This window comes from Dromiciops gliroides, chromosome 3, assembly GCF_019393635.1.
Source record: "Dromiciops gliroides isolate mDroGli1 chromosome 3, mDroGli1.pri, whole genome shotgun sequence".
NCBI classification, from domain to species: Eukaryota; Metazoa; Chordata; class Mammalia; order Microbiotheria; family Microbiotheriidae; genus Dromiciops; species Dromiciops gliroides.
The window spans coordinates 17,913,965-18,195,969 of record NC_057863.1 but is presented as its reverse complement, the minus strand read 5'-3'; the positions used below and the strand labels follow the sequence as shown (position 1 = coordinate 18,195,969).

The window sequence follows — 282,005 nt, the reverse complement described above, 5'->3', positions numbered from 1 at the left end:
CTGGTCTCCTAGATCCACGCACTTTTCTTACAGCCTCCCATTTCTCCAGCTTTGTGCATCTTCCATTCTTTTCATCAGGGAATGCGGTTCCTTCTTGAACCTGGTGTCTACTTGGTCTCAGTCAAGCTGAACTCATTGGGCAATTTTAGTTTCTACCAATTTCAGCTGTAGATGACTACAGTCATTGACTTCAACACTGCTGAGCTCCTTCAGAAAGAACAAGGACCCTTACCTTAGAATCAGGAGAAGCATCCCCGGTTCTGCCTCCTAGGTGACTAAACTGTGGGGCCTCCCATCTGCCAGAAGCTTTGGCTAAGCAAAGAAATGACCTTTAGCCTTAGCCTTTCCTTTTAACAACTTTTCCGGGGAAGAGCTTGGTCCCTTCAATGAGAGACATCACCCAAACATATGGTGTTATCTAGTTCCCAAATCTTCATCTCTATAGAGGAAATGATGATCAGGTAATGGTCATTTGCCCAAACAGCCCTAAGGTTCAGGATGCCCCACTTTTCTTTTTAAACTCTAAATCTTTCCAGTTGGTCCATGCAAATCAGTGGGTGGGGAAAAGGTATAGAGGTAGTCTGTCAGGGGGCAAGTTTATCTGCAGTCCGAATAGGACATACCCTTACATCTCTGTTACATGCCCTTTATAAATATATAAATTTGTCAAATTCCAGAAAGGGACACATCCTTACATAAGGAAAAACTTCCTAACAATTGGGTTAACACGTGCATAACATGTGCACACACACACACACAAACACACACATACACACACACACACACACACACACGAGTTATAGTTACAGTTATAGTCCTAGTAACTAAAGCTGTGCCCATTCATTGGGGAATGACCAAAAGAATGGCTTATGATGTATTTGAATACTACTGTGTCATAAGAAATGAGACAGTTTCAGAGAGGTAGAATGACAATACATTTTCAAACTGGCCAATATGGGAATTTGTTTTGCTTGGTTATGCATTTTTATTATGGGGGTTTTGTTTTTTCTTTCTTCTTTTTCTTTTTCAGTTGGTGGGGGAGGAGGGAAATGTAAAGAAAATAAATGCTTGTTAATTTTAAAAAGTAACTTTATTTTTAAAAACCCTAGCAATCGATTGGGCTCCCATATGACATGGCTATCTTTCTCAGTAGAAAGCTTCAATGTACATTCTAGGGTGATACTTAGCCAGGAATGAGATGGCCTTGGAAGGCCTCTTGAGCTCTGAGCTTCTCTGATTTCTGTGCCTCCCAACAAAACTTTTAAGCTCCTCCTCCATTAGCTATGTGGTCCCACCTCAGCTTTCCAACTTAATTTCCCATTATTCCCCAACCCTCTATGCTCCAGGGGTTGGTTCCATCACCTCTTTCAGACTTGCCACACTTCTTTCTTCATCTACTTGCTTTTCCCTCCTGCCTCATGAAATCCTGAGCATCCTTCAAAGCCCAGCACAAAGCCCTCTTCTGATTCCTTGACTAGTCCAGCTTTTGCTCAGCTCTCTTTTCTCTCAATCTCGTCATTGCTTTCTGTCTACTTCATAAAGCCAGCTCTGAATTATGTGCCAGCTTCTACTTTTTGCATGTTATTTCATGCCTATTGCTTTCCCCAACAAGACTGAAAACTTCAAAGGGCCAGGGACCATGTTGTATACTTCTTCTAACTTCCCCACAGCATATAAACTAGTGTTAAGCACATAGAAATCATTAAAAATACTGGTTGATTAATTGAAGGGTTGGTTCACTTCTGATGACATGACACGTTCTATTCAGTACAAAGCATACACTACATGAAGCCATATTGCCCAGTACCAACCAAGACCTCTGGAGCTGACTTGTCTATCCCTCTCCATAAGAACTAAAAAGTCAGCATAACCTAGTGGAGATCACTGGATTTGAATCCTTTCTCAGTCACTTCCTACCTGTGTTACCTTGAGGAAATAATTTCACTTCTCAGTCTTGTTTTTTTTTCCTGCTCTCTAAAGTCCTTTCTAGCTCTAAACTCTTTGAACTCCCAATGGAATGATAATAGCCTGGCTATGTTGTGTTCAACCTGAATTCTGAATCATAGAATGGCATTTCCACAACTGAGGGTGTCCTTTTCTTCTCTATTTTGCCTTCAAATATAATTGTCTTCCCTTCTCCGGAAGAACAATTCACCATTTGCTTGTTCATTGGACAGTGAACGAAGGCATTAAAACACAAAGAAAAGAAAGGACCAGAAGGGCAAGACAATTTAGGAGATTACTTGGGAGTTGCATTAGGACATTGACAGGAAAGATAAAAGATGACAGAAAGGAAAGATGCCACCCCTCTGAATGGGCACTTGGAAACAGGCCATCCTGAACAGCTTTCACTGTCGTTCCATTTGGTGGATGCTTCCCTGAGCTGACTTCTTGGGTTTTATGCTAATTAGCCTGAGCTACCATTCCTTTTACCTTGGAAATTAATAGGCAGCCTAATAGATGCAAGGTTAATGGGAGATCTTCTCCACCTTCGATTTGGGACTTGGCTTCCCTCCTCCAGCCCCACTTTTGTTGGCAGAGACAATTGTGGTTCGGAAGTTTCCTGAAATGGTGTCATGTCTATTCCTATCAACCAATCTGTGAAATCTTCTAACTGGCCATAATTTCATTGTCATTGTGTAAACTATACATGTCTTTGTAAGTGCTTCTGTAGCCATTGGGTTCACTTTCCTCCTAGCATGGAACAAGGGAAAAATGTCTGAGTATGAGTCAAGTACCCACCCAGCCTCTAGTGCAGGTCATCCTTAAACTGCTTCTCTCTCTCTCTCTCTCTCTCTCTCTCTCACACACACACACACACACACACACACACACACACACACCATGTCAATTGGGGGTATAGGTGAAGTTAGAATATATCTTTTACTATTCTGTGAACCTAATTCCATCCTGTATTTGTTTATGGCTCTGACATGTCCCAAAATTGTACTTTTACCATTTTTTCCTCTTTTTAAAAAAAATTATCCACAAATATCCTAAGTCTGCTGGGGACAGGAAGAGAGGACTCTATATCTTCCCTTCATGTCATGAATGACTCCATCTTAGAAATTGGCCTCCATTCCTTGTAAAGTAGGGAATCATGTTTTCCTTAGTCTTGGGTCGCTTAAGCTCTGCCCACTTTTGTCGTTGCTACTAGAGCCTGGTTTTTGGTAAGCATTGATAAAGTTCTGCATCCAGAGTGAAATTCAAATTAGCCAACCTGCAAGGCTAATGCTAATAGAAGCCAGCTACTCTTTCTGAGGGTATACAAGGCTCCTAGTCCTACAGAGGGAACTGCTTTCATAAAGAAGTCTCCCTGTGGCTCTGTGTGTGTGTGTGGGTGGGTGGGTGGGTGTGTGTGTATGTGTGTTCAGCGTTCCAAAAATAAAGCTTCTACTGACCTAGCTTTCAATTGCAAGATATGATCCTTTTTGCCAAGACAATCCTTTGCCCCTTCTTCCATCATTATATATTAGGAGTGCAATTATAGTACATGGGAAATGACCATCTGGTTAAGATGATGGCAGAAAATGAGACTTTAATTTTGGGACCACAGCTCAGGATAAAGGGATGGTGAACTTGTGGTCATGGGTGGGGTGGATCAAACAAAGGTCTGAAAAATTGAGACTGAACAAGAGGATTTTTAGTTTAAAAAAAGAAAGGAAGAGAAAGAACTGCCCATATAGATCAAACCAGATACAAAAGGGTGTAGCAAATAAAACATGGGAAGAAGACTATCAAAGGATAGGCTCAGTAATTCTGAGGAAACAAAAATAAGAAACAGAAACTGTATAAAACCTCTTAGATGTTGATATTCAAACTCACAAAGTATTGGCAATGAGTAACATAAAATAGAAATCCTCATGGAACGACATACATTCAACCTGATCGGTTTCACTAGTCATATCAAAGATGGAGGAACTAGGGCTTTGCATCAGGATACCAAATTCAGAGCACACTTTTTCGCCAAATGTCAACAGCATAGACACAAGTCTTAACAAGTTGTCAAGCTGAATCAACATTTATTAGGTCCCTTTTATGTATCAGGCACCATGCTAATTACTAGGGATACATAGAAAGGCAAAAAAAATCCCTAAAAAAATCCCTACTCTCATGGAGCTTGCAGGCTAATAGGGGGAACAATATTTAAACAGCTATATTCAAATAAAGCTATAGACAAAATAAATTGATGATCAATATAGGCAAGGCATTAGCCTTAAGGGGGATTGGGAAAAGGCTTCTTGCCAAAATCTAATCTCTTTTTCTCTGTATTAAAGGCAGAGGGCAGCTAGGTGGCATAGTGGATAAAGCACTGGCCCTAGATTCAGGAGGACCTGAATTCAAATCCAATCTCAGACATTTGACACTTACTAGCTGTGTGACTCTGGGCAAGTTACTTTACCCTCCTTGCCCCACCCAAAAAAAAAAAAGTATTAAAGGCAGATCCATTGCAATTTGGCCTGCTATTTTACCCCATCAAAATGAGGAAAACTCACAAATAACTTAGATAACTCATAAACAATGGATTCAATTCCTTCCCTTTCTGGTGAGTCCTACCTTCCCCATATAAAGTCCCACAACTGTGAACATTACCCTATGGCTTAGTCTGTCCTTGAAAGGGAAAACAACTTGTGGGTGCTGGAGAGGTACAGTCCACACATTATGGTGAGTCTTATGTTCAGGGCTCTACTGCACCCAGGCCTCTAGTCTACTCTAAGAGCTCAGATCGGAAAGAAAACAAGCTTGGAACTTTTCAAGAGTCACCCCCCTTCCCATCAGATTGGAGTTTCCCAGGGAGATCATATCAGTGGAGGGGAAAATCAAATCTTTTGGTCTCTCACATCATGGCTCAGTCCCATCAGGTCTCCTCTTGGGTACCACAGACCCATCAATTCTCCTCTTGGGTGCCACAGACCCTTCAGATCTCCACTTAGGTGCCACAGGCATGAGTTTCTTCTCCAGAGGCTGATGCTGCTGACACTTCTCTCCCTAGCATGCTAAATTCCAGGACCTTTTCTCCAAGAAGATGGCCCATAGGAGAGGGCAGGATGAGTTTGAGGAACCTTCTAGTTATCCAGCTCATCTAGAACATACGTGAAGAGAAGTTATTGAAAATAAGACTTGAAAGATACGTTGGAGCCATACTGTGGGATACCAGAAATGCTGAGCTAGGAATTTGTATTGTATTCTATAAGCAATAGGGAATTGCAGGAAATTATCGTATAGGGGAGTACTTTGCGCTGATTTGTGCATTAGGAAGGTGATTGTGGTTGCTATTTGAAGGATGGACTTCAGTCCATTCCCCAAATGATGGACATTGGGGACAGCTAGGTGTCAAAGTGGATAAAGCACTGGCCCTGGACTCAGGAGAACCTGAGTTCAAGTCCAGCCTCAGACACTTGAGACTTACTAGCTGTGTGACCCTGGACAAGTCACTCAACCCTCATTGCCCCCAACCAAAAAAACAAAACAAAACAAAAAACCAAATGATGGGCATTGTCCCAAATTTCTAGTTCTTTGCCACCACAAAGAAAGCTGCTATGTATTTTAGAACATATATGTTATTTTCCTTTTTCCCTGAATACCTTGAGAACAGATCTAATATTGATATTGCTGGGTCAAAGGGTATTCACAGTTTTGTGACCCTTTGGACATAATTCCATCTTGCTCTCCAAAATGGTTGGACCAGTTCACCAACAGTGTATTAGTGATCCAATTTTTCCATATGCCCTCCAACATTTGTCATTTTCCCCTTCTATTAATTTAGCCGATCTCATAGGTGTAAGTTAACATCTCAGTGTTGTTTTAATTTGCATTTATCTAATTAATAATGATTTAGAACATTTTTCATCAGAATAATATCTTTAAATACATAAAACAAAGTACATAAGATTACAAAGGAAACTAATTATATTAAAATCTAGTTGACAATTTAAAAAAAATAAACAAGTTCACAGAATTCATCTTAAGCACTCCTCCTTTTAAAGAGCATTGTCTGACTATCCACATAGCAAAACCATGTGGCCAAAAGATGCCTATTGTTTAGACAATTGCAGGCTATTATATGCAAATGATTGATCATGTTTAGGTGTGTATTACATCGTATATATATATATATATGCATATATATATATATATACAGTAGGGTACATATTGTGCATGTGTATAAACATATATGTGTGTATGGATCGCCTTTAGGAAATTTCAAGGTTCTTCTGATGACAAAAGCTTCTCCCTGAAACAGAGGATCATCTTTTAATACCAATATTATTCTAGAGTTGTGACATGACTGTGAGTTCTCGAATTGTACACTCTGAAGAACTGAAAATGAAACACCCCATTGGAAATGGCCCTTGGCAGTCACTGGCAGACTGCTGCAGCACATTATCAATAAGGATTTACTCAGGAGGAACAGGGTAGAAGATGTCTATAATGATGTAGATAATAAAGAAAGAAGAGACACTGACCTGGTGAGAATGAGGGATGGGTTGCCTCGTACTCCATCGAGGCTCTTGAAACAACAGGAGAACTCAAGAAAAATCTTTAGCAATTTGGTTGAACCCTCTGTGGCAAATTTATGAGAGACTATGGACTAGAGTGGTACAAGATGGGCAGGCACGGATGGTTTGATTGACATCACTGGTGAGCATACTACTTCCACCAATGACCCACTGAGGTGTACAGACAAACCTACTAATTCCTCAGGTGTCATGAATTTGAATTCTGTCTTTGACAAATGGCTCAGGAATGACTGCCATCCATAGGATTAACAGTAAGGTATGTTTGAGCCAGGTTTTAAGATTTTTATGTCAGTTAAAAATCAAAATAGTTCATATTTATTTAAGAAGAATGATGGTGTGTGTTTCCATTTGTAAGCTTCAATATCCCACTTAATTGGTTCCATACAGCATATCGTTAAGATTTGGGAATGAATTATAACTGAACTGCTCTGCTGAAGTTACATGGTTTCCTTGGTCATTGTTTCTCCCAGCCCCACTTCATGAAATAACAATAAAGTCTCTTCCTGTAACAGGATGGATACATTAAGACTCACTGGGCAAGAGCCATCAGGACATTTTAGTCGTGCCCTGCCCCCTTGTGGAACATGTGTGTAGGAACAGTAAGATAGGAATATATACCAGATTGCTCAGGGTCATGAAAGAGAAACCTGAGAGACCCAGGGTGGTGGTGATGGGGGTGCAGTGGGGGGTGGTCTACCATGAACGAATGGCTCTCGTGGAAAACTATACAGATACTGTTTACAAACTGATGAATGTGGTAGGGAACAGATCACCAAACAAATAAATGAATCCAGCCTGGTAGTTAGGAGAAAATGGATTCCATGATCATCAAATTAGCATTTGGAGGGGCAGCTAGGTGGCGCAGTGGATAGAGCACCAGCCTCGGATTCAGAAGGACCTGAGTTCAAACCTGACCTCAGACACTTTACACTTACTAGCTGTGTGACCCTAGGCAAGTCACTTAACCCCAATTCCCTCACCAAAAAAAAAAAAAAAATTAGCATTTGGAGTCAGATACAATAGAAAGAGGGCTGACTTTGCATGCAGAATAATGATAGCAAAAATTTATATAGTAAGGTTTGCAAAATACTTTAGAGATATTATCTCATATGATCCTCCCAACAAAAATGAGGTGTTATCCCCATTTTATCATTTATCATCCACATTTTACAAGTGAGGAGACTGAGGCCAACAGATTAAGTGACTTGTCCAGGGTCACACAGCTAGTCAGCATCTGATACTGGATTTTAACTCAGGCCTTCCTAATTCTAGATCTGGCATTCTAACCACTGAACAACCTGGAAGACCTGTTTTGGGGTTCCAGGCTCACAATTTTCTAGCTTAGACATTTCATTTAAAGTACCTGGACCTCAGCTTCTAGACTACAGTGACGTTTTGTACCTTATTTCATTTGAGGTTCACAATGCTATGAGATAGATACTGTAGTAGTGGTAGGACAGGGACAGGGGAAGGAGCATGGTTCTAGATCTGTGATTTAATTCAGTGACAGAAATTCTCAATGTGGAAACTCCCACCACTTATGGAGATTGTCAACTCATCTGTCATTTACAGTCTTAGAAAGTTTCCTGTTACATCATGGGCTTAAGTCACTTGCACACAGTCCTCAGTCTAGTATATTGTCAGAGGTAGTATTTGAACTCAGGTCCATCTGTCTCCAAGTCAGGGATGTCATGTGGAATAGTGATCACAGTAAGTATCCGTCTCTATCCATCAATGCCCTACAGCCTTGGAATCAGCGCTTCCTCATCCCCTGAAGCATTTAAGAAAAAGCTGGGGGGCAGCTAGGTGGTGCAGTGGATAGAGCACTGGCCCTGGAGTCAGGAGGACTTGAGTTCAAATCTGGCCTCAGACACTTAACACTTACTAGCTGTGTGACCCTGGGCAAGTCACTTAACCCCAATTGCCTTGCCAAAAAACAAAGAAACAAACAAAAAAAGCTAGATGAGCCCCTGTTCCACATGCTGTAGAAAGGAGCTCCTTGTTCAGATACATGGCCTCCATGGGCCCTTCCACCTCTGACACTCTGGGGCCATATTTGAAGGAGACATGCATGTAGGCTCTTTGTAACCCAAGAGCCCAAGATATCTGGGAATCCTTACCATTGCTAAAATGCGTTCGTGACCAAGTAAAAACTGCCTTCATGTAAAAACCTTGTTAGGCCTAAAGATGTTGGAGCCCCTCTGCAGGCTGGGAATAACAGTTATTGTATAACCAATAATCTCCAACAGCCTCAAGAACATGGCAAGGTGAAAGCAGTCAGGAGGAAAAGTCCGAAAATATTTGGCAGCACGCCCAAGGCAGAGATTTGCTAACACATCTGAATATAATTCAGTGGCACCAGGATTGGATTGTTCTCCCATGGAATGTCATTCGGGACACCTGTTGATTAGTAGCTAAACGCATTCATTTATTCCTTCATTCACTCAATCAATCATTAGCTCACTTGGGGTGTATGGGGTATTCAGGAAGGACTAGCACCTCTGGTGTAAAGACTTGCCAAGCTCTTCGGAGCTGCTCATCTACCTTTGGTGTACAGCACTCGCCTCCCACCTGTGGCTCTCAGAAGCAGCAGTCACACTCTGGTAAAACCATCTTGGCAGATAGGCTAAACAAGGTTGAGGGTAACCAACAGGCATCAAATCCATCGGTGAATTAGAGGGATGTCTTACCCAAGCATGTGAAGATACCCCGGCATAATGGGCAGATGAGAACAGTTTGTTCCAGTGGCCAAGAAGGTGGCTGAAGCAGATGCTATGGAGCACTTAGAGCTTAATCCAGCATCGAAGATGCCAAGGTCTTCCATTACAACCTGGGCCATTGCCAGTCATATTGACTTTTGTCCTGACACTGGACTTTGATGACTCTGGAAGAGAGAGTGAGACTGATTCACTTGAATCCAATTCATGTTTAAGTCAAGACATCACCTATGATGTCATTGGTCCTCTTTGAAAATGTAGGACAGGAATAGCTAGGTGGTGTAGTGGATAAAGCACCGGCCCTGGATTCAGGAGGACCTGAGTTCAAATCCAGCCTCAGACACTTGACACTAGTTGTGTGACCCTGAGCAAGTCACTTAATCCTCATCGCCCTGCAAAAAAACCCAAAAAAAACAACAAAAAAAGAAAATGAAGGACAGGGACAGCTAGGTGGTTTAGTGGACAGAGCACTGGCCCTGGAGTCAGGAGGCCTTAGTTCGAATATGGCCTTTGACACTTGACACTTAACTAGCTGTGTGACCCTTGGCAAGTCACTTAATCCCAATTGCCTCACCAAAAAAAAAAAGAAAAAGAAAAGAAAATGAAAGATAAACAACATTTGTTCACTCACATTCTTTCATTTTTAGGGTCAGCTAAGTGGTGCAGTGGATAGAGCACTGGCCCTGGAGTTAGGAGTACTTGAGTTCAAATCCGGCCTCAGACACTTAACACTTACTAGTTGTGTGACCCTGGGCAAGTCACTTAACCCCAATTGCCTCACTTAAAAAAAATCACCACACATTCATTCATTTTGTTCATTCGCTCTTCAGTCAGGAAGGAATTACAATTTTTAAAGAACATTTGAACAAGTAACTAGAAACAATACCTAGAATGAAGAGATGCTCAAATGGATTATGGATCTCGAGCCAGACAAGACCTCAGAAGTCACCAAGTCTAATCTTTGCTTTTTATGAATAAGGAAACTGAAATTCAGGGAGCTTAACATACTCCAAATTACTGATAATTAGAGAAATAAAAATCAATACAATTCTGAATCTCCACCTTACACTCCACAGATTGGCAAAAATGACCCCCGCAAAAAATAATGACAAATGCTAGAGTGCCTGTGGAAAAAAACAGTATCATTGATGCAATGCTAATAGATCTATTAATGAGTATAATAGTTCTGGAAAGTGATTTGAAATAATGAATAAAACATTACTAAATAGTTTGTGCCCTCTGAACCACTGATAGCACTGCTGGGCTTAGATCTCTGAAAGATCAAAGAGAAGAAGGTTCTATATATACCTGTATACGTATCCCAGCATATAAATAAAATTATTTGTAACAGCTCTTTTTGTCATGACAAGGAAAACCTCCCACAACCTTGGAAACTAAGGGTATGCCTACCAATTTATAGATAGCTGAACAAATTGTGGTATATAAATGTACTGGAATTTTATTATGCTATAAGAAATGTGGGGAAAGATGGCTTCAAAGAAACAGGGAAAGAATTTTATGAACTGATGCAAAGTGAAGTAAGTGAGATGTAAGAAGAATAATTTATACTTTGACAAATATTAAAAGGAACAATTTTGAAAGAGTTAAAAACTTTGATCAATTAAATAATCACCCATGATTCCAGAGGACTGATAAAGAATTCTGCGCACCTCATGATGAAGAAATGATGAAATAATATATAAAATAAGAAATGTACTTTTGGATGCTACTAGTGTAGAAATGTTTTGCTTAACTGTGTTTATATAATACAGAAGTTCTCTATTTCCTCCTTTCCTTCCTTCCTTCTTTTTTCCTTCCTTCCTTCCTTTTCAGTAGGTTGAGGTAGGTGGGAAGGAGAAAAATATGAAAGCTTGAAAGTTTAAAAATAATGATTTTTTAAAAAGAGATACATATATGCAAAATAAGAAGCAACTCTTTCCTCCCTTGGTTTTTCTGACATGCTATAGACTTCAAAAGGTGCTGGAGCAAGATAGGTAGGGTGTCATGACCTAATATTATCTGGGGAAATTCAGCCTAAGAATTATGGGACAGTCTCTAGAATGAAATTATGAAAACAAAGAGAAACAGTTCCAATAAAGAGGAAGAGGATGAGATGCCTAAAGAGATCTGCGTGGATGTCTAGGGAGCTCATTAGCCAACTTTGATTTTCAAAAGACATGTATAGAAGATGGAAGCAAGGACAGATAACAAAGGATAAATACAAAAGCATAGAAAGGCTAGTGTCAGGAGCGATAAAGCTCAGAGTAAACTGATGATAGCTCTAAAGGTTAGCTTGTACTGTTTTTGCTGACAGAGAATGATCTTTGGAGTAAAGAGGACAATACAAAATGGCTAATAGAAAGTTGAATCTAAAATAAAGGAAGAGAACAAGAGAACCACATAGCCAACCTTGATGAAAGCAAGTCATGGTATCCTAGAGTTTGAGCTGGAAGAGATCTTAGAGGTTATTTAGCCCAATCCCTTCATCTTACAGATGAGGAAACTGAGGCTCAGAAGGGTTAGTTGATATACCAAAGGCCACAATGTACAGATCAGGAGTTGCAGAACTGTTATTGGAACTGGTGTCTTCCAAATTTATGGTTCTTTCCACTGTACCATACTGCCTTTCAAACCACTAAGCACAGATAAAATACATCTTAATATACTTAAAGAATTGTCACAAGTGATTATTGGGTCACTGTTATTGATATTTGAAAGATAGAAAAGGTGTGACAGGAACATGTTCATGGTCTCTCAAATATCCTAACTTCCCAGGTGCTCAATCCCCTCAACTTCTATGACCTGCTCCTCCAACTCCATCTTAGTTAAATTCCAAGATGGTCATACTCTTGAGTTTGTCATCACCTACAAGTGTTCTGTATCTATGTTAAAGAACTCAAAAGTTCCTTTGTCCAATCATAATCTTTTAATTATTCTATCTCTTCCAATGCCTTCCTCAGCCTATTCTTCATCCTCATTGTGACCTTCAAACCCTCCAAATGTTGGTCCTTTTCCAAGCCATCCACCCTTTTCTTCCTATGCTTTCCTCCCTTACTCTCAACCTATTGGTGAACCAGTTCTAAATAATCTGCACTATGGATTCCAGCCTTTTCATTTAACTGAAACTGCTTTCTCCAAAACTTCTAGTTATCTCTTAACATCTCATAATACTTCTTGACCTTTCAGCAGAAATTGACTAGATTGATCTCACTCTCCTCCTGGAGTCTCTCTGGGTTTTCGTGACACTATTCTGTTCTATTTTTTGTGTTCCCCCTACTTGCCTAACTCTATCCAATCTCCTTTGTTGGTTCTTCATTCAATTTTTTCCCATGAACTGTGAAGGCTTCTATTCTGGGTCTCTCTTTTCTCTCTACAATGGTGATCTCATTAGTTCCCATAGCTTCAATTATTGCTTCTGTGTAGATGATTCACATCTATATTTCCAGTCCTAATGTCTCTCCTTGAGATCCATTCCCACATCATGAACTCAACATTTTAAAAGGATGTACCATGTGCATTTCAAATTCAATATATCCAAAACAGAACTCATCATCTCTCCCCAATACCCAGATCTCTTCCAAACTTCCTTATTGCCATCAAGAGTATCATCACCCTTCCAATCATTCTAGTCCATAGCCTCAGTGTCATCCCAGATTCTTCATTCCACCTCCATTCAACGCATCAAATCAGTTGTCAGATCTTGCTGTTTCTTTTTCCACATCTCACATACTTCCTCTCCTTTTCTCTCCATTCACACCACTCACACAGCCCCACCCTAGTTCAGGTCCTCATTATCTCTTGTCTGAATTATATTGAAATAGTTTTCTAATTGGTTTCCCAACCTTGTCTCTCCCCACTCCAGCCTATTCTCTCCAAATATTATCTCATTTGATTCTCACAACAGTCCTGGGACTAGGTGTTATTATCATCCTCACTTTACAAGAGAGGAAGCTGGGGCAGCTAGGTGGTACAGTGTATAAAGCACTGGCCCTGGTTTCAGGAGGACCTGAGTTCAAATCCAGCCTCAGACACTTGACACTTACTAGCTGTGTGACCCTGGGCAAGTCACTTAACCCTCATTGCCCTACCAAAAAAAAAAAAAGATTAAAAAAAAAAAGAAGAAGAGAGGAAGCCAAACTAAACAGAGGTTAAGTGACTTGCCCAGGGTCACACAACTAGAATGTATCTTGGTCTGGATTTGAACTCAGGTCTTCCTAACTCTGGGCCCAACACTCTATCCACTACACGATCTGTCATCTCCTCCATTAGAAGGACCAAGGACAGTTTTTACTTTTTCTTTCTCTGTGTCTCCAGCAGTTAAAATTGTTGGTATGGTGTAAGTACTTAAGAAATACTTATCATGGAGTGGTTGATTTGAGAAGGGCAAATATCTCTATTTTCTTTTTTTTTTTTTTGCAGGGCAATGGGGGTTAAGTGACTTACCCAAGGTCACACAGCTAGTAAGTGTCAAGTGTCTGAGGCCGGATTTGAACTCAGGTCCTCCTGAATCCAAGGCCAGTGCTTTATCCACTGCGTCACCTAGTTGCCCCCTCTATTTTCAATAATGGGAAGAGAACAGAGTCTCCAAAGTACAGGCTGGGGAGTTTGACTTTGATTCCTGGCAAAAATTCTAGAATATATTATTAAAAGGGTGGTTAATGAATATTTAGAAAAGGAAATAGAGATCCCAAAGGACCAGCATGGTTCAACAAGACCAGGTCATGTAAGACTAACCTCATTTCCTTTTTCAATTGTGTAAAAAAACAGGCAGATGAAGCAATGCCATAGTTTACCTAAATTTTCCCTATTTTAAAAAAATGTTAATGCCTATTGTTTTTCACACCAGTAGGTTCCAACATACATTTACCCATCAATAATCTTTCACATAATAGTAGTTTTATGATACATATATGTTGATTTCAATTTTTTGATGCCTGTTTTCTCCATGCTATTCTACTCTGTCTAATGTTAAGTAGGCTTGGTGGTGTGGCACCTCAGAAGGCTCTATCTCAGAATATCATCTTTGGGACAATTGTTCTGCTAAACAACATTCATAGATATGTCAATCATGTAGCAAGCACTATGTTAGACACTGAAAATACAGAGAGACAGAGAGAAACTGCACTCAAAATTCTAATAACTCCCTATTACCTCCAGGATCAAATATAAAGCCTTCTGGCTTTTAAAGCCCTCTATGACTTGGCCCCTTCCTGCCATTCCAGCCTTCTTACATTTTATACCCTTTTCTCCCACCTTATTCCGTGATCCAGTGACACTGATATCCTTAATGTTCCTTGTTCAGGTTGCTCCATCTTTCAACTGAGCTTGTTCACCAGCTATCTCATGCCTGGCATATTTTTCCTCCTCACCTCTACCTCCTGGCTTCCTAGACTTCCTTCAGATATTAGCTGATGTCTCATCTTCTGCAAGAAGCTTTTCTTGATCCCTTTTAATGCTGTCACCTTCCCTCTGCTGATTATCTACAATGTATCCTGTTTGTACATAACTGTTTGCATGTTGCATTAGGCTGCGAGCTCCTTAAAAGAGGCAATTGCCTTTTACCTTTCTTTGTATCCCCATCACTTAGTACAGTGCCTGACAAAGAGCAGGTGCTTAATAAATGACTATGTAAGTGACATTCTTATCCAAAGAGATCCTAGAAGCATAACAAGGGGTCTGGCACATGCTCAGATACCATCAGCTTGCCAGATGGCTACAACCTCTCTAGGTGAAGGACACTGTGGAATTACCTCCTGGCATATTGTGATGGTGAGTAAGGAAAGTGAACCTGAGAAACCACATGTATAGACATGTACAGTTTGTTCCAGCTGGCTAGATATGTGGCTGGGAGGAGCTTTTTTCAATTGGCTTCACAGATGGAACCATTGACCTCTTCAGAAAAAGCCTGAATCAGCCTTAGATGCCTTTCGGCTTTGTTTGAATCTGAGGGAGTTTAGATACTTTCCCTCTTACAATATCTGGTAAGACACCACGTGGATGGAACTTGAGGTTTGCTTCTGCTCTGAGGCTGTATGGCCCCAAGACACAGACCTTAGTCCTTGGCCGTTTTTATTTATTAGTTTACATTCTAGCTTGAGGGAATGAACTCTTCAGCTACAAGAGAACAGGCCACAGGGACTCAGGAGTCAGTATCCGGGAAGCCTTTGGTAGCCAGTATAGCATCAATGCCCCAAGGAACAAGGAACAACATTCAAGTGTGACTTTCAAGACGCCAGACCATCAGAAGAAATCTTTTGGGAGTCATACCACATTTGGTCATGAATTTGGTAGGACTAATGCTCTGTCAAAACTCATCTAAATTTTGAACCTAATCCTCCTCTACCACTTCCTGAGATGAATGGAATAGAGGAGATTATGCATTGGAGTTATTGGGGAAAATACAAAGAAAGTTTACGCTTTGTTCTTGCCCATATCTTTAAAGTGTATATCCATTTGTGAAAGTGACTTGATGTTAATGTGTCAAATGTCATGGGGGTAATAGTCCCTTACCCCCTAGTAAGTGTAAGGAGTACAGGTGGCATAGACTCAAGCCAATGGTATTAGAGAAGAGACTGACCCAAGCTTTTGGGTCATTCTAAAACCCTGAGGGGAGATATACAGAAGTGACTTGGATTTAGGAGATGAGTCAAAGCATACAAGTTTCATAAGTTTATATAAAATACTTAGAAAACAACTTCAATGTTATTGTGTGGAGAGAGATTAGCAGCTAAAAGAAGGGGGGACGGAACCATGTAGAAAAGGGAATTTAAGATTTGCTTTGAAGGAAGCTAAGAATTCTAAGAGACAGAGGGAAGGAGAAAGTGTATTCCAAGAATGAAGGGCAGTTCATACCAAGGCATGATGGAGTTTTATGTGGGAGGAACAGGAAGAAGGCCGGTTCTATAGAGTGCATCAAGGGGAGAAATGACTCCTTGGAAGTTCAAACCCCTCATTTTACAAATGGGGAGAAATTAAATAATTGTTCCAGAATCACAATGGAGGTTATTGCCCATAGGTGCCCTGCTACCCAAGAATTAGTTTAATAGGCTCTAAACCTGTGTCTCCTCCTACCCCCTAACCATTTCTCTTTCTTGTTTGTCTCCTCTTCCACATCCTTCCTGTAACAAATCTGAAATCCATAACTTTCTCTCCACTCATAGAGTCACCACCATCATTCAGACCTTCATTCCCTCTCACGTAGACCATTGCAAAAGTCGCTCAATTGGACTCCTAGCTTTCATAATTTCCCTTTTCCAATTCATACCCCACACTTCTGCCATTTTGATTTTCATGAAGTACAAGTTCGACTATGAGAGCCCTCTGTTCAAGAAACTTCCACAGTTCCCTATTATTGTTCAGTCACTTTCAAGACATGTCTAACTCTTTGTGACCCCTTTGGGGTTTTCTCAGCAGAGATACTAGAGTTGTTTGTCATTTCTGTCTCCAGATCATTTTACAGATGAGGAAACTGAGACCAGTGGGGTTGAGTGACTTGTCCAGGGTCTCCCAGCTAGTAAGTGTCTGAGGCTGGATTTGAACCTAGGAAGATGAGTCTTCCTGACTCCAGGCCTGGCACTCTGTGACCTTTGGAGCCACCTAGCCGCCTGATGGCTCCTTATTGCCCCTACAATGAAACACAAACTCCTCAGTTGAAAGCCCCTCTCAGCCTGGCTTCAGCTCCACCCTTTCTTGTGTACTGATCCTGTTTCCATGCTCTATATTTTGTCCAAATTTCCCTCCTTGTTGGTCTTTGAATTTAGCCTCCCCGCCCCAAGCCCTGTGCCTTTTGGTTGGCATGCTTCCTCACTCCTCCCTCTTCCAATCCTGAGTTCCCTTCAGAGCCCAGCTCAGATGCAGCCTCTGCAATAAGGCCTTGGATTACCGGGGTCTTCTCATGCTCTCCAGATGAGGACAGGTGGAGCCTCAGAAGGCTGTATCTCAACCAGGAATCTTTGTGTGGAACAGCACAATAAACATGCCTATTACACAGCAGACCCTGTGCTAGGCATGAGAATGCCAAGAGCTCCCTTCCAGGCTTAGCTCGAGAGCTCCCTTCTATGCTCAGACTTCCCTGGCCTCTTGGTCCCCAAGCGCTCTCCCTCCTTTAATAACCGTGGATATATGTATCCATTTCCATGCTAGGATACTTCCAGTAGAATATAAACTCCTTGAGGGCAGGGTTGGTTTTTCATTCTGTGTTTGCATGCCTGGTGCTTAGCATGACACCTTACATGTAGCAAAAGAATTAACAATATCTTAAATTAGATTGGCTAACTCTGGGTGACACTCAAATCTCAGTCCAAAGCCCTCAAATCTCCCACCCAGCTACTAGTGCCTCCCTAAGAAATGACCTCATTGGGGCAACTAGGTGGCACAGTAGATAAAGCACCAGCCCTGGATTCAGGAGGACCTGAGTTCAAATCCAGCCGCAGGCACTTGACACTTAATAGCTGTGTGACCCTGGGCAAGTCACTTAACCCTCATTGCCCTGCAAAAACAAACAAACAAAAAACAGAAATGCCCTCATTCATCTGCATATATGTTGTGTAGGCGTGTGTGTGTGCATGTGGGATGTGGTTTTCCCCTAAGGAACATAAGATCCTTGGGACAGATAATGTTTTATTTTAGCTGTTGTAACCTCAAGGAACAATGTCTGACACATGGCGCATGCTTAATAAATGCGTCCTGATGGAATAATTTTAAAGTTCATTTGAAGGCATTTTGCATGTCAGCAAAAAGCTACCCTCCCCCCAAAAATGCTATTTCCAGTTCTTATAAAATAAGCAATGAATAAACAGTGGGTGAAAACATGAATGAAGCTTTTACCCTTTTAGAAAAATGCAGTTATTTAAAAAAAAAAAGACATGCTAGCCCTGAAATGAAGGCAAATGGTGCCATTTCTCACATAACAAAATTGATTGTGTTTCTTTTGTCGCTCAAAGCTTTTAAACAGTTGTAGTAATTAAGCTCTGGAAATTCAGATATCCCTTAGCCTCTATTTCAGCTGCCAAGTGTGTGGCTAGTGTCATCTCTGGTCACTCGGCACAAAGGTGAGTGTGAGATTGTAACCCTGTATAAATGAGAATGATTTTGACTTTCTAATTCAGAAAATATTCTACTCTATTCCATTACAAATCCATTAACTAAAGGAGCCGCTAGGTGGCGCAGTGGATAAAGCTCTGACCCTGGATTCAGGAGGACCTGAGTTCAAACTGACCTCCGACACTTGGCATCTGCTAGCTGTGTGACCTTGGGCAAGTCACTTAACCCTCATTGTCCCACCAAAAAAGAGAGAGAGAGAGAAAGAAAGAAAGAAAGAAAGAAAGAAAGAAAGAAAGAAAGAAAGAAAGAAAGAAAGAAAGAAAGAAAGAAAGAAAGAAAGAAAGAAAGAAAGAAAGAAAGAGAGAGAGGGAGGGAGGGAGGGAGGGAGGGAGGGAGGGAGGAAGGAAGGAAGGAAGGAAGGAAGGAAGGAAGGAAGGAAGGAAGGAAGGAAGGAAGGAAGGAAGGAAGGAAGGAAGGAAGGAAGGAAGGAAGGAAGGAAGGAAGGAAGGAAGGAAGGAAGGAAGGAAGGAAGGAAGGAAGGAAGAAGAGAAATACATTAACTAACATTTACTGAAACTCTATTTATTTTGGTGGGATTGAGAGTCAAGTCTTACAGCCCATGGTGGAAGTCATGATCAATCCATCTGGCCTTCAAAGTATGTTCAGTGGTGAAAGTTGGGCTTCTCGTGGGAAGCAATGTGGTATAGTGGAAAGAATCCTGAACTTGGAGGCAGAGACCCTTGGTTTGGATCATAGCTTTGTCACTGACTCACTGTACTGCCTAGGGAAGTAATTTAACCTCTCTGGGTCTCAGATTCCTCCTGGGTTCCTTCTGCCTCTATATTTATGATCCCAAGCACAGACATATCTCCATGCACACATTTATCTGTCTCTATTCTCCTTTTCTGGGGATTCCTTCAGAGAAATATGTTCCACACCCAGCTTGGCTTAGTAAAGTGAGATGTGCCAATCTTTGACCCAACAAGTTTATTTCTCCAATGAGCACATCTCCTGGTCTGATGTAGGTAAAGGATGGCATACAACAACATGATGGTTCTTTGTTTTAATGTCCTTTAGACATTTCACTGGTCATAGTTGTGGAATGATCCCTTGATACATAACTTATTCCTACATGACTGATAAAATGAGATGCCTTGATAATTGGAGCCATCCAGAGAAAGAAACTGATGATGCAACTTATCTCCTCACCAGTTATAACATCAAGAAACCCAAAGCAAAAATCAAAGAGCAAAGAACAGAGACATCAACACAGAATGAATTGCATGCAATAGGCTCTAAGGGTAATCTAGGATAATCCAGGAGTAGGTTTTATTATTAATTATTAAAAATTGCAACATCTGTTTCATTAATTAATTCATTCTGAGCTCTCACCCAGTTTATTAAACATTTAATGAACTAGAGAAATGTCTTTTCCTATAAGCAGCTGTGCATATTTATATAATTATGTTTATATAAATATATTTGTATATATTTCAAAATCCATGGTCCCCTAGGCTTAAATTAAACATCAAAGTTATCAGTGTCACAAACAATAAAGCAAAGACATAAATAATAGACAAATTTCAGCTATGAGGAAGATCACATTCAATCACCTCTAACTATTGCTGATGTTCTTGACTTCTTACTTCTGGATTATAGTTCCACCATTCAGGTTTCAGGATATCTGCCATTACTTCTCAAGAATTCTCTTCATATTGTTCACATACAAGGTAAGAGCTTAAACAGTTTGTTAGAAAAAAATTTTCTTCATTCTCTGTCTTACTTCACCTTATTTTGTTTCTCCTCAGCCATTACAGTTCACAAGCTCTCCAGAATGACAGTTAAGTATCCACATGGAAGCTCTTCAAATACTTGGGGACAGCTACCATTCCTTTCCCCTAAGTTTTCTTTTCTCCAGACTAGACATCCCTGGTTCTTTTGGTCAATTCTCATAGGCCGTGACCTCAAGGCCCTTTATCATCTTGATTACCCACCTCTTGATGTTCTCCAGTTTATCAATAGTCTTCCTAAAATGTGGTGCCTACAACTCAAGAGAATATTCCACAAAGGCCTTACCAAGGCAGAGTTAAGCAATACTATTACTTCCCTAGTTCTGTATATTCTACTTCTCTTAAAGCAATATAAGACTACATTAGCATTTCTGTGAATATCATATCATACTATTCACCTTACAGTTCACGAAAATCATGAGAGATTTTTAGTCAAACTTCTATATAGTTATATCTACCTTCTTGTACTTGTACAATTTATTTTTTGTACCCAGGTATAAGATTTTGGATTGCTCTTTATTCAATTTCACCCTAATAGTCTTGTCCCAATGTTCTAGTTTGCCAAGATGTTTTGGGGTCTCTTAAAGACATCATCCTTGATGTTAGCCATCTCTATACTCTGTAATATACCAAATAAGTAGTCATTCAGATTTTAGTAGAAGATATCCATTACCTCCAGAGGCATCCCTTTCCACTATGGATGGCTTCAATTATCAAGGCATCTTGTTTTATCATGGCCATGTAGGAATAGGTTATATATTAAGGGGTCATTCCACAACTACGATCAATGAAATGTCTGAATGACATTAAAGCAAAGAACCAAGAGTAGGGAACAGATGATGCAACTTGTCTCCTCACCAGTTATAACATGAAGAAACCCAAAGCAGAAATCAAAGAGCAAAGAAGAGACATCAACACCATGAATTGCATGCAATAGGCTCTAAGGATTATACTTCTTCCTCCTAGTCACATGGAAAAGAAGAGAGATAGACAATTAGATTTGCCTCCACCTGTTCATCATGTTGCCACCCTTTACCTACATCAGACCAGGAGATGTGCTCACTGGAGAAATAAACTTGTTGGGTCAAAGATTGGCACATTTCACTTTACTAAGCCAAGCTGGGTGTGGAACATATTTCTCTGAAGGAATCCCCAGAAAGGGAGAATAGAGACAGATAAATGTGTGCGTGGAGATATGTCTGTGCTTGGGATCATAAATGTAGAGGCAGAAGGAACCCAGGAGGAATCTGAGGCCCAGAGAGGTTAAATTACTTCCCTAGGCAGTACAGTGAGTCAGTGACAAAGCTATGATCTGTAAAGAATTAATTGGTATTTGAGGTTTGCATAAAAATCTCAAATAACAATTAATTCTTTACAGATCCAAACCAAGGGTCTCTGACTCCAAGTTCAGTACTCTTTCCACTATACCACATTGCTTCCCATGAGAAGCCCAACTTTCACCACTGAACATACTTTGGTTTTTTTTGTTTGTTTTTGTTTTTGTTTTTGTTTCTTTGCGGGGCAATGGGGGTTAAGTGACTTGCCCAGGGTCGCACAGCTAGTAAGTATCAAGTGTCTCAGGCCGGATTTGAACTCAGGTACTCCTGAATCCAGGGCCAGCGCTTTATCCACTGCTCCATCTAGCTGCCCCTGTTTTGGTTTTTTGTTTTTGTTTTTGTTTTTGTTTTTTTTGAACATACCTTGAAGGCCAGAGGGATTGATCATGCCTCCTACCCTGAGCTCTGTGAGACTTGACTCTCAATCCCACCAAAATAAAGAGACTTTTAGTAAATGTTTGTTAATGGATTTGTAATGGGATGGAGTAGAATATTTTCTGAGTTATAAAGTCAAAATCATTCTCATTTATACAGGGTCACAATCTCACTCCTACCAGGTCTAGGCACCATGGACAGAGATAAAGAGTCAAAAATAGGTGGTAAAGACTAATCCAAACTGGAATTATCCTCTGTAGAAAAAATAAAATTGGCAGGCAGGGCAGTCAGGCCTGGAAACTAGAGTCTGCTAGGAATCATCCTTCAATGGTATACATATGGTAGTGACCTACTGAGAGGTTTTAATTGTAGAGAAAGCAGGTCTCAAAGAAGTAGAGGGAAATGGGGAAGACATAGACTAAAGCGAAGAAAACCACTTTAATGACCTTTTTTAAAAAACACACAGAAGTGCAGATTCTGCCTTGTAAAGGCATGACATTGAGCCTAGTAACATATTTATTTGGATTTATGAAGTAGGTCGGGGAGGGAAACAGAATCTCAACAGATAAGACTGTTCAGACCTGAAACATTCAGAGACAACTCAGACCTACCAAATAGTGCTGAGCCACAAAATGGCAAACATCCTTCCATTCCATTGTGCAAAGATGTATTGTACAGTGCCTCTCTGAGAGGATAATAATAATAGCTAACAATTGTATGGGGAGATAAAGTTGGAAAAAGAGCTCCCTGAATATCACCTCAGCCCTGCAACCTAGGTGCTACTGTAATTGAATATCTTCAATTTATAGATGACAGAATTGAGAAACAGAGATGAAATGACTTGCCTTGGGTCACACAGCTATTATGTGTTTAAAGCAAGATTGGAATATGGGTCTTTTTGACTCTATATCCTGCACTATATCTATTAGGATGCACCATCTCTGCTGCCAGGCATTTAAGGAAGAAAGCACAGGTCTTCCTTGGAAAGGGCTTATGACTCTGTAGATGAAATACCATACAATATAATGGAATAAGCACTGACTTTGGGGTCAGAAGACCTGGGTTCAAATCTTGTCTATGCCACTTATTACTTGTGCGTGACCTTGGAAAAGTCACTTATATTCTGAGGGTCTCAATCTTTTTATTTGGAAACTTCCAGTGATGTTCTGATGCTAGCTCCTACCCACTCTTGCCAGTGGTTAAATTTTCAGTGTGAACATTTACACCTGGGAAATCAGCAAAGGCTACAAACTGGGCTTTGATTTTTGTTGTTGTTGATTGCATAGACCTAAGAAAGTGCTGGATAAAATGTTAATAATGCAGATTAAATTTAAAAGTATGCTAGGCTTATTTTTACCCTGGAGAGCCAGTTGTTAAATATTTATCAGCCCACCCCATGTCTCTTTTAGCCCCCAAATCCATGATCCTGTAAGTTGTGCATTAGAATATCATAAGTATGTAAGAGAAGTCAAAGCAAAGTGCTCTGAGAGTTCAGAAATGAGGGTTATGGGGTGGGATTGGGGAAGCCTTCATACAGGAGTTGACATTTAAACAGGACTTTGAAGGATTTTAAGTGGTAAGGCAGCTGGAGTTTACAGCGAGCATTCCAGGCATGGAGCCCACAGTGGACAAAGTCTGGATTTGTTTGAGGAGCAGTGAGGACTACTCTCTAGTTTGGTGTGTTTGTGTATTGGAAAGCGCTCTGGATTCAGCTTTAGAAATCCTGGGTTTGAATCCTGATTCTTTTACTAACTAGGCAGGTGACCTTGGGCAAGTCACTTTCTGAACTCTTGGTCTTCATTTCCTCTCCTATAGAATGAGGTGACCAGACTAGATAATCTACAATGCTTTCCAGAACTACCATTTCATTGATTTCTGTGATTCAATTCTAAGCCCTGTAAGGTAAACCCAGGGTAGTATAGATTGTGGAGGATTTACTCTAACTCAGACAGAGAATTTGATGAGAATGTCATTCCAGAAGCTGGAGGCAGAGAGAATAAAAAGGAGGAGGAATGGCTAATTTTGTCGAACAATGAAGAAAAGTCAATGTCACAAGGATAGGGGGAATGCAGCATGGTAGGGTGTGGGTCCCAGTGAAAGAGAACGTAGGTGGAACTAGCACATGCTAGAAATTGTCCTGAGAACCTTTTCCTGCATCTCACCTCTTGGGATGAGGTGAAACCTAATGATTGTGATAGCCCTTCCAAAGAAAGCTGCTATAGGCAGAACATTTAAGGAAAGCAATCTAAGCCAGCACATATTTTATTAGGTATGTACGTGGTGCAAGGTCTTATTCTAAGGATTCAAGAGAAAAGGAAAACTTCAAAGAAAACAGTCCCTGCCCTACAGGAGTTTACATTCTACTGGGGAAGAAGGGAGAACCCAACATGAAAACAGATAAATTCATGCAAGCTAATTTAAGGAAGATGGAGAATTCACTTCTAACTCAAGGGATCTGAAAAGCTTCATGCGAGAAATGACATATGAACTGAAGCTTAATGGAAGTCTGGGATTCCAAGTGAGGAAGGAGTGAATCCCAGAGGCAGAGGATGGCTTATATGAATCCGTCGAGGTGGGAGATGGAGTGCCATGGTCAGGTGACAGCAAGGAGGCCAATTTGGCTGTCACACAAAACAAAGGAGTGAATGGGAGTAATAAGCAATAAGCCCAAGAAAACAGGTGGGACTTGGATTGTGAAGGGTATTAAATACCAAGCTGAAGACAGTCTATTTTATCAAAATGAATGTCACTGGTATACCTTGGACAAAGCTAACAATTATATGCAATTGGTTTGCAGACATTATGAATGAGGATAGAGGGAGGAAGGAATCAGACAAGCATAATTAACATAGTTATCATGGATGCAGAGGTATGGCATCATAGTTATTATGGATGTAGAGGTATGACATCATGGTTAGGTATCATGGGTGCAGTGGTATGACATGATGGCTAGGTATCATGGATGTAGAGGTATGACAATCATGGTTAGGTATCATGAATGCAGAACTGTGATATCATGGTTAGGTATCATGGATTCAGAGGTATGACATCATAGGTATCATAGATGCAGTGGTATGACATCACAATCAGTCAGTATGGATGCAGTAATATGATGTCTTGGTTAAGCAGCATAAATGCAGTGGTATGAGGCTCTTGTGTTATATTCCTCATGTATGTTCATGCATTCCAGTGAACTTCCTCCATTTGCAGATATTGTTTGGGGGTTGTGGTGTTTATCCCTGAGCTGTCTATGCTCAGCTGTCTGCTGTTAGGAGAAGGGCTGACATAAAAAGATATACTCACAATAAGTGGATGTGGTATCCTTGAGACAGCCTTTTCTGAGCCATTCCTGCACCCTAAGGGCATGGCTTTATCATGGTTGTGAAAACCTAATCATCAGACATCATAGAGACATTAAGCAAAGGTAGAAAAAGATTGAGAAAAGACCGTTCAGTAGAGAGCAGGATTAAGAGTATGATGGAGATCTGGTGCATACACAAAACTCATTTTCTTGCTCAGATGATACAACCTCTGATGTGGAGAATGCTGAACAGATGGCTTCTGTGAGACTTGAGAAGGAAAGTGCCTTGGAGAGATTGGTTCTGGTTGGCTAACCATGTGACAAAGAAGAGACTCTCTGATTCACTTTGGAGTGTTAGATTTGGCTACTTGTTTCATTTGCTTCTCGATGATTTTAGTGATCACTTTGCTCTTGTTGTCCAGTGAAGGAGCTAGGCCTTTGATCTTGGGAGTTTCAAAACGTCAGGAGAGTGAGTCACAGGAATCCAGGAGTCACTGTAGGCTAGATGTTTCTGCCATCCCAGTTTACATTCCCCAAGGAACAAGGAGTCTTTGGGATGGCCTTCTGGTCCCTCACTGAGCAGAAACAGAAACAAGGACCTTTGTTTAGTTGGTGGCTCTACAGGAATTGAGATCAGTTATGAACCTACTCCAATAGGGACCAGGGGGTAGAGAAGAGTATGCCCTTAAAATACTGAGAGAAATGTTTCTTGTTTCTTTCTTGCTATATCTTTGACATAAATATGCCTTTTGTAAAACTATATAATACTCAAAGATGAAACTACAATAATTGTGTTTAACCAACTCTATAAGGCATTTTTAAATTTTTTTCGAGCAACAGAAATTCTCCTACTTTCTTTTCTGTTACCACTCACCGCCCACTACCATTGAGAAAGAAAAAAAACTCCTTCTACAAAAGTATTGGTAGTGAATTTCATAGCAATGAAAAAGATTGAGCTTACTATCTATACAGAAAAAACAAATTGGATGAAAATGATTTTTTTCGAGTATGACATGCAACTCAACAGAAAACTGATCAATTTATTGATTAATATTGATATCTTAAACAGGTCCTGAATATTGATAATGAATCAAATCCTGAATTGAATTATAAGAGAAGCACACAATGAGTGACACTTAGGAAATTCCACAATGTTTTTTGTAATCGCTGATTACCAACCAGAACTCTTTAGCATTAATATCATCCTATTGATGCTATATGATTATGAATTTTGGAACATGACAACTTCAAAAGAAATAAAATTATAAATAACCCAGAAAGCAAATGAAAGACTCATAGGTAATGAAGCAAGTTGTAGCATAATTTTCATGCTAACTTGTACAAGAAAAGCCAAATATAAATGAAAGTAAGGATGGAAAGATGAATGAATGAGTGAAAAAGCATTTAGTACATTCTTGCTGTGTGTCAAGTAATGTGTTGAACTCTAGGGATACATATAGAAAAATGAGAGTTTTTTCCTACTCTCAAGGGACCCACATTCTAATTAGGGCAGACAACACATACAGGAGGGTTCAGCAACAAGGCTAATGGCAAGTTCCAGAGATTTTAGAATTTAATGAGAATAATGAGAATTTAAGAGAAAACATGCATGATAATCATGGAGGAAGAGGAGGTGCATATGGGACTTTAATTTGCTTCGTTGGAAAGAGCACTTCAAGCAATCAAATTCTTGGTCCATCTATCAGAGAAAAAATGATGACCACTAGGATGACCTTTCATATCTCCTGTATTTCTTCTGCATTCAAAGACTATAAATACATGCTTAGACAGCTTTTGTTTGTTTGGTTTTTTGTGGGGCAATGAGGGTTAAGTGACTTGCCCAAAGTCACACAGCTATTAAGTGTCATTTGTCTGAGACTGGATTTGAACTCAGGTCCTCCTGAATCCAGGGTCGGTGCTTTATCCACTGTGCCACCTAGCTGCCCCCCTTAGACAGCTTTTGACATTCAGCATGAATAATATTGCTTATGCAATTGGAAAAAATCCATCATAAAAGAATGCAGTAGTTGATATTTGACAAGTAAGTCTCAATAGTCTAGCACAGTGGTCACTGTAGCCATTAGTAAGATTAAAAGTCAATAGGTGGGGCAGCTAGATGGAGTAGTGGATAGAGCACCGGCCCTGGAGTCAGGAGGACCTGAGTTCAAATTCGGCCTCAGACACTTAACACTAGCTGTGTGACCCTGGGCAAGTCACTTAACCCCCATTGCCTCACTAAAAAAAAAAAAAAAGGCAATAGAAGTCTCCAAGTAAAGAAACTTTTCCCGTAGTTATGGCTAACCTAATTCTTTTTAAGCCACAAGGATTTAATATTCCAATAGATTTGTGGCTTAATCCATGTAGGCATTACCTCTCACAGTGGAGGTGGGATTCATCCACCCTTGCTAATCCCATGTGACTCTTACCCCTATTTTCCTGTGAACCTTCCACAAAGGGTCCACCCAACATTCAATATCTTGACATCATCTGAGTACTAATATAGCAAGCAGACCATCCACCAGCTATACCTTGATTTCATTAAACATGAACCTATTTCCTCTGCCAGTCATTCATCCTGTCATTGATATTGTTTGCCCCACTTCTTGTGATTGCTACAGTACAAGCCTGAAATGTGTCCTGAAAATCTTAACTGGATGAGTTAGGAATAAACCTTACTTAATGTCAAACTCCTGCTTTGCACAATAGATCTTCTCCTTTCTTGGCTGGCATATAAAGATAACAGGCATTTTAGCTTTGCGTGCATCCATTAAATGGCTACATCAATGTTGTCTTAGCTTCTGAGTATCTAGAGCACAGGGATCATATCAGTTTAACCTACTTGGCATAGTGCTTAGAACTCTGCAAACCACATATATTGGGTGGTAAAAAGGTATAATGATAGAATGCGACTCATTATATTTCATGTGCTCCAGGCTGAATTTCTAGGTAAGGACAGGGCGTTCCCACTGAAGAAAAGAGAACTAAATATAAACAAACAACTCATTTCTCTATGGTACTTTGAGGTTTACAACCTATTTTCTACAAAACAATTAAGCGTCATCAGTGAAATAGTCAATGAAAGGATTACTATCCTGAAGTTGCAGATGAGGGAGGAAACTGAGGTTTAGAGAAGTTGTTACCTAGAATCCCAAAAACATCCATACTTGTGAGGATCTTCAACATTCATAGAACTCAAAGCATTCTTTAAAGCAATCCCTACTATAACATAGCTAGTAAGCTAGATAGTGATGGTGAAAACTGAATATGGGTCTCTGACTGTAAGGTAATTATTTAAATTTTTAAAAATGAACTGAATCATAATTTTGTCTAAGTAAATCCCCTTTAAGGGACAGCTAGGTAGTGCAGTGGATAGAGCATTGGACTTGGAACTAGGAACATTCATTTTCATGAGTTCAAATCCAGCCTCAGGGCAGCTAGGTGGCGCAGTAGATAAAGCATTGGCCCTGGATTCAGGAGGACCTGAGTTCAAATATGGCCTCAGACACTTGACACTTACTAGCTGTGTGACCCTGGGCAAGTCACTTAACCCCCATTGCCCCGCATAAACAAAACAAAACAAAACAAAACAAAGCAAAACAAAAAAATCCAGCCTCAGACACTTACTGAGTCACCCAGGGCATCTACCTTCCAGATCTCCAGTATTCCTTCCGCATTCAAAGACTATAAATACATGCTTAGACAGCTTTTGACATCCAGCATAAATGTCAACCCTGTTTGCCTCAATTTCCTCTTCTCTAAAATGAGCTGGAAAAGGAAATGGCAAACCACTCCAGTATCTTTGCCAAGAAAACCACAAATGGGATCACAGAGAGTTGGACATGACTGAAAACTGAATTGAAGTTCTTGTTAATATGAATGCCTTTCCTCTGAGATGATCTCTAATGTACCTTGTATAAATTCTGCTCGTAAGTAGCTGCTTGCATATTGTCCTCCCTCTTTTATATTGTGACCTCCTTGAGGGCAGGGACTGTCTTTTGCCTTTCTTGTATCCCCAGTGCTGAGCACATAGTAAGGAAGGGGTCAGGTTGCAAAGATCTTTAAAGATCAAAAAGAGGGTTTTACATTTGATTCTGGAGGGTCTTTGGAGTTAATTGTTTAAAGTGGTGACACGATCAGACTTACACTTTAGGAATGATATGGGGAAACCGATAGGAGAAAGCACGTGGGTCCTTAGGATTCCTCTGTAAAGAATTACACTCTCGCACAAGACCTAATCAGGAATAAGAGAACAGGTTTATTGGGGTACAAGAGAAACCAGCTGGGAGGAAGGTTTTGCCAGAACAAAACGCTTTCCCCCCCAACTGACTTGTGGGGTGCCATTTTATAGGGTTTAGATGGGGGTGGGTAAGAGTCTCTTATTGGGTGAGGGGCTGGTGGTCTTCCCGCATTGCGCTGTGGTAGGAAGAATCCCTCGTGAGAGATCTGGTGGTGGGTGTCAACTTAGTCCTGATGGGTCTAAGCAGTCTGCTGATGGGCGGTTCCAGGTGGTCTTCTCCTGGATTACCTCATCCAGATGCTTAGGAGGACTGGAATGTGGGGTGATGATCCTGGAGCATGCTCAGTTCAATCTGTGCCGCTTATCTCCATTAGGTGAGTGTGTGTGTCCTTGATTGTGTTCAAGGAGAGGCCTACTTGATTTCAAGGGAAAACCCCTGAGGTTTCAAGGAAAAGGTTCCTTGAACCCCCCAGAGAATTGTTGGGGTGACCAGGGCCCATAATCCTCCCATGACAGGAAGATCAGTTTGAGGGTGGAGTGGAACGAGGAGAGACTTGTGACTAGAACTAGCAGACTATTGGAATAGTCCAGGTATGAGATAATGAGGTTTTGCACCAGGCTGGTGGCAGTGTTAGAGAAGAGGAGGAGCACATAGGAGATAAATATCATGAAGATAACAAAGAACAGAACTTGTCAAGAGATTGGTTACGCAGAATAAGAGTTCAGAGTTGAGGAGAACACCTAGTTTTTGAGCCAGGGTAATATGGAATGTTCAGAAAGAACTAGCACCTCTGGCGTGAGGGCTTGCTGACTTCTTTTCAGATCTGCTTGTCTATCTTTGCTGTACATTGGGTGCTTAGTTTTCATCTGTGGCTCCAAGCAGCAGCAGCCACACCCTGGTAAAAACCATTTAGGCAGATGGGCTTGAGGGTAACTAACAGGCCTTGAACCCACTTGTCAGTAGGGGGATGTTTGCCTCAGGCATGTGAAGACTCCAGACAGAATGAGTAGATTAAAAGCAATTTGTTCCAATAGTGATGAAGCTGGCTGAAGTAGATGCTATGAAGCACTTAAAGCCAGGTCACGCACCATAGTATTAGGGAAGTTAGGAATAGGGAACTTGTTAGGAACTTGTTAAGTTTAAGATGTCTATTACACATGCTCAACAGGCAGTTGGAAATGAGAGTCTGAAGGTTAGCAGAGAGTTTAAGGCTTGATAAGTAGATTTAAAAATCATCAGCATAGAAGAAATCGAATTCATGGGAGCAGATAAAATCACCAACAGAAATAGTACAGAAGGAGAAGAGAAGAGGACCAAGATAGAGCCTTGAGGTACATCCACAATTAGAGTGTGACCGGGATGAAGATCCAGCAAAGGAGTCTGGGAAAGGGTGGTTAGAATAGTAAGAGAACTAGGAAAGAACAGCAAGTGTCATGGAAACCTAAAGGGGAAAGAGTTTCAAGTTGAAGAAGGTGAGTGAGTGTTAGCCGTTTTAGAGAGGTCAGGAAGAAAAAGGAATGAGAAAAGTCAATGATTAGATTTGGCAATTAGGAGATAATTCCTAACTGTTGAGAGCAGTTTCAAGAAAATCATGAGGTCAGAATCCAGACAGTAGAGAGTTTAGAAGAGTGAGAGGAAAGGAGGTGGAAGCATCATTATAGATAGACTCTGAAGGAGTTTAGCCACAAAAAGGAGGAAAGATATGGGCTGATAGCTAGTGGGGATGGATGAATCAGGTGAGTTGTTTTGTTTTTTAGGAGGAAGAGACATGGGCATATTTGGAGGGAATAGGGAAGCAGTGAGTAGTCAGGGAAAGATTGAAGATAAAAGAGAGAGGGCAGATGATAAAGGAGTCTCCTGGGAAGACGGGTGGAACGAGAATCACTTGGGAATGGAAAAATTTTTGTTTTGGCAGGAAGAAGGGTAGCATCTTTTAACACTGGCCAGTAAAATGTTGCTCAGGCTGAGATATGCAAAACAGCTGATGATTTGGATTGTGGTTGAAGTTTCCCTTGTCTCTTTACTTTCCCAACACAATATGTGAGTCATAATGTCTCTAACAGAAGAGCTTACAAATTTTCTTGTATACCTCCTCATTAAAAAAAAAAAAATGAGCAGTACCCCTAGTACTAATTTCTAATTATATACATGTAATAATAATAATAATTATCATTATTGTTATTATTGCTAATATTTATATTGGACTTTAGTGTTTGCAAAGCACTTTACTTAGATTTGTGATAAAATAATGGAATTTAGCAGACGCCCAGGGGCCCCACCTGATTGACTTAGTATTGTTTGAATTGGGTGAGAATGAGAAACTGACTACCTACTTGGGGATGATTAGATTGTAGCCACACCTGGCTGGCCCTGAGTGATGTGTTGGTGTACTACTGATGTCAGCAGGGGACAACTCTTGGCCAACCAGCTTGAAGGACCTCCCCTTTGGAGGAGGGAGAGAGAGAAGTAGTAAGGAGAACGCTAGCTTGGAGAAGCTCTCTTTCCCTTTGGTGAGCTTTGGGAGCATACCCGAGAGGGACTGCACAGCTGACTCCCATTGAAACTACAGACCCCAGGTGGTGAGTTATTAGAAGCAAGGCCAGCTCTTTGAGCTAGCTGAACTGGAAGCAAGTTTGGGGTTTGAGTCAGTCTTTGCTAGAGCCAGGGAGCTTATCTGTTTTTCTCTTCCCCTATTTCCTTGTCCCTGGCTTTATTAACTTCACCATTGTTGTAAATTTTTTTTCCCATTAATAAAACTTGGTTTGTTTGTGGAAAAGATGCTGTTAATCTCCTTTCTTATTAGCCTGGGAGAAATAACTGAAAAAGGAAGTTTAGAAGGGAGGAAACTTTGGACTAAGAGGTCTCTCATTATTTTCTGAACCCCAATATTATGGTGAGCCACCCAATTAACTCTCCCCATAATAAATTTGGCCCCTAAAGATTACCACCTAATAACAATTCTATGAGGTTGCTATCATTACCCCCATCAGGAAATTGAGATGGAAAGAAGTCATGTGATTTGTCCAGGAACATGCAGCTAATAAATATCAGAATTCAAACTCAAGTCTTCCTGACTCCAAGTCCAGTGCTCAAACTACTATAGTTCCTATCTGTCTCACCCTAGTACTAATACATTATGTAATTATGAACAAAAATAGAAATTTAAAAGGATTAAATAAAGATGCAATGAACAATATTTTAAATATTATATTTTATTCAAGAGTAAAAATATTTAATCACTAAAATGTATTATTAATACTTGATAGTATTTGATAATAATAACTAGCCCTTCAAAATTTTCAAACCCCTCACATGCCAGCTCATTTGAGTCTCACAACAGTCCTGTGGGCTAGGTGCTATTATCCCCATTTTTCAGAAGAGGAAACTGAAGCTGAGGAGGGGTAAAGTTTACCAGAGAGCTACATTAAATCTCACACCAACATGGCAAGTCCCCCTAAAGGGCAAGGGGGATACCAGGAAGCCTAAGGAGAGGGGGGAGTGATCTAACTCAGGTCATGGAGAAGGGCAGAGCTTCTGTGCTGGTCAACATCAGGATCAGCCCCATGAACAGCCACTCCAACCTGGGAAAGATAGGGAGATAATCACACACACACACACACACACACACACACACACACACACACACACACACACACACACACACATACACAGATCGTGCCTTCATAAGAAATTATTAATAAGGAAAATTCAAGAAAACTTAGGAAAACTTGCATGAAATGATGCAGATCAAAATAAGAAGACTGAGAACAATCTAGATGTTGGCCACATGAAAGTAAAGGAGAACAACATTCATACACTAAAGTAGAGCAGAACAGAATTCATATTAATGCAGAGGACTAAAAACAAAGTCTGGGTGGTGGACTATGGGGGTGGAAGGAGGCTTACATGGCCCGTGTGTGTTCCCTTTGCCTCCTGGTACTTTTTTGTTATAATGGAGGGTTTGTTGAGGGTGGGAAGGGTCAATGGAAAGTGATAGTGATTTTTTTAAAGCATCAATAAAACGTCTTTAAAAAATCTTTTTAAAAGGGTACATCTTCAGGAGTTCACATCAAGCAACTTCTAGAACACCCCAGGGAAAAGTTCTGAAAAGCATCCTTGACCTTCCCTAGCTTTTCTCCATTAGAGGGCTCATTGGTAAATTCGGGGAAATAATACTGGGCAGGGTAGAAATGAGACAATGTATTTGACAATGTCTAGAAGTCACCCAAGTTTAGCAGGTGTCTGAATTTATTACTATAAGCTTTTGGAACTCAAAGTCCATTTATTTTAGGTGACATAGGAATTCATAATTCAAATTTTAAATGTCTCATTTAAATAACTGTTAACATCAAATGTGTGTTACAAAAAGGAAAAAGCCATTCGATGCAACAAAATATTAACAAAATGAGAAACATAGATTAGATTGCTCTTAAAATCCACACGGGTTTGACAAAATGCATGTAGGCTCTTGCCAAATGCAAACCATCTGAAAATTCCCTCATAGAGATATTCCCAATCCCCAGTGTGTCTCTGACTTTGTCCACTGCGAATCCTATATTACTTTAATTTGAATGCTCATTATTTCATTCTTATCTTTATATCCCTGGCACCTAGCACAGTGCTTGGCATATGGTGCCTAATAAATACTTGATGATTAATTAAACTAGAGAGGGAAGAACTGCTATAAATTATCTCTATAATATAATAACAGTTATATGTATTTGGGGGAAGGAATAGATCCAAACCTGTGATTCCAGTGGCACAGCAAACTCCTTGTGAGGAAACCAATGAAGATCAACAATTATTCTGCAGACTTTAGTCATAGAGTTGGTTAGAAATATGAAAGGTTACATGTCCAGGGTCCTACACCCAGTATATGTCAGAAGAGGTCTTGAATCTGACTCTAGGGCCAGGTCTTCTCTATCTACTTATATTAAGTTCAAAAAGTACAATATCAGTATCAGCAAAGAGAATCGATCTGTGTGTGTGTGTGTGTGTGTGTGTGTTTTAGTGAGGCAATTGGGGTTAAGTGACTTGCCCAGGGTCACACAGCTAGTAAGTGTTAAGTGTCTGAGGCCTGATTTGAACTCAGGTCCTCCTGACTCCAGGGCCGGTGCTCTATCCACTGTGCCACCTAGCTGCCCCTGTGTGTGTGTTTTAGAGGGATGTGTCTTCAGGAGTTCAGATCAAGCAACTTCTAGCAAGCACTAGGGAAAAGCTCTAGAAATATCCTTGACATCTTCCCTATCTTTTCTCTGTTAGAGAACTGATTAACAAATGCAAGGAAATAATACTGGGCAAGGTAGAGACGAGACAAAGCAATGGGCATTGTAGATAGATGAGAGATAGATAGAAATAGAATATTATAGATACATACATATATATATGTATATATATATATATGTATGTATATAATTTGACCCAATATCACAAGTACCTGGATATGGATAGGGAGAATAAAGACAAAGGGAAAGGAATATATACAGAATCATTGATGGCAGCATTTTTTTTTTTTTTGTGGCAGCTAATAGGTAGAAGAAAAGTAAGTGCTTATCAATTGGGAAAGTACTGAAAAGATAAGGCAGATGAATATATTGGGATATCATTATGCTCTAAGAAATTATGACAGGGCAGCTAGGTGGCACAGTAGATAAAGCACTGGCCCTGGAGTCAGGAGGACCTGAGTTCAAACCTGGCCTCAGACACTTGACACTTACTAGCTGTGTGACCCTGGGCAAGTCACTTAACCCCAATTGCCTCACAAAAAACAACAACAACAACAACAAAGAAATTATGACTAAGAATTCCAAGAACCATGGGAAGACCTCTATAAACTGATGCAGAAGGATTTAAGCAGAACCAAGAAAATAATTTATAGAATGGGGGGCAGCTAGGTGGTGCAGTGGGTACAGCACTGGCCCTGGATTCAGGAGGACCTGAGTTCAAATCAGGTGTCAGACACTTTGACACTTACTAGCTGTGTGACCCTGGGGAAGTCACTTAACTCTCATTGCCCTGCAAGAATAATAATAATAATAATAATAATAATAATAATAATAATAATAATAATAATAATTTGTAGACTTCTAAAATAATGTAAAAGGACACACTTTAAAAGCTAGCAGAATACTTCTTTCCTCTCAGCAGAGAAATAATAGACTAAAGGTAGAGAGTTGAGTGCATGCTTTAAAATATAAGGAGATATTTGTTTAGTTTCTCTTTCTCAAGGAAGAGTTTTTAGAGGAGAATAAGCAGAATTATTGGGAAGAGTCAGTGATTCTCAAGCTTTTTCTGCATCTAATAATAACATCTTATACTTTAATATTTTCTTAATAATATGATGTATCATACTGGTTCTTTTCCTATTCAATCATTCTTGAATCCTTGGTATAAGTTCTATTTTATCATAATGAATATTTTTAAATGCTATATTGTTGTATCCTCTATTTTTATTTTGAGACTAGGTTTATGGCCTAGGCTGGTTCACCTCTCTTTAGACAGCCTGCTGTTCCCCAACTCCCAGGGAATCATCATCACATTGTTGCAGATTTAGTCCAGAAATAAACACTTAGCCCCACTGAAATTCAGAATTCTTATACTCAAATAATCTAATAGCTTATCTTTCCAATCCACCCCCATTTTATCTATCTCTGCTTTATCCGTACCAAATTTGGAGGTTAGGACCACATATGCCTTATAGAAATATAATGTTATCTTTCTTTAGATCAGGAAATAGTTGATATGTTTTAGGGATTGATTTTTCTTTGAACTTTGATTGACTCACTTCTGATTCCATCCAGATTATATATTCCTTCTCACTTTTCCAGTAATTTTTTGAGGAGTCCAGACTTATGATTTCATTGTAGAAACCTCCTAGTGAGGCAATTCCATCTATCAAGGCCAATGTCAAACTTAAAATCTTAGAGAGTTACCTGGTAGCACTGAGAATTTAAGTGATTTTATGGAGAAGCACATCTAGTATGTATAAAAGCAGGACTTACACAAAGATCTTTTTGACTCTGGAGCTATCTTTATTTAGCATGCCACTCTGCCATATACATATACATATATATGTATATACATACATATTTATGTCTATATGCATATATGTGTTATAGTTTTGTAAATATTTATCTATTTTATGTTCTCAGTTTTATTGGAACACAGTAGTATATATTTTCCTTGTCATTTGTTGTCATTTCCCATTGCTCATTTTGGCAATTTGATTTTCTTTTGTTTAAGTTTGATAATGACTAAGCAATTGTATTGGTCTTTAAAATAACAATTTCAAGTCTTATGCAATCAAACTTTTTTTCAGAATTAATTTTGTTCTTGCTTTTAGTATTTCAATTTATTAATTTTCTAATTTATTTAACAGCAAAAACATCTTGTTACTTTTCTCCTTTTGTCTCATGTTGATTTAACAATTTAGATTAGATGACTTCTAAGATCCTTGCAAGCTCTGACTCTATAAATTATTTTAATAATTTTTGTTGTTACTTTTGGTTGAATAAATTCACCATAAAACAGCATGATTTACCATATACTGGAATATGAAAGCCCCAGGAGATATATATATAGAGAGAGATATAGATATAGATATGGATATGGATATAGATATAGATATAGATATGTAGAAGAAGAATTTCAGACATTACAGTGTCATATAGAAATATTAATGGACATTTCCTTTCCTTAATATGATGAATAGTATCTATAAAACCAAAAGCCAGAATTATACATAAAGGGAATAAACTAGAAGACTTCCCAGTAAGATCAGGGGTAAAGCATGGATGTTCATTATCACATAAATTATTTGATATAAGTGCTTGAAATGCAAGCTATATTAAGACAAAAAATAAATTATGAGAATATAGGTGAAGATAAAGCAAAAATTTCCCTTTTTTTGTACATAACATCATTAATTAGAGAATTTTAGAGAGTCTACTAAAATTGGGAGCAGCTGGGTGGTGTAGTGGATTCAGGAGGACCTGAGTTCAAATTTGGCCTCAGACACTTGACACTTACTAGCTGTGTGACCCTGGACAAGTCACTTAACCCTCATTGCCCCCCCCAAAGAGAGAGAGTCTACTAAAATTAACTGGAAAAAAAACCTACAGCCAAGTTGTAGGACATAAAATAAATCTATACAAATCATTATCATTCCTATATTTACCCCTCTCCCCAACCCCCAGAAAGCCCTGCAGGAAGATATGGAAAGAGAAATTTAATAAAAAAATAACTACAGGATATATAAAGTATTTGATAGTCTACCTGATAAGACACATACAGAAACTACATTAATTCATTCATTAAACACTCTTTACACAAATAATATGACCCTAAATATTAATTGTTCATGTTAAATTAAGCCAAGTTAATTTAATAAAAATAATAATAGTATCAAAATTAATTTACTCACTCAATGCCATAACATACAACCTACCAAAGGATATCTCTATAGAGATGAGAGAGAGAGAGAGAGAGAGAGAGAGAGAGAGAGAGAGAGAGAGAGAGAGAGAGAGAAAATCTGGAAAAACAACAACAACAAAATCAAGAATCTCCAAGGATATAATTTTTTAAATGTCAAGGAAGGGGGCCTAGCAATATCAGATCTCAAATTATAGTATAAAGCAATAATTGCTAAGAAATACTACAATCAATCCATGAAATAGATTAGGTATACATTATATAGAAGCAAAGGAACCTAACAGTTTAGTGTTTGATAAACCCAAAGACCACTGTTGCTGCAATAAGAACTTAATACTAGACAAAAATTTCTGGGAAAACTTGAAAGCATTCTGGCAGAAACTAAGTATACATACCAACATCTCATACCCTAAAGGGAGGCAGGTAGGTGGCATTGTAGATAGAAGGCTAGAAATGAAGGAAGATCTAAGTTCAAATCTGGCCTCAAACACATACTCTGTGACCTTGGAAAATCACTAACCTCTGTTTGCCTCATTTTCCTCATCTGTCAAATGAAGATAATAATAGCAGTTTTCTCTCAGGGATCTTTTGAGGATAAAATGATTTCATATTTGTAAAGTATTTTGAAAACCTTAAAGCCCTATGTAAATGCTAACTTGAAATGAATCGAGATAAATGAAAACCCTGAAAAATAGAGCTTCTGGATAATTAATAATCAATGTATTAATTAGGCTAGTTGGCAATCAATAAATTTATGGTCAGGGGTTTCTCTCAATAACCAAACACAATTAATAAGGAGGTAGGCTAAAAGTCTTTCGTTCCTCCTGCTGAGAATGTGGCTTGATCATAAGACTCAGCAACTTCAAGGCATCTATGCAGGGGATGACACCTCCACCTGGATCTCTCTAGCAAGTTTTCTCTTTCTTGAGCTGGGTTGCCCTGAACTCTGATGGAGGGGATCAAGGACAGGGGATTCTTCATCCAAACAAAAACTCATCCAGATCAGATTTTGTTTATACTCTAAACAGAAATTAGGTCTCCCAGTTGGGTGGGGTCCAACCCATGGAGATGTGCCTTGAGGACTAGGAGTGATCTCATCAGTAAACCATGATCTTTAGAGGTGGACTGACCTTTTCAGGAGTTGGGTTTTAGGAAAAGGGTAGGTCACAAATTGATAATTAGTTCCTAACTTAATAATATAATATTAATTTTTCTTATTATGATTATACCAAAATAAGATCTAAATGGATACAGGACTTAGACATAAAGGGTCATCACCTCTGTTCTAGCTTCACTTTCTTCCTTTCACAAGCTTGATTTGGGCTAAGCGCTGGGGATACAAATACAAAAAGGAAGATATCTCCTGAACTCAAGAAGCTTACGATCTAAGAGGGAAGCTAAAAAACAGGAGGGGGGAAATAGCCTCCATGAGGGCAGGATGGATAAGTCCAAAGGTGTTCAATCAGTTGGGAAATGGAGAAATGGCTGGCCTGAGCACCCTCAGTGAGCAGCTCTCTACCCTCCATTCAGTGGGCTCCCAGAGGCAGAGAATATTGATGAGGTATGACTACCAAGACTCAAGTGAACTTGTAGGATAATGAGGTTATTGGGGCCATGATGGAGAAATCCAAAGGAGTACAGCCAATAGGAAATGCCTTTAAACATCACCAGTCAATGAGAACCTGAATCATCCTCTGGTCATGCTCAATGACTGCTCTCTCTGTAGATCTCTGTGCTTGGTTTGACTATTTTGCTGAATGGCATCTAGTGAGTGATAATGCTGTAAGAAGAAAGGCCTTGATGTTTAATGTGATTGTACATACCTAGACACTTGGCATCCTAGTGACCTTAAATTAAAAAGGCATTTAATCATTCTGAACCTCAGTATACAATGAAGGTTTTGGGTTAGATTGGGATTCTTTCCCTAGGGTTTGTGAACATTTCAAAAATATATTTTGATAACTATATTTCAATATCATTGGTCTAATTGTAATCCCATATTTTTATGCATTTAGAAACATGATTCTGAGAAAGGAGCTTCAATCAATATCAATTAAGCACCCACCATATACCAGGTTCTATGCTAAGCACTGGGGATAACTAAAAGAAGCAAAAGAGCCTCTGCCCTCAAGGAACTTACAATCTAATGGGGAAGACGACCTGCAAACAAACGTTTACAAAGCAAACTACATGCAGAATTAATAGGAAATAATTAAAAGAGAGAAGGCATTAGAATTAAGAGGGGTTAGGGAAGGCTTCCTATAGAAAGTGGGGTTTTAGTTGTAATGTAAAGGAAGCCAGGGAGGTCAGTAGTCAGAGCAGAGGGAGAACATTCCAGGTATGGGGACCAGAGAAAATGCTTAGAGCTTAAAGATGGAAAGTCTCATTTGTGGAACAGGCAGGAGGCCAGTGGCACTGGATGAAGAGAATGTTTCTGGCAGTAAGGTGTAAGAAGACTGGAAAAGTGAGTGGGAAGAGCTTCATGAGTCTGCCTTCCCGGAGGGGGCCAGGATCCAAGCAAAGGTTAAGAATTCCTGAACTAGATCATCTCTAAGATCTCACTGAGTTCTGAACCTGTGATCTCATCTTATCTGCTGGGATTCCAGATTTAGCAAATTGTCTGCACCACCGGACTTTTTGTCACACAGCCTGGGAATGAAACTAGTTTCTCCCTGAGACTCAGTTTTCTCATCTGAAAAACAAGGATAGTAGCGCTCACATCTCAAGGGATTGTTGTAAGGAAAGCCCTATGAAATCCTAATGTGTTTTGTCGATGCGGGTTGTAGCTATGTATTCTAACCTCAAGAAAAACAGATCCATGTCTCAGAGAGGCTGGAGAAACGAGAGCGTGCATTGGATAGTAATGTGAGGAAGACTGTAGGCTTGGGAAATGATTACCTCTACAAAAATGACAGAAATTTTAGGGATGCAGCTAGGTGTTGCAGTGGATAAAGCACTGGCCCTGGATTCAGGAGTACTTGAGTTCAAATCCAGCCTCAGACATTTGACACTAGCGGTGTGACCCTGGGCAAGTCACTTAACCCTCATTGCCCCGCGAAAGAAAGAAAGAAAGAAAGAAAGAAAGAAAGAAAGAAAGAAAGAAAGAAAGAAAGAAAGAAAGAAAGAAAGAAAGGAAGGAAGGAAGGAAGGAAGGAAGGAAGGAAGGAAGGAAGGAAGGAAGGAAGGAAGGAAGGAAGGAAGGAAGGAAGGAAGGAAGGAAGAAAGAAAGAAAGAAAGAAAGAAAGAAAGAAAGAAAGAAAGAAAGAAAGAAAGAAAGAAAGAAAGAAAGAAAGAAAGAAAGAAAGAAAGAAAGAAAGAAAAAGAAATTTTAGTGTTTGTATTTGCATTCTGCTTTCCCATCTATAGGACTGATTTACCCCAGGGAGAAAATATAACTGTGACTTTCAAAATTCTTATGGGTGCCTCATTCTGCATGCCTGCATTGGACATACTAGCTTTTGCCCCTTCTGCTGCTAGCCATTTTTCTTCTTTGCTTTCACAGAATCCTTCCTCTGTTCCCTTTCTGGCTTTATACACTGCCCCTGCTTTCCTATTCTCCCCCCATGCCCTCCTACCTCTCCCCCCACCACCACCACCACCACGAAAACAGCTTAGCCTTTTTACTGATTTCTGATAAGAGTCCCCAATCTGATATTAACTTAAAACTTCCTTGATTCCTTAAAGTAGGTTATTCATTAACAGGGCTTAAACCACGGGTTGTTGGACAAATCTGACCCATTCATCCCAGGGATCTATCTGCTCAGAGAACTTTCCACTGGGCTCTCCCAGGAGACGAAGCTTGGCCCCTGCAGTTCTTCTGATGAGAAAGTGGGGAATGTGGAACGGAGATATTCGTCTGCTTGATTCTACATGACAAGTCCACGGTGAGTGAACCCAGCGTACAGCCAGCTGGGTGATTTGACAGGCACCAAAGCCAGTCAGCTCCCTTCACATACCAGAGGCAGGGGCCAAACTCTTCACCCCCTGGATTGGGCTGGAGCAGAATTTCCCTAAAGACCAAGCATTGTATTTTTCATTATTTCTGATGGCCGGAGATTCCTGCCCTGAGAGGTATGACTGACCGGCTGTGTTCCTGTCCATTAGTCTTCCAAAAGCAAACAATAATAGAATTGGGGGTGGGGGGCAAGGGGTTGAGGCAACCTTAACTCTTAGCTAGTTGGCAGATTATGCAAATAGCTTCGCTTGGGCATTGTGGAGAGCCTCTGATGCATGCACTTAAATTATGACTGTAAGCAAAGACTTTTGTATGTGGCCAGGTTGTCATAGACTTGCTTCCCTGCCTCATAATTAACAAGTTCTCCTAAAGACAGTGTGTGCATTTTCCTTCAGTCCTCCCCCTGCCCACCCTTGACCAAAAAAAAAAAAAAAAAAAACATTTGTAAACGAAAAGACTTGACCTTGCTCCAGAATTCTGGAAGAAAAATCAAAGGGCATCTCCACAGTCTTTTGGGGAAATAGAGACCACGATGGCTTATTTAGAAACTGCTATTTTCACTCTCTTTTCAGTGGGGGTTTTCTAAATTATTGTTCAGCCCCCCCCTTTTTTTTTCAATTTGGCTTGTGTACTTAAACCATGATTAGCCAAGATCCCTTACATTGCACAATTTTGTCTTGCCTCAAGAACCTCTCATCTAAGATGGCTTGTATGACTGTTTAATTTACTGAAATGTGCATACAAAGAATGGTCTATTTAACTTGGAATTTCCTTTACACTGGCAAAAAAAAAAAAACAGCATCATAGCTATAGAAATTAAAGCAATAGTATTTTGTCAGGTTTTTTTTTTTTTTAGCAAGGTTTCTTTTTTTTTTACCTTCCAAGGCCAATCTGAATGGCAAAATCAATGTCAAGTGAAAATGTGTGCCTCATCTATAAGGTATAAGCAGAATCTATTCTTAGTTTTTAAATATTTACTGGCCACAAAGGTACATTTTCATAGATTCTTAATTCTTAATTTGTCTATATTTCTGTAAAGTTTATGATGCAAATATGGTTATGTGGGGCGAAGTGGGGGGGAGATCAGCTGGAATAACTAAAATGTAATTTCTAATTTGTATTTGATTATGAAAATTAGCCTGTAAAAATAGAAACTGTATGAGTTTTTAAGAAAAAATAGGGGCCAGCTGCCTGGCCCTTTCTGTTGAATTGAAATAGTTCAACATCCAAAGGCTTTTAGTAGAAGTTCAGGGTAAAACATGCCATGACAGGAGAAACCAAGAGGCATGCAGGGAACAATAGGCATCTTGTGGGAGGCTTGAAATGTATGCGGCTGATTCCCATGGGAACTCCCAGAGTCCATTCACGCTGTGTGAAAAAGATGCTCTTTCAAAATAATCTTTAATCCTTCCTTTCAAGGGAAAAAAAAAATCTGTGAACTTTTTAGCAAAAGATTTTGCCGCCCAAATTATTCAATGAGCCAGTTTTCAAACATGAGTAGGGTTTTTTTTTAAGAAAAAAATGAAATTATTGATGCTGTGTTTGGGAGCCCTTGGGAGACTCCCTACCTCTTGTAAATATTGCTGTCAAAGAATGATGGTGTTTGGATCAAAGAACACAGGGCCTTTCCTATTGTTGAGCTGACCACTTTCCTCATGACCAGTTGGCTGGCTGTGTTTGTTTCTTGTATTCCTTCCTAATTTGTGGTAGAGAGGTGGCATGAGCTAAGAGCTAGAGAGCTAGTCCAAAAAGCAAGAAAACTTCAAGTCTTACTTTTCATACTCACTGACAGTGTGACCCTAGGCAAGTCACTTAACTAATGGTGACCTAGGCAGCTAAGACTAGAAGCTACCCACTAGTATTGGAAGAGGGAATTTTCTCACCTAGGAGACCCATATACTGATTAAATGACAGGTCCAGTGCCAATCCCTTGTGATGCAATGGCTAGACTGATGAAATTGGGTTGAGAAGTCCTGGACTCAAGTCTGACCTTCGACATTTATTCCTCATGAGACCTTGGATAAGTCATTATTATTAAGGTGAAGGAGTTGGACAAAATGACCTCCGAGGCTTCTTCTGGCTCTATGTTCTTGACTATGATAAACATTCCTTGAGAAGTTCTAGTGCCTCTACAAACATTTTCTAAATCATTCTTTTTTTTCTTTTTGTGAGGCAATTGGGGTTAAGTGACTTGCCCAGGGTCACACAGCTAGTAAGTGTCAAGTGTCTGAGGCCTGATTTGAACTCAGGTCCTCCTGAATCCAGGGCTGGTGCTTTATCCCCCTGGAGGGGGTAGCTAGGTGGTGCAGTGGATAAAGCACCAGCCCTGGATTCAGGAGGACCTGAGTTCAAATCAGGCCTCAGACACTTGACACTTACTAGCTGTGTGACCCTGGGCAAGTCACTTAACCCCAATTGCCTCACTAAAAAAAAGAGAGAACCCAGGAGTACATAAGCTGAGGAAACAGGTATATATACACCTGAGGGGAAGCTTCTACTTGTTTAAAATAGAGACAATCTGGATTAGGGATTCAAAGATGGGGAAGGACCCTAGAAATAGTCTAGTCTAAGAGGTCTCTACCTGGGGGTCCATGAACTTGTATTTTTGGATATTTTGATAACTATAATTTACTATAACAGGATTCCTTTGTTGTCCTGTGCATTTTATTTGATGCCTTTAAAGGCATTTTTTTTTTCTGAGAAGGGGTCCAAAATAAATCATTTAACTCTTCTAACCCTCAGTCTCCTTATCTGTAAATTGGGAAGACTATTTCTTTTCTTTTCCTTTTCCTTTTTTTTTTTTTTGTAGGGCTGTGAGGGTTAAGTGACTTGCCCAAGGTTACACATGTCAAGTGTCTGAGGTCAAATTTGAACTCAGGTCCCCCTGAATCCAGGGCCAGTGCTTTATCCTCTGTGCCACCTAGCTGCCCAGGAAGACTATTTCTTAAGGTGCTTATCTCAGAGAAACAACATGGACTAAAGGGCAGCCTCACAGTCTGGAAGACCTAGGTATAAGTCTTGCCACTCAGACATCCTGGCTGTGTGACCCTGGCCAAGTCACTTTACTTCTGGGTGGCCCCAGATAACTCTCTAAGACTAGAATTATGGAGGAGTGGCCTGTCTGCTACCTATAGAAAGACAACTGCCTGCCTCTTGGTGTTGCTGTGAAGGCCAATGGGCTGATTCATGTAAAAGCCTCTGAAAACCTTCATGCCCTGCAAAGATGCCAACTCTGGTGAGTGTGCTTGGCATTCCAGGCCTTCCACCAGGAAGGGAAATGGAAGGTTTGCTCAGCCTGTCATGGGGTGAGCTCAGTGGTCAGGCTCTTCCTCCAGCTGCCAGGGTGGGGGTGCAGGGGCCAGGTGGAGGAATGAGATATTGTCACACAATCCGGGAGAAATTCAATGTCAATGCAAACTAGTCTCTTTAAAATGGGAGAAAGCCTGACCAAACACACGCTGGGCAGAATAAAAGATCCTGGAGAGATCCAACACTGAATAGAATGTCCTTGCAGCCCATGCACTGTAAACTCCCTGAGGGCAGGGCAAGCCCATCACCAATAGAGCTTCATCTTAGATTAGAGCAAGAGGTATTCATGCCTCAAACAAGCATTTAATGTGTACCTAATAGGCCCAGGGATAAAAGGGAAGGTCAGTTAGCCCCTAATTCCAAGGAGCCTTGAGGCTGTATGAATAGCACACTCCATTTAGGTCTGCATTTTTCAAAGGATATAGTGGTTCAGTGCATGGTGCTCTGCCAGATCTAGAGTCAGGAAGACTCATCTTCCAGAGTTCAAATCTGGCCTCAGACACTTACTAGCTGTGTGATCCTGTTTGCCTCAGTTTCTTCATCTGTAAAATGAGCTGGAGAAGGAAATGGCAAACCGCTGCAGTATCTTTGCAAACCCCAAGTGGTGTCACAGAGTCAGATACAACTGAACAGCAACAAAAATTGAATCTATAGTCAGCATTTATGTAAAGCTTTAAGGTCTATGAGGCACTTTACATTCATTATCCCATTTGATCCTCATAGTAACACTAGTAGGCAAGTGCTATTATTGTCATCTCCATTTTACAGAGAAGGAAACTGAGGCTGAAAGAGGTTAAGAGAAGTGCCCGGGGTCATAGAACTTGTAAGTATCCAAAGAAGAATTGGAGTTCGGGTCTTCCTCTCTCAAAGTCCTGCATCAATACTCACTGTACCCCCTGGCTGCCTATCATGATTAAGGAATGAAACACAACAAGGAAAGGATGAATAGTTTTTGTTGTTTGTTTTAGGAAGATTGGCTTTGTCGTTGTTTGGTGTTTTTTTTTTCAGTTGTGTCCAGTTCTTCATGATCTCATTTGGGTTTTTCTTAGCAAAGATCCTGGAGTGACTGGCCACTTCCTCCTCCCGCTCATTTCACAGATGAGGAAACTGAGGCAAACAGGGTGAAGTGACTTGCCCAGGGTCACACAGCCAGTAAGTGTCCGAAGCTGGATTTGAACTCAAGAAGAGACTTCCTGACTCCAGGGTCTTCACTCTGTGCACTGTGGTGCCGTCTCACTGCCCCTTTCTAATAAGTGATCAAAGGGTGGCAATTACTGCATTCAAATATGAACACCTTTATAATGACCTTCTTCGCCTAGTTTTCTATCTTGGTTTGAATCACCTTGAATAATTCATTTCATTTTTCTGGATCTCAGTTTCCTTATCTATAAAATGAGACTTATAATGCCTGCACTACAGGCTACTATGAAGAAGGTGCTTTATAAATTGGAGTTGTTGGTATAATTGATGCTGGTGGTGTAACTTCTTCAGGCTAAAGATGGTCTAAGTACTGGATGCCCTGTCCCCGCAGGTAGGGAAGGGCTTAAAGGTCTTAGGACCATATTGGAAAGGGATCTCAGATCAAGGAGTCTAACGCCTTCCCATTATAGATGCCTAGGCAGCCTAAGGAATTTGCTGAAGTCACAAAGAGTCAGAGGTGGGAAATTAGAAGTCCCCTACCTTCCCTTTCTGTGCTTGCTTGCCCCGGAGCATGAAGATTGCAGGCATCTCATCCTTGTCTTAGCAGAGGGTTCACATCTTGCTCCTTGAACCTTCTGGAGGGCAAACACCCAGAATTGCTAGTGACTGCTACAGTGGATAGAGTCAGCTTCACAGCGCCAGAAGACTCTAGCTTGGCTGAACAGAAGCGCTTTGCATCAGGGCAAGAGGGATGTTTGTAAGCCCCATGCTGCATTGCATGCCTCAGCACATTAGTAAAACATGAATCCTTAGCTGTTTAGATGAGATGCTCTCTTGAAGGTTGGGGGTTTTTTGTTTTGTTTTTTTTTTTAACCAACTGGTCATAGATTAAAGGTTTAATCTCTTCCTTTGAAAATTACTGAAAAGTAATTCAGAGGCTGTTTGGTCCAACCCTCTCATTTTTCAGATGAAGAAACTAGGGCTTAAGGAGGTCAGTGACCTGGGGAAGGTCACATAAGCGGTAAGCAGTGAGGTCTAAGGCTCACAGAATCTTAGTTACTTAAGCTCTAAGGTCCCTTACAGGACGGGCTCTATTCTCCTGCGATCCTAATCCAACCTCTTCGTTTTTGAAATGAGAAAACCGAGGCCCAGGAAAGTTAAAATGGCTTGTCTGAAACCCTGGCATAAGAGACAAGAAACGGGCCCCCAAAAGTGCCTCACTCTCTCCCCTGCCCTGCCCTTTCTGATCCTTTAATGCTAAGATTTTCTCTCATAAGGTCTACATCCTTAAACTCTCCCCAAATGTGACCCATTCATTGACCAAGTGGCTGTCTGATTCCCCAAGGTTCTTTCTAGGTCAATTCCCCAGGGTTCCAGGTGATTTCTATAAGCCCTGGGAGGAAGAGAAGTGCCAAAGAGCTCCCAGCTCTCTTGTTCTCACCAGCTTTAAGAAATGGCACACATGACTTGTTCATTCACCTGCCACAGATGCCTTTGAACACTCTTTCTGTTCTTGGGTGTTTTTTTCCCTCTCTCCAATCTTCCTGGGGAAGGGGTAGTTTTTCATGAACACAGGGAGTTTTGTGTTCTCTTTTTGAAAAAAACACTGTAGTTGGCTGCAGCAGGCTTTGTATTTCATCCCAGGAAACACAGCATTTCCCTGGGAGATAAGGTTGCCCCTGTGGAGGCTCAGCCTGGCCACCTGACCCAAAGCAGGCTCACAGTTAAGGCTGCATTAGGCTGCATTCCTGGCATTCCAAAACCTTGGCATTGCAATGAACAACTGGAGGTTCACTGGGCTCCCTGACTCCAGCTTGCTGTCCCCTGGTAGGCTGCCTCCTGGACCACCAAGGCAAAGTTAGAAATCCACCCCCAGCCTCCAAACATACAACGAGGTGGCAGCGTCGGCAAGACTGTTTGGAGAGAAACACAGGTAAATTAGAAAGAACCAGAGGGGCTTTGGTCCGCACAAAAAGATGGACCAATGTTGCAGGCAGAAGGGTTGACTTTTCCTCTCCATATTGCTTTCTTATAAGAGGCTGCCCCTTCTACTGGGACACCAGCTCTTACCCAGTGGGAGGCCACGGGCATTGGACCAGCAGTAATGTGAGCACTTTAAGCCCCAGACCACGGGGATTAAGGGGAGAGGGTGGAGGCAGATAGGCATTTTATCAGTCCTGCCAATTAGCATAGACCCACAGGCCAAAATGAAGTCTGGAGTTGCTTAAGATTTCACAGACCATTCATAAAGGAGGAGGGGGGAGGGGTGGGGGGGCAGGGAAAGAGCTTTTGTAAACTTTCTCCTTTGACGGTTCTAACCGAGTAAAAGGGCCATCTGGGGAAAGGAAGATGTGGAAACCTGGGGGAGGGGAAGCCCTGAGCACATTCAGAAGAGAGCCTTGGGTTTTGTTTTTGTAGCAGGAAAGGGGGATTGAATTGGGCCAACGATTTCATTGCTGCCCCCAGGGAGGAAATTCCCCCTATAGACTAGTACCTGCTCTGCAACTTGCAGTCTCAGGGCTCTAACTTCGGGTCACAGCCAGTTAGAGTCAGAGGACGGATTCTTCCTGATTCTGAGGCCAACAAGAATAACTGAAGTCAGGAGGGGCTCTTACCCTGGGGGCCACAAACTTGGTTTTAGATATGTGTGAGAATATGTACATACATACGTGTGTGTATGTATGTGTGTGTTGAGTGTGAATATTCTCCCTCTCCTCTCTTTCCTCTCCCTCTCCCTCTCTCCTCTCTCCTCTCTTTCTCCCTCTCTCATCATCTCTCTTCTCTCCTTCTCTCTCTCTCCCTCTCCCCCCCCCCTCACTCTCTCCCCACTCTCTCCCTCTCCCTCCCTCCTTCTTTCCCTCTCTCCCTCTTACTCAAATTGTGTATTTCCAGGCTGTGAGTAGATTTCTGACTACCTTGTTGGTTCAGGAGGCAGCTTACCAGAGGGCAGCAAGCTGGAGTCAAAGACAGTCTGGTGAACCTTACACACATACATAGTGTGATTTGGGCTGCACTCGAGAGTTGTGCAGTAGTGTGTCTGACACCTCTCTGTACTAGAGAGTACAATGTATTTGATTCCCAAAAGAATCACATCCCAAAGCAGCAGCCCTTCAGGTTAGAGTCTGTCTGGTCACCCATTCTGCCTGTCTCTCTGTCTCCCTGTTGGCCTTTCTGACTGACTGTGTCTCTATTTCCCCCACCTACTGACATACTCCCAAGGTCTATCAGTTTTCTTGCCCCTCCTCATCTCTCCTCTAGCTTGGAGCCTGTAGTGAAGGTCACTACTAAAGAAAGATCATTTCTTATTGGAAATAGCATCCTAGGATCATAGACTGAGAGGTGGAAGGTATCTTACAAGCAAAGACTTTAGACATCATAGAGTTCAGTCTCATTTTACAAATAAGGAAACTGAGGCTGAAAGGGATTAGCTGCTATATACAGCTGCTGTACTAACATTGCTGGTCTGGAGGGAAAGATAGTGTTTAAGGGTGATATTTTTACAGTCCCAACTTCCTTACCTCTCTGTCTTCTCATCTGTCAAATGAGGAAGAGGCATGAATTAAATGATCTCTAGGGCTGGACATGGCTGGAAAATGACTGAACAACAACAAAAAAAGTCCCTTCCAAATCTCAAAGTTTGGGTCCTATGATTTAATCCATTTAGTTGGCTTTGAAACTGGTTGAAAGCCAGATCCAAACTGTAGTCATTAATGGTTCATTATCAGTTTAGAGGGTGGTCTCTAAAGGTGTGCCACAGGGATCCTGCTGAGCCCTCTGCTGTTTAATATTGTTATCAGTGACTTAGATAATTATGTAGCTGGCATGTTTATCAGATTTTCAGATAACACAAAGCTGGAAGGGAGAGTTAGACTAGACACCAGATGGCAGAGTTAGGACGTGAAAACCTCTGGGCAGGCTAGAATGTTGGGGAAAATCGAATAGATTTAACAGTGATAACAGTAAAGTCTTACACTTGGGTTCTAAAAATATACCTTGCAAACATGGGATAATGAAGATGTGGCCAGATAGGACTTTGCCTGGACAAGGTCATGGGGACTGAGAAGGGTTGCAAGCTCAACATGAGTCGATACTTTGCTATGATAGACAAGTGTCCAGGAAAAGAGGGGTTAACTCTGGCCTAGTCAAACCATATTTGGGGGTGTCGTGTCTAGTTCTGGGGGCCATATTGTAGGGCAGTCATTGATCATCTAGAGTGTGTTTAGAGGACGTCATTGATGGTTGTCACCCTGATGGTGAAGGACAGCAAGGGAATGCAGTGTGAGGACTGGTCAAAGGAACTGGAGGTGTTTTGTATACAGAAGAGAAGACTTGGAGAGGGAATTATTATTATTATTATTATTACTATTATTATTATTATTATTTAGCATTTATAGAGCACTTCAAGGTTTGTGAAGTGCATTACATATATTAACTTATTTCGTCCTCACAATGCTGTGAAATAAATTCTATTATTAGTCACATCTTAAAGATGAGGAAACTGAGGCAAATAGAAGTTAAATGACTTGCCCAGAGTCACACATCTAGTTGTTGATTGTCCTATGCTTTCAAAGAGAACCAAAGAGATATTATTATGTTGAGGTCAAGGTACACTGTGTTCAGCTGTGGCTGATCAGTCTAATATGAGCTCAGAAGGCCCTACTACAAGTCAGACGCAAATAACCTGTTAGAATATTTGGGATGGAAATGTCTCTGGATTTGTGCAGTTCACATTTCTTTTGTGCTACTGTGATTCCACCTTGCTTATGGAGCACAGCACCTTCTTTGATGCAGGCAAGCCAGGCTGGGTGGTCCTGCGCCAGAGTCTCCCGGGCTCACAATCGATGCCAAAGTCTTTCAGAGAGACCTTGAGAGTGTCCTTGTATGGTTTCTTCTGACCTCTGTGTGAGTGGTTGCCTTGTGCTAGTTCTCTATAAAATAGTCCTTCTTATTATTGAAAATTGCATGTGTAACGATTGGAATGACGCCACCTGCTGGATACTTACTGTAGAAGAGTTCTGCCCATGAAGCGAAGGTCTTTGAGGGCAAGACCAGGAGTCTTTTCTTTGGCGGGGAGGAAGTGACGCAGACTAGTGGGAGGAGGAAGGAAGAGACTGGCGCTGACTCTGGGTCTCTTTCCTTTGGACTCTGGTGGAGAGTGGAGCTAGAAATGTGCTCTCCCTTTAATAGATAGGAATCTAGGCCTTTTTCTCTCTCTTTACCAAATTCTTATTCTCCTTAATAAATGCTTAAAAGTCTAACTCTTGCTAAAGCTTATAATTTATTGGCGACCACTCATTAGATATTTTAGACAGTTTAGCTAGAATTTTAGCCCTTAACACATGCATCTAGGGGCAGCTAGGTGGCACAGTAGATAGAGCACCGACCTTGGAGTCAGGAGTACCTGAGTTAAAATCTGGCCTCAGACACTTAACACTTACTAGCTGTGTGACCCTGGGCAAGTCACTTAACCCCAATTGCCTCACTAAAAAAAAAAAAAGAAAAGAAAAGAAAAAAAGAAAAAGAAAAATGCATGCATCTAGCAAGAGTCTGGGGCAGGGTTTCAGCTCAGGTCCTCTTGACTCCAGGCCCTGTGCCACCCAGCTACCTAAGCAGGATGACTATTTGCAAGTGTTTGAAAAGGAATAAGACTTTTTTATTTCAAAGACTCTCAACAGCAGGAATGGGTGGAAATTGCAAAGAGGTGAATTTAGGTTTGATGTGAGGAAGATAATCCCCAACAAAAGTCATCAAAAAAGTGAAATGAGCAGTAAAGGGTTATGCTGAGTGATCACTTATTGCTTGTGTTGTAGAGGGGATTCTCCTTGACTTAGAGGACCTCAGAGGTTCCTAACAATTCTACAATTCTGTGATTCTTTCTGTCATTTTATAGCTGAGGAAACTTAGGAAACCAAGACCATACAGCTAATAAGTAACTGATATAGAAGAGAGACAAGATAATTTGGCTACTTAAAATTCAAAAGCCGGGGGCAGCTAGGCAGCACAGTGGATAAAGCACCTGGATTCAGGAGGACCTGAGTTCAAATCCAGCCTCAGACACTTGACACTAGCTGTGTGACCCTGGGCAAGTCACTTGACCCTCATTGACCCACCAAAAAAAGAAAAAAACTTCAAAAGCCATTATGAAAATAAAAGCAATGAAAAATAATTATCATAGAAACTGTAGAGTGGGAAAATTAATTCTATCAAATATCATTGACAAGTTTAAAATCTAAAATATATAGGGAATTGGCACCAATAAGTTACACAAAGAGTTATTCCCCAGTAGTGAAATGGTTAAAGGATATGAATGTTTCTCTTTTTTGTTGTTGCTGTTTGGTTTAAATTACTTGTCAGTGAACAAAAAATCGAGATCCTCTACCTCCCAGCCCATTCCCACTTTTGAAAAGGCAAAGGCAAATAAAAAAGAAAACTTTTCTGATAAATATGTATAGTCAAGCAAAATAAAGTCCTACATTAACTGTGTATATGTGTGTGTATTGTGTGTATGTACATATGTATGAACAAAGGTCTCACATATGATAGAAATATATATTGGATATATGTATATATCTATATATAGAGATAGAGAATATAGATATATATGGAGAGAGAATAAATATGATAGGAAGGTGATGGAGTCAAGGTAATATACATATTTATGTATATATATATATATATATGCACACACATGCAGAGGTGTGATAGAATATATTTATTCCATCACACCTCTATCAAGAGGTGAATAGATTGCTGTCATCATGAATCTTCCTAGAATTAGGATTGGCCATTGCCTTAATCAGAGTTCTAACCATCTTTAAAGTTGTTTGTCTTTACAGTGTTGTGGTGATTATTTAAATTGTCCTCCTGGTTCTACACACACACACACACACACACACACACACACACACACACATCACTCTGCATCCATTCATACAAATCCTCAAAGATTTCTCTGAAACTATCCCTTTTACAATGTAGCACAATAGTCTTCAAATAAGTCTATATACAATAAGTTGATATGATATGAATAAATTTCAATAGCAGAGCTACAAAGTATAAATGACCAAATTGAAATGTAAATAGTTAATGCTGGAATAGCTGTGAGAATGCAATAGCAGTAAGAGGCTTTTGGTGGAGCTGTGAAGTGGGCCATTCATTCTGGATATAAATTTAGATTTGTGACTGAACGATCCATCCATACCCTTTGGCCTGCTATTTGGCTTATGACCTAAGGAAGTCAAAGAAGCAAACAAAAATCCAATATTTACCACTTTGGAAGACTATTCATTATCTTTTGTCCCCACACCATCTCCAAGCTGTTGCCAAGGCCCACTGACTTCACCTCTGGAGTGTTTCCTGTCAATTTCACCTTTGCAGCATCTCTCCAATATTCCCCCTTCTCTCCTCTGATACTGCCACTGGTATAGGCCCTCATTACATCTCACTCAGATAATTGCAAGAGCATCCTTCATTCAGCCACATAAATTTGCTAAACACTGTTCTCTACCAAATTAGATTGTGAGCTCTTTGAGGGCAAAAACTATCTTTTGCCTCTTTTTGTATCCCTAGCACTTATCACAGTATCTGGAATGTAGTGTTTAATAAATGCTTATTGACTTACTGACAAAGAACTGGAAACAAAGTAGGTACCCACTGATTGGGAAATTTCAGAAAAATTTGTGGTATCTAAATGTATTCTGTATAAGGAAATGATAAATATGAAAGACTGAGAGAAACATGGGAAGATTGTATGAACTGATGCAAAATGAAAGAAAAAGCACCATGAGAACTATATATTTGATGACTATAGAAATATAAAGTAACATCACCAAAAGGATATTGAAATTTGAATGACTAAAATACTAATGCGTGACCTGGAGAACAGATGATAAAAGTTCCTTCTACCTCACAGCAGAAAGTCAGGGGACAATGGTGCATGTTGTTACTTGCCAGCCTTGGCAGAAAGAGACAGGCATACACACACACACACACACAGAGGGAGGGAGGGAGGGAGGGAGGGAGGGAGGGAGAGAGAGAGAGAGAGAGAGAGAGAGAGAGAGAGAGAGAGAGAGAGAGAGAGAGAGAGAGAAATTAACAAGCATTTATGAAGGACTTCCTATTTGCCCAGCATTGTGCTAAGTGCTGGGAATAAAATGAAAGGGAAAAAAGCAAGATACCCGTGTGGAGCTCACAGTCTAATGGAGGAGACAACATACAAACAACTGTGTTCTAACAAAATATAGACCAGATAAAATGAAGATAATCTCAGAGGGAAGGCACTAGCATTAAAGGGGATTAGGAAAGGCTTCTTGTCCAATGTGACACTTTAGCTGAGACTTGAAGGAAGCCAGGAGGTGAAGGTGAGGAGTGAAAGAATGCCAGGCCTGGGAGATAGCCAGTGAAAATGCCAGGGGTCAGGAGGTAAGAAGAGAGAATAATAAAAATGAACTAGATGGGGCAGCTAGGTGGCACAGTGGATAAAGCACTGGCCCTGGATTCAGGAGGACCTGAGTTCAAATCCAGCCTCAGACACTTGACACTAGCTGTGTGACCCTGGGCAAGTCACTTAACCCTTATTGCCCCGAAAAAAAACCACAACAAATACAAACAAACAAACAAATGCACTAGATGGACAGACTGATGGATGGACAGATACAATTATTAAGCATTCACTAAATCATTCACTCTGCTAAGCAACTGAGAATAAAAATACAAGCATATAAGATAGTCCCTGATCTCAAGGAGCTTCCATGGGCTTCACCTCACTTCAGGTCTGCAAACAGAGGGTAGGTGACCACTGGTCAGGGAAGCTGAAATAGAGATGCGTGTTCAGGAAATGAGCTGAATTCAGTAGCTTATGAGACCCCTCTAACTCTGAAAATCTGAGATTCTTTGTAAAAACATTTTTACAAAGCATTTTTTTCTCTGGTGAGACTTCAAGTCTTCCTCCAAGTCTGCTATTTTGCTAATTTCCATAATAAATTATGTGTTTTCCTCCTTTCAGAGTGTACCAGAAGAAATCTCCAAATCCAAAGAAAAAACTACCTTTCTAGGAAAACCATGTACCTTCCTTGCTATGCCCTTCAATGCTAATCACTCTCTCCAAAGGAAGCACATGACTGTGTGTATCCAGAAGTGGAGTTGATACCCACTGGGCACCACAATGCATCATCTGTTCAGACTAGTTTTGGGACAAAAGGACCTTTCCCGTGCTGGGGACCTCTTCTCCTTGAATGACTCGGAGATTGAAGGAAGCCTGTCAGAAGCTTTGGAACAAATTAAAATAATTAGCTCATCTTCAGTAAGTAACACTGCTTCTTGGATGGGGTTCCTAATCTTTTCTGTCATATAGCCAAATCGTGAGAAAAAGAACATATAAGGGAGGTGAGTGGCATAGATCAAAGCTAGGAACCTTGGGGAATGAACCTTCATTCTGTTCTGCTCCAGACATCTGCAGGGGATGGGGTAAAGGACAGATAGGATTTTTAGATCTTGGCCCTACTGAGCTGTTTGAGTCTGATTTTGTAGAAAGAATTAACAAGGTAGCCAGTGACTGATGTCTTGGTGTTCAACTGTGATTGCCAGACAGCCTTCTGTTCATCCTTGGAGAACAGGGCAGTGGGGATTACAGAACATATTTCAAATTTCCTGAGCCTTCTTGGCAAAGAGCTACTTCTGTTAAATGGAGAGAGGGAGAGAGCACAGAAATTCACGATTTGTGTCCTTTGAAGACCAGCCTGCTCAGCCTAATGAAATCAGTTAAATAAAAAGGCATTTGGGCTGAGGTCTAAGTATTGAAAGGAGATAAAGGGATAGGAGCAAAAGTCATATTTTTTAAAGGACAATAGACAATTAACATTTACTAAACACCTGCTATATTCTAGGCACTGTACTAATAGATGGGGATACAAAGAAAGGGGAAAAAATCCCTGCTCTCAAGGAGCTCACAGTCTGCAAATAAAGATGTATAAACAAGATTTCTATAGGAAAAATTATGGGTGTTCTCAAAGGGAAATACATTAAAATTAAGAAGGCCTGGGAGGGGGCAGCTAGGTGGCACACTGGATAAAGCACCGGCCCTGGATTCAGGAGGACCTGAGTTCAAATCCAGCCTCAGGCACTTAACACTTACTAGCTGTGTGACCCTAGGCAAGTCACTTAACCCCAATTGCCTCACGAAAAAGAAGGAGGAGGAGGAGGAGGAGGTGGTGGTGGTGGTGGTGGTGGTCTGGGAAAGGCTGAGACTTTGCCAGAGACTTTTAGGGAGTCAAGGAAACCAGGAGGTGATAGAGGGAGAGGTAGAGGTGGTGAAGAATAGAATTCCAAGCCTGGGGGACAGCAGTGGAAATGCATGGAAATGGGTGAGGAAGTATTGTGTTCAAGGAATAGCAAGGACAACAAGATCATTGATTAAAGAGTTCATGGAGAGAAGTAAGCTAGAAGAAGACCAGAAAGCTATGAAGGGGCACGGTTACATAGGACTTCAAGGATTTTGAACCTGGAATTAAGAGGGAGATACTGGACTACAATGAATGGGGGGGGGGGCGGGGATATGGTCAGACGTGTTTTAGGAATGTCATTTGACAGCTGAGTGGAGGATGGATTGGAGTGTGAAGAGACTCAAGGCAAGACCCAACAGTAAGCTACTGTAATTGTCCAGGTATGATGTGTTGAGGGATTGTACCAGGGTGATGGCAGTGTGTATATTAAAAAAAAAATTATAAAAGTAAGAACAAAAGGACTTGACTACTGGTCATACATAGGGGATAAGAGAGAGTGAAGAGTTAAGAATGACATCTCAGGGAAGCTAGTTGGCGCAATGGATAGAGCACCGGTCCTGGAGTCAGGAGGACCTGAATTCAAATCCAGCCTCAGACACTTAACACTTACTAGTTGTGTGACCCTGGGCAAGTCACTTAACCCCAATTGCCTCACTAAAAAAAAAAAAAAAAAACCCAAGAATGACATCTCGGTTACAAGCCTGAGTTGCTGGGAGAATGGTGATACCAATGGCAAGGATAGGGGAGTTAGGAAGAGGGGAGGACTTGGGAGCAGGACAGGTTGAGTTTAAGATGTGCATAGGATATCTGATAATCTTCCCATCATCCAAAGTGGCAGCTACTTTTTAAATAGGAATTCACTCCTTCACTTTTTTCTTCTGCTTTTCTATTCAATCAACAAGCCTTTTACTGAGCTCCTATGGGCTGAGTACTTTGCTGAACACTGTAAAATGCTCTGTTGAGCACAATTCCTTCAAGAAGCTTACAGTCTATTTAACTTGCTTTATTTTCTTCTCTCCCTGATTCCTTTATATAATGTCTTACATAACCAGATGAGTCCATTAAAAAAATAATTAATACAAAATTAATACAAGGTAGTTTGGGCCAGGAGGCTGCCAGCAGTTGGGTTTGCTTCTCATCTTTCCTTCCTCATACCCCTCCAATCTTGTTTAGTTCTTTCATTCTCAGTACCCATACTTCATATGGAGAGAGAGAGAGAGAGAGAGATACACACATATATGTATATATATATAATATATATTTAATTAGCTAGAGGTAGAGAGAATGAGGCTAACGACTTTGCACGACTCTGCCTCACTAAATCCAATTCTCACACAAGACCTCACCCTGTGATGTCGCTGGTTCTTTTACAAAAGGACCAACATCACCAAAAATAGCTAAATTTATTCATCATCCTTCTTCCTATTATTCCCATATGTACAAAATCTATTTTGAAAGCATTTTCTGAAGGCAATGACAAACATCAATGTAAAGAGAAACACTATTAAAAGACATCAGAATGGTGATTAATGCAGTGACATCAGGACTTCAGAGGTTAAATGGAGAAGTCAATCCACCTCTTGGCAGAGAGGTCATGAACTACAGTTGCTGAATAAGACATGCGTTGCCAGATTCATATTAGTTTTGTTTTGTTGAACTGTACTTCATAGATTTGGGGATCAAAGGGACCTCAGAAAGTTATCTGGTTATAGAATCACAGAATTTAAAATTGAAAAGAATCATGAGAGGTCTAGATGACCAATGTACTCATTTTGGTAGGTGAGGACACTGAAGCCCAGAGAGATAAAGTGACTCACCAACATCCTACAGGTAATAAGTGGGTAAGCAAGAATTTTAATTCAGTTCCTGAATCTTAAAATCTATTGCTCTTTCCACTGTTGAATGATGCTTCTCAGTCCAAGCCCTTCATTTTCCAGATGAGGAAATTGAGAACCAAGGAGATAAAGAAAAACATTCAGGAACAGGTAGGAAGCTCTAGGATTTGAACTGAGGCACCAGATCCCCTGGCTCCCAATCTACCACTTTCTACATTGGTATAAACAAATGGGAAGGTGGGGAAGAAGTTATTGAAAACTAGTAGTGACTATTTTAAGGACATTACAAAAAACATTTATTTAAAGAAAAGAAAAATTAAGTAGCTGTTGAGCTCCCATGATTGATGTTAACTTTTTAGTTATGCCTGGATCCTCCCATCATTGTACTTCAAAAGCAAGATTGCTCAAACCATCTAGCATCCGCTTAGCTCAACTGTGTTTGCCCACACTTGGTAGATGTGCCAAGTAGGCAAAGGACAGAAGCTGAGAGCAAACTATGATGCCCAGAATTAGCAAATGTGCATATTTTCCCAAGATAACAGCTCTCGCTTATGTTGCAGTTAAGAGTCCTTTAAAAGGGATATTGGCAGCCAACAGTCTTTCTGAATTCTCTCACTGGCTGCCATGAATCCTCTAAATCACCAATCAGGGAAGCCAGGGCCCAAATGCTCTCCTTTTCCCGGGTAATGTCTTGACAGCAATTACATTTCCACATTTCTTTCCACAACATTAATCAAGTTAATTTGGCTGAGATGCCAGTTGTTTCCACTTTCTCAATATTGTTCATTTTTAGGCATCCTATCCTTCCTGTTCCACTGGGAACAAGTTGGCTGAAGGTGCCTTTGATTTGCATCTCTGTAAAGGATCATGACATCAACAAAATGGCGGTGGAGGCTGGGGGAGTGGAGGGAGGAGGTGGTTTATTCATTTTTCACATTAAAATTCCCTAAAGCCCAGCAGTCCACTAGAGGTCACTAGTTGGCAGGACCTGCTTTAATGAATTGCTGGGTACATTTCAAATATGGGCATATTGGTGCTTCCAGTCCAGGTGAGATCATGATGAGAATAGAGAGATGCTTTGTCATCTCCTAAGACCAGGACAGCTGTTGGCAGCAAGGGTACCCCTTACTCTCCAGGGCTGCTATATGCTGTCATCACCAGGTAGGACAAGTCCTTAGAACAGAGTCTTGCATATTTCACCCCAGTTGAACTCACTCCATGCCTTGGTTTTGTACTGCTTTACATTATACTTTTGATATTGTCCTGGAAATTCGCTCTGTGTGGCCCCTTAAAAAACTATGAGCAGTTCAAGGTCCTCAGATCCATAGCCCCCAAATGAAAGTCCCCTAAGGTCAAGCCAGATGATTCATGAGTTCAATCTGAAAAGTGTATGATTGAAAAGAATGGCAAAGTAATCATAAAGAATCAAACTGAGAAGCCAAGTCCTGGCATCTACATGTGGGCAGCTACCTACCACCTTATCGAGGGACGCTGGGACTCGGCTCCCCATGAATATCCAGGAAAGAGTTAGCAGCATCCTTGAAATTGGAAGCAGCCATAGTGACCCATTCAGGTGGCTTCCTGTGAGGGAAAAATCCATCCTTTTCTCAATAATTCTCAGGAACTCAGCAGCGAGGTGACAAAGGCTTTATTTTCTTCTCATGAGAAGGAGTCACCCTAGTGTGCAGCTAGTGGGTGCCCAGAAAGGGGGCTCGCAGGCCCTGTTTTATACCCTAGTCCCTAACGCGAATGGACCTTCCCCTTTTTCATCACTGGTCGGGGTTACAATCTACGCGCAAAAACTAGCTAATCGGAACGCAGTATTCCCACCCCTCTTCCTTGTATGGGCATAACTCAGGAGTGGACCTTATATTTCCTTATATGGACAGAACTCTGGAGAGGACCTAATTGAGGCCAGGGCTCCTTGAACCATGTGACCTTGCTAACCTGAGGGGGAGGAGGGGATCTGAGACCTTTGTCCTACAAACAGGTCAGGGGGAGTATGACTGACTTGTTATATCCACATTGAGAGGAGACAACTACCCATTTCTCACACTTCCCTTAGGCCAGGGACTGTTTAAAGTTTGTCTTTGTATATCTCGTACTTGGCACAGTTGTTACCTAGCCTTTGATCATGGGCATTGCCTCAGACAAACTGAGATTTAGGAATAACCTTAGCTTAAAAAGGCCAATGTCACCTATTGCATCTGGGGCCATCACCAGTCATCCTGACCTATGATCTTGCCACTAGACTGATGACTCTGGAGAGGAGAGGGAGGCTGATGGCTTTGCACAGCTCTGCCTCATTTAAATCCCATTCACTTGCAAGTCAAGGCATCACCCTCCAGATGCCATTAGTCCTCTTCAAGAGTAAAGAACAACAATAATAATCTATTGTTCAGTTGTTTCAATTGTGTCTGACTCTTCATGACCCTATTTGGGGCTTTCTTGGCAAAGATACTGGAGTAGTTTGCCATTTCCTTCAGCTCATTTTACAAACGAAGAAACAGAGGCAAACAGGTTAAGTGACCTGCCAAAGGTCACACAGCTAGTAAGTGTCCGAGGTTAGATTTGAACTCGGCTCTTCCTGAATCCAGGCCCAGCACTCTATCCACTGTGCCACCTAGCTACCCCAACTTGGTACATAGCAGATGCTTATTTTAATAAATGCTTATTGGAATAAATTGTATTGTTTAGTCTAGTAGGTAGTCCAACAACTTAAACCAGGGATCCTCAAAATCCCAGATCCAGGGGGTTAGGCAAGGAAATATCTGATTTGGAGAGCCATAGGATCCCAAACGGAAAGACTTACAGTTGGATAAAGAAAAAAATAGAGAGTCAAGAGTTTCTTGAGAGGTCATGGTATATTTTTTAATGCACACTCACGTGGCAAAAAATCAGGACTTTGGAGGTTAAGTGACTTTATAGCAACAGATTTAGAACTGAAAAGAACCTTGGGGGCCACCAATTATAGTACCCTAATTTTACAGAGACACACAGGTAGTATCAAAAGTGGGATTTGAACCCAGGTCCTTTGACTGAACCAGAGTGAAGGTGTTTCGTAGAAGGCAAGTCAGTTACGTTCTCAAATGGGAGAGGGGAGAAGATATATCACAGGAAAATCTAGAGACAGCTTTCCTGACTTCCCTTCCTCCTCTGCCCAACACTAATGCCTTTTGTTTCTTCCTCCACAATGAAGATTTGTCCCTCCCTGAAATCTTCATGATGCAAATGTTGGCATGGGCTCTGTGTGTCTCCTGCTTGTGTGTATTAGTTCTCTTTCCATTGTCATATCTCTGGCTCTTTTCTACACTAGTCAGTCCAAAAAAAGGACCACCATAAGACCTTCCTTAAACTTTGTTCTGAGGTTGCTACTGCCCTCCTCTGACTCCTACTGTGGCTCCCAGCATTTTTGATAAAAGGTCAGGGAGACTCTTGAATGCCAAAGACAATAATGGCAGCAGGCTCTCAATTTATATGCCCTTAGAAGATGGGTGTGTCTGAGGATGCAGTCAACTCTGACTGGTTAAGAATTAATGAGAGGGGCAGCTAGATGGCGCAGTGGTTAAAGCACCAGCCCTGGATTCAGGAGTACCTGAGTTCAAATCCGGCCTCAGACACTTAACATTTACTAGCTGTGTGACCCTGGCCAAGTCACTTAACCCCCATTGCCTGCCAAAAAAAAAAAAAGAATTAATGAGAGATTTGATATTACAATGAGGAGCTAAATCTACTCTAATAAACTCTGATTATGTCATTTACTTCTAAGTTACCCCCAGCCTTGGGCAATCTATTCATTTTTAATTTTTTTTTTATATTTAGAATTTTATTTTCCCAAATTACATGTAAAATGTAAATTTTGGCATCAATTTTTAAAGAACTTTGTGATCCAAATTCTCTTCCTCCCTCCCTCCACATGCCACCCCAGCCCCAGAACTGAAGCAATTCAATATAAGTTATGCATAAGCAGTCATGCAAAACATTTCCACTTTAGCCAGGTTGTAAAAGAAAACAGACAAAAACAAAACTTCAGATAAAGGAACTAACAAAAAATTATGTTTCAATCTGTATTCAGATACCATCAGTTCTCTCTCTGTAGATGGATTGCATTTTTCATAAGACCTTCAGAGTTGTCTTGGATTATTGCCTTGCTGAAAATAACCAAGTCATTTACATCAGATCATCTCACAATATTGCGGTTATTTTGTATACAGTACATTTCACTTTGGGCAATCTATTTAAAGATTTTATCTCCCACCCAAGCCTAATCAGAAGGGAGATTCACCTCAGATTAGAATTCTGATCTACTTGGGTGGAGTAGTAATACCCAGAGTGAGGAGAACGTTAAGCCTATCTTGCATCAGCTCTGTCCTTGAGAGATTGGACTAGGATATAGGACAGGGGAAAAAAAGATGAGGTCTCCCCAATTTTACTTATTGGCTGTTAACATGAGAGAGAAATAGTCATTTCTCACTTAACTTCCTTAAAGTTTCATTTAGGTGCCGCTTTCTTGGGAAAAACTTCCAGGACACCATCCCTCCCCACCCCATGTTCTCTCCCTCCGGAAATGATCTTGTATTTATTTATCTTTTTACATAGTTTTTTCTCCCCCCAGCCCCTTAAAATTAAGCTTCTTGAAGGCAAAGACTGTTTTCACTTTTGTCTTTATACCCAAAGTACTTTCCACATAATCACTTAATGTTTGCTGAATTGAACTGAAAATTTACCATGGCAACTGCCTTTCAACATAACATGTTATAATGTACATGTGATGTAGGAGGCAAAAAGGGGTTAATAGGAAAACCTAAGACCCAAGCTCTAATTCAGATATTAGCTCCAAAATGGAGTTAGACCCCAGTTAATGGATAACTTATGCTAGGTTATCATACCCACAGTGATCAGTACCCATAACGGGACCATAACAGGTCAGGTCAAATAACAATGAAGGAAATGATAAGGGTATAGAAATTCTAATGAAAAATGGAGATATTTTGAAACTAGCCATGGGAATCAGAAAGAGACATGTGCAGAAAAGGCCAAATGTGTCCCCAGATTCACCTTATGATTTGTAAATCCCCAAAACACACCTCCACTGAAAAAGGGACCTGACTCAGGGGTTGGCTTGGGACCCCAGGAACTCCAAATTAGGATAAGCCCTCCCTTGTAATACCCCTAGGTGGAGAATATTATAATGAGAAGGACAGGACCTCCCCTATACCTCCCCAAGGTGGAGATTATTATAATGAGACTGATAATCAATTTATCCATACTATAAATATAACTGTCTTTCCTTTCACTATTTGAGAGAGATACCTTTCCACTATTCTGGTTCTCTCCCCGTGGTCACCCACAGTATTTTTTTTTTTTTTAGTGAGGCAATTGGGGTTAAGTGACTTGCCCAGGGTCACACAGCTAGTAAGTGTTAAGTGTCTGAGGCCGGATTTCAACTCAGGTACTTCTGACTCCAGGGCCAGTGCTCTATCTACTACGCCACCTAGCTGCCCCACACCCACAGTATTTTAATAAAACTTGGGAAACTGAGTCACTGAGTCTTGTAATTCTTTTGGGACGACTCACGATCAATTTGACCCCAAATTCCATTCCACATCACATGGGTGTGTCCATGTATGTTTGAGTGTGTGTATTTTGAACCAGACATCCAGGTGACTGCCAAGGGGCCTGGGTTTATGCTTTGGAGATGCCAACACATGAGTACTATAGCATGTTAGCAAAAATAACTTTAAGAAAAGTGATAGAGGGGGCAGCTAGGTGGCGCAGTGATTCAGAAGGAACTGAGTGCAAATCTGGTCTGACACTTAACACTTACTACCTGTGTGACTCTGGACAAGTCACTTAACCCTCATTGCCCCGCAAAAAAAAAAAAAAAAGAAAAAGAAAAAGAAAAGAGATAGAAAAAGATTAACTGTGGGAGTCTATGCTCCCAGCAACAGGTAGAAGCCCCTGAAATGTTCCTGCAAAGCATCTGTTTGAATTGGAAGCTTCCAACATCACAGGTTCCATCCAGTGAGACTCTTCATTCACCAAGTCAACTAGACCAGTCTTCTTTGTATGAAACTGGTTTAGACTATCCTGAGGTGTACAGTCTAGAGAGTCCATCCGTCATGTAGGCAGTTCTTGAGGGTTCTCTGTTTAGTCATTGGACAATGTGCAGTTCAGTCATTTTTCAGTTGTATCTGATTCTTTGTAAACCATTTGGAGTTTTCTTGGCAGAGATACTGGAGTGCTTTGCCATTCCTTCTCCAACTCATTTTATAGATGAGGAAACTGAGGCAAACAGAGTTAAGTGACTTGCCCAGGGTTACACAGCTTTTATGATTGATAGTTTCAGGACCTGAGGTTGAATCCTGGATTTGCTTTTGCAGGCTGTGTGACCTTTGGTAATCCACTTAATCTCTCTTGCACTCAGTTTCCTTACCTGTAAAATGAGGGCATAGGACTACACATGATCTCTAACCCTAGAACTAGGATCATGTGATTTTCCTCTCTGTCCTTTGCTTCTCCTTTCTCTAGCTAAGGAGCTAGAACGGGGTGTGTTAGTCTGGAATGTTCATCTGGAAAGCCTTCATTGCAAGGTCAAGTGTGTGGGTTAGGTTGATCAACTCACTCCAAAGTCTTCAACTCTTCACATAAGCTGTTAAAAGTGTTTATCCATTGTTTGATGAAGAAAGCTGCCACTTGTTTGATATAGTACATTTCTCTCTTTAACCAACATCTCTGTTTTAAGGGTGGTGGGTTACACAGTACACATACATATTGTATATATACACATATATGTATACATATACATATTTGTGTCTAATGGTAGCCATCTCTAGGGTGGGGGAGGGAAGGAAAAAAGAAAGGTACACATACACAGCACACATACAGTATACACTGTATTGTCATTGAACATAAAATCTGATAAAATTTGTGTTATTTTGATTGAGTAAAACCAAAGTCAAAGCTGGCTTAGAATTCTGAGTGACGTGATTTTGAAGAAGTGACTCTTCATGTCAAGTGACTTAAAGAGGGTGCACAGAGTATAAACAGCTAATAGTGATCCTTTGTGGAAGGAGAGCATTAACACTGAGGGGATTAGGAAAGGTTTCCTGGAGGAGGTGGCCCAAGAGCTGCATCTTGAAAGAAGCTAAGGGATTCTAAGAGGGGGAGTTGAGGAAGGAGTACATTCCAGGAGGGGGAACCAGCCTGTGCAAAGTCATATTGGCAGGGAACTCAGGGGCAAGCTCATCTTCTAGTAGCTGTAAGTAGGATGGACTGGCTGTAACATAGAGTCTAGGAAGGTTAGTAGCATGTAATAAGCCACAGGTGGGAGCAAGATTGTGGAGGGCTTTGCATCCTGAGCTGAGGGATTTGCATTTTGTCCTAAAGTCAATAGGGAGACATTAAAGTTTCTTAACCAGGGGAGTCGCATAGCCCTGTACCTTAGGGAAATGATTTTGGTGACTTTGTGTAGGATAGATTGAAGAGTGGAAGAACTAGAAGTTAAGAACCCATCTCACCCCAACTTTATGTGAACCCCCAGAATACCCAGGGGTGCCAATGGCAATATCTGTTACCATTCACCCACCACCTGCAGAGCTATCAGATCTTGGGATAAATTGTAATTTACATATATACCTGCCCCAGTTACTTTGGTTTTTTGGGTGGGTGGGTGGGTAAATTAGGGTTAAGTGACTTGCCCAGGGTCATACAGCCAGTAAGTGTCAAGTGTCTGAGGCCAGATTTGAACTCAGGTCCTCCTGAATCCAGGGCTGGTGCTTTATTCACTGTACCACCTAGCTGCTCCCAAATGCTGGCATTATTAATAAAGTAACCAACTACCCAAAGATTATGTCTCTTGAATTTTTTGGGGGGGATGAGGCAATTGGGGTTAAGTGACTTGCCCAGGGTCACACAGCTAGTAAGTGTCAAGTGTCTGAGGCCTGATTTGAACTCAGGTCCTCCTGAATCCAGGGTTGATGCTCTATCCACTGTGTTACCTAGCTGTCCTCTCTTGAACTTTTAAAATGCCACATAAGAGATGATTAGGGTTTGGTGTAATCTAGCCTTAATTTCCATTACATTGTAAAAAGTTCACAGACTAAATAATTCTTGAGAAATTTAGATGCTTTCAATCAGGGCCCACTTTCAGGTTCTTCCCATTGCTCTTGACTTGGAGCTCAATATCTTTACCAATGAGTACATACTTTTGTAATGCTAGATGAACTTCCACACTGACCTGAGCTTGTTTATGTAGCTAGAAATTCCAGGTAGTAAGACTCAAGTGGCTTACAAAGTCTGTGAGTGCTAACAAGGGGTGGGGAGGGCGGGTGAATTGTTTGCTAGAAATCTCAGGCATGCCACCCCCTTGGTTGGAAGCCAGTGGGGTTAAGGAGCACAGTTTATGGACTCCCTCTTCTCCCTACAAATAGGACTATTCATCCAATGGCAATGACCAAGCCGTGGTCGAGATCTGTATCACTCGCATCACGACAGCCATCAGGGAGACTAAGTCCATCGAGAAGCACGGGGAGGCCCTTGTGACCCTCTGGGAATCCTGCTTGGAGCACAATCTCAGACCGTCAGGAAAAGATGAGGACACACCCCATGCAAAAATTGCTTCCGATATCATGAGTTGTATTTTGCAGGTGAGTTGCCTTCTTCTCACTGTGTAATTCAATCAATCACTATCAACCATTTATATAAACATTTATTAAGCACTTGCTATGTGCCAGACACTGTGATAAATTCTGGAGATGCAGAAACGAGACAGTCCCTACCTTCAGGGAACTTACAGTCGTTCATTCTTCATGACTTTGGCTCCTTAGAAAAGCTGCCTTTCTCTTGTTCTTCACACACAGCTTCTCATCTTCCATCTATTTGTCTTCACTCTGGCTCTTTTCCATGTCCAAAATGCACTTCACATCTGCCTCATAGAATCCATCATTTCCTTCAAGACTCAGATTGAGCATTATTTTCCACACAAATCCTTTCCTGACCCTCCCAATTTCTCATACCCTCCCTCTCTAACTACCTTGTATTTAACCATTTTGTTTATAGAGTGTCCCAAAAGACTTAGGGCAATTTCTTAGCTTTAAAAGCTTAAAAACATTTTGGCTACATGAAAGGCATAACTCAAGTTAGACCAAGTTACAGTTGTCCTAAGACTTTGGGAATGCCCTGTATTCCTTATATTTATTCTTGTTAAGGGCTAAAATTCTTGCTAAACTGTCTAAAATATCTAATGAGTGGTCGCCAATAAATTATAAGCTTTAGCAAGAATTAGACTTTTAAGCATTTATTAAGGAGAATAAGAATTTGGTAAAGAGAGAGAAAGGCCTAGATTCCTATCTATTAAAGGGAGAGCACATTTCTAGCTCCACTCTCCACCAGAGTCCCAAGGAAAGAGAGCGAGACTGAGCGCCAGTCTCTTCCTTCCTCCTCCCACTAGCCTGTGTCACTTCCTGACGCCAAAGAAAAGACTCCTGGTCTTGCCCTCAAAGACCTTCGCTTCATGGGCGGAACTCTTCTACAGTAAGTCTCCAGTAGGTGGCGTTATTCCAATCATTACATTCTGTATTTGCTTTGATGTGTGTATTTTTTATATTCTGGTAGAATGTAACCTCCCTGAGGTCAGGGACTGTTTGATTTTCTTTTTTGTCTTTGAATCCCCGGTGCTTGGTACATAGTAAGTGTTTAAAAATGGTTCTTGATTAGGGAATCTATGCATTGGATTTTTCTTCAGCTTTCTTAGCAGAGGACTCAATTTTCATTGGTTTGGATGTTGCAAGAAGGCCCCTTCATGCCTTTGACAGCTAAGCTAGCCATGACAGAAAAGAGCAATTAGTACTTTGCCATGATATTGTCAAAGACTCTAATTTCATTATTAAGGATACTCTCCTAGTGAGTGCAAATCTGAACCTCTCCATGTCCTCCCACCCTGTATGGGTGTCAACCACATTTTACTGCGCATTCTCCTCATCCCATTTGAATCTTGCCCAAGATTAACTCCTCCACTGATCAGAGGATCCCATATTCCAAACAGGAATAAGCCTTTGGGGCTACCTTTTCCAACCTGCCTATTTTACAAAAGAGGAAACTGAGACTCATGGGTGATTGACTTATCCAAAGTCACACAGATAACAGGCAGGATTTGAACCTGGATCCCCTGACATAAAATCCAGCAGACTTAAATGATCTGCTGAACATCTATCTCAGACACACAAAGGCAAGCCAATACACATAATTGAATAAGGAACAGAAAGTGGTCAAGTGAGGTTGGGTTTCATTTGTGGTTCTGTTATTTACTACTAGTATAAAAAAGTCATCTAAAAACAAGGAGATGAGACTGACTTCTGAGGTCCCTTCTAGCTATGAATTCCTGCATCCTATTACATACAGAGCACAATGCTAGGAATTATGGGAGAACACTGAGAAGAGTGGTACATGGTCCCTGCCATACTGGAGCTTACAATCTAGCTGGGGTGATGACAGTGTTTGCCTGGAAATCTACCAATGTGAGGCAATGTCTGCTGATGTAGTAAGTACCAAAGAAGGGGCTGAGCAATATATGCATGTAAATTTGATATGGATAAAAAGGCTGAGGAGGGCTTCGGGGAGAAGGTGACATTTGACCTAGATTTTGAAACATGAAAGCATTTGGCTCCAAGAGAAAGAGGATGGGAAGCCATTTAGGTGACCTGAGAGGTGTGACTGGTCACAATACTCCCACATGTCGATGATACCTCTCTTCTCTCTTGCTTTCTTGGTCTATGTGAAAATCATACCTGCTCCAGTGTCATCAGCTAGTCAGGGTACCTTCCTATTCAATCTTTTCTTATTTATTGACCCACTTTTGCTAAATTCTCAGTGGCAAACCAACCTCCGGCTTCCTGAGATGTTTACCTAATCATTTCTTAAGCTCTTCCTATGAACATTTCAACAATGACTCACATACCTTCTAACACACCTGTTCCTCCTTCAAGAACTGAGAGACAAACAAAACCCAGCAGACCTCACTTCAGTGAAAAGACGGCTGCTGCTTTTGATGAGATGTCAGTGAGTAGATGTCCAGTTTTTATGAACCATTTTTTAAATTAGCTAACAATTTATAGAGGCAGCATGGCACCATGGTTAGAGGGCTGCTCTCAAAACGTGGAAGACAAGTTCGAATGCCATTTCTGATACACACTGGCTCTGTGGCCCTGGGCAAGTTACTTTAATTTCTCAGGTGACTCGAAGACTATAAGTTGCAAAGAAGGTGCTATCTGCATTGGGGGAGGCAATTTCCTTATCTGAGATTTCTCTGTATCAAGAAAATCATATGTCCAGTCCCTCTTCCCTTTTAATTCATACCAGTAGCTCTGCTTGATTTTGACTCCTTAAACATCATACCCTGCCCTGACATTCCTGCTTTCCAGTTTCCTTTGATGTAGTGTCTTTCCCGATTCGATTGTAAGCTCTTTGAGGTTAGAAACTATCAATTTCTTATTTGTAAACTCAACACTTAGCATAGTGTCTGGCCCATAGTAAACACTTAATAGATGTTTATTGACTAAAAATAATAAGCACAGAGTTCCCATTAAAAACATTAGGAAGAGGCATAAAATCAAGACAAATTACCTATGGGCTCCTCAGACCCACTTTGGTGGCCACTATCCTGATCTTGTTATGCAAGAAGTGTTTAAATCCTAAGAGGAGGCAGGATGTAGAGGTGCCAACTTGAAAATGTCATTGGGATAGTAGATTGCCTACAAGATATTATTTGAGAATTGCCTAGAACATCCTTCAATCCAATCCAATTCCATTCAACACTCATTTATTCAGTGCCTACTATGTGCCAGGAACTGTGTTAAGTAATACAACGGGCTACAAAGACAAAAATAAAGCAGTCTCCAACCTCAAAGAGCTAATATTCCATTCAGAATCATCTTACCTATTGATTTTCAGGGTACTTGGAATCTACTATTAGAGCTATATTCATTCTGGCATCTTGCACCTAAGAATCACAATTGGTAGTATGTGGCAGAAAGAGTACAGATCTTGATGTCAATAAGATTAGGTTTGATTCCCAACTCTGCCATTTATTAATTGTGTGACTCTGCCCAAGTTACTTAATACTTCTCATTCTTATTTACCTCATCTATAAATTGGGGGCAATAATACAACAAACCACATGGTTCTGTAACAGATGTACTTTTACTTTCCATTGATATCAGCTAGAACTTTGAGTGGATCCATAATTTCATCAATGTGGGCAAACCCACTCAACCCATCCATGCTTACTGTGAGAGTCTCATCCATGTAGTTCTATAACTCCTCCACAGAGAATTTACACAGCATGGTAGAAGCTTTCTTCTTGGTCTTTTACCATTCCATGAAGACCATTTCTTATGAGAAGACTGCTGGCAATCATCTAAACCTCAGGAATTTGTTTGGCATGAATGATGGACAAGCACAAGTGAGGCAGTTCCTGAAGAGGTTTGGAGAAATGGAGAGTTGTGGGATTCATGTCAATGGCTCTGACTTGGTTCTGATTCAGTTGAGATGAGTTACAAGGCCTTCCCTTGTCTTCCTTTTCCTCTATGGTGATGACACTCAGGTGGTGACAAATGGAAAATCCACCTGGTCTGAAAAGGTTCACCAGGGTTTTTGTTTTGGGGTTTTTTGCAGGGCCAAGGGGCATACTAGGGGCCACATTTACAATGTAAAGACTTTCATTAGTTCACAAAATAAAGAAATATTTTTAAAGTTTCCTACATAGAGGGGGGATACTATCCATCAGCATCCTCCAACAGGCAGTGGCTTGTAATCCTGTCTCCTCTATAGTCTAGGCACTTTCCCCTTGCAATCCTATCTGCTCTTTCCCTTGAAATGTGTATAATTCTGGAACCAGCACCTACACCAGGGTAGCAATGAACTGTCCATCTGCCATCCCTTCCTTGCTGAATGAAGCAAGCAGTCTGCATCATGCTATCAATTCCACCTACTTTTCTGATCCTTAATGTTGTCCTGCTTCTTGAACACATCATTCTTTTTCTTTTGGCAGGGCAGTGAGGGTTAAGTGACTTGCCCAGGGTCACACAGCTAGTAAGTGTCAAGTGTCTGAGGCCATATTTGAACTCAGGTCCTTCTGAATCCACTGTGCCCCCTAGCTGCCCCCTGAACACATCATTCTTGATTGCATGAGACACTCTACTAACTCCATTGCCCATTGTGTCACCATCCCCCATTTTTTTGAGTCTTCTGGGATTTTGTTGTTCTGCATTTCACAACTATTCTAGTGATGGTTGGTTGAAATTCCCCAATTGCAATTTGGTCTACTCTCTTCCTCCTTTTTAAGGAGCCACTGACTAGGAGGCTCCTCCAGAAAAGAAGAAGCTGTAATTATTCTTATATCAAAAGTTAAACATGGGGCATCTAGGTGGTGCGATGGATAGAGCACCGGCCCTGGATTCAGGAGGACCTGAGTTCAAATCGGCCTCAGACACTTGATACTTACTAGCTGTGTGACCCTGGGCAAGTCATTTAACCCTCATTGCCCTAAAAAAAAAAGTTAAACTCTCCTGGGAAAGAGGGTATGTTAGGCCATTAGCCATGAACATCTAACTGTAAATTAGTTTATGACCAAAGTTTGACCTGGGCTACTAAGACTAGAACAAGAAAAGGAGAGAGAGATGATAGGACCCTGCTGGGTAAGAAAGCACCAAATGATTCACTTCTCTGTGGGGCTACAGGTAGAAGAAGGGGCAGGCTAAGGACATCGGATGCCTAGCAGGGCAAAAGCAAGACTCCTCAGAGAAGTAGACAGAGGGGCCAAAGGCAAATTTTGCTGACTTTGCAGATTGTTCCAGGACTGGCCCAGAGTTTGTGGTCGTTTTGAGCTGGTGAAGATGACACAAAGGTCCTTTGCAGGGGTAACAATTATATTTAGCATTCCCTAAATTCCGATGGAATTTGGGGTTTTTTGTCTTGCCCTAAATACCAAGAAAGTGACTCTCTCCCATTTCTAATTTAGGCTGTTGTGGGAAAGGAAGTTGGGCATACTAGAAGACGACTCATCCAAATGATTCATTCCTTTCAATTTTTCAATAAAATAAGCCAACACTCAGCATTTTTTGCTTGTTTCAACAGGGGTGAAGGAAGAGCAGTGATTTTCCTCCATAAACCATTCCCAGACACTAAATACCTAAGCAGGCAAAAGGTCAGATTCTTCTTCCCAAATCTTTGATTGTCCCTCTAGGTTTCTTTCCTTTCCCATTTGGGAATAGGTATAGAAGAAGGCAACCTCTCTGACAAAAGCAATTCATTGTGATAGTGTCACCACCACCACTACTATTACTAATACTAATACTAATAATAACATGTGCTGGGAAGTTTGCATTATTATCTCATTTGATCCTCACAGCACACTGAAAGGTAGGTGCTGTTATTATTCCTGTCTTCACAGATGAAGAAACTGAGGAAAACAGAGGTTCAGTGACTTGCTAATAAGTGTGTGAGAACAGATTTGAACTCAAGTCTTCCTGACTCTATGCTCAATGCTCTATCCACTGAGTCACCTTGTTGCCCCTTTCCTATCAGCAGATTTCTAGACCAGATTCTTCTTGAAGCCCCTAAGAAGATGTAAAAATAAGATTGTGTTCCCACAGACTCACAATTGACCTCAGGTGGTAAGTTTGACCCTGAGGAGAGCTAAGAATAGAAACACATGACCAAAAGGTTGTACATAACGCAGGTAATAGGAAAGCTAGAATGAAACCATATAAATACTATAGTTAGTGTTTAATGAAAACCAAGATCAAACAAATGATTTAAATTCATCTTAGCCATCATTTTCAACCTCCTCCACCAAGTTTCTCCCCAGAGTTTTCTAACCAAGGCTAAAAGTCAGATTATTTTCTCCTTCCAGTTCTTTGCCTATCTCTCTTGGTCTCTTTCTTGCTCAACTCTCCATCTCTGAAGCATTAAAAGATTGAAATATTAAATCACATATTAGAGTTGGAGCAACTGCATTGTAAAGTAAAGGGCTACCAGTCATTGAATGTATTCAAGCAGAGGGTATGAGACAATGCAGTAAAATGGAAAGAGCACTGAACTTGGATTTAGAATACATGGTGCTCCTTTTCATCTTGAATAAATCACTTGACCTTTCTTTGCTGCTGTTGTTCAGTCATTGTCATGTTCAACTCTTTGTGAACTCATGAGCTATAATGTGCCAGGCCCTTCCATCCTCCACCATCTCTTGAAGTCTGTCCAAGTTCATGTTCATTGTTTCTATGACACTATCTACCCATCTCGTCCTCTGCTGTCTCTTTCTCCTTTTGCCTTTAATCTTTCCAATGAGTCCCATAGTCTCATTATGTGGATGAAGTATTTAAGCTTCACTTTCCAGTGAAAAGCCTGAATTAATGTCTTTAAGTACTGACTCATTTGATCTCCTTACTGTCCAAGGGACTCTCAAAAGTCTTCTCTGGCACCATATTTCAAAAGTATTAATTCTACAGTGTTCAGCTTTCCTTATAGTCAAACTCTCACAGTCATCCATTACTACTGGAAAATCCATAGCTTTGACTATACAGACCTTTGTTGGCAAGGTGATATATTTTCTTTCTAGTATCTGCTGTCCAGATTTGCCAGGGCTTTCCTTTCCAAGGAACAAGTGTCTTTTAATTTCATGGCTGCAGTTGCCATCTGAGGTGATATTTGAGTCCCAAAATATAAAATCTGACATTTCTTCTTCCTTTTCCATTTCTTCTCCTTCTATTTGCCAGGAAATGATGGGACCTGTAGCCAAGATCTTAGTTTTTTTTTTTTTCCTGTTAAGCTTCAAACTAGCTTTTGCACTCTCCTCTTCTACCCTCATCAAGAAACTTCTTAAATCTCCTTCACTTTCTTCCATCAGAGTTGTATCATCTGCATATCTGAGACTGTTGATATTTCTCCTGGCAATGTTAATTCTGGCTTTTGATTCATCCAGTCTGGCATTTCACATGATGTACTCTGCACATGTTAAACAAGCAAGTGAATGAATGAATGAAACAAGCCTTGTACTCCATTTTTTTTTGTCTTTTTTTTGGGGGGGGGGCGGGTAAGGCAATGAGGATTAAGTCACTTGCCCAGGGTCACACAGTTAGTAAGTATCAAGTGTCTGAGGCTGGATTTGAATTCAGGTCCTCCTGAATCCAAGGCCAGTGCTTTATCCACTGCAACACCTAGCTGCCCCCTGTACTCCTTTTTCAATCATAAACTGATCAGATGTTCTATGTTTGGTTCTAACTTTTGCTTCTTAACTCACATACAGGTTACTCAGGAGACAAATAATATAATCTGATACTCCCATCTCTTTGAGGACCGGCCACATTTTGTTGTGATGCATACAGTCAAAGGCTTTAGTGTAGTCAAAGAAACTAAAGTATATGTTTTACTGGAACTCCCTTGCTTTCTCCATAATCCAGCAAGTGTTGGCAATTTGATCTCTAGTTTCTTTCTCTTTGAAAACCAGCCTGCTCTTCTGGTAATTCTGAATTCACATGTTACTGAAGCTTAATTTGCAGAATCTTAAGCATAACCTTGCTAGGTCATGTCATTAATGTCATTGTTCAGTAATTTGAACATTCCTTGGCATCACCCTTCTTTAGGACTCGTCTTTTCCAATCCAGTGGCCACTGTTTAGTTTTCCAATTTTTCTGCCTTATTGACTGCAGAACTTTACTAGAATCAAATTTTAGGTTTTAAAATAGCTCAGCTGGAATTCCACCACCTCTAGTAGCTTATTGTTAGCAGTGCTTCCTAAGGCCCACCTGATTTCATTCTCCAGGATGTCTGGCTCTACATCAGTAACCACACCATCCTGGTTATTGGTAATGTTAATATCTTTTTTTGTATAGGTCTTTGATGTATTCTTGCCACCTCTTCTCAATCTCTTCTGCTTCTGTTAAGTCCCTACCATTTTTGTCTTTTATCATGCCCATTTTCTTTGCATGAAACATTCTCTTAATATCTCTAATTTTCTTGAAGAAATCTCTTGTCTTTCCCATTTTATTGTTTTCTTCAACTTCTTTGCAGTGCTCATTTAAGTTACCTTGTCTCTCCTTGCTCTTCTCTGGAATTCTACATTGAATTGGGTATATCATTCTCTTTCTCCTTTCTCTTTTATATTCCTTTTTTCCTCATTTATTTTTTGGGGGTTTTTTTGTTTGTTTGTTTTTGTGAGGCAATTGGGGTTAAGTGACTTGCCCAGGGTCACACAGTTAGTAAGTGTCAAGTGTCTGAAGCCAGATTTGAACTCAGGTCCTTCTGAGTCCAGGGCTGGTGCTCTATCCAGTGCCCCACCTAGCTGCCCTTTCCTCACTTATTTGTAAAGCCCCATCAGACGGCCATTTTGCTTTCTTGCCTTTCTTTTTCTTAGGTAAGTTTTTGTTGTTGTTATTGTTTTTGCTGCTTCCTGTACAATATTGCAAACCTCTGTCCATAATTCTTCAGGCACTCTTTCTACCAGATCTAGTCTCCTAAATCTATTCATCATCCCCATTTCATATTCATAAGGGATGTTACTTAGGTCATACCTATACAATCTGATAGTTTTCCCAACTCACAATACTGAACAATCACTTAATCCCTCTGGACCTCAGTTTCCTCATCTATGAAATTCGAAGGCTGGACTAGATGCCTGTAAGGTCCATTCCATCTCTAAAGCTGTGATCTTTAAATTTATCAGCCATGTATACTTCCTCATCTTCTTATCCACCCAAAGTAGGAGGGAGAGGCTAATCCACAAATCAGACAAACAAATCATCTGTATACCTTCAGGCATCAAGAAGGAGAAAGCCCTCCTTCCTCCTTCCCCCACTCATCTTTCCATCTGCAATTCCCTCCCCACCTCCCCCACCTTCGTCAGCCAGGTGGCGCCACAGTGAATTGGCCGGAGTCAGGAAGACTTCCTGATTTCAAATCTGGGTCTCAGATACTTACAAGCTGTGTGACCTTGGGCAAGTCCCTTGACCCTGTTTGCCTCAATTCCTCATCTGTAAAATGAGCCAGAGAAAGAAATGGCAAACCATCCTACTCTCTGCCAAGAAAACTCCAAATGGGGTCACCAAGAGTCAGACATTAACTGGAGAATGACTGCACAACAACACTAATGAAGGCCATATGAGGTTTCATGTTCGGTGCTCCTGGGGATTCAGGGGCCGCTCACTTGAGGATCCTGGGGCCATATTGTGGGTATAACTGATCTGGATTTTATGGGCTTGCCTTCTTCGATGAAACTAGCTGCAGAAGGCCCTGAAAGGGGAGGTGTTGTAAGCCTGTGGTTTTATGGGCTATTAATTGAGCAGAGAGTGAATATGATTGAGTGACACAGTCTCTTTATAATGGACTCTAAATGTAGCAGGACAAATATACCCACAGTAAAAGTCATCCGAAACACACTCATCTCTGTAGGAGTCTTGGGGTCATGGTGGTTTCTGGGATTATGGCCTGGAGGCCATAAACCAACCCAAAGGCTCCATCCAATGTCTTTAATTGGCTGTGCACCTTTGCCCATCCCCTACAAAGTTCATTCAGTGGGAATGTGCCTTCCTGATGTCAGAAGCTGTTTTGAAAAGACTTTTCACTGACTTTATTTTATTTGTAAGGTCCTTATGTTGTCTTGCTCTTCCTAGTGAAGGCAGTGCGGTCGAATGGGAAGTGCGCTGGATTTGGAGCAGACTGACCCAGTTTCAAAGGCCAGCTCTGTTACCTACCAGCTGTGTAGGAAGCCCCCTCCTCTGGGTATCAGTTTCCTTACCTGGAGGGTTGATTCTGTGACACCTCAGGTCCTATCCAGCACCAAGTGTAGATCTTTAACTTCTCTGCTAAATGCTGAATTGTCTCCTTCATTAGGACAAGGAGCATCCCCAAAAATAAAACCACTGAAAGAACAGAATTTTTTGGTATTAAATGTATATTTAGGAAAGGGGAAGATGAAGAGAGGACTTGGAGGTCAGCAAGACCTGAGTTCAAATCCAGCTTCAAATACTTACTAGCTATGTGACCCTGGGCAAGTCACTACCCCTATTTGCCTCAGTTTCCTTATCTGTAAAATGAGCTGGAGAAGGAAATGCCTACCCCATTTCCTTTCAACTATCAGCCAGACATGGGAAATTCCTTAGGAAGACCCTTCCTTCCTTTCTTCCTTCCTTCCTTCCTTTTCTTTTCTTTGCATTTTAAAATTTTTATTTTTTAAAATGTAATAAAATTTTTTATTTATAGTTTTGGGTTCCGATTTTCCTCCCTCCTTCCCTCCCTACTCCCCCCCTCCAAGGTGGCAAGCAATCAGATTTAAAAATTTTATTTATTTATTTTTACAGGGTAATGAGGGTTAAGTGACTTACCCAGGCTCACACAGCTAGTAAGTGTCAAGTGTCTGAGGATGGATTTGAACTCAGGTCCTCCTGAATCCAGGGCTGATGCTTTATCCACTGCACCACCTAGCTGCCCCAATCAGATTTTATTTTTAAAAATTTTTTCCAAATACATGTAAAGATATTTTTTGAGTTCCAAATTTTTCTCCCACCTTCCTTTTCCACTCCCTCCTGAAGACAGTTAACAATCTGATATAGGTTATACATTACAATCATGTTAAACATATTTCCACATTAATCATGTTATAAGAGAAGAATGAGAACAAAAGGGGAAAAAATCACAAGAAAGAATAAACAACAAAAAAGCAACAACAAAAGTGAAAATAGTCTGCTTCAATCACATTCAGACTCCATGGTTCTTTTTCTGAATGTGGAGAGCATTTTCCACCATGGATCTTTTGGCATTGTAGGAAGACCTTTCTCTCTATATTGTAACGATTGGAATAACGCCACCTGCTGGATACTAACTGTAGAAGAGTTCTGCCCATGAAGCGAAGGTCTTTGAGGGCAAGACCAGGAGTCTTTTCTTCAGGAGTCAGGAAGTGACGCGGACTAGTGGGAGGAGGAAGAGACTGGCGCTCAGTCTCGGGCTTTTTTCCTTTGGACTCTGGTGGAGAGCGGAGCTAGAAATGTGCTCTCCCTTTAATAGATAGGAATCTAGGCCTTTTTCTCTCTCTTTACCAAATTCTTATTCTCCTTAATAAATGCTTAAAAGTTTAACTCTTGCTAAAGCTTATAATTTATTGGCGACCACTCATTAGATATTTTAGACAGTTTAGCTAGAATTTTAAGGGTTAAAATTCTAGCTAAACTGTCTAAAATATCTAATGAGTGGTCGCCAATAAATTATAAGCTTTAGCAAGAGTTAAACTTTTAAGCATTTATTAAGGAGAATAAGAATTTGGTAAAGAGAGAGAAAAAGGCCTAGATTCCTATCTATTAAAGGGAGAGCACATTTCTAGCTCCGCTCTCCACCAGAGTCCAAAGGAAAAAAGCCCGAGACTGAGCGCCAGTCTCTTCCTCCTCCCACTAGTCCGCGTCACTTCCTGACTCCTGAAGAAAAGACTCCTGGTCTTGCCCTCAAAGACCTTCGCTTCATGGGCAGAACTCTTCTACAGTTAGTATCCAGCAGGTGGCGTTATTCCAATCGTTACAGTCCCCCCTGTTGTTCCTCAAGAAACAAAATGTTTCCTTGACGGAACAGTAAAAAGAATATAATAACTATTGCTAGCTAATAATATGTGAACAACAATATAGAAAAGGAAGAGAGGAAAGTTTTGTCCAGAGGGGCGATTTTTTTTTTTTTGTCCTCATGAACCGACGCTTTGACATTGGTCTTGCAAAGGGAGGGCCTCTGCAGAGAATACATGTTACAGATGGTGTATATTATAACAGAAAGAGAAAAAAAACAACAAAAACAACAAATCAAAACTGTTCATTTAAAGTCTCTGAAAGTCTTTTCTTAGATGTCCTCTAGGTGTAGTCGTGGAATGGAAGTCTTTTCAGGGGTTGATGTGTGGATGCTGGTAATCAGCCAGAAAAATTTCCTACAAAATTGAGCTTAACACAACTTTAAAATAGCTTTGTCAATAATCAAATCAAACAATGAAAGTTCTCAAAAACATGTCTAAGGGAATTCAGAATCTTAGTTGTTACACATGAAACATATAATAAAACAAAAATTAAAACATTCTTTAAAATTATAATCTTACTATAGTCCCCCCTTATGGAGGGTAATTGAGAAGACAATTGCTGCGATATTAATTTTTAAAAATAATTTTTATCTTTGTTTCATCACTTTTTGCATCATCTGCCTAATTATCCTCATGCCATTATGAGAAATTAGAAAATCTAATATAATTGGTAACAGGTGTCAAGGCCAAATTCAACACTGTTATTTATCATGGCACCTGAGATAATTATGGGGGTTACCATAAAAGAACAGAGAAATGATGGGATATGAGCATTCCCACACTTGAGCTATATGTACTGTCCATGCAGTATGCCAGGCTTAAAATAGGTGGATGGAATATATGTCCATGCCACCGAACATATTGGAGGAAACTGAGTCAGACTTAATCAGATGCATGGGATTGAGATGGTCCATGGCATCAGGCATATAGGAGGGAGCATAGAAGCCAGGTGTAGAAGTGAGATGGGTGGGATCAATACTTCCAGCCATCTGTACAATATTGTGGGGAAAAATAAAATAAAATATTAAACCAAGAGACTCCAACCTCAACATTAGTCAAAAGCCGTTCCCTCGGCCATACCTTGACTTCATGCATGTCTCCCCTCATGTGACAATTCAGTGTCTGCTCTTGCATGTATTCCTCTTGTGATTGGATGGCACCTTGGCCAACTGGCATCTGATAACTCAGAATAAAGGTAATTAGTGTCTTAAATGATAAGTTCCCATAATCCAAGTCTCATATGGATTTAAAAATTGAGGATAATAAATGATTGCAAAAAATGTGAATACATCTTGACTCAGAACACAATATATAATTATGCAACAATTTCAAATAATACCCCTTTTTTTTAACTTAGTATACAATTACTTTTTTGAAAAATCTGAACATATTTAAATACAAGTTAAAGCACAACACAATCTCAAAGAAAACTTTTTTTTTGAAAAAAGAAAACTTTTACAAATGTTCCCCTCTTTTTTTTTTTTTTTTTGGAATATGCTTATCAAAAATAATACTTCTAGAATCAATTTATACTTGCCATGGCAACCAATTTGCCAGGGAAATGCTTTAAAGAGTTTGATCAAATAATCAGTTGAGAAAAAATAACAAAAACAAACAACTCAGAATATGGGAGCACAATACTCCTAGAATTAACATTGTATTATGAAATCAAAACCATGTTTCAAAATTAGATAGATGAATGAATAGAAGAAGATACACGTGGAACAATAAAAGACAATGAAATTCAAACTAAGGAAATCTAAATGAGCATGAACTTAATATTAATAAGAGTATTATAAAATATAAACTTGATTACATGACTAAAAAGCTTTTACAAATATTCTCCTTGTTTTAGAAACTAAGTATAAGACACAATCTCAAAAGCATTAAAATCTCTATGAAAATAAACCCATACCATTAATTTCAAAATGTATGTGTAATAGCATAGAAATCCTATGTAACCTCTGAACTGACATTATTACTCTGAGTGAATTCAGAACACTTTTGATTCCGATATCTAAAATCCCCAATACTCATATCAATACCTTGCTGCTTACTTCTACATTTCTCTAAAATATATACCCTTCCATGGCAAAAGAAGCAGAGTCTTGAACTATGTTGATGGTTGTCATTCTTATTCATCTTAAGTTTTTCTTCTTTAACCCCTTTATATTGTCTGTCAGTCTTTTCACCATACAAATGCTTTATAAGATTACTAATTAAAGACAAAAGCAGGTTAGCAAAATTATGAACAAAACAGGCATATGTGGAATTTAAAGGGTTTTCTAAAGTTGTCTCAGAAGCACAGCCAGGCTGGGGAAGGGCTGAGCCTGAAGCTGCAAATGTAGTTAGAGAAAGTTGCGCATGAGCATCAGATCTCTGGACTTCCCAGGCCTGGGAAGCAATGGGCTTGGCCATGGGAGGAGTAGAGGGTGGGGTCTGGAGAGGAGGGGAGGGACCAGAGCAATTTGAATCAGACTTGATTTTGAACTCAGGCCTGGATTCCTCTTCCCCCACTTTGCCTCCAGGTGCTAGGGGATTAAAAGCTTCTAGAGGGTGGGTCATTGCCTCCAGGCATGCAAAATTAGAGCAACAATTACTGTTAGAACTGGGAAAAGCTGCAGGAATCTCTTCAGGTTTCTCTGAAAAAGCATGGTTGGGAGAGGGGGAGATATTTCTTTGTGGGAGTACATTGCTGGCTCTTCTAACAAAAATAAAAAGAAAAATAGAAAATCCACAAAAACAAAGCATTAACATGATCTTATCTCCCATTTGTCTGGTTAAACAGACTAAAATCAAAAATAGGGTAATTAGGGAGTTTAAAAGGTCCATTCGAAAAAATTTAAAGGGAAAACACAGCCAGTGCGCCAGTACTTAGCAGTTTAAAGGGTAGGGGAAATTTCTTACCCAACCAGAAGATCAGAAGACAGGTTTAGCTTTCCTCTTCGTGGTCAGCCATCTGTTAAGGGCTAAAATTCTAGCTAAACTGTCTAAAATATCTAATGAGTGGTCGCCAATAAATTATAAGCTTTAGCAAGAGTTAAACTTTTAAGCATTTATTAAGGAGAATAAGAATTTGGTAAAGAGAGAGAAAAAGGCCTAGATTCCTATCTATTAAAGGGAGAGCACATTTCTAGCTCCGCTCTCCACCAGAGTCCAAAGGAAAAAAGCCCGAGACTGAGCGCCAGTCTCTTCCTCCTCCCACTAGTCCGCGTCACTTCCTGACTCCTGAAGAAAAGACTCCTGGTCTTGCCCTCAAAGACCTTCGCTTCATGGGCAGAACTCTTCTACAGTTAGTATCCAGCAGGTGGCGTTATTCCAATCGTTACAGTCCCCCCTGTTGTTCCTCAAGAAACAAAATGTTTCCTTGACGGAACAGTAAAAAGAATATAATAACTATTGCTAGCTAATAATATGTGAACAACAATATAGAAAAGGAAGAGAGGAAAGTTTTGTCCAGAGGGGCGATTTTTTTTTTTTTGTCCTCATGAACCGACGCTTTGACATTGGTCTTGCAAAGGGAGGGCCTCTGCAGAGAATACATGTTACAGATGGTGTATATTATAACAGAAAGAGAAAAAAAACAACAAAAACAACAAATCAAAACTGTTCATTTAAAGTCTCTGAAAGTCTTTTCTTAGATGTCCTCTAGGTGTAGTCGTGGAATGGAAGTCTTTTCAGGGGTTGATGTGTGGATGCTGGTAATCAGCCAGAAAAATTTCCTACAAAATTGAGCTTAACACAACTTTAAAATAGCTTTGTCAATAATCAAATCAAACAATGAAAGTTCTCAAAAACATGTCTAAGGGAATTCAGAATCTTAGTTGTTACACATGAAACATATAATAAAACAAAAATTAAAACATTCTTTAAAATTATAATCTTACTATAGTCCCCCCTTATGGAGGGTAATTGAGAAGACAATTGCTGCGATATTAATTTTTAAAAATAATTTTTATCTTTGTTTCATCACTTTTTGCATCATCTGCCTAATTATCCTCATGCCATTATGAGAAATTAGAAAATCTAATATAATTGGTAACAGGTGTCAAGGCCAAATTCAACACTGTTATTTATCATGGCACCTGAGATAATTATGGGGGTTACCATAAAAGAACAGAGAAATGATGGGATATGAGCATTCCCACACTTGAGCTATATGTACTGTCCATGCAGTATGCCAGGCTTAAAATAGGTGGATGGAATATATGTCCATGCCACCGAACATATTGGAGGAAACTGAGTCAGACTTAATCAGATGCATGGGATTGAGATGGTCCATGGCATCAGGCATATAGGAGGGAGCATAGAAGCCAGGTGTAGAAGTGAGATGGGTGGGATCAATACTTCCAGCCATCTGTACAATATTGTGGGGAAAAATAAAATAAAATATTAAACCAAGAGAATCCAACCTCAACATTAGTCAAAAGCCGTTCCCTCGGCCATACCTTGACTTCATGCATGTCTCCCCTCATGTGACAATTCAGTGTCTGCTCTTGCATGTATTCCTCTTGTGATTGGATGGCACCTTGGCCAACTGGCATCTGATAACTCAGAATAAAGGTAATTAGTGTCTTAAATGATAAGTTCCCATAATCCAAGTCTCATATGGATTTAAAAATTGAGGATAATAAATGATTGCAAAAAATGTGAATACATCTTGACTCAGAACACAATATATAATTATGCAACAATTTCAAATAATACCCCTTTTTTTTAACTTAGTATACAATTACTTTTTTGAAAAATCTGAACATATTTAAATACAAGTTAAAGCACAACACAATCTCAAAGAAAACTTTTTTTTTGAAAAAAGAAAACTTTTACAAATGTTCCCCTCTTTTTTTTTTTTTTTTTGGAATATGCTTATCAAAAATAATACTTCTAGAATCAATTTATACTTGCCATGGCAACCAATTTGCCAGGGAAATGCTTTAAAGAGTTTGATCAAATAATCAGTTGAGAAAAAATAACAAAAACAAACAACTCAGAATATGGGAGCACAATACTCCTAGAATTAACATTGTATTATGAAATCAAAACCATGTTTCAAAATTAGATAGATGAATGAATAGAAGAAGATACACGTGGAACAATAAAAGACAATGAAATTCAAACTAAGGAAATCTAAATGAGCATGAACTTAATATTAATAAGAGTATTATAAAATATAAACTTGATTACATGACTAAAAAGCTTTTACAAATATTCTCCTTGTTTTAGAAACTAAGTATAAGACACAATCTCAAAAGCATTAAAATCTCTATGAAAATAAACCCATACCATTAATTTCAAAATGTATGTGTAATAGCATAGAAATCCTATGTAACCTCTGAACTGACATTATTACTCTGAGTGAATTCAGAACACTTTTGATTCCGATATCTAAAATCCCCAATACTCATATCAATACCTTGCTGCTTACTTCTACATTTCTCTAAAATATATACCCTTCCATGGCAAAAGAAGCAGAGTCTTGAACTATGTTGATGGTTGTCATTCTTATTCATCTTAAGTTTTTCTTCTTTAACCCCTTTATATTGTCTGTCAGTCTTTTCACCATACAAATGCTTTATAAGATTACTAATTAAAGACAAAAGCAGGTTAGCAAAATTATGAACAAAACAGGCATATGTGGAATTTAAAGGGTTTTCTAAAGTTGTCTCAGAAGCACAGCCAGGCTGGGGAAGGGCTGAGCCTGAAGCTGCAAATGTAGTTAGAGAAAGTTGCGCATGAGCATCAGATCTCTGGACTTCCCAGGCCTGGGAAGCAATGGGCTTGGCCATGGGAGGAGTAGAGGGTGGGGTCTGGAGAGGAGGGGAGGGACCAGAGCAATTTGAATCAGACTTGATTTTGAACTCAGGCCTGGATTCCTCTTCCCCCACTTTGCCTCCAGGTGCTAGGGGATTAAAAGCTTCTAGAGGGTGGGTCATTGCCTCCAGGCATGCAAAATTAGAGCAACAATTACTGTTAGAACTGGGAAAAGCTGCAGGAATCTCTTCAGGTTTCTCTGAAAAAGCATGGTTGGGAGAGGGGGAGATATTTCTTTGTGGGAGTACATTGCTGGCTCTTCTAACAAAAATAAAAAGAAAAATAGAAAATCCACAAAAACAAAGCATTAACATGATCTTATCTCCCATTTGTCTGGTTAAACAGACTAAAATCAAAAATAGGGTAATTAGGGAGTTTAAAAGGTCCATTCGAAAAAATTTAAAGGGAAAACACAGCCAGTGCGCCAGTACTTAGCAGTTTAAAGGGTAGGGGAAATTTCTTACCCAACCAGAAGATCAGAAGACAGGTTTAGCTTTCCTCTTCGTGGTCAGCCATCTGTTAAGGGCTAAAATTCTAGCTAAACTGTCTAAAATATCTAATGAGTGGTCGCCAATAAATTATAAGCTTTAGCAAGAGTTAAACTTTTAAGCATTTATTAAGGAGAATAAGAATTTGGTAAAGAGAGAGAAAAAGGCCTAGATTCCTATCTATTAAAGGGAGAGCACATTTCTAGCTCCGCTCTCCACCAGAGTCCAAAGGAAAAAAGCCCGAGACTGAGCGCCAGTCTCTTCCTCCTCCCACTAGTCCGCGTCACTTCCTGACTCCTGAAGAAAAGACTCCTGGTCTTGCCCTCAAAGACCTTCGCTTCATGGGCAGAACTCTTCTACAGTTAGTATCCAGCAGGTGGCGTTATTCCAATCGTTACAGTCCCCCCTGTTGTTCCTCAAGAAACAAAATGTTTCCTTGACGGAACAGTAAAAAGAATATAATAACTATTGCTAGCTAATAATATGTGAACAACAATATAGAAAAGGAAGAGAGGAAAGTTTTGTCCAGAGGGGCGATTTTTTTTTTTTTGTCCTCATGAACCGACGCTTTGACATTGGTCTTGCAAAGGGAGGGCCTCTGCAGAGAATACATGTTACAGATGGTGTATATTATAACAGAAAGAGAAAAAAAACAACAAAAACAACAAATCAAAACTGTTCATTTAAAGTCTCTGAAAGTCTTTTCTTAGATGTCCTCTAGGTGTAGTCGTGGAATGGAAGTCTTTTCAGGGGTTGATGTGTGGATGCTGGTAATCAGCCAGAAAAATTTCCTACAAAATTGAGCTTAACACAACTTTAAAATAGCTTTGTCAATAATCAAATCAAACAATGAAAGTTCTCAAAAACATGTCTAAGGGAATTCAGAATCTTAGTTGTTACACATGAAACATATAATAAAACAAAAATTAAAACATTCTTTAAAATTATAATCTTACTATAGTCCCCCCTTATGGAGGGTAATTGAGAAGACAATTGCTGCGATATTAATTTTTAAAAATAATTTTTATCTTTGTTTCATCACTTTTTGCATCATCTGCCTAATTATCCTCATGCCATTATGAGAAATTAGAAAATCTAATATAATTGGTAACAGGTGTCAAGGCCAAATTCAACACTGTTATTTATCATGGCACCTGAGATAATTATGGGGGTTACCATAAAAGAACAGAGAAATGATGGGATATGAGCATTCCCACACTTGAGCTATATGTACTGTCCATGCAGTATGCCAGGCTTAAAATAGGTGGATGGAATATATGTCCATGCCACCGAACATATTGGAGGAAACTGAGTCAGACTTAATCAGATGCATGGGATTGAGATGGTCCATGGCATCAGGCATATAGGAGGGAGCATAGAAGCCAGGTGTAGAAGTGAGATGGGTGGGATCAATACTTCCAGCCATCTGTACAATATTGTGGGGAAAAATAAAATAAAATATTAAACCAAGAGAATCCAACCTCAACATTAGTCAAAAGCCGTTCCCTCGGCCATACCTTGACTTCATGCATGTCTCCCCTCATGTGACAATTCAGTGTCTGCTCTTGCATGTATTCCTCTTGTGATTGGATGGCACCTTGGCCAACTGGCATCTGATAACTCAGAATAAAGGTAATTAGTGTCTTAAATGATAAGTTCCCATAATCCAAGTCTCATATGGATTTAAAAATTGAGGATAATAAATGATTGCAAAAAATGTGAATACATCTTGACTCAGAACACAATATATAATTATGCAACAATTTCAAATAATACCCCTTTTTTTTAACTTAGTATACAATTACTTTTTTGAAAAATCTGAACATATTTAAATACAAGTTAAAGCACAACACAATCTCAAACAAAACTTTTTTTTTGAAAAAAGAAAACTTTTACAAATGTTCCCCTCTTTTTTTTTTTTTTTTTTGGAATATGCTTATCAAAAATAATACTTCTAGAATCAATTTATACTTGCCATGGCAACCAATTTGCCAGGGAAATGCTTTAAAGAGTTTGATCAAATAATCAGTTGAGAAAAAATAACAAAAACAAACAACTCAGAATATGGGAGCACAATACTCCTAGAATTAACATTGTATTATGAAATCAAAACCATGTTTCAAAATTAGATAGATGAATGAATAGAAGAAGATACACGTGGAACAATAAAAGACAATGAAATTCAAACTAAGGAAATCTAAATGAGCATGAACTTAATATTAATAAGAGTATTATAAAATATAAACTTGATTACATGACTAAAAAGCTTTTACAAATATTCTCCTTGTTTTAGAAACTAAGTATAAGACACAATCTCAAAAGCATTAAAATCTCTATGAAAATAAACCCATACCATTAATTTCAAAATGTATGTGTAATAGCATAGAAATCCTATGTAACCTCTGAACTGACATTATTACTCTGAGTGAATTCAGAACACTTTTGATTCCGATATCTAAAATCCCCAATACTCATATCAATACCTTGCTGCTTACTTCTACATTTCTCTAAAATATATACCCTTCCATGGCAAAAGAAGCAGAGTCTTGAACTATGTTGATGGTTGTCATTCTTATTCATCTTAAGTTTTTCTTCTTTAACCCCTTTATATTGTCTGTCAGTCTTTTCACCATACAAATGCTTTATAAGATTACTAATTAAAGACAAAAGCAGGTTAGCAAAATTATGAACAAAACAGGCATATGTGGAATTTAAAGGGTTTTCTAAAGTTGTCTCAGAAGCACAGCCAGGCTGGGGAAGGGCTGAGCCTGAAGCTGCAAATGTAGTTAGAGAAAGTTGCGCATGAGCATCAGATCTCTGGACTTCCCAGGCCTGGGAAGCAATGGGCTTGGCCATGGGAGGAGTAGAGGGTGGGGTCTGGAGAGGAGGGGAGGGACCAGAGCAATTTGAATCAGACTTGATTTTGAACTCAGGCCTGGATTCCTCTTCCCCCACTTTGCCTCCAGGTGCTAGGGGATTAAAAGCTTCTAGAGGGTGGGTCATTGCCTCCAGGCATGCAAAATTAGAGCAACAATTACTGTTAGAACTGGGAAAAGCTGCAGGAATCTCTTCAGGTTTCTCTGAAAAAGCATGGTTGGGAGAGGGGGAGATATTTCTTTGTGGGAGTACATTGCTGGCTCTTCTAACAAAAATAAAAAGAAAAATAGAAAATCCACAAAAACAAAGCATTAACATGATCTTATCTCCCATTTGTCTGGTTAAACAGACTAAAATCAAAAATAGGGTAATTAGGGAGTTTAAAAGGTCCATTCGAAAAAATTTAAAGGGAAAACACAGCCAGTGCGCCAGTACTTAGCAGTTTAAAGGGTAGGGGAAATTTCTTACCCAACCAGAAGATCAGAAGACAGGTTTAGCTTTCCTCTTCGTGGTCAGCCATCTGTTAAGGGCTAAAATTCTAGCTAAACTGTCTAAAATATCTAATGAGTGGTCGCCAATAAATTATAAGCTTTAGCAAGAGTTAAACTTTTAAGCATTTATTAAGGAGAATAAGAATTTGGTAAAGAGAGAGAAAAAGGCCTAGATTCCTATCTATTAAAGGGAGAGCACATTTCTAGCTCCGCTCTCCACCAGAGTCCAAAGGAAAAAAGCCCGAGACTGAGCGCCAGTCTCTTCCTCCTCCCACTAGTCCGCGTCACTTCCTGACTCCTGAAGAAAAGACTCCTGGTCTTGCCCTCAAAGACCTTCGCTTCATGGGCAGAACTCTTCTACAGTTAGTATCCAGCAGGTGGCGTTATTCCAATCGTTACAGTCCCCCCTGTTGTTCCTCAAGAAACAAAATGTTTCCTTGACGGAACAGTAAAAAGAATATAATAACTATTGCTAGCTAATAATATGTGAACAACAATATAGAAAAGGAAGAGAGGAAAGTTTTGTCCAGAGGGGCGATTTTTTTTTTTTTGTCCTCATGAACCGACGCTTTGACATTGGTCTTGCAAAGGGAGGGCCTCTGCAGAGAATACATGTTACAGATGGTGTATATTATAACAGAAAGAGAAAAAAAACAACAAAAACAACAAATCAAAACTGTTCATTTAAAGTCTCTGAAAGTCTTTTCTTAGATGTCCTCTAGGTGTAGTCGTGGAATGGAAGTCTTTTCAGGGGTTGATGTGTGGATGCTGGTAATCAGCCAGAAAAATTTCCTACAAAATTGAGCTTAACACAACTTTAAAATAGCTTTGTCAATAATCAAATCAAACAATGAAAGTTCTCAAAAACATGTCTAAGGGAATTCAGAATCTTAGTTGTTACACATGAAACATATAATAAAACAAAAATTAAAACATTCTTTAAAATTATAATCTTACTATAGTCCCCCCTTATGGAGGGTAATTGAGAAGACAATTGCTGCGATATTAATTTTTAAAAATAATTTTTATCTTTGTTTCATCACTTTTTGCATCATCTGCCTAATTATCCTCATGCCATTATGAGAAATTAGAAAATCTAATATAATTGGTAACAGGTGTCAAGGCCAAATTCAACACTGTTATTTATCATGGCACCTGAGATAATTATGGGGGTTACCATAAAAGAACAGAGAAATGATGGGATATGAGCATTCCCACACTTGAGCTATATGTACTGTCCATGCAGTATGCCAGGCTTAAAATAGGTGGATGGAATATATGTCCATGCCACCGAACATATTGGAGGAAACTGAGTCAGACTTAATCAGATGCATGGGATTGAGATGGTCCATGGCATCAGGCATATAGGAGGGAGCATAGAAGCCAGGTGTAGAAGTGAGATGGGTGGGATCAATACTTCCAGCCATCTGTACAATATTGTGGGGAAAAATAAAATAAAATATTAAACCAAGAGAATCCAACCTCAACATTAGTCAAAAGCCGTTCCCTCGGCCATACCTTGACTTCATGCATGTCTCCCCTCATGTGACAATTCAGTGTCTGCTCTTGCATGTATTCCTCTTGTGATTGGATGGCACCTTGGCCAACTGGCATCTGATAACTCAGAATAAAGGTAATTAGTGTCTTAAATGATAAGTTCCCATAATCCAAGTCTCATATGGATTTAAAAATTGAGGATAATAAATGATTGCAAAAAATGTGAATACATCTTGACTCAGAACACAATATATAATTATGCAACAATTTCAAATAATACCCCTTTTTTTTAACTTAGTATACAATTACTTTTTTGAAAAATCTGAACATATTTAAATACAAGTTAAAGCACAACACAATCTCAAAGAAAACTTTTTTTTTGAAAAAAGAAAACTTTTACAAATGTTCCCCTCTTTTTTTTTTTTTTTTTGGAATATGCTTATCAAAAATAATACTTCTAGAATCAATTTATACTTGCCATGGCAACCAATTTGCCAGGGAAATGCTTTAAAGAGTTTGATCAAATAATCAGTTGAGAAAAAATAACAAAAACAAACAACTCAGAATATGGGAGCACAATACTCCTAGAATTAACATTGTATTATGAAATCAAAACCATGTTTCAAAATTAGATAGATGAATGAATAGAAGAAGATACACGTGGAACAATAAAAGACAATGAAATTCAAACTAAGGAAATCTAAATGAGCATGAACTTAATATTAATAAGAGTATTATAAAATATAAACTTGATTACATGACTAAAAAGCTTTTACAAATATTCTCCTTGTTTTAGAAACTAAGTATAAGACACAATCTCAAAAGCATTAAAATCTCTATGAAAATAAACCCATACCATTAATTTCAAAATGTATGTGTAATAGCATAGAAATCCTATGTAACCTCTGAACTGACATTATTACTCTGAGTGAATTCAGAACACTTTTGATTCCGATATCTAAAATCCCCAATACTCATATCAATACCTTGCTGCTTACTTCTACATTTCTCTAAAATATATACCCTTCCATGGCAAAAGAAGCAGAGTCTTGAACTATGTTGATGGTTGTCATTCTTATTCATCTTAAGTTTTTCTTCTTTAACCCCTTTATATTGTCTGTCAGTCTTTTCACCATACAAATGCTTTATAAGATTACTAATTAAAGACAAAAGCAGGTTAGCAAAATTATGAACAAAACAGGCATATGTGGAATTTAAAGGGTTTTCTAAAGTTGTCTCAGAAGCACAGCCAGGCTGGGGAAGGGCTGAGCCTGAAGCTGCAAATGTAGTTAGAGAAAGTTGCGCATGAGCATCAGATCTCTGGACTTCCCAGGCCTGGGAAGCAATGGGCTTGGCCATGGGAGGAGTAGAGGGTGGGGTCTGGAGAGGAGGGGAGGGACCAGAGCAATTTGAATCAGACTTGATTTTGAACTCAGGCCTGGATTCCTCTTCCCCCACTTTGCCTCCAGGTGCTAGGGGATTAAAAGCTTCTAGAGGGTGGGTCATTGCCTCCAGGCATGCAAAATTAGAGCAACAATTACTGTTAGAACTGGGAAAAGCTGCAGGAATCTCTTCAGGTTTCTCTGAAAAAGCATGGTTGGGAGAGGGGGAGATATTTCTTTGTGGGAGTACATTGCTGGCTCTTCTAACAAAAATAAAAAGAAAAATAGAAAATCCACAAAAACAAAGCATTAACATGATCTTATCTCCCATTTGTCTGGTTAAACAGACTAAAATCAAAAATAGGGTAATTAGGGAGTTTAAAAGGTCCATTCGAAAAAATTTAAAGGGAAAACACAGCCAGTGCGCCAGTACTTAGCAGTTTAAAGGGTAGGGGAAATTTCTTACCCAACCAGAAGATCAGAAGACAGGTTTAGCTTTCCTCTTCGTGGTCAGCCATCTGTTAAGGGCTAAAATTCTAGCTAAACTGTCTAAAATATCTAATGAGTGGTCGCCAATAAATTATAAGCTTTAGCAAGAGTTAAACTTTTAAGCATTTATTAAGGAGAATAAGAATTTGGTAAAGAGAGAGAAAAAGGCCTAGATTCCTATCTATTAAAGGGAGAGCACATTTCTAGCTCCGCTCTCCACCAGAGTCCAAAGGAAAAAAGCCCGAGACTGAGCGCCAGTCTCTTCCTCCTCCCACTAGTCCGCGTCACTTCCTGACTCCTGAAGAAAAGACTCCTGGTCTTGCCCTCAAAGACCTTCGCTTCATGGGCAGAACTCTTCTACAGTTAGTATCCAGCAGGTGGCGTTATTCCAATCGTTACAATATATAACTGATATATATAGTGATGATCTCATCATCATAGGCCCTTCTTCCCCCTATGAAGTTCATAGCTCCTCCAAACCTTCTCATTCTGTGAGATTCTTGTTCATGTCTTTCCACAAATCCTTCTTAGTGGGTCCAGCTAATACATAGAGACCAATGGGTAAAATCAAGGCAACCAATATTGATTGGGTGTCTACTATATGCCAGAAACTGTTTTAGGCTCTGAGTTTGAAAGAAAAGAAAAAATAAGTAAAAAATAAAACAGCCTCTACTCTCAAGATCACAGTCTAATGGAGAAATGACATGCAATATATAGTTAGAATAAATTGTAGATAATCACAGAGGGAAGGCACTAGCATTTAAACATCATTTTAATAGATACAATTTTTTTGTGTGAAGGCAATGAGGGTTAAGTGACTTGCCCAGGGTCACACAGCTAGTAAATGTCAAGTGTCTAAGGCCAGATTTGAACGCAGTTCCTCCTGAATCCAAGGCCAGTGCTTTATCCACTGTGCCACCCAGCTGCTCCCAATACATTTTATTTTATTTTATTTTATTTTATTTTATTTTATTTTTTGGTAAGGCAATTGGGGTTAAGTGACTTGCCCAGGGTCACACAGCCGATACATTTTATTTTGACAACACAATTGACACTTTCCAACAAATAACCAAATGAGACTGAGAGGTATCATGGCATACAGCTGGGGCCCTAAACTTGGAATCAAGAGAATATGAATTTTCTGTCTCTGATACTTCTCCCTCCTCCCTCCAGCAGCTGCTTCACTCTTGGCGGGTAGAGGGAGAAAGTACCTGAAGGGCCAAAGCTGGAATCCATGCCTGTTCAGGAGGGTTCTCTTCCCTTCAGCCTTCTTGCTAGTTTTCCTTCTCCTTTTCCTTTCTTGGCCAGGTACTAAACTCCTACCCATACCCTGTGCCAGAAAGAACCCAGAATCCCATTCACACTCTTACCTTGAGACCCACAACCTCCTTCCAAATGAGTATGGGCTGCTTCTCTACGAGCCAGACACCCAGATGCATCCTAGACTTTGTCATCAGCCTTCTACTGTGTCCTTCCTTCCCTGAAACTGAATACTTCTAAGTGTTTTGTGCTCCCTACTTAGACTGTGAGCACCTTGAGGGCAGGGACTGTTTTATTTTTCTGTTTGTTTCCTTAACATTTGGCACAGTGCTTTTTATTCATAGCTGTGTGACCTTGGGCAAGTCATTTAACTTCTCCATTTCCTCATCTGCAAAATGGCAGTGGGTTTGTCAGTGATGACCTCTAAGGTATCTTATAACTTGAAATCTATGGTCCTGTGATCCTAAGTCCCACTCCAAGAATATTCCCTCAAAGAAGTTAAGTAATACAATTTAGGAGAATGGCTACCACTGAAAGTTCAAATCATTCTCTATTTTGTGTAACTAACCTTTGTTGACAAAAGTAGTTCTATGATTTAACTCTAATAACTTGATACTGACATTGTCCATTGTTCTTCCCTGAAGTTTTGTTGTATTTTGAGTTTTGTTTATGGAGGCATTGTGGTCCAGTGGTTAGAACACTGGCCTCGGAGTCAGGGAGATGTGAGCTCAAGTCCCATCTCTGACATGTATTGGCTAAAAGAGACCTTGGGTAAGTCAGTTCAACTCTTTCTGCTTTGGTTAGTTCTCAAAAACTGAGAAGTTACTGACCTATTTGAGTAAGAATAATTTTTTTTAACTGGGAATTCCAAACTACCAATGAAATCACAAGTCCTAGAAAAACAAAACAACACACAACCAAGCCATTGCCTTCATTGACACTGTTAGAGTCAGTGTGTCCATTGTTCCTTGAACTGTGCTTTTTTCCTTCTGTTTCACTTTATAAAAGTCTTCTGGAAAAGCTTCCTTAAAATTGTTGTCATTTTTTTTCAGTCATTTGATTCATTGTGACCCCATTTGGGGTTTTCTTAGCAAAGATCCTGGAGTGGTTTGCTATTTCCTTCTCCAGCTTATTTTACAGATGAGGAAACTGAGGCAAACAGAGTTAAGTAACTTACACAGGGTTACACAGTCAGGAAGTGTGTGAAGCTAGATGTGAATTCAGGAATATGAGTCTTCCAGACTCCAGACCTGGCACTCTATCCACTGCACCAACCAGTGAACAAAGGGAGGAAAATTATAGATGGGAAGATGAGTAGGGGAAGGGGAAATAGGAGCTTTTTTTTCTTGTTTCCTGAAGGTTTACAGATAATTTGGGACTCTTCAAGATCTGTTTATTAAGCCCAGCTGTCCTCCTACCAATTAGGACTGTCCAAAAAAGGAGTAATCTTCCTCAGGAGGAAGTGGTTTCACCACATCATGTAAGTCTTCAGCTGAAGGCTGGCTGATGGCTCATGAGACAGGTTATAGTGGGGGTATTTGAGCCTTTTCTGGGATGGTTTTTTTTTTATCCAAGTAATTAAGAAAAATGTTCAATGGAACAGGACCAGCATGGAAGCCCAGTACACCTCACTGGAGACTGCTTGCTAAGGTGAAAAGTCAATGATTAATGAATGCCTTTGGGTATGGCCCCTCTGTCAGTCCCATATCCACCTGACTCTACCATTGCCCACCCCTCCTCTGACACATACTGGCTAAGAGACCCTGGGCAAGTCAGTTCAACTCTTTCTGCTTTGGTCAGCTCTTAAAGATTAAGAAGATACTGACCGGTGCAGCTAGGTGGCGCAGTGGATAAAGCACCGGCCCTGGATTCAGGAGTACCTGAGTTCAAATCCGGCTTCAGACACATGACAGTTACTAGCTGTGTAACTTTGGGCAAGTCACTTAACCCCCATTGCCCTGGAAAAAAAAAAAAGAAGATACTGACCTATTTGGGTAACAACAATAGCAGAAGAGACTTTATCAAATCCTTTTAGAAAATCTAGATGAACTCTCTATAATCTATGCAATCATAAGCTCATAGATCCAGAGTTGAAAGGGAACTCAAACACGAGTACAAAACCCTCATTTTACAGATAAGGTGGCTTGCCCAAGATCACACAGCTTCTATGCAGCAAAGCAGCATTTGAACTCTCATTCTCGGGCACCTAACTGTCTTCTCCCTTCTGGTGAAGTCTGGGCAAATCACTCCCCGACCCTGGGCTTCTGTGTCTCATCTATAAAATGAAGGGATTGAATTATTTTTTTTAATGTATAAGGTATTTTATTGTTTCCGTTACATGTAAAGATAGTTCTCAACTTTTGTTTATACAAGCTTTCCAATTTCAGATTTTTCTCCCTCCCTCCCCTCCCTCCCCCCTCCCCTAGACAGCAGGTAATCTGATATAGGTTATATCTATATATCTCTATACATATACATATACATATATATATACACACACACATATATATATACACATAATAACATTAATCCTATTTCTGCATTAATCCTGTTACAAGAGAAAAAATCAGAGCAGTGATGCAAAACCTCAAAATAGGAAAAAAAAAACCAGTACCCAAAACAAAAGAAATAATATGGTTCAATCAGCATCTATACTCCACAGTTCTTTCTTTCTTTTTTTTTGAAGGGATTGAATTATAAAATCAACATGAGGGGGCGGCTAGGTGGCGAAGTGGATAAAGCACTGGCCCTGGATTCAGGAGTACCTGAGTTCAAATCTGGCCTCAGACACTTGACACTTACTAGCTGAGTGACCCTGGGCAAGTCACTTAACCCCCATTGCCCCGCAAAAAAAAAAAAAAAAATTTTAAATCAACATGAGAATGTAAAATCCCAAGCTATGTCCTAACAGTCCCCTTGGTGACCTTGCCTCCACACTTGTTCATCTATTTCCCTTTAGTTCCCATTATATCAAATGTTAATAGTCACAGTATTATCAAAGAGCAATTTCCTGAATAGTCCTTTGGTTGCTCATCGTCTGTTCCTCGCTCGTATCTCCTCAGAATTACAATCGACCTCCCGTGATGGCATTAGCTGTGCCAGTGGCTGTAAGATTCCTCCAGCGGGGAAACAAGGAGCTCAGCAGAAATATGTCAAGTTACCTTTCCCTGGCTGCCATCACCAATCCCGATCTGCTGGCAGAGTACACCGATGCAATAGTCAAGAGCATCCTGCAAGGTACAGTGGGAACCCTGAATCCCAGATCATCTTCTATGGTGGTTGTCTGTGTCTAAAAACAATCTGGTTGAGGTGGGACAAGTGTTTTATAGAAAGAAGCTTTTTATGTAGGTTTAGTATTGTTTGAAGGGCAGTATAGTTTCATGGAGAGAAAACCTGTCATAGTCAGGAAGAATTGGGTTTGAGTCTTAACTGACACAAAGCATTTATGTTAGAGGCAACTGGGAGGTACAGTGATTAGAGCCTTAAACCTGGAGTCAGGAAGATCTAAGTTTGAATGCAATCTCAGCTACTATCTGTGCAACCCTGAGCAAGTCACTTAACCTCTGCCTGCCTCAGGTTCTTCATCTGTAAAATGGGATAATAATCACTGTTACCTCTCTGGATTGTTGTGAGGATCAAATGAAATAAAATTTGTAAAGTGCTTTGCAAACCTTAAAGTCCTATGTAAATTCTCACTAATAGTTATAGTAATATTTGGAAGGATGGGCAAGAACTTAACTCTTGGCTTCCTTAGGCAGCTCTCCAAGGCTGTAATTACATAGAAGCTGCTGACCTACTTTGGTGATGGGTTCCTTTTCCTCCTAAATGTGTTCCATCAATACGTGGAGTGATTCAAAACTGATAAAATCACAGACTTACCCCCCCACACACAACCCATAAACAATGTATCAGTTGCTCTTTATTTTCCATCTGCTTTATCAAATGAACATTGGATTTCCAAAGGAAGGGAGGAGCTGTTAGACTGATAGGATCAAAACATTCCACTAAGAAGTTTTTCATACATCTTCAATTTTAACATGTTTTCAATAGATTCACCCTTTCCTAAAATCTGGATTCACTCTTCCCTAAACACTTGATGCTAGTAGTTTCCTCCCTGAGGTTATTGCCAATTTATTCTGGATACATCTTATGTGTAAATAGTCATTTGCATATTGTCTGCCCTATTATGTAAAGAGCTCTGTGAGGGCAGAGAAGGTGGGGATTTTTTTCCCCTTTCTCTGTACCTTGAGTGTTTAGCATGGTGTCAGGCACATAGTATGTGCTTTATAAATGACTACTGACTGACTGACTGACTGACTTCTATTAAAATTCAATCACTGAAAAAAAAAAAAAAGGGCAGCTAGGTGGCACTGTGGATAGAGCACTGGTCCTGGAATCAGGAGTACCTGAGTTCAAATCTGGCCTCAGACATTTAACACTTACTAGCTGTGTGACCCTGGGCAAGTCACTTAACCCCAGGTGCCTCACTTAAAACAAAAAACAAACAAACAAACAAAATTCAGTCACTGTATTTCTGTTCATTGGCATTGGCATTAAAATGTGAGGCAGCATGCATGGGGTCAAGTGTGTTAGACAGAGGGAGCATCAGGAGAGACTGGGATGGATACAAGTCCTGCCTCTCTATGGCCGTGGGAAAGTTACTTCATTTTTCTAATCTGCAATTTCCTCATATATCAAGTGAGGAGGATGATAACAGAACAATGTTCTAGTGGAACAGTGGGTGCAAAGCTGAAGAAGTGTGTGAGCCAATGAAGGCAGAGATCCTGGGTTTGAATCCTGGCTTGAACACTTATTACCTGTGTAACATGGGGAGACCTCCTTCCCCTCCCTGGGCCTCAGTTTCCACATCTATAAAATGGGTCTGGCAAACTCAGTGACCTCCAGGGATTCCTAGCTCTAAGTACCTTAAAGTGCTGTTTAAGTGTCACTTTTTATTAAAGTTCCCCAGTTCAAATGGGAATTCCAAAGAAGAAAAGTTGTCTTTGTCAGTAAGCTGAGCTTCCTGATATGATTCAGGAAGTGTGGTCCAGTGGAAAGAAGGCTTGACAGAGAGCTAGCTGACTCAGGAAGGACCTGAGTTACAATCTCTGCTCCGTCACCTGTGGGCAAACCACTTCACATTTCTATGGCATGTATCACGTATTATTCATGTTGTAATTATTTGTCTGTCTTCCTTTGTCATTCAGTCATTTCAGTTGTACAGACTCTTCCTGACCCCATTTGGGATTTTCTTGGCAAAGATACTTGAGTGTTTTGCCATTTCCTTCTCCAGCTCATTTTACAGATGATAAAACAAGTCAAACAGGGTTAAGTGACTTGCCCAAGGTCACACATCTAGTAAATGTCTGAAGCCCAGATTTGAACTCAGGAAGGTAAGTCTTCCTGACTCTAAGCCCAGCACTCTGTCTACTGTGCCACCTAGCTGCCCTCTGTTTTCCTTACCTACCTTTTGGACTCTAAGCAATATGGGGATTGGGACCTGTCTTTTCTCACCTTCATATCTCCCCTATCATTTATCACATTGTTCTGCTTACAGTAAGAACAAAATAAATTTTTGTTATTTAATTAAATATCATAGAAACACTTAAATCCATTCAAATACATGTAATTAGTTACCTTTGATTTCTCCTGAGCTAAACCTCTGAATCTTTGGAGGCCAAGATCCATGCCTTACACTTCTTTTGAATTCCCCACAGTGCCTAGAATAGTTTGAGAGCACATGGTAGGTGCTCCCATCATAGATTCTTGTTGAATGAGCAAAGTAAATTCAGTTCAATTTAAGAAGCATTTTTTTTCAAATACTGACTGGTCACGTGGCAAGGGCAAAGGACAACACCCAAGTATTCCACTAATATCCCCTCAATGTCAGGAGAAAGCAAAGAAAGCCCTCCTCCTGAGATAGTGGGAGAACCAAGAATGACATGGGAATGATTGGGATGTAGTGTGAATCATTGGAAGGAACGTTCTAAATGTCGGAATTCAGAGATCCATTGGAACAGTGAATATTTGAATGCTATGTGCCGGCTACTGGGTACCTAAAGACAACAATGTCACAGCCTCTGCCCTCAAAGAGCTTACTTCTACCTGGAAAGAAATAAAGTGAAAAAATCATCAACCCATTAGAAAGCACTTCTTTGGCATGTAGGTTCTGAGGAATTCTTCTGATCTATATAGAGAGGCAAGAGAATTCATTCCACTATTGCCCATGTGGGCTATGATTTTCTTTTTCTATTTCCCACAAGAGAGTCAACATGGTATAGTAGGTAGAGAGCTGGCCTTGGAATCAGGAACACCTGGCTTAAAGTCCCACCTGTGCCACATATTACCTGTTGGTCTCCAGGTAAACAACCTCTTAGTGCTCCCCTGGCAACTCTCTTAGAACAGAAGTTACAGAGGTTTGTTGATAATGCTTATTGACTAAATGGCTACATCTGAGAACGGAGTGACCCCACTGGGAATTCCTTATACCAATTAATCACAGCCTGGACTCCCTAGAAAAAGCAGCTTACCTTTAGTCAGTGCTAACTTGATGTTTTGGGGACTATCAGACCCACTGGAAATTGTATTGATGGTACAAATGGTTTTTAACAGTCCTAAATTGTTCCCCAAATTTGAGCAGCATCCTCTCCCCAAACAGGTAATGATCGACACTTCCATGAACAAATGGAAAGATTTCTGATTGTGAGTTGCCCTAAATTTTTGTTAGTCTAAGGGTTTGATTGATACGCCACACAATGGGATGACCACCATACATGGCAACGAAGGGCCGTACCCCAAGAGATCCTAAAGTACTTGAAGGCACATGATACAAAGTATCCCAACATAGAATGCACTGCATATCTGGGTGATGGATGGAGAATCCTTTGGTCAAATCATATTTGGGGTCCTGAAACAAAAATACATGTAGTTGCTGCTACCCCAAGAATAGCTCTATGATGCCCTCCTTCAGGTGCCAAGGGGAAAAATGCACTCTCTGAAGCTTCAAGCACTCAAAGTCCTTACTGACTTATCAGCAGTCACAGCTGAGTGTATGTGCTTAGTTCTTTGTGATAAATCGGGCTCCCTTCTTTTGCTACATGAGCCAAACCTCCAAACCACTTTTGATATTGGGAAAGATTCCTCTATTAAAATTCTGAGGACAGCCATTAATACATTGTCTAAAGTAGAATTAAAAGCTTAGTTCTTCTCAGAGAAAGTCATTGTTAAAGACAGGAACAGGTCACTAAGGAAGTAATTTCAATGTTTAAAAGATGCAGCTAAAGGTAAAATTAGAAAAGGCAGAATGGGAGACTGGAAAACCAATAAGTGGGAGTCAGAGAACCTGGCTTCAAATCCCATATTTGCCCCTTCCTACCATTGTCACGTTGGCCAAGTTGCTCAGTCTCCTCGGGTCTCAGTAACCTCATGTGGAAAATTAGGATGTTGTATTGAATGGCTTCTGGGGTCCCTTTCCACTCTAAAGATATGATCCTGTCTTATTATTCAAAGGTAGTAAAGTAAAAATGGGTAAAAACATCATTCGGACAAACAGAAACCAGTTTGAGATAGCCATGCACCATGGAGAACTGAACGGCTTCTGGAGCCTGCTCACAAATGCACCATCGTCATTCTACCAGCAGATGTTGCTATAAAGTAGAACAAGGAGCTGGAAGCTTTGGAGAGAATCCATGCTTCCTCCTGAATTCTTGTAAAAGGAACAGCTCTATCCTTGGGTTGCTTTCCTCATTTAAGCTAATAAATGTCAGTGGATCTGATCTATTCATTCACATTAGATGGACTGTTAGCTAGACACACTTTATTCATGATAGACTTTCACTCTGTATTGTTGTTTTTGTCAATGAAAGGACATTGCTTTAATGCACAAAAATGAGCTGGAGAAGGAAATGGCAAACCACTCCAATATCTTTGACAAGAAAACTCCAAATGGAGTCACAGTCGAACACAACTGAAACAACTCAACAACAAACAATTAACTGTGATAGGAAACTTCTATTATGCATATGACTGATATCTATTTTCTAACTTGATGGGTTGTAACCTGCTCTGCAGTTGATGAGAGCTGTTCCCATATCCAGAATTCACTGCATTAAGTCATAGATCTTTCATAGTGGATAAGGCACTGCGTGTACATTTAGGAAAACCTGAGTTCAAATCCAACCTTATGCACTAGTTGTATGACCCTGGACAAATCATTAAAAAAATATATATCTTTTTAAAAAAGAGAAAGAGAGAGAAGGGGGAAGCTAGGTGGCTCAGTGGATAAATCACTGGCCCTAGATTCAGGAGGACCTGAGTTTAAATCCGGCCTCAGACACTTGACACTTACTAGCTGTGTGACCCTGGGCAAGTCACTTAATCCTCATTGCTCTGCCCCCCCCCAATACATATTTTGTCTCAATTTCTTCAACTGTAAAATTGGGATATTAACAACATCTACCTCCCAGGGTTGTAAAGATAAAATGAGATCTTTGTAAAGTGCTTAACACATAGTAAGCACTTTATAAATGTTTATTCCCTTCCTTTCTCCTCCATTTCTTCTCTTGAGTAAATCTGGCTATCTACACACCCTTTATTTGTAAATAGCTTCACTTTTAACTTTGTATATAAAAATGCAAATATAAACATGATAAAACTTATCCAGAGTCCATTGAATATGTTCAATTCATTCTAGGACATTTTTGGATCCAAGCCCTTTTGCCAGAAATGGAATTTATTTTCCCCTTTGCCTAGTGTTCATAGCCATTACTCCTGGATCCACGAACCACATTATTCAAATAGAAGTCTGAGCTCTAATTTATAGTTGATGGTAACTTTGACATGGAAATACAGTATGGATGCAAGGTTTTCCTACAGATCTGACCCAGGTGTCCATCAACCTGACTCTGTGTCTCACAAGTGAAATAATCATGTACCAAGTCATGTAGTGATGCTCTAAGCATTTCTATGTGTCCTAGCAGCTGCTTAGAAGCACTATGTCCATGTGTTCTCTAAGCCTCAAGGAATAAAAATACAGAGTAGTCTAGGATATCTTAAAGTATGGCCACATTCCATTTGGGATTCAGCCATTACCCCCAAAATACTCTTTAGAAAGTGCTTCCTAATAGCTCCTTGGACTTCCTTATTAGCTAACAGTTCCTAGAATACACCAAGGATGTGGAAAAAAACACATGGGAAGAAAGCCAAATGTAGATAATGTTAAAAAACAGTGTCTCTCCCATTAGTGGGCAACAAGGTCAGTATAAGTCAACAGACAGTAGCCAAGATCATTGGCCTGCAAGGAGAAAGGCATAGTGTCCAGGATGGGAAGAGTGTCAATACCTTCATACTCTTCCCTGGTCATACTGTATCTGGAATGTTGTGTTTGGTTTTAGTAAAGGCATTAATAGGCTAGAGCACATTCAGAGGAGGGAAACAAGGATGTAGGAGGACCTCAAGGTGTCATGGTCAAGAAACAGTTGAAAGAATTCTGGATACTAAATTTGGAGAAGACTTAAGAAAATAGGATAACTTATCCCCAAGTACTTTAAGAGCCATAGAGCTATAGATTTATTTTGTTTGGTCCCAGAGGGAAGAGATAGAAACATTGGGCAGAAGTTGTATTGGCAGACTTGGTTTCATGTAAGGAAAAACTGCTTAACAATGAGAGTTGCCCATACATAGAATGGGCTTCCTCAGGAAGTTGTGGGTTCCCCTTCCCTAGACATCTTCAGTCCAAGGCTGGATGGCTCCTTGGAGGGATTTAGCAGAGGGAAATCTTGTTCAGAAATTGGTTCCACTAGTTGGCCTTTGAGATATTTGCCAACTGTGAGATTCTATTAGTCCCTAATGTAATTGAAGAGAACATCACAGAGACCAGATCCTAGAAGAACTTCTGCTCTGGGATCTTGCTCTCTGATTGACAAGTATCTCCTAAAACACTATTTCAGGAAAGTCCTGGTCATGCTTCACTTCACCCCTCTTCTTACCTATACTTCGTCTACAGCCTCAATCAATCAATCAAACAACAATCATTTATTAAGCACCTACTATGTGCCAGGCACTCTGCTAAGCAGTAGGGATACAAATAGATAAATTTAATAATCCCTGCTCAAAAGGAATTTGTATTCTGAGAGAGACAAAGTACCTGACTGCCCCTTTCTTTACCTCCATTTCTTTAACTCTCCAGTTTTGTAACTATGAACCATAATCAAATGATCTGGGTCATGATTCCTGGATGGGATGTGCCAATCTATTTCCATATGTCCCCATTTGCCATCCTTCTAACTTTCCAAACCAAAGTACCCCCCCATGTGCTTTATATTTCCAAGGTGAATGCAAATTCCTTGAGTACAAGGACTTGCCTTTACTTTTTGTTTCCTCAGTGCTTAGCATAGTAAGTGCTTACAAAATGCATTTTCATTAATTTTTCACTCATCTATTTTAGTGATGGGGATTATTAGAATTGCTTTTCAGTCTCCTAGATCTCTCTATTAACAATTCTAAGTTATTACCTGTTAGTTCTGCATTTTTTGATGTTTTTCCTTGGTGGCCATTGGAAGAAGAAATGTGCAATTATGTCCATTGTATATAGAATAGCATGGCTTATATAATTATATGCTTCAAAGCTGCACAATGCTTTAGAGGTGATGTAGTTCAAGGGTGTCAAACATGTGGCAAAAGACTGCATGCTCACAGCACTCCTGGGTAAAGCCAGAACCAGATTAAAATGTAATTGGGAAATATTGAAGAAAAGCAATAAAAATACAACAAAATTCAGATAATGTTAATATGTGGCTTTCTAAGTCAATATGCATCCCACAGAGATCCTTAGATACAGTTTAGTGGCCTCTGTTTCTATTGGAGATTGACAGTACTGATGTAGTCCACTCCCCACATGATAATGATAAGGAAAAAGTGGCGTGTCCAAGATGGTGCCACATGCAGATTGGTCATAGATTTATAACTGGAAGGTACCTTAGAGATCACCTAGGTGAAGGAAAGCAGAGGGACTTGTCCAATGTCACACAAGTAGTTTCAGAGACAGTTCTGCCTCTGACTTCTGACTCCAAACCTAGCATTCCTTCCACTCTTTCCCCTTGTTTTCTACTTAATGGAAAACTGGATTTTAAAGCAGACAAATGTGGCAAATAGCAAATGTGAATATTTAAATTGTATCTTAAGATTTAAAACTCCTCTGCTTTTGTTGAAAGACAAAACTGGGAGCTGGCTTCCATAGCTAGTTTCAAATTTCACAGTTAGAAATGAGAAGTTAGTTGGATAAAATACTTTTTAAAAAAATTACAGTAGAAATTTACAAAAATAGTTTTAATAAAATTATTACAAAATCAATTTACAATATAACTTATACAGCCATCTCCTCAAAATACAACCCCGGATTATGACAAGTAAACTACATTTGTTTTTGTTAAGTCACATCATAGTATAAATAATGCTTCATCATCATATTTTTTATAAGTGTACATACCAATAATGATGAATAATAAACAGCACATGTTATTTTTATGACTCCTTCAATAAAAAATTCATATCTGGCCAAAATAAAGCCACCCATAGGAAAACAGAGAACATAATTTGTTTTGTATTGTTTTTCTGTTGAACAAAAGTCCAGTTTACAGTATTCAATTTGAAAGCACCAACTAAACACACACACATACACACACTTATGCACGCACACATGTTTCTCCATCTTCTTATTCCATATTTTGCCAAGATAATAGCTCACTCAAGGGTGAGTGTCAGAACCCCTCAACCTCAGCCCTCCCCTTCATTGGTCTCGGATTTCCATCATGCGCTGAGGTTAAATGTGAGTTTCCTTCTTTGGCTTCCAACAGGGATGTTTCAAAACTTAGGAGATATACTGAGCTCCTCCATGTGGCTGAATCTCTGTAACTCCCCACCCCACAACATTGCCCCTGATAAGACAGGAGTCATCTCCTCTTGTTTGTCTTATCTCATCACTACTGAGAACTCGGTCCCAGAGGTTAAAGCCAGTGAGTCTTCCAGAGAAAGCCAATGTTTCGTCAAAGCCCCCACCCACACAGCAACCATTCTTTTCTTGGCCTATTTGTAGAATCCCACCTTCTGGGATGATGTGACCTGTAGCCATCCCAGAGCCAGTGGCTGCCAATTCTCCATTGACCCACAGGGATGTGACCCCTTCCTCTGAGTTCCACGTGCCACACAGATAGGTCCATGTTCCAAGGGGAACCACAGAATTGGCAACTAGCTTGTTCTGGTCCCCACCCACCACGAGCACAGTAGACCAAGAGTTGAGGTAGAGCTGGATTTCATATGGATTCCTCTTTGTGCCATAAGAGAACAAAACAGTCTTATTTAACACATCAGTTGCTCTGACCCAGATGCAGGCACTGAAGGACCGAAGCTTCATTTCAGTCACTGGGTGAACACTGCCAAAAATCTTCTTTGAACGCATTGGGAATAAAAGCGCTGTTTCACAACCTGTAATTGAAGTAGGTAAAAAGACAGGCACATGAGCATCAATTGAAATTCATTCAGAATGTACCCTGGATGTGGAGAGGGAAAACAAAGACTTCTTAATGATCACATGGGAAAAAGTGATGTGAAGGTTAAGGTGATGACTCTTCTCTGCTCAGGGGCCTTTGGTTTTATCCTGTAGGATAAAACCCCTTTATTTGACATTTAAAGTCATTCATAATCCATCTCTAATGAACCTTTCTAGCTTTATTTCACATTATTTCCTTTTGCACATCCTAGTTTTCAGGCAAACTGGTGCGCTTGCTGTTCCAAACCTGGCATCCCATCTACTATCTCTATAATTTTATGTAGGTTATTCCTCTTGCCTGGAATGCCCTTCGACCTCACCCTTGGGACCTTTAGATTCCTCCGAGGCTCGGATCACATGTCACTTCTTATAAGAAACCTTTGCCCTGGCAAAGAATTGGAAATCAAGGGGATGCCCATCAATAGAGGAATGGCTAAACAAGTTGTGGTATATGAATGTAATGGAATACTATTGTGCTATAAGAAATGGTGATCAGGCAGATTTCAGAAAAACCTAGAAAGACTTAAGTGGATTAGTGCTGAGTGAAGTGAGCAGAACCAGGAGAACATTGTACATGGTAACAGAAGCATTATCTGATCAACTGTGATAGACTTAGCTCTTCTCAGCAGTGCAATGATCCAAGATAATTACAAAGGACTCATGATGGAAAATGCTCTCCACATACAGGAAAAAAGAAACAAAAAACTGTAGAATCTAGATGCAGATTGAACCATACTATTTCTACTCTTTTTTCTCTATTTTGAGGTTTTTCCCTCTTGTTCTGATTCTTCTTTCACAATATGACTAATGCAGAAATACATTTAATGTGATTGTACATATGTAACCTATGTCAGAAAGAAAGAAGCCTTTTCCTCCCTCCTAATTGTTAGTGTTGTCTTCTCCTCAGATGATTGTGTATCTATGAAGTACAAGGAATGCTCAGTGATGTGGGCACCACCCTGATGCAAGCCTTCTTTACCTCTCTGACAATTATATTTGCTTTCTAATTGGGCCCCTTGTTCATTATGTCTCCACTTCAATCTATTCACCGCTCACCTGCCAAATTTTTCTTCAGTCCCCCAATTCAAACTTCAGTGGCTCCCTGTGACCACCAGGATCAAATATCAAATGCTCCGTTTGGCATTTAATGCCCTTCTCAGCCTGGCCCCTTCTTACCTCTCCAGACTTCTGCTTTATTCCCCTCCATCTATTCTCTGATCCAACAACACTATCCTTCTTGCTGTGTCTTGATCACACTTCATCTCTAGATTCCATGTCCCAGAATTTAAATTCCATCTCTAGATTTTCTCACTGGATGTCTTCCATGGCTGAGATGTGCTTTCTCCTCACCTCTGCCTTCTGGTTTCCCTGGCTTGAGCTCCATCTTCTTTGGGAGTTCTTTTCTGATCATCTCCACTACAGCTTTTATGGATTAAGGTCTTTGAATGCTTGCTCTTCTGCTAGAGGATGAGTCCTCGGAGGGCAAAAACAATACACTTGCTTTTTCTTATAATTCCAGCACTGACACACTGTCTGGCACACAAGAGACACTTAACCAACACTTTTTGTGTGGGGGGGGGCAATGAGGGTTAAGTGACTTGCCCAGGGTCACACAGCTAGTAAGTGTCAAGTGTCTCAGGCCGAATTTGAACTCAGATCCTCCTGAATCCAGGACCATTAATTGTTCCACTGCGCCACCTAGCTGCCCCCTAACAAACACTTTTGACTTGACAACCTAAGATTCAAATGACTCCTTCTGCATTTAAAGTATTCAATTTGCCTGCCATTTTCTAGCAGCACCTGGACCATTCGAAGTCACGTGCTCTTCCTAAAGACCCCCCCCTCCAACCCAGGAGAACAGAATGGCCTGGAAAGTGATACCAGAGAGGCTTCCAGTATGATGGGTTGAGAGCTGAAAGGGCTCAGAGAGGTTGGCTCATCAGCCCCTTCGATTTTATAAACAGAAGCAGAGGGAGATGAATTGACTTGTCCGAGGTCACAGAAGTAGGAAGACTCAGAGGCAGAATTTGAACCCCAGCTTTCTGCCACCAAACAGCACTCTTTCGACTGTCCCATGTTTAATTAAACAAATAGAGGAACAGGTATGGTGGAAAGGGAGTTAAACAAGGACAGTCAGTCATTGCCTTCTATTACCTCTAGAGGCCACAATTAAAAACAGTCTAGACCAGATACTCCAGGATAATGACACTCAATTAAATCTGTCCCAATTTTCTGATCTTTCTCTCAATCCATTTTTGATGAGACACCGATTCTGTTTTTAAAATTGACTTGATCATGGTGTCTCCTCCAAAAGACTGCACTGATTTCAGTTCACTGAAGATCAAAGAACTAAAGGGTCCCCCAAACAAGCCATGAGCACTTTCTACATTGTCTCCACTCTTTACAGAATCTCAGTGAGTGAGAGTTAAGTGATGAAGTGGGAATTGGAGTCAGGAGTACCTAAGTTTAACCCTTACCTGAGACATTTATTAAATGGGTGACCCTAGGAAATCATTTAAATTCTTCCAGCCTCAGTTTCCTCATTGTAAAATCAGAATAATAGTATGATCTACTTCACAGAGCTATCATGAAGATGGAATGGGATTATCTATGTAAAATGTTTGGCAAATTTTAAGTACTGGAGAAATGCTAACTATGCTTGTTGCTGCTGATGTTGGGAGGGATTTCAGAAGCCATCTAGTTCATTCAAGCCATGCTAGAACAAGAAAAGTCTCTACAACACATCTGCCAGCCTTCACTTACTTGCAAGAGGAGCCTATTATCTCCTGAGGAAACTCAGTGCACTTTGTGATGACTAATTATTAGGGAGGGTGTTCCCTCATTCCCTTACATAAGCCTTCATCAATGCCACTGTAAAACTTCCACCCATTCTAGCAAATCATCTTTTAAAATGTAGGCGCATTCTTATTAAATGGTTACTCAATTAATAGATTTTTCTAGTTCTTTTATCCAAAACCAGAGCAAATGAAAACAAGCTCTTCAGAAGACTAATAACAGTATGATTAGGAAGTCCACTAAGAGCTGGGCTGGCAGTAGACCAAGATGTAAGAAATTAAAACCACTTGCTAAAAATGTTATTGTGAATAGTGAGGATAATATTCCTAAAGAAATACTAAGCATGACGCAGAGGCACTTTTGAAACTGTTATCAAATTTGGCTTGGTTTTTCTAACTACCAGTATTTACTTTAAAGATCAAAAATACATGTGTTTAAGCAATGATTTCCAGTATACATGGATCACAGAACTTAGAGAAGGAAGAGACTGGACATCATTTTGTTATATCTCCTCATTTTACAGATGAAGTAACTGAGACCTACAGAGATTAAGAGCTTTTTCTTCAAAGCCACACAGCTAGTTAGGGCCAGTGCCTTCATTGGAAACCAGATCTCTTTATGGTCAGCCTACTGCCCTCTTCTCTCTACATGTATGAAAGTGAAAATCAAAAGAAAAAAGTGGGTAGTTATCCAGATATTCTAGTAATATCTAACACCCTTAAGACATCTTTCAGCCTATAATGTGCTATTCGGAAATATTATTCCGTTAAAGTAGCAAAAATGACCATCTGGCTTCATATCCACCTGCATTTAATTTCATTCTGCATAATGGAAGGAGCATGATGTAAAGGGTCTCCTGACCATGGCATTCAGAAGGTCTAGGTTCAAATACCACCTCTTAACACTAGCTGTGTGGCCACAGGCAAATCACTAAACTTCTGTGAGCCTCAGTTTCCTTATCTGTAAAATGGGGATAATAACACCTACTCACAGGGTTTGGGGGAAGCTCAAATGGGATAATAAATATATGGAAAGCACTTCACAAACTCTAAAGTATTTGAGTTTTAATCTTATTAAGCCTACTAAGTCCGATGGTAATTAATAATGGTGCTTAGTATCATTAATTTTCTGTTTCTTTCCCCTGTGATACTATTGAACATTTCTCATTATGTGACTCAAGCCAATACTTTGTCACTATAGGTTATCTTTGGGATTGAAGAAGCACTGGAATAAGTCTTCAAAGTATAATGGAGAGTCATGTTTCCACGGGACAATTTTATTTTTAAAATAAAATGTCAAATGTGACTTGCATTTTCTCCCTTCAATGGTCCGACTGTACATCTGACAGGGAGGGATTTCATTAAGTAAAAGGGGTTGCCAGAAAAATATACTAGACTGGGGCAACTCCCCTAGAACCAGGCAGATGGGGGACTTCTCCTGATTTCCTGTTAAAACAGGAAAAAAGAGGATCAAAGATTTAAAGCTAATCCAACTCCTTTATTTTACAAGTATACTCACTGAGTCAACAACTGAAGTTGACGGAGGTTAAATGACTTGTCCAAGGTGAAAAACAAGAGTAAACAGTTTGGGGGGCAGCTAGGTGGCACAGTGGATAAAGCACTGGCCCTGGATTCAGGAGGACCTGAGTTCAAATCCAGCCTCAGACACTTGACACTTAACTAGCTGTGTGACCCTGGGCAAGTCACTTAACCCTCATTGCCCTGAAAAAAAACCAAACAAAAAAAAAAGAGTAAACAGTATGTAAACTCCTTGAGGGTAAGGATCATGTCATTTCTTTGTATCTCCTGTTATTAGTGCAGGGCCTGACACATAGTAGGTGCTTACTAAATGCTTCTTGAAGGTCCAGGATTTGAGCATAGATCCTCCAACTGCATACCTTTTCCCTATTTGTGATATTCTGTTTGGTCTTTTGGAATATGGGACACTTTTGTATATATGGTACCGAAAGCAGCAAGGAAAGAACTGGAGAAGTTACACCTGGAGCTATAGCAAACTGATCTGTAAGAGCTCATTGCTAAATTTTCAGTGTGAGCATTTACATCTCAGGGATTAGCAGATAGCTACGGATCAGGACTTGATTTAGAATGTTGTTGATTGTCTAGACTTAAGAAGGTGAGGGAGAAAATGTCAATAATGGTGATTCAACAGAAAAGTGTATGATGTGTGTACATTCCCCCCACCCCACCCCATATCTGGTTGTTAAACATTTACCAGCATACTCCTGGTTTTATCTTGTTCACTAGATCATGGGGGTTTAACGAATGGTAACCACACAAAGCATGCTCCTGCTGACCAAGCCAAAGTGATTCCCACTTGTTTTCTTTTAAAAATTGGCTTTGGTGGGGTGGGGGAGGAGGAGGAGAGACCCAAGCTTCTGGTTTCAGCTATCCCGGCTGTAAAGTGAAGGACTTGGTGACCTCTGAAAGATTGTGACTACGCCCAAGTTTCTGGAGCCCTAAATAACTCTATGACAGATTTTGTCCAATTTGATAGTCTCTTATTTAGACTCCCTAATCCTTTCAGAAAACAAAGGCCTAAAAAAAGACTGAACCATAAATGTAACTGTTTTTAAGATTTTTTTCAAGCAGCAGTTTGTTCCTGGTAATTGTACCAAATCCCCTCTTAACAAGGTATGTCTCCCTGACCCTCCCAGGGCTCCCCACTCCATCCAGCTCATTTTACTACAACATTAGAGAGGCAATGGGGGAGGGTTCCTCTGGTCTCTTAAAGCACAAGATTTGGTCAGTGCTGATTGATATTATCAGTCAGAATTGTCCTTAAAGATAAGCAGCCAAGCTGGAAAAATGTCCTCAACATACCTCACTCTGGAGACTAGAGATTAAATTTGTAATAAGAGTAAACTAGGTGGAGTGGATAGGGCACTGGGCCCTGTGTTCAAATTTGACTTCAGAGACTTACTAACTGTGTGATCCTGAGCAAGTCACTTAACCTTGTTTACTTCAGTTTCCTCATCTGTAAAATGAGCTGGAGAAGGAAATCATAAACCATTCCAATACCTTTGCCAAGAAAACCTCAGATGCAGTCACAGAGAACGAGACACAACTATGTGTGTGTGTGTGTGTGTGTGTGTGTGTGTGTGTGTGTGTGTGTGTGTGTGTTGCAATTCTGGAGAACAAACTCCTTAGACAGGCAGTTTGACACAAAGCTGGATTTGGAGTAAGAAGACCTGGCTTCAAATCTCATACCTCCCTTTTAATATCTGTGTCCCCTTGGGCAAGTTATGTAACTTTTCTAGGTGCAGATGCTGATCTGTAAATCCCACACTCCTAAAAGGTGGGAGTCGATCCTTAAACTCCCGGGGAGTTGAATCTATCTTCATTTATGATCTTATAATGGAGAATAGCTCCTTGATATTACACTTGAATTCATCATCTTATTTGACCCTCACAGCCCCTGGGAGGATGGATGGTGCTATTGTGTTCCCAGGACCTGAGTGCCCTCATCCATGAGTAAGATCAAGGGGCTGGATGGAGTAGGTGCCCCCTGAGGTCCCTCCCAGCCTTAAATCTATGCTCGGTGATTCTCTCAAAGTCACCCAAGAGGACTTTCTTCAAGAAAAATCAAAGGCTGGGTGCAGGGACAATGCGAGCATCAAAGGCTCTGAATCCAAGTCTGGCTGTGGGACTGACCCTACTACCCCCGAAGGAAAGCTAGAGGCTCCAGCAATCAGCTGATTGGGTGGCAGGCAGCCGGATTAGGGGAGGCGGGGCGGGGCAGAAGCCTCTCTCTTACCTGCAGGCAGCGAGCGCTGTCCAGCCCACTTCCGCAGGGCTTGCAGCTCTTCCAAGACCGGCAGCAGCAGCAGATTTCCTGTGGTGTCAGGCGCCCTCTGCCAGGAGCTCTCCAGCCTGGCCAGCCGGTGCGTCAGGCCACGGCTGGCGAGCAGCAGCTCGTCCAGCGTCCTGGCCAGCCTGCCAGGCTCTGGGGCCGAGGTGCACATGCGGGCCACATCCGATCGCAGATCCCGAAGCTCGGAGATGAGCACATCCTCGGCCGCCTGCAGCAGTCTGCTCTCGCGCATCTGAGAGTTCTCCAGCATGATAAAGAGCCGGTCCCATACGGTGCGCTCCTGGCTACAGCGGCACGAAGAACCTGAATGAAGTACAAGATGCTGTTGTCAGGGACCCACCTGAGCGCCCACAGGGTCAACCGGGAGTCGGGCAGAGACCCACTCCACCTCTCCTCCCTCTCCTCCGGTACCTGCTCTGGCCCAAAGCCCGCTGCCCTCGAGCTCCTGGGAGGTCCGGGTAAAGTCTTAGCAGAGCGTCTCTGAAAGTCCCACCTTCCACATCCAGAGACTTTCAGAAAAGTAATGCATAGAAACCCGGAGAGTGCATACAGGCCCCCATAAGATCGCCCTGCTGGTCAAGAAACGACCTTTTAATCTCCTTCTGCTTACTTATTTCTGTAGTAAACCACTTTTTTCTTGGTGGAGGAAGGTGGTGTAAGACAGATCTGTTATTTACACAGTATGAGGAAAGGGAGCCTCCAAGGGGAAAACTCCCTCCACAAATGAGGTCCCACAACTTTTCTGTATCTTACAATCTTGGACAGTTACCTGGGTAACTTATCCAGGGTAAGACAGCTAGCACATGTCAGAAGGCAGAATTTGAGCCTTGGTCTTAGGGCCACAGGACTATAGATTTAGAACCGGAAGGTTCCTTAGGGGCCACCTAGTACCATCTTCTCATTTTATACATGGAGCTAAGACCCAGGAAAGTTAAATGATTTCCCCACAGTCTCACAGTTAAGTGTCAGCCAGAGCAATGTGAACAGTCTACCTGATGCATAGCCCACCTCTCTACTCACTGTGTGGGCCCGGTTGCCTCTCAGACCACTTCGACTTTCCCCTCCCTTCCTTGTAGCTTCTTCTGCCCTAAAGAGCTCTCTCTTTTCAAATGAAACTCCTTGAAATAACTTATCCTGGCTCCAATAACCGACCCCCTCAAACGCACAAAGAGCGGGCTTAGAACAGTTGAGGGTAGGAGAGAAACAGTTAACAGGCACTTACTTTCGTCAGTGGGATGCATTCCATTCTCTATTTCGTTATCCAAATTCACGTACATGAGATTATTATAGTCGTCGCTGTCCTCGGCCCATAAGACAGAACAGAGAGCACAAAGCAGAATGACTCGGAGATGCTGCATTTCTCCAGGAGAGACAGCTAATGTACTTCGTCAGATTTCTGCGAAAGTCGACTGGGAGAGAGCTGGCTCTGAGTAGAAGAGATAATGAGAGCAGGCGGCTGGGAAACCTCTTAATAAAGGTCCGAGGCTGCCTGAGAGTGAATGAATGAGGAATGCTGGTGGCATCAGGGGGTTGGGGGCTGGAATAGGAATGCCTCTGGTTATTGGAGGAAGAGGAGGAGGAGGAGGAGGGGGCTGATGGGCTAGCGGAGGCGGGGAAGTTAAGCAACAGAAAACCCCCAAGGTTTGTTCTGTGGTCAGGTTAATTGAGGGAAAGGAAAGAAGGGGGGCACTGAGAGTAGGGGTAAGACCATTCTTGTGAGACTTGCCCCTGGAGAATTACATGTTGTAATGTGAATTAGTAACCCTGGTGGAAGAAAGCTGCTTGTGGGGTAGAAAGAAAAATACACCAGAGCTGGAAGGAAAGGCAGGAAAGAGAGTTAATACCCTGGGGAAGGGGAGGGGGGGTGTTGTGGAAGCATTTTTTCCTCAGCCCTTTTAGTCCCCCAAACTTTTTTGTTTTGTTCTTCATTCCCTGTACCCTGATTTTACATGCCTCAGGTGCCCAGAGTTATAAGTGAATTCCAGTAAAAACAAGGAAGAAATCCAGTGGCTACAAATCCTGATCTATTTGGAACCTATCTTCTTCATTCCAGCTAGAGTTTAATCTTCCCACTACCCTTGTAACAGCATGTTTGTAAAGTTCTAAACAAACCCTTAAGAGCTTCATAAACCAGGGAGTGGGGATGGAGGACCTGGAAGAGAGCAATGTGCAGAGCTTAGAGATATTTGTTTTCTTCTCCTAGTAGTAGATCTCTATGAATATATAGCTCTAAGAAAACCAGCTTACTCTCCTCAGCTTGGAAATCGGGATCATATTTCAAGAGAGAATTTAGGTTGTGATTATTTGTGATTTCTGTGCCAACACTCTAATTGTTTCTTTTCTTTCTTTCCTTTTTTTGGTCTATCTTCAATTCAATTGAAAAGTGAATGTGTCTTTCCCCCCTCCATATACACATTAAATTTCTAACATTAAAAGTCTTATTAGAAATACATACCAGGGAGCAGCTAGGTGGCACAGTGGATAGAGCACCAGCTCTGGATTCAGGAGAACCTGAGCTAAAATTTGACCTCAAACACTTGGTACTTACTTGCTGTGTGACCCTGGGCAAGTCACTTAACCCTCATTACCATGCAAAAAAAAAAAGAAGAAGAAAAAGAAAAAAAAAGAAATACACATCAGATTTATGCTTTAAATTTTAGCTCCCTTAAAATTGGCATTTTGAGCAGCTGAGTAGTGTGTGTCTATCTGGCCTAGAGTGGCCCTTTATAGTAACTTTTAATGTTATTGATCTTTATCTCTTGAAGAGATCATGGAATTCAAACCAGGGTGGGTGTTTACCTATTTGAGATCTCTTGACAGTTTGGAGATTCAAGGGATGCCCATCATTTGAGGAGTGGCTAAACAAGCTGTGATATATGATTGTAATGGAATATTTTTGTGCCATAAGAAATGACAAGCAGGATAATTTCAGAAAAACCTGGAAAGACTTGTATGAACTGATGTATAGTGAAGTGAGCAGAACCAGGAAAACACTGTACATAGTAATAGCAATATTGTACAATGAAGAACTCTGAATGACTTAGGTATTCTTAGCAATACAATGATATAAACAATCCCAAAGACAAAACTGATATTGTTTGAATATAGATTGAAGCATACCATTTTTCATTTTCTTTTTTTCTTTTATTCAAGTCTTCTTATACAAAATGACTAACTCAGAAATGTTTTATATGATTGCACATATATAACCTATATCTGATTGTTCACCATCTCAGGGAAAGGATAGGAGAGGGAGAAAGGGAAGGGAGGGATAGAATTTTGAATTCAAAACTTTTTTGTAATGTTAAAATTTTGTTTTAATGTTTAATTGGGGGGAATAAAATATATGTATTGGGGGAAAACATAGTAGTGCTTAATTTTCATTGTTAGTGACCTGGTGAAGTGAAATTCTTATTTTATTTTATTTTATTATTTTTTTGTGGGGCAATGAGCATTAAATGACTTGCCCAGGGTCACACAGCTAGTAAGTGTCAAGTGACTGAGGCCAAATTTGAACTCAGGTCCTCCTGAATCCAGAGCAGGTACTTTATCCACTGTGCCACCTAGCTGCCCCTGAAATTCTTATTTTAAAGACAATAGTAATGATGTTCCAATGTTTCCCAAGTGACTTCAGAATTATTATTGAGTTCTCCCAATCTTCTGTGTCTAATGTACACCCAAAGCAATGAGGTTTAATGATGCCAGGTCCAGAGACCTGTATTGGCTCTCTGCCACTGAGAGATGGTATGGTGCAGTAGAAAAGGTCTGTGGCTTTGGAGTAATATCTGGGTTCAAATCTTGACCCTGCTTCTGAACATTCGTTTGACCTTAGACAAGTTGATCAATCTCTCTGGGCCTCAGTTTCCTTTTCTGTAAAATGAGAGGACTTGCCCTAGTGATGTCTAAGGTCTCTTTGAGCTCTGATATCCTATGACTGGGTAGTATGAGTAAAAAGTAACGATGTTGATTTCCATTTTGTGGAATGTCTCTTTGCTTCCCAGTCTTACCTCATATGTTGCTGCCAGTGAAAGGCATCATAAAGGACTTTTTGGTTCCTCTGGAACCAAATTTTTATCATTCTGAGTTTTAGAACTTTCTGAACTTTACCAATGTTTTCTTAGCTCAGCTCTTTTTTGTGAGGCAATTGGTATTAAGTGACTTGCCCAGGGTCACACAGCTAGTAAGTGTCAAATGTCTGAGGCCAGATTTGAACTCAGGTCCTCCTGAATCCAGGGCCAATGCTCTATTCACCGAGCCACCTAGCTGCCCTAGCTCAGCTCTTAAAATATTCTGCATGAGTGTGTATATCCAAACAAATGAATTCATGTACATTTACATGCGGTTCCTGATCTTTGCATTCTTTTGTGTATTTCTTCAATGCGCAAATCTCCATCCAAGGCATCCATGGAAACCAGTTGCTTTGATGCTTGAAAGTACTTGGAGTATCCTGAGAGAAAGGCTGGTCTCTGCAGTGATAAACTCCCATGTATTCTTTACATGATGAATACCTGAAGCTTATGTAACATGTCTTCTTGATGCTTGTCTCCATGGAAAATCATGAATGACAAGTAAGCCATACCTTGGCATCCCTTAAAATGCTGCTAGAATTTAGGGGTTTGATTTGTCTTTGCTCCTCTTTTATTATGAAAAGTAAACCCTCATTTCCAGATGTCTAGTGTCTTCCTCTGTGAAGGAGAACATAAATGAATTCTATAGCTTTCTTTTCTTTGTTTCATTTCCTCTCATAGATGATAAAGCTTGGTTTTCAATTAAAGACTATCCAAGACTCTGTCTGCACTGATTCCTTCTCAAGGTTACAGTTCTCTTACTGCCAAATTCTTCTTCTTTCCCCACATTGCTTCACTTGATATAAACCATCATTAGCTAATAATGTTTCTCATAATCAGATGCCCCATTCATAGAATAAGCTCTGATTCATAGAATAGTGCCAGTGATCTTTGGGAATCAGGGTTGCTGTCATTATTTGACTCAGTAGAGGAATGGGAGATTGGTCCACACCAATCAAAATGTGACTGATGTCATAGATGCTTGTTAGTTCAGTCCTGACATGATTAATGCCTCTCATGAGCTGAGAAAGTTGTGGAGCCCAAGTGAATGAACTGACTTTATTATTCTTTTAACAGGCAACTCCATGTTGTTGTGTGTGTTGTCTTCTGTGTATGAAAAACAACCCCAGCCAATTAACAGTCATGTGACAGAGCTGGTGAGCCTGATGTGTCAGCTGGAGCCAACAGAACAACACCATCTTCTCAGACTATTGCAAATAGTCGCAAGGACGAAACAGCCCATGGTAAAGGCATATTTTTATATATATTTATATAAGTAATAAAAATAATGGGGCAGCTAGGTGGTGCAGTGGATAGAGCACCGGCCCTGGAGTCAGGAGTACCTGAGTTCAAATCCGGCCTCAGACACTTAACACTTACTAGCTGTGTGACCCTGGGCAAGTCACTTAACCCCAATTGCCTCACTAAAAAGAAAAATAATTTTAAAAAATAACATATAATTTTATATAGGACTTTGGCATTAGCAAAGCACTTTGGGAATATTCTCTCAGTTGAGTTCCCCAACAAAACTATGAGGTAGGCACCATAGATATCATTATTCTGTTTTATGGATGAGGAAACTGAGTCTTAATGGGGTTAAATGACTTGCCCATAGTCACATGGTTAGCAAATTGCCAGAGATGGAAGCTGAGCACAGGATTTTCTGACTCCAAGACCAGGTTACTATACACTACACCACATTATCTCTCAAGGACAGATACACTTATATGTATGCCTATAGGTATGTGAGGCCACTCTGTGTATTTGGGTATTTCACACAAATGTACTATCTTGAAAATAAAGGAATCAAGGGGCAGCTTTGTGGTGCAGTGGAAGAAGCACCAGCCCTGGATTCAGGAGTATCTGAGTTCAAATATGACCTCAGACACTTGACACTTACTAGCTGTATGACCCTGGGCAAGTCACTTAACCCCCATTGCCCTGCAAAAAGAAAAGAAAAGGAAAAAAAAGAAAATAAAGGAATCAGTCAGTCACTGTGAATTTGCTAAGTACCTACTGGCCTTTTCTGTGCCAGTCACTGGGCAAGATGCTAGGGATACAAAAATGAAATTGTCTCTGTTCTCAAGAAGCTTACATTCTTTTAGGAGATAAGCATATATACTAATTAGGAAAACAAAAACACTCATCTCTTCTTCCTAGAGCCATGTAAATGGAGAGGTCATACTAAGAGGCTGGGATGAGTAATTGGAGAGAGTGACCCACAAATTTTTGGTTATTCTGTCTGAAGGTCAATGGCAGCACTCGAGATAACCCCTAGAAGCTATAGTTTCCCACATAGGTAGCTGGAGCAATAAGAAAGTTCCTACATAAATGGCCTGAGTCATGGGAAAGTCTACTTGGACTGTTAGCAGGCACTTTTGTGCTTTGATCCAAGATATATGACTTCTTTCCATTATGGTTCATGAAAAAACAAATGCTTCACTACCATGTAATTGTTTCTCTACTGAAGCTATCTATGACAATGAGAGCAAACCCAGCCCCCAAAGCTCTCCTGGGTGTATCTGTGGCTCAGTGACTGTCATCCGCATGTCTCTGGCTCCCACTGAGCTAATTCAATCTGCCACCTGCTGCTGGACCCCTATTTGTTGCCATAAGCATATGCCAGTTCATGGTGAATATTCTTAAAGTGATTCTTGATCATGCCTCATGTGTGATTGCTCTCCTGAATTCATATAATGGAGTTGAACCTAATCCAGCTATCGCCAGTTACTGAGTGTGTGGGACCTGGTTCCCCAGTTGCTGAGTGATTTCAATGCCTTCACCTTTTTTTACATATTTACTGTTTCTCTGATTAGCAAGTTAATTATAGGAGAGGTTAGGACAATAAATAAAAATGGAATTCATATCTGTTCATTTGGTTGATTTTGTGTAAAGCTAGTTAAAGGGTTTACTAAGAGAGGAAGTTGAAACAGATGCCTAAATGACACTTTTTGGAAGTGGCAAAGATCTGGAAACCAAATAGATGCCCATTGACCATGGAATAACTAAACAAACTGTGGTTGAGGCATAGAATCAAAGTGAATGCACCTAAAGAGTTGCTATTACTCCCTTCTGATTTTAAAACCAGTTATCCCCATGAACATTATATATTAAGTTCCTATTTCTGATCTCTCCCTCTCCCCTCAATGAGCAGATCAAACACTTGGGGTTTTTTCCTCATTAGGCTTTCATGCTCTCTTGCCTGGCATCTCCTCTTAATCAGTCATAGGCAAAGTTGAAGGGTTTCTCTTGAGTTAGCAGTTCTTCTTGTAGTAGGTTTTCAGCTTTCAAAGTAACTGACCTGGACTAAATATTCAAATGGATCTACACCATATTTCCTTCAATGATACTAATTGCAACCTATTCATACCCACTGATCTAGTACTATACTTGTCTTTTTCCTCCCATGACTTCAACTCACAGGTTCCTCTCAATATGGTGGTTCCTTTATTGCTTTATCTTGACATTATGAGGGTACCAGTGGGACACATGGGTTATTCATTGGTTATTCCTTACTTTCTATTCTATTTCCACACTTAGTTACTCTTTGTAATTTTTTGTTTGTAATGCATCACAACCTACTCACATCTCCCATCACCTTCATTTTCAGCTCTTTGGAGACTGAAGTGATATATGATGTAAAGTCATTTACCAGTTGACCTACACTGGAATCAAAGCTATATTCTTAGTCTCAATATCACCTTACTGTGATCAGTTGAGTTTCCAGAATCAAATAACTCATGTATGAATACAGTATAATTACTCCTTCCCCAGGGTTCATATTCTTAACTCTATGGCATCAAAAGAGACTCAACAATATATGGAAGAAAAGAATACTATTTTCCTCTGGTAGGTAGATATGTATAGAAAGTATTCTGTTTATAATGTGAAAACTAATTTCCTGGCCATCCTCCATCATTACAACAAGAAATACCACTATGGTGCTGTGGAAAGTATTGGCTGGAGAATCACAATTTCTTGAATCAGATCTTGGTTCAGTCATCTATCCTTTGTATGACCTTGAGCCAGTGTCCCTTCATGGTCACCAAACTGTGATGTTTAAAATCTAAATTGTGGTCACCTTAAATTAGAAGCTTCAGCACCAGTCTTTGGTAGATAGGCTTTTTCTTAACTTTCTGAACTCCATGTGAATACCTGTATTCTTTAATAAATGTTTAATGCCCAAAGATTGGTGCTGAAGCTTCTAATTTAAGGCGACCACAATTTAGATTTTAAACATCACACCAGTCACTTAAATTCTTTGGACTTTGGTTTGTCTTCTATAAAAAAGAGGGGGATGGTCTAGAAGAGATAATGGAGTGACCCTGGGCAAGTCACTTAACCCTCATTGCCCTGCAAAAAAAGAAAAGAGAGATAATGGATAAGATTCCTTCAGAATCAGAGTCTGTGATCTATACCTAATCAGGAGGCAATAGTAGAGAGTAGAAAGAAACATTGACTCATTGTAGACCAAGGACTTCAGAAGCCAGGGCTCTCATCTTGGCTGTACTGCTTCCTAGCTGCTCCACCATGGGCCTGCCATCCATTTCATAGGATCATAGAGTTTGAGTTAGCAGGAACCTTAAAGACCATCAAGTCCAGGCTCTTCATTTTAAAGATGAGGAAACTGGATATAATTAAGATGAGTGACTTACCCACACAACTAATAAGGATCTGAGTCATGATTTGAACCCACTTCCTATCCATTACACCATGCTGCCTTCTAGCCTACAGTTTCCTCTTCTCTAAAAGAGGGAAATACAAACTGAAGTACAAAGCAAGGGCATTCCTATTATATTATTGATCAACTTGAAGAAAATGAACTTTCTATTGTCAATAGTATTTCTAGTTCATTTTTTTTTGGTGAGGCAATTGGGGTTAAGTGACTTGCCCAGGGTCACACAACTAGGAAGTGTGAAGTGTCTGAGGCTGGATTTGAACTCGGGTCCTCCTGAGTCCAGGGCTGATGCTCTATCCACTGCACCACCTAGCTGCCCCTCTAGTTCATTTTTGAGAGTGCTTTACAGTGGGCATACCACATTCATTTCTGGTCTTCACAAAACCCATGAGAAATTGGGAGGGCAGGAATGATTATACAGATGAGAAAGCTGATACTCACAGGTGTTAAATGACTTGCCCAAGACACATGGCTTAAATACATTGTAGACCAAGGACTCAAACCTAGATCTTTTGACCTGATGGCCAGTGCTCTTTTCATTAGCCAGGAACATACCATAAGATGGTTTTTTATTGTAATTTCCATTTTGTTTGTGTTAATCAATTCTCTTCTCCTTGCCCTTACCTCATATTTAACTGTCCCACCATATGTTTCTCTACACTCGCCTGATAAAATGTCAGCTCCCTGAGGGCAAAGACTATTTTGTTTTTGTCTTTGTATCATCATCGCCTAGCATGGTGCCTGACACATAGCAGTTGTAGAATAAATACTCTTTCCCTGATTGATTGCATTAGATTAATTGATATGTGCAACTGTGACAAAACTCATGTGTTTCCTTGGGATCTTTGCACTAATTTAAACAAGGAAGAGGGGCCCTCAAAGAGGTAGAAGCCCATGACAGAGGGAGGTTGGTATTTACATGAATCGAGCATGAAGAACAAGGTCTATAAAATGGCCAGGAAATGTGCAAGCAGTTTCCTCTTTTGACAACCTTGGGTTAAGTGTGTTCACTTGACCTAAGCAGCTGGCTGACACTTCCACTATATGTTGCCAGGGACCTTTCTTGGCTTCCTACTAGGACATGTAATCACTGTCCAACTCCAAGAGGGAATATTTATAGTCTTATTCATTCAAATATTCCATTTACCAAACCCAACTTTGCAAGGATCTTCTAGCAATCATGCATACTCATATGTGGGGACACATTGCAAAGGCTGTTGATATGATGGCTTCAGCTGTTACAAACCTTCCTGTACCTAAGCTTGTCTGTGGTTATATAATTAGTCAGCCACTGTAAAGGGTAAATAGTAAAACACTATGTAATGAAATCATTTGCATTGCCCTTGCTATTTGCCTTCACTTAGGATGCACTAATATAAGCCCTGAAATATAGTGAGAAACAATGTGGTATAGTAGCTAGAGAGCCAGACTTGGAATGAATGAGCCCTAGTTTGAAGACTTGGTTTGACTGATGTGTGACTTGGAGCAAATCAATCAACTGCTAAGATCCCTGGCAAAAGCTACTCTGTCATATTGAGAAATTGTTCATCTACATTGGGAGAAAGGACTTTCTGCACTAGGAACTTCCTATACTGATGAAATGATAGCAGAGGTTCAGACAGCCCCAAAATATCCTAAATTCAGAGTCGAAAAGGGTTTTATTTGGACCTATGTAAACAGCCTCAGGTCACAAAGCATTTTAGTGAATAGAGCCCTAGAAAGCAGGAGACTTTGCTTCTAATCCCAGCTGCTAACTCCTGTAAACCTGAATATTTCAAACTTCTGGGCCTCATTTTCTTCTCTTTAAATTTGGGTGGGGAAAACAAAGCAAAACAATAAAACAAAACACAAAGAAAGGGAGAAACTAGGTGGTGCAGTGGATAAAGCACCAGCCCTGGATTCAGGAGGACCAGAGTTCAAATCCGGCCTCAGACTCTTGACACTAACTAGCTGTGTCACCCTGGACAAGTCACTTAACCCCCATTGCCCCACCAAAAAAAAACCCCAAAACAAAACAAAACAAAACACATAGAGTGTGTGTGGGAAGATGTTGGACCAGATGCCCTCTAATATCCCTTGCGACTCTATTAAGAGAAGTCTTTCTGGAGAGTAAAGTCAGGAATCTAGAATGAGAGCTGAATATCATCTGGCCCAACCTCATCATTTTATAGATGAAGGAAGTTACCCCCCAAAATGAAGTGACTTGCTAAGGGTCATATTGGTAGTAAGTATGTAGGAGTAAGGTTATGTTTATATAGCAATACAACATATAGATGGACAGGTAGATTGTGCAGTGCATAAAGTACTGGGCCTAGAGGAAGACATCTCCCTGTGTTCAAATCCAGCCTCAGACACTTACTAACTATGTGACCCTGAGCCAGTCACTTAACTTGTTGGCCTCAGTTTCCTCATCTGTAAAATGAGATGGAGAAGGAAATGGCAGGGGGCAGCTAGGTGGCACAGTGGATAGAGCACGGGCCCTGGATTCAGGAGGACCTGAGCTCAAATTCGGCTTCAGACACTTAACATTTACTAGCTGTGTGACCCTGGGCAAGTCACTTAACCCCAATTGCCTCACCAAAAAAAAAAAAAAAAAAAGAAGGAAATGGCAAATGGACATAACTGAAAAGACTGAAGAAGAAGAACAACAACAATATATATGTGTGTGTGTGTGTATTTATGTGTGTGTGCGCACATGTGTATATATTATATATACATATACACATTACATATATAAACAAATTGCATACACATACACATTATATATATATATTGCATATGCAACATAATACACATTACAAATATACAACATACTTATGTATGTTGAAAAGACTGGATCCTACTCATAGAGAAAGAAGGAAGAATGCAGCCTACACCTACACTGTATCTATATCTACCAGAACTTTGGGGCTTTCAACACAGGTCTTCTAACTCCAACAGAGCAATATTACCATTATATTCTCCTGCATCCCTAGCTTGTCTCAAGAATGATGGATGATTTGTCCATCCATTGCTATGATCTGCATCAGGAGGTACCCCCACAAAGGGTTATGACTTTGGTAACTAAGTAGCTTGACAGAGACAAAATGAGTCAAATTTGGTTGAGTATTTTCTATCCTATGAATTGTATGATTTTCCTTAGTTTCTTCATCTGGAAAATGGTGGGCAGAGTTGGATTAGATTACTACTGAAGTCCTTTCTGCCCCCATATATCTGGTTTGAGTATCCTTATAAGTAACTATCAGAATATCTGGACAATTGGAAGGCTCTCTGGCCTTTTGAATGTCCATCATTTCCAAGTCACGTTTTCCCAATGTGAGGGCTTTGTTTAGAGTACTCAAGATTCCAGTACTTTTTAATATCTCATATTTTCCTTTCAATCTTAATACCCTCCCCATTATGGTTTAAAGGAATGACAATATTCCAGAGGAGCCTCTAACTCATCAGAATGTTATTTACAAAGGATTAGTGGTAGCAGAGGCTTTGGTAAACATTCTTCCTTCTTTCTCTATGAGTAGGATCCAGTCTTTTCAAAAGCAAGTAAATTGGAGCCACCAACAATTTTAATTTGATTTGAAATTCCAAACTTGTGAGGTTTGAATGGGTTCCAGACATGGCAAAGTGTATTTTCCTCATCCCTATCTACCAAGTGTACTTCTTAGCCCTTGTCATCAGCAGTAGGACTTGCAGGGAGATTAATTTTGTAAAAAAAAAAAATTAGATCAAGTTCAGAAAAATAAAAAAAATAACTTGCCTCCAGGAGGGTTGGCTTCAGAAGAGAGCCTTAGTATGGGCCCACTTATTACATGATTTATTTCTCCAGTTGTATTGTATCAAAACATTGGCAGATGTGGAGTCAGGTTTGAATACTGGGCCCTGAATCCTGGCTCTAACTCACTGAGGGACCTTGGACAAGCCTTTGATTCTCCCTCTATAAACTGGGAGACAATAATGCTTGTCCTGCCTAAGTTGTCATGAGGAAAGTTATTTGAAAACATCTAAGAGTCATATAAATCTAAGTCATTCCAATGGTTCCTTTTCCTCTCCCACTTAATTTCTAGGTGCTTCAGGAATGTATCCCTCTCTTGATTGGACAATTAAAGAATCCTACTCACAGTGACATTATCCTAAATATACTCATAGAAATATCCAGTTATGAACCAGCAGCCTTGAGCCATTTTCTTCCGACACTGAAGGAGATTGGCACGAGCTTTCCCAGCCTGATTGGAAAAATGGCAAGAATCTATGGAGCTGTTGGGCATGTGAATGAAGTAAGTACTTGCGTATTTAACCCATACATTCTACTAATGATTAAACCATTTTTAAACCACTCTGGTCTAAAAAAAATAGGTCTTTGAAGAGTTATGGCTGATGTTGGGTTTCATTCTAGGCAAGGTTCTCTGAGAAGATAGAAAAGAGAAGTAATGGGTATAGTTTAACTAGTTTAAATGGTAGCTGAGCTGGGTAAGAGAACTTTATGAATATAATTACCCTAATCAGAATGGAGGGAAAATTGATCTGTAGAGAAGGAAGGTAACTCTCCCAATAACCCTGATGTGAGAATCTCTCTCCCTCTCTCTTTTCTTCTCCTCTCCTCTTCTCTCCTCCTCTCTTCTCTTCTCTTCTCTTCTCTTCTCTTCTCTTCTCTTCTCTTCTCTTCTCTTCTCTTCTCTTCTCTTCTCTTCTCTTCTCTTCTCTTCTCTTCTCTTCTCTCTCTTTCTCTCCTTCCTCTCTCCCCTCCCTGTCCCTTTTCTTTTCCTTCTCCCCTTGCCAGCATGCTTGTTACCAGCATATAAAACCAGAGCTGTCTCATGATGACTTGTAGGAAAATAGTCAATCAATCAAAAAATGTTCACTCAGTACTTCCTCTCTTCTAGACACTGTTCCTGGTGGATTGTACTATCCAGTACAATCTTTGTACTTTGTGCCTGGCACAGAGTCGATGCTTGTTCATTAATTGGTTGAGGGGAGTGAAGTATAAGACTGGAAAGGTGCTAGGTTGTAAAGAGCTTTAAAATGCCAAATAATTTTATATTCGATTGTAAAGGAAACAGAGAGCCACTAAAGTTTATTGAGTAGGAGAGTAACCCAGTCAGACCTGCACTTAGGAAAATCACTTTGGCAGCTCTGTGGGGGATGGATTGGAATGAGGAGAGATGTGTCAAAGATATTAACCAGAAGGGCTATTTCAATCATGCAGGTAAAAAGGAAAAGGTGAGAACCTTTCTGTGGTGTAGCAAGGAAAGTAGATCTGAATACATTCTCTTATTTTTGTGTGTGATCTTTAGGAGAATCCTTTGGGCTGCTCTGTTTGCTGTTGTAGGTCAGAAAGAGCAACAGGAAACCAAGGGTTCAGACATCCCTGACACTGTGTCCCTGAACCAGCAACAATGGCATCCTTGAGAACACATTCTGAACCCAACCTTATTCTCTCAGATGTGACTGCGCCACATGCTGAGGCACCTGTCCCAAGTTCAAGAAAACTCAGACATACGTGTGACAGAAAATATTTTCTCTCACTTTTCACCTCAGTTCTGGATAAACCAGAGGGGGCTTCAGTTAGTGGAGACCCAGATCTAATAGACTACCCATTAACATGAGTCAGACTACAGCATATATTTTCATCTAAAAAGACGACAAATCTAAGTATTTTCTTTGTATGTTGCGAAAATTGTGTCCTTCCAGAGGATGTTACCTTTCACAATGAAATAAACAGTCACTAGTGTTTAAAGATACTAAACTAAATATTTGTCCTGTCTAACATAATGGAACCTTTCAACAGGGACAACCAAATCCCACAAGAGTCCATGGCATACTATAACAGCTGAGCTGTGGAAACACATTATGAAAAGTAATGTCTCACTTCCTCATTTTTAGATGAGGCATCTCTGCCAGAAAGGGATTTAGTCATTTGGCAAAGGTGCCCAGCTAGCTAAGCACCCAGGTATCAATGAAGGATTGAGGACCCAGGTGCCCTCAGCTTTTACTTGAAGTCTGAATTATATTGTGACAACTTGGAACTTGTTTCCTACTTCATGGCAGGTGGGGAGAAGACAGAGAATGATAAGAAGCTACTTCTTTCTGTAACTTTCTAGAAACTTCGATTTCTAAGTATGGCCTTAGTTAGAAAGGCAAAGCCTAAAGTAGTATTAGGTCCTTCTTTTGTCCCAATAGAAGGCACAGGGCTTAATTCCAGTCCTATCTGCTCAGACTTAACAAAGGGACTAGGGGGCAAGGATAAGGGGTGGACATATGTGGAGGTGGGTGAAATCACATTGCCATTCTCTCTGGACTTCAAAAATCAAGTAATTAACTTGTGAAGCTTTACCAAGTTGCTAATAAGTTCTAAGAAACAAGCCTTTCCACTATTTACAATAAAGATGGAGTCCTTCCTTCCATCCTTCCTTTGAGTTTATTGGATAACTAACTGTTTAGATCTTAACTCAAGCAAATTTATGAAATTCATTCTTTGACATTGCTATCTTGGGCTCTTGGTTACCAGGGTGCCATCAGTGTTAGCATCAATGTCTTGCCTCCTTCTTCTACTACTCAGCAGTCTCTGTGGAGGGCAGTGCTGTTTATAGACTCTTGTATGGTTTCAAAGACCAATGATCTCATCAATTAGGGCATAGTTCCCAACCTTTTTTGTTCCTACTACACCTTTCCACAATAATAAATACAATGTGTTATAAACCCCAAGAGTAATATAATATGCCACTCTTAAAGTTCCATTCATTAAGTGATTACAAAAACTAAAATGATAAATTTTGCTCCCCAAAGCTCCGAATCAAAATGTATATCGTATAAGTATAATTTTAAAATATAAAATATTATTCTACCTATAAGTATGAAAATTCAAATTATATAATAATTACAGATATTTTGTGGGACATTCTATAAGAAATAAAAGCAAGTCATCATATGCTTACTATTATCTGCAATATTTCATATGAAATTTCTTTATTTTACAAATATTTTAGTGAAATAAGTTACAACTTGGAAGACGTTTAACATACTTAAATAAAGATGTTAAAATGTTTTTATTTGAACAAAAGTTTGCCATATTTGACTTAAAACTAGAAAAACATAGTCATAAATCTGGTTCTGAATTGAGTAGCTGTATTTCATTTTAAAAGAACGATATGGTGAAAATACTTGCTTATAAAAACATGGTAGAAAATGGTGGGAGAATTTTACCAGCTCTTCCGCTGCAATAGAGAATCATTTTATTTTAGGGACCCAGCCAATCAATTAAAGTGAATAGCTAATTATAATGTAAAATATTAACTTCTCTACTGACTGATAAGTGCTTCATTTAATGACAAATGCACTTAAAGTGCTTCATATTTAAAAAATATTTATATGTACTATATTCCGAAAGTCTTAGCATAGTTTTTAGTATATTAAAGCTCAAAACTACAGTAAGACTTTTGGAGTACCCCTTTGGTTTTATAGTTCTCATGTTTTATGCTTCTGTTGGGAGAGTCTTTTGGGCTGGTCTATCTGCTGTTAGAGTTCAGAAAGTGCAACGGGAAGTCAAGGATTCAGATATCAGTGGCATAAATTAACCTTTGTAAGGAAAGAATCTCTCACAGATGTGACTTTCTTCTCTTCTCTCACTGGTGCATTGGCTCCACTTTCAGAAAATTGACTGAATTTACCATTGTTGCTTACAAATTCATTTGGAAATCTGCCAGACTGAAGAATAGTAACCTAAGCAAATGATAAGCTTTAATTGGGAAACAGTCTTAATAGTTTAATGAGAGGCAATTTAAAGTTTGTTTCTGCAGAGCAATCGTGACTGTCTATGATGATTTCAGGATCACTTGTAATCTTGTGTTTGCCAATCATGGTTTTCAAAGAGTTTGACATTTGCACTGCAAGAATCCAAATGCTTGTAACATTTTGATCACATGATTATATAATCAATAAGTTATGATTATAGGATAATGAAGGAATAAGAAAGCTACTCTATTGCCGTGTACAAAAGACAAAAGTATACATATAGGTCTAACTATCATTTGGGAATTTGTGCTCCAATGTTAAACTTTGGGGGGGATAAGGAGGGGAGAGGTTTGTAAACAATTTGATGACTGGTTGAGAAACTGCAAGAATACATCATGCTTAGACAGAAGTGGTCAGAATTTGATGTAATCATTACACGAACAGCAAAATCATCGTGTGAATGATTTAGATGATTTTGAGTTGCTGGAGAAACAAACCTATAATTCTTCAAACATGTCCACTCCTAATGTCACAGTAGGAAAAGAGATTTGTAACATAATCTGAAAAATATAATTGTAACAATCATTGCTTAAGGTGACATTGAAGAATTGTTAGACCATTGTCATTCATTGACCACTAAATGGGAACCATTGAATTAGTGTTTTGCCTCTAAAGATGCAGATCACAGTGCTCCCTTGCCTGCCTATCCTTTGTGATTTCTGCCCATATTCCCCTTTACCAGTGGTTAAATTAATGGCAAGTCAAATCAAGAACCATTTATTAAGTATTTGCTATGTGCCAGGTAAAGTGCTAAGGATTCAAAAAAAAGGTGAAAGACAGTTCTTTATCTCAAGGAACTCACATTCAAATGAGGGAAACAACATGCAAGCAACTATATACAAACACTTTATACAATGTAAATGAAAGGTAATTTCAGAAGGAAAGCAGTAGTGAGGGAAGGTGAATATTAGTAAAAAAAAAAAATGGGATTTGACCTGAGTTTGGAAAGAATACAGGAGGCATAGGTAAGAAAGGACAGCATTCCAGGCATGAGGAATGGCCAGTAAAAAGGTGTGTGGTCAGGAGTGGGGGGTGGTTGTAGAGAGAAGAACAAAGAGGCTCATGTCCCTGTATCACAGAATATGTAGTGGGGGTGGGGAGAAGTAAAGCTTAAGAAAAGTAGAAATAAGCCAGGTTTTGGAAGACTTCAAAAGCCAAACATGATTTTCCATTTGATCCCAGAGGTAATAGGAAGCCACTGGACTTTAGTAGATAGGGGAGTGATACAGCCAGACCTATGTTTTAGGACCAACAGTTTGGCAGCTGAATGGAGGTTAGACTGAAGTAGGGAGATATTTAGGGCAGGAAAACCAACCAGAAGGCCTTTCAACAGTCCAGACATGAGGTGATGAGAGCCTGCTCTAAGGTTCTTATAATCCCTTGCCTTTTCTTCTAGGCACAGTGGTAGAGCATTAGATCTGGAGTCAGAAAGCCCTAGGTTCAAATCCAGTCTCAGACACTTCCTGTGTGTGACTCTGGACAAGTCACTTCACTTCCTATGGCTGGCTCCATTTCTTCAACAGTAAAATGGGGATAATGACAGCAGGGTTGTTGTGAGGATCAAATGAGATCATATTTGTTTCTTTCTTTCTTTTCTTTTGTCTTTTTGCAAGGCAATGAGGGTTAAGTGACTTGCCCAGGGTCACACAGCTAGTAAGTGTCAAGTGTCTGAGGCCAGATTTGAACTCAGGTCCTCCTGAATCCAGGGCTGGTGCTTTATCCACTGCGCCACCTAGCTGCCCCCCATGAGATCATATTTGAAAAGGCACAGTACAGTGTTTGTCACACACAGTAGGCACCATATAAATGCTTTTTCTCTTTTCTCCCTCTTTCACTCTTCTGCTACCATCACTACAGAACCAGGAAGGGTCCCCCACAAAGTTGAGGATCATTTTGTATTTTTATTTATTTTATGGGTTGCCATGAACAAAGAATTCCTCTCCATGTTGATCTAAGACAGTCCTTGGATATCCAACATCCCTTGTTGGGACCATCCTGGAAGCCATTCTAGTGTGATGGAACCTCCCAAGATTATGTTCCATTGGCTAAGCTTTTGAGAACCTAGGGTCAAATGCAGGTCAGATGAGATAGTGGAGCAGGGCTTTTGTGAAGGTGTTGTGTACTCAAGTATAAATAATCCATTTTAGGCTGATAACTGCTGCGAGCTATCTTGCTCTAGCACCAAGAAATACAAGCCCCAATGTGACAGAAACCAGAAACTAAGTGAGCAGAAACAATTTGGTACCCACTATATCCTTTAAGAACCTTGCTAAAATGAGCACATAAATGAATATATTCATTTGCATAGTGCTTGGTCTATAGTGTTTAAGAAATGCTTTTTCATTAATTCATCATTTGTAGTCATGAAGTTTTTATTGAAATATATGTTCTCCCACTTTGAAAAAAACTCATCTAAAAATACCTACAACATATAAATATTTTAGGATATATTTGTCAGAGGCAGAATCGGGCTGAGAAAAAAAAAGTCATACACTAAAATAAGTTTGTTTTATACTTTCTTCCCCCTCTCTTTAGGGTACTTTCTTTTTCTAAATCCAGTCCCCTGGGGCCTTTGATACCATGCTGAGCACACACACACACACACACACACACACACACACACACACACACACACACACACACACACACACACGGTTGTGTCACTGATACTGGTTTAGCCTGTATTTTGTCCTGGACAGTCTGGCAAGCAGCCAAACTAGGCAGCTGCCTGTGTGGTTCCTTCTTGGGGATTCCATAAAGGTCCCCCGCTTCAAGATAGCACCCCCTCTAACCTGTGGGCTGAAGCCTGAGTTTCTACTATTATACATTCTTTTGGATTAAGGAATGCCATAATTCTCAGGTTGAATGGCTATTAACATTTTAATGAATGTGTTACTCAAACCCATTTCAAGAACAATTCTGAAGAATAAAAGTGAGTAGTTCCAAGTTGGGGCTCCCTTAACAAAATCAGGACTGAGCAGGGAAGGGACCTGGGAGCAGACAGCATAAGGGCACCAGATAGCTATAGAAAGCATCTTTTTTTTCCTTCTTGAATTTCAATCTTGGCATCACTATTATCTCAGGACCTATGAGACATATGAGAAGCCAGTCTCACCTTAGTTCTGTTCAACCATTTATTAAACATCCTATGTGGAAGGTAAGAGGGAGTCAGATATAGTTGATAGAGAGCCAGCCTCAGAGTTGGAAAGACTTGGGTTCAAATCCTGCCCTTTATCCATACTAGCTGTGTGACCCTAGGCAAATCACTCAGCCTCTAAGTGCTCAAGGTGACTCTCTAAGAGTACAAATTGCCAAGTGGCTGCCAATTTGCTGGTGAAGAGATCAAACCAGTTCTTCTGGGCCTCAGAGGAGAGAACCAGGAGCAATGGGTAGAAGATACACAGGAGAAGCTTTGGGTCTGATGGGGTAGCTAGGTGTTGCAGTGGACAGAGGACTTGCCCTGGAGTCAGGGGGACCTGAGTTCAAATCCAGCCTTGAATATTTGATACTTACTTGCTGTGTGATCCTGGGCAAGTCACTTATGTATAAATTGCCATTGGACCCAGAAGACTCTGGAGGAGAGTGTGAAGTTGGTGGCCTTGCACATCTCTTCTTCACTTAAATCCAATTCAGTGCAAGTCGTGACATCACCTCCCAATGTCACGGTCCTCTTCTAGATTGAAGAACAAATAACAATAATAACTGGCTCTGGTGTTAAGAAAATCTTCCTCAATGTGAGCAGTATCAAAATGTGGAAGGGGCTTCCTCAGGAGGTGAGTTGCCTGTTGCTGACAGTATTCAAGAGAAGACTGCGTAGCCCCTTGTTGATGGGGGAGGAGATTCATGTTCAGATACAGCTTGAAATTGATACCTTGTAGGTTCCCTCCAACTTGATACCAATAAATACTCTCCTGGTTCTTCTCCTACACCTCTGACTGTTCCTTCTTGTTCTATTTTGATAAAGCCTCACCCACCTCCTGTGTCTCTTAAGTGGGTTTTTTTTTTCTTTTCTTTTGTCCCCCCCATATTCTTCCCCTTAGGAGTTCATCTGTTCCCAGGGTTCAGTTATCATCTTTCTCACATGACTCTAGCTTGACCCCATCAAACCTGGATATCCTACTGATCCTACAAACTCAACATGTCCAAGACTGGAATTGTCATCTTTCTCCCTAAAACCTGCCCTTTGTCCCAGCTTCCCTATTTCTGTTGAGGGCTCCACCATCTCCCAAGCTGCCCATGCTCTCAGTGTGGCCTTTTCACTATCACTTCCTCTTTCCCCCTTACATCCAATTAGTTCCCAACTGTCTTGTTCCTAGACTATTTCTTGAAGCTGTTTCCTTAGAAATTAGAATGCAAACTCCTGAAGGGGAGGACTTTTTAAAAATTTTGTCTCCCCAGTTTCCAGGGAAAACAATAAATATTTGCTGTTTGATGGACTAATAAATTGTGTTTTGATTTGATCAACTTCTACCACCTATTTCAGACTACTTGGACCTTATTGTAGCAGCTTCCCAATTATTCTTCCTGCCTCAAGATTTCCCCCTCTCCATTCTATCCTTTACACAACAGTTTGAATATCATTTCTAATGCACTATTCTGACAGCCATTCAAAAATGGTCAGTGGTACCTTACTGTCAAAACTCTTTATCCTGGCATTCAAGGCCTCTTATAATCAGGCACCAAACTACCTTTTTAGCATCATTTCACATGAGTCTCCCTCATGCTCTGTAAACTATATTAGGGACTGGGGACCTCATGACAGAAATCAAACCATCCCTGGCCTCGGGGAACTTACATTGCAATTATAGTGGGTAGTATATCTTTATATCCTAAGGGCTAAACATTGTTACTTTTTATTTTGTCCAGACCTATGATTTCATCCATGTGGGGAATTCCCATTATAGAAACCCCTCCACTGATGGAGACTAGCAACTCACCTGAAACTTACAGTCTAAAAATAAATAGCCTCAGAGAAGTTAAAGGGACATGTCTGTATTCACACAGCCAATAGATATTGCTGTCAGGATTTGAACCCAGGTTTCCTTGACTCCCAAGTCAGTCCTTTAAATCCCCCTATGTCTTAAGTGCTGAGTATAGAAGGTGCAGTATATATTTTTATTGCTCTGGTATTTGTTGACTAAGTTTAATTCAGGAAATCCCAGACAAGGACTAAGGGGTGGTCCAGAAAATATGTGAATGACCACTTTCATGAGTCTGCTGGAAGACAGAGTGTGTCAAGTAGAGAAATCGGGGAACAGGAGAACCAAAGTGAGGCTAGCTTGTCTTGACCCTGCACTGTCTCACTTGAGGGCTCAAGCATCTGAGAAAAGCAGAGCTGGCTGGATCCATGAAATAAGAATTATTAGTTTGTCTTGTTTTTCTGAGAGTGTGTGCAGATCTGTTTTGTCATCATACCATTTTTAGGATATCATTGGTGCTAAGACGCCAACCAAGCTGAACATCAGGTCTGTCTGGTGAAACGTCCTACGTTAAACAATGATGGTCTGCTTTTCTTTGGATATAGGAAATGGCTATAAAAGGAGACTAATAAAGAGTTCCCCAGCTCTAAAAACAGCTCAAATCACTCTGCCCTCTTTTTTTACACTTACTAACTGGATCTACAGCGGTTCAAATTAAACCCAGACAGGCTCAATCTCTGTTCTCCTCCCAGGACCACAATGAGATTTGGGAAGGTTTATTCTTCAGTGGGGGTTGTTTTTAGTCAAGAGAACCTTCCATTCCTGCCTGCAGCACTTGAGGTAATCTGGACCATCTTTACTGGGAGTGCTTGGACCACTGAAGATGTCTTCCTTGTATCAGTGCTTAACACTAGTTAGATAAGGAAGAGAGAGTTCCTCAGGAATTCTTTGGCCCTCCGCTGAGAAGCTAACTTGAATTGGTTTGTCCTTTCACCTCCATGCAAAAGGAAACCAAAGTCATTTCATTTTAACAGTCTAGTTCCCATCAGGATACAGTCTCATAAATCAGGGCAGCTCTGGAAGTGTGTTTTTTTCCATTTACTAGATGCCCTCAGCAGCCACTCTGGAGGGGTGAAAACAAGGGAGAAAATGCCCTGAAATGTCATTGTTCCCTATTACCATAGAGCATTTCCTCCAGATTGTCACTGCCACTAGAATCTATATAGCAGCCAACCAATGTCTCTATTGTATCTGTGGCGATTAGGGGGGCATTTCTTGTCACTCATCATCACACCTGAAGTTATTCTAGTGCTTTAAACTTCATAAAGTGTTTTGTCAACCTGCTCTCATTTGGTCCTTTGGCATCTGATCATCTGGCATTTCTTCCTAGTATCTCTGCTGTCGGGGGGAAATGGGAGTTAGATCCTGTGTGCTTGGTCTCGTTTTCCTAACTGGCCAGAATATGCCAGCTAAGCAGCTCGAGGATTTATGTTCTCATTGCTCTCAGGAGCATGGACACTTCTCATTCAGAGAAGTGGCCAAATTTGGCTAGGTCAGGTTTCAGGGATGTCAGGAAGACCTTTCACAAACTCAAGAGGAAGAGGAAAATCAGCACAAAAACAGCTGAGGACCAGACCTGTCATACTCAGCCAGCTGTTTAAACACTTCCTGAGAAATGGAGAACCAAAGCAGGGGGTGAGAGATAGGATGGTAGAGGAAACACGAGTTGGGTTGGGTTAGCTTGACTTGGCTTCTCCTTTAACTTATTAAACCATGACTAAGTAGATCATGGAATTTCCACAAGGGCTTTGACCTTGGACAAAATTTTAAGTGTGTGTGTGTGTGTGTGTGTGTGTGTGTGTGTGTGTGTGTGTGTGAGAGAGAGAGAGAGAGAGACTAACAGACAGACACAGACAAAGAGACAGAGAGACAGAGATACAATATACTCCTTTTTTTGTGGGGCAATGAGGGTTAAGTGACTTGCCCAGGGTCACACAGCTAGTAAGTATTAAGTGTCTGAGACTGGATTTGAACTCAGGTCCTCCTGAATCCAGGGCGGTGCTTTATCTACTGTACCACCTAGCTGCCCGATACAATATACTTCTATTTAGCTCTATTGAACATCAAATATATGACACCTTCCCTCCTTCCTACATACTTCCCTCATACTCTGGAGCTGGTGGAGCTACTTATTATATCCACTTCCTGTTATCTGCCCTTCTCCCATTCCACCAGCTGCCAATGCCTACTTGATGGTAGGACAGGATTTCCCTTTGAGGAAAACAAATGATTCATTCTCTTCTTTGAGTAATCTGCAGGAATGTTCCTCTCGATGGTACAGACACACAATTGTAGCACTTTGTTCTTGAGAATTCCCGGAAAGACTTAAAAAGTGCATATTTGAGAAAAATGAGCCTGTGATGAAAATTATTCACATAAATCAGCTCTTTACAGGGGTGTGCAAATCTATCACCAATCATTAAACATTCTGTGATTTCTTAACAAACATATTTTAAGTGATAGGTATGGTCAGGAATCTCAACTAAGTGATGAAATTCACATTGTCCCATATTCTCCTAAACAGGAATCACCCTAAACAGTAGTCATCCAGATTTCACTTCTAGTGCGCCATTTCACATCGGAACAGCTTTAATTGTTAAGACATTTCTTCAATATGTCAAACTCAATCTACCTCTTTGCAGCTCCTACTTTTAGCTTCTAATTCTTTCCTATAGGATAACAAAAACACCAACTAACATTTACATTGTGTTTTAAGGTTTGTGAAGAGCTTTACAACAACCCTAGGAATTAGGTGCTATTATTATCCATATTTTATAGATGGGGAAACTGAAACAGACAAAGAGGTTAAGTGACTTGCCCAGAATCACATGACTACTCAGTTTCTGAGACAAGTTTGGAACTCAGGTCTTCTGGAATTCCAATTCAATGCTTCACCCACTTCACCATGTTCTAAGAAGTATAAGGTTAATCTCTCTTTCACATGAGAGTCCTTCAGATGCTTGAAGACAATTATACTATCCTATCTGTCTTATGTTTTCCCAGCTAAACATCCCTCATTTTTCCATCTAATCCTCATATGAAATGGCCTCCATTAGATTCACCATTCTGAACATCCTTCTCTGGTTTCTCCCAGCTTGCCATTGTCCTTATTGAAATGTAGTGTCCAGATTGACCATGATGCATTTTGGTTTTGGTTTTGGTTTTTTTTGTGGGGCAATGGGGGTTGAGTGACTTGCCCAGGGTCACACAGCTAGTAAGTGTCAAGTGTCTGAGGCCGGATTTGAACTCAGGAACTCCTGACTCCAGGGCCGGTGCTTTATCCACTGCGCCACCTAGCTGCCCATGATGCATTTTATATGGGATCTAAATAAGACAGAACACAGAAGAGTATTATCTTCCTAATTATAAAGACTGCTTCTCTGTTCATGCAGCCTAAGATCAGTGCCCTGAGATGTATCACTCTAGGCCTCTCTCCAAGGTGTCATCCAGACATTGATCATTCCTTTTTTTATTAGGTCATGAAACTACTTCCAAATATCCCCAAATGCTCCTTTGTCAAGCACTTATGTTGCTTTACCTTGTCCGCAAGAATAATGTAAAATTGTCAGTTGCTTTTTTGAAATCTATGTACTTGGGGGCAGCTAGGTGGCGCAGTGGATAAAGCACCGGCCCTGGAGTCAGGAGGACCTGAGTACAAATCCGGCCTCAGACACTTGACACTTACTAGCTGTGTGACCCTGGGCAAGTCACTTAACCCTTATTGCCCCACTTTAAAAAAATTTTTTTTTTAAAGAAATCTAGATACTTGTTCTCTTTAATAGTTGTCTCATCTACCAATTGTATGGGGTATTCAGGGAGGATTAATGCTTCCAATGAGAGGGCTTGCTGAGCCCTTTGCAGAGCTGCTTACCCACCTTTGGTATCCACCTGTCATGCAACTGTCACCTGTGGCTCCAAGAAACTGTAGCATATGCAATAGCTACACTTTGCTAAACCATCTTGGAAGATGACTAACCCAGGTTGAGGGTAACCAAGAGACCTCAACCCATTGGTGAGTCGGAGGCACATCTACCCCAAACACATGAAGATTTCTATTGTAATGCATGAATGAGAGCAATTCGTTCCAACAGCCACGGATGCCGCTGAACAAGCACTGTGGAACACTTAGAGCTTCATCAGACATTGAAAATGCCAAGGCCATCCCCAGCATCCCAGGCCATCACCAATCTTGTCACTGGATTTCGATGACTCAAAGGGAGAGGACGACAACTTTGTGTAACTTTGCCTCCCTTAAATCCAATTCATGCACAAGTCAAGACATCATTCATTCATGATTATCATTGATCTGCTTGGAAAATGGAGGAAACCAATCATCTAGCGGCCTGATCTATGTTTTGTTGTTCTGAACCAAAATCGATGGTTCAGTCCTTCTTCATTGTTTGTGAATGAAATTAAATGGGGATTAGAGTTTTAGGAATCCATATCAGGGGCCTGAAGCTAGTTGGTTTAGAGTAAATGAAAAACCCAAAGGAGACGATGCTATTTGGTCCCCTGCCTTTAAACTCCCACAACAACTTCTTTAACTTTACTCCATTAACCCATATGATTGCTCGTATTTATGTAGGTAAACCATCACTGGTCAAAAATTCCACTGATCCATACTCTTTTTAACATCAGTCAATTTTCTGCTAAGTAATCATTGAAGTTAGAATAAATAAACATCTGGTGTTCATCAAACAGATTTGAAGTGATTAGAAAATAAGAATTCCTCGACCCTGGAATCAGTGTTGATAGCAGTCCTGGCAATGCCTTCTGAGACATTTGAGCTGTATGTACGTATGCCTAGATTTTCCATTTTCTAATTATGGTGGGCTTTTAATAGGGAGTATAGGCAACCACTGGCTTCCCTTGCAGGAAGAGTGGCCCCACTTAAACAGCTGTAGTTTTTGCTGAGTTCTTGCTGATGGAGGAGAGCACTAACATGTAATGAGACAGGACCTGGGGAGCTAAGACACAGTAAGGGGTTCTTCAGTGAGGCAGCCCTCTGATTCCTGGACACTTATCCATGGAAGGCTGGTCCTGTCCAGCTTGAATTTCCCTTAAGGATTTATCTCTGTTACATTGAATATTTGTGTATTGGTTCTTGTGACTCTCTGGGAAACTTGCATTTGCTTAGAAAAATTATCATGTGATGCATCTTTTTAAAATCGTGAACAATCCAAAAGTGATCAGTGTCTCTACCCACTCCCAACCCCAGAAGACACTGAAGTAGGGATATTGTTGCAGGGCCCCACATGCCAGGGGTTCTTAGCCTTTTTATGTATCATGGACCCCTTTGGCAATCTGGTGAAGCTTCCAAATCAGTATTTTTAAGTGCATTAAGTATAGAAGATTACAAAAGAAGCTAATTTTATTGAATAGTACTAGGCTAATTATATTGAGATTTATTATATTTAAAAACAATGGACAAAATATTTTTCACAAAACAATTCACACCACTTCTCAGATCTCTAACCAGACAATGATTTGGCAGTCTCTTTTTAAAAAAATATAATCAGACACAAGACACACATGATAATTCAAGGAGGGGAATTAACTGAAAAGTAAACATAATAATAATAATAATAATAATAATAATAATAATAATAGTTAATGCGTATATTGCAAAGTACTCTACATATGTTATCTCATTTGATACTCACCATGCCCCAGACTATTTTCTCATTTTATAGATAAGCAAAGTAAGGCTGACTTTGAACCATTTGTCAATATAAGGATTTGGGGGATGAGAAGTTACTCTTCTGGGGGTTTAGTAGATATGGCTGCTGAGAGGTTGAGGCACAAAGTACCTGCAGAGAGAGCTACATATATGTTTTTCCCCTCCACAGTGTGTGTGTGTGTGTGTGTGTGTGTGTGTGTGTGTGTGTGTGTGTTGGGGGAGGGGTCGCTGAGCTGGGAGCAGGACCAGTGTGAGAAACTTTGCTTTTTCTGAGGCTCTTGGGCTAAAATTCCCATCAATGACAGTTAGTTGGCAGGTGGTTGAGTGAGGGTGTGGATGGGGGCCCCTATTTCACAAAGGTCTCTCCCCTCCAAAATGACTTGGGGGGATGGGTATGTGTCTGCTGGATTCTTGGACTCAGGATCCTGGGCTGCTTTGACTGAGCTCTCAATGAATGTGGTGGCCATGCTCCACCTTCCTGGCACATGTGCCCCTTTGTCTCATTCTCACAGTCCTTATGATTTCAGCTCCAGTGCCTTGCCCACCTCATCAGTGGCAGCTGGTGTGGGCGGCGTCAGGAATGTCAGGTCCCTTCTCCCCTCTAGGACATCTGCCAGGGCTAGGAAGTAGGCCTTAAGCACTGTCTGGAAATCTCTGTGCCTGTGCTGGCCCCTCCCACCCTCCCCCTGTCCCCCCCATTCGTCCCTCCCTTCATATTCCACCTTCTCTAAGAAGTGTATGCCCATTCTCTCAGAAGGACACTCGCTATATGAGTTCCATCCCTGTCCCACATCAATAACCAGTAAATACAAATACAAATTTAAAGGCTAAGTTAAATGTTGCAAAGATTCTTTGAAAAGAGAACATTCCATTACACGTTTTCCTCCCCATATTTACAATGTCCACTCCAAGAGTCCAGAAGCCAATGCAAGCATGTAGGACACTGCAGATAGTCAGATACTGAACTGAGGAGTTGTGAGATTGGACAGGCCTCACTGCACAATGTCTAGCTTCTTTCCAGCTGTTTCCCTGCTTAAAAAAAATCTCAGGGGCAGCTAGGTGGCGCAGTGGATAAAGCACCGGCCCTCGATTCAGGAATACCTGAGTTCAAATCCGACCTCAGACACTTAACACTTACTAGCTGTGTGACCCTGGGAAAGTCACTTAACCCCAATTGACTCACAAAAAAATAAAAAAGAAAAAGAAAAGAAAAGAAAAAAATCTCAGAGACCTATTATCTGGACATGTTGTCTCCCCACCCCCCACCCATACAGCATCAGCTCCTTGAGGTCAGAAGCTGTTTCATTTATGTCTTTCTACTACTGGGGCCTAACATTAATAGGTGTATAATAAATGCTTGTTGATTGAGTGATCAGTCACTTTTCCCTTAACTGTATACCACAAGAATGAACTCAGAGAAGAGTGGAAAAACTTTTAATAAAGAGAAAGTTGGTGGGCAGATAGGTGGTGTAGTAAATAAAGCACCAGCCCTGGATTCAGAAGGACCTGAGTTCAAATCTGGCCTCAGATACTTGACACTTACTAGCTGTGTGGCCCTGGTCAAGTCACTTAACCTTCATTGCCCCACCAAAAATAAAAAAATAAAGAGAAAGCTGGGTCTTATATGAAGCCTATACTCAGTCACATACATGCAACTTTCTTCCTATACACAAAATGGTGGAAGGGGGCTTGGAGGCACCATTCCATTGCCTTCTGACTGGCTTGGAGTTCATTGAAATTTATTTTCCCTGCTTCATTCAACCCTGTAATAAAACCAAGCTTGGTGTCTCATTTGGCAGGTTGGAAACAATGACACTGTTGTGATCCAATTGTAATGAATAGTCCTAGACACTTTATTTTTTAATAGTCTTTTTGTAGCAAAAAAGAAGGTGCTTTATAGCTATAGCTACAATTCTTTTTTTTTTCCTCTTTCAACAAACATTTACTTTATTTTCCATTTACATGTAAGGGTAGTTTTCAACATTCATTTTCATAAGATTTAGAGTTCCAAATTTTTCCCCCTCCCTCCCTCCCTTTCCTCCCCCCTCCACAAGATCGCATTCAGGTTATATATGTTCAATCCACAAGTGTTCTTTTTATCAGTTCTTTCTATGGGGGTGCATAGTAAGCTTCCTCATTAGTTCCTTGGGATTGTCTTGGGTCATTGCGTTGCTGAGAGCAGTTAAGTCATTCACAATTGCTCACTGAACAATACTGCTGTCACTATGCACAATGTTCTCCCAGCTCTGCTCACTTCACTATACATCGATGTTCATTAGTCTTTCAAGGTTTTTCAGGGATCATCCTGTTTGTCATTTCCTGTAGCACAAGACCATTCCACTACAATCATATAGCACAGCTTTTTCCATAATTCCTCATTTGATGGACATTCCCTTGATTCTCAATTCTTAGCCTCCACTAAGAGTTGCTATAAATATTTTTTGTACAATTTTTCCCCCTTTTCTCTTTTTCATGATTACTATTGTTAACTGTTTCCCTTCCCTCCTATTCCATTCCCCATGATATTTATTCTATTATCCATCTTCTTTCATCCTATCACTCTTAAAAAGGGATTTGTGTCTGTCTGTCCCCTCTCCCACTCTGCCCTTCCTTCTTTTGCCCCTCTCTTTTTATCCCCTTCCCCTCCTATTTTACCAGGGCTAGAGAGATTACTCCACCCAATTGAGTGAGTACATTTTTCCCTCCTTGAGCCAATTCTAATGAGATTGAGGTCTTTGAGCCAATTTTGATGAGTGTTAGGCTCATTTACTGCCCAGATTAAATAGATTACTCCACCCAGTTGGATGTGTCTGTTAGTCCCTCCTTGAGGCAGCTCTGATGAGTTTAAGATCTTTGAGCTTTGGGGCGGCTAGGTGGCGCAGTGGATAAGGCACCGGCCGTGGATTCAGGAGTACCTGAGTTCAAATCCGACCTTAGACACTTGACACTTACCAGCTGTGTGACCCTGGGCAAGTCACTTAACCCCCATTGCCCTGCAAAACAAACAAGCAAAAAAAGATCTTTGAGCCTTTTCTGATGAGTGTAAAATTCATTTACTGCCCTGCTCCTCTCCCATCTCTGCCCCCACACCATAAGCTTTTTGCTGTTACTTTCATGTAGGATTTCACTTCTGCCTTTCCCCCTCCCCCAATGAATTCCCTTCACCCCTCAATTTAACCCTAAAGATGTTATCATCTAGCCAAGTGACACAGTGGACAAATCATCACCCCTGGACCCAGGGGGATCCCAGCCAAAACCTGGCCTCAGACACAAGACAGTCGCCCACTGTACGACCCCAGGTATGTCCCCCAGCTCTAATTGTTTTTTTTTATGGTTCTCTAGGGTCTTGTATTTGAAAGTCAAATTTGCCATTCAGTTCAGGTCTTTTCATCACAAATATCTGAAAGTTTTCTTTTTCATTAAAGTCCCATTTTTTCCGCTGAAAGATAATGCTGAGTTTTGCTGGGTAGGTGATTCTTGGTTGTAATTCCATTTCCTTTGCCCTTTGGAATATCATATTCCATGCCCTCTGGTCCTTTAATGTAGAAGCTGCTAGATCTTGTGCTATCCTGACTGGGGCTCCACAGTACTTGAATTCTTTCTTTTTGGCAGCTTGCAATATTTTCTCCTTGACATGAGAGCTCTGGAATTTGGCTATAATATTCCTAGGAGTTTTCTTTTGGGGATCTCTTTCTGGAGGTGATCAGTGGATTCTTTCAATTTCTATTTTAGCTTCTTCTTCTAGAATTTCAGCGCAATTTTCCCTGAGAATATCCTGGAAGATGGTGTCTAAGCTCTTTCCTTGATCATGGTTTTCAGGTAGACCAATAATTTTCAAATTATCTCTCCTGGACCTATTTTCCAGGTTGGCAGTTTTTCCCAGAAGATATTTCACATTGCCCTCTATTTTTTTTATTCATTTGTATTTGCTTTACTGTGTCTTGGTTTCTCATAAAGTTACTGGCTTCCATTTGTTCAATCCTAATTCTTAGGCAATTATTTTCATCAGAGAGCTTTTGTATCTCCTTTTCCATTTGACTTTTCAAGCTGTTGACTTTTTTCTCATGTCTTTCCTGCATCACCCTCATTTCTCTTTCCATTTTTTCCTCTACCTCTCTAACTTTATCTTCAAAGTCCTTTTTGAGCACCTCTATGGCCTGAGACCAATTCATATTTTTCTTGGAAGCTTTAGATATAGGGGCCCTGATGTTGACATCTTCCTCTGAGGGTGCCCCTCGGTCTTCCTTGTTACTGAAGAAATTTTCTATGGTCCTCACCTTTCTCTGTTGGCTCATCTTGCCTTTCTTTTACTAGACTTTTAGCTCCTTAAAGTGGGGCACTGTTTCCAGGCTGCAGTATCCCAAGCTTAAGAAATCCCAGGTGGTGTGATTTAAGGAGAATCAGGTTCTTCCCTTGCCCGGCCTGTTCCCTGGTCTGTAGATGACCCCAGACCAACTTGCCAATCAACCAGTTTTGTGTGTTGTGGTTGTTAGCTCCGACAAGCCTGTGCCCCTCCCCCACCTGGGCCACTTCTACTCGAGCCTACCACCTCGTTCTCAGTAGGGGTGTAAAATCCAAGTTCTGCCTCAGCACCAGCATAGACCCCTGTAGTCTCTCCCCTGCCCAGGGCTCAGCCCACTCACCAGCCTGTGAGCTTAGTTCCAGATGACACTGGTGCTTCAGCTGATTCAGAGGCTCTGGGGGTCTCCTTCTCTGGTGAGGACTTCCTGGGACTGGATCTGTGTCAGGGTGACTGTGGGGTTGGGCCCAACTCCTGTATCAGCACAGCAGCTCCCTCCTTCTAACCTTCCAAGTCGTTCTTGGTTAGAAGATGATTTCAGTACATTCTTCTGTGAGTTTTGCTGCTCTGGGCATTTTCCTATGACCTTGTTTGGATGTTTTTTGGAGCGATCGTGTCATGAGTTCGGGAGCTCACTGCCTTTCCTCAGCCATCTTCTATAGCTACAATTCTAATACAAAATCTAATCTTGGTTTACACAAAGACCATTTCTTAGAGTCTAAAAAGTAAAAGAGATAAATGGGGTAAATTGATGTGTGGCTAACTTGAAGTTTTCTTTAGCCCACCTGAGATGTTAGAATGTGTTTGTTATAAAGAGGCAGGGTTTTTTAAAAAAGAGATTCAGACATAGTTCAGATACTCCTCAGAAGCAGGTCTTCTCTCTACCTACACCCTCTTGATTCCTCCCAATATAACAAACAACTACTTCATCAGCATCTGTTGGGTGATCTTGGTAACAGATTCTAGAACTCTGTCAATTTTCTTAGGTATTCACCCTGTGAAACCCCCACATTCCATATTACAAATTAGGTTTGTCAAGTTGTTGAGATTTTTTTCAACCCTAAAGTCCTTCCTGGGCTAACCAATCAACAAATATTTATTAGACACCTATTATGTTTCAGGCACTGTGCTAAGCACTTGGTCTACAAAGACTAAATTGAGACATTCCCAAGAAACATATATTCTTCAACATCTATCATTGTTGATTACTGTGTACAATGAGAGGGAAAATATACAGAGGATGAGAACTAGAGGCTGGCTCAATATAATGAATTCAGGGTCCCTGAAAAACAACATAACGTCCTCCTTGCCCACCCAAAATGTCTTCCCTTTTGAACCCCAAGTTTCCAGTTTTTCCTGAAGTCAGTCAGTGGGGCAACTAGTCGGTGCAGTGGATAGAGCACCAGCCCTGAGTTCAACTCTGACCTCAGACACTTGCTAGCTGTATAGTCCTGGGCAAGTCACTTAACCCTGATTGCCTCCAAAAAAAGAAAAGAAAAGAAAGTTAATTGGTAATCTGGAATCTCTAAAACATTTTGGCAATATTTAAATTGTAGGCAGTCTTCAAAAATTTCTAATACAGATGGGAACTGAAAGGAGTAGGGGCTGGAAAAATGAGCTCGGAGCACAGATGAGGGAAACAAGGTTTGGGTTTTCTCTTTTCAGTCCTAAAAATGTCAGTTATATCCACTTAGGAGGATAGATTTTTAATTTTAGGAAGGACTGAGATAATCATCCTCTAATTTTCTATTGCTTTAAACATTAACAAAGTCAAATATTTTTAGATATGGTAACAGTAGTGTTATCAAATAGTGTGATGTATAGGAAATTCCCTTTGAAAATCTTGGAAATTCCATTTCTCATCCTACACAGATTCCTGAGTTCTTACAACTTTCTAAGGTGACTGTGTTGAGCCCACCCTGGAGAAGGACTCATGCCACACGGCTGGTATCTGAACACAAAGATTTCCCTTGCCATCTGCAGAAGGGTGGAGTTTAATGACATCATTCTTGGCTGGGCTTCTAGAGCTGACCAGAATCCAATGTAGCCTTAATATCTGCCATGTTCTCCAATTTGGACTTGAATCAAAGCAAAGGATACATCTGCTTATGTCAGCTGGTGTGTTTTTATAAGTTCTACTACTAGTGTAGTTTTTAAAATGCTTATTGTCCAAAACGTATCACTTTACTGCTCTTTATTTAATATTCTATCATAAAATAAATGACATATTCTTCTACAATGCATCAAGAAACTGGCTTATATTATTGGAACCATGTGAATTTGGATCCAGATAATGAGAAAAGTGGGAAAGTTGTAGGGTTTTTTCTAATTTACATTGACCCTAATTGTTTAGAAATACATAGATGCTATCTAATTTTAACTGAGCTCTTTTTTTTAATCCAGTAAAAGAAAAACTGTTTTCAACTAACCTTTTGCACCTTTAACAACAATCTGAAGCTTCATCAGTGGAGAGAGGAGAACAAGGAATGTAACTTTGGGGCACAATGCCATTCTAAAAAGTACTTTATATAAAAGATGTGCAAAACTGTCCCTTTCCTTGCTACAGTAAAGATAACCTGCTTGAGTTTAAATCCAAGTTTATATCTGCTATATCCAAGATGAGAGACAGGATAGAGCGGTGGCCAGAAGACTGCCCTCAGGGTCAGGGAAAAGTGGGTTCAAATCTCACTTCAGATGTGTCCTGGCTCTGTGTCCCTAGGCAGCCACTGAATCTCTCAGTGTCCTCCAGATAACGTTTTTTTTTGTTTGTTTGTTTTTTTGGTGAGGCAATTGGGGTTAAGTAACTTGCCCAGGGTCACACAGCTAGTAATTGTTAAGTATCTGAGGTCGGATTTGAACTCAGGTCCTTCTGAATCCAGGGCTGGTGCTCTATCCACTGTGCCACCTGGTTGCTCCCCCCTCCCAGATAACTTTTTAATACTCTGAGTTACTTATCAGTAACAGCCAAGAGAATTCTCAAACTAATTAAATTGTTGGTGTTTTTTTTTAATTGAGAAAAATGTTATATACAAAGTATGTCCTAAAAGACAATGCAGTTTTAAACTAGAAAGAGATTTAAAGCTTGTTAAATCTATTAAAGGTTAAAAGCACACAGAGACTTTTGGGAATCCTGTATTTTGGTAGAGGGAGTTTTCATGTGGGGAGGTTATATTTCCTGATGGCAGCACAAGTCCAGACACATACACACCCAACACACGCCAGAAACATAGGCTCATAGACAGAACTGGGACCTCAGAGGTATATGTGTGTGTGTGTGTATATATATATATGTGTGTGTTTATATATATACATATATGTATTTGTGTGTGTGTATATATAATCCAATGCCTTAATTTTCCAGATGAAGAAACTGGGACCTTATGTGACTTTTTTGGAAGTCTTATTTAGAAACTCTTTCCTTGCATCATTCATAGAACCATTTGCAGAATGGCACAGGACTTCCTTGCCCGGATATCTTAAACACATTTTTAAGTTAATTAAATAATCAATGACCCCCAAAACACAGGGATTACTGAGTAGTTCAGGTCATTGCTGCCTTGCCCACTTCAGTAAGGTCTGTGGATTTTGCCCAGTAAAGACATATGGTTGAGGTTGCTATACTTTCTATGGCTATCTATACATCTAAATATATAATATATAATTCAATCTACTTTCATAGTCTGAAGGAGACTAAGACATATCTAGAGGAAGGGGAGTGACTGAAAAATGGAGAAAAATATCTGAAGGTAAATGTAGATATAGATGACAAGCTAAATTTCAATGCTTAAAGGGTCATTGGCCCATAGCTATAATGGGTTCTGGCAGGAAAGCCAATCATAATTTATTAAAGATAACAATTACCATGATGATGATGTTGTGACTCACATTTCTATATCACTTAAAGATTTTCAAAGAGATTTCTTCACAGCACCCTTGTGAGGTCTGTGATGCAAGTAGCATACCCATTTTATAGATGAGGAAACTGAGGCTAAGAATGGTTGAATAAATTGCACAATATCACACAACCAGTACATCTTGAAGTGAGATCTCACAACTGGTTTCCTGACTCCAAGGCCATTGTTCTTCTCATATCATCTTTACTCAGTAAATGGTTTACCAACCATGCCCTGATCATTATAAACTGGGTCATGAGTAAGTTTCATATCATGTTCTTGTGCTCGTTAACAATTGTGACCTCAGGGGCTTTGGTAGCTCACATGTATCTTAGACCAAGGGACCACTTTAAAAAAAATGTCACCAATGTTTCTTGGATGAGAGGCTGTCTAGAACAGGAGATACAGGCACAGCCTCAGGGTCAGGAAGACATGGGTCAAAGTCTCTAGCACATACTGACTGTGGGACCTTGGGCAAGTCAGCCTCTTGGTGCTTTGGGCAACTTCCTAAGTGTGGAGTAATTGCAATCTATATTGGAAAAGCCCATACCCAGAATTCTCTACACAAATGAAATCACAGATCCAGAACCTCCCCTGCCCAAATTACTCAATTATATGTTTTCCAAGAAAATTGATGCTGTCGTCCTCAATTGTCTTCCTCCTGTGCCTCATCATGGAATGGAGATGAGCCTGAATCCTGGAGATGTAAGCTAGCACAGGGAAATTTTTGGCATAAGCACTCTTCTCTTCTCTTCTCTTCTCTTCTCTTCTCTTCTCTTCTCTTCTCTTCTCTTCTCTTCTCTTCTCTTCTCTTCTCTTCTCTTCTCTTCTCTTCTCTTCTCTCTACAAACATCCTTTGCCTTTGTTATCTCATCTCTTCCTATTGGAATAGGGGTAGGAACTAGATCCATAATTTTACTGATATAGAAAACTCCATCTTGCCAATGCAGATGGCCACCTTCTTTGTACCTGATAACCTTAGAGAGTTGCCTACAGTACTAAGAGGTTAGGTAGCTTAAGTCACACAACTGGGATGTATCAGAGACTTCTCTGGCTTTAGCAATTGCCAGAATGAAGATGACTCCCAAATGCATATCTTCATGTTTGACCTCTTCCCAGAATTCCAGCAGGCAGTCAGTGATGTGAGACTAGAGCTCAATAGGAAGATGAATGCTAGACATGAAGATTTGGGAACCAAATTTCAAGGAGTTGAAATATAAGTAAGAAAATGGAGGCAATGAGTGTGAGCAGTTTATTTCTAGGAGTTTGGCTGTACATGGAAGGAGAGATTTGAGATATCTTGAGGGGAATTCAAGGTCAAAACAAGTTTTCTTGAATATATGAATGAGAGAGACCTGAGCACCTTTGTAGGCAGCAGGAAAAGTCAGAACATAGAGATAGATTGAAGATTCAACAAAAAGAAGAGAGGATTCAAGGGCCAAACTCCTGGGGGAGATAGGATCAAAAACACAAGCGGAGTGATTGGAATTGAAAAAGAGAAAAGTCACCTCTTTTTTCTAATACCAGAGCAAATGAAAAGAGAAGGAGGTGGTATTGAGTAGATTTAACATACTAGAATTGAGAAAAGATGGATCCTGTGACAAAGGGCCTTACTATGAGGTGAGGTCCTTTCCTGAGGAGAAGGAGAGTATAGGAGATAAGTGCACTATTAGGGGTAGAAGTCCTCTAGAAGACACTGTGTGGGTGGACTGATCAGTAGTCAATTAAGGAAGAATAAACAGAGCACCATATAACACGGGCAGCCCAGTGAAATTTAGAGAAAATAAATCCATAGTGACCGCAGTTGGCTTAGTTATCCTCTAAAGGTATTTAGTAGCACACAAGTAGGAGAAAGGTGCTGAATCAGAGGGATAAGTGAGGGTTGGGGTTTAGAAGGGGATAAATAGCAATATGATGAAAGGACAAAGGACACAAAGAGAGGGAACAGTATAAAATTGAATTAGTTAATTATATCATGAAAACCATGAGGAAAAAGCAGTACAGGCAGAACAGAGACTCGACTGGAAAGCAGGGAATGTAAACTCCCTGAGAGTGGGAATTATACCTGTTTGGGACTTCTTTGTAGACATCTAAAAATGCAACACAATAGAAGCATCATAAATATTCATAGATTCAGAAGCGTATTTCTCTATGCTATATAAAAGAAATGTTTCATTAAAATTATATATAAATATGTTTTTCCCAAATCAAATCGTGTTTCAAGTGTATTAGGAACATTCTGATCCCTCATCCTGAAGTGAATCACTGTGTAAAGATTCCCATTGTGACTAACTACCTTCTAGTTTTCCTATTTTGTACCTTTGGGTTTTTACATGATGAATTCTCTTAAATGAATGAATCAATTTCAGGTGTTTGTTGAATGCCTATAGGCACCTAACATTGTGCTAAGTATCATAAAAGATAAAATAGGAGTAGAAGAAAAAGAATTTTTCTGGTATGACTGGTAGGGGCTTTCCATCAAGTTGGAAAAGCAAAATTCAGACTAGCAGTTAGAAAATAAGAGGCTAGAGTGTATAGTCAAGTTGTGTGTGAAATCTTATAAATATGTCATTCAAAAATAGATGGACATGGGGCAGCTAGATGGCGCAGTGGATAAAGCACCGGCCCTGGATTCAGGAGTACTTGAGTTCAAATCCAGCCTCAGACACTTAACATTTACTAGCTGTGTGACCCTGGGCAAGTCACTTAACCCCAATTGCCTCACTAAAAAAAAAAAAGAAAAAAAGAAAAGAAAAGAAAAGAAAGTGTTGCTTTAAGAAAATGTCCAACCATGGTATCCAGCATGATTTGGAAGGACATGAAGGAAGAAATTGGAGACAGCAAGGCTGGGGAACAAACAATTTGAGATGGCCTGTACTTGGAATGATGACTTAGCCTCTTCTTTTGACCTCATTGCTTGGTCCATATGGGCTTAATTCCATAAGGAATATGTTATGTGTTTGTTCTGGGACTCTCTGAATGAACAAAATGTGGATTTCTCCCTGTTGTCTTTGGCAGGAGAGTGCGAGGACCTGCCTGACTTACTTGGTGGACCAGCTAGCCAACATGGAGCATTCCTTTCACCACCTTCTCTTGTTGGAGATTAAGAATCTCACAGACACCTTCTCTACCATCCTGGGGACTCAAAGCAGAGATATCTACCGGATGAGTAACAGTTTCACTGCCATTGCCAAGCTTCTCATTCGACACCTGGACAGCAGCAATACCCAAAAAAGGAGGTAAATGGATGTTGTTGGGCCACATTTACCTCTGAATGGGAGATGAGCCCAACAAAAACACCTCATTTATGCACACATCCTTTGCAATAAAACTTCTTCTGGAAAATTGAATATATTCCTCATGCCACAGAATGACAATTTCTGTCCAGAGCTACATAAACTAGAATAAAAGTCCTGCAGTGCCCACTTATATCCTCCCCTGCGAAGTAGATGATACAAATACTGTCCCCCCACCCCTGCAACTTCATCTTCTTCCTTGGAGAATGATGAGAAATGCTCCTTTTCTTTGTTCACTATTATCTCAGCTGAGCACATGAAGATTTAGGCAATTGTTACAATCTTCCCCATATGTGTGTGAAAAGACACTTTAAGTCTTTCATTCTAAAATATTCATGACCTGGCTAGGGGTATCTTTAGGGGGAAGGCCTCCCAGGGATGCGAGATTAACTTTAGGGATGGTTGATCCCCACAGCACGTGCTCTTAGGAAGTCAAGTATGCCCCCTAAGCTTTTACACAATTTCCATGATGCTACTTTTCAGGGAACTAGTTTAGAACTCACACTGCTGCCTTCCATGGGATTGTGAGAGAACCCATTATTAGGAAGGCCACTTGGCATTCTGTGCACAGCCCGTAGGCTGATTGCTCCCTCTTGGTGACTGGCCTGTGTGCCAGAGAAGAAAGATTAAGCTTCATTCATGCCTAGGTCTAATTCTCTCAGCTTCCTCTGCTAAAGCCCTGCAGTCAGGAGGCTAAGAGACAGAATCTATTTTGACCGAGTTTGTGAGATAATGCATGAGAAAGTGCTTTGGAGAAGTATTAAACATTATACAAACTTGTTGTATTTCTAGGAGCTGAGAAGAGTGCCACTAATATTTTAAATCCCCTAAATATAGCAGGGACACTTTAATAACAGATGAACCTCTTCTCATTAAATAGATCCCAGGGACAAAGATTTAACAGAAATACTTCACAGGCAAATTCTGAGAGAGAGTAATAAGACATGACTTCTAACAGAACACTTTACATACCTGGCCTCATTTGGATATCACAGTCACCTTCTTTGCTTTAAGCAAAGGAACCCTTCCTGAGTTTTCAAATTTACTTCATATTCCCCACAAAAATTTGTCCTTTGAGGAAGGTGTTGCTATTATTAGTATTTTAAAACTGAGGATACTGGGGATCACAGAGGTAAGTGACTTGCCCATAGGCACTAGTAAGTGTCTAAAGCTGTATTTGAACCCAGGTTTTTCTGATTTTAAGTCCACTATTCTATCCACTATACCATACAGCCTTATCATGGGAGAAGGAAGGAAGGAAGGGAAGAAAGAAACAGAAAGGATAGAGAAGAATAAAAGGAGGGAAAGAAAGAAGGAAATGAAGAAATAAAGGAAGGAAAGAGAAAATCTCATGAGCAAAGCTACACACATGAGAAAAAGTCTTAGTGGATGTTCCCATTGCTATCCGTTCCCCCCTTCATGTAACCCAAAGAAAGGCAAGCAAAAGGGAAAGGGGAAAGACTATGAGAACACGGATGCCTGAGCCCTCTTTCGTTCCCCATAAGTGGTTTCAGTTAGCTCAGTCCTTTCTCCTCGCTCTCATTGTTCTTCTGACCCATTGAGAGCCTGTGGTGGGAACCCCCAGATATTGGTGCAAGCAGACAGGCAGCAGTGAATCTCTCTTATTAACTGCTCATCTTTATCTGTATTGGTTGCTATGGCTCCTGGAGCAGCATCTTCTCTCTGAATAGCCATCATTGTTAACTTTTGGCTTCCCTAATTTCTCTGTCCCCAAAACTAAGAGTTCTCTAGGTTATTGTCTGAAACATGCAGCAAAAGGTCAGAGCCACACAATTGAAGTGGAAATTAATAAGTGAAGAGGGCATGAGAGAAAATGAAAGATGATCAAATTCAAAACAGATGTCACCCAATTTACAAATCTAACACACAGCTTAGCAGGCAAGATTTGAGACCAGAGGCCAAAACTCCAAGAGTATTGAAAGAAAAAATAATTAGCATCTGAGAGAGGATGAAAAACCAAAGCAGACAGGAGCCCCAGTGTGCCAAATCATTCTGAGTAAATTGGACAGTTTTTATTAAATGCATCCAAAGAACGAGCTTGTATTTTGTTCTCTTCAATTTTGGAAATCATTTAGTAAGACCAGACACCAAATGAACAAAGACCAAATATTAGGAAAGATGAACAAAGTATATTAGATTTTGACATCTATTCTGAAGGAACCCAAGGGCCATAACCTCCATTATGAATTAAAACAAGAGAATGTGCCAGGGATTGAGATTCAGGCACTCTGGATGACTACTCCTCTATTCAGCCACTAAGCAATCAAAGCTGGGGAAGGCACACCTGAGACCCTGGCAACTTGTCAGGTTGGCTGAGCAGACAGAGGGAGGATATCCAAAGCATCTTCTCCAAGTCCTTTATGAAGTCAAGAAGGCTGACATTACTAGGCCCCTGTGGAATAGTCAGTCATGAAGCAGTATTTGTGGCAAGCTATGCGAGGTCGCTATCACAACAGTGGGGAAGGAAATCATGGAGAGCAAGGAAGAAAAAAAAAGAAGGAAGAAGAAAAGATAGAGAAAGGTAGAAGGGGAAAAGGCAAAGGAGGAGAAAGACTTAAAAGCTTAGCCCCTCTTATCTTTATGCCCTAGGTAGTCTCCCTGAAACTCCAACCTAACATCCTACTCACTGTCCCCCAAAGATAAAAAGCAATCTATTCTTTCTCTTTGAAAGTTGTATTTTGTTTTGTTTTGCAGGGCAACGAGGGTTAAGTGACTTGCCCAAGGTAACACAGCTAGTAAGTGTCAAGTGTCTGAGACCAGATTTGAACTCAGGTCCTCCTGAATCCAGGACCAGTGCTTTATCCACTGCACCACCTAGCTGCCTCCAAAAGCAATTCATTCTTTTTGGGCCCAGCCCCTAAGTCTTAGACCGAAGCTTTCAAAGCAATAAGAGAGTTGATTGAGGATGAAGATGAATAAATATTCAATGATAGACTTAAAACCAAATAAAATGAATGAAGATTACTTAAATCCTCATCCAGCTCAAACTTTTAAGAGCCAGCCCTGAAATAATGGAAAGTTAAATCATAGTCATAGCAGGTCAAAGAGGCAAGAAGTTAAGTGGAGGAGAAATGAAAGGACGCAGTATATTTGTTGTTCAATCCTTCAGTCATGTCCAACTCTTTGTGACCCCATGGACCATAGCACAACAGGTGCTTCTATCCTCCATTATCTTCCAAAGTCTGTCCAATTTCCTGTTCATTGTTTCCATGACACTATCTATCCATCTCATCCTCTGCCTTCCCCTTTTCCTTTTGCCTTCAATCCTTCCCAACAACAGGATCTTGTCTCATGAGTCCCATCTTCTCATTATGTGGCCAAAGTATTTAAGTCGCAGCTTCAGAATTTGTACCACCAATGACTTAGTTGTTTGTTGTCCCTCATTCCCAAAGAGGACCAAAATGCCAAAATAACTATGTTGAGGTCAAAGGGCAATGTGTCTGACTGTGACTAATGAGCCCAACAGGAGCTCAAAAGGCTCTACTACAGGTCCAGCACAAATAGTCCAGATAAACATTTGGAGTGGAGCTATCTCAAAATTTGTGCATTTTATGTTTCCTTTGAGTTACTGAAATTCTGCTTAGCTCATAGAGCACAGCACCTTCTTTGATGTGGGCATGCCATGAAAGGTAGTGCTGTGTCAGTATATCCAAGTCTCACAGTTGATTCCAAAGTTCTTCAGAAAGAATTTTGCTTCTTCTGACCTCTGTGAGCACTTGCCTTGTGTGAATTCTCCAAAAAAGAGTCTTTCAGGCAAATGCATGTTTGGTATTCAAACAATGTGTCCAGGGGGACAGCTAGGTGGTGCACTGGATAAAGCACCAGCCCTGGATCCAAGAGGACCTGAGTTCAAATCTGACCTCAGACACTTGACATGTACTAGCTGTGTGACCCTGGGCAAGTCACAACCCCAACTGCCTCACCAAAAAAACAAACAAACAAAACAATATGGCCAGCCTATCAGAGTTACAGTAGAGTTTGAATGCTTGACAGTTCAGCTCAAGAACGGACCTTAGTGTCCAGTACTTTATCTTGCCAGGTAATCTTCAGAATCTTCCTCAGACAATTCAAATGGAAGCCATTCAGTTTCTTAGCATGGTGCTGGTAAACTGTCCAGATCTCAAAGGCATACAACAATGAGGTCAACACAATGGATCTGTAAACCTTCAGTTTAGTAGGCAGCCTAATACCTCTTCTCTCCCACACTACTTCAGAGCCTCCCAAACACTGAGCTAGCTCTGACAATGCGTGTGTCAACCTCATCCTCTGTGTGTATACCTTTACCATAGTGTCTATAAAGATAATATAATTCTATAAGATATTAACAAAACATGGGAGATAAAAGTAAGAGTTGGTAAAAGAATAGGAGTCTTAAGACATTTGAGAACTACTCTTACTAAAGGTTGTGAGCTCAAGGTCTACTCTATTGGGAGAAGTCCCACAATAGCTTCAGGCTGACCCTAGACATCTAGCCAAAGGATTCGACATCGGATATTGAGTCACTTCTGGACCTAATCTATATTTGGAACCACGATAGACTAAAAGCAGGGAACATATTTAATCTGTGATCTTTGAGTATCCTCTTTAGTGCTGTTACTTAGTCCCTCAAACTCGTTATTGGTTCTTTCCCCTCCTTGCCATTTATTTGAATACTCTTCTTCAAACCCTACCTCCATAATCATTTCTTCCATGAAGCTTTCATTGATCAGCCCAGCTCACACATTCCTTCTTGCTGTCCCCTTAACCCCTAGCACATATTGAAAGCACTTCTAGTCAATAACTACTCAGTGCTTATCTACCACAGCATAGAAATGACATCTTAAAAGTGTTGCGAAGTGTTCACTCTTCCTTCTGGGAATGATGTGTTTATACAAAGACAAATCAAGTCTTTTAGAACAATTGTTGGTCTAAGAAACTTACATGAGCTTGTTCAGAATTATAATTAAAAACATGTGACACTCCCTTAATGTTTCCCCCTCTACTTTGGCAGACTATCCTCCTACCAAGGTGATGTTTAAGAATAAAGCCAGAGTTTTAAGAAGAAAGGAGTATTTTTTATCAAGAGGGATCTAATGTGGTCATTTTTATAAAAAGTCATGATGTTGAATTGTGTCATCCTTTTGTGCTTGGAGTCATGGGCATTGTTCATCATCCCTGCCCAGTGCCAGAATAGAACCACAGCTCTGTTTCTTTCTCTCCTGAATAGGTTAAGTCTGACATGTGGCACCATTTATGGTCCATCTGTTGTTCATTTACTCAACCATTTTCCCCCTTTTAAGCAACATTTATGATGATCTGAAGAGCTGTAAAGGTATCTCAGGAATTCATTTAACAGGAAGAAATGGAGGAGTGAGACACTATGACTGGCCAGAAAAACAACCAGATCCCACCATGTTAAATGACCCAAATGAACTATTTTTTTTGCTCCATACTGAATAATGGCAGCATTGGAACACTAACATGATGTATGAGCAGAGAAATTAGAGCATTGTTGGGATGTTTTGGTTGCAATTTGTCATATGAAATAAAAGCATTCTCGGGCAGGTAGGTGGTACAGTGGATAAAGCACCAGCCCTGGAGTCAGGAGGACCTGAGTTCAAATCTGACTTCAGATACTTGACACTTACTAGCTGTGTGACCCTGGACAAGACACTTAACCCCAATTGCCTCACCAAAAAAAAAAATTAAAATAAAATAAAAAATAAAAGCACTCTGATCATTCAAATCTACTTCAATTAATAAAATAACATTTACCTCACTTTTAGTTTTGGTTTGAATTCCAGGACAATACCAGTGGTTGTATAGAATTCTAGAATCTTAGTGGCCATTTATTCCAAGATGTACCTGACCAAGGATCCATTCTCCTGTTTGCTGAATAGGTGGTCAATTAGCCTTTGCTTGAAGGCCTCCAGTAAGAAGGGGCCTACTACCTTCTGAGTCAGCTCATTCAATTTGGAAATCACTTTCATTGTTTGGAAGTTGTTTCCTTAGAACAAGATGAAATTCAACTTTTTGCAACTTTTATCTCTTGCTTCTAATTTTGCCCTCTGAGTTGAAGCAGACCCAGTTAAATTATGGCATCCTTTCAAATACTTGAAGAAAGCCATGGTGCCTGGAAGGAAGAAAGGAAGGAAGGAAGGAAGGAAGGAAGGAAGGAAGGAAGGAAGGAAGGAAGGAAGGAAGGAAGGAAGGAAGGAAGGAAGGAAAGAAGGAAGGAAGGAAAGAAGGAAGGAGGAAGAAGGAAGGAAATAAATACAAATTTATTAAATATCTACTATGTACCAGGCACTGCATTGTATTTAACAAATATTATCTCATATAATCCTCACAACAATCTTGGGATGCAGGGGCTTTACTACCCTCATTTTATAGTTGAGAAAACTGAATCAGAGATTAAGTGACTTGCCCAGGGTCATATAGCAAGTAAATGTCTGGTGCTAGATTTGAACTCAGGCCTTCCTGGGATTGGGTCCGGTGCTCTAGCCACTTTTCCACCTCACTGTGCATTAGAGTGGTTGCCAGGCTTAGTCTCCACAGGGGTAGCTTACCAGGATGGTGGCTAAAGACACTGGGCTGGAACAATGCTATTCCCAAGGTTCACGATCCTGGGTTGCCGGGTTGATCAGGGTCTGAGGGACAATATCGGTCAAAGTGGTTGTAGTCCTGCCCAGAAAACACTGCCTCCTGTCTCTCCCACAGGGCACCTTACTGCCTCAGCTGGGTCAGCATTCCTGCTGTTGGTTGGAAGTTGGTAAGAATAGTTGGTACCTTCTCCATAGGAGAATAAGTCCTCAGTTAATGATTGTGAGGGCTGGGCTGGAAGCTGGCTGACTAGTGGTCTGGGGGGTGTTGCTCTTTCCAAGGATCTTGGGTTCAGGGTTCAGGGTTCAGGCTATCTCTAGGAAGAGAACATTCAGGAAGCTGGGCTAGCCAGTGCAAAAGCATGAAGACAGTGATATAGTGCCAGGTACAAAGAATAGCATGGATAGGCCAGGATGGATAAAATAAAGAATGCAAGGAGGGAAGTATCAAAGTCATCTTGGAAAGGGTTTTATGTGCAAAAGGCTTTTTTTTTTCTTCTTTTTTTTTTTTTAGTGAGGCAATTTGGGTTAAGTGACTTGCCCAGGGTCACACAGCTAGTAAGTGTTAAGTGTCTGAGGCTGGATTTGAACTCAGGTACTCCTGACTCCAGGGCTGGTGCTCTATCCACTGCACCACATAGCGGCCCCAAAAGGCTTTCTTTTTTATCTTAGAATGATTGAAAAAAGGGCTGTAAAATTAATGTAAATTACACCTCAATCTTTTATCTCATTTGTAGTATTTGCTTATTTGCCTCAAATATTCTGAGGTAGGGGAACTGACAATGTGCCAAGCACTGTGCTTAACACTGGGGACCCAAATCCAAGTAAGCATTATTTTCCTTGCCTTCAAGGAGATCACAGGACTTGAGATAAAATTTATTTCATAAAATAATAAATTCATGGTAGTTTAGTTGTAAGAGAGCTCAGGGTCAATCTAGTCCGTCCCCTGGCCCATATTACGAATTCTATTTATGTTATCTCCAATGAATGGTCATCCACATGGAATTTCCTTATACTCCTTCCATTCTAGTCTTGGGAAGATCCAATTGTTATGAAGACTATATTAATATTAAATTGAAATTTGTCTCTCTATGACCTCTATTTGTTGAGGTCCAAGCACAACCCATCCCCTCTTCTACATGACAAAACTATAGATATTTGAACATGGTTCTCATCTTTCCTGAGTCTTCACTTTTGAAAATGAAATCCCTATAGCTGCTTCAGTGCTTCTTCAAGTATCATGGTTTCTAGTCTCCACCATTCTGATGACTTGACCTTGGAATTCTCCAGTAATCGATGTCCCTTCTCAAAGGTGGAGACCCTGAAATGGCTGCTTTTTCAGGAGCAGTCTGCCTATGAGTGAGTTAAATGGCACTCGTCTCTTTAATTCTCTAGACAATATACTTGCACTAGGTACAATCTATTCATCAGTCTAAGAGAGGAGTGACTTTTTTGGCTCCCACCTGACACTGCTAACCCTTATAGAGCTCATAGTCCATTTGAGCTGCTGTTATTTTCCATATAAACTACTTTCACCACATGCCCCATATTTTCTGCTTGTGCCATTGATTTCTTGAGCCTATAGGAAAAATTTGACCCTTGTTACCATTCAATGTCACCTTCTAGCTTCGATTTTCTCTGCTCAACCCCGCTCCAGTGCCTCATTATCCTGTGGTAACCCTGAGTCCTCAAAGGTTCTACTAACATAGTACTAGCTCTGGTGGGTACTACCATCCTGGAAACACTTCTGAGTATGAACTCACAAGTGGACAGTAAGTCTGTATTGGAGAAGCAAATGAAACACAGCTTAGTTGAAGCTTGTCGTCAAATTGGCCTCATGGGGCTCAAATTTTTAGATAACACATCTCTCAAAAATTATCTACCCAATCAAAGAAGTTGAGATCTGTGTCTATGGAGGCAGTACCCACAGTGATGAAATCTAAGATCTTTGAAATATAAAAGTTAGCTTCATTCCATTGTCTCAGTGTGTTGAGATTTATTTCTTTTTCCCTCATTTCTGAGAGGAAAACTATTATTTGTCCTTTTTAGCTTCATGGCATCCATAACTTTGGTAAGTATCCTAGCTATACTGTTATCTGATTCCCTGGAAAAAAATTAAGAGACTTGTGGCACTCCACTAGATAGATACTTTTTCCTGGGCTGATATAAATTTGTTAACAAAAACCCTTTGGTTCCAATCAGACTGATCTAAAAACCAACTAAAAACCTACTAAACTAAAAAACAAAATTAAAACTATGATCATCTAGTCTGGAAGTTCTCAAATGTTCTGGTCTCAGAACCCCTTTATACTATTAAAAATTATTGAGGGGGTGGCTAGGTGGCGCAGTGGATAAAGCCCTGGATCCAGGAGTACCTGAGTTCAAATCTGGCCTCAGACACTTGACACTTACTAGCTATGTGACCCTGGGCAAGTCACTTAACCCCCATTGCCCCGCAAAAAAAAAAAAAATTATTGAGAAGCCTCCAAGAACCTTATTTATATGGGTTATGTTTTTCAATATTTACCATATTTGATTAAAATGTCATTGTTTTGAAATAGTTTTAACCCCATAAAGGCCCTAAAAGGGTCTATTGTGAGTCTCAGTAGTCCTGAAACCACACTTTCAGAACTACTAATCTGGTCTATAGCTCTTCATTTGGGGTACAAGAATAATGCAAGAGACTTTCTTAGATATCTAGATAAACTATAGATCTACAATATCCAGGAAGTATAGCAACCCTAAAAAAGGGAGGAATGAGTTTTGGTTTCCGTGATTTATTCTTAAGGAAGCCAATCTAGTTCTTAGTGGTCAACACCTTCCTTTCTAAGAGGTCACAATGGGTCTTACTCTTCTTCAGCTGGATCTCAGTATGTTACAGTTCTGTCCTGGTTCTTTTTCTGTCCAACATTCATTCATTCAAAATTAAACTCTTATAAATTTATGTCACTATCAATGATTTGAATAAAAAGATGATAACATAAGATTTACAGATTATATACATTTGAAAGGAATTCACTAAGCATGGTTCAAGCTGAGGATGAGACATTAGATTGATAAGGAAGACAATATTATAAAGTAATATATGTGAACACACTTTATGAGCTGTAAAGTGCTTCCCAAATGTAAGATATTATTATGTATTTTCTAAAGGTTTACCACTGTAAGAAGGCATATTCTGGATAATACCTTGAGCTGCAATTTCCAAACATTAACTAATGCTGTTTTTCTTTGATTTAAGGACCCTTTAAGAAAGTCTGCCAATCTTCTGACCCCCTATGAGGTTTACAATCTCATCTTCCTTACATAGTGAGATTTGCTTCTTGCCAATAGGACAATTTGTTATTAAGGGGAGCCTAGGCTTACCCAAGTGGGAGGTAATGAAGCCTCCCCCTGGGCATCCCTAGAGATGTTTTTAAAAACTTGCCTTTGGCAGCTGAGACTAGAAACTTTCCAGCCTGGAAATCATATGAGCCTCCCCTAATGTGGTTTGCTGAGCTGAGGCCAAGTTAATATTTAGGGGCTTACAGAGTCCTGGCAAACATCTCTGTAAAGTTACCTCTGGACTTAAATCTAACGAATGGAAAAGAAATAACAACACCCAACATCCCTCCACCTTTTCTCCTTCCTTCTCATGATTCCCCTCAACCCTTCACATTAACAAACATTTCCTTTTGATGGAAGAGGGAAAATAGGGTTGAATTTACTTCTGGAGAAGCTTACTTCAGAAGATGCTGCTGTCTCCCAGACCCACATCCTTATTTTCAAAAGAGAACAAAGAAGCAAGAGGAACTGGAGTGGTGCTTGTGATTAAGGCCAGTCTGCATTTTCTACTTATCCTTCCTAGTCCCCCAGGATGAATAGAAACCCCTCCCTCACCTCTCTTCAGAGAGCCTCAGGTCCCTGGGAGGCCCAGGTGGAAGCAGAGTTGAAGGGACTGGTGAGAAATAAAGCCACATCTCTGCATTTCTCTTGTTTTAACCTCAGAGTGCCTATTTTGTTTGTTTCGGTGACTGATCCCCAATCCCTGGCTTCTTGAGACAAGGATGAGTGTTAAGGATATCATGCAAACCACTGACATTAAAATAACTCAAGTAGTACTTCTTGTGAGAAAACCAGTGTAGGAAATAACACTCAGCAGCTTTATCACCAAATAGAAAACCTAATAGGACAAGAGAGTCTATTTTAAAAAGTGAAGAACCTTATCTTTCTGTACTATTTCTAGCACCAATGTTTTAAAATGTTTTAATAATTATCATAAGCTCATGAACCCCACAAAGTGACGCTGATGCTTCATCGTAACATGGAGGTGATCCTGGGTTTTGAAGGCTATGCACCTGATTCTAAGTGCCTTAAAGCTGTCCCTGCTTGGCCTTATTCTGATCAACATTCATTCATTTAAAAATAGATGTTTATTACACTTCTACTGTGTGCAAAGACCTATACACAGAGGAAATTTTATCAGATTTTCAATGACATGAATAAATGTGTAGCAGTTGCCAACATGCCAGAAAGACTTAGGTACAGTTTTAGCAACTGATTCAGCCCACTTTCCAAGGAACAGCCTCTCTAGGTATGGAAAGTCTCATCACCAATACACTGGCCACTTCACAATTAATTATCAGAACATAATGATTTATACAACAAAGAAAAATCCAAAGCGGTCCTCAGTTCTCTGCACCGCCATTTGCCTTTGGCAGGGATAGCAGCAGAAAGGTGGAAAAGGGGACAGGGAGTGCTACAAATCAGTTTTTAGATCATCTATGTCGGCACTCATAATGTGAGATCTTCATTGAATGGTCAAGAGTGGAATACTTATGATGAGAGGAACAAAATCATATTAATGTTGACATTTTGTTTTAAAGGAACCAGAAGAAATAAGGAGGATACAGCCAAATGGAAATGGGACTGACAGATTCTCTTTGGAAAGGCAAAGAAAGTCAACAAAGTTGGTTTTATCATATGTCCAAAGGCAACAAGGGACATTTGGTCACCTTATACTGCAAAACTATTATAAATATTTGCACAACTACTATGAAAATAATTACAGCTTATGTTCCAAAATTGACTTCAGAGGGTGAAATGGTGGTGAAATTGTTATGAGGACTTTGAGAAGAGCCTCCAAATTAAATCAAAATATACCTTGATACTTGATAAATTAAATTCAAAAGTGGAAATAGTTGAAGGTGCTAAGAATTATGTCAGAAAATATCGAACATACATGGAATCAGAGAGTTCAAACACTTGTAAATATACACAAGCTTCACATCTTTATACCATGAATACTTTCTTCAAGAAAGGATTAATAAGTATTAATGACATGATGAGCACCAAAAAATATTGCAAAAAAAAGAAATTTATCATATTTGTAACAATTTGGAGGGGGGGAATCATTAATTAGTCTTTCATCTGTGTATAATCAGATAATGAATGTCTTAAAACAAAAGACCAGAATTACCATAAATCTAGAAAGGAAAATAACGTTAAACTATAGGACATGCAATTGAAATAACTTAATCCTGACCTATCTAAACAAGTTGTTGATAACGAAAAATGAGTAATAGACAGTAGAAATTACTGTAATAACTTTATACAGAAGGTTAAGTAATGGACATGTTAAGTTATGTAAATAACAAGGCAACTAAAAGAACTTTAAAATCACCTTAGCAAAGACTTGGCTTACTTGACAAGCAGAGAGATGGCAGTTTGACCACCATCAACATAAATTTATGATATAAACTCATTCACAAAATCTTATGGAAAAGGATGATAATGATTATAAGAAGTCTTACTTCATAATTCAGAGAGAAGCAATGGAAATTGAAGTCAATTTAAAGAAAGTCTGGCAAAAGACCCAGTTAGGTAATCATTACCAGGGCATCTAAGGATGAAAATGAAAGGAAGTTAGAGAAAAGTTGGAAAAGATCTGAAAAGATATTTATAGCAATTTGTTTTTACTATCAAGGATAGTATAGCCACCATACTCAGTCTTTAATGTCAGAATTCCTGTTGTGCTGAAAGAGGAGATAGAAATAGAACCAAGGGTAACAAAAAATAGAAATAACTGGATTAGATTAAATTTACATAAAAACAGTAATTAAATGCTAGAAGTGCTAGAATTATGAAGAATGTTGAGGAATTTGGTACCTGAAGGAGGGGAAGATATCAAAAGAATGGGAAAAATAATTTAAAAGTTATAAACACCTAAAAAAAACTTACTGAGAAAAATCAACAACTAAAGGCCTTTATGCCAAGTTTTGTTAGGGTCAAGTACACACGTAATTAAGGCATTGTTTTTTAGGTTATACTTGTGTAATTATGTGCAACATTTTCATATTGGTCATTTTATACAAAAAAGACTCAAATAAGATTTTAGAAAATGAAAGAAAAAGTGAAAATTTCATGTTTCAATCTGTATTCAAACAATATCAGTTCTTTCTTTAGAAGTGGATATCTTTAGCCCTTTGGGATTGTCTTGGATCATTGTATTAATGAGAATAACTAAGTCATTCACAGTTCTTCATTGAACAGTATTGCTGTTACTGTGTACAATGTTCTCCTGCTTCTGTTCCCTACACTATGCATCAGTTCATGTAAGTCTTTCCAGGTTTTTCTGAAATCATCCTGCTTGTCATTTCTTATGGCACAATAATATTCCATTACAACCCTATACCACAGTTTGTTTAGCCATTCCCCAATGGATGGGCATCTTTTCAATTTCCAATTCTTAGCCACCACAAAAAGAGCTGCTATAAATATTTTTGTACAAATAGGTCCTTTTCCCTTTTTGATGTCTTTGGGATATAGCAATAATATTGCTGGATCAAAGGGTCTACACAGTTTAAAGCCCTTTGGGCATAGTTCCAAATCCCTCTCTATAATGGTTGGTTCAGTTCACAACTCTACCGACTGGATTAGCATCCCAGTTTTCTCACATCTCCTCCAACATCCAACCTTTTCTTTAAGGCATTTTTGATGAGGGGATTAGTAGGAAACTGTAATACTTATTGGCATGTCAACTAAAGAATATCACAGAATGTTCTCTATCTCTGCTTCTGTCTTTATCTTTCTTTATCATCTATCATCGATCACCTATCCATTCATCTATCTACTATCTACCTACCTACGATTTATCTATCCTATCATCTGTCTATCCAGCTAGTTAGTTATCTACTGTCTATCAACCTACCTACTTATTGATTGTTATCCCCTAGCTAATTAGCTAACTACTATCAGTCTACCTAATTACTATTTACTTACCTTCAGTCATCTATCATCTATCTATCTATCAGGTAATTTATTGCATATTATACCTAAAGAGGACTCTCTTTTGCACCAGTGGTTATTCCACCCCCACTTGAAAACTTCCAGAGAGCTGACCACCTCCTAAAACTCCTAAGGCACTTTTAATGGTAACTAGATCAGAAATGTAGTAGTGGGCTAACTTGTAGAAATCTTTCTTGATTTCTCTTTCTAGAGCTGCATCAATGTTGGCTGTTCTGGTCTCCTTTTCTCTAGAGTGGGCCATTATCAGGTGAAACCAAAGAATCCCAATAAAGGGGATAGGAAAGACATTGCTTTTGCTCAAGATATATTTTATTTTGCATTTTCATTGGTTTCTTGGATTGGGTATGTCTACATCTCTTCATAGTTGCTTCTCCAATCCCACAATATATAGGATGGATGAGGGTTTTTTTGTTGGGTTTGGTGTTTTTTTTTTGGGGGGGGGGGGTTAAGTGACTTGCCCAGGGTCACACAGCTAGTAAGTGTTAAGTGTCTGAGGCCAGATTTGAACTAAGGTCCTCCTGAATCCAGGGCCAGTGCTCTATCCACTATACCACCTAGCTGCCCTGGGTGAAGTTTTTTAAAGCAGTCTTTGAGCCATATAAAATATAAATACTATGAATAATAAATAGGAGATATTTGAAACTAAGGGTTATATAAAACATGGATTAACAACTGTCCCAATGAAGGTGTCCAATAGTCAGACAAAATTAGTAGCTTGAAATTCTGTGGAAGAAAAATGTTCTCTTCAGCTTTAATATTCTATCTTTGTTATTATAGCCTAGAGCTTAACAAGAAAAAAATCAACAAATTTAAAGTCCCAATTACAAGAAGAACTTCTTGTTCTGACTCACAGCTCATATATTTGAAGATTTAAAACTTCACATAATGCATTACATCTGACATGTAGGCATTGGGGGGGGGTAGTACATTACTTTTTTTAAAAAAAATCCTAGATGTAGTAATTTAATGAACAGATTTGAATTACAAGGATATATTTCACTGCTGAATTGCCCCCAAGGATTCAATTGAGAATATAACTGAAATACTGTGATCAGTTGTGAGTACCATAGTTTAAAGACTAAAGACAAATGAAAAACAAGCATGGTATAATGGAAGAAAAGCTAGCTTCAGTCAGAAAGATCGTCCCATCTCTGACACAGTACCTCAGGAGCTCTCAAACTGTAAATCACAAAGATGTCTATCTACTTTCATGGAGGGAGTTTCCTCATTAGGAGCTCTGCATAATAATGAGATCAAAGTTCAAATCCTATCTCATGAATCAATAAGGACATGTGTAGGAAGGGATCCCGTGAGGTACTGTTGAATCTGTGGTGTTTGCTCTGGAGAAGACTGAATGAAAACCCCCACAAGAGAGAGATGGCATATCAATTTAAACCCCATCCTGTGGACTAGTAAGAGAAAACATTGTGGCCATATATTTATGATGACTTCTGCTACTGCTATTACTGATATTATTGTGAATGTACCCAAGATGTCATTATAGACTACATGGGAAGTGGGAGTTCAGTTCTTTGGAAACTCTTCACTCTATATGAGAAGATTCTTCATTGCTACGTCAATTTGTGTATTTTTCTTTATCTCTTTCTGTGCTGGCCCCCTCCAATAGAATGTAAGGTCCTTGAGGGCAGGGGCTATTTTGCTTTTTGTCTTTTGAAGATATGCCCGGCACCCATTGATCGAATATTCCATGAAATGAGGCCTAAAAACAATCCCATGAAGGACAGACACCCAAAGGAAAATGCCCATTTTATCCATTGAGCTATTGACCACAATCTGTTTCCAAATCCTCCCAGGGACATGACTTCAAGTGAATGTCTGCCAATCTCCAAAGAGTGAATCAATTCAGTGTAAATGTACACATTGTCTGAACATTCTGCCTAAAGGTGATATGTGGCCTACCTACCACTGGCCATGAATACTTATGTTTTGGTCACCTTTGTGAGAAAATGCATCAGCACTGCTGGCAGCCCAGCCAAACAGGATGCAGCTTCCAGAATGTTTAGACAGCAGGAGAAAGTCCATGCCCTGTGGATGGATGCTGCAGTTATGCCGTATGCAACTTTAAAAGCCCCTTAGCCCCTAGCCCAGGGCTTTGTATTTAGTAGGCATAAAATAAATACTGAAGAAATAAATCAGTGAATCACTGGATGGCCCAATCAGCTTGTTTTGATCCTGTCAATAGGTATACAAAATGGAAGACTTGGAGTCCAGAACACCTGACTTGGAATCCTGCTCCAGACACTTACTGTGTTACCCTGGGAAAGTTACTCAACATCTCTGTTTCAGGATCCCCCTCAGTAAAATGGAAATTATAATAGCACCTACCCCCACACACACCCCAAGACTATTGTGAAGTGCTTTGTAAATTCTCAAGAGCTATGTAAATACCAGCCACTAGCTATTAGTTTTCTACTATTTCAGGAAGTTAGCTTGGTTTTTGTCCCTTTCATCTCTCATGCTTCTGACATGTAAAGCTATCTCTCTCATAGAATTCCCATCAGCTCTTTCCAAATAGGGATTCTGTCATTCTCTGCCTTTGTTTCCCTTCACAGTGCCTGGGGTCAAGAGATGCTTAATAAATACTCACTCACTGATCACTTCAAAGCACAGCTCAAGGTTCTTAGCTGGCTCTCCCCCTTGAATTCCATTTTATTACTTTGTAAATATTTTATTACAGTCACTTTTATACATATTTTGTCCTTGTCCACCCCAGACAATAAACTACTAGAGGACAGTTGATAGCTTCATTTTCGTCCTTGTATAACCATGGTGTTTAGCCCAGTATCTAGTAGCAAGAAGACACTTAACAAATGTGGTTTTTTGTTTTGTTTTGTTTTGTTTTGTTTTGTTTTGTTTTGTTTTGTTTTGTTTTGTTCTTTGCAGGGCAATGAGGGTTAAGTGACTTGTCCAAGGTCACACAGCTAGTAAGTGTCAAGTGTCTGAGGCCAGATTTGAACTCAGGTACTCCTGAATCCAGGGCCGGTGCTTTACCACTGCACCATCTAGCTGCCCCCAACAAATGTGTTTTTAAAATTGAATTGAATTAAACTCACTCGACATAGTTTAAAAAAATTATTTCACTAGGCAAAGTCTGCCATTCAATATGAAAGGCAGTTAAAGAGACAATGCCAATACTCCCAAAGGATAGGCAGCTTTTAACTCAATCATTTGTGTTCCTTTAGGATGGAGAGTGAGCCTGAAAAGGAACCTTCAGAACCATTGGGAGATCTCAAATCTGCTACAACTAATGGAAATGAAGAGGATGAAAAACTACAAGTTAAGATCCAGGCTTTTGAAGAAAAAATAAATGGAGAGAACAGTCCTCCTGGTTCTGTTCGAAGATATAGTCTAAGCCAGGTTTCAAAGGAAGAAAGAAAAGATAGAAGATTTAACAAGTAGGACACTTTGAGTTTCAGATTTCCCATCACTTTTTTAATAAAGTTTTTTTTAATGTTATGGGGATGATTTAAATATCTAATATTTGTGGTCATCAGAAAGTTAATTCCTGAATTAATTGGTGTCTTTCTTGATGTTGGTGGTGATAACCAACTACTGGCATCTGAGGTTTGCAAAGAGCATTCAGTGTGCATTGTCTTATTAGAAGAAAAAAAGGAAAGAAAATTCAATTTACTCATTAATCTTTAAATTGAGAGCATTGAACTAGATGATTTCTAAAATCTCTTCTTGATCTAGGTCTATGATCCTATAATCAATGAACATTTATTAAGGTCTCTATGTGTTCTATGTGGAAGCAATACCTAAATATATTAAAAATATTAGGAATAGAGGTGCCCACCTATTTTTTTCAGAAGTGGAAGATTATGGGAATGAAACATTACATACAATGTCAGACTTTTTTAATCTATTGGTTATTTTGCTTAACCATTATTGTTTTGCCTCTTTTTTTATTCTTTGTTTTTAAGAGATTATTATTCTCTGAGAGAGGAAAGCTTGTGGTGTCCTGGAATTTCAATAAAATTTTATTTTATTTTTAAATAGAGATGACAGTATTGGCCATCAAAATTCAAAAATCTCAGTAGATTATCTCTTAGAAGAAAACCATAAGATTCACATGCATATACATATATGTGTGTATATATATGTATACACATTTGTGTGTATGTATGTATAAAGTCTCCTCTCCTCTTCCATTACTATATTGTGGTGTGAAGGTGACCTTGGGTTGGTAAAAGCTATGCCAGAAGAGAATGAGCTTCCCAAGGGTTTATTAACGTGGGATAGCTTAGAAAATTTATCTGGTAAAGGGCTGTTGTCTTCTGACCAGCCTTAGCTAAATGAAGGGAGTCTCATCACCAGCTTAACTTGGGAGCCCAAGAGGGGGAGGGTTAAATTTAATGGCCCCAGCACTCATGGAACTCAAGTAAATTACAGAGTGGCTTTGACCCATATCTTCAGAGGGGTGTTCACTCAGATAAAATTACAGACCCCAAAAATGTGAAAATATTTTAGGGCTATTCTTGGCAATACAAGTCCATTTTAACTCTGGATTCTTTGATCTTTGACTGAATATACCCCCAGGCTGTTAATGACCCTAATCTTCACAAGTTACTTAAGCACATTGGATGATTTTCCTGTGCCTCACTTGGTGACTTCATTGAGTTGTTTCATTTTGAAAGCAACCTTTAGTACAATCTAGGCATCAGGACTCACTCCGGAAGCTACATTCCTATTATCTTTCATTTGGCATCCTCTACCGGATCTTTTTTAATTGTGTTTTAATTTTTCCTTTGTTTACATAATAGGTCAAAAAGTTTAGCTTTGCATGCAGTCCACCTAAACCATACAAATTCAGATGATGAGCGAGATGTTGAGAATGGAGATGTTATGGCCAGCATCTCTTTTTCAGAAATAGATGTGCTTAGCCAAGAAAATTACAAGTCACCCTTTAAGGCAGATACTGAAGAATCACAGCTGGAAATGTCTTCAATTTCACACCCAAGTGGTAAATGGACAGAATCCGAGAACTTACCAGAAACAGTTAAAGAGAATGGCCATGAAGAAACAACAGAGACTACACAAAGTCATGTGGAATACCAGGATAAGCTCTATTTGCACTTAAAGGAAAATCTCAGCAAAGTGAAAGCATATGTAATGGAAATTGGGAGGAGCATTCCAGTCCCAGATCAGTGCACCATTGAAGGTAAGCATTTAGAACTTTGAAAATTTACAAAATTTTAGGCAACCTTGGAAACACAACACTGCTGTCATTACCAGAAAAGGGGTCATCTTAGCTCTTTTCAGGTGTTTGGATCTGATATGTTGAAAGTAATTCAGGACGGCTAGGTGGTGCAGTGGATAAAGCACCGGCCCTGGATTCAGGAGTACCTGAGTTCAAATCCGGCCTCAGACACTTGACACTTACTAGCTGTGTGACCCTGGGCAAGTCACTTAACCCCCTTGCCCCGCAAAAACAAAACAAAACAAAACAAAAAAAAACCCAAAACAAAACTATTCCCCTAACATTTTTGGAGCTTTTGTTCCATCTTATTTGGGGTGACTCATCTTCCTGCATCCCAAATCAATAGCCATCAGACCACAACATCATGATGATTTTTACTCAGACTTCACAGTTACCCTTTGATTGTTCACTCAGCAAGTTAGTTCCACAGTCATACTCTCCTCTTCAGGCACAGAAGAATTCTAATTGTGTACTATTGCATAAATGGGGGAATAACTCACTATCATAATAAGAGTAGTAAGTAATGATTTTGACATCTTGGGCAAAGTAAATAAGATATGATCTCAAATGAACTTCTTAAAAAAAACATATTCAGTCCAGGAATTGGAGGCCCTATCTCTTGGGTGAGAGATAGGGACTCTGGGACTGTGTCTCCCAAGCTACCTCTGGGGAAGCCATAGATCAAACTCTAGGAGAACTCACTCAGGCTATAATCTGCTATGGACTAGAAATATATGCCATCAAGTAGCTTCTTATTTTCATTAGTTGTTTGTACCAACTAGTTGCTAACCTTGGCTATTTCAATACTGCTGAAAACAGCACCCTTTAAATTTTGCTACTAAGGTTCAAAGCTCTGGTTTCCCTATCCTAGTCCTGGTCCTGATTGTAGCTAGAGGAAGGAATGATCCATAGATCTACATAATTTTGGGAAGTGCTACCCTTTTCTATGGTCTATTGTCTTATTATAATCCTATGAATCAAAACCCCATCATATATGCACTGTACCATATGGCTTCTTAGTTTAAAATTATTTCATCTAAACCTGTCATTTCATTCCTGATGCAGAAACTCCCTCTGCTAAAGCAGAGCAATACCTGCTTTGCAGTTTGTAGTCTTTATAGAGTTACTAGGGGGCCCCTGAAGTTAAGTGACTTGGCCAAGATCATGAAGTCAGGCTATCAATGTGGCAGGAGCAGAACCTGAAGCCAAATCTTGACTTTAAGGTACACTGTCTACTCACCATGTCCCTATATATGTGTATATATAAATATATACACATATACTCATTTTTAATTTGTGTTTTTTAAATTAGGTCCAAAGAATCAAAAGCATGTCTGCTGAGCAGGATATTTGCTTCTCATGGGAATTTGAGAAAAATCCTGAGAAGTTGTTTCTAACACCTAGTTGTCAAAACAGATGATATTTCTCCCCACTTCTTTGAATTATGTTGGGAATTAGAGAGTAAACTAGATGTCTGGAGGGGTTGCCTGAAATATTGAATGAATCCATCATCTTTTTTCCTTAAAAAGCATAGCATTTTCTTTTGATACAAAATATTTGCTGTCAAACAAAAACTGAAAACATAGCAAATATTTTTTAACCATTATTTCAGAATTCATTCATACTATTGTAAATTCCTGGAAGTTTCTCAATAAGTCCTTGGGAAATTCCTTGACTAGGATATGTGCAGGGAAAAGGAGATTGATGTGACTCATTGTAAACCTATCTACAGAAAGAGAACCCATGCTGACCACACTAGGGATAAGCTGTTAATATTGCATATATTACACAAACTCCTCCATCCAAAAGCCAGTGAATAGTTTTCTGGCTGTTGCAATTTCTTCTATGATTATGTGATCACTCAAAGGTTTCACTTCTTTCCTTCAAAAGGAATTGAGACTCACTCAAAATGATTTTTAAAGTTATTAAGAAAAGGAACTAATTAAGAAATTCAATTTTGTTTAATTTTATGCTGGTCAAGTAGAAACTGCTTTTATTTGCTTTATATGCCAATCATGCAAAGCCATCCAGAAATAGAAGTGACAACCATATGAACAATTGATCAAAATCACTAGTAATAAGAAAAATTCAAATTGCATTAAATAAATTATAAAATGGAAAGTAGAAAAAAAAAAGTTGCCCCAAAATCATGTCACAAATATACCAAATGAAAGTGTGAATGTACGTAAACATAAAGACAACTAAGAGGTTTCACCTCACACCAAGAAACTTGTTAAAGATGACAAAAGGTTGAAATAGTTGATGTTGTAGGGGCTGTGGGAAGATAGGGAGCTTAATACATTGTTGATGGAACTGTAAATTGGTCCTACCATTCTGAACGCAGTTTAGAAGCATGCAGAAAAATGAGGAAGGGTTGGAGAGAAGGACTAATACTCATAACAGCATTTTTGTGGCAACAAAGAGCTAGAAATTAGTGGATATCATTAATTGAACAAATAGTCAAAGAAATTGTGATACAAGAATGTAATGCTTGTAATTGCTTAGTAATAAATTATGACAATGAAGAATTCAGAGAAACATAGGAATACATATGCATTTAAATGAGTGTAACCAGGAAAATATTCATAATGCCTTCAATAATGTAAGCAGAATAATAGAGTAAAACTTCAAGTTGTACAGCTCTAATCACACACACACACACAGTCATATGTCTAAAGCATGACTACAACATTTTAGGAAGAAATAGAAAAATAGGGTGATTATATATAGGGTGTCTCAAAAGTCTTGATACAGATTTGAGTTTTTAAATAGCTTAAAGCTGCACTAAGAGTTTTAAGACACATCATATACAACATTCTTTCTTTCTTTTTAAGATGTTACAAATTTACTGGAACCTTGCTTCAATAGTGGCTTTATCATCCAAACTGTTGTTCTTCACAGAATATGATTTCACACAGGGTCATATCCTCTCATATCCCAGTGAAGGGGGTTTTAACTGGCAATGTTTCTGAATGAGCTTGTAGCCTTGGCCAAGTCAATTAATGCCACTATTTTCTCTTCTCCCATAACTAGTCCTTTCCTCTAAATCGGAAGATTCAGTCATATTAATCTACCAGGTCTACTTAGCTATTGTTTTTACTCTCTGGTTTCATCTATAGGGTGTTCTCAAAGCATTAATCTCAAGAACTCTATGACTGAGGTGAATCCTTGAGCTTGAGGGTTAAGTAAAGTCTATTAGCTGTGTGGATTAGATGTATCTAGGATCCTAGATCTCAGAGGCTATCTTGTCTAACCCCTTAGTTTGACAGGTGGGGAGGATCAGAAAACTTAGATGACTTGTCTATGATCACACAGTTAGTAAGGGTCTGAAGATGCTGAGAAATATCATTCCAACTGATGATGAAACAGATTTCTTTCCTCTAAGTATATGGTGGGAGTAGGCTATGGGTGGCAGATGGCTCATTCACTGAAAGATGCAATTTCTTTCTTTTGGTTTTTTTAATGTATTTTTCTTTGTACAAGGGAGGATGTTGGATGTGGGGGTTGATAGAATACAATGCGAAATTAGTGGTAAAAAAAATAAAAGGCATGATGTTTTTAAAAGATGTCAAAAGCAAATCTTAGACCTATGTAGTCAGAAAAGAGTATCAGGCAAGGTGGGTTGGGAACCATGAGCCAGTGCCTGGAATATGGGTTGGCCAAGCAACATCCGGCCTTTCTGATGGACTGTTGTTTAGCTCCTTGCCACAACAGTTGGGTATATCTTTTATGCAGATGTTTTTGTGTTATCTGAACCCACACAAGGACATCATTATCATTGCAGTGCTCTGCTGTATTTGCAAGAATTTCTTGGTAACATCTTTTTCTACTTGAGATTCTCAACTTTCTCCTGTAAATGTTTTCAGAATACTTTAGAATTAGGATCATAGGAATTCGAGTTGGACAAGATCATAATGCACATTTTTTCCAACCCCCCTCGTTTTACAGATAAATAAAGGACCCAGACAGGATGAAGAACTTAGGATAATACCTTAAATTTAGAGATGCAGGGACCTGCAGGTCACCTCATCCTACCCCATAAGGTCATGAATGAGGAAACTGATACCCAGAGAAATTAAATGATTTGCCAAGGTGGGCACAGGTTGCTCACTCAGAAAACTAGCATTTATTAAGCACTTACTATGTGATAGGCACTGTGCTAAGTGCTGATGATACACAAAGAAAGGCAAAAAGCAGTCCCTGCTCCCAAGATCTTACACTCTAATGGAAGAGACAATATGCAAACAATTGTAAAAAGAGAATCAACTTCAGATGATAGAGAAAAGGCTTCTTGTAAAAGGTGGGATTTTGACTGAGATTTGCAAGAAGTCAGGGAAGCCAGGAGGCAGAGATGAGGGGGGAGAAATTTCCAGGAATGAGGACAAGCAATAAAAATTCTGAGTCAGGAGATAGTTGTGCAAAAAACAGCAAGGTCAGTGCCACTGGATCTCCGAGTCCACAGAGGGTAGTAAAGTGGAGGGAGGACTAGAAAGGTAGGAAGGGTCCAGGCTATGAAGGGTTTTAAATGCTAAACAGAGGATTCTATATTTGATCCTAGAGACAGTAGGGAGACACTGACATTCATTAAATAATGGAATAATATGGTTAGACCTGCCCTTTAGGAAGATAATTTTGACAGTTGAGTGGAGGATGGATAGGAATGGGACAGATTTGAGGCAAGGCAATTGTCTATGCATAAGGTGAGGCAGGCTTACAGCAGAGTGGTCATAGTTCAGAGGAAAAAAAGGGATGCTATGAGTAGAAACAACAAGACTTGACAACCAATTGTATATGGCAATGAGAGAGAGTGAGGGGTCAAGACTGATACCTAGGTTGCAAGCCTGGGTGACTAGGAGAACGGTAGTGACTTCAACAGTGATAAGGAAGTTAGGAAGGGGGGAAGATTTGGGGGAAAACATAATGAGTTCCATTTTGGAACTGAGAAGCGGATGTCTAGTTCAAGATGTCCACTAGAGAGTTGGGGATGCAAGTCCAGGGGAGAGATACAACAGAGGTTAGGGCTGACAAATCGATCTGAGAATCATCTGGATAAAGATGATAACTTGGAAGCTAAAGGCTTCTCCAAGATCACATAGGTAGTAAGTGGCAGAATTCTGCACCCTGAATCCAGGTCTTTTGACCAGGTCCATGGACCAATGTAGTGCACATTGTACCACATTGGTAACTTTTGGAAGTAGAACTGCAAGAGGGAACAAGCTAACAGCTACTGCTACCAAAAGCCTTCAGCAGACTCATCAAAAGTCACTTAGATCAGAATTCTTCACAAGTTCTGAAAGGGTTTCTATCTTCAGTAATGTGTGATAAGCAGCACTCTGTTAGTCCCTGAAGTGATGCTGCAGTCATGACCTTCTCCCATGACGTTCCAGGGAAACTCAGAATTGAGGTAGGAAGTTTATTGCCATCATCAAATTGAGAGGGATAGAGCTCATAGCACCATGTACTCTACCAAACAGAGGTCTGGCAGAGATTTTTGATAAGAGCAGGGACTTCCTATATACCAGGTAGATTTTTGGATCATCCCTCTCACAGTTGTTCTTTTTACCCTTTCTAAGCACTAGTCTACAACAGGAATTTTTTAAAACTTTTGTGCTCTTTTCTTACATAAGGAACCTCCCATAATTTCTTCAGGGAAGCATGATTAGAATCATATCTCTAGAATGAGCTAAAAATGAGCTAGAAGTCATTTTGTTCAACCTCCTTATTTTAGAGGCTGAGAAACTGAGGCCCAGAGAAGTTAAATACTTGTCCTGTGTTGCACAGATAGTAATTGTCAGATGTATGGTTTGAACCCAGTGCCTCTGAATCCAATCATGATAAAAGTTCACATTCTTCAATTCAGCCAAATGTTCTACCCTGTCAAGGCTTTTTTGAATTCTACCTATCACCCAGCACATGAGCTAAATATACCATCTGGGCTCCATCTAGAAATGAGATAAAAATGCCATCTATGCCTCTACTTAGGTCATTGAGGTTTAAAATAAATTTTGATGTCTTTGGTTTTTATAATCCCTAACATAGCCTACCCCTTTTTCCCCTTCTAGAGAAGAATCCTTTATAACAAAGACTTTTTTAAAGTTCAGCAAAATTAACCCAAATATTGAAAAAAGACTAACATTATATGCCGTGTGCCACATCCTAGTTCCCCAGCTCTGCAAGAAATAGAAGGAAGTGACTTTGTAGGTCTCTTTTATGGGGCCAAGCTCAGTCATTATAATTTGACAATGCTCAGGTTCAATTGTTTTGTTGTTCTTTCTCTTTATGTTGTTGGAACCATTGTATTTATTGTTTTCCTGCTTCTGCTCACTTATATATATGTATGTATGTATGTATGTATGTATGTATGTATATATGTGTGTGTATCAGTTTATGTCTTGCCATATGTATCATCATACTCATCACTTCTTATAGCATAGTAATCATCCATTGCATGCATGCACCACCATTTTAGTCATACTCCAATCAATAGGTATCTTTATTTTCAGTTTTGATGATAAGTGATTTTGTATATATGAAGTCATTCTTGTCATTGACCTCCTCAGATGCCTAGCAGTGGAATCTTTGGGTCAAATATCCACATAAGGACATTTCAGTCACTTTCTTTGCATAAATGTCAAATTGCTTTCCAGAATGGTTAGACCAATTCACAGTCTTACTGACAAAGCATTGATGTACATGAATTTCCACAGTTCCTCCAACTTGGATTATAGCCATCTTTTGTCATTAAAATTTTGCTATTTATAAGGTGAAACATCAGAATTTTTTATTTGAATTTAACTTATTAGTGAATTGGGACATTCTGTCATAAAACATATATGTTTGCAACTTTTCTTTTGAGAATTGTTTGATCCAGTCATATTGCCCATCTTCTCAGATTTCTCTGTACAAATGGACAAAGCATGTATTAATCAACAAACATTTATTGAGCAGCTTTTATGTTCTAGTCACCATTCTAGGTAGTAAGGATGCAGATACCAACAAGGTGAATTAAAATCCTAATGCAAGGAAGGAAATTTGACTTCATAGGTGACACCAAGATTAGGTGGGATCCAGTTTATGGTTGGAATATGGCTTTGGAAAGACAATCTCTTATTCAAAAGGATGAAAACAGATAGGAGGGGCAATTTTTAGTATTGTATATATGTCATGCATATATACATGAAGAAAATATACTCAAGTCAAGAAATTTAAGAACCTGAATTGAAGGCATGACAAAGGCTGTCAGTAGAAGGATGAATGAAAGGAGAAAGAGAAGGAATGTCACCATCAGGCCATGTAGAAAGAAGGGGAAAAGAGAAAAACCATTTGGAAAAAAAGATCAAAAACCTGAACAAAGGGATAATATTTTAGTAATAGAAGACTTCAAATAGCCAGACATCTTTTGATTTATATCTTTGCCAAAATCAGAGCAGCAAGGAAATTCTCAACTTAACTTAATGGTGAGTCAACTGGAGAACATGGCAGGAAAGGTCCAATTATAGAAAGTAGGGATGTTTTGACTCAAGAATACAAGATTTATTTAGGGAAAACATGATCGCTGCCTTCAAGTATTTAATAATAGCTAATGTTTGAAAGATCATATGGAAGGAGAGTAGCTTTGCTCTACTTGGGGCCAATATACAGAGCAAGGAACAGAAATTGCAAGGTACAAACAAGCAACTTCAGCTTGATGTAAGAAAAACTTGCTAACAATTAGAGCCATCCACATATGGAATGGATTGTCTCAAGAAGTAGAGGGTCCCTGTTCACTAGAGTTATTCAAGCAGTGATTGGATGACTAAGCAGCTAGGTGGTTCTAGGGATATTGCAAATATTATTGGTCCTGAAAAATGACAAGTGGTTGATATGATGCCACACATACAGCAACCCAAACTCTGCAATCCTACTAGAAGGGATAAATTAATGAAACATATTTATTGTTTCCTTTGTGTTGGGCACTGTGCTAAGTGCTAGGTATACAACTACAAAGGGGAGACATTCCTTTCTCAAAGAGTTTACATACTAATGGGGAAAAGAGCACATATGAGACTCAGGAGGTGGCCAGGGAAGGGTAAAGTCCCAGGAGCGGTCATAAGTAGAGCCACAGGGCACCAAAATTGTACCTTTTCCAGGAATATTGGGTTGGTTTGGTTAGTATTCCCCAAGAAAGGATAGAAGGGGCCACTGTTAGTGTAGGTAAGGCAGTGCCATGGTGGGAAGCTGAGTCATTCAGGGCCAGATAATTATAGTGAGCTCTCACCTATCAGTAGGACCCCAGGACTGGATCCACAGCATGAGTTGGGAGGCTGCATCTCACTGGCATGGCAGAAAGGGAGATGCAAAAAGACTCAGAAGTAAATACTGAGTCACTGAGGATGCCTTCCAGTGACCCAATGGTACAATCATTTGCTGCCAAAGTTTAGGGCCAACCAAACGAGAAAGTATGGAGGGGTACTGCCACCCCAATTTTCCCCTCTATGTGCCATGATCTTTACCTAGAAAATATTAGAATGGGTTATCCATGAAAGATTAGGGAAATGATATATGAATTTTTTTCTTCCCTGTCTGACATGTCCTTTTCTCTTCCCAAGTTTCTATAAAATCACCGCGTGATCAAATAGCACCAAAGAAGACGTTATTTAAGCCAATGCATTTGTGTGTGTGTGTGTGTGTGTGAGGCAATTGGGGTTAAGTGACTTGCCCAAGGTCACACAGCTAGTAAGCGTCAAGTGTCTGATGCTGAATTTGAACTCAGGTCCTCCTGAATCCAGGGCCAGTGCTTTATCTACTGTGTCACCTAACTGCCCCAAGCCAATGCATTTTAAAAGGGAAAAAAATTTCCCTCTATCAATGCATATCACAACCCATCTATGCATAATAGATAAGGTCTAGGGAGGTGTGTAAAGCATCCAGGGACAAAGTGAATGAACCAGGGTCATAGAGCTAGGTAGGACTTAAACCCAGGTGTCCCTGATACTGAGTGTAGCCTTCTCTCTACTGAGTCAAAATTACCTTTCTGGTTAAGATAATCATTATTTCTTTGTGCTTATCTGTGTGATCTTGGGCAAATCCTTTAACTTCTCTGGGTCTTAGTCTCATTTCTAAAATAAGGAGATAATGATTATGGTGATGATATAAATAGTAAAAAATACTAACTAGCATTTATATATTGCTTTAAGGTTTATAAAGCACTTTATTTTCTTTTGTTTTGTTTTTGTTTTGGGGGGGGGTTGCTGGGCAATGAGGGTTGAGTGACTTGCCCAAAGTCACACAGCTAGTAAGTGTCAAGTGTCTGAGGCCGGATTTGAATTCAGGTCCTCCTGAATCCAGTTCCTATGAGGCCCTTGGATCCCCAAGACAGAAGTCTGGATTTTCTGAACATCATAGTGAGAGAAATCTTCTTTCTTAGTTTTGGGGACCTAAGATAATTGCACATAAATCACAAACCCACTGTGTTGCTATTCTAGGACCTGGTGCTAACCTCTATAGCTGAAATCTTTCTGCCTTCCCTGATCTAGTCCCTAATCCCCTTAAATGGATATCTAATAGTAAAAAAGGAGAAACTTTATTAAGCAGGAATATATTTCATATAATCCTAGAATTAGACCTGAAAGGGACCTCCAAGACATCTCATCCAAATCCTGCCATGAGCAGGAATTCCCTCTTACAAAACCCCTGGCAATTGGCCATCCAGTGTCTTGTTGAACTTCTCCAGTGACAAGGAGCTCACTCATTCACAAGGCAGTCCATTCCACTAAGAGAGCCTACCATGGTAGGATCCAAACAGTCAAAAAATGTCTGAAATCTTCCAGTAGAATCTAATCCTGAGAGTAAGAACTGCTTTTGTTTCTGTCTCTGTCTCTGTCTCTCCAGTGTCTAATACCGAGCCTGATATACAGTAGACACTTAATAAGTACATTTAACTCAGCAATATCTATCTTAGCACAAATGTGTTTTAGCAGAATAAAATACTATGCTTATGGTATTTAAAATATATTTCCTATGGTGATTGGTTTTTCTTGGAAGACCGTGGCTACTCATAGCCTGGTCTCATTCTCCTTGGCAGAGGAACCCTGCTCCATTTCTAATGTGGGTTGCTTTGACCATCCTTAGGTAACCTGGTGCCCCCCACTCCTGGGTAATCAACATATCAATGCTGAATTTAATGCAGACACCCCTCAGCTTAGCCCACTATGACACAGAGCTCCCAAGCTCAAGAGATCCACCAGCCTCAGCTTCCCAGGTAGCTGGACTTACAGATGGGCAATGCCATGCCTGTTCTTCCAGTGGTGTTTTTAAAGGCAAACTTTGTGTTATTCTTCTTTGCCTTGCAGCATTAGCTTTCACAAGAGGGATGATTTCCCATGAGTTTGTGATGATTATTTATTGTTATTTAGGAACTAGAGATAATATGCCAGTTAGTTTTAAATTGAAGTTTGGGTTTAAACTTCCTAGAGAGCCCATCATTTAAATTCCCTATGGTCATTTTGTCCTGGTAATACTTTCCTTCACAGAATAAAGATAGCAGGGACCTTTCTTTTTCAGGTTAGGATTGGACAAGGTAGCCCCAGAGATCCCTCCCAACTGTGAGAATCTGAGATTCTGTGATGATACATTCCAACAAACTTCCTTAGGTGAAGCTGATTTTGCCATGGACTTCTGTTATAGAATTGGCTGAATGCCTTCTGATAATAATAAAATAACAAGAGTCATGAACACTTAAAACCTAGGAAGCTAAGTAGCACAGTGGATAGAGCACCATATTTAGTATCAGAACAACCTGAGTTCAAATCCAGGCTTGAACACTTACTAGCAGTGTGACCCCAGACAAGTCATTTAACCTTAGTTTCCTTATAAGAGGTAACATTTATTTAGTGCTAATAACTCTATGCTTGGCACTGTGTTAAGCACTTTGTAATAATTATCTCATTTAATCTTCACAACAACCCTGGGAAGTAGGTGCTATTATTGTTCCCAAATTGTTAATGAGGAAACTGAGGCAGACTGAGGTTAAGGAGCAGATGAGAAAATGGCTCTGAGCTCAACAGAGCTCAGTATTCTCCAGTCAGCCATCCTTTCATGGTCTGCTAAGCAAAGGATGGTTGTGGACCAACTGATCAAGAGTTTCAAGAAGCCATGAGCTTTAAGGAGGCTTTGAAAATATACTGAAGACTCATAGAGTCTGCTCCTTGATGTGATATTGGAGCATTCCATGTGTGATCTTTTGACCTTCATGAAACGTGACAATGAATGTCTTCACGGAAAATAATTTTTAAAGACTCAAAATGCCTCTTGGACATCAAGTGTGTCTTCAGAAATCCTTTGCTGAGTGGTGTAAATGAATTAGAACCATATGGGTTACATTGCCCTTCAAATATGTGGATAGTTGGAAACTAAGTGAAATTGTGCTGGAGGCAAAGTGCGCTTTGCTGAACCTTAAACATTGGGAAAGTGCTTTAAAACAATCAAGGAAAAAAGAAAACAGTCAAGGAATCTCAGACCTATGTATTAATTTACCTATCCTTGAGTCATAGAATTTAATACAATTGACCCATATTTCCTTTTGGAAGGAGGGACTAATGTCACTGTCCTCCTAAGCTTGCTTTTCTCCACTAAAGTTAAATAAGATTTTTCAAAATTCTTTGTAAAAGTTATATGCTTTTAAATATAAATATATTTTATCATGAATTCAAAGTCTTTGACTGCAAAGCTCTACTTGAATGCATATTAGATTGGAAACATTGCATTAGTTTTGGATTGGACACTTCGGATATTCCCAGAATTCCCAACATTTTTATACTTTTTCCTTTTTACATTCACACCAGCTCATAAATTCAAGACTAATGCCTATGGTTTTTATAGCCTTCCTTTGGATGTCCCTATGACAAATAGATGCATGCATAGAGTTCACACTAAAAGAAGTACAGATATTCATAAAAATACTTAATTTCTCTTGTAACCAGAGCATTCCATCACCATGATCTTTCTGCCATCCAAAATTCCAAATGCCCATTGCCACATTTCCAAAAGTATAGTTTGGGCAGTGTGACAGTGGGGAAGCACTGTGGATTGAGAGTCTAATGGTCATTTCACCTCTCTGGACCTCAGTTTTTTCATCTGTAAAAATGAGGGCATTAGACTAAGTGGCCAGAACAGTCACTTCTAGTGCTAAATTTATGATCATATAATTTCAAGGGCTTTTCCCCAGGACACTTCTAAGTTTATATTCCATAATCTGATTTCAAAGAATCATTGGTTTCAAGATGGGAGAGACCTTGGAGTTCACATAGTCTAACCCATTCTTTTTTGTTTGTTTGTTTTGAAGATGATTTTCTCTCAACATTGATTGAAGTGGAACCACCATGTTTGACCTTGAATATTTCAATACTCAGTGTGTTACAGAAGGAGTTATACATGGCACTTTAAAAGATATAATCAGGGAAAATATATAGGTTTAACCAGGAATGAAAACTATGAGAGAAACTCATGTTGGAAGTTATATGATTTTGAAGACACTCAAAAGATTGATAGTCTTCTTTTTTTCTTTTTTCTTTTGGATCTTTGTTTCTTTTAACAAATTATCTTTATTTTTATAAGCATATATTATCTCTCCTTCCCAATTATCCCCAAATTTAACATTTAAAAAGAAACAAAAAGAAAAGTCTTGCAATAATCATGTATAGTACATAAAACAAATTCCCAGACTGGTCATGTCCCAAAATCTATCTAACCCCTTCATTCTTTTAAATAAGGAAAATGAAGCCCATAGAGTTTTAGTGACTTATCCAGTATATACAGATCATGAACAGAGCTGGGATTGGACCCTAGCTCTTCCTACTGTACTACAATACCTCCCACATTACAATATTTTTACTTTATGCTTTATAATGAAGACTGCTCTGACTTTGGCCTTTGGTCCAGCAACTCCATTAAGGTCATGGGTTTAGTCAAGAACAGAGGCACACAAACACTGGGGAGTTTCCAAGGCTGCCACATACCACCTGCCTTGTTTTTATGAAGAATTCTCTAATTAGTATGTCTGATGTAAATTACCATGTCATAATATTGAGAGTGGGAGAACCTATTTTAAATTCCACTTATATGCTGCCTTTCAAACATTCAGGGTTGAAGAAATCCCCAAGTGCTATAAGCCAAACAATGTTTTTCTTCCCTTTTGAACCTAAACTCACTTTAAGATCAATTTAATCCATATGTTTCCAATTCATTCCCACTTAATTCATCAAAATCCACTTTGGTAAGATTTACAATGATTTATACATAATGTATTTTAAAATTACTATTTTAAGGGATCCTTCATTAATATCTTCCTTTGATGTCTCACTGTGGGATAAAGATTATCCTGAGTTAATGAAGGCCATGACAGCGAGCTATCTACTCTGGCAGGTCTTTCAAAAAAAAAGTCTTTTTTTCTGCTCTGGTGATGGTCTATGACCCCAGGACCAGCCAAGCTAAGTACTAAGAGACTCGTTGCAAAAACTTCTGGGTGGTCAATGTTTTTTGCAGCCAGTGAAATTAATACTCACCATCAACCAAGATGCCCAGGAATTGCCATCTGTGTGAATGAGAGAAGCACATATACTGATGAAAAGTTGGCTCTTTGAAGCATTGTTGGGGGTCTTTCACGGGATCTCATCAAGAAAACACCCCTTGAAAACAAAACAAAATCCAGACATTGGCTTCCATGTAACTCTCTAGGGTGGGGGGTTTTGAGCCTTTTCAGTGTAATGGACAGTTTGATGAACCCTTTGAACCCCTTCCCAGAATTGTGTTTTTAAATGCATAAAATACATGAGATTGCAAAGGAAGCCAATGATATTGAAATTAATTTATCAAATGTTAAAACCATCATCAACAACAAGCTCATGGGCCCTATGTTAAAAGGCTCTATAGAGGGGCAGCTAGGTGGTGCAATGGATAGAGCACCAGCCCTGGATTCAGGAGGACCTGAATTCAAACCCGGCCTCAGACACTTACTAGCCATGTGACCCTAGGCAAGTCATTTAACCCCGTTTGCCTCAGTTCCTCATCTATAAAATGAGCTAGAGAAGGAAATGGCAAACCACGCTGGTATCTCTGCCAACAAAACCCCCAACAGAATCATGTAGATTTGGACACAACTGAACAACAAGAACTGACTTATGGGTGTGTTAGCTGTTCCCTTTACAGAGCTCTGTAAATAGAACTGGACTTGGCCTGTCTGACAAGACAACAGAGTGGGTAGTAAGGACTAAAGATCATTTATGATCCAATAAACGATCATCAGAAAGCTTGCCCCCCAAATCTCTCCCCTGATCAACCCGTAGCTGATTCCTTTGCGCTGACTTTTGCCTTCCTCCTTGTCACCTTCTTTAAAATGAAAACTTTTGGGGGTCAGCTAATGGCACAGTGGGTAAAGCGCTGGCCCTGGATTCAGGAGTACCTGAGTTCAAATCCAGCCTCAGACACTTGTTAGCTGTGTGACGCCTGGGCAATTCATTTAACCCTTATTGCCCTGCAAAAAAAAAAAAAAGAAAGAAAGAAAAAAAAGAAAACTTTCCTGGGAGGAGGTATGCTCTACAGTCACTAACACTTCATTGAGAGTAATAAGGGTAGGGGTAATAAGAATGAGAGAATTGGAAACAGGATAGGGTTTGGGGATAAAGAAAAGAAAAGATTCCCCTCTTTGTTTCCATTCTTTACTACCATAAAATACTATTTTGTGTATTTCTTATATTTGGGACCTCAAGGAACTTACATTTTATTGGGGGGGGGACTTCTTTCAGTTTCCCAGGTTATAATGTCAGCGATATCTTCAACTCCTCCATCTCCTCACCCCACATATCCAACCAGTTGCCGAATCTTGCTATTTCTATCTCCATAACCCTTCTCATATCTGGCCCTGGCTCATACACAGATACCACTTTAGCTCAGATTCTTATCATCTTTTGTCCAGATGGTTGCAATGACCCCTATTTGTTAGCCTGGCCTCAACTCTCCCCCAATCTGATCCATCCTCCCCATAACCGACCAAAGTGACGTTCTATTCACAGATCTGACCATGTCACTCTCCTATTTAGTCAACCCTAGTGGTTCTCTCTTCCATTGGAATCAACTATAAACCCCTGCCTGTATTTAAAGCCCTTAACAACTTGTCCCAATCTATCTTTCTAATTTCAATGAATATTTCTCCTCCTCACTTTCTATAGTCCTGCCAAACGGGCTTCTCTCTGTTTCTTTTTTTTTTTTTTTTGCTTTTTTTTTTTTTTGGTGAGGCAATTGGGGTTAAGTGACTTGCCCAGGGTCACACAGCTAGTAAGTGTTAAGTGTCTGAGTCCAGATTTTGAACTCAGATCCTCCTGACTCCAGGGCCGGTGCTCTATCCACTGACACCACCTAGCTGCCCCCCTCTCTGTTTTCTTAAATAAGACACCATATCTTCCATCTGCGTGCCTTTGTGTTGGCCATCCCCCATGTCTGGGAATCACATCCCTCCGCACACCTGGCTTCCATAGAATTCAAATCTTCCAACAAGATGAAGTTCAAGGTGCCACTTTCTTACCCATGAAACCTTTCCTGAACCTTGCCCCAATTTCTAGTCTCTTCCCTCCCAGTCTTGTATTTAACACCTCTCTATATTTTTATATTGTTTAGTATTTATTCTATATTTTCATATATTTATTTCTGTCTTTCCCGTTAGATGCATGCTCCTTCTGAGAGAATGCTTCATTTTTCTACTAGTATCACACTGCCTGGCACATAGTAGGTGCTTATTAAAAGTTTGTTGATTGATCAGTTGATTGGGGAAAGTATGGATATAAGTATAAATAGAGACCATACAAAAGGAACCTTGTTAGGAAGGGCACTGAAGCTGGGGGAAGAGGTAGGGAGCAGTGGCATAGTGAGGGCTACAGACAATAGAACATAGAAGACACAGTCACTTTTTCTAGAATATGCATTTTGCATTTCTGTTTGTCCACAGGAGAAAACATGTACTGAGAGATTGTTTATGTCTCATAGGCCAGAGGTATCAAACTCTCTGGCTGCAAAATTCTGAGTGCCTTGGTACCAGAATAAAATGTAGTTAGGAAATATTTTTTTTAAGTGAAAATGCAATACAACATAGATAATGTTAATTTGTGGTGTTGTTCTAAGTCAACCTACAACCCTGTAAGGATCTCTTTCCTATTTGACTTGGACACCACTGGGGTAAATTAGGCCCTTCCATAACATTCAGGGTCAGTAGTGGTGTTGGAATGTGCAAATTTATGGAGCACACTCATCTGTGACAGACGTGAACCTCGAGGGGTCCTATAAGTTATATATAATAGGCTTCACAGACTCTGAGCCAATAATACTAGTCTCTCTCCTTCCCTAGTGTCATTTTGTAGGATTAATGAGAAAGAAAAAATGTATAAAGCAGACATGAATTTATGTAGGGTAGCAATATATAGGCCCACTTACTCTCATTCAGGGGGAGAATGAACTGCTTGGGTTCTTACAGTTCCTATTATGATTTTTATTATTCTTATCTATATTTTTCTGCTTTCTCTTGTCTTTCATTCATTCATTCAAAGGCCTAAGTTTCTAATGTCCCTGTCCTATTCAGGTAACTCAAAATATTTCAAATGACACATAACCTTTACCCTGCAACTCCTCTGCCTTCCAGAACCCCCTTCCTGCACTGTCTTCCCCTAGCGGATTGAGGTCACGGAGACTGTCTTCGTTGCCTTTATAAATGTAGTGCCTGGCCCAAAGTAAACACTTAAGAAATCTAACCCTAACCCTACCTATCTATCTCCTCTTATGTGCCTGAGAGTGTCCAAGGTGCTAGAAATTCAAAGACACAAAGACAAGGACAACCCCTTCCCTCGAGGACTTAACATTCAATTTGGGCGGAAATGCCATGTGGAAGGATATATATATATAACATGGTAACTACGATACATGCATAGATACACACATGTACACGTGCATGCATGCATACATACACATGCGTGCATGCATACACACATAAATACATATATGTGTGTTCATACACATTAAATTCATAATAATTGCTGGGGATGCTTTGTTCTGAGCCTTGAAGGATGCCTCCCTATGCTCCCAGTCTCTTGAGAGTTTGCTCTTTTAGTTCATTGTGCCCACAGTTTTGTAGATCATTCAAACTCTGACCTTTGGTTTGGTCTTTTCCCTGGGACCCATGTTTAAAAAACACACACACATGGAGTTATGCGCTCGGTTATTCTAGACCCTCACCCAGCTATTAATCTGTAAAGGTGCTGAGGGAGTTACTGACTTCATTCTTAAGGGGATGATTAAAATTAAAATTAAATTAAATTAAACTTAAGCATTGCAACCCACAATGCACTGAATTAGGAAAGGAGTGAAATTTCAGGAACATAACCCCCTTCCCCTCCCATCCCCAAGGCCTAAATCAACTCCACCCCTGACCATAAAGAATTACTACTGCCATAATTCAGCTGAAAAGTATGTTTGCTTTCAATGACATCTGGTTTTCTGACCCAGTGGATTTTCGGTAATGTCGATATAGAAACTTCCTGGATCTACAGGCCAGTCTGCAGGGCCACCTGCAGAGGATCCACAATTGCTTTCTCTATTTTGCCTTATTTATAGACGTGGTACTGTGTTTACAGAAATGCTAATTCTGTGGGATCAGAATGAGGTCAGAGTAGAGATTCATAAAAAAAAAATGTTTAAAAAAAGAGTGGAGATTCATGACACTATACAGGTGATGAATTGTATCAGGACAGTCTATCTCCTAGAGACTCCACTTAAGGGTTTTGTGGGGAGAGAAAAAGAGGCTTAAAAGAAAGGGGACTATAGCTATGGGACCTGGTAGTAAAAGACATAGATAGTTGGATTGTGCAGTTCTTGAACCAGTAGATGCAATGGAAACATTAGTTGCTATGAGGAGAAGTATGCCCTTCCTCCCTCCAATGTGAGCACCCTGGCAAAGTCCCCTTGTCAAATGCTAGTTATGGCTCTAGTTACTGGTCCCTCATAATCATCCATGCCTTATGCCTTGTAACCATATGCTCCCCTCCATCCCCACTCACATTTTTCTCAGGATCTCAGCTCCTACCAGATTCAGATAAGAGGTTCTGTGAGACTATATTTGAAGAGATTTTCTCCTCACTCTTCACTTTTTTGACATTCTCATTTCAAATTCACTTCTTTTCCGTTTCCTTTTCTTGTTTTTTTTTGAGGAGGCAATGGGGGTTAGGTGACTTGCCCAGGGTCACACCAGCTAGTAAGTGTTAAGTGGTCTGAGGCCGAGCTTTAACTTGGGGTCCTCCTGAATCCAGGGCTGGTGCTTTATCCACTGCGTCACCTAGCTGCCCCCAAATTCTCTCTCTCTCTTTTTTTTTTTTTTTTTGGCGGGGCAGTGGGGTTAAGTGACTTGCCCAGGGTCACACAGCTTGTAAGTGTTAAGTGTCTGAGGCTGGATTTGAATTCAGGTCCTCCTGAATCCAGGGCCTGTGCTCTATCCACTGCGCCACCTAGCTGCCCCGCCCCAAATTCTCTTAAACTAGGTACTCTTGCAAACGGTCCATTCCTCAGTGCCAATACTAGCTCATCTAAGCACTCAAAGAAAATGCTAGTTCTCTGTTCCAACTGCTTCTTTGCCATTTCCATCTTCCAATAGGCCCTGTGACAATCTTAAGCCACTTCCCAAAGCCCTCGAAGAAACCCCCAGAAACACAGAAAGCTGAGCCTCAGCCACTAGCTGCTCTGTTCCTCCTTCCCCAACTGGCCCCATCCTGCCCTTAACACTTAGCCTAAAAACCAAATGTTCACACAAGTGACTCAAACTCACGAGTTATTGCTTTAAACTTAAATAGAACTTAAACAAATGAAATCGTCCTTATTTCTTTTAGTCAATTCAATCACCATTTGACACTATATGATTAATATTATGATGTCATTTCCTGTGAATTCATCACTATGATTTCAGTTTCCTCTTTGGGAGATTGGTCCTTTTAAAGGTATGTGGACCAGGCAGCTAGGTGGCGCAGTGGATAGAGCACCGGCCCTGGAGTCAGGAGGACCTGAGTTCAAATCCAGCCTTAAACACTTAACACTTACTAGCTGTGTGACCCTGGGCAAGTCACTTAACCCCATTGCCTCACTAAGAAAAAAAAAAATGTATGTGGACTTCATGGGTCTTTTGTAAATCATTTTTAACTGTTAAAGGGGTAAAGCCCTTTAATTAGAGCTGGGCGTTAGAAGTGACATTGTTGCAGATGGAGCTTTATAGAATTGAAAGGGTATATAACAGTTAGGTAATCATAGATTTAGAGGGGAGAGAGACCTTCTAGGCTGTAAAGTACAATCCCCTCATTTACAATGAAGACATTGAGAATAAGATAAGCTAAAGTGACTTTCCCAGGGTCACACAGCTAATAAATGTCTGAGAGATTTGAAGTTAGGTCTTCCTACCTCCCTGGCCAGCGTTCTAGCTACAATGCCAAGTAACTGCTCCTATTCTTGGATTTCAAGTCCTTCCCCTGAAGCCAGACCTGGTGCAGGTCACACTACACTATAAGAGCAGAAAGTAAAATAGACAATTTCCATTGATCAGTTGTTCAAACTCCTGGGTCAGTGGCAGGACTATGGGACTAACTCCCTTTGATCATTGTTTATCTGTTGTAAGGAAAAGTCCACTTATCTTCAGGGTGCTCAGAGCTCAGTGACAGTGACAGAGCTCTGCCTGCCTGGTAGGTAGGGGTGAGTGTATGTGTGTTTTCTCTTTTAGTATGACTCCAGCAGAATGTAGCAGCTCTAGTACAGGGCTGAGTCAGGAAAGATTTGGTTTCAAATCCCCCTCTAACAATGAGTAACTATGACCCTGAGCAAGTCCCTTACTCTCTAGTGTATCTTGAGCAGTTTCCTAAAGTTTCTATTATTTTGTGGGTTGCAATCTCCTCAGTGAAGAGACTTCCCTCATTAGGAGCTGCCTGCCCAGGACAAAATCACGATGCGTCCTTATTTGCATATTGATCCATATCCAGAGATGACAGTTGATGGCATTGCCAACTGGCTTGTGTGCGACTGAAAGGGTCAGACCTACCACTATTGCTGTGTCCTCAGTTCTGGTGGAATACAGCCCCTGTTTGTGAGACTTGGCACTGCCGAGATTCTGCTGATGACTTTGCCATGAAAATTGTGATCTGATTATCACACCCCAGCCTAGGCTGCTTGCAGCTGTGATTTCCCTGAAGAATGAATTCGGCAATGTCCCTTCTTTTGAAATTGTCCCTCATTGTGTCTTTGAGAATGGATTCGCCCACCCACATCCACTGACCCCAGTCAGCTCCCCAGGCAGCAGCTGTTGGGGCAGACTCTTGTCAACCATTTTCATAGATGTCTCAGCCAGTGTATGTCCTGTTAGTTGCTCAAGCATCGCTAGGAGATTGGCTCCATTCCAGGACCTTGTAGTTTGCAATATTCTAGTGCCTTTAGATGTAGAGTATAGCTGATGGATGGTCTGGGAAGAGACCACCTAGACTCTTGTGATGGCATCCTAAGCCACCTCCTCTTCCAGGATCTCCCTTCATCATCTAGAGAGCTGCCAGATTTAGATCGCTAATCAAAGATCTGCCCGTGTTTGCTACTGTAATTAAAAAATTCACTGGCTTCCCTACTTCTGGGGATCCCAAACAAAATGCTCAGACTGGTCATTTAAAGCCCTCCATGTTATGGCTCCCACCTACCCCTCTAGACTCCTTCATCTAACCCCTTTTTCACCATCCTCCATCTTAGTTGAACTGGCCCACTAGCTATTGCCCATTGAGAGCTGTCCATCTCATATCCCAATTCACCACGTCTTCACCTTTGAGTCACAGAATCTCTGACTTCCTTCCAAGCACAGCTCAGGTGACCTCCTACATAAGACTTTTTCCCTCTTATAGACTAATCTCCTTTCTCTCTTAAATTATTTTTATTCCTTTATAAATGCTTTCTCTTTACTTGCTCTTGCCTATGTTGGGTTCTATCTTTAGAGTACAAGATCCTTGAGATTCAGGGATGCTTTCAGTTTTGCTATGTCCTTGGTTCCCCAGCACCCAACCCAGAGCCTTGCAGAAGACCCTCCATAAGTATCTGTTGAATTGTTTAATCAAATAACTCCATAAAGCCAGATATTGGAACCCAGCCCAAAGTAGGGAAGACAATCCTGTTATGAGGAGGGGTCAGGCTCATAGTAGGTGCTTAATAAACACTTGCCAATTAATAACCTGACTGATTTTTTGTTGAGCACTCCATATAGATCTATAATTTGAGGTCAGAGTGTTCCTATAGCCTAGTTTTCGATCTCTCAAAGGATACACTGGTCACCTGAAATGAATTTTCTCTATATTTGCCTTTGTAACAGAACTTAATGACAGCTTTTGACTCTGTATTAGAGATGAAAATGTTTGTGTATAATTATCTTATTTCTTTCCTTTTCTCCACTTAACTGCTCACAACTTCTGATCTCTATTTCTACCTTTCTGGGAACAATAACCAAATCACTACTACCATTGCTTCTGGAAAGAGCATGACAATTGATAGCCCAAATGTTCCACTCACCATCCTGGAACCAAAACTCCCTTCCCTGGTCATCACTCCCTTCTATTTGTTGTCCTCCTATATTAGAATTGAAGCTCTTTTTGTTGTTGAAATGTTTTAAATGACCAGCCTAATTTGGGGGCTAATCTGACTGGAGGACTAATCTGGGGACTTTTGACTGACTGGCTACCTGACTGCTATTAATTTAGCATGGGCCGTTTATAAAGTTCCACCACACTGCTCCACTCCCAAAATTGATAAGCAAAGGATTAAGAAGCCCCTTAACTAAATAATCAAAGCAGAGTTTATTTATGAGATACAATTTAAAATTATGAATACGAGGAAATAAAATGTACAACCTGACTGCATTCCGTCTCTTCCCACCTTTTGCGCCTGGAACTTTTTTAATACAATAAGGGCCTGTAGCCGCCTCTTGCCTTAGGGTATGCTCCACCTTTCTCTGACTTTCACTCTTTTCTCCACTCCAGCTTCCCTGCTTCACTTTCACTTCTAACTCCAAGGGCCTTTCACTTTGTCTATCCCTGCGTCTAACTTTCCTCTCTGGACTGTCACTGCTGAACCCCTGTATTTCTCTCTCACCGACCTCTCCTTCCATTCTCCTAGTGCTCCAGTGAACTTCTATTCCTTAATCATCACTTTCTCCAACTCTACCCTCTGCTGACCGTTTCTGGGCTCTCCGCTGCCTCCTGTTCTGTCTGTCTGCTGTCGTCAGTCTGCCTTCTGCCGCCTTTGCCACCCCTCTAATCTTGTCCCCTCCCCCCTTCTTAATCTTGTCCTTTGGCCTCTACTTCTTGCTCTTTGATTCCCCCCCCCCCCACTCGGCTCTTAGTGCTCCAGCCTTTCTGCTCTCTTAATCTAATCTCCTCAGGCCCCCTCAGTCTTGTCTGCCGGCCTCTCTATCTTGTCCTTTGGCCTCCCTCTTCTATCTCACTCCCAGGTCTATATATATCTTTCTTCTCTCCACTCAAATCTCAGGGCTTTTTGCGCCCCCACACCCACCAAGCTAATCCACCAGCCAGGGCTGCAGCTGGGTCTGGGGGGACACGCTTGAGTCTCCCATGCATATCACACGCAGGGCTCCAGGGGCCCGTGCCCCTGCTGCACGCCTAGGATCTCTGCACGGGCTACGCCAGAGCCCGGCCTGGACGAGCCCGGGATCTCTCGGATAGATCCTCTCAGGGTGGAGGGAGCTAGGGATCCCTCCCCCAGATGTCTGACCTGGCGTCTCGTACAGCCCACGGGGCTTTTTGGCTCAGCTGCAGCAGAGGGGGAGGGGCACCAGCACCTCCCACACAGAAGAGACCCTGAGGGCCTAAGGCTTTCTATTCTTAGCCCAAAGGTAGGGTCCCCAAATCAAAATAAATTTCCACATTATTATTTCTAGCTATTATCATCTGATAGTTTGCTATTATCCCCAGTACTTGCACAGTGCAAAGATTAAGTAAAAATAATCTGCTTTTCTATTCCTTCATTTATTCATCCCAATTTTATAAATGAGGAAGTTGAGGGTCATTAAAGTGAAGGTCATAGGATGCTACGCATAGAACTGGAAGGGCACTTAAATTACATCTAGTCCAATGCCTCATTCTACTGATAAGGAAAGGGGCTCTCAAGAGATTGTGACTTGCCCAGAGTCACTTCTAAGACCAATATCTTCCCACTAAATCATGTTGCTTTCAGGGGAAGAGACTTTGCACCCTGATAAACTTCTTTGGGGAGCCAAGTTCCTTTAGCTGCTGTCTCAGACCCATTCTTCAGATGAACGTGGGAACCTTGGTGAAGTCGATGACTGCATTGGGAGAGTTATTTTGTTTCTTTCAATTCTTCTCCACCTTATATGAAGTAAATACTGGGGCAATTTCATCTGGCACATTGGGCTAGTGACCATCATGTATTAGGATTTGTCCAGAAAGTCCTGAGTCATACCAGCAAGGGAAAGCAAGGAGATGCTGTATGACAGACCGATGCACTGCCAGACAGACCAAGAGTCTTCATTCCTTCATTGGAAGAAATGCAAAGAAAGCGCATGTCAGCGGCATCAGATAAAATTTTCCTAGAGTTTTCATTGCGCTGTCTCTGGCTGCAAGTTTTGCAGGAGTGTGGATTAATTGGTAGCATGTGGAATGGTGCACAAAGGGGAGCATGGCTTTCCTGCTGGGTCTGCTGCCACTTCACAACTTTTGATAAATTTCAGCTTGCTTCAAGCCATGTGCTTATTTAGAACATATGGGCTTCTCCTAATTCAGTGTGACCAAAAAGTGACTCGGAGAGGGTTTCCAGAATCTAACCATGTTTCTACCATGTAAAATAAATAAATAAAGATGCATTTGATTCAGGATTCATAAGGAATTCCCAAGGGTTCCTAGGAGGCTCAAATAAGATATAGAGATTTAAATACAAGTATAAATATAGAAAGATATATTGAGAGGGGCAGCTAGGTGGCACAGTGGATAAAGCACTGGCCTTCGATTCAGGAGGACCTGAGTTCAAATTCAGCCTCAGACACTTGACACTAGCTGTGTGACCCTGGGCAAGTCACTTAACCCTCATTGCCCCCGCAAAAAAAAAAAAAGAGAGAGAAAAAAAAACTTGAAAAAAAAAGAAAGATATATTGATAGATACAAATATAGACATATACACACAATATATGATTATATAGATATATCTATCTGTATATTGACAGACTCTAGAAGACAAATAGATTGATAGGTAGCTATATCTATATAGAGACATGGTTCCAGAAATGTCAGTTATTTTTGTCACACAAGCTTCCATTTGGCTGTTTGGGGACTGCTGAATGGCTAGGGTGCCCTCACTTGCTTTTTCCAGGCTTTTCTGAGTGAGACACATAGATTCTTCAGGTATTCCAGGATCAGTGGATAGTGATCTGGAAGGACTTGTGGGAGAAGGTAGCCTGAAGCTTAATTGCCCAGCATTTTTTAACAGTAGAGAATCACCCACTAAGTGGCAGGTTTGACTAAGCCTTGCACTCCATATTGATATTGCATATCTTTGGTTTGGAAGTGCCCAACTTCTATGTCCCTTTGGCATGTTTTTATGTCATTGGAGCAATTCCTTTTCATTGACACTACCTTCTTTTCCCTGTTGATTCAAAACAAAACCCACCTACTTTCCACTCTGCTTTGTAACTAACTGGAAATTCTCCTTTGTAAAAGAAGCAAATGGGTCATGCTTTCCATTTGGTGAGGATTGTGTACTTATGAATGAATGAACAACTGAATGAATGAATGAAAGGCATTTATTAAGTCTTTTATATATATACATATATATGTATATATGTGTATGTATATATGTGTATGTATATATATGTGTATATATATGGATGGATCAACACATATGTACAAAGCTTCATACAAATAACTATGTAAGTACTAGCTATATTACATATATACAATGTACACATATATACTATATTAACTATTACCATACACATGTGCAATGTATACATGTATGCTATATTTGCCTATATGTATTCATATGTACATGTGTGCGTGCCATGTTAGTTATTATATATGTACATGTTCATTTATAATAGCTAATATCTATATGACATTACAAGGCTTATAAAACATTTAACCTATATTATGTCATTGGATTTTTCACAACAACCTTGAAAAATAGGTGCTATTATTATCTCCATTTTACAGATAAAGAAACTGAGACTGGGTGACTTACCCAGGGTCATATAGTAAGCATATGAGGCAGGATTTGAACTCAGGTCTTCCTGATTCCAGATCCCCTGTTCTTTCCACTAACTACCACCTAACTGTATCAGACTTGTGATTTTATCCATATAGAGAACTCCCTATATGGTATATTTCTCTATCAAATCTCACTTGCAAATTATTTGTAATATAGTCTGAGAGTATTGCCTGAGGTTCTGAGATGTCACATGCCTTGCCTAAGGTCACTTACCTATTATGTCACTAGTAGGACTCTGACTTGGGACTTTCTGAGTCCAAGGTTGGTCCTCTATCCACTATTTCATGCTGCCCTCTGGGCCTTATTGATTCATGTACATTTGACATAACTGGCAGACAACCAACGTCTTCATAGTGACATCCATTTCTTTTTTTTTTCAGTGAGGTAATTGGGGTTAAGTGACTTGCCCAGGGTCACACAGCTAGTAAGTGTTAAGTGTCTGAGGCCAGATTTGAACTCAGGTACTCCTGACTCCAGGGCCGGTGCTCTATCCACTGCGCCACCTAACTGCCCTCATCCATTTCTTTTTAAGAATTATCTTCTTCCTTTTGTTTTTAACCTCACAGCTATTTCCCTCTAACTCCTCCCCCTACCTCATGAACTACCCCATATAAAAATGAAAAATATTTAAGCAAAACCAAATATCACAGCGTCTATGACTGGCAGTGTAGATCATCTTCCACGTACATAATGATGATCCATTTCCTATCCAAGAATGTCATGAGAAATAGTTTGCAAGTGATGGAGAGACCAGAAAGACCTGGATTCAAAACCTGACTTAAAAATACAGGCTCTGGGGCAACTAGGTGGCGCAGTGGATAGAGCACTGGCCCTGGAGTCAGGAGTACCTGAGTTCAAATCCAGCCTCAGACACTTAACACTTACTAGCTGTGTGACCCTGGGCAAGTCACTTAACCCCAATTGCCTCACTAAAAAAAAAAAAAAAAAATTTACAGGCTCTGAGATTCTCGGTGAGTTACTAAACCTCCCATTGCTCTCTAAGATAGCCCTCTAAGACTAAGTTGCCAAGAAGGTGCCCACCTGCATTGGTAAATGGAGTTTCCTCATCTGAGAGTTCCCTTTCAATGAAATCACAGGTCAAGTCTTCAACTCAACTAATTTCATTTGGAAGTTAATAAGAGACAGATCACTTTTCTCCAATTACCCTAATTCTCCCATCTGCCAGCAATCCTGTCTCCTTGTTCTGTTTAAATCAGATAAGAAATCACCCTATTGTTTCTTGGGCAGGCATCCCATTTATGTTCCTAACACTGTTTCAACCATCAGCCTAGAAGTCGTTTAGGGCCCACGGCCAGAGGAAGGTGCCCCCTCACCCAGATTAATAGCATCACTCTCTGTTTCCTAGACTTTGGCAAACTTTCTTAATTTAGATATGATTTGGATATGGTGAAGTAAGGGTTGACATGATATGATATGATATGATAAAAATATCATTTCAGGTCGCACAGACCTGAAGTTGTCACCTTCCATTTCTACTTGTTCTTCTTCCTCCTTTCAAGCCTGAGAAGAGTGTGAATGCCCTAAGTACGTTGTATATTTTTCAAAAATGTCATTTATGACTGACTTTTAGAAACATGCTTTATTTTACCTCATTCATAAAAGTCATCACCAAACAAATGTCTAGTGTTACTTTTTCTTCCTCTTTCTTATCTAATTTAAACCATTTGTCCAATTAAATGACACAATTATTCATCCATCCCTTGGCTGCATTTTGAATTCCATTCTTTAAGTTATATAAAAAGAGAATTAATAGCAGCATTGACTTAAGTGTTTGAGACATTTTCACTCTGTTATGGGTCAAGAAGTTGAATGAAAACTATGGCTTTTTATTTTTTGGTCCAGACCTGTAATTGTACTAATGTAATAAGCTCTCAGTGAGGAAGCTCTCTCTGCCAATGCAGATCCACAACTATTGTGCAATTTAGAGACTTAGAAAGGTACCGAGAGGTAACACAGCCAGTCAGGACTTAAAACCAAATCTTCTTGTCCAGTTCCATGCACTACTCCATAATGTCAAGCATCACCTTATCAGAGAATTTTTTTACTTTACTGAGACATTGGAGATAATTTGTTCCAACTATCCCATTTTACAGAAAAAACCCAGATTGGTTAAGGGACATTCCCTGGGTCACATGGCTAGTTAGGGACAGAGCTGCGTCAAGAATTTAAACTCTTGAATTCCCTACTTCATGATTTTGTCCATCATATCTTGTTGCTTCTTTTACTTTGTGTTGTCTCTTGAAGCTAACTGCATGTATTCTTTTTGTTTTCTTCATCAACACATTTAGTGTTAGAAATATTTCTTTCCATATCTCTATGATGGGGGCTTTTATATGTAGCGTGTCTATTTTGTGTCTGCAAATGTTAGTAGAGGGTATTTCTGTCCACAGTAACATAGTTGGGGTGAGTGGGGGCTCCAGTTTAGTTGAGAAATATCAGGAGCGCTAACCAATTAGATCGGTTAAAGTATCTTAGGCAGCAGAAGCTTTCTGAACAGGGCTGATCTAAGTTCAATTTGTTTCAGTTGGGCCATTGTAAAGATGAAATTCAGTTCCTTTTCCAAAGAAGAAATGAATTTTTGTTTCTTCTCTGCCTGTGTAGACATTTAAAATAAGAAACACTCTCCATTTACTTAAAAGTCACAGAAAATTTGTTATGTCCCCAAAAAAGTAGTAGTACATCAATCAATAAGTATTCATTAAGTTCTTACTGTGTACCAGGCACTATGCTAGGCAAAGAATGAAAGGATGACCCACTCACAATTAATTTACATTCTAATAAGGGAGAAAAAAATATGTATAATATAAATAGAAAGAGGTCACTATAGAGAGAATGAATACAAATACAAGGCAGTTGAATACATGGTAGTTAGGGAGGCCAGTAGCAGTTCAAGGAAATGAGAAAGGCTTCATGCAGTCGATGGCCCGTGAGCTGAATCTTAGACTAAGAGACTTCCTGAAGCGGTGTTGAGCAAAGACTTCACTCCAGGCAGAGGGATGGTCGTTGTGGAGACATGTCAGTTATCTTTGTACCTTACATTACCCTCATCTCATTCCATAGCTTCCCCATCATCCCTCCTACATTCTGAACATGGGTCAGAAGCCTGGTTCTTCCCTTTATGCTTAATTGTATCCAACTATACACCCCCTAGTGTGAAGAAAGACAAAACGCTTCCATGGGACACTTTTGTGGATGAAGAAAAGCAATAAACTTTCACACTCCTGCATAAACCTATTGGTTTCTCCCCTAGCATTTAGAAAAGCTGAATATTCTTTCTGTACATTGTAGAATCATGTGAATGATGGAGTAGTTATTTTCTTCATTGGTCCATATGTCAGGCATTCCTGATAATAGATTATAGAGAAAAAATCAAATCTCTCTGAAAACACAATTTTATGTGTGCATAAAGGAAGGTATATATAATAAATCTTTGATGGTCTCTTCCATAAACTATAGCTACTATTACTATACATTTCAGAGGTAAGAATAATCTTTTTTAAAAGATTTTTCCCCTTTTTTGTTGAGGCAATTGGGGTTAAGTGACTTGCCCATGGTCACACAGCTAGTAAGTGTTAAGTGTCTGAGGTCAGATCTGAACTCAGGTCCTCCTGACTCCAGGGCCAGTGCTCTATCCACTGTACCACCTAGCTGTCCCCAGGTAATAATAATCTTGCACAATAATAGTTTTAACTGCCATTCTGTGAAGTGTCTGTTAGAAAACTATCACTCATTTGGGAAAGACTATTAACTGAGATGGCTAAAGAGAGGTGAGAGGGAAAGGACTGAAAGAACTTACTTCCTGAGAGAACTGAATTTAATCCTTACCTTGAGCTGATGGGTTCATCAAGAAAATTAATAAAGAAGAAGGAGCGAAGAAAGCACAGGGCAGAGTCCTGGGGTACAGCCACAGTCAATGGCACGACATAATCAATATCTATCAAGAGAGACTTGACCTTGATAAAAACTCAGAGAGAAGAAGGTATCTAGGAACTGAAGGTAATAAATAGTATCAAATACTCCAGAGAGGTGAAGAAGGACAAGGACTAAGAAAAGATCATTAGATTTGGTCATTTGGAAATCATATTTACTTGCCATCATCACCCAATGTTCCTTTACTCCAAACCCCACCGTCCTCACCAGTCAATTCTCTAACAGCTCCTGGACTTCAGGTTGGTGAACCTACACCATCTGTAATCGCCAGCCATCTCCACCCCACAGCATGCTGGTGTAACATTTCTACTCCTAGCTCTAGGAACTATAATCAAATTCAATAACAGCCAGTCCTGGAAAAGATATCACAATCAATTACTCCTATGACTGACTTATCCTACCTGTGATTTCCCTCATCAAAGCACCTTTGCTTGGTCACTACTCCTATGTGTATGTGTTGACTTTCCCCTAAACTGTCTTGTTTTTTCTGACTTTTATTCTCAGTGCATGGTATATAGCAAAAAACCTAAGATTCATTTCTTCATTCAATGAGGACAGGAACATGACCCTCATGAGCTATGGGTAGGCTCCTATCCTTGTGAAAGAAAGCTACTTTCTGAGTTTTGTTTTGTGAACCTTGCCACATAGACTTAGATATTAGATAAGTAAACATTGAATATGCCTTCACAGGGTGTTAAATAGCTAAGCCCTGGAAAGAATTTGTCAGTTCCAAGATAGGACCCAATTAAATGGTGAGTTGGAAGTCAAGACTCAGAACAATTGTAGAGTGAGCCCCCTGCAGGAAGGGAAGTGAAGGGGTTTTTCTCTATCTCTGCCAGACATAAAGTAGTAGTAATTTTTCCCAGAGGGAGAAATCTCACTTAGCATTGATTTCAAAAAGAGCAAAAACACAACTGAGGAAGCAGAGCATAAACTGCAACCAGGCATGGACAAAGAAAGGTAGTCTTTTGTTCTAGAAGCAACTTTTTGGAGGAGGAACCCAAGCAGCAGAGAAGAAGGACTGCTATGGGCTCAACCAAAGAGCTAGGCCTGCATTTGAGAATTGAACTGTGAAGAGGAGCAGACCATGAGAATCTAGCTAAGCAACCCGCCCAGGAAAGATATTGCATCCTCAGGCAAGCTGTGTGAGGACTCTACAAAGAGAGAAAATTACTGCTAAGCCCCACAATACTGGGGAGCTCTGGCCACATGTGGACACACATAATGCCTCATTATTGTTGTGCTCTAAATTGGTAACTACTCCTCCCATAGGACTGGCTGTGTTATTTATGAGATAGTGAGCCCCAGTTTCTGTGTGAATGTGTGTTGGGGAAAGGAGAGTATTTGCTTTTTTTTTTTTTAGTGAGGCAATTGGGGTTAAGTGACACAGCTAGTAAGTGTTAAGTGTCTGAGGCTAGGATTGGAACTCAGGTACTCCTGACCCCAGGCCAGTGCTCGATCCACTGCGCCACCTAGCTACCCTGATATATTTACTTTTACTGAAATCTTAGTAAATGCTCATTTTAGTAAGAGCTGATAATTCTCTTGAATGATTGTTCATCTAAAATACACTCGTGGGGGCTTATCAGCTAACAGCTGAATCCTATCTCTACAGAATAGATCATTAAATCATATGAGCAGTTATCCCCTAAAACCCATGGTAAGAATCTGCCCTCCGAGACCCAACCTGAAAGTGTGAGGCAAGCCAAGAGAGTAACTCAGAAGTGGTCTTATACATGGAAGTGCTCTGCAAGCATGAGGATTCTTAGTAATTTGGGGCTCAATTCTGGCACTAGAAATAAAGACCTGTGTTCGGTTGGTATGTCTACTCCTAACAGTTCCATTCCCAAGCTTTGGTCTATGGGGGAGCAATGCCCAAGAGTAAAATCTCATCCTGCATTGAGAGCAGTGATGTTAGCCCCAATGTTTCACAAGGGTAACTGATAGTTTTATTTTTACCCTGAAGTTCTGCGTGCTGAAATAGAGGTTAGGAAATGATATCTTTTACAGAAATAAAAAAGCAAGCCTTTCCTTATTAATCAGGATATTGACTATCTCAGTACATTGTATATTGAAAGAGTACTTCTCAAATAGGCCAACTGCTATATAAATATATATATATATATGCTAATACATTGTCTTAGAGGCTGATCTACTATAAGAAAAAGATTTCTAACAAGAAAGAACACATTGCACATGTTCATAGTTCCTAGACAGACATCCCTAGCTTTAGGGCATTGTTAAGAAGATATTGGGTTCCATTTACCCCTCCAGATTCTTCTCAAGTGAATACTGTTTTGTTTATTTGCTCAGCCTGACTCTATTGACTTTCTCTAAGCAAGAAAGCATACTAACTAAAGTTCACTGAAATGGGGAAACTGGAAGGACAGAGAGGGTTCATGACTTCAAGGGCACATACAAAGACTACCAAAATAACCTGTATTTCTATTATGCTTCATTACTTTCAGGAAAACAAACTCAGAAAAGCCCCAAAGAGATATAGAACCCCCTCCAAAAAAACTGATAAGATTGAGGGTGGTGGCACAATTCTTGAAGATGACCAATGATATCATGAGGATGATATCTTGATTTGCACATAAATTGGATTTTAAAAAAATTAATTAATTTTTTAATTTATGGCATAAAAGAAGCATTTCCATACATAAGCATTTTTTAAAAATTAAAATGCAATCTACTTACGTACAACTTGTTTTTCCTGTTAAATATATAATAAAGTTATCATATAAATTTCTTTCCCTCCTGTTTTTCCTTCTTCCCTCTCCCTGTCCCCACCCTAGAGATGGCTACCATTAGAGAGAAACAGTATATTCATGTAAATTTATCCCATACATACTTCTGTTGATCAATTCTTTCTCTGGATGCAGATATCTTTATTCATATGTCCTTTAGGGTTAGTGTGTATATTTTACATGAATTGGATTTAAGTGAGTCAGAGCTACATAAAGTCATTATCCTCATTCTCTAAATGGATGGATGGGTGGATGGATGGATGGATAGAATGGATAGTAGAGATTGAAGATAGATGTAGACAGACATATAGAGGTAGGTAGGTAGGTAGATATATATATATATATAGATACCATAGATAGAGTTATTAAGCATGTACTGTAGGCAGCTAGGTGGTGCAGGTGGATAGAGTGCTGCCACTAGAGTCAGAAAAGACTCATCTCTGTGAATTCAAATATGGTCCTCAAACATTTACTAGCTATATGACCCTGGAGAAGTTATTTCTCCCTTCTTGTATCAGTTTCCTCATCTGTAAAGTGAGCTGGAGGAAGAAATGGCAAATCATACGTCCATTGACTTTGCCAAGAAAAACCCCAAATGGGGTCACAGAGTCTGACACAACTGAAACAACTAACACAATGACAATCTGCTGAGCACTAGGGTTACAAATACATGCAAGCAAGTTAGTCCCTTACCTTCAAGAATCTAATAAGAAAGATATCACACAAAGAGGTAGCAGCATGGTGTAGAAGCCTGGTTTCGGAGGAAAAGAAGAGGGATGATGGTTGGAGTATAGGCATCATGGTGTGGAGAAAGCTGGCATTGCACTTGGGTTGATTATTTGGAGTTTCTAAGCTGGCAGGCAAACTCTCTGATCAATGTCACAATAAATCAATTAGTTTAGGTCTACTTTAAACCAAAACCAAAAAACAGAGGAAACCATTCCCCATAATTAAGCCCAATCTCTGCATGTGGATCCTCAGCAAAGGAGATTCCAAACAGGAAAGAAAAATGGTGACACTCCCAGTTCTTCCCATGCCCAGAAGGGTTTTTGCTGTAACACAACCACCAATACAAATCACTGCTAGATACAATGGGCAATGGCGAGAGAAGTCAAATTCCTTTTTCTTACACTCTCCGCCTGTCAAACATCTACTGTCCTAAGCAAATAAACCAAGGTACTTTTTGACAAAATTTATGTGGCTTGGTTCACATACAATAAGGAAATTAATTAAGATGCTTCCACAGAATACAGGCCTACTATAATTATTCTCTCTCCTCCCCACCACAGTCCACAATATCTGGTTGTGATGTGCCTGTAGAGAGACACCACATTCATGGGTCTTGCTGGTGCTCTTTCAAGAGCACTTGAAACACAGCTGAGGATTACACTTGAGGTGAGACTGACATGGATGCAGAAAGACAGTCATTTAGGGCTCCATGCACCTTTATGACCCCTGGCAGCAGAATAATGAGACAACTGTGGAATCAAGACAGAGTTAGCCCTTGCAAATGAGAATTTGGTTGCAGAGAAGGGTAGACCCTGCAATCCCAGCTAAACACCCTGTCCAGTAGAGACACTGCATCTGAGGGGAGACGTGTGAGAGGATCTATGAAGAAAGTGGTTGGCAAACTTTAAAGCATGATATGCATACTAACTGTGATAATAACTGTAATAATAATGACGGTGATAAAAAGGACTTGCAGGCCCAATAGTACCAAGAGCAGTGAGTCGCTTTGGCCACATAAGCTCCTTCATTATAATCCAGGTTAGTGCCTATTCTTCTCATAGGACCTATATACATTTGTGGGATAACATACCCCAGGTTTATGTGGGGGGGGGGAGGGTGTATTATATAGCTCCTGTTTTTACTATGACATCTGAGTAAATGTCTTTGCTAAGAGTTAACCATGTCTGCTGGCTGATTGTTAATGGGAAACACCCTTATGGGGATTTGTTAACTATCATGTTAGAAGTGCTGACCCAAACTAGGTAGCAGCTGATCTCTGGAGATCCAGTGTATAAATATAATTTCAAGTTTTCAAGGGGCCTAAAGGATGAGCTACATGTAAAAACTTTTGCAAACTTTAATGTACTATATAAATATAAGTTATCATCCCCTATCCCAGTAGAATGTAAACTCCCTGAAGACAAAGACATATTTTGTCTTTTATCTATCCCCAGCACCTAGCTAAGTGCCTGGCTTATAGTGGGTACTAATAAACACATATGACTGACTATTGAATTAGATTCTACATTTAGCCCCTCTTCATTTTTGTCTGTATCCCCAGTGCCTTGCAAACAGTAGACAATAAAGATTTATGTCGTTGACAATTATAATGAATAGGAAATTTTTCCTTAAAGGCAGCAGGAATACTTGTAGGTCTTCTGTCAATTACAAAACCTAATAGAGAGTGTGGAGTAGCCTTTTTCTTTTTTCCTTCCTTTCTTTTTCTTTCTTTTTTCCTCTTCTTCCTTTATCTTTCTTTCTTCCTTCCTTCCCTCCCTCCTTCCTTTCCTCCCTCCTTCCTTTCTCCAATCTTTTTTCTTCCTTCCTTTTTCTCTTCCTTCTCTTCTCTTCTCTTCTCTCCTCCTCCTCCCCCTCCTCTCCTCCTCCTTCCCCTCCCTCCCTCCCTCCCTCCCTCCCTCCCTCCCTCCCTCCCTCTCTCTCTCTCTCTCTCTCTCTCTCTCTCTCTCTCTCTCTCTCTCTCTCTCTCTCTCTCTCTCTCTCTCTCTCTCTCTCTCCTCTTTAAAACAGCTCTGCTTCAAACCAGATGAACAGAATGAGCTCAGTCAGTCACTCCTTGGGCAACCTTGGAAAAGCCACTTAACCTTTCTACCTTAGTTTCCTGATCCATAAAACAAGCCATTTGGACCCCATGGCCCTAAGGTAGCATCCACCATTAAGATCCTGTGGCCTGTCCCATGACTCATCCCAGAGTTAGCATCAAGGTGGAGCTGCTTTTGTACATTTTGAAGCAGAGAGGGCATCTTGCTGAAGCCATCTATGAGTTGATGTATGAAGCATAACATGAGGCAGTTGCTCCTCTTTAACTCTGTGTGTATTTGTTTTTAGATACGGTTAGAAGTTGTGTAGCAAAGCTGTCCTTCAGCTGCACCTTGAAGGGTCATTACTGCCTGTACAGTAAGTCCAGTTTTACCCTCATCAGCCGCCATCCTCAGCTATGGATTCATATCATGTTTCTGTTTCAGCAGGTGTGTGCCATGCGCGTGAATAGTAGCATCTTCATGAGTGGCCATATTTTGGGGGGGGAAGGCAGAAAGGAAGCAACTAGGTGGCATAGTGGATACAGTGCTGGGCTTAGAGCCAGGAAGACCTGGGTTCAAATTTTGCCTCAAATACTTATTAGCTGCAAAACCCTGAGCAAGTCACCAAACCCCTTTGAGCCTCAGTTTCCTCATCTACAAAATGAGGCAATTGGACATGATGCCCCCACAGGTCTCTTTTGTCTCTGAAGCTATGATCTCATCACCCTAAAAGCTTGTCAACAGGTTGACGATCTCAGTAAGTCATGGGTCAGTCTTCATATGGAGACACCAACCAACAAGTTCATGGACTAGTACGTATGAATAAATGGATGAATTGATGAGTGAGTGAAAAAGCATTTAGTAAGCACTCACTACATGCAAAGCACTGTGCCTTATGTGCATAGATTTGTGTAGAAATACAAATGTGGGGGGCAGCTAGGCAGCACAGTAGATAAAGCACCTGCCCTGGATTCAGGAGGACCTGAGTTCAAATCCAGCCTCAGACACTTGACACTTACTAGCTGTGTGACCCTGGGCAAGTCACTTAACCTTCATTGCTCAGAACAAAACAAACAAAAAACAAATGTATATGTACATATTTGTAGACATATATATGTATGTCCCTATAAATATAGGCATTAGTTTCAACAAAGCATTCTTTAAAATGATCCATCAAAGGTGGATCCACCCTATTGAGCACCATCTTCTATACAAAAGCCTCTTGGTTAATTATCAATGAGCCACACCAAGGCTTCTCATCTTCGCTGAGTTTTTACGTATGAACTTCATAGGTTTTAACATTAGAGAATTGGGGGGGGGATGAATGGAACAAGATATAAAATACTTATTAATAGTTTGCTATGTGATATGCACTGTGTTAAATGCTAAGGATACAAATAGAAAATCAAGACAGTCCCTGGTCTCCACGAGCCTACATTATAATCAAGACCCTTAATAAAGGAGATCTCAGAGGGCTGCTAGGTGGCGCAGTGGATAGAGCACTGGTCCTGGATTCAAGAGGACCTGAGTTCAAATCCAGCCTCAGACACTTGACACTTACTAGCTGTGTGACCCCGAGCAAGTCACTTAACCCTCATTGCCCTGCCCCCCCCAAAATAAAATAAAATAAAGGAGATCTCATGTTTATTTTCAGTTCATAGCATTTAGAAAGACCAAGTATTATTTGGGCAGAGAATTTAGCAAGGCCCAAAGGACTTTGGGAAACAATGATAGGGAAGATGGCCCCAAATAAGAGTAGAGTTGATTCAAGAGTCGCAGGAGAGGGAAGCTCTAGTATCTTTCCAGCAGAGGTAGGGATCTCAGGGTCAGCATCCATCTGGCACTGGGTATCCTGCACCTGACAGGAAATGGGCAATGGGGAAAACAACAGAATATAGTTAGACTAAGCTCCCCCCATGTAGGAATGTCTTTGTTTCCTTTTGAGTTTTCTCAGATCAGTTTTAGTATTGCAATATTCTTTAGTTTGGGGTATGTGCATGAATATATGTATGTGTGTGTACATACATACATATATATATATATATATATATATATATATAGAGAGAGAGAGAGAGAGAGAGAGAGAGAGAGAGAGAGATGCTACATTTTACTAAGTCATACATATCTGGGGCAAAATTTTATGAAAGAAATTATCAAACCAGCAATGAAAACTATTGAAAAACTGCTCATTTTTTTCAGTAAGATGATTGCAAACATGGAGTATTTGGATTTGTTTTGTCAGATCAGCACTTAGTAAAGTGCCTAGCACAGTGTCTGCTACAGAGCAGTTGCTTAATAAATGCTTATTCATTGATTGACTTTAATCATTGTCTCAAAGAATTTTCAGAAAAATGTAGCCAAGGAGAGTCATGGTGCTCTGATTCAGTAGAGGATAAACCATTTATCAAATGGATGGATGGATGGGTGGATGGATGGATGGATGGATATGGTGGGTGGGTGGGTGATTGATTCACTGACTGAATCTTTTTAAAAAAATATCTTCAGGGAAAAAATATTTTTAAAACTAGAAAGCAAGTCCAGAAACTGTATAACATTGTATAAATAAGGCATTTCTTAGCTTTTACTGAGATCATGACTATGTTGACCAAATAAGATACTGAATTAATTTTCAATTAAGGTCCAAGATGTTAAGATAGAAGGGGGCAGCTAAGTGGCACCAATGGATAAAGCACCATCCCTGGATTCAAGAGGCCTGGAATTACAAATCCAGCCTCAGACACTTGACACTTACTAGCTGCATGACCCTGGGCAAGTCACTTAACCCTCACTGCCCCACTCCCAACCCCCAAAACAGAGAGAGAAACAAATGTTAAGGTAGAGTTAGTGTCCCCAATTTCTGCATTATAGCCTTACGGTGGAAGTACAGTAACAGAGAAGGGACGAGGCAGGAGTGCCTTAGTACCACATTTTTTCATATATCATTTAGTCAAGTACATAGAATGATGTTGTGATCAGGACAACTCACATGTCAATGTGATAGGTAAAGATTCTTTGGTCTGGACTTGTGATTTCATTGGGAAAGGAAACTCCAAATGGCATGATTCCATCCTATGATAAAAGATCAGTCACTCCTCTGTAACTTGGCTTCTGAAAGTTCCTAGGGAGCCCTGAAGGAATGGTTGTGACTTGCCCATGGTCACCCATCTAGTATGTGTCTCAGTTAGGACTCAAAACTAGGTCTTCCTGAATCCAAGGCCACGCTTCTGTACCATGCTTCCTTTCAGGTTAAGTTTATACCTAACAAAATTTCAGAGGAAAATATAACATAGCACTGATTTTCATCCCTTGCTTACAATAACACACCAGATTCTTCTTCTACTTAATTTAGGGTATTTTTTTTAACTTAATGCCCATCAGTAATTTTTCTTGCTTCATCCATCCTTTGTTCTGCTCATTTGTCAATTTTCTGAAAATGAACCAAGAAAAATCCATCTGGTTCCTCCCAGCAATATTTCATTGATGTAGTCTGTGGTTTTGTTTTGTACTTTGAGTCCAGATAACAGAAAGCAATGATGGAGGCTACTTTTCCACTCTTCATTCCACTATAAATACTTTTTCTCTTACTTTTGGTCCTTCATCATCTTCCTACTGAGCTCTGTTTTTGATGGAAATAAAAATCAGAGCTTTGATTTCTCAATCCCAGCTCTTTAATAATCTTATAGGTTATTATTATTATTATATATTGTTATTGTCATTATCATCATCATCATCAGTCCAAGCCTTTTTTTCCCCTTCTGTCTCTACTCCGTAGGCTTTGACTATCAGGAAAGTGTTCATTACACTCCACAGTCAAATTCTTTTGTGTTGCCTTGCATGTAGTTCTTACTTCATGATTAGCTATTGAATTGAATTATATGAGTCTTTAGCTTTTTCAAAAACTGACTTTTCTCCACTAATTCACAACACCAATGATGGTGAAATCTAAAAACATGCATTTGACAGCTCTTTTCATCACAAGTTGAAAATTCAAGTTTGTCTCTCTCCATGGTTCCCAAACTTTTTTGACCAGATCCTAGAGAATCACTGTCATTCACTACTGTAAAAGGAAAAGAATGGTGCTGTCTCTGATGATGCACCAATAAATCAATATTGAGTTTTTATTAAATAACCTAAGTTATTTATATATGCTAGAGAAAAAAATAGTGATATTGTAGTATTATATCATAAATGCTCTGAGTGACCCACCAAATACCAAGCAAATTCCCCCTCATCTATGAACCGAGGGAGTGAATTTCAAGGCCACACCCCTTTCATTGTTCTCATGATTTTGTACTTGTATTTCAGTCATCACAGCAACATTTATGGCAGAATATACACCCTAACTCACTCATTACACTTAGTTTTAATCCACAGTGAGTTTACATTTATAGCAGGGTTGTAAAACTTGGTGAAATTACCTTTATAAGTGATAAGTTGTTAGGTCATTTGATTTATCAATCAATCAAGCATTCATGTAAGTGCTTATGACATGCCTGTCTGTGTTTGAGGGAGGGCATATTTTTGTATATACTTATAAATAATAATGGCAAGCATTTATATAGTATTTTAAGGTTTACAAGGTACTTTATAGACATTATCTTACTTATCTTCAGCAACTCTATGAGATAGGAGCTTACTCCCCTTTTGCAGATGAGGAAAATTAAGGCTGAGAGAGCTCAATGACTTGCTCACAATTAAACAGCTAGTAAATGTCTGAGGTAGGATTTGAACTCATTTTCCTGATTCTAGGTCCAGCCCTCTATCATTGTGGCACCTGGTTTCCTCAAGTATCAAGTATGTCCATGGTCTAGGTAAGCTTACAATCTTGTTAGGAAGACAAAATCCATAGAATCCCCAAAATATTAGTGAAGTTCATTAGAAATCAGCTCTTGGACCCCTTTTGTTTTTCAGTTGAGGAAAGGACATGAGGAAAGATGAGGAAATGAGTCTTAGAGAGAGAAATTCACCCAGCATTTGTGCTAAAGAAACAAATGGAGGAGCTGACCTGTTAAGTAACAATGCAAGCCAGTATAAGATGAATAGTTTGGGGGCATGGTTTGCTAAGCTATCTATTTTTCTTGTTCAGTTGTTTCAGTTGTGTCTGACTCTTCATGGCCCCTTTTGGGATTCCTTGGCAGAGATACTCGGGTGATTTGCTATTTTCGTCTCCAACTTATTTTACAGATGAGGAGACTGAGACAAGCAGAGTTAAGGGAATTGGCTTGGGTCACATAGCCAGTAAGTATCTGAGGTCAGATGTGAACTCAGGTCTTCCTGAATCCAGGCCTTGAGTTCTCTCCACAGCACCACCTAGCTGCACTAAGATATATGTAGCATTTAATAAAAAGAATGACCCCAAAGTAGCTGCACTAGTCACATTACAAGAATGAGACATAACAAGTGAAAAGCCTTTACATGAGTAGAAAATATCAAGAAACCGAAAGGAAGTCTCTGTCAAATTGGGTACCAGCTTTACACGGTCAGGGCTAGTATAAAATGAGAAAGCATGGAGGATTAGCAAACTGGGCATTGAAGGGTGGGTGTATCCATACCAATGAGCTCATTGATTCACTGGTTTATTCAGAGTATTGAATGAAAAGAATTAAAAGTTTAGGAAGAAAGAAGATCCATACTAGATGGTAAGAACCTTGAAGACAGATTCTGTTCATTTTTATAACCCCCTTCAACTACTCTGGACTTAATTTAATGTATATTTGTTGATTGAATGGCATGTCAAAATGAGTCATATAAACAATTTACTTTGTTGTTCAGTTGTGCCTGACTCTCATGACCCCATTTAGGGTTTTCTTGGCAAAGATACTAGACTGCTTTGACATTTCCTTCTCCAGCTCATTTTACAGATGAGGAAACTGAGGCAAACAAGGTTAAGTGACTTGCCCAGGGTCACACAGCTACTAAGTGTCTGAGGCCAGATTTTAACATGGGAAGATGATTCTTCCTGACTCCAGGTCCCTTCACTTTATCCACTGCACCATATGCTCATTATTTTGAGGGTCCTAGTCTGTTTATCATGCAGGAGCTTCTATAAAGCCAAGATGGCGCAATGGGAAAAGCCCTGGATTTGAAATCAAAGGACCTGGGTTCAAATCTTAGCTCTGCCACTTACTATGTATATGATCTTGGACAAGTGGGGGGTAGAGATGAGAAGAAAAGAGTGGAAGGGAATAAGCATTTATATAGGACCTACTATGTGCCAGGTACTTTTTACAAATATAATCTCATTTAATCCTCACAGTAACCTTGTAAGGTAGGTGCTGTTGTTATCCCAATTTTACAATTGAGGGGACTGAGGCAAATGGAGGTTGTGACCTGCCCAGGGTCACACAGCTACTAAGTGTCTGGGACTGGGTTTGAACTCATGTCTTCCTGATTCCATTTCTTGCACTCTATACATTGCCCTACCTAGCTTCCTCATTTAGCCATTCTGTTAAACCTGCCCCAAGTCATTTAACTTATCTGTGCCTCAGTTTCCCCATCTGTCAAATGGGGTGACTGGACTCTATGGCATCCAAGGTCCCTTGCAGTTCTGCATCTATGATCTCATTATACTTTTTGGAGGTATGTGGTCCAAAGACATGCTGTTTTTCACTCCCAATTTCTATGTATGAACAATTCTATTAAACTGTTAATTATTTAACCTGATGTTCTCAAGTTATGGTCATACTCCACATGAGGATAATTAATACTTATTTAACTGTGTCTCTTGGTTTTCTGTCTTAATTCCCATATTTTTGATGAAAGAAATAGAAATATTCTTTATAGAATGCTAATTCTTAACAAGATATATTTTCAGAAAATAAGTTAAATGAATAAGACATGACCAAGGTCAGAGATATTTATAAGGATTGCTCCTAATTGCACTGAGAATCCTTTTAAATGGTTTTGATGTTACTCTCTCAGTTTAAAAAAAAGGAAAGAAAAACACTGAACATAAACTCTATTGGACCTCAGCTATTGATGTCTTTATTTCATTTAAATTATGTTTAAACACCAACTCTCTCCAAGGCTGAGAGCCCATTGAATGTCACTATTATCATGTCAGGAGATGATTTTTAGAGTAAAGGTGCCCTTGGTGAAACATGTTCCATTTTTATGATTAATTTGCTCTTCAGGGCTCATTTCTGGAGCCGTTGTCCATGGAAAGCCTATCAGTGCAAGCTCTCAGATCCTTGTGGGAGAAGACGCAGATAAAAGGAACTCATAGTTTTGAAACTGCAATGATACAATCTACATTTCCCCATAAGAAGGTAAGCATTTGCCCCAGAAAATATCATTTAAATCATAAATGTTTTGTTGTCAGGCATTTTATTTCTGTCTTTTACCTTCCTTTGTATCTCCAGAACCTAGCACAATTTTGTTGTTCTTCAATCATTTGCAGTTGCGTCCAACTCTGTGACCCCATTTGGGGTTTTCTTGGCAGAGATACTTTTACAGATGAGCAAACTGAGGCAAACAGAGTGAAGTAACTTGCCCAGGGTCACCAAGCTACTAAGTGTCTGAGGCTTGATTTGAATTCAGGAAGATGAGCCTTCCTCATTCCAGGCCTGGCACTCTATTCATTGCACCACTACACATAGTAGGCATTTCATAAATATATATTGACCGACAAAACAAACAAACAAAAACCCTCCAAACAAATATATATTGACTAAGTGAATAATTAATAGTGGCATCCTTTATTCCCTTTGATTCAGACCTATAACCAGGGCAGGGACAGCAGGACTATTCCCAGGATGACAAAATTAATAAGATGGTGAGAGTATTGTTGTTTTTTTGGTTTTTGGTTTTTGGTTTTTTGCAGCATAACAACTTGAGCTTAGCACCTATTTACAACTAATAATTAGATAAAAAAGAAGCCCCCACCCCAAGAGGGCAGATTTCCTCTCCCTCTGAGGCTTTACCCTGATGAGCTACTTGGGGACCCCATTCTGCTCACCCCTTCAGTCACTGCCAGGGCCAAAATGCCTGGCTATGGCTATGGTTCCATTATCTTTCATCATCGTGCTAAATGTCTATTTGCATGTGTTACCATAGTGGACTAGACAGATTTGGAAAATTGGATGGTCAGTTTGGAGCTAGAAGGAACCTGAGAGCTTATCTCATCCAACCCTTCCATTTTCCAAATGAGGAAGAGAAGATTAATAGAAGGTAAGTCAGTGACCTGTCCAAAGTCACATAGCTAAATGGTACAGTGTATTGAGAACTGGGCTTAGAGTCAGAAAGACTTGAGTTCAAATTCTTTCTCATACCTTAATTTTTAAACCTGGGAAAGTCATTTAACTACTGTCTGCCTCAGGACAGGGGATAATAATAACACCTACCTCCCAGGGCTGTGGTTGGGATCAAATGAGATAATAATTGTAAAACTGTTAGCCCAGTGCCTGGCATATAATAAATGCTATATAAGTGTTAACCCATCAGTGAGTTAGGGCAACAACTACTCCAAGCATGTGAAGACTTCCTCAGCAGAATGGCTAGATGTGAACAATTTGTTCCAATGGGACATGAAGGCCATGGAAGCAGGCATTGTAGAACACTTAGAGCTTGATCAAACATCTAAGATGCCAAGGCCGTCCAATGCATCCTGGGACATCGATAGTTTTGCTACTAGACTTTGATGACTTTGTGTAGCTCTGCCTCCCTTGAATATAATTCATGAGTGAGTCTAGGTATCACCCAGTGGTGTCATTGTCCTCTTTGAAAACAAAGGATGAGGGGGCAGCTAGGTGGCACAGTTTATAAAGCACTGGCCCTGGATTCAGGAAGACCTGAGTTCAAATCCAGCCTCAGATACTTGACACTTATTAGCTGTGTGACCCCAAAAAAAGAAGAAGAAAAAAGAAAACAAAGGATGAACAACAATAACAGTAAGTAGCAAAAACAGATACCTTTTTGTCAACAAGTCAACAAATATGTATTAAGTAAGCTCTTACGATGTGCCAGGCTCTGTCCAAGGTGCTATTGGGCACATTGATGGTTAGCAACTGAGAGGAGACATGTTGTAGTGAATTGACATCAGAGTCAAGAAGATCCAAGTTCAAAGCCTGTCCCCTGACACATCCTGGCTGTATGACACTGGACCAGTCCCTTAACCTCTCAGTGCCTCAGTATCCCTCTGAGACTCTAAGTGGCAGAAAAGGAACTAATTGGCATTGGTAAAGGGTTTTTCATCATTCAAGCATTCCCATTACAAGTGACATCACAGGTCCAATCCCTATCCCTAATGTTAACATATGAGAAGCAGTTTGCATCATGGTTAAAGAATTATCATCTGAGTTATGAAGACCTGGGTCCAATATAATTTCTGACTCATACTGACTGTGTGACCCTAACAGAGTCCCTTACACTCTCCGTGCCCCTAAGCACTGAAGTGGCAAAACTGTCTCCAGTATGCATTGCTAGAGGGAGTCCTCTCACCTGAAATTCACTAGAGATCTAGTTCAAAATGAGAAAAATAGAAAACCAATCCCCCCAAGAGTGTTTGCCTGTTGAGAAACACATGCATTCTTCTTGAACAAAGGGCACTTGGCTGACATATAAGGCTCATCCTGAGCGGGATAGCTATTTTGTGGTTATGGACCATTAACACCAATTTTCCTTCCTGAACATCTGTTGCTGTTGGCTGCTAGAAAAAGGGAATGATGCTGTATTTACCTATAACTCGTGACCCACCTAGAGGAAGTCAGCCCCAAGCCATACTCATACACCCACCTTTAGCTGTCCATAGCATTAGCTGACTCTAGGAAAAGAGAAAAACCCATGGAAGGGAGAGATATTGTATTACTTCTGTTTTCTAACAGGCTGTACCTAAGCCCATGTATGATACATACTTCTCAAGTGCTCCCTATGTGCAAAGCACAATTCTGGCGGATACAAAAACAAATATGAACCAGCCACAGAAAAAAATAATGTATATAAAGTATGAGCTCCTTGGAATCAGGCATTGTCCTTTGCCTTTCTCTGCATCCCGCAGTGCTTAGCACAGTGCCTAGCACATAGTAAGTGTTTAATAAATGCTTTTTGACTGACTTTATTTTCTATGAAATATTTTCTATAAATTATTTCTATAAATTTATTACTTTCTATAATTTATTTTCTATAAATTTATTTGCCATAAATTAAATTGTTTTTCTATAAATGTTATTTTATTGATTAGAGAAGCAGTGTAGCATAGGGGATATAGAGACTGGCTTGGAGCCAACCATAATAAATAATTGAGAACATTTATAGAGCTCTTTAATGTTTGCAAAGCATGCTATCTCATTGGAACCTGACAAAAATAATGGGAAATGGGGTGGGAAATGATTAAACATTTAAATAGGAGCTACTATGTGTCAGATACTGGGCTACATGCCTTTTTTACAAATATTATCTTGCAAGGTAGGTGCTATTAGTATTCCCATTTTTCAGTTGAGGAAACTGAGGCAAATAGAAGTTAGTGACACACACAGGGCCACTCAGCTTACACATGAGAAACATGAGGCAGAGAAGTTTAGAGTTTGGGCTGAGGCTCACACAGATAATAAGCCCCTGAGCCAGAATTTTAACTTACGAGTTTCTGACTCCTAGTCTAAAATTCTACCCACTGTGTCGCGTAGGGGACCAGAAACCAGGAAAACCCAGGTTTGAGTGCTCCCTCTGATGCATACTGTCTATCCCCCCAGTGCTCTGGGCAGCTCCCTAAGATTTTGAGTTGCTGAGAAGCTGCTGACCTTGGATTGGTAGAGTTTTCTCACCTGGAAATTCCTGGTGCCAATAAATTATGGGTCCAATCCCTATCCTGATTCTAATAATGTAGTGACCACACACATTTATGAGAAGCTAGCAGGAGCCCATCCACACTCAGACGTGTACTCCCATAAATCCTAGAGGTCATATCTCTTTTGCCAGTGACTCCCCTTTGTCTTTTCCACCTCTTAGTCTGCAACTCCTGTGTCTACATGACACATGCCTCCTGCCCTCTTAGCATTCTCAAGTCAATGTTGTCTGGAAAACCACCTGGGTTTCCTTTTAATTTCTCCTTTCCTGTTGCTTATTTGCCCCCTCTCATCCCTGGAACATCCCACCCCTGTGTCCTTTTCCCTTGCTCCCCCACCTCTCACTAAGCTAACATTATGAGCATAGTTCTGTGTGTGGACTAAGAATCATAATGGAGGCAGCCACCTTTACCACAGATAAGCTTCCCACTGTACTGCTCACCCTGACCCAACAGAGACCTGATAGTCTCCTTCTTTGGAGCCCACATATACACACACCTTTTACCATGTAGGTCATCTGACTGGACCCACCTCAGGCTCTGCAATATTCAGGGAAGGATACCCATAGGGCCCCAGCGGGTAAACATTTCACATGTTCTGGCCAAGTTCTTCTTCCCTGAAGCACATCAAAGGATATTTAATGTCCTTGAGCTCCACACTGCAAATTTCTCTTTTATGAGTAGCCACTTCCTTCCTAGGTCCTTACGCTTCATCCTCCCATATTCTTTTATGGTTATCCTCTCTTGGCTTTTAAAAAATTTCTTTTCTTAAGCAGAACATTCCCTTCTTTCTAGCTTTTCAACACAAACTCAATCTGTAACTTATATTATTTGTCATTGTAATGTTTTTTGGTTTGGGGTGGTTTTTTGGGTTTTTTTTTTTTTTTTTAGTGAGGCAATTAGGGTTAAGTGACTTACCCAGGGTCACATAGCTAGTAAGTGTTAAGTGTCTGAGGCCGGATTTGAACTCAGGTATTCCTGACTCCAGGGCCGGTGCTCTATCCACTGCACCACCTAGCTCTGCCCTTGTCATTGTAATGTTGAAGCCTAAAAATGAGAGCCTGTAAGCTACTTCTGTATTGGACATAGCTGGCCAGCCTTCCTCTAGTGAAGGGATTTTTAATTTGGGGTCTATTAACTTTTTTAAAATATTTTGGCAATTACATTTCAATATAATTGACTTCCTCTTAATTTTATGGATTATATTTATGCATTTATAAATATGATTAGTAGAAGAGACCCAAAGATTTCACCAGACCGACTGCTATTTCTACTATTATAGAAATACCATATTTATATTACTATTAGCATTAGTTTGTATGGCTACTAATAGTAATTTAATTGGTACTAATAGTAACATTAATATTAGGAGTCCCAGGACACACAAAAATATTAAGAGCTAATGATCTAGTGACAGATGTAGGAATTGGCCCTTTAAGTTCTTTCTGTTTTTGGTGGGGTTATAAATAAGTCCCCACTAGTGAAATCTCATATTCCTATTTGTGAGGAGTGGAGAATATGTGTATAACATATTTATCACACAAATACACATATATATATGTGTGTATTATCTAGATGAGCATGTGTATATAAATAGAAACCTATCTGCATATACATGCATGTATGTTCTGTAACAGGTATACTGTGTGTATACTCACGATGTATTTACATGCATACACATACACACATGTGTGTAGTTATATATAGAGACTCATAGAGAGAGAGAGAGAGAGAGACTCATATATATATAGATATATATAGTATATGAGTCTCTTAATTGCCATCTACTGCCCTGAGTATAGAACTTACCCACTGAGAAGGTGAGGGGAGAGGTCAGGATGTGGGCATGAGGAGGAAGGAGTATAGAAATTTCTTTACATGTTACACAGGTTGTGGTTAGGGTTATTGACAGTAAGAAGGCTCAGAGTTGGGGAGTGTTGAACTACAATGAGGGAAGGGAGTGGTCTAAATGTATAAAAGATAAACTCCTGATTGGTTATTGTGGGGAGGGTGTGAAACATCTTCTCACCATTGTTTAATCACACACTGATTAAGCTTCTAAGGTAGTCCCTGTGGGGATGTATAGCCCCCACATTGATGACCACTATTATAGACAGTTGATGATGGAGGGGTCTATAGAGGTCAGAAAAGAAGTGATGGCTGAAGCTACAGATTTAGAGATTGTCTGCATAGACCTGGTAGTTGAAACCAAGGGCATGAATGAGATTGTCCAGGGGAATGACCTGAGAAAGGAGACAAGAGGGTTCAAGGACAAAATCTTGGGAAACCATAACCTAAAGGAGTCAGGGAAAGGAATGAGAAGCCAATAAAGGAAAGACAGAAGAAGTGACAAAAAGTAGGAAAGTGAAGATGATGTGACATCTCTAAGTGAGTAACCAGGAAAGGGAGCCGGCAACAGTGAATCAAGGCTTAGACAATTGAGAAAAAGCCATTGAACTTGGTGGTTTGGAGGTCATCAGAGACCACTGGGGCAGCAGTTCCAATGCAGGGGTGAAGGTGTGAATTTGGATTGGAAGAAGTTGTAAAGTAAGGAGCAATTGTGGTGTTGGGGAAGGTGCAGGAACTGGGTTTAGGCCAGTATATTTTCAAAAGTTGAGCAATGACAGGGAAGGTGGAGATAGGGGCGATTGTAACTCGTAGAGTTGAAGTAGCAAAGAAAGCTCTATTAATCTTGACTAACTCTGAGAATGTTCTTCCCGAAATTGGAAAGAAATAAAGAGGGAGAAACTGAAAATGGATAGATGCCTCCTGCTACCCTGGGGCTCTTAAGTGCCTTTGGCCCTTGAATTTATGGTCTAGTTGGGGATAAGACATCAAACATGCATAAAATCAAGTACTAACAAGGCCCAGCTTGAAGAATTAAGTTCAAACTACTGCATTGGAACACAGCTGAACCTATGAGCTCTGGTGAGTGGATGTGGATAACCTGGGTTGGGTCAGATTTTATCCCTGTTTTCCCAGATGAAAGGGACACCCTGAGAAAGCCAGACCTTGCGATTGGATGGGGGTGGGGGCGGGGGGGGACTGGCTTTTGTTTTTAAATGCTGACAACCAGAAATGTTCCAAATGAAGCCAAACCCACAGCTGAGTCTACTGGGGAGTAGGAGTCCTGGCCTAATTTCATTCTGACTTCAAACTGCCTAAGCCCCAGATAAAGGAAGCCACATAATATTCCAGTGACGCTTCAATGGTTGTGAAATGTTTGTTCTTTTAAACCACCCAGTTAAACGGAAGGGGAACATTGTTGGTGCATGTTCATGAGTATATTTATGACATCATTCATTTTTTTCTCTCATTTTAAACCATTGATTGTTTGACTCAAAAAAGATTAACCACAAACTCATTTGTGGAATGCATTAAAAGTTTGGCTCTCTGAGAGTACCCTGGGTCATTTGGCTTAAGAATTCATCACCCAAGGGGCAGCTAGGTGACACAGTGGATAAGCACTGGCCCTGGATTCAGGAGGACCTGAGTTCAAATCCAGCCTCAGACACTTGACAGTTACTAGCTGTGTGACCCTGGCAAGGTCACTTAACCCTCATTGCCCATCAAAAAATAAAATAAGTAAAATTAAATAAAAAAAGAATTCATCACCCCGCGCAGCCTATTGAGAATGAGCCTCTCTGTACTTCATGCTACTAAGCCTCAGACCCTCACACAAGGAGATACAACCATCTCATTTGAGCTTCATAACAAGTATGCAAGAGACAATGTAGCCTAGTGGGTAGTGAGCCAGCTTTGGAGTCATTAAAGACCTGGGGTCAGGTCCTGCCTCTGACAAATATTGATCATGTGACTCTAAACAAGGCAATTAGACTCTCAATTTTCTGTATAACTCTTTTTTTTTTTTTTGGTGAGGCAATTGGGGTTAAGTGACTTGCCCAGGGTCACACAGCTAGTAAGTGTTAAGTACTGAGGCCGGATTTGAACTCAGGTACTCCTGACTCCAGGGCCGGTGCTCTATCCACTGCGCCACCTAGCTGCCCCTTTCTGTATAATTCTTAAAGTTGCTATAAGTTGTACAACAGTTGCTAAGCTGCATCGGTGGAGAGAATGTATCAACTGGTCATTCCCAACAATATTGAAACCAATAGGTTAGGCTAAAAACAATTTGATTAGTCTTGTTAGGTAGGTTAAGGGCAGCTAGGGGCCTGGAATCAGGAAGACCTGAGTTCAAATCCAGCCTCAGACACTTACTAACTTGGGAAAGCCACTTAACCGAGATTGCCTCAGTTTCCTCATCTGTTAAATGAGCCGGTGAAGGAAATGGGCAAACCACTTCCAGTATCTTTGTCAAGAAAATCCAAAAGTGGGGCAGCTAGGTGTTGCAGTGGATAAAGCACAGCCCTGGATTCAGGAGGACCTGAGTTCAAATCTGACCTCAGACACTAACACTAGCTGTGTGACCCTAGGCTAGTCACTCAACCCTCATTGCCCCACCAAAAGACAGACACAGAGAGGAGAGAGAGAGAGAGAGAGAGAGAGAGAGAATCCAAAAGGGGTCACAAAGAGTCAGACATGGCTGAAAATACTGAACTACAACAAAAGTTAGGAGGCACTACAGATATTCTTTCCCTCATTTTACAGTTAAATAACTAAAGTTTCCTAATTTCAGTGGGAGGTTAAGAACATGCCCACAGTCACACAACTACTTAGTGGCAGAGGTGAGATTTCAATCCAAGTCCTCTTGACTCCAGTCACAGGTCACATTGCCCGACCCTTCAAAGGAAGGCTTTCTGGCCTGCTGGAAGCCAACAAAGCCATTGCTTCCTTGGCATAGCCAATAAGAACCCAGCAACACATCCACACCCTGGGGATAGTCAGGGTCAGGCTTTTGTGAAAGGTGGCAATACAACACCAAAGAAAAACCACTGAAGTGGGTAATATATGCTATGGAGTGTAGAAGACTCACATTTTCTCAGATATTTTTTCTAAAGAAATTTAGCTCAACACAGACATGACTCCAAAGATGTAGTTCTTGAGATTTTTTTTCCTATTTGTACAAGGAATTGATTGGGTCATGAGATCAGAGATTTAGAGCTGTAAAGAGATCCCAGAATCCATCCAATCAAACCTCTCTCATTTTCTTGTTTCTTTTTCTTTTTTTTTTCTTTTTTTGGTTAGCAATTGGGGTTAGAGTGACTTGCCCAGGGGTCACTCAGCTAGTAAGTGTTTAAGTGTCTGAGGCTGGATTTGAACTCAGGTCCTTCCTTAATCCAGGCAGGTGCTCTATCCACTGCCCACCTAGCTGCTCCAACTGCACCACCTAGCTGCCCCGATCCTCTCTCATTTTAGAGAGGAGAAAACTAAATTTCAAGGAGGTTCAGAGTGACTCACCCCAAGGGAAGGGAGGCAGAGGAAAAGGCAGAAGAGGAAAGGCTAGGAGGGCCAGTTTTGACTGTGCTGTGGTAAGTTATGGGTAATGATGGTGGAAAGATGGGATGGGAGCCAGGTTGTAAAGAGCTCTGTATGCCAAGCAAAGACATTTATGTTTTGTTATTTCCTTTCACTTTAATTAGCATGAGTATCAGGAGGAGGGGAGAAAGTCCAAGATTCTTGAGAGCAGTTCTTTCATAGATTAAAATTCAGGTTTGAGGGTTTTCACATCCTACAAAGTCATAGTTTTCTGGCTTATTAATTATGGTCCCAAGTGTTTCCCTAGAAGATTGGTGTTCTGAACTGACCTGAAGCTTGCAAATCAATTTTCCACACTTGAGGGACAATGAGGATGGCCATTGTAAAGTGACTGACAATTATCAACAAGCACTTTCATTATTGGTTTTCAATGCACAACATATTAAAGTTCCTCCTAATGGTGAAGAATTTTGAATGATGTGGGGAACAGCCAGAGAAAACGGCCAGAGCCAGAATGGAGTACCTTGTTCATGGAACAGTCAAGAGGCCAGTGTCACTGGTTCAAAGAATGTGTATTAGGGAGTAAAGAGTAAGAAGACAGGAAAGTCAGAGCAGACAAGGTTATGATGGACTCTGAGTGTCAAAGAGCTTAGTATTGACTGCCTTTATTCAAAGTCATGATATGAGGGTAGTCAGCATTACCTTCCTACCATAGCAAAAGGGCCACTTTTTACTAGTACTTTTTTATAAATGCCCATTTTAATATCAGAAAAATTCCACCCTTCATAGCACATAACTATTTTTCTTTTTGGATAAATCACATTGTGTGCATGAAGACTCAGTTCTTGGTGAATAATAATGGCACACAGAAAATGAAGTGTTTAAATTCAGTTTTCCACCTTTTTCAAACTTTCTGGGGATACATAAATGCTTTCTCCTATTTTTTTCTCTATATCTTTGAGAAAGGTAAAAAAACTGATATTACCTAATACTCAAACGGCTCGAAGATGTGGATGTTCTCTTCAGTGATGTGGCTCTCCAAGGTCCTATTTTGGAGCCTCCTTATGGAAAGGAAACGACTAGGGTTCTCAAAAACTATGCCAACTAAGCATAAGCTCTGGAAAGTCCCTAGCTGCCTACAAAGACTTTAAAAACAGTCCTAACAACTGATTGCTTCCTAGGAACAGGCTATAAACAAGTGAGAAGAGGCTCATCATCAGGAATAGCAAAGATATGAGACATAGAATCATAGAGTACTTTAAAGTTTGCAAAGCAATAAGATGTCTCATGTGAGCTTCATGATATCTATCTTTATATATATATGTGTGTGTGTGTATATATATAGATACCTATACCTGTACACATATACACATACATGCATACTTACATGATTCCAACCTAGTTCTTGATACAATAACCTGGTACTTGCAATACAATATTCTCCCAGTTGCATATGATGGAAACCACAATCTTGAAAGATCATAAACTGTAAATAACCAAAGATCAGTGGAAAGATGCATGGTAAGCATATATGACCCGTAGCTTACTGCCAACACTGACTTATACCTAAAAGATGGGATAAAACAAAAAACACCTTCCAGAAATGTATGCTAAAAAAAAAGAGATAGTCCAAATAAGCATGAAGCAATAGTAAGGGAATATCAGTTAGGTCCCCCCAGTGCTCTACTTAGAACCAGGAAATGTTAAAAGAGCTAAGGGGAAGGGGCAGCTAGGTGGTACAGTGGATAGAGAAACACCCTGGAGTCAGGAGGACCTGAATTCAAATCTGACCTCAGACACTTCACACTTACTAGCTATGTGACCCCGGGCAAGGTCACTTAACCCCAATTGCCTCACAAAAAAAAAAAGACCTAAGGGGCCTCCAGCACATTGGGTAAATATTTTTATGGGGCATGTATGAGAGGAAGTGGACAAGAATTTCAGAGAATTGAGAAGGAATGGATGAATCATGACCTACAATGTTGGAGAAAATACCCATATTGTTAAGAACATGGATCCACTAAGGTATTAAGGAATGTAAGATTGGGAATTTGTTCTGAGAAATCTCTATTCTGTGTAGGGCAGAGATTTTAGGTTTCCCCCCCCAAAAAAAAATAATTATTCAATTCAACACATATATATTAGTAGATTACTAGTATACTAATAGTATGTTTCTTAATTAGATTATGAGTATTATTAGATTACTAGAAGTATTTTGCGAGTAGAGATTGTTAGTAGTAATTACCTCCATGAATGGCTTCCTTTGATGGCTGATTGTGTCCTTGAGGTGGCCCTGGCTTCTCAAAGACCATGGAAGCAGAGAACAAACTTGAAAAGATCCTGCCATGTTGGAAAGACTTCATGAATGACCCCAACTAGAGAATATTACCCAAACACAAGCTTAGCTAAATGCAAAGTTCTTCGCTGGAAGGTTGGCCACTAAGTAATGAATAAATCGGAATCATTCAAATTATGAAATCTAGTAAGGTGACATCGAAAGGTTGCAATCTGCATTAGTGGAAGCAGTAATCACATCGATGAAATCAGATCTTTTAAAGTATTGGCTTGGGTGTTGAGGACTATGGGAATATTAAAAATAAGAAGAAGAATATGATGGGCACTCTGCCCTAAAGGAGTTTATGATCTAGTTGAGGAAATAAAGAAAACATATATGAATTAAATGTTTGACACAGTGAAAAGTTAGACTGTGGTTAAATGGCCAGCATAGATGGTATAGGTTTTAGGTACAATAGGAGGGCAGAATTGGAGAAATTGGTGGCGGCGAGGAAAAGCTTTTCAGCTAAGATGCCATGTAACCAGGAGAGATCAAATTTGGAAAGGTGGAGAAAAAGAAGGAACTGATTCTATGCAGAGATAACAGGATGAACAGAGGTTGGAAGGAGCATGGAATGTTCATCAGATAGCAAGGAGGGCTGGTCTGTGGAGCTGGTCCTGGAGGGTATATATTTGAGAAGGAATAGAAGATAAGGTTTGCTATGTATGAAGAATAGAACCAGATTATGGAAGGCCCTTGAAATCCATACTGATGATTCGTATTTTACCCTGTGGACTAAAAGGTATTTTGGGGAGGTGGAGGGCCGGGAAGGAAGAAACCAAAGGCAAAAGTGCTTCATTGGATGTGAAGAACAGCTGAAGAGAGAAAGTAATTCTAAGATTATGAGCCTATGAGAACAGTGGGGGCCATCGACAAAATTCAGAGAAGTTGGAGTAGTGGCTTAGGGGAAAGAAGAGATTTGGGGTTGAATATACATGTTGAGTTTTCATGACTGCAGGATACTCAAGCAAAAATGTTGAGTAGGCAGTTGGAAGCAATATGGACTAGAAGTCAAAATTGGCCCTGTTCAGCATCTAAATGCATGACCTGAGTCTCATCACACTATGCTCTCTGGATAAGATTTGGGAGAGTTCTAGATAGCATCAGGAATGTTGGGGGATTTCCATTATTTAAACTCAGAATTATTTTATCATCATTTACATAATATCAAAAACATCACACAACTCAGTGTATTCAACTTACCTTGTCTGGGTTTGATTTTAGAGGAAGGTTGAGGGGCAGCTAGGTGGCTCAGTGGGTAGAGCACCGCCCTGGAGTCAGGAGGACCTGAGTTCAAATCTGGCCTCAGACACTTAACACTTACTAGCTGTGTGACCCTGGGCAAGTCACTGAACCCCAAATTGCCTCACAAAAAAAAAAAAAAAAAAAGAGAGAGGGTTGAAAACTGCACTGGTCCCTCAGAGACTGATGCAAGGTTGAGTCTTCTACTCAAATGCTCCAACTCTCTAGTGACTTTTGATAAGTGTGACTTTTGGATATGTTAACAACAGAAGCTTGGAGTTTCCAGTCTATGTCTTATCCCTTAGGTCCCTGAATTCTTTCTGAAGCTTCAATTGGGTTCAGTGGTTGTGCTTCTTTTTCTTATGGCTATAAACCAGTACCCATCCATAGTACATGACTTTGTTTAATCCCATATAATTTATGGAGTTCAAATGATTTGAGAAGCTTTTTGGACCTGACCAGACAGCAAGTTCAGTTAACCCTAAAAACAAGATTTGCTTCTCATGCTATAGGGTCTCCTTGATTTTCAGTCATGGTTCTTGAATTTGCAATTGGGAAAGAAAAAAACAAAACATTGATTTGACATGGCACTAGAAGGAATTTATTGTTAATATATTTTAGCACTTTATAGATGTATCATTTTGTTAAAATGATATAACTCAATCCTACAAGCATTGTATAGGCTACATGCAAGATACTGTACTAGCCACCCAGAAAAGACAAAGACAAAAGGAAAAAGCAATTCCGGCCCTCACGAAGCTTACATTAGGCCATGCTGGATAAGGGGAGAATGTTTTCTTAATTTTTCTCCAAGCTTGGAGTATCAAAATAAATAGTTTTTTCTAAATTCCTCTCAAAGCAGACCATTCTACAATGAAGCATGTCTATTTTTACTACTGTAGTACATTCCACCATGACCATCCAGATGTTACACATCAGCATGATACAGAAAACACATTTATTCTGTAGTTTTCAGAAAATAGTTGAAATTACTTTATCCCTAGGGGGTGGAGGAATGGAATCACTCTGAAATGTTGTAGAGCTTCCCACCCCCCCCCCTTAAATCCAATATTAGTTTGGGAATTCTTTGTAAATAATAAATCATTGATAGTGTATTTTTTAAAAGTCAACCCTGCCATCATAATTGTAATGAGAACAGTCACATGGTTTTTGTATTGCTCTGTATTTCTATGTCTTGATCCTCACTAACAGCCTATGAGTGGGTCCTGTTACTATCCCAATCTTATAGGAAAGACTACTAAGACTCAGAGAGTTTAAATTATCTGCTTAGGGTCATCAGAGATAGTCACTGTGAGCAGGAATGGAACCAATGTATTTTTTTACTCTATGATTAGTGGTCTGTATACTACTGTGCCTCACTTAGAGTCACCTATGATTCAAAAAAGAAACTGAGAAACCTTCAGAGAGAATGGAGAACCAGGAGGAAAACAGTGTCACCAGGTCTTCAGGGAGAGGGGAGGATAGCTACTGACCACTGACTTGCCTGAATTCACATTCTGTTGCTTTTTCTCTGAACTCCATCCACTATATCACCAGACATCAGATAGGGCTAAGTGGCCACTAGCAGTTGGGGCTCATCATGTCGCATGTAAACTTTAAAAGGATTGGACTAGGCGGGGCAGCTAGGTGGCACAGTGGATAAAGCACTGGCCCTAGATTCAGGAGGACCTGAGTTCAAATCTGGCCTCAGACACTTGACACTTACTAGCTGTGTGACCCTGGGCAAGTCACTTATCCCTACTGCCCTGCCAGAAAGAAAGAAAAAAAGAAAGTAAGAAAAGAAGGATAGGAAGGAAGGAAGTGAAGGAGAGGAAGGAAGGAAGGAAGGGAAGGAAGGAAGAAGGAAGGAAGAAGGAAGAAGAAAGAGAAAAGAAAAGAAAAGAAAAGAAAAAAAGATTGGACTAAGGATTGGACAAGGATGACCTGCTCTGAGTTTTTTTAAAAATCAGAATTTCTTTGTCATTCTCTTTCAATGAATTGCTTTGGAAGGCTGGACATTTATCCCAAATGAAGGATTCCTTCTTCACATCATTTGGCGATAGGGGGGAAGGGACTTTTGTTGTGAAACTATACTTAGAACAAATTCCCAAGCTATGCAAAAAGGTAGCTCCATTGCTATGGTGTCACAGATCACAATAAACCCCAAATGGCATTATTATTCTGTTTGATCAGCCACCCCATTGACCCTCATGGCTTGAAATGATTTGAGTCATTTTCCAAAAATCAAGTCTATCCTCAAATGACGAATATTTACCATCACAGAGGCTATTTAAAACAATGTCTCAGGGTTTTTAAAAAATAATTCCCCCAGGGGCAACTAGATGGTGCAGTGGATAGAGCACCGGCCCTGGAGTCAGGAGTACCTGAGTTTCAAATCCGGGCTCAGACACGTAACACTTAAGCACTTACTAGCTCTGTGACCCTAGGCAAGTCACTTAACCCCAATTGCCTCACTAAAAGAAAAAAGAAATTCCCCAAAGTGGTTCCAACCATGTTTTAAAGCAAAGCATCTCATTGGAATAAGTGTATTAGCTTTCCACAGTGACCGTACTTTGAATGGTCAACCCTCATGTTTCTGGATAGCATTTGCTTAACAGTCAAATTGGTCTTCAGTCACATATTCTTGAAAGCTGTCTTCTTCCTCTGATATTCCATGGCGTTTACAACTTTAGTCTAAGGGTCTTATCTCTCTATAAACCCAGACAGAAGAAAATAAGATTGATCAATGACCTTCTAGACTGTAAGCAACTTGAGGACTGGACTGTCTTTGACTAGCACTTAGTACATGCTTAGTGGACTTGACTTGGCTCTCCTTTTGGAAGCTACCAGCTAAATACTAGTCTGTACTGTCTTCTGTTAAGGACGAGTATGTACTCTTCATATTAAAGTAAAATCATTGATAGAACTCCTTCTTCAACTTGATTGGCCGCTTCCAGTCCACAAATCTTCTCCAACAGCATGACATTTTCTCTCAATCACACTGCACATTTTTTATGAAGACCTACATGGAACGAATTTTTAAAACCTGTATAATCTAGCCTAGTTTTCACACCCCTTAGAGGAAATGTCAGAAATTGACTTAATAACCCAATCCTCTGTCTAGCAACTGGGTTTTATTTTAGTTTTCTTTTGTATCTGCCCCAAATCCCTCATGTTCCATTTTAAATTCATTTATTCTTATTATTTTCTCAAAGATGCTAGAGAACATCTGGTCACCATCCCCTAGTAAGCCGTGCTTCATGGATGCCAGGGTTGCTGCTAAGAACCCTCTAAGTTTTCTCCTTTCCAAGCTAAAGAATCCTAGCTTCTTTTAGGTTTTCTTTGTAAATTGTAGTCCCTTACCCTTTATATCATTTTGTGTCTCTGCTCTAAATCAACTAGAATTGTCCCCACATCCTTCTGAAGCTCAGAACTGGAGGAAAAAGGCTGAGTGTTTATGCCTCTCATTATAGGCACTCCCTTCCCTTTTGTGTATCTCATTTATTCCTTAAATATGTGCAGTATCATTTTACAACGCCTTTAATTTAGGCATCTCATTACAGCCTTCCATTTTCCATCTCATTATTCCCATCTTTTTACTGCTGTTTTTTTCTCCATTCCTTCCTTCGGTTCTCACATCTTCTTAAGTTCAGTGCTCTTTATCCATAGCATTCAATCCTTCCCTTTATGCATCTCATTAATCCCTCAGTTTTGCCAGGTCATTACGCCCTCGCCATCTGTGCGCTTCATTATCCCCTTCCATTCTTTTTTGTCTCTTTAAATCCCAAACGTGCACATCTCACTGCATCCCCCATTCTCCTAGTGTTCCCCTCCTTTATCTCTGCTTCTATCACTCCCTGCTGCCCTTTGCCCCCTCATTCCATGCTTCCATTTCCAAATCACATTACATCCCCTCACACACATCCAACTCTACACCTACCCATGTAGGAACCCCCTTGTACCTTTACACATACATTCTTGTCCCATTTGTTCCTCTTGTGATGGACCTGTCTAGCACACACAGACTATAATGACTTCCCATGTTCTCATGTCATTGCAGTCTTGTTGCATCTCTTCAAAAACTTAGAATTTGCAACAAATTGGCGCATTCCTTAAGACAGACATATGCTAATGTCTTTGTGAAGCTAACATGGGCCCCCATCATTTCAGCAGTTTCCCAAGTGAGCCACTCATTCACTTCTCAGGGAACGTGATATGATATCAAGCTACCTTAGTGGGAAAAAGGATTAGCTTTGGTCACAGAAAAATTCTCTTGCTTTAAAATTTGACAGAAAATCAGTGCTATGGGAGAAGGGTGCCCTCTTTCTTCCTAGGATTACTTTCAGCAGTTCTGTAACCACCTCTTTACGTCAGGAAACTGCTATCATGGCTTGAATCAACATGCCTCTGTTTTCATCATGTGCCTATTTAAATACTGTCAAAACAAATGTATGTATGTAAAAGAGACAGTTCCATTCAGTGTACTCTCTCCTATTAGGAAAATCATTTTCTAAGAAATGGTTTACTTTGGTGCCTTAGGACAGTGGTTAGATAAACAACAGTTGAGCTAAGTCAAGAGGGTAGAGGAAAAATTAGCATTTGTCAAGTCCCTACCATGTGCCTGGTACTGTGCTAAGTACTTTACAATATTATTTCATCTGATTCCTCACAGCTATCCTGGGATAGGGGTTATTGTGATCCCATTTTATAGTTGAGGAAACAGAGGGCAGACAGAGATTAAATGGACTTGCCCCGGGGTCACACAGCTATTCTGAGGGCGAGACTTGAACTCAGGTCTTCCTGATCCAGGCCCAGCACTCTACCCTCTTTGCCACCTGCCTAGCTGTTAATCCTAACTCTAAATCTGAGTCCTGTTGCTACTCTGGCCAAAGTGACCAACCTCATACTAGGTAAAACTTTAGTGAGATTTTAAGCATGCCATTAAGGGGTTTTTTTTGTCGTTTTTTTTTTTTAGGGCAGTGAGGGTTAATTGACTTTCCCAGGGTCACACAGCTAGTAAGTTGTTAAGTGTCTGAGGCCGGATTTGAACTCAGGTCCTCCTGAATTCCAGGGCCGGCGCTTTATCCACTGTGCCACCTTAGCTGCCCCTGCCATTAAGTTTTAAGTGTAATCCTTGATCTACCCCTCCAAAAAAAAAATAATAATCTCCTCACTGGACACCAAATCCTCCATTAAGAGATTCATTCTTATTTGCTTTGAACATGCTGCCTTCATACAATTCACTGTACAGTCTCTTGGTTTGCCATTGTAATTACTAGAAATAAACTCTAGACCGGAGAATAGTTCTTGAAATAAAAACTGGAATCTGACAGTTTCATTAATACTACATATAATCTTAGGACCAAAGATTTAGAGCTGGAAGGGCTTTAGAGGCTTCAGAGTCAACTCTCTCATTTTGTAGATAAAGAAACTGAGTCACAGAAAGGTCAAGTGATTTGCTTAGGAACACCAAGTTAAGATCTGCCACACGTCCCACTCTCATCATGACAAGGAGGTGACCCCGGGTTCTTGTAAAACCAGAAGGGGGCAGCTAGGTGTGCAGTGGATAGAGCACTGGCCCTGGAGTCAGGAGGACCTGAGTTCAAATCCGGCCTCAGACACTTAACTTTTATTAGCTGTGTGACCCTGGGGCAAGTCACTTAAAGCCCCAATTGCCTCACTAAAACAAAAAACAAAAAACGAAAAAACCAGAAGGTGAGCTCAGGCAAGTTAGTGGCTCTCCTCCTGGCATTTTGGGGCAAATCTATTGTCTCCTATCCTTCTGACAGTTTCTCAGTCTCTGTTGAATTGTAATGGGGTGTCCCAACCCTCCCTATGATGGGGTGAAAACCTAGAACTCTGTCTTGGGATATCTTCTCTTTTCTCTCTTTATTTTCTTTCTTGAGGACCTTATCAGCTCTCATGAGTATCAAATATCATCTCTATTCAAAGACTCCCATATCCATATATCTAGCCCTAACCTCTCTCTTAAGTATCAATCATCTTCACTAGCTTTGGTGGGGGGGGCAATTGGGGTTAAGTGACTTGCCCAGGGTCACACAGCTAGTAAGTGTCAAGTGTCCTGAGGCCAGATTTGAACTCAGATCCTCCTGAATCCAGGGCCAGTGCTTTATCCACGTGCACCACCTAGCTGCCCCCCCACTAGCTTTCTATTAGATGTTTCAAACTCAATGTTTCATAGGCATTTCTAACTTGATACATCTAAAATGGAACTCCTTATCTTTTCCCCAAACCTCTTCCTAACTTCCTATTTCTGTAGAACACCACCATCATCTGAGTCATGCAGGTCCAAACCTCAAATTTGGCCATTCTGACAAAAGCTATGGACACACTTCTTAGGGAAAAAAATGTGATGCATAAAATAAAATATATACGATTACAAAGAAAACCAATTATCTTGAAATCAGGTTATCATTTTTTAAAATAAAGTTCATAAATCTGAGATTAGGAACTCATGCTCTTGCCTCTCCCCTCTCTGGTCCTAGCCCCCTACACAGCTCCAAATCGATATTCCTAAAGTTCATGTCATTCACGCTGATCACCTGCTCAAAAACTTCAGTGACTCTCCCATTGGCCTTTGGGATAATATACAGATCCTTTGTGGATTAGTCAAAGCCCTTCACATGGCTCACTTCCTTTTCCAGATGCACAGCATTCCATTCCATCCAGGCTGTCTGCTATGAATGGAGTGGTCTTGCTCTTCACTGACATTCACTAGCTCCCGTCAAGATTCATCTCATGTCCCCTCCTTGAAGAGGCCTTTCCTTGTCTCCTTAGTTGTTAGTGCCCTACTTTCATCCCATATTACTTTGTATGTACTGTTTATGTTTTATTTTTACTTATCTAAGTGTGTGTTAGTGTTGTGTTAGTCCTTTAATGGAATGAAAGCCTCTTGAGAATAGGGGACTATTTTTGTTATTGTCTTTGAATGCCTACCTAGTGCCTAGCCCCATGCCTGACACCAAAGAGACATTTAATAAGATGCTGTTGGAAAGGCTGGATGACCAGGGGTAGATTCGTCTAGAATTTTCAAGCTGGAAAGACTTGAGCATGGGCCATATGCTAGATTATGGGTGTGCCCTATGAGAACCAGCCCAGCTAAATTTAGAGGTGCTTATCATCAGGTGGCCCCAAACTAGTGGGATTTTTCAAGCTTGGTAATTCATGAAGGCATGAAAGGGTTTTGTGTTAGCATTACCACTCCCTACCTTAGCCTAAAGAGTCTCCATACCAACACAACTACCTATTGATCCTGAGATATTTGGAGCAATAAAGTTTGAATCGTAGCATTGTTGTGTAGAAAAGCATAGGATGGTTTCCAACTCTTAGAGTACTTCTATACTGACAAAATAAAGAAATAATTAAAAAAGAAATGGCACTGGGTGCAATGTTTTCCATATTGGAATACTTGGTTTTTTTCCCCAACCTGATTAAGGTTTAAAGATCAAATAGGGGGCTGTTGTGAGCCATCAGCATGAGCTGTCAAATTTCCTTAATAGCAGCTAAGGAACACTTGTGTGCTAATTGTGAACAAATCAACCAGCATATGTCCTAGTCAAATTAGTAGTCGGAAATGGCCTATAGTCCCCACTTCAGCATGGTCTCTAATGTAGGAAATTTGCAATATTCATTGGAAAGACCTGACCAAACATAGTATTCTGGTTACTGGAAGAAGAAGAAATGGTTGCTTTCACTGAGGCTCAACGCCCATGCTACATGCCATGCCTAAAGGAAACCATTCCTAGCCCACATCACTTGTTAGCACTCCTCTCCCCTCCAGTTATCATGTATATATGTATTTGTATGTAGGGTGGTATTCCCCCAATAGAATGTAAGCCCTTTGAGGCTGGGGATGATTTTTCCATTCTGTCTTTGTATATTCAGCACCTAGAACATGCCTTGCCCATAGAAGGTGCTTACTAAATGCTTTTTAGATAGGATTAATACTTTTCCCTCCTGGTGCCAAATCTAGAATCCAGTTCTAAATTTTACTGATACTGACCTTCAGAGTCCTTTGTCGCTTGTTCCACTTGGCACAGATGCAACCAATGGCTCAACATAATGGATTTGGATGAGATTTTCCTTGCAAAGAAATCAAATGTTCCTTGGAGTTCTTGTTCTTTCTATCTGATACTCTCCTCTGTGCTCCCCCTCCCCCTTGCTTTTTACTGATCCCATATGCTGGCAAGTTTGCTCTTTAATAGTACTGCCATGGGTTAAAGTCTCTCAATTTTTACTGCCAACGTTCCACATTCTGTTATTTTTTTCTTTTTATTGTTATTAGGTGAGTAAGAAAAAATGAACTTTTCCAACAAAACCAAACATTTTAGTACATTCATCAAGGTCATACTTGAAAGAATAACTCAGTATGTATTTCCAAGAAGAAACTAAGCAGAGGGCCCAGTTTTGAGACTCCAGGTACAAACCAAGGTACCCCTCAATTAACAAGGGCCAGACTTCACCCAGTGCAGGCATTCCATTGAGACACATGGCGAAAATCAGCCCCCAGCCAAGGAGAAGGAAGTGGCTTAAATTAATAAGGTTCTTTTCTCCAAAATACTGAGATACTAAAGAAAGAAAACCAGCTGCCCAAGCATCTGAAAAGTCTAGCATATTGCTCCTTATGGACTCACATACATCCATAGGTTGTTCATTTCATGTGAGACAGAAAAAGAAGAGGATTGCTTATCACATATGGGAAATGTATGTTCATAATCACTAAGGGGCAGTGAGGCACATGGACAGAGGACTGACTGTGTAGTCACAGGACTTGGGGTTTTGAATCCTGCTATTGTTGCTTCTTGTTGGGACCTTGAGCAAATCTTCCTAAAGCTCTCTGGGTCTGAGTTTCCTCATCTATAAAATAAGAGGATTGGACTAAATTGTATCTAAGGTCCTTTCCAACTCCCAATTTACAATCTTACGATCAGTTAAGTATAGTATTTGTTTTTTCAGGCTTTATCTTCCCTCTTTGCTTAATTCAGTGAACATTTACTAACTTGTACAAAGCACTAAGGCAAAAACTGGGTGAGAGAGTTTGCTTAATGGTAGATCTGGCCTTGTAGTGCTTATGGTGTTGTACAGAAACAGCTATATCGGGGGACTCTTCCGTGAGACCTATGCTGGTGACCCAGTGGCTCATGTCACCACAAACTGGGTTTTATCTTATATTTATTCCATATATGTGAATGTTGTTTTCCTCCACCACTACACCCATAGAATGTAGGTTCCTTTTCACTTTTGACTCGGTATAAGCAAGATCTAGCCTAGTTCCTGCACTGATGAAGTACTTATGAGTGTTAATTGAATATGTATAAGCACATGAGCAAAGTGCTGTGTGAGGTCCATGGTGGAGAAAGGTCATTACCAGAAAAGCCTTCCTGGATGAAGTGGCATTTGAGTTGGATTTTAAAGAATTTGTAGGAATTCAACCAAGAGATAAGGAAAGAACATTAGGCTTAGTGAACAATTTAAATGAAGGCACATGGGCAGGAAGGGCCTGGCATGTATGGTAAAGGGTTAAGTAAGTGGTGCAATTTGGCTGAAGTACACAGTATAGTAAAATTGTGTCTACTAAAATTGCATTCTCAAAGGTAATTGATAAGTCTGGTTGCCAGTATCACCTAGTTAATGTGCATCCTCTCTTGACCACTGTCAACTACTCACTCCTTCTGAATACTCTTACTCCATCTACATATCCACCCATCCCACTTCAGGGGTTAACTATCTGGATTTTTACTCTTTCCTCTTTTTTTGTTTGTTTTGTTTTTGTGGGGGAATGAGGGTTAAGTGACTTGCCCAGGGTCACATAGCTAGTAAGTGTCAAGTGTCTGAGACCAGATTTGAACTCAGGTCCTCCTGAATCCAGGGCTGGTGCTTTATCCACTGTGCCACCTACCTACTCCCTTCCTCTTTCTTTTAATCTCAATCTTTCCTTGTTGACTTTTTTTCTGATGTTCCCATAAAAATTATGTTCTCAGGACTCCTGTATTTCTCTCTCTCTCGTCCTTCTCTATTGGTAATCTCATTTGTGTCCATGGACTTCAGCTATAATTTCTTTGAAATGACTGCCATATCATAGTTTTTTGCCCTGATCTTACCCTGGAGCTCCAAATTTTGGCAATCGCCGGGCACTTCAAACTTAATCTAAACAAAACTTCTTAATTCCCCCCTCCAAACCTGTTCTAACTTATGAAGTAAGCAATCAAGAGAAAAGTGGGTGGTAAGGAAAAGAAGACATTAGGTGTAAGTTACTTAAGCTCATTGTCTTCTTACTCTTTCCCCAGTTCATTCTACATTAACAAACTTTAAGTAGACCTTCAAAGTATCTTCAAAAAATCCAACTTCCTATCCATTTTCTTTTTTTGCTTATAGAATGATTCTTCATGATCAACATTTCTCATTCTCTAATTATTCGAAAATTGGGTGTCAAACCTCTTTCTTTCTCACACAGCCTTCCCTCCTCTCTTTCCTTCCCTCTCTCTATCTCTCTGTCTTTGCTTTCGGTTTCTCTCTTCTCTCTATGTATCGTATGTATGTATGTGTGTATATATATACTTATAAGTGTATGTATAGTAGAAACATGGTATCTGTTATATAGATATAGGTATATATTTCTCTTTGATGCTCTGTTATTGTGGGAAATACCAGCACAAATGCCTCAAATGCCTACTAATGACCAGAGCTCTGTAAACATCATCATTTGTCTACTCATAACTTTGGGCCATTTAAAAACGTGAGTGCTTTCCCTAAATGCAATCGAGCTCTGGCCTGTTTTGCTTTTTTTTTTTCTTTTTTTAGTGAGGCAATTGGGGTTAAGTGACTTGCCCAAGATCACACAGCTAGTAGTGTTAACTGTCTGAAGCCAGATTTGAACTCAGGTTCGCCTGACTCCACGGCTGGTGCTCTATCCACTGCACCACCTAGCTGCCCTCCCGGCCTTGTTTTCTAATAAACCATATCTAAGTTCAAAGAAGCTTCCTTCTTTGGTTATTAGCATTTTACATATACACTCACAGATTATAAACAGATAATGATAATAATAACACATTTATATAGTGCAGCTAGGTGGAGCAGTGATTAGAGTGCAGGTCTGGAGCCAGGAAGACCTGAGTTCAAATCTGTCCTCAGACACTTACTAGCTGTGTGACCCTAGGCAAGTCACAACCCTGTTTGCCTCAGTTTCCTCATCTATAAAATGAGCTGAAGGAAATGAAAAATCACTTCAGTATCTCCGCCATGAAAACCCCAAATGGGGTCAGGAAGATCAGACAAGACTAAACAACAACAACAACAACAACAACAACAGGGCTTTATGGTTTGCAAATTGCTTCAACTATATTATCTCATTTGGTCCTTAGAGAAACACTGAGGTAGGTAGATGCTATTATTATCCCATCTTGCTGATGAGGAAACCAATATTCATGGATGGTATAAGGCATGAGCAGTTAGTGCCTATGGCAGAATTTAAACCCATGTCTCTCCTGATTGCTAGTCCAGCAGTCCAAGTACAGGACTACACTGCCTCTCAGTAGAAACAGACTATATAGTAATAGTTCTCGATAGGCTACTCCTATAAACACAACAGATAGTAAAAGAATAAACCTAAAAGAATTTTTTGAGAAAGACTTCATGGTCTTTAATGGTACAGAACATAAAATGGGAAGTAGAAGAGCTGTTATGAACATAGAGTTATAGTAGAAAGAGTGTTGAGTATAGAAGCAGAGGATCTGGGTCCAAACCCTTCCTCAAGCACTCTCTGCATGACTTGGGTCATATAACTTCACCTGTTGGGCCTCAGTTTTCTCCTTTATAAAATGAGGGAGTTGGGCCTCATGGCCTCTTCCGTCCCTGGGAGAGATCACATTTAGATCACACTCCTATGATCAACATCCATAAATGTGATCTCAATAATTCCTATGGCACCTTTGACAGCTAGAATCAACTAAGCACCTACTGTGTTCAAAACACCTTAGAAGGCAATTACAGGGAGAGTCAAAAAGACACTTCTTGGCCGTGAAGAAGCTACAGCCCATTGGAGGAGGCAAAGCATTGTCAATTTGAATGACAGTACATGAAAATGACGAAACCGATAAATGGCGGCTGGTGCAGGGGGATTTCCATTGACCCGATGAGAAATGCACATAAATCACTCTGAAAAACTTCAGTGTTATAAAAATGAATGATTATTCTTAGTGTTACTATTATGTGAAGAGAGCTCTGAGAACCCAGTGAGTTACTTTCTCTATTATTTGCTTTTCTTTCATTTCCATGGTAACACATCTCAGAAGTTTAAAGACCAAAAAACATTTCTGGAAACCAGGATGTACTTTTCTTTTGCATCCATCCATAATATTTTTGCCTTCCTATCCCATAGAAGAGGAATGCAGTCACATGTTAATGACTGTGGAAACATTAAGTTCTTACTCCTTTGTGAATAAATTGGGGATTAAATAAATAAAGGGGAAAACCCTCTCTTGTTTGTGTTACTCAGACTGGCCTGGAAATATGTGCCTGCACCGATTGTGCTCAGTGCAGGCACACACGGCACATTAGCCAATCCTATAGCGGACTTCCACTCAACAAATCACTTTGGAACAGAATTTAAATTTGCCAGAACTTAAAGTCCTTCCAGATGTAAGTCACTCTCACTGATTTCTGGGAAATTGCTTCACAGTTCCCTTTCAGCAGATATCGATGATGTTATAAGAACCAGAGACTGTTTCTCCCCCTTTCAGGCTCCACTGTGTTGACTCATACTGTCATTTGTCAGCAAAATAATATCTTCTCCCCTTTCTAAGCTTCCTGGATTGTTTTTTTAAAGAGGCGTAGCTGGAGGATTATTCTGTTCCCAATTCCTTTCTCATTAATATTCTTTTGTGAAAGGAGGAAAAAAATGCTCATTTAATCAAATGTTCAGTGCTTAAGCTGTTGGGGGGGGGGGAGGGGACAATGAGGTTAAGTGACTTGCCCAGGGTCACACAGCTAGTGTCAAGTGTCTGAGGCCAGATTTGAACTCAGGTCCTCCTGATCCAGGGCTGGGTGCTTTATCCACTGTGCCACCTAGCTGCCCCCTTAATCAAATGTTCAGAAAAGAACTTTTGTTTTCTCTACCAGGACATTATTCTTATCCTTATCTAATATAAAACAACTCTTTTTGCATGTGAGGTGCTTCTTTCTTCCAATTGGAACAGAGATAATTTGAACTGTTTTCTTGGATCTGATTACAACTGAAACTACTCAACAACAAGAACAGCAAACATGTTGTTTCATTGCTATAAGGAACTCATGACCAGGGAACTACCTTCACCAAGGAAGAGCAGTACCTGCTGTGCATATTGTAGTTTTAGAGAGTATCTTAAAGATATGGAAACATTAGGTGACTTTACCAGGGGTCATACCTTCAAAATTCAGCTCAAACCCCATCTTCTACAAGGAGGTCTTTCCTACCCTAGACCCAGGCTGCTGGTGTCTTCCTTTTTCACTGACACACACCACACTCACTCTGTGTGTGTGTGTATATGTATGGTATGTACATGTATATTGTGGGTATATGTATCAGATGTTTATATATAATATATGCATAGATTTTTAAAAATTTCTTTGGGCGGGGAGTGAGGCAATTGGGGTTCAGTGACTTGCCAGGGTCACTACAGCTACTAAGTGTCAAGTGTCTAGAGGCCAGATTTGTTTGTTTTGTTTTGTGGGGATAATGAAGGTTAAGTGACTTGCCCAGGGTCACACAGACGAGGTTGGATTTGAACTCCTGACTCCAAGGCTAGTGCTCTATCCAATAGCTTTTTATATGTGTTCTCATCCATTAGAATGTCAGCATTTTTAGGATAGAGCATTTCTTTTTGCTTTCTTTGCCTTTCTTCCTGTCCTCATTATTACTTGTTGTCTCAGAGGGGGAAATTGATCCCAAGAACATCTGATTCTGAAAGCATTTCTCTTTCTGTGGACTACTCCATGCCGCCTCCTTAGGGGATTAAAATAGAAACCTGGTTTGGAGGGAAATTTGGTGAATGTAACTATCAAAGGAGAGCTATTTTTTCCCTTTTTCCCCTGAGGCTGCCTGCCAGCCACCTTGTTTAATCTCCTGCTTATTATATGATATACATTTCAGCTAAAATACCTGGAAATGATTTCTACTCAGGGGGGCTCCCACCTGGGAGTGCAAGATTGTTAAGGTCTGTAACACTTGGGATGTCTCCAGTTATCACAAAGGGCACTTTGAAATAATGTTCAAAAGTAATTAAGGTTTACTCTCATTAACGTTTAAGAAATGACATATGGTACACTTTGGAGGGGTGGAGGGGAACTGTTAGAACTGGCCAGTGCAGAAGGAAGATGGGGGCAGGGGGTACAGAGAAAGATGAAATGGCATCAATGAATGGGAGAGTCGTTGTGGCAGCGAAGGTGACAGGACAGCCTTAAAGTCAAGAAGAGCCTCTGATGCAAGCTAGCTGTGTGACCCTTGATAAAATCACTTAACTCTCTGAGCTCTAATCAAAGACCAATAAGCAAATTGAAATATTCCTATAGTCTAATGGGACCCAGACTTTGCCCTATGGAGCCTAGATTTAGAGGGTGGTGACATTGCTTATCTTCCACCGATAGAAATGACTTAATCTTGGTACCTCATTAGGAAGAAAAGTAGAGAAATTAGGAGGGTCCTTGGTATTAAGCCTGATTTAGGGTTCCAATGAGGTGGTGTGACATCTAAAGTAGCTATTCACCCCATAAAATGAATAACAGACAAAAGCAATAACCTTAGAAGCTTCTGGTCTGAGATCAGGAAAAAAAATGAAGCCTAGGATATAATTTTAATACTATTTTGTTGTGAGAATACAGTTTCTGTAATATTATTGATAAAAGATTGATACTTAATCATGTAGAGAAATAACAAATGACCAAATAGAGGTTTTCACAGATTTTATAACCTTGGAACAGATTTTGATGAACATCTACTTTTACCACCATAATGTTCGTGTGAATTTCATTCTTTGAAGCCCACAAAAACCTCCAGGTATATTTCAGTTACTATCTTAGGGAAAGTTATTTTTTAAAACACACATTTTGTTTATTTATTCACTCATTCATTCATTTGTTTGTTTAGAACAAATGCTTTCTAAATTATTGAGATCCTGGATTTAGATATTAAGAAGGCATCTTAACAGTTTCCCTGATATGCCTTCACTGGCATTATTGTATTCTTATAGTAGCTTGATCCTTTGAAATTTTTTTTTGAACTTTGAAGTTCAACCATGTTTCACTGAGCTGAACCCTGGAAATTTCATTTCCTGAAAGCAGGTTGATGTTGTTGTTGTTTGTTTGTTTTTTGTTGTTGTTGTTGTTGAGTTGATTCAGTCATATGCAAATATCTGACCCCTTTTGGGGTTTCTTGCAAAGACACTAGAGTGGGTTTCCCATTTTCTTCTCCAGCTCAATTTTACAGATGAGGAAATGGAGGCAAAAAGGGGTTAAGTGACTTGCCCAAGGTCACACAGCTAGTAAGTATCTGAAGCCAGGTTTGAATTTAGGAAGATGAGTCTTACGGATCCAGACCCAGAAAGTGTTCAACATTTAGAGATCTCTAGAAAGACATATCTTTCAAATTCTGGTACTATTTTCAGAATTGCTCTTGGTTAACTGAATGAGGCAAAATGACATATTGGAAAGTGGGTTGGAGTGGAAGTCAGAGAGAACCTAGTTGCAGATCTCTGCTGGACTCCTTACCATTTGAGTAGCCTCACGTAATCTGCTTAACCTTCTCTGAATTTCCATTCCTCATCTATAAAAACACTGGGATTGACTCAGAGGTGTCAAACTCATGGTCCCTTAGCTGCAAAACTCCAGAGGGCTGTCCTGGCTATATTAGAATGAAATTAGGAAATGCTTGACAAAACAAAATAAAAATACAATACAATAAGTCTGGAGTCAGGAGGACCTGAGTTCAAATCCAGCCTCAGACACTTAACACTTACTAGCTGTGTGACCCTGGGCAAGTCACTTAACCCCAATTGCCTCACCAAAAAAAAAAAATTATATGTATAATACAATATGGAGTAATGTTAATTTGAGGTTTCTAGGTCAATATGAGACCCCCAGGGATCCATTTCCATTTGAGTTTGACACTGACCTCTCTGATTCCCTAAAGCGCTATATGTACAATTTCTGAAATCACTGGAGAACTTTGGAGTTGTGGTCTCTGCAGAGAAAGACACTAAGTTTACACACCTGTAGAAGAAAGGAAAAATAAGGAAATTAAAGCTGCAGAATTCTGATTCTGGCTGTGCCCCAGCTTTGAGCAAAGACACGAAGATTAGCCCTCCAAGCCTTTGTATGCCTTCCATCATAACACAGGGAAACAATGCTTGCTTACCGATGGCAGGTGTGCCTTAGAAAGCATTTGGAAATACTGAGATCTCTGTGATTGTAGATTTCACCAGGGTCATGTTCCATTGGCATAGCCTCTAAGAACTCGGAAAGCACAGGATGGCATATCAGAGTCAGACATCAGGGGAGACTCCTGGTTTTTATTTGTAGGATTTGGAGTTGACCACAGAGTGTCTATCAGAGGTCTTTGATAGGTAGACACTGAGCAATTATTTACCAAGTGGCTATAATAATGAATGAATTCATTTTCCATTTTCCAAGTCATCCCACGGCCTGGAGCAACCCAGAGCAGTTTTTATTGTTTGTGTTTCTTGTTACTGAACTAGGACCTGGACCAGGTGCAGCAACATCTGGAGGAAGTGAGATTCTTTGATTTGTTTGGCTTTAGTGAAGAAGCAGGAGCATGGCAGTGCTTCATGTGCAATAATCCAGAAAAGGCGACAGGTAAGGGTCTCCTTGGTTTCTCGAAGCCAGTTTGTGGCGGGGCTCAGTTTTGACAGAAAACTGCAGATGGTCCTCAGCTGCTTGATGTTGTGCAAATTCCATGAGTGATTCTGAGTTGCAAAGGCAGGCATAGGACCAACTGTGACTTTCCCCGAGGTTCTACACCCGTGATTTTACATTCTGTAAAATGTAGACAATTATGGTACCTACCCCGCAGAATTGTCATGCGAGTCAGTGAGATAACATGAGTACAGCTCTTTGCAAACCTTAAAGCACTCTAGAAATACCAGATAGTTTTATTATTAATGAAGTTCTTCCTCCCAAGTGACACCAATAAATAGCCAGAGGATGGAAGGGAGAAATCTGCAGAAAATAATGGAAAGGAGAAGGGATGAATCCATTCAAAGAAAAAAAGTCCCTGGGGGGGGGCAGTTAGGTGGTAAAGTAGATAAAGCACCAGCCCTGGATTCAGGAGGACCTGAATTCAAATCCGGCCTCAGACACTTGACACTTACTAGTTGTGTGACCCTGGGCAAGTTACTTAACCCTCATTGTCCCACCAAAAAAAAAAGGAAAGAAAGAAAAAGAAAAAAGGCCCTATCTATAACCCTCTCTTATAATTCCTTTTTATTCACGATAGATAGATATAGAGATACCTTTATAAAGCTCTGTGTAAATGTATCAATGTACACATTATATTAATCTTTATATATAAATACATATACAAATGTATCTGTGTGTGTAATATTTTACTTACCTATTTTCAAGTTCTTTGCCCACACCAAGAATTGAAGCATCCTAAGAAGAGGGGCTGCTTCATTTGCATTTTGTCCCCAAACCCCTAATTAGCATGGAAGCAGCTAGGTGATACCATGAATAGAGTGGGACTTTGAATCAGAAAATCCGAGTTCAAATACAACTTCAGATACTTATTAGCTGTGTAACTAATCACTTAACCTCTATCAACCTCAGTTTCTTCCTCTGTAAAAGGGAATGATTAATAATAGCTGGACATATAATGATTTTATTTTGTCCAAGATTCTTCAACAATAACTCTATGTCTCAAAAGCTTCACTCATCTTGAAAATAGAAAAACTCCTCCCTTGGGCTTCTAAGCAATCCCCGGATGTTTGAGCTTGTTGTTTCTTTGTAATGACTGTGGGTGAAGCAGGCAATTTGAAGAGAGCACAGACCCACCGAAAGGGCAAGTGTGGGGGTGTTTTGTCCATTTGCCTTTGGGGACAGCCTTGATGGTACCACCTGCATTCGCTCCATTCATTCTAACATTATTTTTGTTGTTGCATCTTCAAGATTCTCCATTATAACACCGGATCCTATTGTTCCTTGCCAAGATGTTGACACTGAGTTGGAAAAGTTTGTTTATTTCACCAGATGGAGCCAGAATGAGTGGCTAAAGGAACGGGGCCCATTAAAATGCATTAGCCTATAGAGAAGGGAGCTGCCTGTATGAAGGAGCAATTAAGGACCCGAGCCCTTTAGTTGAGCACAGATTGCTGGCTGATTAAGAAATCCGAACTGACCCAAGATTAAGTAGAGGGGAGGAGAGGAAGGGAGAGGAGAGTGCTTTAAAAGTAATTCAAAAAAGAACCAAGAAGTTGAAGAAGAGAGTTGCCTCCATTACAAAACTTGTTAATTAGCCATTATTTCCCCAACCAAAAAAGAAAAAGGCATAAGAGGAACTTGATTGGAGAGCGGAAGGGAAGCAAGGTGTTTGTTTTGGGGAGCTCAGAGGGGCCCTCAAGAGTGAGCTTACCCAGGAAAGTACATAGAGTCTTTAGCTTCATGAATATTTAGCTGTAGCTGTCTGAAGATGCCCTTAGAACAGGCCTGGAGAAGGGGCTAAGCCCACAAAGAGTTCCTCTTATAGCCTTTCTTTCTGAATGTGTTACCCAAACCTTCCAGACCCCATTTAACACATTCAAGCTTTCCTATTTGCATTCCTTCCCTTTGAGCTAAATATAGCCTGAGAACATACACAGGGCTAAAGATTCCAATGGAGGCCAGAAACAGGGAAAGAGAACATAGTGAAACAAAATGTTTGGCACCCAAAGTATCACTGAGTTTGAATTTCTCTACTCACTTCCTGCTCCCATGTGAACAATCTGTTTGGACAATGGAAAGAATTCCTGTTTTAACTGGCATTGCCAGCCATCAACCCTCAACTTTCCAAAAGTTGGCATTCACAATGACTTGGCACTTTACATAATTGTGTAAATTATATCAACATTTATGGAAAATGGGCCCACTGCTGTGACACTTATTCCCTTAATGCACATTCCATTTTAAGACCCAATTTAAAATACAATGGAGGAACATGAAGAACTATCTAGCTATTAGTGAAGTATGGCTCCTATGTGTGTTTGTGATTTACATGGTCTCAGCAAGATACAAAAACAAGAAATTCAGAAATGTTAAATACAATTTTGTTTTAGGATAGTAAAATCAATTGATCAGTGAGTCATTCTACGAACATTATTAAGTATTTACTAGGCACTAGGCACTGTGCTAAATGTTGTTGTTATAGGTAGTTGCCCAATTGTTTCAGTCGTGTTTGACTCTCCGTGACCTGATTTGGGGTTTTCGTGGCAGAGATACAGAAGTGATTTGCCATTTCATTCTCCAGCTCATTTTACAGATGAGAAGCTGAAGCAAACAGGGTTAGGGGACTCTACCCAGCTAGTAAGTATGTGAAGTCAATTTGAACTCAGGTCTTTCGGACTCCAAGGTCCTGATGTTCTGTGCTCTATGGCACCACCTAGTGGCCCTCATGAGTTCATATTACTATCCCCATGTTACAGATTGTTCCAATTGTGGTTACATGTGTGGTGCAATGAATCAATCTAAGCCTGAGGATTCAGATAAACAATTACTGTAATAAATGAATATCTATATACATAAACATACACACACATACATAGATACACACATATACATATATATTCATATATCCCCCCCCAAGTCAAAATCAGTCATACCCCAAAGTGATTTAAAGAAAAACCAGTTCATGGGGAAAATAAAAGCATAACCAAGCTTCCAGAAAGGATGTTAAAAGCCACATATGAAGAAGATCCCAAGGATCTCAGGAGCCCCCTACCAGAGTCCTAGATCTGACTTTGTATTCTCCTTGCCCAAAGGGCCCATATCTGGGTCCCTGATCAATCCACCAGAAGGTGAACTTTATTCAAAGTGCCCCAGAGCCATACCCTAACTTTGATCACAAGAGCCCCACATGGCATCGTGGGAATGTGTATCATTAACTCAAACCTGCCCTGGCCCGTATCACAGATGAAGTATTTTTCTGGGATTATGGGTCTCCTTTAGGAGATTCTGCACTGTTACAGAACTTCAGGCTATCAGGAAGATACCAATTTCCAAGGAGTCCTACTCAGATGTCTCATTTTTGTATCTAGGGGCACTTGGGTTCTCAAAGGTTATGCCAGGTGGGTACAAGTTCTAACAAGTTTTGCCATATTGTAAAGTCTGCAAGGTTTCAAATATCCTCTGATTTTGAGTCTTCATGGGGAATAGAGCTCTGGACATGGAGTCAGGAATACCTTAGTTCAAATCTGTCTTCAGACATTCACTAGCTATATGTCCCTGAGCAAATTACTTAACCATGCTTATCTTCAGTTTCCCAATTTTGCAAATGGGGATAATAATGGCACCTACTCCATAAGGTGGTTGTGAGAATCAAATAAGATAATACACTGAGAGCACTTTGTGAACCTGAAACCACTGTATGTGTTAGCTATTATGATTATTAAGTATGCTCCCAGCAAAAACATACGTACTGCTTTCTGTGGACCAGTCTACCTAAGTTTGGAAAAGCTTATAACCAGTAGCCTGGCCACTTGGTGATGAATTCATTGCCCCTTGTCCCATTGCTGCCATTTGACCTCCCTCATCTACCTTCTCTAATGCTGTTCATTTGCTGCCGAATATTACTGGAATACGTCCCAAAACATTGCCGGCTGTCCACTACAAATCTGTTACTGAATCTCACAGTAATCCTTTCATTGCTCCCTGATTGACTCCATATCACCCTGTCAACAATATCCACTCTAAACCTTGTTAAACCAAGGGAGTAATCTCCCTTTCCCTGACCCTATCAACAGGACAAATTTGTCTGATACTTTTTTTTTTTTTTTTAGGCAATGGGGGTTTAAGTGACTTGCCCATGGTCACACAGCTAGTAAGTGTCAAGTGTCTGAGGCCGGATTTGAACTCAGGAACTCCTGACTCCAGGGCCGGTGCTTTATCCACTGCGCCATCTAGCTGCCCCCCCTGTCTGATACTTTATTAAGAAAACTAAGAGCATCCACTGTGGGCCATGAATTGGGGAGAAAAGTTAGCGCACTTATGGTCAGAGTGGAGAAAGAAGTCTGGAGAAGTCTCCAGAGAAATGAAAACCTGACCATGACTGCTTTGGTCTCTTTCCTTAAAATAAAGGTTTGAGGAAAAACTGACTAATCAAAGGAAGAGGCTGCAGGGTCAAAAGGCTGCTGAGTTAGGGTGGAGAAAGAAACACAGAGAATCAGGAACATATAGAGAGGAATGAAAGGCTATATACCAGGTGGCTTAGACCTTGTCTTCAGCTGCTATAGCCTTGGACAATGCAAGGAGAACAACTAGAAACCCATCCCTTCTTGGTGGAAGGGGGCTAAGGTCATGATGGAGCAATAGAGTCATCCTTTTACATAAGATACGGAGAAGTGAAGAGTGGCAAGCAACAGGATTCTGGGAGCTAATATAGAATGTTTCCTTGTAGTTGGCTGACCCAGGTTCAAATCCTACCTCTGCCACTTATTATGCATATGTCCTTGAATAATCACTTAACCTTCCTGGGCCTCAGGTTCCTCAAAATGAAGAGGCTGGGCTAGCTGGCTCCTGGAGTCCCTTTCTTGATCTATATTCTTATGATACTACAATGAGTGTATTTAAGCAACTGGGAGTGCATTAGAAAAGTCTTATCTCCTTGCATGGTTCAGCTCCATTTCTTGAAGGCAGGGGACTGAGCCAATTGACCTCTTAAAGCCCCTTTCCACATTTAAGCATTTGTGAACCTTTGAACTCCAAGTGTCTTCTGCATTTTCCCCACTAAGTGAAAGTACACCAAGGCTTAAACAATTGGATTTCTCTAGGCTTCTGTCATTTTCCATTCTTACCCAACTGGACTGAGATAAAGACAGAGGAATCTCTAGGCTTCTGTCACTTTCCATTCTTACCCAACTGGACTGAGATAAAGACAGAGGAAATCCAACACTAGGAAGAGTAGGCTAGGACTCCACCAGGATAAATAGATGAGAAAACTGAAATGGAAGACACTGAGCATGTTGGAAGCTTACCTTAATAGGTAACAAGGGAAATTCCAAAGGAAATGACTCCCTCCGGCTAAAATATCTTGTGGAGTTAAAAAGAAACAAGTGGAAATTTCTCAAAATGTACTCCCTCTCCCTGGTGATTTATGCTGCCTGGATAACAGTAGATTCTTCTCTCATTTAGCATGTGGGAAATGATTACAGTAGAAGTTATTTTCAATCCGTCCAAATGCTGATTCATTTTCCTTTAATCACTTTTGAAGATTACAATGTAGAGGATCAGAGTAGCCATAAAATAAGCGAAGACTCCTCAGAGAATAGGCTGGGCTTGTAGTGTTTGTTACGGACACCATTAGGCCACAAGAATGAGGACGTAGAGATTACACAATTGGACTCAGCACAACTGAGATTCTTTCTGAAGAACAAGGCCAATCTCTTCTATTCATGGCTCCTGCATCTTGGAAGTATGCAGCAAATCAAGCCTGAAGGATTAGTCAGCTGAATCATTTTGGAATGTGTCTGGCTTGGCAGTTAGTCACTTTCAGAAAATTGAAGAGTTGGGGGATTTCACTCTTTTTACCTCAAGCTGCCTATGCTCTTATACTCATCTAAGACATCTAGAGGTTGAGTTTTCATTGCCTTCACTGGCATATGAGAGATTCACCAGGGTGGGATTTATTCTCTTGGTCCCTAGGAAATCATAATGTAAAAGATTTTGGGAAAAGGCTTTTAAGTTTCTGAGTTCGAATCTCCTAGAGTCTGAAGCTCCCTGCAAAGTTCAGCTTGTGAGCCACCTCCTATATGAAGTCTTCCCTGCTTTCCTCCCCCAGTTAATGTCCCCATTAACACACAATCACACTGGGAAATTCTTTGGCATTAACTTTGCATGTATTTTATATTTATAATCTGTGTATGGGTGCCTTCCCCCAGTAGAATATAAATTCCTTCGGTGATGGGACTCTGCAAGCAGCATTTCAGAGTTGTACAGGACCTCAGTGACTGCCTTGTTTAACCCATGCCTAATAAAGAATGGCTAGTACAAAACACCAAACAGGAAGTCAGGCAGTCTTTGCTTGAAGACCTTCTCATGATGGGGAACCAAGTCCCTCCTAGAACAGTTCATTCCGGGGTCACCTAGATGGCACAGTGGTAAAGCACCGGCCCTGGATTCAGGAGTACCTGAGTTCAGGTCCGGCCTCAGACACTTGACACTTACTAGCTGTGTGACCCTGGGCAAGTCACTTAACCCTCATTGCCCCCACCAAAAAAACAAAAACAAACAAACAAACAAAAAAGAACAGTTCATTCCGCTTTGGCATAGGACTCATTGTGGAGAAGTTTGGGGTTTTGCTTTTCCTGAGATCAAACCTAAAACGGTCCCTTTGCATCTTTCACCCATTCATTACTCCTGGCTCTTCCTTTGGGGGCCACAGCACCTGACACACAATAAACGCTTAAATGCTTGTCATTGAATCACATTGGAGGAATGTGTTCAGACGGCTTCATGTCTTACCTTCTCTTTAGAGCTGAATACTACCTCTGACTTCAAAAGCTTACAGTGATCAGAACACACAGAATACCTAGCAATAAGTTTACAAAGCACTGTACATAAAATGTTTCATTTGATCTTCATAAGAACCCTATTATCATCCCCTCTTTAGAGATGAGGGGACTAAGGCTGAGAGAGGTTGAGGTGACTCGTCCAGCTCGTGGCTGAGATGGGATTTGAATTTGGATCTTTCTGCCTCCAAGCACCACCTATCATTTTTTTTCTTTTTTGGGGGGTGGTGAGGCAATTGGGGTTAAGTGACTTGCCCAGAGTCACACAGCTAGTAAGTATTAAGTGTCTGAGGTCGGATTTGAGCTCAGGTCCTCCTGAATCCAGGGCCAGTGCTCTATCCACTGTGCCACCTAGCTGCCCCCCACCTATCATAATTATATCACAATAAGATAATTCTTATTTTCCAAAGAGACAGACCCTGCAAGGGATTCAAATGGAAGATTGTAGCCTTTCCATTTCTGGGCATTATTAAAATTAGGAAAGATAATACTTTACCCAGATGAATATGAAAATGGGCTGGGTGGTATAGACTGTTGTTTGCTTGTGTTTATATCTCCAGTGCTTAACCCAGTGCCTGGTATGGGATAGGTACTTAATAAATGTTTACTGACTGACTGGTTCTGACAAACTTTCCTAGCTCTACAATTTCATCAGAAGTTAAATGTTGTTTCTGCCTATGTATGCCAATCACTAGACTTAATTTTTTAAAAATAGTTAAAGGAGAGAAGAGAAAATCAATAGCCCGTGTGCTCCATTGTTACACAGCAAAACTTATGTGTGTGTATATACATACACTTATGTATGTATGTATATGTATATACACACATATGTATATATGTGTGTATACACACATATGGCAAATGGGACATGCTCCCCAGCACATTGGTTGGACTCTTTATGGTGAATTATAGGACATGGGAAGGATTCACACAGGATGGGCAGGCTTGGATGGGTTTCTATCTGCTTTATTGGAGGGAGTCCCCACATTGGTAAGGGCAAAGATACTATGCGAGCGTCTAGGAATAACTCGGCCAAAAAAAAATCTTATGTTCAATATACAGTAGTTTAAAATTCCTTCCTTCCATATGCTCCTATAGGGTTTGTCCCTCTTTTAATAAAAGTCACTCAAATTACAGTATGCATCAGTATGTCACTGATTGTTGATGGTGGTTGTTGTTGTTGAGTCATTTCACTTGTGTCCAACTCTCCATGACCCCATATGGGGTTTTCTTGGCAAAGACACTGGAATGGTTTGCTTTTTCCTTCTCCAGCTCATTTTAAAGATGAGGAAACTGGGGCAAACAGGTTTAAGTGACTTTCCCAGAATCACATAGCTAGTAAGTGTCTTATGTGGAACCGAATTCAGATCTCCCTGCTTCCAAATATCACCTATCATAATGATATCACAATAATAAAATCTTATTCTCTGAGGCCAAATTCGAGCTGATGAAGATGTCTTTCTGATTCCAAGCCCAGGGCTCTACCCACTGTGCCACCTAGCTACCATCACTGATTATACAGAAGCAATTAGATGTAGGAACACTACTCCCATTCAGTGCACTATAGGTTTGGGGTTTTTTTTGTTTTTGTTTTTTGCGGGGCAAGGAGGGTTAAGTGACTTGCCCAGGGTCACACAGCTAGTAAGTGTCAAGTTTCTGAGGTCAGATTTGAACTCAGATCCTCCTGAATCCAGGGCCAGTGCTTTATCTACTGCACCACCTAGCTGCCCCTATTGTAGATTTTTGCTCTACTCTTAGGATTTAAATATTTCTTATTCCATTTTCTTTGATAGAAAGTTGAACAACAAGTGGGTTTGTTCAAAAGTAAGAGGACTTTAATAGCTTAAACCTGCAGTGAGATTCTTAGAACACTCTGTATTTGCGGACATTGTGGTGAAATGAAACAAATGACCAACAGGGACAATGGTTTCCCAGACTCTGATCTCAGAATCCACAGGCTTGTAATTAAAGGATAACCAGGAGCAGTTCTAGGGGGAAGGGACAGAAACAGAATTCATTTTATAATGTGAAGTCAAACATTAACAAAAGCATGATTTGGCTTTTTCAGGGACCAGGGGGGAAGCTTTGTTTTATGACCATATTTGTTATAAGCTGGGTAGCTTCAACACTTTGTGAAAAGAAACAAGATTTGTGGAGATCATACTAACATTTCACTGTACCTACAAAAAAAAAAAAAAAGCATGAGTATGATGAACCTGGAATCCAATAATTTATGAGCCTTAGTGAAAATCAAGCTAAGATCAGTGACCCAAAGCCCTCTGGTGGTTAATTTTAATTTTCCTTTAGGGATCACTTTCCAATCCTAGCATATTTCTATATTGGGCCACATGGTTTAAGGTAAAAAAAAAAAATGCCTGACAGGCTTGTGACTTGCAGCACAGCAATTCTGAGGTTATCCACAAAGGAACTCGTAAAAATGTGTTTTAAATATTGAACATATTCTGTATGAAGAGCACACTAAATCATATATCAGTATATTTGAGGGAAGAAGCATCTGTCTTTACAATATTGAGCCAAAATGAATAAATCAATGTCAATTACCCCTCCACAGGTGTAAGAATTAAAAGGTGAAATCTCTTAGAAAATGTTAAGGCTATTTTATGACCCAAGATATCAGATAGTGACTAGATATGTGATATCACACTCCCAGTGAGGAAAGCCCCTTTCCCATTGTAGGTCAGCACTTTCTCCATAAGTCAGTCTTAGAGGGTTGCTGGGAGACCTAAGAGGTTGAGTGACATGCCAGGGGTACATGGCTTGGGTCTTTTGTGACTTTGAAGGCTGCCTCTCTCCACCCACTACACATTGGCTCTTACTTTATGACCCAGGAGTTAGAAAATTCCAATTCCAATTAAAGCAAGACAAAATCAGTAGATTAGGGAAATGTGATATACTTTAGGTAGTCAAATATTTGCTAAGTAAAGCATCTGACAAATATTATTCATGTTATGCTTGTGGACAAGATGGAGAAGTGTTAAAGTCAGTAACAGTTCAGCTAAGCTGGTTCAGTACTGGTTGAATGGCCAGACATATAGACGAGTCATTAATGGTCCAATCTCAACCTGAAAGATCAATATTGTAGCACCTTGGGAATCTGTGCTTTGCCTCATGCCTTTTAATGTTTTCATCAATGACTTGGATAAAGACGTGGACTACATGTTTATCACATTTTCAGATAACACAAAGTTAGAAGGAATGAAAGGACCAGGATCCAAAAAGATTCCAATGAGCTAGAGAATCGGGCTAGATCTAAAAGATCAGGTTTTGTAAGAATAACTGTGTAGCATGTCTTTTTCTTGGTTTTTTATTTTAAAAAATCAACTTCACAAATACAGAAGCATGGCTAGACCCTAGCTTGTTTTAAAAGACTTGAAGTTTTTAAAGTAATGAAAGCTCAATATGAAGAAGACTGCATAAAATCTTTGTGTCCCTACTACTTATCATAGCACTTTGCACATAGTAGGGATTTAATAAATGCCTGTTGCACTGAGTTCCAACTTATTCACTAAGTATTCTGCTTGGTACTTCGGAATATTTACATATGGAATGCAGTGACAAATGATTTAAATGCAGGATTTTTTTTTTCCAGATTGGGTAGAAAGGAGTTAGAAAAATTGGGGTATTTTGAGAGAATCAGTCCATCAATTGGCAAGTTAGTCTATGCTTAGTAATCAGCTGTGTTTTAGATATATACACAGAATTTTCAGGCAAGAGGTCAGACCTACAAAATGTAAAGTGGTGGCCTCACTACAGAAATTAAATAATGAAGGCACAACACAACGTTGTATATTATTCTTTAAAATGAATGTGGTAATCCTCATAGAAAATTAGATCTTGCTTTGTAAATGAGGTGACTGTGACATCACAAGGGAATTATTTTCTTATACGAACAAGCAATAGTCTTTGACGTATTTTAAGAATAGCCATGTACTACACACATCTGGACAACTTAATTGCAAAGGAAACATGGAAAAGAGACTGGAAAAACATTTCTAGTCATGCCCTACTTTTGCCCTTTACAAATTATTTTAAAATCAATCCTGCAGACACAGAGATCTTGGCTTTTCCTAAATAGGTTGAGGTCAATACTGTTGTTAGGTCCCAGTGCTAGACTCCAACTACTCTGAAGATATGCTCGCGTTTCTTCCCCAGACTTTGTTCCTTCTCAGACTTCTTTCTCCCATTATCTTTTTCTTCATTCGTTTCTCATTTCATGCCTGATAAGTTTTGTTCTATGGTAAAAATTCGTGGTTTCACTGCAACCCATTGGGGGCCTTCATATTCCAGCTCTTTGTTAAGTCTCTATTATCTTGTCTCAGGCTTCTTATCCTGAGTACTTGTGGATACTATATCTTTGTCCACATCAGGTCTCTCCCATTTCCTTGGGCAATATCCTATCAGGCCTCCCTTTGAGACTCTGGGACAAATTCTCTTTGAATAAAACACTTTAGTCTGCACTGCTGAAAAACTTGTGCCTAATTCTCTACATAATACTCAGAATGATTCTTGTAGAAGAAAGGACCAGAATGAGTCATGATTTCAAAAGATCTCAGATCCAGGATCTTTTTATTTTGTATGTTTTAGGGTTGTCTGGGATAATGGAGTTAATAAGTGCACCATTGTATTAAGAGGAAGAAGATACAGTTCAGAAAGGAAAACTATGCCTAAAAAGAAGAGTAATTGCATTCCTCCAATGAAATGGGTGTCTGTTCCGCATTCGTGTTTGTGTATTTCCATGTGATTTGAAAATTTCAGCATATAAAGCTGCTTTGATGTTTGCCTAACATCAAAGTTAACATACATCATGAGGTCATAAGATCATGGGATTTTGAACCTGAAGGGCTTCTGATGGAAAGTTATAAGCAAGGTAATTGCTTGATGTCTAAACTCCCTACCAATATTCATTCAGAAGGCTTGAAGCAAGTTACTCTGTGTGAGTTGATGGGGACACCAAAGCAGAAATAAGAACAAGGGGCTTACATTTTGCTGAAGGAAACAACACACACATATACACACAGAAATATAAAATGAATTCGAAGAATAGCACCTCCTCAGGGAGGCTCGTATTACTGAAAACTTTTAACTTGTGCTAAGTAAAAGAGCCGTATATCTCAGAAACTGCCCTGACCTGTCAATTGTTCCTCAGTCACATCCAGATTAATCAATCAACAAGCACTAAATGATAGATTATTATTTGTCAGGGATTGTGCTGCCACCACAGATAGACAAAAATAAAATAGTCCTTGCTCTCGAGAAAAGTTTACATTCTATTAGGAGATACAACATATACACATCTGAGTGTATACAAAATGAATATAACATAATGGGGAAGGGAAGGGAGACAGTACTAGTTCAAGGGATCAGAGTGGAGCTTGCATTTGAGCTGTTTCGAAGGAATCTAGAAATTCTAAGAATTCTATAGCCATAGTCAACTAGGATGTATTTAACACCTACTGTGTAGCAGGCACTGTGTTAAGAAAACACTAAAGATACAAAGAAAGGCAAAAGACAGTCCCTACTGTAGACTGGATTCCCTACAGTCTAAGGGGGGACACAACCTGCAAACAATCAACTATGTACAAATTTGAGGGGGGAGGGACAAAGGGAGGGAGAGACAGAGACAGTCAGGGAGATTAGTCATAGAATCATAGCTTTCCAGTTATAAGGGACCTTAGAGATGATCAAATTCAATGCCTCCAATGTACACGTGAGGAACCTGTAGCTCATAGAGAATAAGGGGCTTGTACTAGGTCACACAGTAACTGACCAAAGTGGAATTTGAACCCAGATGCCCTGACAAGAAGAGCCAAGCTCAAATCCTACCTCAGAAATTTACTAGTTATGTCACCAAGGGCAAGTCACTTAACTTTCCTCAGCCTCAGTTTCCTCATGTGTAAGATGGGGCAAATAACACCTGTACCTGAACTGTCTACTTTGTTTGTTTTGGGGAGGCTCAAATACATGGAAAGATCTGTATTTTACAATTATGAATTATCATTCTCTTTCCACCACATGTCACCACCCCCAAACCATGGAGGAAAGAAGTGATGGGCTCAAGATTATGTGAACAGACAGCCCTAGGTTAGTGCTTTGAACCTCCCAAACATCCCATGCTATTTATCTCACTGAGTCAGACAACATTCCTTCTTCTCTTAAGAAATTCCTCCAAAAGAGTAAAATCTGAAACTTGCACAAGTAATGACCAATACAATGACTTCTTCTTTCCTTAACTGGCTGCAAAAGAGAGGGATTTGTTTTCTACAAAGACTTTGGTGCCCAGAGAAATGCCAGTAGAAAGAATGCCAGGTAAATGAGATCTATCTTTGAGTCCATAACCCCAGCAACAGGAAACCAAGGAGCACTAGGGGGGCTCCACTCTGGAAAGGAGATTGGTTTGTGGAAATCTGCCCTTGTTTCCAGCTTTCAAAAAGGTTGTGGGGGCAGGGCAAGGGGTAGAAGCAGAGATTAAAGTTTCTAAGTATTTAACTTAAGCCTATCTTCGGGCCCTTTTTTTTTCTGCCATTAGGTTTTCATTTGGCCTAAAAATTTCAAATAACAATTGGTCCAGAAATCAAAAACAGTGAATTTGTTGAGTGGAAAATGAGGAAAGTTGAACGTGAGATGGTTATCTTCATAAAAATGGGGCCCTCTTGTAATCCTGGTGTGGGAGAGGAAAGATAACATATAATACCCCTGCTGTGTTTGAGTTGAAAGAAGCCCCATATGCTTTAGCCTGAAGTGTAACCGAATTTGTGAATTCTGAAAAATGTGCCAACACTTTCATTTTTAACCTGGGTCATTCCTATGTTAGGGAACTCACAAGGTACAGTGGATAGAGAGCTGGACACATACATTCAATATTGGATCAATTCAAATCCTTCCTTGAATATGTATTGCTATGGAACCCTGGGTAAATCTTTGTCCTAGTGCCACAAAGTAAAAGTTGGCTTCCTCATAAGGACCAATTCTTTGGATACATTATGTATTTACTTGTGTGTGTGTGTGTGTGTGTGTGTGTGTGTGTGTGTGTGTGTGTGTGTGTGTTGTTTTCTTCAGTGAAATGAAAGCGTCTTAAGGTCAAGGGTGTCCTCATTTCTATTTAGTATGCCTATCACCTGGCCTAGTGTCTGGTTTAACTCAAGCCCAGTGAATGAATAAATACTATATAGGTAAGGTATTTCTACAGTAAGCAAAGGATTTCATCTTCTTTTCTCCATTTGAGTAAATAGTTTCCTTATTGCAAAATAATCTCCTCATTTTATGACCACTCACCATTATGATGTAATTAAATATGTGGCAGATCAAATCAAAGTTGAATAGATTTGCTTCAATAGTTTCATTATATAGTTTGGGGAAGGGAGGATAGTGTGATACCCTACTGATCACTGCAGAAAATGTTCTGACTTTCTGACCATTTAGAGTTTCATTCCTAAGCTGTGACTAGGTTACAAATCATGGTCAAATGTTTTCTTTAAAATCAGTTACTAATGGCACAATGTCAAGTAACTTGGACTTGGGGTACAGAAAATAGTTTTGAGAAGGCTTTTACCTCTTTTCTAAATCAGTGTTATCCCATCTGAAAGAATGGCAAACTGAAAACAGAGGTAACTGATTCCCAGAACATTAGTTGCCCAAACCGATAGTGGACACTTTAGGCCCGTAAAACAGCAGTGCCAACAGCTTGCTTAAAATCATGTCTGAATTGGGGGGTTTGGTGGGGGGACTTAATTGGTTTCATAATTTATGGAATGACTCTTCAAATCTGTTTTATTGAATTTGGGTTCATTGTACTGTGCTAAGACTTTTGATTTCCTGCCAAAATAAATAAAGGGAAATGAATGTCTTCATAATCTTTTTTGTTTCCACCTTCCCCAGTTGTAAATCAAGATGGCCAACCACTCATGGAAGGAAAACTAAAAGAGAAACAAGTAAGATGGAAGTTCATTAAAAGGTGGAAGACTCGTTATTTTACCCTGGCCGGCAATCAGCTTCTGTTTAGGAAAGGGAAGTCTGTAAGTTTCTATGCTTTTCAGTATTTCTGCATGCTTGTACTAACACTTTTAATGCCACTGACCAGCAAGGCATCTTGTCTTGGTGCTGAATCAAAACTGGTGCTTATCTCTTCCCTGTCAAACACTTTAATTATATTCCTCTCTGAGACATTGGCAGCAGAGTGGACTGACTTCCTTCTCCTGTCCTGATTAAGTCACATTTCTTAAGCTCTTGCTGTGTGTCAGGCACTCCTATCATCTAGAAAACTCTCATACTTTGAGGAGTCATGATTTTGTGGGGGTGAGGGGTACCCCCTACCCTCAAGATCACAATTCTTCTTCACCTAAGTGGACAGATAGCCTTTGAGAACATCCGTGACTAAGAAAAATTCACCACTTAGTGGCCAAACTTCTGTTGCCTCCATCTCCTCAACTTGAAAATGGAAGAAATATTAGCACCTACCTAAAGTATTTCATGTCAGAATAATCACAAATTCTGAACTTGAACTGCTTGGCTTATTAATACATCACAGCTATGATATTAGCCTTTTAAAGGGCAGAAGTTGTCTGTGAGGCTTGGTCTAAACTCTGCAACTTTCAGCCTTCTATATTAGAAATCTTACACAAGATGATATTTTTGTCCCTATTCCTAAGGTCTGAAAACCCCTTTGGGAGGAATCTGTGATGGCAGCTCGAGTTGGTCATCAGTGCTACCTTAGAAACTTTAATGCAACTTTTTTTAATGGAACATAAATATTCTGATATAGGTTATATAGATGTAGATATAGATATATATACATAATAACATTAAACATATTTCTGCATTAGTCATGTTATAAGAGAAAAATCAGAGCAATGACGTAAAACCTCAAAATAGAAAAACAACAGCACCAAAAACAAAAGAAATAGTATGGGAACATGTCTATCCTTTGAAACATTTTCAAAAGGCTGCTAAAATGGTTATTTGATAAATATGAAGTAACCAGAAAAGCATGGAGAGAAGGAAACAAACATTTATTAAGCACCTAGTATGTGCCAGATACTATGCTAAGCACTTTAAAAATATTATCTCATTAGATCTTCTCAACAACCTTGGGAGTAAGGTACAATTGTTAGTCCCATTTTACAGATGAGGAAAATGAAAAAGACATGAAGTTAAATGATCTGCCCAGAGTCACACAGCTAGTGAGTGTAGGAGGCCAAATTTAAACTCCTGTCTTCCTAAATCCAAGCCTGGCATCCTGTGCAGTGTGGTGCCTTCTAGTGGCCTCTAAATAAAAAGACTTCTATGAATTGATACAAAGTAAGCAAAACCAGGAATACAATGCATCAATGACTGCGACATTGGAAATGCACAGAATAACAATAATTACCATGAAAACTCTCAGCACTGCATAAATATAATGACAGACGTGGCCCCAGAAAAAAAAATATGAGAAATGCACCTCCCAGCCTTCTTTGCCAAGGTGGAGAACAAACATTGCCTCTGCTTTCAGGCTCCCTGAAGGCTGGTTAGTTTTGCCGAAGTGGTTTTTTTCCTCTTTCTTTCTGATTCTTTGAGAAATGGGATGTCTTGGAGCAGGGAAAGGAAAGAGGACACTACAGACCTAATTGGGGAAATATAAAAACAAAAGGCATTAGTAAAAATAAAATTAATAAAATGGGTATCCAAACATTAAAACTAAGTAAAATACTATGCATCTACATGGAAAAGAGACATGGAAATTCACCTCCCTCCTTTCCTTGGACTACTGGTTCAGAATGCTGTCAGACACGGTTGCTGTGTCAGTTGGTTTTGCTTAATTATGATTCTTTTTTCTTTTGTAACCAGGTACCCAAACACTGGGGGCGGGGAGTGGGGAGGTGTTGAAGGAACTGAGCAACTGTGTTCAGAAATAACTAATATAAAAGCAAAAGGAATCAGTAAAATTTTGCTTTTAAAAAACAAAATGGTCAACTGAAATCTTTGTTAATTGAAGGAAACACTCATGAGGTTGTGATTCCTTATAGCTCTTAAGAAAAAACAAATTCAATTCACAAAAGTAATCTTCCTAATCTCTAACAAAGTCTAGGAAGATCCCTTTAAAAAAAAAAAACTTCAATTGCTATTTTATGGATAATATTTTATAATCGGCTAATTAATTTTAAACCTTATAATTGCAATAATCTAATAGAACATATGGCTGATACTTTAGAGAATGATATTGGGTTACATAAGGACCACAGCAAAATACTTCTACTCTCAAGTGACCCGCTAATCTACCAACAATCGGCAGACCTGCTCCAGTTTTATTAGCAATATGAAAGACCCTCTCTTGTGACGCAGAAGAATGTTCATGTCTGACAGAAAGCTGAAACTTAGATCCTGAAAGCCAAACTGAATAGTTGTTCAACCACGTGATTCAGCAATTCTGATTAACCCTTTCTTTAAAAGAATTTAGACCAGCTCTTGTTGTCTCTCTTTTTCTCCCCTTTTCCTCTGTTCTTTTTCATTTTCTCTTTCAACTTTCTCTCTGAATTAGCAGAAACCAAATCAAAACCACAGAGTATTTTCAGAGAAATGCAGTTTATTACTTTTAGGTACAAAATGAGACTACTCCATTAATAAAGCATTGCCTAGGAGAGATACTTAAAGGGACTGCTTTAATGAACTTAGCATTAACATAGGCATTGTTTACATTGAAATAGATGACAGGGAAGTCCTTTGAGTCTTAAAAAGTTTTTTTTTCTTAAAATAATCCCTGTTTATATGAATATTTTCAGTAACATCTCTTCCTTACAGATGGTGCAAAAGAAAACTTAAGCCTAGTCTCATGTAGTTTACAATGCATTGTCATGTTATAGAATCTGAAATAATGAGATTTTATTGAACTGAGTTACACTGATGACACTTGACAATCAATATAAAATATTGGATTTGGCAAAGCATAGTAGATAGAGAACTGGCCTTGAAGCCAGAATAACCTGGGTTCAAATCCTGCCTCTGACACTTACTGGCTGTATAACCCTGGGCAAGTCTCTTTTTTTTCTTTCTTTTTTTTTTTTTAGTGAGGCAATTGGGGTTAAGTGACTTGCCCAGGGTCACACAGCTAGTAAGTATTAAGTGTCTGAGGCCGGATTTGAACTCAGGTACTCCTGACTCCAGGGCCAGTGCTCTATCCACTGCGCCACCTAGCTGCCCCCTGGGCAAGTCTCTTAACCCCCGTTGCCTTAAACATCCAGGGCTATCACCAGTTGTCCTGATGTAGATCTTGCCACTGGACCCAGATGGCTCTGGAGGAGAGAGTGAGGTTGGTGACCTTGCACAGCCCTCCTTCACTTAAATCAAATTCACCGTACAGTTACGACATCACTCCTATGTCATGGTCCTCTTCGAGAATGAAGGACAAACAACAACAACAAAAAATAATGTCTATGCCCCTGGACGACTCTCTAAGATTAAGTTGTAGAAAAGAGCCCCATCTACATAGCTAAAGGGAGTTTCCTCAGTCAACATCAGAAGTCCAGTCCTCATCTCTCTTAATGTCATTTGGAAGTTAGTAGAAGACTGACTTTTCCTTCCCTCTATTACTCAAAGTTCCATATTCACTAGTTTTATAAATGCTCTCCTGACCCATCCCTGCCCTATTATTATAAAAGGCTAAGAATAAGAGGGCTGACATAAAAGCTCTCCCAATGACACTATAAAATAATTGCCAAAAAATTGTTTATCTTACTGATATGAAATGTACCTGTTAGGGTACCAATATTGATATCTCCATATCCATATTGACCTCTTGCTTATACCTTAGCCTGTTGGGTGCTGTGATGGGAATCCGTGTAGTATAGAGGGAAGAAATATGGATTTAGAGTCAGAAAGCCTGGATATGAATCCCAGTCCTGCCACCAATACCTGTATGACCTTGGACAAGTAACTTCTCCAGGCCTCAGATTCCTCCTTTGTAAAATGGGTGTTGAACTAGATGACCTCCAAGAACCCTTGCAGCAGGAAATCTATAATCCTATACCACCAAGCTTTCCCCTTAATTGCAACAACCACAGGGAAAGAGGGAAATGCCAGCCTACCTGGCCCCAGGTGGCTCTGGAGCCTTCTCAAAACTTCACCCATAATCTGGGATCTCTGTTTACCCTGGGCATTGCCTCACATTCTTCCCCTCTGTGTATTTCAGAAAGATGATTCGGACGACTGCCCCATCGAACTGAGCAAAGTGCAGAGTGTCAAAATCGTGGCCAAGAAACGCAGGGACCGGACTCTTCCCCGGGCCTTTGAAATTTTTACTGACAACAAGACCTATGTCTTCAAGGCCAAAGATGAAAAAAATGCAGAAGAGTGGCTTCAGTGCATTAACGTGGCAGTGGCTCAAGCCAAAGAAAGGGAGAGCAGAGAAGCCACCACCTACCTGTAGCCAACACTGCATGGGATAGCTCACCATGTCTTCTGCCAAACAACCTGAAAGGGACAGACTCACCCATCCTTGTAGCTCACTGCTAAATACTGGAGGGGTCATTGTTTATAAGAAGCGGGTCCCCAAACAAATGGGCTAGAACCTTTGAACAAGGCTGTTTAGTGGCCACAAGGAAAAGGGGGTTTTAAAATAAACTCTTGGGTGGTGCAGGGGCATGAAAGGGCAGTGATCCGTGATCCAAAGACCTTTTTGGACAATGTTGAATTGTTAAGAAAAGGTCTTTTCTGATCTCTCCAGTTGTTAAGTGAGCTCCCCAGTGCTCCCTCCCGAAATGATTTTGTATTTACTTACTTTTTTGGTCTATCTAGTTTCTTTTTACTTATCTACTTATATGGTGTTTCTCCCCATTAGAATGTAATTTCCTTGAGGACAGAAATTATTTAGGTTTTGTCTTTTTATTCCCAATGCCTAGCATGATGCTGGCACATAAGAGACATTTAATAAATGTTTTTAATAGACCCATTGAATACAAAGAAGACCGTGATAAGAATAAAGGCAAATTCTAGCCACGCTGCTTAAAGAAAATTTGAACGAGGGAATATGCTTTCAAACTGACATTATTTAATGAGCTCTGGTTTATAGCTCCCCAATCGCAGGAAAGAACGAACAAAGGCTACCTTCTAATTATAAATCATTCAAGAAAATGATCTTGAGAAACAATTAATGGACAGTAGAGAAAAAGCTACCACTTAGAATATTCTATCTGAGCTCATTGATGTTTCTTCTCTCTTCATGCCAATGTGGCTGGTGTAGTATTAAATAGTCATCACACTAAACTACTTATATAATTAAACACTCATAACTCAGAGATTTTCTTCAGTTACCTTAAGTTTATACAATACAGGCAATAGTTTATAGGATTGAATCTATTTTCTTGATAAAGCAGCAATTGGACCCAAAAAGGCCTGACCACATTACCCCACTCAACAAATTCAATGGCTCCCTGTTTGAATTACAAGCAAACACCAAACTTCTGTTTAGATTTTCAAGCCCCCTCCAGCCTTTTCAGGTGTCTGACACTTTATCCCCCTCTACACACACAATGATCCAGTGATTCTGGTCTTTTTAGTTTTACTCCATCTTTTGATTCCATTCATTTCCAGTCACCATTCTCCAAGCCTGGAATCCTTTGCCTCCTGGGTTCCCCAAGTTCCTTTAAGACTCAGATCAAACCCTACCTTCTGCATAAAACCTTTCCCAGTCAGTACCCCTGACTGCTAGTTCCTTACCTTTAACATTATCTACCACTTATCTTGTAGGTACCATTTTTGTCATGTCATCTCCTCTGATAGAATGTGAGCTACTTGAGAGCAGGGACTGTGTTTTTGCCTTTCTTTATATCCCCAGTGCCTGAAACCTAGGCAAGTGCTTAATCAATGCTAATTGACTGACTATCCCACAATATGTATAAGACATAGCATAAGAAAGTATACCTACAGTAACATCAATGCTCCTCATTCTCTATAAAGATGCTTTCTCATTTAAAAATGTCCACTTTTGAGAAACCTTTACACCCCTGCTTTTATCATCTGCCTATTAAACTAGACACCTTAGCCAACACCTATGCATGTTTTAAGATAATTTGCAATTTCTGCATTTTAAAGAATCCTTCCTTGGAAAGCACAAAGACCTTTGAAGGCTTTTATTTGAAATCTATGAAATTAACCAGACTAGTCCTAATCTCCAACGGCACATGCCTAGATGGTAGAACTGGTTAGCTAAACCAGGATCATAACAAATATTTGTTGTTTTGGTTTTTTTTTAGTGAGGCAATTGGGGTTAAGTGACTTGCCCAGAGTCACACAGCTAGTAAGTGTTAAGTGTCTGAGGCCGGATTTGAACTCAGGTATTCCTGACTCCAGGGCCAGTGCTCTATCCACTGCGCCACCTAGCTGCCCCGGGATCATAACAAATATTAAAGATGGTATTAAGTGACATTGCATGCATTATTTATAATTGCAGTGCCTACAAGAAGCTCAGACCTTGACAGGACAGAAAAGCAGCCGGGAAATCCAAGCAGTTTCCTGATTGACACACACACAAAGAAACATAGACTCACACAGAAAGAACAGAACAGTCTTGCCATTTGAAACCACGAGAAAGAATTCTTTCTGTGAGTTATTACCGAGGATCTGTGATTTCATTACCTGTCTGCCTCCATACTTTGGTCCAACACTAATCTCTTTGCCTTTAAACCAGATCTAGTGAGAAGTGCATGGGCAAAGTCTAAGTGAGTGAGAGTTCTGGTTTCACTCTGGGAGACAGCCTTTCCAAGCATCAGCTGCCTCCCCAGGCCCCAGAATCAAACTGCGGATCTCCAAATAATCAACTCCCCTGTGCTATTTATTACTGGAATCCCTACTGCTGTGGCTGACCAGGCTCAACTTGAGATCAGCCTGCATCCCAAGAGGAGGGTTGCTACTCTTGATCCTGTTCTGGGCAGACACTGCTTTTGTAAACATTTCTGAACCTTAGAACAAAATGTTGGTTTGAATTAAGTCAGAACAGAGATTCAAGTGGTTCTCATTTTTATTCTCATTTAGAACTTTTTTCACAGAAAGCCGGGGGCAACTTGCTTTATGTAAGCGAGGACCTGAGCCCCAACTCCCTTCAAAGGTAGATTCCAGGGCCACATCCTTGAGACCCTTCCTGGATCTCTCCCCTCACCATCACCCCTTCTGCTCCCCAAAGTTATACTGTATTCCCTTAGCCGTGTGTACCTCTTGTGTTCTGCCCCCAATATCATGTAAGCTTTTTGATGGCAGGAATTACTGAAGGCAGTGCTTTCTACTGCACCCCCAAATTACATTGTAATTGTTTATCTGTGTACATATTGGCTCACTCAAATATTCTTCCCTTGAGATTATCATTGAGTGTGTTTATATTCAATGCAGGCTTTCCCTAGATGGGAACAGGTTCCACAGATGGAGACTGAAGGAAAGATGCATGGGGAATACTAGACTCGGGCATTCATTAAGCTCATTTTCTGTGTGTGAGGTCCACAATGTAAACCAGTAACTCATTACCAATGCCCTGAGCTCTCAGGGACCAAGGTCAGCCTTGGAAATCTCTCACTAAGTAACTCTTTTTAACTCCTGCCCCTTCCCCGGCTATCCCCTAGGAATGACATAATTGGAGCCATCGCTAAAGAGAAAAGAGCTCTAGCTCCCTATTCAAGCACATAAGGTAACATAATATCAACAATAGGACAGATTTCATTGTTTCTGGCTGTAGAAGCAAAGGAATCATGCTAGAACCCATAAACTGTCAAGTTAACTCTCCTTTGGTGAACTTCCCCTTCCCCAGGGGCCTATTCAATTGTTTCAGATGTATAGTATCAGGGCAGCTAGGTGGCACAGTGGATAGAGCACCAGCCCTGGAGTCAGGAGGACCTGAGTTCAAATCCATCATCAGACACTTGACGCTTACTAGCTGTGTGACCCTGGGCAAGTCACTTAACCCTCATTGCCCTGGGTGGGGGGTGGGGGGGGAAATAAAATGTATGGCATTTCCCTGAGTGTGAGGACCTTTTTTGGAGGGAAAAAAAAATGTAGAGTCTCTGGAGGAGAGATTCTTAACCTGGGGTTTCTGAACTAAGTTATTTTTTTTGTTTTATTTTTTTAATATTCTGATAACTGTATTTTAATATGATTGTTTTGCTTTTTTTTTAAGTGAGGCAATGGGGGTTAAGTGACTTGCTCAGGGTCACACAGCTAGTAAGTGTCAAGTGTCTGAGGCTGGATTTGAACTCAGGTCCTCCTGAATCCAGGGCTGATGCTCTATCCACTGTGCCATCTAGCTGCCCGGATTGTTTTGCTTTTTAATCCTCTGAATTTTGTTTTCTGCATTATAAAACATTCTGAGATGGGGTCATGCCCAAAAGAAGCATAAGGACCTCTGCTCTGGAGAGTCAAGCCCCTCCTCCAGCCCTTCACAGTCAGTGTGGCTCACAGTACTCCTTGAAGGGTTGGGTTTCCACTCTTCTCACTCATCCATAATGATTCCTCCTATGGGCAGAATCATGTGGCCAAACTGAGAAATGCCAGCATCATTTCTTGACTTAGCCTCATCTTAAACCCCTCCATTGATTACCATTACCTCCCTTTCCCAGTAAAGAAGCCTGGGGGCCTTTCTTCTACCTGTTTCCTTTCCTTACTGTGCTTTCTCTAATGCTGCTAAAAAACAGACTGGATTTGCTCAAACATTTTCCCTGGTGCTAGACCCTGCCTGGTCTTACCAGTTGAAGGATAATGACAAAAATGCCTTGATTTGGAAATTCCTAAAAGGTATGAGGCAAGTCAAATCTATATGTGATATGCCCATCATCACCAATGGAAAACAATATTCCAAGAAAAATGTGCCCAAGTTTTTGTTGCACTGAGTAGACCATAGTATAGATTGGCCTTGGACCTAGACAAAATGTATCTTTTGTGTTCTTCCATTCTCTTCCTCCTTCTTGTGTTCCCCTATTCCCTCGAGGTCCTCCCAAGCCCCAAGGGGTCCAGTTCTATGAGCCTTTCCCCCCAACACTGGCATTCTACCTGGGTGTGGTTTTTTGGCCAGACCTTTTTCTGACCCTCAGTTGAAGCTTATTTCCTCTGTCCATTTACTCAAGGATGTGCTGATAACTGAATAGATTTTTGTCTACTATGCTACAGGTCATAATAGTTCAATGTGTCACCCCTTCCTTACAGCATATGCATTTTTAACAGGCATCTTCAATATCTTAAGCCAAAGTATTAAGTAGTTTGAGAATTTTGATGCCATGGAAGGGTGGGTACTAGCAGATTTGGGGGAAATAAATGCCCTCTGATTCTACCACAAGGGCAACCGCCTACTTTATCTAGGCATAATGCCAGTCCCATTGTGGACAGCCCCAGGAATTTGTCCCATACATAGAAGCCTCAGGGGCTTAAGCTAAATGAGATTTTGCTTCCAATTTCCACACACTGAGTATATCAACAAAAAGTAAACACAATTTGGGAAACACAATTTCTATGACATTTTACTACTTTCTTGAGAATTTTTCCATAAAATGCTACTCAGGACACAATGTACTAATTAATGTTGCTTCTTTCTGTTAGGAAACTGCCTCTTGAACCTTATAATGCTTAGAACAAAAACAAATTTTCACTGCCCTTTAACCACCAAAATTGTTTTAGTTTCATTGAAAAATAAAGGTTTAAATGAATTAACAACTTGCCCAAAAAAAAAGTGGGGGGGAGAGGGGAAAGAGCTTTAAGCTTTTCAAAACACTTCATAGATTAAATATGGATATGGATAGATAATAGATGTAGCTGTAGATATAAATAAAATCTCATTTGATCCTCACAACACTCTCCACGATGGGTGCTATTATTTTTACAGAGGGTAAACTAAGGCAAACAGATCAACTTACTTACCCAGGATCACACAGCTAGTACGTGTCTGAGGCAAGATTTGAACTCATGACTTCCTGACACTGGCAATACACCCATGTGTATCCTTTTAAAGAAAAAAGTTAAATAAGAAAGTCCTTTAGGAAGGTCATCCAGAATAATGTGAAGGGGCTAGAACTTGAGTAAAAAGGATTAGTTACAGTGGCTTGTTTTGCTTGGGTAGAGTTGGGGTTGAGCAGGCATATTGGATTCTTCATTGTTCTATTTTGCTTTATAAAACCAATTTAAAACCAACACTCCTCCCTTTATATTTATATTTAATATAGATGTATCAATCTACAGTTTAGATGTAGATGCATCTATATCTTTTTGTTCATTTCAGAAATTTTTACTAAAGCATTAAAAATGTGCAAAAATATGTTTTTTGAAACTTGAAGTGCAATCACAAATAGACTTGAAGAAATCAAAACATAGATATGTACATGCACATATCCATGATTGCATGTGTTGCAACTACAAAGGACAAAGGTGGGTTGTCCTGTGTGGGTGGGTTGCACAGGGCCATCTAAATGGATTTTAAAATGAGGCAACCCCAGAAATGGTCTTGGCACTTCTACCTGAAGCCTGTGCAGTGCCACCATGCAGTGCCTGTGCCCAGTATGGCCCAGAGAGTGTGGCACTCCATACCTCTTGTCTGTACAAAAAGTGCATGCACACTGTCCAGTACAGGCATGTACTCTTGTGTGTGCATTGCAATGTATGCATGCATATATGTATGGTTTATGGGATCCATGTGTATTGCATGTGCCCCCCTCATGCATGTACCACCATTTATAAATACGTGACAGGTGAGGGTTCTCTAGTAACAGAAGAAATTCTATGAGGGTTCTACATTATCTGAAAAGATCCCAATTCTCTTCTAAGTATCAGAATTCCTTTGGGAGTATTCCGTTCTCTCTTATTGCAGGCACATACCAGAGACGCATTGGTTTAAATAACTGTTCTCAGAAGAAAGAAAATAAGGGTTCTGCTTTCCAAACTCACTCATAAACACCGAGATTAAAACAGGGAATAGATTCAGGATGCTGTCTTTTTTTTTTTTTAACAAACCCACACATAGTTCATTCTCAAGAAGTATTTATCATAGAAAATGAACCATTTAGTGTAACACTGAGCTCTGTGTACGTATCATTACTGCTGATGGCAAAATCATTTTAATCAAGAGATATAGATAGATATAAATATATACACATGTGTTTATGAGTGCATATGTGTATATAAATCCCTTATGTACACATATGTGTATGCATGTATGCAGTGGATTCTTTTTACCTAAGTTCCAGCCTCCCCTCATGCCCATTATTCCTCTGAATGACCTTCCAAAAGGACCTTCTTATATACTTAACTATTTGGGGGGGGCAGGGCAATGAGGGTTAAGTGACTTGCCCAGGGTCACTTGTCAAGTGTCTGAGGTTGGATTTGAACTCAGATGCTCCTGACTCCAGGGCCAGTACTCTATCCACTGTACCACCTAGCTGCCCCCTACTTAACTATTTTTTTCTTTTTCCTTTTTTTTTTTTTTGCGGGGCAATGGGGGTTAAGTGACTTGCCCAGGGTCACTTGTCAAGTGTCTGAGGTTGGATTTGAACTCAGATGCTCCTGACTCCAGGGCCAGTACTCTATCCACTGTACCACCTAGCTGCCCCCTACTTAACTATTTTTTTCTTTTTCCTTTTTTTTTTTTTTGCGGGGCAATGGGGGTTAAGTGACTTGCCCAGGGTCCCACAGCTAGTAAGTGTCAAGTGTCTGAAGCCAGATTTGAACTCAGGTACTCCTGAATCCAGGGCTGGTGCTCTATCCACTGTACCACCTAGCTGCCCCACTTAACTATTTTTTAAAGTCAGGTGACCTAGTGGATTGAGTATCAGATCTAAACTCAGGAAGACTCGTATTTGAATCTTGTCATGCATAGGTCTGTATGTATGTCTGTATGTCTGTTTATGTGCATGTGTATATTATATAAACATTTGGTATATATTGGACTTATCCACATTCATTAACCTTCCTTACTTTCACATAATTCAATCCTTCCAATGGAAGACTAGAAGCTCCTTGAAGAGAGGCACTGTTTTACTTTTTCTTGGTATTCCTAGCAGCCAACACAATGTCTTGCACATAGTAGGTACATGATCAAAGTCCATTGTTTCAAAGGCTTTCTGATTCTCACCACGTGGGCTCTCCCTCCACCAACACCAACTGATCCCCAGACCACACACAGCACAGTTCATCACAAAGGCCACCCTCAAAGTCTTTCCAGCACAATGGGATCTACCTGAGCTTGCATTCTACTGCCCTAGCCTGTGAGAGCCCAGGAGAATGTAGAGTCTCTATACCACTGGAGAAGGTCATTAGTGGCTTTCCCTCTATATTTTCATTAATATACTAAGCCTCGCTCTAAAGCTATTTTCAGGGTCCAGACTTCAGTTTGCCTTTTAATGAAGTCCTTGAATATATGGATAACCAAAATGCCAGGGGTGCATTTCAAAGTGGACCTGTCTCATGCAAAATTATGCTATATGATAAATGATGTTACAGTAAAATTCTATTGTAATCAAGAAATTGGTAGGAGATGAGAATGTCATGCAAAGTGAGCCCAAGTTTTCAAAGAGATTAGACTAAGAACACAGGAAAGAAGTTGATCTTTTCAAACATGGGATATTCACAGACTTACTTCTTTCTAATATAGGCAGCCTGTCTAATATATTTATAAATAATGGGCAGGGCAGCTAGGTGGTGCAGTGGATTAAGCACCAGCCCTGGATTCAGGAGGACCTGAGTTCAAATCCGGCCTCAGACACTTGACACTTACTAGCTGTGTGACCCTGGGCAAGTCACTTAACCCCCATTGCCCCGGAAAAAATTTAAAACATAAAAAAATATAAATAATGGGCATATACATATCAAGTATATATTCCTTAGGCAATAATATACAATAATGCATGTGGAGCATACTCTAAATATGCATATACTCTCTCTCTCTATATATATATATATATATGTATATATGTATGTATATATGTATATATATATATACAGAGAGAGAGAGAAAGAATCAGTGCCCACTCTACTAACTCTTCTCCTGGTTTTCTGGACTTTTCCACCATGTTCCAGCAGTGTGACAATTAAAAATAAGAGAGATATAGTTTCTGGGTAATTTAATCATTGTATTAATATAGCCAGCAGGGTATTTATAAAAGGAGGCCTGTGGCTGTCTTTCTCAGACCAAAGACTTCCCATGGCAGTGGGGTCACAAATTATATGCCCTTCCGGGAGGAGGTATTCCTAAGGGATGCCTAATCACTTCTGATTGGTCAACTTAATTTGGAGATAGGCTATATTAAAATGAAGGGCTGAGGGGACAGCTAGGTGGCGCAGTGGATAGAGCACTGGCCCTGGATTCAGGAGGACCTGAGTTCAAATCCGGCCTCAGACACTTGACACTTACTAGCTGTATAACCCTCATTGCCCTGCCAAAAAAAGAAAAAGAAAATGAAGGGCTTATCGCAAACCACCCTCCAATTTAGGGCTATTAATCTTCACCCCAGACCAAATTTTTATTGCTAACAAGAGTTTAGAAGGGTCATTCTTATCAAGATTCCTAAAAGTTTAGAGCTATGACCAGGGCCAGGAAGAATATCTTATCTTATAGGTTTATAGCCCTGACCAGGACCAAGGAGAGTTGACTTTATTTTATGGAGAAGGACTTTGGAATGGGGGGAAGTCAGGATTAAATCTCCAAGATATTAACAACAAAAATCATTTCTCACAGAAGCCTTCTCACCTAAGAAGATACCTTAAATCCTGTGGCCTTTTCACCCTGGAAGATCCCCTTATCTGTAAGGATCTATCTCCCAGTTAGTGAGTTCCTCACTTGAGGAAGAACACAAGTCAGTCATACTCACTCTTGTTCTCCTCTACAAGACTGTTTCCTGACTCTAGACTTCTCCACTGCCCCACAACAGCCTTCTCATTTTAGAATGTGCCTTCAGACGTTGTCCTCTCCATGAAAGATCCTGCTCTCCCTTCTCCATTTTCAGGTCCCTCTTCAGAGTCTTTCCCCCATTAACATGTAAACTCCCCAAGGAGCGTTTCAAGAAAACATGACCCAAAACTTGTAACAGATTCATGGAATTTCAGAGTTAGACAAGACCTGAGAGGCCATTTAGTCCAAGATATCTGAGGAATCCCCATTTACAACACACCCAATAAGTGGTCATTCAGCTTTTATTTTATTTTAAGATTGCTAAGGAAGGTGAATCCACTTTCTCTAGAGCCAACCCATTCTCCTCTTCAATAGCTCTGATTGTTAGTAAGGTTTTCCTTTCTTCAAGCCTAAAATATGTTACACAGAACTGAACCCAATATTCCAGATATAGTCTGAGCACAACGAAGTAAAACTGAACTATTACCACCATTTCCCTAGATGCTCTACTCTGCTCTGGGCAACGTAGGGTAACATTAAGACTCCCCTATCTTTTTCATTCAAACTGCTATCCAGTAATTGCTTTCCCATCCTGTTCTTGTATGTGACCACGGGATAGTGCATTCCATAGGAACTGTGTTTATAAACACCTATTAAAGTACTTACAATACCTTTTCTCAGAAGAAAGCAATGAATTAGTCATTTTGTGTAAGTCCTGATGACAATGTTCTCACGATTAGTGCTGATATGGGGTATGCTAATGCTTAGAGGAGTTACTACTAGTGGGAGGCTCATTTACCATGTTATATTTAATGGGAACATCCATGTTTTGAGATATCCCCAGCTTTACTATCCTTGGGAATATAAAATTTGACTACTGATACCTGTTGACTCTTCTTGGGCAGTGGTGTAGTGGATAGAGTTCTAGTCTTGGAATCAGGAAGACTCATCTCTGTGAGTTCAAATCTGGCCTCTGACATTTACTAGATGTGTGACCATGGTTAAGTCATTTAACCCCATTAGTCTCAGTTTTTTCATCTGTAAAATGAGCTTGAGAAGGAAATGGTAAACCACTCCAATATGTAGACCAAGAAAACCCCAAATTGGGTCACAGAAAGCCAGATAATGACTGAAATGATTGAACAACAATAAATGGATGCTTTTTGGAGATGAAGTTGATAGGGGAGCTCACCTGTCTCCCATCTAGCTCCTGTCATTACAGGAGTACTTGCCAATAGGCCAGAAAATTGAGAGAGCAGCTTTATATCATAGACATAGGTCAGAATTTCTCAATCCAATACTGCTGACTCTGAGACATGGACCCCTCTTCACCCCTTCCAGCATTCTACACTCCAGCCAAACTTTCTTTCTTGCTATTTTTCATGTATAATATTCTATCCCCTGTCTCGATGCCTTTGTATTTACTGACCCTCATGCCTAAAATATACTCATTTCTGCCTCATTGTGCTCTTCAAAATTCAGCTTTTTCATATTTTTCTATATGAAGCTTTTCCTGACCCCCCACAGTTGTCTTTTTTATTGTATTTGTATTTCCCAGTGCTTCACATAGCAATCACTCAATAATTTTTTCCTTCCTTTCTATCTATCCATTTGATCTATCCATCTATCTTCATTACTAAGCTAAAAATTCTCCTATAGCAAGTACATTGCTGATCCCTGTTAAACATCTTTCTGTAGAGTAAAACTGTAGAACTATCGAGGGAGGGGGGTGTTGAAAGCATTCTAAAACTGAGGCCAAAAGATCCCAAGTGTCTTGGTACCTCCATTGGATTTAGTGTTAATAGCTCAATAGCTATTCAAATCAGAGGGTTTTATCCTTAACTCCCAGGCATTTTCCTAGATCCTAGGATAAAATTCATTCAAGGTACAAAAGATTTCATTGACCTGGGTTCAAATCCCACCTTTGCTGTTGACCAGCTGTTTGACATTGGGCAAGGTTCTTCCTTTCTCTGGGACTTAGTTTCTTCACCTGTCTAATGGGCCAGCGCTTTAGAGTTGGCCTATTAAAGAGTGACTAGGGAGGGCAGAACAAGAGTGAAGATGGTGGGCAGTGAGAAGCTGGTCAGACATATTCTTTTCTCTAGGTCAAAGACTGTGTGGCCACATGGGCTCTCTACTTGGCTTCTGGCCACATATAATTAGAAAGGGGCCTCAAAGACACAGTCTATCATAATTATTATAACTGTAATTATAATGATTGCAATAACAACTGTTGTTATTATTGTTGTAACTAGCACTTACTATGCACTAGGCACTGTGCTAAGTGCTTTAAAATATTCTCAGTTAATCCTCACAACAGCCCTGAGTGATAGGTACTATTATTATCCCTATTTTATAATTGAGGAAAACGAGGCAGTATGGGTTAAGTGACTTGTTCAAGGTCAAACAGCTCATAAGCGTCTGAGGTGGACTCAAGTGGAACTCAGGTCTTCGTGACTCCAGGCCCAGCACTCTATGCACAGTACCACTTAGCCGCCCGTATATGGATAGAAAGGATCCAGTTATGGCCCATGTTTTTTATATGGGAGCCTAGTGAAGCCATTTGTGTGGACAAGACCAGTGCTCCCTCAGTGGAGTCTGTAACCTTGCCCTTTCCCCAAACCACGCTCAGAAGGGAAGGCTGGAAAACCCCCTCCTCTCGAAGGATCACAGTTGTATGGATCTCAGATCCACCTAAGCCCGATGCTCTTCACATGGGGACTGGGAGTAATTTTTTATAAAGTATTTTGGTGATTGCATTTCAACACATTTGGTTTCCTTTGTAAATGTATATTTTATTTTATTCATTTAAGAGTATTATTCTAAGAAGGGGTTCATAGGCTTCACCAGACTGCCAAAGGGGTCCGTGAGACACAAAACAAGTTTTTACAGAGGAAGAAACTGAGGCAGAAAAATACACAAATAATAAATGGCAGGGACAAGCTTTAAACCTCCCATTGTAAATCCTTCCCATTTTATCATACTCCATTCCTTTCTTTATTTCCCTGTCCTCAAGTTTGGAACTTTTGCTTCAATAAAGCAAAGAGCTAGGAAGATTGTGTCTCTTGTTTTGTTTTAAAGAACATTGGGGTGGGGAGGAACAGTGAAAGAGCAAAAGACCCAGTGAACAGGCCATTTTGAAAACAGTCTTGACTTTGTTTTCTCCTACCACTAATGAGAGGGAGGCACAGCCACAGCTTGTTTTGAGTTTCAGACCTCTGGAAGGAGCAGACTCAGGGGAGATGTGTGCCAGTGTAAAGGCTGCTCAGGCTTCAGTCATGGTAACGTAGTAAAAGAAGGCAGCTTTGGATGAACAGTTCAAGAGGTGAAGGGGAATTCTGAAGACCGGACAAAAGTAGCCCCAAGACAGAGCATCCTGTCAAATGACCAAAAGACCAAAAGGAGGAGCTGAAGAATACACTGAGATTTAAACAGGGTAGCCTCATGGAGGCAGAAACTGAAACCTGTTCTGCTTGTTGGTCTACACTAAAATGTCACTGTAGTGAACACATAATGTGAAAACTTCTTTCATCAATACAACTTGAAAACTTGTCCATTTCTTATGATCTTCCTTTTTTCCACTCCTTTTTTTTTTTTTTTGGTTGGACAATGAGGGTTAAGTGACTTGCCCAGGATCACACAGCTAGTAAGTGTCAAGTGTCTGAGGCTGGATTTAAACTCAGGTCCTGAATCCAGGGCCAGTGCTTTATCCACTGTGCCACCTAGGTTCCCCCATTTCTAATGATCTTAGAGATTGCCTGGAGCATTGAAAGACCAAAGGATTTGCCCAAAATCATATAGCTGGTATGTCAAAGGTAAAACTTGAACCCATGTCTATCCTGATTCCAGGATCAGCTCCCTAGTTACTGCCCTATATTTTCTTCCTCTCCTATGAGAATATTTCAAGATAACTTTAACCTCCCCAAGCAATAAGAGGATGATGATGATGGTGGTGATGTGTTTAAGAGAAAAGATAAAGACAGAGAGACTCATATAACTAAGGAGATATATATATGTATATATATGACACATTTTGTAAAGGAGAAAAAAGCTATGAATTTATTCCACAATTCTATATTTTCATGTTAAAAACTCCACATTGGTATGCTCTCCACATAACTTTAAGAATATACCACTAAGGGGGCAGCTAGGTGGCACAGTGGATAAAGCACCGGCCCTGGATCCAGGAGTACCTGAGTTCAAATCTGGCCTCAAGACACTTGACACTTACTAGCTGTGTGACCCTGGGTAAATTTGGGCATAAGACAAAAATCATTCAACTCTCTGCAAACATTGCCAACATATGCTGTCTACCTGCCTTTGCCTGTGCCTCTCTAACCCCATCTCATTCACATTCATTGAATTTCATCTAATTCAGTGCTGTCATTCAGTACTTACTATCTGCAAGACACCTGCTTTGTGATAAGGAAAGAGACTCTAGACAATAAATGTTTAATTTTTCTTAAAACTCCCCCATTTCTGTCAAGGGTACCATCACCAACCTTTGACCTAGGTTTGCAACCTCACTCTCCCTCCAACATTCAGTTGTCAAGTCTTTTCATTTCTACCTCCATAGCATCTCCGGTATTTCTCTCCTCCTTTCTACTCACATGGTCTCCACTGTAGTTCGGGATCCCATCACCCCTCACCTAGACAATTGTAATGGCCTCCTCTTGGTTTACCTGCCTAAAGTCTCTCCTGTCCTCTCTCCAAGATCCCCTTTAACCAGCTGCCAAAGCGATAGGTCTAAACATGGACATGACCAATCTCATCCCCATTCAATAAACACCAAGATTAAATATAAATGTTAGATGTTTAAAGCCCTCTGCAATATGGCCCCAGACTACCTTTCCAACTGAATTGGACATAATTCCCTTGCACACATTCTATAGTCCAGTCAAGGGACCTTCTTTGCTGTTTTTCACCCATAACATTCTGTCTATTGATAACACTTCCTATTCTGTGCCCAAGAAGGCATTTTGAATCAGCTTTGTTCCCAAATGAATTCTTTCTAATGGGAGGGGTTAGGCTTTTTTTTCACAAGCATAGCTCCTTAAGCCTCTTCCCACATGCCCCAGGAACAATTTTACCTATATATCTTAATTTATGGATCATATCTAGAGTTTCTCAAAAAAAGGGTGAGTTTTTTAAAAAGGTACCCTGTGCATAATATGAATGAGATACGGGATAAATAATTTATTCTTACACACAAAAGAAATGCTAAACATAAAATACCCACAGCATTCATTAAAAGAATTACTTAAAACCAGAATTCAGTCATTTAACTTATAAGTGCTGTTACAATCTGTTTGGAGGGTAATACTTACACTTCATCATAACATAAAACAATTTTCAGGAGGTCCTTACCAAAATAACATCTCTGGGCCAATTGGGGAGAGGAGGAGAGAATCTATATAAGGTACTACTGTGCTACTGAGGCAGCTAGGTGGTACAATGGACAGAGCTCTGGGCCTAGAGTCTGGAAAACCTGAGTTCAAATTCATCCTCAGACACGAGTTATATGAACTTGGACAACTTATTTAATCTCTGTATGCCTCAGTTTCCTCAACTGTAAGGTAAGGATAATAACAGTACCTGCCTCCCAGGGGTGTTATGAAGATAAAATAATGTGATATTTGTAAAACACTTTGCAAACCTCAGAGTGCTACCTAAATGCTAGGTATTAATTGCAGTCTACTACAGGGGATGCAAGGACAAAAAGCAGTCCCTGCTCTCAAGTACCTTACATTCTACCTGGGGGAGGGGTAGAAACAAACACAAACACACACAATTTTTAGGACTGGACCTGTGGTTTTATTTGTACTCTGGGGGAGTTCTCTACTAATGAAAACAATGAGTATTCTACAAGTTATTGTCTTTAGAGAATTGCCTGAAGCACCAAGAGATGTGACCTTCCTAAGGTCATACAACCACAAGATGTTAAACCTTGTCTTGAATCCGGGTCTTCCTGACTGTCAGAGTTTCAGTCTTTCTGTCACTACACCAGACATGTCAAACATGCAGCCCCTGCGAGCTGCAAGTGCCCCACTGTGCTCTGAGTATGGCCTGAACCTGATTAAAATGTACTTGGGAAATGCTTTAGAAATAAACAAAAACACAACAAAACATAAATAATATTAATATGTGGTTTTCTAAGTCATATGTGGCCCAAAGGAATCCTTGTGTATACTTAGCCTCTTTCTTTTTGACACCACTGTACTACATCAATATAGGTACAGAAAATTCTCAGATGGTTTCCTTACTCTTTAATTCATTAGTATATTTCCCTAAAACTTCTACTCAAATCTAAAAAAAAAAATTTAATTAAATTGTGGATGTTAATTGAAATTTTTTAAAAACCTTGACAATTCCTTAAATGTCAATTATTTTCCCAGTAAATCCTTCTTCAAACCTTTGCAAGATTAGAGTAAAATCTCTAAATGGTTTCCCAGATAACACCTTAGGAACCAAAAGGATCAAACCCTTTGTGGACTTCGGAGTTATCACTGTTCTACAGTAGCCATGAAACAAAGTTCATCCACAATGAAAAACGCCCCTACTCTGGTTTGTCATTGTTGTGCACAATAGACTCTCTTAAAGACTGGTCAAAACCCCAAACATTTGAGTTCAAGGTCTTTTACTAAATGACAAATGAAAAAATAAATGTAAGAAATCCAATGACAAATGGTTTCACAATGAGTCTCTTGAAGTCTGCCCAGAGAATGAATAAGATCAAACTACTCACTATAAAATCACAAGAGGCTTTCCTGATGTGAAGGAAATTGGTGTCCTGGAGAGGGATAAAGACTCCAATTTAACCAGTCACCTGAAGAGCAAGGCAGAAAACGGGAGGGGAGGGGGTTGAGATGGAAACATAGCCCTGACCCATTGCAAAAATGGACCCCAGCCACAGTCAACAAGAAATTACAAACCAGCCTTTTGAAGTCATTTCAGCACTGAGGCTCTGACCTTTAAAACATTTGTCAAATAAACAAGGTTTGTCTAGAAGACAAGTAACACCCTATCCCCCTCTGGTGCTCCTGCCGAGGACACCTGGGCTCCCTGCTATGGTGCCCCAGTGGGATCAGGCCTTCTTGCAGAGTACCCCATGCTGTAAACTTTCCATTTCCCTCCCTCTCCCCACCAAAGATTACCTGGCCCATGCCCCACTTCCTGAAATAGATGACAGCCTCATTTAGTAAATTAATTCTGAGATATCAATGGGAGAAAATGTCTTAATGTCTTATCCCTCCCAGATAACACATGTAAATTTTAACAGGGACCTTTACAGCCTGAACCGCTAGCAATGACTAAATGGGAGGGACCAAAGGAACCAAATTAGACAAATAGGAGAGGGGGGAATCACTGTTCAATTTTTAGCAGCCAGGCTCCTAAACTTTAAAAACAGGAAGCTAGCTGAGATGGCCATCTCCTATTTCTTTAATATGGATGTTCCCCGGGGCAGCTCAGTGGTGCAGTGGATAGAGCACCAGCCCTGGAGTCAGGAGTACCTGAGTTCAAATCCAGCCTCAGACACTTAACATTTACTAGCTGTGTGACCCTGGGCAAGTCGCTTAACCCCAATTGCCTCACTAAAAACAAAAAAAATTGATGTTCCCTATGGCTCTGTCTCAGACCCTCCTCTCTTTTTTCTGGTCCCTCCCTTGGAGACCTCATCAGCTCCCATAAGTTCAAGGATCATCCCTATAGGAACATGGCCAGCCTCAATTCCCCTCCTGAACTACAGTGTCTCATCATCGACCCTCTGCTAGATCTCCCCTTCATGGATCTCCTTCCAGCTCCTCCAACTCAACATATCTAGAACAACTCATCTGCCCCATAAAGATGTCTTCCACTCCCAAACTTTGGTGAATTCATATTTAATCAGCTGCTAAATCCCTCTCTTTTATTCCTCCATATCTCTCACAACTACTCCCTTTTCTCAGATCAGGGCTCCCTATTACCACTTGTCTAGTTTACTACAACATCTAGATCAGTGCTTCTAGTCTCTCTCCTCTCCAATCCTTCAAATAGCAGCCAAAATAATCCTTCTATGGCACAGGTCTGACCATGTTACACTCTGTTTTTAAAAAATCATCAATGGCTCCCTATTATTTATTGCTCAAATAAAATACATACTCATTATCTTAAATTTTTTTTAAATAACAGCAAGCATTTATTAAGCCTCTAACATATGGAAGGCACTTTGCTAAGTGTTGAGAATGCAGAAGCATAAACAAAACATTTTGACTTTTATTGGCTATCTATTGGGAAAATACTGCATTTATGCAAAGAAAAAGAAGAAATGGGGAAAAAAGGAAAAGGAGGAGGAGGAGGTGCAGGAAGGAAGGAAGGAAGGAAGGAAGGAAGGAAGGAAGGAAGGAAGGAAGGAAGGAAGGAAGGAAGGAAGGAAGGAAGAAGGAGGAGAAGGAGGAGAAGGAGGAGAATGAAGGAGGAGGAGGATCTTGGTGTTCTTCACATTTTTGCTCAAGTACAGACTTAATCAAAGCTTTTGGAGGACCAATTCAGAACACCCCCTTCCACATTTCCCTCCCTGATTTTCACTATGTTATTGATATTTCTCTTGCATTTCCAACCCAAACATCCTTCTGATTCTTTGTCTATACTGGGATTGTTTGGACTATGAGCAGAAACTATTAGCTATGTCTAGTATTTAATATTCAAAAATGATGACCTACTAGGAAAAAAATCTGATTGTATGTTATTATTTTAATCTAGCAAATCAAATTTGGGAAATGAAGATATTAGTGATAAAGACTAAAAGAAAAAAACCTCCAAACAATGTACCCAAAGTCAGCAAATCTTATTAAACAGACTAATTTTTAGGAGCAGGTTTTAAAACAATGTGCCAGAGGCAAGCTTGAAAAGGAAGTGAGCATTTGGTATTCAGAATTAAACGTGAATCTATCAAAATTATAAGCGAATGCAGTGGGAGGAGTTGGCATAAAGAACAACAGTTGGAAATGTTCTGGTTTTGCGAATCCAGATTGCTTTCACTCATATTGAAAAGCTTTGACCAACCCAGATTTTCACAGGATGTCAGTTTCCTAATGAATCCTGGCCAGTCTAACTCTGAACTGCTTACATGAAAAGAAAACTTAGCTTTATCTCACAATTGCTTTGGTGAAGGAAACCTTAATGAACTGTGTCAAATCGGCAAACTTACTTTCCAATAGTTATATCCCTGACACTAGAAAAGGGAAGGGAAGAGAGCAAGAATTTATTAAGCACTTACTAAGTGGGAGGTTCTGTGCAAAGTACTTTACAGATATAATCTCATTTGAAGCTCATAACAAACCTGTGAGGTAGATGCTAATATATGTGTGTGTGTGTGTTTATGTATATGTATATATTTTAGATTTTATAAATGAGAAAACTGAGGCAGACAGTGGTTAAATGACATGCCCAAGGTCATTCAACTAGTATCCATGAACAGATTTGAACTGAGGTTTCCTGACTCTATCCACTTCATCACCTACACCTCCAAAAGAAGTGTTTCCTCCTCTTCTCCAAAGCTAATCTCCCTGTTATCCACCTGACTCTTCCACACATCTCGCTGGGAACTCGTCTATCTCTCTTTCTATCTCTCTCTGTCTCTCTGTGTCTGTCTCTGTCTCTCTGACTCTGTGAATCTCTGTCTCTCTGACACTCTGTCTCTCTGTGTCTCTCTCTCCCTCCCACCCCCCTCTAATTATTCCCCCCTTTCTCCTTTTCCCTTTCTCTCACCTACATTTCATCTCCATACAGCCACTCCTTTTTTGTTGCCTACAAACACTAGCTGTTTGATCTTGGACAAAAGTCATGTGATGCTTCTTAACTTTCCCAAGGCTTCATTTCATTATCAGTAAAATGAGAGTTGGCCCAACCAGATTAAGCCTAAAGTCCTTTCTAGCACTAAATCTATGATACCCAGGTTTCCCCTCTCCTGAACAATAACAAAAACAACTTGGCTTGATCCTGTTACCCTTTCTAGCTATCACCATATTACTCACCAACCTTTCACTGCCATATTTCTCAAACGAGTGGTTGGCACCGATGCCTCACTAACCTAACAATCTACTGAAATGGTAAATTAAAGGCCCAATTGGCATAGTCAAATGTCTTAATCTTTCTCCCTGCTCTTGCTACAGCATTTGACATTATTGACTGAGTAAAGTATGTGCTGCTTATGTAAGATATTTATGTCCACATTGAATATCTAAATGTAAAGACAGGTGGTGCGAGGGGAAGTATTGCTAGATATCTCTGGAATATTGCCCTGCCCTTCTCCAAGGAAGGCTACAGTTCCTGACTTCAAGGTAGCAGGAAAAGGGACCACAAGGCTGGCCACTGTTCTTTTCTGAGAGAGGGTTACCAGACTACACATATCTACCTGTCCCCCTAAATTTGCTGATCTAATGGTATGATTGGTTTGTGACAAAAAAATTTCTAGCTTCCCTGAAGAGTACCCCAAACTTACACCCACTGGCTTGTCCCCTTCCCATCAAATGCTAATTATACAAAAGACCATAGCAAATGAGTAAACACATCTATCCAAGCAGATAAAAACTGAACATTAGAATTCTATCTATTAGAAAAATAGAAAATATGCAAGAGTAAATGGACTGTTTAAATGATGCTGCAATGAGATCTCGCTCGATTAACAGAGGCCCTAATCTCACCCACGGGAAGATCTCCAGTGTCTCTAGAGAGGCAAGCTGAAAACCAGGCTGATGTTGAGAAGCCAGCTGCCCCTTGTCGGCAAAATTTCTAAGTCCAGAGGAACAGAAACAACAAAGTCTCCAAGCCATAGAAAATAGGTTTATTGAGAGAAGGCCTATCTCACAATAAAGCCAGCCTCTGGCAGGGGTGAGCCTGCCGAAAGACCTCGAGTTACAAAATCGACGGGTTTTTATACCCCTCCAGAGCCTGAATGCTTCTGTACAATACTTATTAAAAGTATCTAAAATTAAAGCATCTTCTTAGGAAATATTGACACTGTCAGCATTTTCCAATACTCTTATCAGTCTTCTTGTGGCAACAGGGTCATAATTTTGCTGCATGACCCCCTTGAGTCAAGCATAACACTTGTGGTTTCTAAAATATAGCATTGCTGACTATTGTATCTTGTGATAGTATTTAATGCTTGACATCGGAAAGTATCAGTAGTAAGAAAAGAGACTTAATCTACTAACACGATTAAAATAAGATAGCTAAATATAATAAATCACAATTTTCAGTTAATATACTGATTTTTATCATAATTAAGTCACTTTAAATCTCTTATAACTAAGGGATGGGAAAAATCTCACTCACATCCTAAATGTCTTCACAAGAGTCTTCGTCTTTCTCCTCCCTGGAGTTGGTCTTTAAAAAGAGGTTGGAATAAGGAATGCCTCCCCAAAGAAGGAACAAAGAATCTCTCTCCTCCCCAAAGCCCTCACACCAACTTTATCCCTTCACAGCAACATAGAGCATCCATCAGTATTTTCTCCCCCAGTTAGAAGAACCTGATGTAAAATGTCCCGGGCTTGGTTAGAAACCACTTGTTACTGCCTTCTTTCAAAATCTCTCTTCTCTTGCTTTTACTGACATTTTATACACATACATATATGTATGTATGCGTGTATGTATTCATGCATACATAAACATGCATGTGTGTATATATGGTTCTCATCCCATCTCTCAACCCCACATCTCTCTTCTCTTGCCTTTACTGACATTTTATACACATACATATATGCATGTATGCGTGTATGTATTCATGCATAC

General features: G+C 40.1%; 2 protein-coding genes across 2 annotated transcripts; one reads left to right on the top strand and one right to left on the bottom strand.

Annotated features, from left to right (window-relative positions):
* The first annotated feature begins 41,510 nt into the window (after positions 1-41,510).
* On the top strand, positions 41,511-260,979 carry VEPH1 (ventricular zone expressed PH domain containing 1). Its single transcript, XM_043996166.1, has 14 exons — positions 41,511-41,635; positions 55,160-55,456; positions 66,703-66,918; positions 96,227-96,401; positions 117,480-117,646; positions 125,142-125,351; positions 150,736-150,956; positions 168,106-168,318; positions 169,687-170,084; positions 205,211-205,350; positions 212,037-212,171; positions 241,379-241,496; positions 256,292-256,428; positions 260,577-260,979. Exons 2-14 carry the CDS (start codon positions 55,319-55,321, stop codon positions 260,811-260,813), a joined length of 2,505 nt encoding a protein of 834 aa, XP_043852101.1. The 5' UTR covers positions 41,511-41,635; positions 55,160-55,318; the 3' UTR covers positions 260,814-260,979.
* On the bottom strand, positions 104,542-113,813 carry PTX3 (pentraxin 3). The gene is made up of 3 exons (XM_043996167.1): positions 113,558-113,813; positions 112,279-112,638; positions 104,542-105,644 (listed from the first exon to the last, which is right to left on the bottom strand). Exons 1-3 carry the CDS (start codon positions 113,691-113,693, stop codon positions 105,031-105,033), a joined length of 1,110 nt encoding a protein of 369 aa, XP_043852102.1. The 5' UTR covers positions 113,694-113,813; the 3' UTR covers positions 104,542-105,030.
* Positions 260,980-282,005: the final 21,026 nt, after the last annotated feature.

Excerpts from the sequence above, each read along its gene's own strand:
- VEPH1 (XM_043996166.1), top strand. The coding sequence starts at position 55,319 with ATGCATCATCTGTTCAGACTAGTTTTGGGACAAAAGGACCTTTCCCGT. Across the intron at positions 96,402-117,479 it reads AGTCAAGAGCATCCTGCAAG|GCAACTCCATGTTGTTGTGT; the intron begins GTACAGTGGGAA and ends TTCTTTTAACAG. Across the intron at positions 150,957-168,105 it reads AGCAATACCCAAAAAAGGAG|GATGGAGAGTGAGCCTGAAA; the intron begins GTAAATGGATGT and ends GTGTTCCTTTAG.
- PTX3 (XM_043996167.1), bottom strand. The coding sequence starts at position 113,693 with ATGCAGCATCTCCGAGTCATTCTGCTTTGTGCTCTCTGTTCTGTCTTA. Across the intron at positions 112,639-113,557 it reads AATGCATCCCACTGACGAAA|GTTCTTCGTGCCGCTGTAGC; the intron begins GTAAGTGCCTGT and ends TACTTCATTCAG. Across the intron at positions 105,645-112,278 it reads ACAGCGCTCGCTGCCTGCAG|GTTGTGAAACAGCGCTTTTA; the intron begins GTAAGAGAGAGG and ends CTTCAATTACAG.